At 42.5% G+C, this 288,358-nt stretch overlaps 2 protein-coding genes and 1 long non-coding RNA gene across 14 annotated transcripts; 2 read left to right on the top strand and 1 right to left on the bottom strand.

The window, feature by feature from the left end:
* The first annotated feature begins 18,225 nt into the window (after window positions 1-18,225).
* LOC138268686 (potassium voltage-gated channel subfamily V member 2-like) lies at window positions 18,226-49,883 on the top strand. The gene is made up of 2 exons (XM_069218590.1): window positions 18,226-19,735; window positions 49,237-49,883. Exons 1-2 carry the CDS (start codon window positions 18,470-18,472, stop codon window positions 49,501-49,503), a joined length of 1,533 nt encoding a protein of 510 aa, XP_069074691.1. The 5' UTR covers window positions 18,226-18,469; the 3' UTR covers window positions 49,504-49,883.
* Window positions 49,884-86,392: 36,509 nt separating this feature from the next.
* LOC138268683 (immunoglobulin kappa light chain-like) lies at window positions 86,393-267,258 on the bottom strand. Of its 12 annotated transcripts, none has more exons than XM_069218583.1 (4): window positions 267,180-267,258; window positions 266,765-267,084; window positions 93,010-93,046; window positions 86,393-87,062 (listed from the first exon to the last, which is right to left on the bottom strand). In XM_069218583.1, the coding sequence occupies exons 1-4, from the start codon at window positions 267,226-267,228 to the stop codon at window positions 86,740-86,742; spliced, it is 729 nt and encodes a 242-aa protein (XP_069074684.1). In that variant the 5' UTR covers window positions 267,229-267,258; the 3' UTR covers window positions 86,393-86,739. The 12 variants fall into 12 exon arrangements, with proteins under 12 accessions (XP_069074684.1, XP_069074688.1, XP_069074687.1 ...); XM_069218587.1 differs by lacking the exons at window positions 266,765-267,084; window positions 267,180-267,258 and adding exons at window positions 248,731-249,053; window positions 249,170-249,245 and having other exon boundaries at window positions 93,010-93,043; XM_069218586.1 differs by lacking the exons at window positions 266,765-267,084; window positions 267,180-267,258 and adding exons at window positions 248,734-249,053; window positions 249,170-249,245.
* Window positions 96,823-277,549, top strand: LOC138268685 (uncharacterized). The gene is made up of 4 exons (XR_011200056.1): window positions 96,823-97,269; window positions 132,950-133,054; window positions 271,474-271,896; window positions 277,247-277,549. It is a non-coding gene; the product is annotated as an uncharacterized lncRNA (long non-coding RNA).
* Window positions 277,550-288,358: the final 10,809 nt, after the last annotated feature.

The following is a 288,358-nucleotide window of genomic DNA, read 5'->3' as shown; positions in this document are numbered from 1 at the left end:
GAAGTTTGATACCAAACTTCCCAGTTTTCAGTGTAGCCATTATGGTGCTGTGGAGTTCGTGTTTGACAAACTCCCAGACCATATACTCTTATGGCTACCCTGCACTTACAATGTCTAAGGTTTTGTTTAGACACTGTAGGGGTACCATGCTCATGCACTGGTACCCTCACCTATGGTATAGTGCACCCTGCCTTAGGGCTGTAAGGCCTGCTAGAGGGGTGACTGACCTATACTTGCATAGGCAGTGAGAGGCTGGCATGGCACCCTGAGGGGAGTGCCATGTCGACTTGCTCGTTTTGTTCTCACTAGCACGCACAAGCTGGCAAGCAGTGTGTCTGTGCTGAGTGAGAGGTCTCCAGGGTGGCATAAGACATGCTGCAGCCCTTAGAGACCTTCCTTGGCATCAGGGCCCTTGGTACTAGAAGTACCAGTTACAAGGGACTTATCTGGATGCCAGGGTCTGCCAATTGTGGATACAAAAGTACAGGTTAGGGAAAGAACACTGGTGCTGGGGCCTGGTTAGCAGACCTCAGCACACTTTCAATTGTAAACATAGCATCAGCAAAGGCAAAAAGTCAGGGGGCAACCATGCCAAGGAGGCATTTCCTTACATTTGTGTACAAAGTGCTCGGTGCTTTTATATATGAGGAATAATTTGCTCAGGAAATTTGAAACCAGAAAATAAAAATGTTTTTCCCAAAAGTGGCAGAAGGTTTTTATTATTTATTCAGCAATGTGATAATCTGATTTTATGTTTGATATATTTTTAATTATACTGCTTTTAGCCCTATAGTGCATACACTTCTATCTCCCGGGGATCTGTGTGATTAAATGAGCAGCCTCTGTTGGGTTTTTGACTATTTTCACCCCCTAGAATGTAGCAGCACTCAATAGCCGAGGAGGTAATGTCCAAGACAGAGCCAAGAAACACAAATCTTTGGTAGATGGGCACCATCTTCCACTCCGCCATCTTAAAGATCCTAGTTGTGTCAAGAGGAATTATGTTTGCATGAACAGGTGTTGTGTCGTCAAAATTTCAGGATTTGCAGATATTTATGACTCTCTTAACTAGGATGAACCCACAAGGTTGAACCTTTTTTCTACTCTTATCTGCTCTTTAGCCTTGTTTTTGTTGTGAAGGGGCTGGGTTAAGATCCATGAGAGGATGCCCACTTTGTTGTGTTCCTGATTCTTATGCCTCCTTGACATCTGTCACCAGGCATAGCAAGGTCACTATTAGGGCCACCAAAGGTCAAGCTGGGGTGAATACCTCCTGGTCTAGTCCTCAAAGTTCCTAATTGACATTCATGTTTGTATGGCCAACACTGCTTCCTCAATTCATATGCAGGTTATGGCAATGATTAACATTGTCTGAAAATAGTAAAGTAAAGCTGCAACCATAGATGTGATTGAATTTACCCAACCGTTGTCATGGCCTAAAATAAAGGATACATTTTTGCATGGCGTTTTTATGGCAATTCGTTTTTGAAGCAAATATGTTTCCATAATCCTTTTACTAATTTAAAAATGGGTATCTATTTCAGTCCATCACAAATACTTTACTTGATTAAGAAACTTAATCATAAAAACTCATATTCCATTCAAATACAAGATAAAAACGTTAAAACATCTAACAAGCATTGGCAAGGCCAATAGGTCTCACCCATACAAGAGCTATTGGCTTTGCATATGTGTTTTTGCCATGTTGTACACCAGTGTGGCTGCTGTTCAGCATTGCTAAAAGTTAGTGGTTTAGAGTGTTGTAGAGTGGAGTGGGGATGTAGAGTGGAGTAGAGTCACTGAGGAGAGTAGAGTTCAGTGGCAGAGAGTGTTGTGGAGTGACATGGGGTGGAATCGATTGAGGTGGGTGGATTGAATTGGAGTAGAGTGGGGTGGATTGAAATGGGGTGAGGTAGATTGGAGTGGGGTGGTTAGATTGAAGTGATAGGACTAGGGTGGGGTGGATTGCCTTGAGGTGGGGTGGACTTGAGTCGGGTGGATTGGACTTGAGTGAGGTGAATTGGAGTTGATTGGACTTGTGTGGATTAGAGTAGACGGAGGTGGGTTGGAATGGAATGGGGAGGATTGGAATGGAGTGGGATGGATTGGATTGAGTGGGGTGGGGGAACTGGATTGGTGTAGGGTGGATGGAACTAAATTGGTGAGGGGTGGATTGGATTGGTGTGGGTTGGATTAAGGTGGTTTGGAGTGAGGTTGTTTGGAGTGAGATGGATTGGATTGGATTGGAGTGGGGAGGATTAAGGTGGACTGGAGTGGGTGTGTTAAGGTGAATTGGATTGGACCAGACTGGGGTGGTGTGGATTGGGTTGGGGTAGAGTGGCATTGATTAGGGTATGGTAGCGTGGATTGGGATAGAGTGATGTAGATTTGGGTGGATTGGAGTAGAGTGGGGATACTGAAGTAGAGTGGGTTGGATTGGAGTTGAGTGGGGTAGATTGGAATGGGGTTGGGTGGATTGGAGAGGCTTGGATTGGAGTGGCGTGGGGTGGATTCGACTGAGGCGGGTTGGATCGGATTGCAGTGAGGTGGGATGGATTGCATTGAGGTGGGGTAGACTGCATTGAGGTGAATTAGATTGGCGTGGGGTGTGTTGGATTTTGAAGGGGTTAATCGGATTGGGGTGAACTGGAATGGAGTGAGGTGGATTTGATAGAGTGGGAAGTGCGGTGGGGTAGATTGGAGTGGGCTGGATTTGACTTGAGTGGGATGATTGGTGTGGGGTGGATTAGATTGGTGTGGGGTGGATTTGATTGCTGTGGAGTGGATTTGATTGCTGTGGAGTGAGGTGGATTAGATTGGTGTGGGGGTGGATTGGATTTGATTGGTGTAGGGTAGATTGGATTTGATTGGTGTAGGGTAGATTGGATTGTGGTGGATTGTATTGGTGTGGGGATAGATTGTGGTGGATTGTAGTGAGGTGGGGTGAGGTGGACTGGATTGGAGTGGGTTGACTGGAGTGAGTCGGATTGGTTTGGGGCAGATTGCTTTGGACTGGAGTGGGGCAAATTGCTTTGCAATGGAGTGAGGCAGATTGTTTTGGACTAGAGTGGGGGCAAACTGTTTTCGAATCGAGTGGTGCAGGTTGGAGTAGGGCAGACTGTTTTGGATTGGAGTGGGACAGAATGAAGTGGGAAAGTGTTTTGGATTGGAGTGGGGCAGATTGATTGCTGTATTGAAGGGGGGCAGCTTTTTTGGATTGGGGCAGAGTGTTTAAATTGGAGTGGAGTTGGTTGGGAGGGTTGAATTATGGTGAGTGGATTGGATTGGATTGGAGAAGGGGATTGGCATGGAATGGATTGGGGTGTACTGCACAAATATGTAATAAAGCACAAATTCGAAAATTACACGACAAAGAAACAATGTAACTTTGCAATATTTAGAACAAGATAATAGTCCGTTTTTTAGAACAGCCCCCACAAGCAAAAAGAAAACATGTGCAAAGTAAAGAAGGCTTGGCAGGATAAAAAGAAAAGTTAATTATGAAAAATAAAACTTTACTATTTTGTTTTTCCTGCTGGGTACATTTTTGACATTCGCAGACCTTCTGTTTGCTGGGCTGTAGAAGTTAAAGAAAACAGAATAAATACCTCAATCATGTCGGCAGCAGCGAATGGGCACTGATTAAGTTGAATCAATCAGTGCTTGGTCCCTGCTGCATAGACAGGAACGGAAACGATGCTAGGCCTGCAGTGACAAATTACGAGCCTGAAAAGAAAAGTGCTACTCAAGCCAACAAATGGTAAGACATAGGCGAGCCCAAAGCCCTTTTCTATATACAACAGTGTCTCGCAAGCAAGATGCATGCGCTAGCGCATGCTATCTCAGGCTTGATTTTAAAAAGGCATGGATTTATAACCCCAAACAATACATTTTGAAAAGGAAACAATGGCAAAACTGCTTGGTTCCCTAAAATTCTATTAAAAAGAATAAGAACAGGTCTACATCTTCTAAAATTATATGCTTTCACAATTTGCATGAAATATATCTTGGAGAAATTGACATAAAACTTACAAAAGAAAGTAAAGTGTAACATAGTTTGTTGGAAAATACCACAGGGACATGCAGGGTGCCTGTTCCTAACAAAATGACCTAAGGAAAGGAAAACACTAGAGGTGTACAACAAATAAGGCTCAATTCCAGAAATGGTCTGCAGTAGAAAGTAATTTTTGTGGGCTCGTCTATTTATCTGGAATGTCTTTGAGAGCACCAGGCATCCGGGAATGGAAGCTTCAGCCACCTTTTATGGAGTTTGGTTAAACTATCTAGGTTAGTGAAGAGAGATGGCCTACCAAGGTATGTAAAACACTTTTTTTTTGTTTTTTTAACATAGGATAGCCATGGGATGCTCAACTACAAACATTATGTTATTGTGATTTGTGTTGCGCACTGCTACCTCAAGAGGTTTCTCGCCGGAAGCGGAAACAGGAGTAGTAGCAGGTTTATTTCTTGAATAGCCATGTCTTCAAGCCCTTCTGGAATTCCAACAGAGATGTTCTCTTTCTGAGACACTCAGTAAAGGGAATTCCACAATTTCAGGCCTAAGTAAGAAAAGGAACGTCTTTTTATGCGTGAACAGCGGAACCTGGGTCCCATGTAAAGAGATCTCGAAGGAGATGGTGAGGGATGGTACACAATCACCAAGTTTTGAGTGAAGTGAGGGCCAAGACAGTCCTTTGCCTTGAACATGTAGCACAATGCTTTAAACCTAACACGTATGGGGACTGGGAGCCAGTGAAAACTCATACAAAAGATGGACAACAGAAGCACACTTTGGTAGTCAGAAAAGTAGCCCTGTGGCCAGATTCTGTACCAGCTGAAGGCGGCACATCAAAGTCATATTCATGCCTAGATACAGAACATTACGGTAGTCTAAGCGGGTAGTACCAGTGCCAAAACCACAGTTCTTAAATCAGTAAAAGAGCGCATTCTGAAGATTTTCATTTGCCATTTGAGCACCCCAAAAAATAAGTGGAGGTAACTTGAGGTCGCATAGACGAAGTGCTATCCAGAAAAAAACCTACGTTTTTAACTTGCAAGGTGAGATCAGGAAGAGGCCCAAGAGATGAGTCCAATGTTGGGGTTCCCATAGAGAGTGATGTTTACCTAAGAGCATAACTTCCATCTTGTCTCCATTAAGCTTTATCATATTTGTGTTCATCCAATGAGCAATTCTGCTTAGGCCCATAGAGAGATTGGAAGGAAGCTTTGATTGTGAAGGAGACAATGAAAAGATAATCTGAGTGTCATCAGCATAACTGAATAATGACAGACCACAGCTCTCCACTACTTCTACTAGCGGGCGGACGTAGAGATTGAAGAGGAGTGGGCTCAGATTAAACTTGTTGGACACTGGAAGATAAAACTTAAACTTTAGATTTGGCATCTGAAGAGAAAACCAGGAATGAGCGTCCTTGTAAAAATGAGCTAAGCCATGCTAATGCTGAGCCTAAAATACTCTATAATCTGCAGCAGAATAGTGTGTCAGACGGCGTCAAATGCTGCACTCAGGCTGAGCAGCACCAGAGCCACCGGTTCACCGGCATCCATCCATTGCCTCAAATCTTCTGATACTCCTAGTATGGTAGACTCTGTACTGTGATCCCTACGAAAATCTGACTGTGAGGGGTTTAATACAAAAGCCGTAAATTGTGCATTCACATGCTCTTCCAAAATTTTGGAAGAGGAAGATAACAATGAAATAGGTTGATATTTAGAGCACATAGTGAGGTCTGCATGGGTTTTCCTTGACAGTGGGAGCACCATATTGTGTTTCCACTTAGATTGTAAGAGACGTTCCCGCAAAGAAGCATTTAAGGCATCCAAGATAATTTATAGAATACTAGGATCCAATAGTTTTAGCTTAGCAGGAGGCAGAGGGCCTTCCGGAGAAATGGATTTATTAGAATGTAAAATGGACACAAACATGTCCACGTCTAAAGGAGTCCAAGCATCAATGAGAAACCTTTGGGAGGATAGTGGAGGAGTAACATTAGTATTCTCTTGGGGAGAATTTGGAGCAAGAACAATTGTTCTTTGTTTTAATGTATGAGTTACATTCTCATGATTGATTTTCAATTGAGCATAACTTTAAAGTTGAAAAAAACTGCCAACTTCTCACATTGGATTTGGGAGAGGGTGTCCGTATGGGAAAGCGTTTTGGGATCTGCCAAGATCACAGCGGAGGCCATCTGAAATCACCTGTTGGTTAACAGTTCCCTGCGAATTGCACCAGATTGACAGCCATAATATCAACGGGGAGATTTTAATGCAGTCCTTAAGATAAGTGAGTTCTGCTGGCAGACAAAATTAGGACAACTGAGGGCTTGAGATAGGAGTCTGTGGCAAAAACTATGTTCTTCAATCTGGCTCAACGTTTGCATATCGCCAGCCTCATGTGCCATTCATGGCAACAGTCAAAGGTGCTAGACTGGCCCACGAAGGCCAAGTACAGCAGGCTGTGTCTAGCCGCTAGGTATTTACCTATGATTAGTTTGAGGTTAAGTCTCTGCTCCACTGCACCAAGGTGCTACCTGAAACCATACTGGCAAAAGCTTAGCATACTTTGATTGTTGACCCATGTTCAGATCTGATTAAAAATCACTGTTCCCGAAACTTCACAGTAGAGTCAATCAGGGAGATCGGTTGATAGCACAGAGTATCCAATTAATCTCCCTTCTTAAAAATAGATACGAATAGGGAAGAAGACCATGGAGAAGGTAAGGATGAATAACTCAATCAGTTGAAGATATCAGTTAACAAAGGTCTCCAATTATCTGGTTGCATTTGAGGAGATCATGTGGGACTCCATCTGGCCTGTGGCCTTTGTTGTTGGTTGGAATGAGGGGGGAGGGTGAGGGTTGCACAGTCACCACTTTCTTCAGGTCAAACAGTAAGCTGGCACTTAAGTCTCCGGCTGCCTCCTGGTACGTGTGTGAATCCTCTCTACGATTAAGGCAATAAACATTTGAAAAGTGCTTAAACTTTTCAGCTGCAGCGATAGTTGAGCTCAGTGACGTCTTTTCACTGGTGGTGTCTTCTAAGCGACTAATTGTAAGCCAATATGTTTTAGGATCTTTCCTTTTGATGGCCTCCATTAAAACCTCGGGGTTCTGTGTTCTGATCTCGCTCTTTCTTTGCTTTAAGGTGTGTTTGTTAAGGGCCCGACAGCTACTTAACCTCTTCTTGTCCCTTGGTTTCGCACCCAGTGCAAGCCCCAGATTTTGATTTACCGAGGAGCAAGCTGAATCAGACCATTTAGGGTTAAAGTCGGGAATTAAAGTGATGGGCTGGCTTCATAGGCACTTTTCTTACGATTGTGCATATTTTAGCAAAGAGCTCAGTTTTGACCTCAGTGTCTCCCTCGTCTGTAAGGCAGGTGATAAAGGCGCTATAGAGCTCCCCTTAGTTTTTCTAGAAAAATGTCCTGATTGGGTAGTTTCCAGTCCAAGCACAGGTTGCTGATTTGGGTTCACATGCACAAGTTGGCACTAAGCTTCAGGAATAATGTGATACAGGGCCATCAAGCGGCAAGGTGAGTAGGTGATGGTTTCCAGTACACATGCTGATAGTCTTGTAATTTGAGGAGAAGCTAATTAGATATCTAGTCAGGAAGATATCTATAACACTGGAACACCTACAACCAAAAAATGGGGGACGGCAAGCTTTTGAGGGGGGTGCAAATCATGGGAGGTAATTTAGGGCCTGATTTAGTGTTTGGTGGAGGGGATTACTCCATCACCCATGTGATGGTTACCCATCTGCCCTATTACGATTCATTATAGCCTGTGGAAATCATAATACAGTGGATTGGATATCCCTCACGGAGTAACCCCTTGCTAAACTATAAATCAGGCCCTAAGACTCCCTCAAAGATCAAGTTACCAAGCAGTGTGCCTCTGAGGTCAAGAGTGTGAACGTTTAGTACAGAATTAAAGTCCCCACATAAAATGACATTTACACATTACAATCACTGCATTGCTTACTGACCATGTCTACTACTTCAAACAAATATTTAAAATTAAAAATTTTTGAATAAAAAGTTTTCATTTGCAAAAAAATAAACAGACATAATTGAAACTTATTACAACGTTTGATCACTAAGGCCGGAATCACATGGGTTTCTGCGGGATCAATGATTGCATCACAGTCAAATGAGAGCTTCACCCAAATTCATGATCCCCCCCCTTGAGCGCTGCCTAATCCTGAGGGTTGAGCAGCAACGGAGTCGTAACTGTATCCTTTGTGATGGACATCAGTCGTTTCCCAGGTCTTCTGCAACAAGACCATATCAAAGCTTTCTATTAAGGAGAGCCAAGCACTGAATTCTGCCTGGCAGGATAGCCTGCGAGGTTCCAGCTTACCACTCTTATAATGCCAGAACTACTATTCATTAAGCTTTGAAACTGGAATCAGCTGCGCTGTCGGTTGCGCTGATTACCGATTGGGACATGGTTGCCCATCAATGTCAATATCGGTTATGTAGTGAAATGTCATCACCCTGCACAGGAGATTTGTATTTGTTAAACTTTAGAAACATCCGTCTATTCAGCAGATATCACATTTTTTGTAAATATGGTTTATCGATACACAAAGAAATAGCTATGGTTACCGTGTTCATATCCAATATGTTTAACTGGATACTGGGGCTTGCAGCAACTCATCCCCATGTCAGAGGGAGGCTCCTGTGATCAGTTCTTGGAAAAACAGGTAACTGGAAAGCCTTTGTTGGTCCAGATCATCTGTAAACAAAACAATTGCTTGAACCTTCACTGTCTCTTCTAAAAGAAACTCAAAGACTCATAGATTAGGTATAGAGTAGGAATAAGTTATGTAGAATTTTCCAAATACACAGTATTCTGGTATAATGCTGAGCACAGAAATTGGTAATTCAAGATGGAACAAAGAGTGAATTTTGTAGTTAACCTGTGATGGATGTCAACTCTCCAACAAGACAAAATACACATATCAAAGCAATGGTGTAAGGTAACATACCCTTCTTTCTGCCCATGAATACTGCTTCAAGAAGCCTGATGGCAGCCAGGTGCAGAAAGGTCCCTTTTAATTTAGCCATTTTGAGTACTTCATGCTTTGGGTTAGACCCACTGCTCCTTGCTTTGAGAAACTTCACTTTACACAAACTCAGTGCCTGGAGAGCTGCTTGGAAATTGCATTTGAAAGCAAACAACCTAAAGTGGTTCTGAAGAATGAGACAGTATGGAAAATGTGTACAAAAGTGAGATCCAAACCATCCGCTTTGCTTGAGTTCCAGGTTCTTTGTGAGTGTTGTAATAATCCTGTTTGTCCTGCTGACCTTCCTTTCCCAAGCTGCTCGGTTCCCTCCTCTTGGAATGGTATCCTAGAAATGTTAGTGTGAGGAACTAATTTTTCAATCGCAAAGCAGAATGTTGGAGGGAAGAACTCTGGTGGGGTTGTTCTTTTTTCTAGTAATGTTCTCACTGCTCTGCTTTGGAGACTTCACTACACTGGTGAAGAGAATAGGATGCTGTACACCTCCACCTGTGTTATCTTTGCTCCCTTCCCTCAGAACTGTTCGCCACTTAGTAGAGCAAAAGCCTTAAATGTACCACTCTTCATGTGTTTTGTTGATTTTAAGGTGGCTTTTGATTGCGTTCCCCGCAATAGACTTTGGGCCAAATTACAAAAATGGGGAGTGCCGCCAAACCGTTTGAGTGCAATTAGACTATTATACACAGATATACATCTCAGATCTTTCTGCAGAATTGGATGCTCACAACTCCCATGCCCCGAGTCTGGGCGGTCGTTCTCTGTGAAATAGTATGTATTCAGACGATCGGTTCCTCCTCAGCAAAACAAGAATAGATATACAGAGATTATTGAGCTGTTTTAGGAGCATATGGATTGGACAATAAGCTGGAAATAAATAGGAAGAAAACAAAAGTGGTTCCCCTGAATCGCTGGCTGTCAAGCAAACGCATGGGGAGCCTTAGTAGAAATAAAATCGAAGAGTCACAAATATAAATATTCGTGGCTAATAATAGGTGCATGTGCTTTGTTTGCACCCCAAAGAGAGGCGATCAAGGGAAGGGTCCAGACACTTAATTATGCTTTTTCATCACTCACTAAGTTCATGTATGGCCATAACATGAAACCTTCAGTTGAGGTAATAAAGGCTAAACTGTTACCAATGTTGTCCTATGGAGTGGAAGTAGTGTTAGGAGCTAAGGCCGCACTCCTGGATAAACTCTTAGTGAGATCATATAAACAAGTATTTCGGCTGCCCAGTTGGGCATCACCAGCTCCGGTGAGGCTGGAGTTCTCACTAATGAAACTGTAATTTGCCAGGACAGTAGCGTTTAAGAATTGCTATAGCCAAGGACTGCCCCTGAGGCTAGCCAACTTACTCTGGACAGAAATTAATTTGAAACGAGGGAACACAGAGTATAAAAATAATTTGGAAAAAAGCATTGAGTTTCTTGAGCTGGGTAACCTATGGAACAGTGGTACTTATGTTACAGCTTTTAAAAAGGCATTGAATAAATCTGTTAAGTTGCAAAGCAGGGCAGCCAATAAACAACAGGTGGCAAAGCAATCCCATGGGTGGCTAGTCTTGAAATCATACACCGATGTGAAACAATCACCTCTCTTCAAAGCCAAGAAGGAACCAGAGGAAAATAAAACAGAGATTTTTGGTGCTGAAACTGGGGGCTATGCCTGTTAGATCTTTTCCCAGTACGAGGGCAAGACGACTCCTCCACGGATAAGAAATGCCACTAATGTCATCGGATATACGAAACATTACAGCTCATTATATGTACCTGCCTTAGCCACTCAACGAAGAGGATTGTTGAAAAACGAATTGAATAACTTAGGGATCCGGATGTGTCGCACAGCTTTGTTGGAGTCCCTAGATCCAAAGATCACAGTGTTAAACATTAGATTGACTCATTTCCTAGAAATATTTAAGTCGCTCATTAAGTCCTCGTAAAGACATTAAGCGGGGGAACTGAGATGGCAATTGGGTGCTTTGATAAGATGCATTACAGGCACATGCATCTGATGGGCTGCTAGGATCCTGGATGTACCCTAGGCTCCTATCCCATCAGAGTGGGTATAAGTCAGCACCTCACTATTACCCTTAGCCAACAGTCGTTAGATTGAAATGTTGTACAATTGACGTTAGCTCAGGGCAGTGCATGATAAGCCTAAGTGGCTGCTAGGGTCACAAATGCTCTCTTAGTTTTCCATCCTCTCAGGCTGAGCTGCATAGTACTATATTATTATTTATTGGCCACTGTCTCATATGACTGAGGTACTTAATTAGCATCATTTGCGTCTTTTGCATGGGTTAAAAATATTATGATTTTATTAATGTCAACATCGTTTTTATGTAAAATATCTTACAGATGCTATTTGTGTAAAATGAAGTATTGGGACCTCTGGTCCTGTTTCTTTGTTCTGAACCACAATTTTTTTTTTTTTTAATTCTCAGGTAAGATCTGCATTTATTAGATTAATTTAGGCTGATCTTATATCTGATATTTTTATCATGAAACAATGTGTTTTGTATGTTTGTTTTAATTGTTTGTGGCTTAACTGACTAATAAACTGATTCATTACTTTGTTCACTGTGGATCTGCATTGGAGGTGTCCTTCTGCTTTCCACTGTATTGAAGACTCCAAAGTGCTATATACTTGTGTAATCCATATGTAAACTTCACTCCTGTATATAGTTTTGAAGTTGGAATCGTCCCTTTAAGGTGTGCTTGTATTGCCATGCATAGCACAACTCCAGTGCAGTTTAACCCTTTGTTTATGCTTACTAAATGCATTTCACTACGGGTGTAGGTGCACACCCACTGACCTGTGATTAAGGCTATGTTCAAAACACGTCAGGGGGATCCGTGACTACAATAGAATTTAGTTGTGTATTCCTAGTAGTGGTCTGAGAGTGCCCTTTAATGAAATTCTGGGGTTTTGTGTTTGCAGTATTTTGGGTGACCAATGCTCAGCTCAGACTTCCGCATCGAGTGACCCTGAGAGTTTGGAACTCATGTGGACATATATTATTTCTATATTGATCTTTGTCTAGGTCAATAATAATAATATTTAGAAGGAAAAATTGTGGGCGCTGGTAACACCACATATGACACCCCTTAATTTACCTCAAAAGGATGCCCACAATCTGATAAATCGGAGACAGTGTTAAACCTCTGTCTCGTGAGGCAATGAGACCCAAGGCAAGGCCCCTCCCACTATATAAAAAATTAGAAATGCAGTCCTTTAGGAAAAAGGGCCCACTCAATAAGTGATTTCTAGATCAGCGAAATAGTTTAAAAGATTTATTAGAAAAAATTCAAAGGTGTGGTCCAAAGTCAGTGTCATGAAGGCTCTCAGTAATTACAACATTACTGAGAAATACAAAATGTTAATTATTCTGAGTTGCAAGTAGGCAGCAAAATGTATAGAGAAACAGGCAGCATCTCTAGCAGCATTTAGGTCTTCAGGAAAGCATCCTCGCTTCCCACCAAAATCTAGGGTTTTTATATATTATTTTTGTATATGAAACCACCAAAACTGCAGAATCACCGAGGCGTGAGCAAATGCATCCTTTCATTGGCAAATCTGAACACAGTTTTATTAAACTTCATATTGCATCACCACCTAAGCACTATCCCGCTATATGAATATTGATTCAGCACACTATGCTGATGCCATCCAGTATGGTGGAAAAATCTTGATACATGAACAACAGGAAAGCGTTATGAATGAATAGGGTACACTGAGCTAACTGAAGGACCTTGAAATGTAGCTACAGTTTTGGGACTAAGCCGGTGAAAGTTCATGAAAAACAGTGTGAACAGTGACAATGGAACTGTACATGATTCATTTTGACTTTGTTTGGCAAACATAATAAAAAAAACTGTGAGATGTGCACAGGGAACCTAATGGGGACATCTATTTTTTAAAATATGTCTGCTGGGCCCAGATTGAGGCCTTGTTACCAACAATCAGGAAAACACACTTCTGCATGTCATAGGAAATGTGTTTCAAGAGCAATAGTATTATACCATTTGTACGAATGTAATTGAGTGTAAAACTACATTTTGCTTATTGTTAATAATGCAAACAAATATCAATGCACAAAATCTCTCACTAAATAGTAATGCCACAACATAGAACTATATAAACGAAAGGTGAAAGGAATTAAGCGAGAGATAAAGACTGTAAGGAAGAATAAAAATAATTCCTACAACTCCCTCAAATCATATATTGTATTAAAACAGTGACAAATTCCTTCATATTTATATTCAGTTCCTATTCTATAAAAATATGCTGCATGATGGAACCGCTCTGGAGGATAATCCTGAGACAGCATCGGAGTTAGATTTCCACTGTTAACGTTGGATGTGTAGACATAACGTTGTTCTGAGGCAAACCTTGTCCTATTAGATAATTGTAGTCACATAGAGGGCAAGTAGATGCTTGCCTTTGGATTTCTACAACATTGAGTACTGCTTCCTGTACACGCTATTCCTTCATTTAACCCATCAACATTTAAACAGGGTTTTATATACCCCTTTATGTTTAATTTATACATGACAAGCATATTTAAGGTGTCTTCCAACAGATATAACTGCTGTGCCATGATATGATTAAGAATAAACCTACGGCACCTCAGACGTTCCTAAAGGTTTCAGGCAGCGCCTCCCAGATGGTCATCCTAGCTCGGTCTCAGGGAGGGGTCCATTACCCTTGTTTCTCCAGTGAGAAAGTGGCTCTTTGTAGAGTGCTGTTGACATCATAATCAACATGTCACAATAGTTGCTCTGCCTCTGTCTGCAGTGGCATGCTGGCTTCAGAGGGCAGGCACGTGCCATTGGATTAAAAGGGATATTTAAAAAAGTGCAACAAGTAATATTTGAATGGTACATCTGGACCAAGGAAGGTGTACTTTGTGTAAAGGTGTATCTTCCTAGCAGAATAACATTGCTAATCAAGCCAGAATACAGTGTGAATAAATAAGTGGTAATAGTTCAGTTTACATAGAATATATGTAAAAGGTACAGTATGTGATATTAAAAATACATTTATTCATTTTAGGGTACACAGTCACTATGGCCAAGATAGTGTGAGTGCAATGTTGCTTAAATCTGCATGATAAGGGAATGCCAACCTTTGTGAGGATTGTGGACTGTGTTAACCTCAATAACTATGAGGTAATATGGCCCTACAGACAAGATTCAAACAACATTTCAAGATAAAGTCAATAAATAAAACAGGCTCTAAGGAGACTTTGAGATCAGAAACTTAGGAAAAACCATAAAGGTTTGTTAGGAATTTCAAGTGCAACACAGAAATTAGAAAAATGCAAATGCTGGAGTAATTATCATCAACAACTTAGACATCAATTGGCATGAAGGAAATTAGTCACTAAGCTAAATTTAAAAAATAAGTTAAGTCTAAAATGAACAGCAAATCAATAAGAATCAATAACAAACCTGACAGCACCCCTACTAGAGACCCATAACAATCTTGCACCCCCCACCCAGTATCAAGGGATTTATATAGCCATTTTCAGCATAAGAAATCATGAAAACTGCAAATCCAACATGGTGTGAGCATTATTACAGCAAATATTCCATATTTTAAAACATCACAAAACCCTAACATTTTAGAACTACACCACTAAATGAATATTGATTTGCCCCTTCTGACCTAATGTCACTAGGAGATTTAGAACACGTGTTAACTGTGAAGTTACCAATTAAAAATACAAATATGCACATATTCCAAGTTGGTGGTTTTGTTGTAATAAAGACATTCTTCCTAAAGGTGATGACATAAAATAAATAAAAAATAAAGCTGATGGTGATACAATATTTGCACCTTGTCACTCAACAAATCCTCCAGAAGAGGGAGATGATAGCGGACAGCCGAGAGGTATCAAAAGCTCAATCATTAACCCCATGTTTCATAGTAGTAGTTTCCCTACCAATTAAATGCCTCTCCAGGTCTCCTAGGAAGAACCATGGATGATATAGCAATGGAACTCACCTACTCCAACAAATGATTATTCGGTCAGACCCCTACCTGACGATGACTGAGTTATTATGGTAAAGATGGTTGGACTGGAGTGGAAAAGGTTAGTACTCCGCTGGGTTCTGCTCTTTTGTTCTCCTTTATCAACTTCCCTTTTCATTCCTTCCCCTTTAACCTGGTTACCACAGTGAAGTGGTTTGCCATTCCCCTGCTGGGTGACAGAAAAGCAGTCCCTGTAAAGTGTGCCCATCATTGTTCGTCAAGATAGTTGCCTCTCGTGCCATCTCAGAAAGTTCCTGTTTATGTTCTCGATTTGTGGCAGCCTCTTGTTTATTTTATTTATTAAATTTTCTTATGCTGCCATTTAATTAAAGGCTTCCAGCCAACTCTGGTATGTTGGTACTGCTGTTTTCCATGTACGCAGGATGACCGTCTAAGGCATTTACTAAGCTTCTAGTTTCAGGAGTGAGTGATGAAAAGAACATCTTCATCAAAGCTGAAGGATACCTTGAACCACAAGGTTGGACATAAGAATCTTGGGTGCAAGTCAACATTGTTCTTATTTCCCAAAGGGTTCCAGTGATAACACTGCACACTGGGAGGTAGGTGGTCTTCCTGGAAGATTTAGTGACGTTTCAAGATTATGACTTTCGTTTTTTCTATTTTTTAATCAAAACGCATATGCATGTCTTCACGGTGCTGCTAGCAAGTGCACTAGGTGAGGTTTTGAACAATGTTTGGTTTTGTCAGCTCACTCGTAAATTTATCTCAGCAGTTTTTTGCTTCATTTTTGTTTTTCGGGTACAGGCTATATGTGTGCGCATGTGATTTGAGGTTCTGGTAGAGTTCAGTACTGATGTTATGAGGTTATGGAAGAATCACGTGATGAGACTAGATTAACATTTATAGTAAAACCCTCTGTATTCTTTTAACACTAAAATTATCAATTTGCTTTAATAGTCATTTATGAATACATTATGCGACTGTAATAGATTTGGGGTGTGTTTAACTTGTATTTGTTGCTTAATGTATATCGTTCAATGGAATAACTTCCTTGTTTTTTTAGGTCGCGCATAGCAGCGTGCAAGCACTACTTTTCCAACGTGTTGGTATATATGTGGGCTGTTAACCACGCCCCCCTCACACCCTTCACTTCCACTTGTTGGTGGGTTGGCCTTTAAAAAATCCTTTGTTATCATTGGTAAATGTTTTACGTTTGTCCCTCCTTGGGGCGGTTTTGTTACCGCCTTCGGGACCAACAATTTTAAATGGATAATTTTACAATTGCCAATATGCTTGACTGTGAGCGAACTTCTTTTTCCTCTTGTGTGTCTCCTTCGTGCTCATGCTTATTGCGGCCATGGCGCTTTGAATCGGCTGCTCATGTCAACTGTTTTACTTTTCATTTTTACTTTTGCGTATCTCCTTTGCGCTCACACTCATGGCAGCTGTGACGCTTTGAATCAGCTTGCATATGTCAACAGTTTTTTTACTTTTTATTTTCAATGTATGTAGCAAGAAAAGTACAGTTAGAAATTTACCACGCCAATAGCTCCAACTCAAGCAAATGTGAGACCCATTTAATTGCAAATGCTTGTTTTTTAACTGACTTGTCAAGAAAATACGAGCCAGGCCGGTGAAATACAAGTCAGGTGGCAACACTACCCTGTGGTCACTTGGTGTTTGGTCAAATCCTCGTGACCTGGTTGACATTTTTCAGTTGTTCAGCCACTGGTTTCTGCAAGCTTTGTCTTCCATATGTTCCATATTAGGTTTTCTGTGGGGCTTCAAGTGTCATGCTTCTTTGAAGATTTTCTTTAGGCGGTAAATGAATGTCATGATGGACTAATTTAAATCAGATGGTGTCATTAGTAGTAGTTTAAATGTGTATCAGTCAATTAAACCCATAGTCGTTATACAGGCAATAAAAATAATGCATAGTATAAAATCTTTATGGAAAACTGTGCCATTTAAAAATAGTTGCATTAGATTTTTTAAATAGCACACCTTAAAGAAGGGTAACTGAATGAATACGCTAAGGGGAGCAGGGTATCTGGAATTAAATTGTTAATTTAAGTTGTTTCAAATTGAATCTAAACGATGAGCATAAAAGCTAAATTGTCTTTGCAGCTATTACAAGCAACGTCGAAAGTTTATGTACAACTACCTGCTCCTAGCAAATACTTTGGTTGCAACTACTCTGAGCATACGTTAATTAAAAACAAGTTTATCCGTGTACAGCACAGAAAACAATTCTTGTGACGTTGTATAGCTGGTGGATCTACTGCTGACGGGCTTCTTGGAGAGATGATGCTCACAATTTATTCCAGAGAAACCATTATTACTACACGTGGAGTCATTTATACTTCAAATATCAATGCGCTAATGCAAACGGTAAAATAGAACCATCCTGTCTCATCGGTCTAATCGGGAGTGGTGGAATATGTAAATTGTATGTGGCATACCTCATTGATTTTGCCGCTGCTTGCTTTTTCTGAGGCAGGGCTCTGGCAGAGATTAGCATCTGATTATACGAACACCAGCTGGTACAAGGGTGCCGGAGAGTTGTTTGAGATCGAGTGGCGCTTTTGAAAAGAAAATGCTAATTTCCTGCCATGCATGTACCTCCGCGACACAACTTTTTTCTGCTCCTGCAGCGTGACGTAAATGTGACTACGCTGCTGTGACGTCATAGTATCGTGCAGAAGGGTGCTTCTGCTGGTTTCAGGTACGTGATAAGGATTCCTTACCCACTCCTACGATTTTAATAATTTCCACCTAATATAATGTTTTTCTGCCAAAATATTTAGTTTTTCAATACAAAACACAACGTAAAAAAGCGAGTTAAGAATTGAGAGAAACATCATCGGTCGTGTTAAGAAGTTAAAATTACATGCAATGTTCCAAGTGTTTACTCAATACTACTAATGTGTCAGAAGGGGAGGGAATCCTCCGCAACATTAATGTTTTGTGATATTTCATGAATTAACTTACGGGTGGGTTAAGTGGGAGGCTGGGATTTACTTTCATGCACCACAGTGCGATATGCTACAGAATAATGCACTATTACCTTGTACCAAGAATTCTAGGAATGACCTGCGCTTAAAGAGTTAAGTCTAATCCGACGTCAATCCTATTAACGTCTTAAAATGGTAGAAGTGGCCTGTTCTCAACTCTGACGCCCGAAGACCGCACAAGCTCTAACAGGCGCAGACCTCTTCCTTGGACTCAATGTAAGGTTAGTGGAAACTAGAAGGAAAATCCTGTTTCAGTAGAGGTCTGCTCGGGCTTGGGATGGGATGATGCAGTTCTGCATGCATCCCCCTGTGCTGTAGCAGGCATAGTGAGACCTGCACTGTGACCGCAGGCAGGAAGAACACTGCTGGATGTCCCAGTGGCTGCTAGGCCTGGAGCAAGGCCAAGGACAATGCGAAGCCAAGAGAAGCGGAGGTCAAGCCTCTCAGCAAATCTAAAAATTGGCATTTGTGATCCGGGTGATTCCAAGGCTATCGACAACTGCGACCACTCCTTTCCCTTTGCACAAGCCAGCATAGTGAAGCCATGGAGCTCCGCACACAACATTGGCACAAATTTCCACGATGCTGGCAGTGCCAGAGGCACAAACAACTCCTTTGGCCTCAACATCAACGTTGGTGGGAAAGCATTTCAGATTGACTCTCACATAGCCGCCCGCTACCCCATCACGAGACTGGGCAAGCTTGCCACTTGGGCAGACCCAGTGAAGAAGTTAGACCTGTGCGATGATTTCTCTGTGCAGAGGAATGAGTATTTCTTTGACCGCGACCCCATGGTCTTCCCCTGCATTCTGCACTTTTACCACAGTGGGGTGTTGTGGATCATGGATGAGCTATGCCCCACCAACTTTGTTGAAGAGATAGAGTACTGGGGAATTAACTTGTCGTACTCTGAGAAATGCTGTCGAACTCTGTTCATGGAACACCAAGATGAGTTGAAAGAGTACCTCAAAATTCAGAAGGAGCTACAGGTCGAGCTGGAGCCCCTAGACCAAGCGGAACACTTTGAGGGCCAGTGGATGGGTGAATTCAGAAAAAAGATCTGGAATCTGATGGAAAATCCCTACTCCTCTATTCCGGCAAAGATCATAGCTATCATGTCCAGCGTGTTTGTCCTGCTGTCCATTGTCGCAATGTGTTTGAGCACCGTAAAAGAACTGCAGGACTTAAATATCAATGGCAAGGCCTGCATGGAGCAGGTAGAGATCATCTGCGTCATATTCTTCACCGCCGAGTACCTGCTGCGCCTGGTGGCCACTGCAGACTTGTGCAAGTTTCTTAAGACTGTTTTAAATGTCGTAGACTTGGTAGCTATCCTGCCATTCTATGTTCAGATCATCTTTGAGCACTTTTCCGAGGAAGCAGATATCCACCTGCATCATGAAGATATTGAGAAGATGGAGCGGGTGGGACAGTTGGGCAAAGTGTTGAAGATCGTCCGACTGATGCGCATTTTCCGCATCCTCAAGCTGGCTCGGCACTCTACAGGCATGAGGGCGTTTGGGTTCACCATTCGGCAGTGCTATCAGCAGGTCTGCTGCCTCTTCCTCTTCATCGCCATGGGGGTGTTCTCTTTCTCTGCTTTAATGCACTCTGTGGAGCATGACGTCCCCGGTACTAATTTCACGAGCATTCCTGTGACTTGGTGGTGGGCCGCGGTAAGCCCTGGTCTTCATCTCTTTGTCGTTAGATGTGCAGCTCTCACCAAGAAACCCAGAGTTAGGAAGTTATGTGTTGCGCACCCCTGTGATTTCAGCAGATGAAACACTTGACTATTGTGTATCTGGTCATGTACAGGTAACTGAAGTGGGTCATTAGGTGTTCTGCTCTTCTACAGGAGCGTACGGGTATATATGTGTATAGGAGGACTATTAATTAGGTAATTTAAACCAACACGAAAGTAGCAGGACTGAGGCATGAATATTTGTGCCTGATTTATCGTTTACTCCACATATGAAAGTCAGATTATGCAACAGTACCCAGGAATGAGAAGAAATGTGTAGCACACTCCTAGTAGGGCTCCTAATAGGAAATGTATATTGGAAGTCAAAATTTACAGAAGTACCCAGAAGTGGCCATTAATGGGTTCTTCACACCTAGGGGAGCCTTATGGGAATCACTTGTACTTCAGGAGCCTTATAAGGTCATTTAGACCCTAGCCATGGTGTTGAAATTAATTTAAAAGATATTTGAGCATACATTAGCACTTCAGCAGCCTTATAGTAAGTGATGAATACCTCACAACAAAGATCTTTACAACACAATTATATAAATCAATAATTCGGGAGTTTTTGCACCAGCTAGATCAAATATTATAAGTGAGGGATGAAGAGAATTTGTACATTTTAAACTGGGGTTCTATAATAGTGAGGCTGAGTAAGCACATATCAGGGGAACAACATGTTTTTGTCTAAGGTAGAATGAGAAACACTTCCAAATGGGGAAGATTTAAGGCGCTGAACACATTATAGGGACAGTCATAGGAAGAAATAGGCAGCAACTGTGTTTTCTTTGTAGGCCCCACAAGGAGCATCAGTGGCTATTTATTTGATTATTTATTTAAGGGGGATGTCTAAAGCACCACATCATTCTTACATCAGTTTGATATATAGTTTCTGAGTACACGTTCAAGGAGTTGGGTAGAAGCAATGTAACCGAATGAAGGGCATGGCCCTTCTCAGATATTCTTCACTTCCTAAGTAGCAATCAGTGTCTCTTCGTGTGATATTTACTTCTACCAATTCTTTGTTGAACCACATCTTAGAGGGTCTAGTTTTTAAGAGTGGAGGTGATTAGTCCTGCTCTGAAGAAGAGATTCAGAGATTTCTCGCGATTTGAACCATGGACTTTCCCTCATCAGCCTCTGTATTACTGTCATCTGAGGGTATGTCATTGGATATGGTGCGAGGTGGCTGATGGTAGGTGTGGAGGCAGGTTCTGAAGCTATAAAAGTCCCTTTGTTCCAATACACCTGATGAATGGTACTGAGTATCTTTAATTGGTTCTGAGTCAGTAAAGGGCTTCTTGGCCTAGTTTGGCGTTGTCACATATCTACAAATTGAGGCATTGTTTGGCTACATGATTTTGCATCATCTGAAAGATGTGAGCTTTCTGGGTAGCCCTGTTTAGATAATATTGCAGTCTTCCTGGCGAACCTTTACAACAGGTCTGGCCAGCTCTACTTTGTAGTTTATTTGCAATAGTGGGAATATTTTCACGAGTAAGCAAAGTTGTAGATTTGTACCTTTAATTACTGAATTGATTTGCTGTGTGAATAACAGCTCTGTGTTGATAATGACCACCAACTTGATTGCCATTTGTTCAATATCTTGGGGAGTGAGAAGGTTTGTGGGATTTTTTTTGCATGGAAACCTTTCAGAGTTACTGCCTATATAAGCTAGTATCTCTGTTTTTGCATTGATTAGAGAAGGAAAGCTTTGTATCTTGCAGTGAAATATGGAGTTTTTGCATTAGGTGATGATTGCCTTGTTTCCTTGTTTCTAGCTGAGTTGTATGTCAGAGGTTTGAGTAATAATATTGAGATAGTAAATTATCACAGCCAGAATAATGCGTGACATAATATCTCCAATGTAAGTTTATGTAGAGCTCAATATAGATTTTCTATTTTTAATTCCACATTAACAGATGTACACACACACACACACATATATATATTCACAGGGTGTGAAGGTGTGGAGTCAGGAATAGTAAACCTACACTTTCGTATATGTACTTATTGTCACAATATTTTGGCAGTCAATATTCTAACTAAGATATTTTTGTACCAGGATGTTACATCTTGATATTCTGGTACGTTGCAAACATGCATATGGATTTGGATATTGATGCTCATTTGGAATCTCACCTTGTGGTTCTCTAGCATATGTGTCAGTGGGAGGTTCTAAATGTTAAACAGAAGAGTTGATGGTGATGCCCACGTGGAATACCACATGGTGCCTTTCAGGTTGAGGATTCAACTTGCGTATTAAACTCATTGACTTCGGTTGCGGTGGAAAGAATGGATACACTGTAGTGCTGTGCCGAAATCCCATCCATTTATTAAGGGCCTGATTAGGATCTTGTCGGAGGGGAACAATCTGTCACAAATGTGACAGATATACCGTCCGCCCTATTATGATCCCATTATATCCTATGGGGATCATAATACTGTGGAGGCCATCTCCATCACGCTTTTGACAGAGTATTCCATCTGCCAAAATCTAAAACAGGCCCTAAGTCTGTTCAGGAGGATTTCGAGGTCCACAATATCAAAATCTTCATAGACGTATAAAACTATTAGAATGGACTACTTGTCTTTATCTAGGCTGATGAGGTGGTCTTCGCTGAAAATTTCGAGTCGTTTCTTGTACTTTGAAGGGTCTGAAAGCAAATTGTAGAGCATGTAAAAGATAGCTTTGCACAATCAAGACTTGCAACCGCTTGTTATCTCTTTCTTCATGTTATTCCTGGTGACGGCCAGGTGAAGATTGGCCTATAGTTGGGGAGGTTGTTTGGGTTTTAATAGGTGTGTGATGTCAGTTCGTAGTATCCAAGAGAAATTCCTCCATGTGGGCTTCTGGACATGGCCCACCACCAAATGTTAGGCACTTAATTGATTGTGCTAGGGCTAGTACCTTGCCTCCTTCCAACAGGTAGAATGTGTAAAGGGAGGCCCACATGAGTGGCAGAGAGACGGGTATGAGTAACAGCAATTGTTTGTGGTTGAGTGAATTGGAATCCTAGATTTTGTAAATTTTTGTTTCTAAGGCGGTCATCAGATTATTGCAATGAGGTTGGGAGCTGTGACGTGATGGCTTTTGATTTACTTTGTTGTTGGTAAGTTTGGTGGTAAATGCCGTTTAGGCTCTTTTGGTGGTGTTGTTGTAGCCCATTCAGTATATTTGTGAGAGACAGAACCATGCTAAAGTTATTCCTGTGAGGCCACGTGTGCAGTGGATCATAGCATCATTTGCGCCCTACACCGTGTACAATAGGAGTAATATGATAGCATGAAGACAGAGTAACATGATAAAGCTGAGGTGAGTCTGTAGATTACAATTTACAGGAACGATAGTGGTGCATGCAAACCACAGTAAGCAAGGGGAAGACAAAGGCGTACGTTATGTTTTACTCATTTGTCTAGTCTATGCATATCACCAAGTGAGGTGCAGCGAAGTGCAGGCCAAAAGTGGCCTTTGGAAAGGAAATTTGAAGGATTGTTATTCACACAGTCAATTCACACAATCTCTTATTAATTCACATTTGTACCATGACTTATGGAGGAGCTCTTCTCAATTTCTAACCTGAGACCTTCTCCTCTAGTAGCCCTGTCCTGTTGTTGCCCAGAAGGACACCCTCTCAAGAGCGTAGGTGGTGCCATGTGTAAATTCTGACCACCTCTTAAACTCTTAAAATGTTACTTTGCCTGGCTGGCTTCAAAGCTCTTGGCGGTGGTCCCCTCTCAGCATAGCCGCCTTATAGTAGTCACTAAGATAGCAGCTGCTGCAACAGGAACTTGAATAGTGACCAACACTTTTGTCTGCCACCCTTGCTCACAGAACAAGGGCGGATAAAAATATGTGGTGTTCCAGGATGCTGCCTCGGGCACCAGACTGTTACATGGTTCAGTGTCGGAACAGTTCATGATGATTAATGCAGAAAGGCTAAAAAGCGTGAGTAAGAATGCATTCTTCTAGGAAAGAGTAGGCAGCATTGCTAAGCTGTTGTGCAACGGCTTCCAGGCCACGAAGATTAAGGTTCTGATTCAGATCTTGGTGGAGGAGAATACTCCATCACAAACGTGACGGATATCCTGTCTGCCGTATTACGATCCCATTATGTCCTATGGTGATCGTAATAGGGCGGGCGGCATATCTGTCACGTTTGTGACGGAGTATTCCATCTGCCGAGATCTAAATCAGGTCTAAGTTATTGTAAGAACTAAGGTGAGAGGTCCGCTGGTCTGCAGTAGCTGGTAGACACCAACTGGCAGCTTTGTATCAGTAGATCCCATCCTGGATTGTTACCCGGCCTCCTGAAGCCTGTGAGCATTCATCGATCACATCACTCCCAGGAGTGGTGGCTTCCGCCTGCCGCCAGACACTCACTCCGTCTTTGTGTCTCAGGCTCTCACCTGCATGGTAATCATGATTTCTACATTCTGGCATAGTGCCACTCCAGAGACATAAGGGTGAAATGTATAGCAGTCGTAGGGAGGGAGACTTTGTTAATGACACTACTATATGCTTTATATTTTGACCCTACAGTGAAGATTGCCTCACGCCACGTTGCTTATTGATGTAAACAGGTAGCACTGGTATTCTCTAAAGCAGAATCCTGTTACATCCCAGGTTGGCAAGACACACACCGCCCCCATGCTTTCTCCCTCCCCCTCTAGACTGCGATTTGGTACCTCCTTCCAGTCCTACCCAACAAACACCAAGGACACTTGCTTACAAGTCATTCAATTCATTCTTGCTTCTATTGGCACAACTGAAATAGACTCAGGTTCTGCGATGGCAACCTCAAAGTATTTGGAAAATCACTCCCAAAAGTACTGAAAGCATCGCAGTGATGTCCGACTGGTAAATTGTGCTCTGTATGCATGACCACTGATATTACGCGGCAGAGGAAGGCCAAATTTGGCGACATTGGTCACAAAACTATGCAGCAAGTAAAGGCAAATTATGCGGAGTAATGCAACACATTTTGTGATAGTATTTCTTTATTATTTTGTCATTTCTACACATGGTAACACTATTTGAGTGAAGATTTCACCTCAATAGAACCAATTTAGAACCCAATACAGGAATAAGCAACTGAAAGATGAGCTGACTACTTTTGCGAAGGGCCTTTCAGTGTGCAGAAACGTGTCATCATGCTTTTAGTAACTTTAAAATCTGCAGGTTATGCCGCAGATGATGGGTTATGTGGCAAAAAGGGAAATTATGTGAAAAAGATGCAGCTGCAGAACAGCATAATTCCTGTGGCCATGTGTATATGAGGCTGAATAATGTAAAGCTATGGCACAGGTCAGCTTTTTCCTTTGAAATCCCATTTTACTACAGGTATCTTCTCTCTTTCAAGAAATCGGTACTTCTGACAGAGACCCCCGCATTTCCTATTTCTTAATCTGCTTTGTTGTAAGGAAAGCACTTCATAAATGTGCACATAGCATCTAAATGCACTTTGCTGATACACATGACACATTAGTAGGAGAAAGGCCCATTTCCTGTCTTTTAAATCTACAACAAATATGTGTCTCACAAATTATCTCTCCCCTTTAAAAGGAGTAAATTGGGTTTATTGTGCGATGTGGAAGCAAGGTAATAATGATGACGATTGCATCAGTTTGCATCTGGTCCAGGAGATTCCCTCCAAGCCCGAAGGGTTCATGCGAATCAAAAAAAACTCAGGCAGCAGTTTTTATCTTCCCAAATAAGGTTCAGAGTTATAAAATTCAGCATAACAAAGGTAACTAACGCACAACAACCCTTACACAACCCCCTTATCGATAATAATTAATTCCAATAATAAAATGGAGGTAAGGTATTTTAGGGTTTTTCGGAATAGGACTGTATAGAAAACATAATATGGTAGGCATTATAATTATCCCAGCCTCTTGTCTACCTATTTTTCTTACAACAACGTGATTCATGCAAGATTTGACACAGACTAGCCTGATCTGTCGAGGATGTCATAGACTTATTAAGTGGGCCTTCTGGGATGGATGTCACAATAGGATTCAAAACACAAACAGATGTCATCAAACAAGAGAACATTCTGGCATGCTTCCTATTGGAGATTTTTAGTGATTCAAGACCTCACTGTGTTTTTTCATCTGCATTGGATGGAAAACCACAGACTGAGATGGTCCATTGCTGATCTGAGTTGACCTATCCAGGAAGCAGAGAACTTGACAGGCAAACTGAAAGCATACCATTCCAGTTGTCTCCACAGAACTAAAGATCATTAAGGATGTCTTTTATTGCAGTCTTATTCATGAATTTTATTTCGACAACATTCGCATAATTGTACTACAAATATACAAATGCCTGTAGTTTCAAGGCAGTATTTGACTTGTCCCACTCAGGCCACTATTTGCAATGGTAATACTGAACCGTGATGTAGCTGGGCAAGGTATTTACCTGGTGCAATAATAATACCTACATCCCTGTTCGTCACTTCAGATTGAGGGCTGATATGTCTACTCCTCTGTACTGCCAGCACAAAGGCTACAAAAATTGCAGGTTTTATTTTATAGAATGGTCATGCCTGACCTGAGCAGGCGGTACTAATTTGATGTTTGTGAATGCATTTATTCATTACAAAGAAGAGAACAACACATTGAAGTCTGTTTGATTTGTGACTCAGTCGGGTTTGCAATGTGTACACCGAGGTTCGTGATAGCTATTGCATTTTCCTAAAATAACTTGTGCTTTGCAAATAGGTACTTTCCACTTGTAATTTTCTGTACCTAACCCCATAACGCCTATAATATTGTAATTGCATTTATATAGCACTTACTACCCCTCATGTGGAGCTGAAAAGCTTTATAATGGCACCACACTAATCAGTAACTCAGTGTTTTGTAGGTCCTTCTTAGACACCACATGCACTCTATTTCTATATCTTATGTTTCTATCAGAGGTCTTAGAGACTGCACATTGCTTCGACAGCTTCATTGTCACTCTCATTTGCTTGCTCTTATTGGTCATCTGCTTTAGGCTTCCATCTTCTTTGTTTGTTTGTGTCTCTACAGGAGCATGAATGAATTACTTGTGTCCTTCCACTGCTTAGTTTGTAGACACTGGAGTTTAAGCACTCTATCAGAGTGCATCCTTTTCAGCTTTCTCTCTCGTGTACTTCTCCCACCCAGGTGTTGGCTTGTCAGCATGCTCCCACCCATAGTGTGCGTTGGCTTGCCCCCATCCTCACTCTCGTTGTCGATGTTGCCCTTCTCTCACCTCCCTCGCGTTGTCTGTGTTGCTCTGCTATGACCCATCCTCCCTTCTCCGTATTGCCCTGCTTCCACCGACCATAACAAAAAATGTGCTATGACGGAGACCTGGCTGGCCGCGTCACTGAGCTTTTTTCCCCTACTCCACCCTTCCATTGACTGTGTTGCAACTCCCATTCATCCATCCTCCTTACATTATCTGTATTATTCACCCACCGACCGTAACAGAAAAAAGACACTGCTGGCTGCATCATAGTGCTTCCCACCTCCTTCCGTTGTTCGTGTTGACCTCACAACCTGTCCACCCTCCCTCCGTTGACTAATGTGCTGCTTCCCACGCCATAATAAAACAAGCATTTGCAATACAATGGGTCTTGCATTTGCTCGAGTTAGAGCTACTAGCGTTGTAAATTCCTAACTGGACTTTTCTTGCCACAGTTGACATAAAGCAAGCAGATTCAAAGCACCACGGCTGCCAGGAGCATTAGCGTGAAGGAGAGACACAAAAAGACAAAGAAGTTCGCTTGCAGTCAAACGTATCGGCAAAAGTGCAATTATCCATGTAACAAGATCGATGACAAAGGCGGTAACAAAGCTGCCCCAAGGAGGGACAAACGTAAAGCATTTACCAATGATAACAAAGGATTTTTGAAAGGCAAGCCCATGAATGAGTGATAGTGATGGGTGTGCGGTGGGTGTGGTTAAAGGCCCACAGATAGATTACAACACATCAGAGGGATTGCGCACTCGACCTACAAAAGGGTTGATGCAGACACTGCTGGACGCATTCTGATGCTTTTTTACCACCCCACTGATCCTCATAGTGGTCTTCCCCACTCTGCCTTGCCGGACGCAGCATCCTCCCTCCCTCCAGCAATAAAAAAGTTCTATAATGCTGCCAGCACTAGCCGAGACAGCCCTTTTTAGGTCCCGCCTAAGATAGCATATTGGACTGCTGCTCAGAAAGGCAAACACACTTGCCTTTAAAATCCGCTTTTAACTTCAGTGTCCCAAAGGAAGTGGGGGAAGAGGTTTCAGCATACTTAGTGTGATTACTGCCAGTGGCTGCTTAGCGGATGCATATTCTGTGGCCAATCAATCCACTCTCCTCATTTATACTCTGTCCTCCATTCCTTGTCATACTGAATGCCAGCTTCATTAGCGCATTATTTTTAACTGATTTTGTTCTTAATTGTTAGTCCTTTTTTGTAGGTTTCTCTAAGGCAGCGAGACAGTGCAGTCATTTCCAAGAGATACTGTTAACTTCAAAGGTTCCCACCCCTAAGTATCTTCTTCTCTTTCACCCTCCTTGTCCGTGTTGCTTCTTTACTCCGATCTCTCAGTTCTCTGTGTTGCTTGTAACATTCTAACCCTCATTGTCTGTGTGGCTTGTAAGTTGTAACAGTTGCCTGTAACCCTCCCAGACCCTGTTGTGAGTGTTGCTTTTAAATCCTTGCACCGACTCCATTGTCTGTGTTTCTTGTAATCCTCCCACTCCCCCGTTGTGTGTGTTGCTTCTAAATTGTCTGTGTTGCATGTATAACCCTCCCAGCTGTCGGTCTTCCTTGTCAGATTTGGGGTGACCTTCCCATCTTTAGCGTTGTCCCTATTGCTTGTATCCCTCCACCCACCCAGTTGTCTGTGTTCAACCTGCCATAAGTAAAAGTGCTGTAAGAATGACAGCCCTAACCATTTCACACCCAGGTACGCAGCTTAGGCTGGCGATGTTTGGGGTGTTACGCCCCCCCCCCCTAATAAATTTACCTTCTAATGAATAGTTGGGTACAGGTGCGTTCAGTTGGGTATGGTGAGGAGTCTGCCGGATCTCACCTGGGATTTTGGCACGCACATACTGATAAAAACAAACACACTCTCTCTCATCTCTATTTTAAAACTCCTAAAAAATGTTGGTTATTTTATTAAATATTGTGTTTTTTCCCTTAGTACTCCTACCAATCTGCATTTCTCTGCCTTTCCACTGCCCCTTAAGTCCCTCTCATGTACCATGCTTGTCGTATAATGTATTTTAACATTAGATGCCAGCCTGATTGTTGTGAAATCTGATGATTCTCCCCCCTCCCCCCCAAGTCTTACTGCCCAAGCTACTCTCCTGGTCATACCACTTAATTTTTACTGTTCCCTCCCACCCTCCGTCCTATGCTTCACCCTCACTCCTGTTGTTTGTTGCTCACACACTCCTCACACTATGGCACTGCCAGCGCTGACCTCTGCAAACTGTTTTTTTCTTCTTTTTTTTTCCCCTCCATTGAGGTTGGGTGGAGGCCAGCTGGATTTCAGGTGGGAACTATGGGCTCGCCGGCCTACTGTATTCTGCACCACTGTGATCCAGACCTCCCTGTGGGGTGTTCTGTGGGGTTGTTGCCAGATCTTCAGCATAGGAGGTGCTTCCTGGGCCTTTGTTTGCATCATCATATCTCTTTGTTAATGTTATTTTTGTGCTACTTTGAGTTTTTCAATGCAATTCTCAAGGTTAAAATTGCCCTTTTGTCCCAGAAATGTTCATCCATAAAAGTTATAATTAAATCCTTTACCTGGAAGCTATAGGTAGCAGCAGCTCAGGTTGCTCCCTGCCTGTGTTGTTGTTATTATTCGGCCTACTTCCATGAAAAGCAGTGTTATTCCTTCACAGTTCTTTGTAGAGCTTGGTTGAATCTTAGAGCAATCAAGTTGTTCTGCATTGCTTTTTGTAGCACTTGGCTTATTATTTGTGCATGCGCAGTATTCTGCCATTGCTGTTTGTAGTGCTTGGTTCATTCTTCAATGCTCTTTGTAGAGCTTGTTCATTCTTTGAAGAAGTGGGATCCTCTGCTACTGGTCTTTTTAGTGCTTGGTTGATTCTTTGAGCAATCGTGTTACTTGTCAATGCTTGTGTAGGGCTTTGTTCATTCTTTGCACAACAGCGCAGTGCATTGAGAGTAAGTGCATGGCTCATTTTGACAGGGTTTGGTGACTACCTTTCAGTTGGTCGTACACACAGCCCACCCTAATTTGCGAGGCCACAGCAGTCATGTCCTCTGCTGCAGATTCTGGGCACTTTCCTCCGCAACATGCAGCTCATCTCAGGTGCACCCATCGCATATCTTCCTTGTTTCTTTTTACTACGAAGTTAATAGGAAATGCTTTAGACAATAACAATTGTCAGACCAGTTCATGAATCATCTGTCCTGTTTAGCCTCTTAATTCAGACATGGCATACATGTAATAAAATTCTCTGAACTGGATGCAGGGGCACTGTGAGAAACAACTTATGTATTTCATGAGGCATTTTTCTCCCTGAGCATCTATGTAAATGTGAGTCATCTGTTCACATTTCATATCCCTTTGCTCCATTTATTCCTTAGGGTGTCACAAAAGTTTTCAGTGAGACCAAGAAGCGCCTTAGCAGGATCCAGCCTCCATTAAGATGCTATTTGAACTCAATCATTAACTACCCTGTGCTTTTTCTTTGAATCATCTCTGTAAATTGCAGACCTTGAAGAAAGTACAGTAACATGTACTTCACGTAGTAACATTGTGTAGCTACTTGAAATGTTATTTGTTTTGGCTTGTGTTAGAAATTGAGTTTCTGGTTGGCTAGGGTATGCACTTAGGCCAAGAAGAACCCCCGCACTCTAGTCAGTGCGAGGGAGTTACACACCCAAGATAACCCTTGCTCACCCCCTTGGTAGCTTGGCATGAGCAGTCCGGTCTATCCCAGAGGCAATGTGTAAAGCGATTGCACAACACACACAATACATGTGATGCAATAAATGCACCACAAAGGGAGCACAAGGTTATATAAAAATAAACTGGAGTGCATAAGACACTATTAGACCAAACACAACATGTCAGTAATACCCTACTACACAAGCAGTTGTCAGGACATCACACAGGTACCAATACTCTGCAAAAGTCAGCAGTAGTCACAGAAAACACATAGGTTACTGGTTATTCTGCAACACAAGTGGTAGTCAGGTTGTCATCATTATTACCAAAACACACAGGTCATCATAATCATATTATCAAAAATGCCAGGACATCACCATGAAAGCACCGTCACTTACATCATACAAAGGGGCGTAAAACCCCAGCCCCATAGATGAAATGCAGGAACTCACGCACTCCTATTACCAGGAATATGGTAACCTTTGTGGGATATCTGGTAACGACCTCGCCTCATGGCTCCTCATTTATAGCTTCAGAAATGCGCCACTTCGGCTGCTACCCACTCCGATTCCCCAATACTAGTAAACAAAGAGACGGCTGCCCATGTCCGCACGGCATGGCCACGGCCCCTCACACGGTGCTCCTCCTCAGAGAATTACTGCCACCGAGGGGCTCGGCAGGGACGGGCCCTCCGATGAGGGTTCCACCTCCGTTCCTGCCCATTATGCCAGCGATATCCCTTACTGGGGAGCCTTCTGGCTTCAAATGGTGTCTGATGCCCATCAGGGCAGTTGGCGACTTTGGTGGGTGGCCCATCCCTGATGGCCAACCCTTCATCATGGCAGCCGCTCCGCCACTGGCCAGCATGCTCGCATCCTTCCTGGTGTGCAAGCTTCTCTGGATCACCATTCCGGGCTGTGGTGATGAGCGCACCAAAGCAGGTGCCTGCCTGTGCCCTGGGGGCACTCAACAAAGCGATCCTCGCCCTGGGGGCACCACAGGGAGCACGATCGCTCCAGACTCTGTTCTCCCCGTGCTTGGGGAAATCAGCCACAGGCAGCGCTCACCTCATGCTGGAAAAATAGAAGGCAAGATCAGTGAAGTGTAGCGCTCTCCAAGCGCTTCCTTATAAAATCCAGGGTTCCTCATGCGCTGGGGAACTGCAGATCAAGCGCCCTTCCAGCGCTTTAAGCAGGTCACAGGCCAGCACAACAGCAGCAGTCCAAAGGCGGTTCCTGGTGAATCCCTCCAGCAGCTGCCTGTGTCCAGTTCAGTAGTCCATTAGTGTCTCTCTAACATGGGGAAAACCCCCAGTACTTAAACTCAGTTTTTCACAACTCTTACAAAAGGGGGAGAAGAGGTTCCAACCAGTCCTTACTGGTTATAGATGTGTCCCCTCTCTCCTCCAGCACTGGCTCCAGAAATCAGTGGGGGGGGGGAACAAGCCCTTTGTGTGAGGCCAGGGCACAGCCTTTACAAATGCAGGTATGCCCCACCTCACCTCCCCTCATCCCAGGAAGACCATTCAATATGCAGATGCATCTCTGTGACATCTCCACCCTCCCTGTGTACAGGCTGTCTGAAAAGTATGCACAAAGCCCAGCTGTCACTCTGCCCCAGACGTGGTTTGCATTCAAGCTGCAAAACACCAAAATCATAAGCACAGAGAAATGCCCACTTTCTATAAGTGGCATTTCTATAATGGTAATAAAAAATCCACTTACACCAGTAAGCAGCATTTGTCACTACCATTACAACCATACCAAACATGCATACGCTACCCCTCATGGATCGGACAGTACCACCTAGACATAAGGTAGGGCATTTCCAATGCAATCCTATGAGCAAGGCAGCACTCATAACAGTGAGAATCCAAATAGTCTGTTTGTTGCTACCAGGACAGGCCACACAATCAGGCACATGTCCTGCCTTCTACATACATAGCACCTTGCCCATAAGGTTAGCTAGGGCTTACCTTAGCGGTGACTTGCATGTAGTAAAAGGGGAGTTCCAGGCCTGGCATGTAAATTTAGATGCCAGGTCCCTGTGGCAGTAAACTGCAAATGCAGGCCCTGCGCTAGCAGGCCTTAGACAAGTTTGAAAGGTTACTTCTGTGGGTGGTACAAGCAGTGCTTCAGGCCCACTAGTGGTATTTAATTTACAGGCCCTGGGTATAGGGGTACCAGAGTACAAGGGACTTACAGGTCAATTAAATGTCAATTAGGTGTGACCAAATCATACCAACTTTAGAAGGGAGAGCACCTGCACTTTAGCATGATTAGCAGTGATAAACTGCTTAGAGTCCTAGAGCCAACAGAAAGAGGTCAGAAAAAATAGGAGGAGGAAGGCAAAAGGTTTGAGGGATGAGCCTGTAAAAAGGGCCAGGTCCAACAGCTTGTATTTAATTAGAGGATAAATTACACACTGCAGGCAGTCCAAGCTGCATTTCACTATTCGACAACTATCCGTACACCAGCCATTGTTTTCTGGAATAATTAAAATGACAAGTGACTGTAAGTGTGCTGAGTGGAGGGCCAGGAAATCTGAATTCATGCCAGATTTTCTTGTCATCCAAATATATTTACATTGGTTTCAAAGATAACTTATTTTATTAGCCAGTGCTTAGGTTATCCTTAAACTATGGCATGAGTCTGGCCCATCTGGAAATGTGCTGGACACATGTACACTACATATTTATAAAAGACTCAGCAGTTCAACGGGTGTCACTCTTCGAGGTCAGGCAACCACATATGCTACACGGTTTCACAAGGAATTGTTAGGACAGGGTTTGGTGAACAGTAAGCAAAGTATGGGTGGAGTGTTTCCCTGGAACAGCTATTTTAAGCAGACATCTTCCTCCTACAAACCTTGACCTCTCAAATGATACTCCGAATAGGATTGTCTTAGTGTCGTTAGATGAAATTATAACAATACAGCTCACAGGCAAGTTGTTTTTTTGGCACTTCAGCAGCACCCACATTGTTTATGCCCAGTTTTTACCATTCAGAGCTGTGATGTTAACCTTGAGAGGGAGATAGGGCACATGGCTTCCCAGTGTTGACTTTTGCATTTCAATGCCTTTTGGGGGTTGTTCAGAGCACTGTATAGTGTTTCACTGAAGACAGGATTGTAATAACCTACTGAGCTGATGTAATAGTTTTTACATTGTGAATATATTTTCAGTCTGGCGTATTTTGAACACAGCTGATCCATAATGAATATTAAAGTAAAGCACACACCTCACAGCACAACTCAGAAAACAGAATAAGATAAATATGGTTAAAAAAAATATCACAGCACAACAATACAAACTGTTCATGAGGAAGAAAGTTCATTAATTGCAAAACTTGCATGAGAAACATTAGAAAACCAGCGTAATAAGGCTTTGGGCAGCTCTTCAACAAGAATCAAAAAAATCTTCTCTCTTAGTCCTTAGTGTTGCTTGCTGTCCAGCTCTGCAGAAATTACTGCATCATCACGAATCTGTTGACTGAGTTGTGAACATAAACAGTTTGTATATTGCTTGTGAGTTGTGTGTAAATGTGTGTACTCATTATCTCTTTAATGTGCAGCAGACATGGTTTGGCAATATCAACTGGTTAATGACTCAAGTAAAATAACATTACTGGCATTCACATTATGCCCCCATGGACCACGGTTAAAGTAGAGTATTAAACTGATCACCTCACTCCAAGTCAACAGAGTTTCCAGTAAAGAACCTTTCACATATGAATCGTTAGGTCTCCTGAAACAGAGTATGGGGCTTAGATCCCATCCATTGTTTCCCATCGGTTGGCTTCATCATCTCTCTCATTTCCTTGCTTCTGTTTGCCCGGTGCATGCCGGCTTCACTTCCTCTTCGTGTTTGCCCCTCCCCTGGATCATGGCCCAAGTACCTCTTAGTGTCCCTCCAGTTTTTTAGAATGTGCCTGCAAAATCTTGTGTAAATAAAATAAAAGTTTAAAACTTATTGTTGGCTTCGATGCAACTCTCGTTTCCTTGCTTCCTATTGGTCAGCTCCTCCTCCATCTTCCTCGTAGGTCTTTGCCATAGGTCCCTGCTGTGGAGCATGTACCAAGTACTGTTTCCTGTGGCTGGTGTCTTTCCACTAGCCCCAGGATCCAAGTACTTTTTTTTTATTTTATTTTTTTACTTTTCGACATGCACCCCCAGAGTGCATGTCTCAGCAGTCGCTCTCCATCTTGACCATCCATTTCCCTCAGCAATGTACTGTATCGTGCCAGAGAGCTTTCGTGACCACTCTGCTATGACGGGAAGGCACAGAGCCATGACAAGATGTTATCAACAGAGACTCTCCCTTAGAGACTGTATATCTATGTCCATGCTAGAGGCAGCAAGTGAATGCGTCTTTCAGTGAACATGTGAATCAACACTTTGCAAAGTATGTTTTATTTTTGTGCACTCCATTGTGTTTTCTACTGTGCAAAATCAAAGGATCTGCAAATGTAGTGCTCCTGTACAGATGATAGTGCCAGGATTGAGAGGAGTGGATGTGGCATAATGGTGAGAGGTGTTGACTGTGGAACGTTGGAACCAGGTTTGAGTGTCTGCGTCAGCTCCTGTCTGGGCAAATCACTTCATCCCTGTGCCAGACAAAAAATTAAATTTATTTTTGGTGATATAACTTTTTTTTTTTTTTTTTTTTTACTTTTTGGAATGGGGTGCATGTTTCTGCAGTCCCTCCAGATCCTGACCATCCATTCCCGTCGTTATTTAACTTTTTGATGTGCATTCCATGCACTCCTAGAGTGCATGTCTCTGCAGTCCCTCTCAATCCTGACCATCCATTTCCTTCGTTAATACACTTTAGAGCGCCAAAGAGCTTTCAAACCCACTGTGCGATGATGGGAAGGCTCAGCGCCATGACAAGACATTATCAGCAGAGACTCCCTCCTACACTGTAGATATATATATTTCCATGCTTAAGGTGGCAGGTAAATATATTTTTGTGTGAACAGACAAATCAACACTTTGCAAAGAATGCTTTATTTTTGCATGGTCCATTGTGTTTTGTTCTGTTTGAAATATCTGCATCTCCAAGGGCCAGATGTACAAAAGGATTTTACCCATTCTGTGTCTATGGGAAAAAGCTTTCGTACATATGGCCCCAAATGCTGTGCTCTTGCATGGATTATAGCATCAGGCTTGAGAGGAAAGGATGTCACATATCGGCGATAGGTGCCAACTGTGGTTGCTGCAGAACGAGGTTCAAGCTTCTGCGTCGGCTCCTGTGATTCTGGGCAATAACTCCTTAGCCCAGTTGTTTCCAAGGAGTGCCGCGAGAGGGGCAGCCTGTGAATACTACAATATTCAGTGTGCCTTTCAAGCACATCTTGCTACTAAAGATTGGGACTCACACTGCACAGGACACGCCCTGGCACATGCCCTGGTGAAAACCGGGCCAAGATGGGCCTGTCTTAACCAGTCATAGACCGGCAGAGGCCGGACCGGCTAACCCTCTTTTTCCAGCAAGCAGGATTTGTAGGTAACCAGGCGTCCAGGTGGTTATGGACTATTGAGATCTCTGCCGAAAGATCTAAAGGTACTGCGTAACCTTCTGCTTAGTTTTTTAATTTATTTCACCCTGGGTGATTTAATTAATTTTTGCCTTAGACTGGTTATTTTGCCTATTTTCAGCCAATAGCCCCTTCTTAAATATGGGGAAGTCAAAGCAATCTGGTGCGTGGCTCTTGTCTGGTAAACACAAAGAGGCAACATATTCGATTGACAATTTCTTGGTTGGGGCTGTTGACGTCATTACAAATAAATAAAGTTGGCGGAAAGAAGGTTCTCCCTTATGGCGGAGGACTCTGTTTCCTCATTTTCTATGACAGAGGCACAAACAGAAAACTTGCAAACTGTGCATTTTCAAGGAACTTCTGCAGCTTCTTCTGAGAGCTCCTTTACTTGTCCTGCGGCTGCATCATCTCAGTGTCTCAATGAGGCCATGGCAGGTGCTAATTTCAAAGCTTTGGGAGAAATGGACATAGGCATCACACCAGCAGAGAATCCTGTTTCGTTGGTAAATCCAGTGGATGCCTCGGTTAATTCCTTGTCGCCCGAACTGGCTGTGAAGCATAGCAGGCGGGCACCTAGTGTAAAAACAACTATTGAGAAGCAATCAGCGCCAGGAGTTAGGAGGCAGGCTAAAGTTGTCCCCTCCCTAAAATCTACTCAGGATTTTCTTTGGAAAGATATTTGTGGCCTGCTTGGCGATTTGTTGGATTTAAAGCTGGGCCCAGTACCTACGCATTTTACAGCCATAGAGGCAGAGCTCCAATTTTTGAAAAATCTTCGTAGAGATCCCCCGCTTTACCTGCTCCTGCTCTACATGCTTGGGGGGAATTACAAAGAGAGGGAGCTGATACAGAATTTGCTGCAAAGGCTAACCCAAATACTGACTCAATAATTGCCCCTGTAGAGGTAGGAAATTACTCTATGGGTAATATGTCTAGGCAGTCAAATGACATCCAAGGGATTCAGTCCCAAAGGCCCGTTCCGCTGGCAAAACCGGAGAAGCAAATTAATAAGCTACCAGTAATACATCTCCCCCTCCCCCCCCCCCCCCCCCCCCCCCAGCTGCATGCCCGAATGTTGTCGTTCTAACAAATGTTCTGCCATTAGCTGACGAAATGGTCTAGTCAATTCAGGGCCTAGTAAATAAGGTGGCTCACTGGCTATCACACAATTGGTTGGGCCAGTGAGACTTGACGCAGGAGATTATTATGGCGGATGGGAGGAATTGAACCCTTACCTCAAGTAACCTTAGGAGATAAAATTGTCATCAATTTTCGCAATCTAAATTTGCTGGGGGCAATTCATGCCAGTGTAAGAGCAGGAGGGGTGAAACAAAGTGAGATAAAAATTCTACTGCTTGATGTCTTTTATTGCCATCTGAATCAGGCCCCCCGGAAAGCACCCTTTGGTGCAGCTTTTAAAGGAGGTAAAGACATGTATACTATGTCTGGAAATAGATTCAGTGTCCTTGCTTATCAGGACCATAACTATGAATGACTGAGTGTTCTTTCTGTGAAAATTGCCAGAGACAGGCATAGTTTAAATCTGGACCATATCCAGCAGGAGGCATTTCACTGAGTTGCTCAAGCAGAAGGGTCAGAAGGGCAAGCGGGCATATTAGGTCAACTCCTAGCGTGGTTGCCTCCCCACTCTCACACCCTAGATGAATCCGGGCAGTGGTAAAGGGGGGGCTGAGAATCATGACTTGGTATATTGCTGGTGTTCAAGGAAAGTTGCAAAACCAGGATTGGTTAAACTTGGTCCACATGTATGATGTGATCTGCATACAAGAGACTTGGGGGTTTGCCCTATTGAGTTGCATGGCTTTTCTGCATCGGTCCAACCGGCTATGCCTTCGGGGGTGGGTAGACATATGGGTGGCCTTACTACTTTTGTTTCATTAAGATTGGATAAGTTAAAAACATCTGTTGTATGGTCAAACCTGCAATCTTTGGTTTCTTTGATTTCTTTTGGGGGGTAAGCCAGATTTCCTGGTAGTACATTTTTATAATAGTATTTTTAGCAACGAAGTGCTTAGAACCCTACAAGACTTTGATGATTTTATGGACATTTTTTTTTATCAATATGAGGAAGAAAGTAAGTGTTTTGGATGGGAGATTTTAACATTTAAGTATGTGATTCAGCCAAGCCAAATGCATCTGGTACCTTATGGGATGATGAGGGCATGAACAGGAATAATTTTAAACATTATTCCTTGGTCGATGCACTGAATATGCTGTATGTAAATTGGATTTGGTTTTACTTGAACCATCGGGGGATACAGGTCAGCTATAACCCCAACTTTTACTGGTGGGTAAAAGGGGGCATTATTGATTTTGTGATTATTTCAGCAGATGCACAGCATTTGACACTAAAGTATAATATAGTTCCAAACTGTTTGAGCGACCACAATCCGCTTTGCACTATTTTAAATATTAACACCTGTTTTAATTCTTCAGTGCCCAAAGAAAATTGGCTTTTATCAAGAAAAAAGGTTTGAGGATTAAATGGGAACATAATAATCTTTTAACTTTTTTAAATAAAATTATACAGGAAAACATTATCCCCATTGGATTCTGTTTATCAGAGGAGATTCCCAACCCGACTGTTCTGAATGGTTTCAATCTTTTATGCTCTGCAATTATAAAAAATCTGACAGCCTGTCATTCTCTCTGGTATACTCCTATTAATCGCTGGTTCAACAAGGCATGCTCATGGGCTCATAAACGGCTGCTAAATGCTCTGAGAGCTACCCCCAGAAGTTCGCAGGAGGTTCGAATGGCCAGGCAGAAATACAAATGTATTTTCTAAGCTAGGAAAGAAGAAATTAAGGCATCAGATGAGAGGATTTAGCTATATCATCTGCTACTAAAAATAAAGTTCTGGGAGGTGATAAACTGCCCTTTTTTGCAGATTTTGCTAGTTCCAAAATTGAACCTTTTATTCCTGAAACCGAATAGTTTGCACATTTAAGGGAATATTTCAATCAAGTGTGCAGGAATCATGGAAAGGCGAGGCCCATGATGCCCAACCTCCCCCTGTACCCTTGTTAATGCCTATTGAAGTGAGGGAGGTCTTAAGGGCTTTAAATCTTTCGGCCTATGGTAAAGACTCTGGGCCAGGTGGTGTTCTATTTCAACAAAGGTGCTTCCAAGTCAGGTGAATGATAAAATCCCTGATTCATGGTGTTTGGCCACCCTTGTGCCAATCTTTAAGAAAGGGATAGATCTTCACCAACTTGCTATAGGGTAATGTCCCTGGTAGATGTAACAGCTAAACGCTTGGGAAGGGTAATTTTGGCTTGTTTGGAAACATGGGTAGATGAACGCAAGGCTCTAATACTGGTTCTGTTTGGCTTCAGGTCAGGGGTGGGTACTCCGGAACAAGCAGTAAATGTACATCTTATTACCAGTGAGTATGTGCATGCAAAAAAGAGCTCCGCTCACTTGGCCTTTATAGACCTATCTAGTGATTTTGATTTGGTAAATAGGGTTCAACTTGGGCCACAATAGAAACAATGGGCTTTGATCATGATTTCCTTACTTTGATAAAGCGCCTTCATTATGATTTAAAGATAGCTGTACAATATGGTCCCTAGGGAGAATTGCCATCCCATATAGGTTAATATAGAGGGGTCAGGCGGGGTACATTTTAGCTCCTCTTTTATTTTTGGTCTATATTAATGGGATCTTGAATCATCTCAATCGTTCTGTCACTGATGTACCAAGAATTGGAGGGTCCCTATGTCCAATACTCTTATATGCGGACAATGCAGTTTTCTTAGCCAGTACCCCAAAGAGTTTGCTAGTATTGATTCATTCTTTTTGTGTTTTTTCATGGAAGGGTTAGAGCTAAAAAATAAATCAAGTTAAATCCTTTATGTCATGTGGCCCAAGAAACTTAAAAACTATGACCCACCGGATAGGGAAAATTGCTCTGCAAAGAACACAAGCTTTTAATTATTTAGGGATTACTTTTAGCTCAAACACCTCCTGGAAAGCTCACGTTGAAATAAGATCCCAACAGGAGTCTAAAACATACACTGCTCCCAGAAATGCTTGAGGACTATCAAGATGTAGAGACTTTGTAGCATGTTGAAACTGTTTTTGTGCGCCGCTTACTGGCTATTCCAAAAAACACTGAAAATTTTATTTCACGTGAGGAACTGGGTTTAACTTTTGTGATGGACCAGACTAAAATTTCCCCCTTGCTCTTTAGGGCTAAATGCTTGTTGAATCCCGAAGGGAATTTCCCCAAAAATTGTATTAGGGACTGTTTAGCTTTACAAGATATGGGAAAATTACCATTGTTTAAGTATGTGAAAACACTTCTGGCCGAAATTGGGCTCTTGGATCTTTTTTTAGAAACAGCCCACGAGAGGGGATGCCAAGGTATTGACAAAAGAGCATTATACAGAATTTTTCAGGACTTTTAAGATTGCGTAATATTTTAGAACTGAAAACGGTTGAGGTGTGTATTCTATTGCACTTTATTAACTCATTTTAGGTAGGATTTGATACATTTCAAGGTGGTGTTCCCAATGCAGGATCATTGGGTGCGTGAGCTTCCCCCGTGTTTCTGCAACCACTCTACTACACAAAGCATGGGTCACTTTATTATGTTCTGTCCTTTACATGATTTTCCAAGGAAAGCCTTCTTAATCCCTTTTTTAGAACTGTCTGGTTGTAAAGATTATTGAGCAGCAATGAACTTTCTGAAGAATCTAGCTTCTATGGAAATATGTTGTGCGATCCTGAATTGTATTAGACTTGCTCTCTGTTTAAGGAACTGGTATAAGTTGCTATTAGTGTAAATGCACTTTTTGGTAACTTTAATTGTTGTTAATAAATGTTTGGGGTTGTTTTTTAGTAATCTTTTAGTTGTTATGCCATGCTGGAAGCCTCTGAGCAGCATGGCTAACAGACCATAACTAAGTCACTAGCTCCCCACATAGGCAACACCTATTGGCTCTGCCAGTGCTTTTTCCCCCTACTTTTAGCCATGGTGCACAGCAGGTGCTCTATTATACTGCATAGCTAAAAACACATTGACAATGGCAGTACCTCGAGGTGGTTATTTACTTTTAAAGGCGAGTTTAAGATCTCTGGAATTGATTTTCAGCAATCTGCAGAAAGCAGAAATATAATACAGTACTGAGGCAAACATGTATGCCCGTGAGGGTTGGAAAAAGCAAGATACGCCTGGTACTGGAAACGAGCAGGAAATATTTTTTTCGACCAGACGATTCCTCCCGAGCGACACCATAAGTATTTTTTTCAGGGAGGAATCAGAGACAGTACTTTTTTTCTGCTAGAAGGATGAGCGCACATTAGTTTAGATACTATGTTTAAGTTCAGGGTCATGGAGGTTATCGAAAAGAGTGAGTTGATTTTCAATTGGTGTGACCCATATATTGCTGAGGGCTGCGCGAGATTTAGCAATCGGAATTATTCAAGTCCTTATTTAATATCTAGCACTGACGCCCGAAAACCCACTGACTCTAGCCCCCTAATTTTTTTTGTTTGAAAGGACCAAATCGGCACAGATGCAGCGGACCCCTCTCCTTCCACCGAGAGGCAGCAATGAGACTGGGGAGCCGAAATGCGGCTCTAGACCTGAGGCGATTCGACACCTGATTGGTTGGGATGAGAGAGCGGCTGTTGATTGGGGCCGTTACGCGGCTACTCATTGTGTGATTGGACATTAGGGATCGTTGATACGACAGACGTGCCCAAGTGGACGATTGCAGTGAGGGCTCGGATTGGCGCATGTGATGGATGACGTTGTAGTTGCAGAGTTGCGTGAGAGTCTACTAGGGATAAGGGACCTCATTTTGAAATTGAGATTTGAGATCAGTAACGTCAGTTAGAGAGAAGCTGGGATGGGTGGGCGATGCAGTGGGCTCTGGTAGTGGCATATTTTTCTTTTACTTTGCCGTCAGTTGGATATTTAGGGTCCAGACGTGAAGAAAGAGACTTTTATCAGGATGCACTGTTAAGGATCCGTCTTCAGGGATGCTGTTTCTCCTTTAGGCCTTAGAGAACCTTTTACCATTAATCACGCACCACGAGATCTCACAGGCTGTCTACCTAGCCCTTTTTGTCGACGGCATCTGTGTGTTTTGTACAGAAGAGAAAGCAATTAAATATTATATGTAGTTTTTTTCTACGAATTGTCTATTTCGATATAGCAAGGAAAACATGCAAGAAAGAGACCTAGAGATGAACACGAGAATTCCCTCATACGTATGCCACCTTTTTTTTTTTATCATGGTTTCATTCCACCTAGATCATGGATACTTGCAAACATTTTCTCAAGGGCCAAAACGTATGTTCTAGTTTGACGGAGGGCTGCGCTGATGCCAGCAGTTTAGGTGCAGTTTGGTGTAAGATGTATTTAAGGCAAGAGAAGCATGTACATGGTGTGGAGTTATTTTGAGGGTTTCGTTCCATGCTGTCCTCAAAAACTAAGCAGAAGTCATGGATTTGACAATACTGTGTTACAACATATCTGAGTCTGTATCTCTACCACACCCTGGGGCAAACCCCCTCTGCTTGCTAATGTTACATTTGATGAGTCAAGTGCAAAGAAAGAAAGTAACTTACTCATTTAATTGGAATGAAATAGAACCTAAGGCTTCAAAGACTCCTCATGCCTTTAGTCTCTTGTCTGTAAGCATTAGGATTTCTTGGAAAAAGGCTCAGTTAAGGTAGTGAGTGCTACAAAAATCCACAACAAAGACCACCCAACAATGTGTGCAGTTCACTGAGGTGGACAGATACAAAAACCCAACCTCCACCGCTATACATGCGGCTGTGGGAAAGTTTTAGCCATGGCACTAACTCACTAATAATGGTTTACCACTTTGCCAAAATGTGCTGGTTGTCAACTCTATATAAAGTATAAGCAGGTTCCACACCACAGTAGCACTTCTTTGGTTAGATCAATCCATGAATCTCGCCATCTGAACCACGCATACCCCAGTTGTAACGAGCAAGGTTAAAACCATGGAAACAGAAGGAATGGGTTTATTATTCGCTCCTTTTGTGATAAACTATGCGCTCATGGGTAATCACTTTCTGAGTATATTTTTCTGATCCTTTTTCTAAGAGAAATAGGACAGACGTGAATCAATTTAAACACTTGTAGTAAGGATGTGGGAAGAAATAGGGCTATAACCATTTGATTTTACTCCTGGGGAGACTACATCTGACATCATAGTCTCTCACTGAAATATGATGGAGGGAGAAAGTTATGAAACTTGTAAGAAGAACTTCTGCATGGCGGTGTTGGTCGCCCGGCTTCACCCAACTGTTTGATATTCAAATCATGTTCTTCCTTGCCCTTGTCCCTTTAACGACCATTTTCTGTCAAGGTGGGCGAGCCATTGAAGGCTCAAGCCAAGCCTGCGCTGGTTGCCTGGCTCTGGATCAGGTTTTCAAATCCAAAACAAGTTGAGCTTTCCTGTGGCTTCTGTGGGCCTCCACAGTCTTACACACCGATAACAGTGATACATTTTGATGTAAAACGAGAGAGGGAAAAAGATAGCCATTTAGTGACTGAACTGCACAATGTGAAACCATCAAACCTGGGATCAATCCCAGCTTCCACACTTGACAAAATATGTGTGACCTGTGGCAATTGTTTCATTTTACTTTGCCTCCCTTTTCTTCATTATCACATATAAGAGCTCTTTGAAATACATAAGTTCAGGACGTGCACAACACAGAGCCTCTTCTGTTGGATTTAATGGACTATAATTTATAATTTATACCCAGGCCCTAAGAGAGTGTGCATGACAAATTAATGGCCTCTTTACTTTTTCAATTCCGTTGATACCAGGGTGAGGGGAGGCATCAAAGTTTCTAAGTTTAGGTTTGAAAAACTACCACTTTTAATAAATACCCCTCACCGAAGTGATATACTCTAGTGTACTATGGTGACATGGTTCTGCATGTTAACGAAATACAATTTTTTAAAATTTTGTTGAGCTTTTATCACATTTTTACATGATACTTGCACAATTTGTATACAGGTGAAGGGGTCCCTAAACATGGGTGATGCAGGACACCTAGTTTGCGCCTTTTTCTTCCCTTCACTTAACCTGTAAATAAATGCTGCTGGTATAACAGGCTTCTTAATTCTGGTGCTCCGTCAGGTAAAGAGCAGCCAGTGCTGCTGTTCACCAGGGTGCTGCATGTAAGGGTCAGAATGATCGCAAGCAACTACCGGACCCTACTTTGAGTATCTCTGATCTAGACCCTGTCTCATAAAGGAAACTTCCTGCTACCTGTAATCCATCAAAGATCTTCAGGTCAGCCTTTTCCATAACCTGGAAGGGGCCGGTGTACCCGCATTGCTTGCAGGGCATCGCCACTATCCAACTATTAGTATCTCTCCAGTGAACTGTATAGTCCCACGACATCGACACTTGAAGTCTAGAAAAGCAAGTCACTACCAGGCATTTAGTTGATAAAAGCAAACATATCCTACAACACAAAAAGTAGCCATGAAGATGGGTGGAGACATTTATTTCACTATGTGGGGCTTAGGATATGAGATCTGAGCCGTTATTAGTGGAATGCCTGAACCCAGGCATCAGGCTCTTGAACTTAAAAACTGCTGAAATGGCAACCTTTTTTCAGAGGTGTACCTTGGGATGCAGCTTAACATGCACTGCAGTTTATGGATTGAATACTTGTTTTCTTGAGATATTTCTGTTACTCCTCTGACACCTCGACAATTTTTATTTAATGTCCCCTTATGCTAGAGTCTCACCCTCTCAGGAGTATGCTCCTTTGTGTGTTACAGTTTTCTGCCTTTAAATACTCCCCCATCGCCCTGACACTACAAGTGGGTCAGTGTTTTTACGGCCACTCCGTATACCCCTGTTTGCTCAGACATTTTTATAGCGGGTTGGATGGTATTTACTTCATCCAGTAATTACCACTCATGTTAAATATCTCACACATTACTTGATTTCAGAAGGTCAAACCTGCCTGAATTTAGTAGGGGAAAGAGTACTGCATTTACAATACCATTTGGATATTAGTGCATAAGCACCAAATTCTGCATGTTATTCCCTAGCAACCTGCAATGGCTGCTGTTCATTGTGCCTATTAAATTTTGTACCCTAGTACATTGTTATTCAGCTGGTGTAATTTAAAACACCCAGATTCTAACAAGGTTGGAATCAGGACCTTTATATCCGTTAACCATCTATTCCATTTCCTGCATTTGTGTAGCATAATTTTCTCAATTTTGTTCAGTTCTTTTTGATGAGAAAGTATTACAATTCCCAACACCAGACTATGGACCCCATTCAAATCAAGGTGGCAAAGAGACCATACTTATGGAAAAAGCCAGCCTTATTAAGGCCACCAGGGTTGTGAGTGCTGTTTCCGCCGAGGTAGGTCCTGCTGATATGGTGTGGTGGTAATTTTGGAGCAGAAGGCTGTGGTTGCAGTTCATATTCATTCATTAAGGTGGAATTGCTGCTGCCATTTGAGGGTTCGTATAATATACTCATAAACTGGAAACACTTTGCAAATATCCTCAATTTATGTACAGTATAGCCCTTGTGTACTTGGTGGTCTTTTGCTGATTATATTCAGCGAAATGGTGGCTGGTAGTTAGCATTAACTGATAATCCCGTCTTGGATAATTTTCAGAAACATTCACTCTGCCAACATGATGTCCTGACAGTAGCGCCAGACTAGTGTCTGCTATGCAGTCTGTCAGCTATCGGATACCCTTTAAGTAGCCATAGGACACCAGGATCCTTCCACAGTTTTTGGCATGATTCCTACTATCATTGGTATTTTAAATGGGGCTGTCAGATTGGGCCAAAGCTTGAGGATTGTGACCATAGTTTATATTAACAATTGCACTTTGTATATTACATACTTTCTTAGTTTCAATTTTATTTGTTTTCTTCTCTCCTGCTGCTATCCTAGCTGCAGAAGAGAACAAGAAGAGAAAGGGAAGAGGGGTTGCCCTCACAATGTAGACTCCACTGGATGAACTTCCAGAACCAGCTGTTGTTCTTTGAGAGATAATCAAGTACTCTGCCTTCTGTGGCACCTGTCAGGTTATGGAGTCCCAAATGTCAAGCAGCTAGATTGTTTATTAAAAACTGCTCCTAGGAAAATTAAGAGTTAGACAAGTCTGCACAGGAAAGCCCACTGAAACCTAGAGCCTACATACTCTAACTCGTGTCTGAATATGTGCATGATATGCAAGGGAGAATGGTGGGCCCGCTTTCTAGAACAATCATCCTGAAAATGTGATTGAATTCCCAATACTATGAAACTGTTTTTCTCAATTCAGAATTATCAAAACCCCAAAGTGAGCTCTCAACATGGCGTAACTTTTCATCTTTACCAACTTCCTTTACTGTGACCCTCAACTCATCCTTTAAGACTTCATCGGACATATGACAAGCTCCAAGAATTCATCCTTCATATGACCATCTCTAGATTGGTCTGAGCTCATATAATGTATCTTCTTCCAAGCAAATCCACTGTCACAAAGAGGGAAGCCTTTTCCCCTCAACAGAGTAGCTTTATGCCCTCAACACCTAGCAAATATTTTTACCCCAATCCTTTTAAGAAGGCCCACAGGGACACTTAAAAGATTTTCAGTTTTTTGTATTATGTTCCACAGAATGGCATTTATTCCTGTAAAGCTCATTTTGTAATGACCACTTCTCCAGGCATACTTTGCCAAGTTATATTACTAATGATTTTTTTATAATTTTTAATTTTGTTTTTGTACTTCACTAATGCATTTTACTTTTGTTAATTTGACCAGATTTTACCTTGCTTTTTACATTCACTTGGTCATTCTTCCATTTAAGCCTGTCAAGATGATTTATTAAGCCCCAGAATAAGCTAACTACAGGCCATCCCTCTCTCCAAAATATTGTATTTGTTTCTAAGGCCTCTAAACCCAAACCCGGAACCTAGGGTCTGTTTTAGAGTTTGGCAGACGTTTACTTCATCATACATTCATGTTGGCCTTATTACAAGTAACATAGAATATAGTCTGTTGTTATAAGCGGATATCTGTCATGTTTGCGACGGAGCACCCTGTTCACCTAAACAAGGCTAAATAAGGCTCTAAAATCTAAGCTGGAATAATTCTTAGTTGCAGCCACATTAATTGTTCCTCAGCTTTTCCTCCACTTATTCTTCTTTTGTTTACTACCTCCAGTATACTGAGTCTGTGTGCCATCCGTTTAAATGGAAGAACATGGCTGTCTCACATAAAGTAAGGCCCAAGAGTAATTTGCATCATGCATTTCAAGTACTGCAAGGTATTTATTCACCTTGGGTGTAAAATGGCCATGGTGTATCAACATTCATAACTATTCAATACAGTGTTGTATCTGATTATTACAAATTAATTACTGGTGATGTAATTTGATTACTATATGTACCCAATAAATTTTGGGCTTACTTGCAGTTTCTCTGGGGCCGATCTAAGCAAGTTTACGAGGACTAATTTTTAAATTGTTTTGATTCGTTTTAAATTAGAATCAATAACAATTGCCATAAGAACCAGATAACATCCATGTTAGCATATTTGTTCAACCAGTACAGCCGTATTTGCCGCAGGTATTCATCAAGCTATCAGGAAAAGGCAGGTAAAAACAATAACAAAGAGAGAAATAAAGGGTGGGAAGTCAAAAAGTCACTGGGGCAGGTTTCTTGTTAGGTGGTTATCACTAGACATCAAACACATTCTTCGTGTGAAAACGAGGATCAGGTATTAGTGAATACATACTTGCAAAAAGTTCAAATGTCCTTTTCCAATCACATCATGTCTAATCAACTGTAAAAGGTAAGACACAAAAAACCCATTGTCTCAAGAATACTCCCAGCCACCTAGATTAAACAGGGACTAGTTGAACATTGCAACATTACTTCTCTCACTGTGTCTGCTGAATGCTGTAAATAAGTCGTGGGTCTCATTTTATGTAATGTTATGTGACAGTACAGATCCTGGGTTGGATATAGCATATGGTCACACAAGCCATGGATCATATGGAGGAGGGAACTTCAAAATCAATAAGCGTATTGCAAAACCTTTGCAGAGATAATTAATTCACAAAGTTTAAAAGAGTGTGCTTTCTGTATAGGGAATTTTGCTTTCTTTGTCAGTTGAAAGGGACTATATGCAGCACACGTTGACTCGCATAGGGTAGCCTATTTAGTGCCTTTAGAATTGGGTCTGAAAGAACTGATGAATGTGGCAACAGCTTACAAAGAGAAGAGAACAAGATTAATCCTATTTTCCAGTACCACTGGTAAAAAGTGGTAAGATTAAAAGACAATTTAAAAGGGATAATTGCAAATTCTCCCCGAGTCTCTGATAAAACAGCTGCGTTTCCAGTCCCCACACCTTAGACTTTAAATGCCCGTTGCAAGATTTAGTAGTTACGACGCCAGTGACTTTAAGTAGTCAGGTACTCACAGGTGCTGAATACCTGTACTTTTTTATCAATTTTAATGTGAAATAATCAGCACTTCTCAGTAGCACACAAGTGCTCTGAAGCAATGAGTACCTATTCGGCATTAATTACATTTAGTGCCTTTAGAATTGGGTCTGAAAGAACTGATGAATGTGGCAACAGCTTACAAAGAGAAGAGAACAAGATTACAGAATCTTGTTCAAAGAGATTCTCCTGAAAGAAGACATAATCTCTGGGGTAAGGAAAGTGATATGGGGAAAATTAATTATATGTTTAGAGTGACTTGAGAGGCTGCTGAAATATCCTGATTGTTGATGAAAACATTGAGTAGGATTGGTGTTAGGTAAGGTTTACACCTAATATGTCAAGTTTGTTATAGTTTTAGTATTTAAGAGCAACACTGACATACAGTGCTAACCATATTTGACTTATAAATGTGAAAATATAGTGATTGAGTGGATTATTGTTAAGAATGGAACAATTCAAGGTTTGAGTATCCCATTGCTTCTTTTTCTTCCCAGGTCAGCCTCTCGACAGTCGGATATGGCGACACAGTGCCAGACACGCCATTGGGCCGGGTTGTTGCATTCTTATGCATCTCTTTCGGCATCATATTGAATGGAATGCCAATTTCAATTCTGTACAATAGATTCTCAGACTTCTATGCCAAGCTGAAAGCACAAGAGAGTCCACCAACAGTGAAATCTGGGACTGAAATCAGGTTCAAGGCAAGAGCGAGGAAGAAAATTGCAGAATGCTGTTTTCCGTATTCAGAGCGGATGAGGTGAAGGACACTAAGACAGGTGGCATTGACGCAAGTGAAAAAGCTATCCACGGTCTCTTACTCTGTATAATAATCTCTATATACATTATTTGAGGGAAAAAGTATTAATTTATCTACTGCAAGGATGGATAACAATGGTATTTCAGTTATTCGTTGCAGATGTAATTTGAGGCCACCTGAGTTGACTACTGATTGAGTTCTATGATTATGGCAGAGAGAATAAAATGTGAATGTTAATAATGAAACGAACAATAACTTTGAGAAAATTATGGTGCGAGATGTTCAGGCACACTTTAAGGATTGGTAAAATTATTCCAGGCCTTCAATGAATATGGCCTTTTCATGTACTTTCACAAAACCTACAAATTAAAGTTTGATTTAATACCCATAAATGTTGAGTTCATGTTTGTCATATTTGGAGATGTAGTTCCTCAAACGTTTGAGGCATTTCGAGGGAAAACAATCTGGGCTTCAGTGTATGGGGCCCAGGCTAGGCCACCTAAACAGGAATTTCTATCAATGTTATTTATAACAGCATCAAAAAGTGCTCACTAACTGAAGTGAGGGAGTTACCAAGGTTTTCTCTAGGTTTGATAGTACTGTGAAATCTCTGGTTAAATGAACAAATAATGAGAAAACTGAGAAGCCTTGCCAAAACCCAACAGGATATTTCTTTGTACTAAAATTGTATCATATTGGTTATTGGGAAACTCCTGAAATATGATCAAGCAGTCAGCTAAGCTCGTAAAGTATGTTTTAATCAGATTTGATTGATAAAAAAAAAAGCCCTAAGCTTCAGCGCAATGCTGCATTTTAAAGTTAAGGATTTGAGCTGGCCAAATTTACATCTGTCCAAGTTCTAGCTAAAGGAATTTTTAACCTAAATTAAAGCTTACCAGTTTCACAATTTTTCCCACTGAACAGGTAAAATAAGTCATTCTGGCATTTGAAGCAGTGTCATTCTTTGTCCACCCGTATAGCACAATGAGAAGACAGTGAAATAAATAATTCAACCCAAACCTATTCTTGTTCCACCTGATGCTAGAGAGCTCAAATAAGCGATTCATTCATGCTGAGCTACACACACAACCAATAAAATAGAGAGAGCCCAACTCAAAAGAACGTCTTGGTGCAAGGGTAGACAAGAATACCCAAGTAAAGAATTATGGGCCAGATGTAGCAAACGTTTAGCGAGTCGCAAACGGCAAAATTTGCCGTTTGCGACTCGCTAAACACGTATCCCAATGCAGAAATGCATTTTGCGAGTCGTTACCGACTCGCAAAATGCATTTCAGACTCGCAAATAGGAAGGGGTGTTCCCTTCCTATTTGCGAGTCGCATTGGGATGCAATACCATTTGCGACCGCATATGCGGTCGCAAATGGCATCGCAGTTACCATCCACTTCAAGTGGATGGTAACCCAATCGCAAATTGGAAGGGGTCCTCATGGGACCCCTTCCAGTTTGTGACTGGACCCCAAAATATTTTTTCAGGGCAGGGAGTGGTCCAAGGGACCACTCCCTGCCCTGAAAAAAACCCGAAACTAAAGGTTTCGTTTTTTTTGAAGTGCAGCTCGTTTTCCTGTAAGGAAAACGGGCTACACTTCAAAAAAAAAAAACTGCTTTATTTAAAAGCAGGTCGCGAACATGGAGGTCTGCTGATGTCAGCAGGCCTCCATGTTAGCGAGTGCCCATACTCGCTATGGGGCCACAATTTGCCACCCACCTCATGAATATTCATGAGGTGGGTCATTGCGACCCCATAGCGAGTTGCAGTCGGTGTCTGAGACACCGTACTGCATTGGGAATTGCGACTTGCAATTTGCGAGTCGCTCCGACTCGCAAATTGCAAGTCGCAATTCCCAACTTTCCTACATCTGGCCCCAGATGTCTGCAGGTTTGTGATTCAATCAATTACTGAAATACATGAACAAATGAAGTTCTCTTGATAGCTAATTTATTTTTACATGCACTTTAAAAAATGTTGTTTTCCTCAAACCTGTATTTCGTTCCATTTTCTATCTGCCATTATAATATTGTTATTTCTGTGATGAAAAATATACTTAAATGTCAGGCAGAGAGGTACCCCTGCTTGATAAGAACTTTAGTTTAAATTCTCTGTGTTCTTACGTTATGGGAAGCACAAAGTACTGTAGAAGTAAATACTGTATTTTTCTGTGGGGAGTTATACACTTAGGTAGAGCAAAAAATATTTCTTGTGTTTAAATTCTGATGGGATCGAGGGATTCTTAGGAACGAGGCTGCTCAATTGGATGGTCATTTAACCAAGAAAGAAGAAGAAACACAGCAAGTTGTCTAACTTCAGACAGACATCCTTTTCTGTCGGATTTCCTGTGAACCAAGAGAATATAGAAAACTCAATTGCTCAGAGGGTAATTTTGCTGATTACATAAACAATGCTTAGTTTGCCCAGGTGGTTGTAGACAGGTGGAAAGCCACCACCACCTTTCCGTCTGTGAAATTGTTCATTGTGATACCCTTCCTCACAGTAGTTGCAAGTGTTGGACCAGTGTGGTCTATAACCTTATTTTGGAGAGCTCTGTCTGACTCTAGGTGTCTGGGTTGTTGTAAAGTGTCTTAAAAGTGACCCATAAAAGGAAACAAACTGTAAGGTTTAAACTACCTACTGATTGACAAATGCCTTATTAATGACACCAGTGGTTTCTTTTCGTTACATCTTACCATTTCATCCCAGACACAAAGGTTCAGAAAGAGCTCTGTTGAAGAATGGTTTAAGCCCTCAAAGGTTTGACCATCATGACCAGTGTAAGGAAGGGTGCTATGATAAAGCATGCCACCTAATGATGAAGGCCTTCCGCCTTCAACAAAAGGGATTTAAGTAATCAACCATAGACACCAGATACAGGGAACCCATAGTATTATACCTGTATCTCAGAGGTCACACAGTGAAGAAGTGTTGTTTGAAGACCTGAGTCTTAAGCTGGTTTCTGAAGCAGGTGTCCAGTATGGAATTCCACTTTTATGGAGTTACACATCCTCTGAACGTACCATGAGAAGGCCTGGCATTTGGTCTTTTCCTTATGGCGTCCCTTGGATTCCAGTTTGTCAATGAGTCTGCTCCACATCTTGCAAACCTGTATAGAATATATAGATTTTAGTTCCCACGCCCCTTAGGGCTGACATATTTGACTGCCCTAGCAATGCAGCGAGATGGTAATGGTGGCCCTTGAGAGGAGAGAAACAATACTTTAACAATGACTCAGAGTTTCCAAGGGACTATGGGGAAAATAGCAGTTATGGTGCACTTAAAAGTAATTTCTGCTGGTAACACCATGTGCTCAAGTTTGATATTTTCTACCAAGAATATGTTTAGAAATCTATTGCGAAACGTAGCCTTATTAATCCTATTTTCCAGTACCACTGGTAAAAAGTGGTAAGATTAAAAGACAATTTAAAAGGGATAATTGCAAATTCTCCCTGAGTCTCTGATAAAACAGCTGCATTTCCAGTGCCCACACCTTAGACTTTAAATTCCCGTTGCAAGATGTAGTAGTTACGACGTCAGTGACTTTAAGTAGTCAGGTACTCACAGGTGCTGAGTACCTGTACTTTTTTATCAATTCTAATGTGAAATAGTCAGCACTTCTCATTAGCACACAAGTGCTCTGAAGCAATGAGTACCTATTCGGCATTAATTACATTTCATCCACTGATTTACATAATGTGTACCCAGGGCCACTGGAAGGATGCGATTGTTCTGCAAATTTCACATAATTATTGAATAGCCGCACTAGCCAGATAATTCATCATCTGCTGCATAATCTGCAGATTTTAACTAAAAAAATGTTTCTAGCCTAAACAGTTTAAAAGTTACTAGAAATGCAGCGATACTTGTTGCCACGCAGTGGGAGGCCCTCTGCAAATCTGAGCTGGTCACCGTTCTGGTGCTTATTGCTATATTTGTGTGTTAGACTGGTGCTAATAAAGTGCAGCTAATGCCTATACAGATTCTGGTGTCCGTATTGGGGAGAGATTCCCGATTTATGTTTTTTGCAACATGAATGATACCATGTGTTACAACAACACAACTAGGAGAACGGAGTTCTTGTAACGAGGGCGGATTAGTAGTGTATCAATTAAAACACTAGGCCCTTCGTGATCCTCAACTAGAGGCGAAACAAGGGTGGACTACGGTGTATAGTGTGGAAGGGGAAATTTCCTTCCTTTACGGACTAGGTGGTCTCACACACTCAATGGTGTCATGCTTCATCATATGACCACCTAGCCCCACCCAGGTAGGACAATGCCGCCTGGGCGGACTCAACCTCACTGTTAAAGGAACAGGAGGGAGTGCGTAAATCAATTCTGGTTCTGGAAAAGGGATCCAGCTAGACTAAGAAATAAAAACACCTAAACAGATACCCGTGAAAGTTTTTAATAGGAGGTTCCGTTTGATGTGATTAAAAGGAGGACTGGGACACCACAGTGAGAGCAATGACTCTCCTATCTAAAAAGCCGACATGTTTCTGCCCTTAAAAAATGAGCTCTGGAAGGTCTCGGGGCATTCATCAGGGCGAAGGATCCCTGCTATTCATGCTCAGTAAGCATTAAATCAAATAACGACCATTCAGTGGGAATAATAAGTGAGTGATGCCCGGTTGGGCGGTGGGGCCTACCTCGCCAAGGAACTACCTGGGGAGGACCTAAAAGAGATAAAACAGATCAGACCGATGCTAAGGGTGATACGCTGACACAGCAATACACAGCAATCCACAACACATGTGAAAGAGTTCATGCAAAACATAGCAGTACTGGGTGCATAAGGCATAAATCACATAAGTAATGATATGGCACGTCATTGCGTGTAGGACAATAAGAGGGGGGAGAAATTCTTACCCTATCAAAGGAGGCTACTAGCCTCCGTTGTCCAGGAGAGGGAGCGTCCCCTTATAGTCAGACTCTAAGGTTCATGGAAGAAGAAAACAGGGAAAGAAGCCATGTGAGAGGGAAAAGGGGTCAAGCGAGGATGGAGGTCCCTAGGAATACGAGGGCCAGGCCCTGGAAAGTAGGACACTTATTGAGGTCCAAAACCAAGAGTCAAGGTAGAGGCAGGACAAGAAAATAGAAGAAATAATGAGAAGGGGTATGGGGGGGGAGAGGGGGGTTGGGAGAGTGGGGGGAGTGGGGGTGGAAAACAAGGGGAGGGGAGGGAGAAGAGGGGAGAAAGGGAAAGAAAGGATAAAACAAGACCAAAGGAAGGAGTAGGAAAACAATAAGGATTAATAAGAATAAAGACAGATATTCACAAAACACAATACCACAAGAAGAAAAAATAAAAGCGAGGTAAAAGAGGGAGAGAGAAGGGAAGGGAGTTCTTATCTGAGCGTCCAAAGGTGACCGGCTCACTCACTGCATCAAAGGCGGGCGCTCTCTATGCGCCTAAACCGACCTCTCTCAGGACCGCTTGAATAAAGTGGCCCGAGAGAGACGGGTAGATATAGTGTCATAGATTGTCGGAAATGAGGTTCAGCTGTGGTGCTCACCGTCGCGGCCCGCGTTCTGGGCTGTGATTGGATGCGGCGCGAGGAGGTGTGTGCGGCGGATTCGCGCCTCAACGCAGTGAGGATGGGTGCCCGGAAGGGAAGTGGCCAGCCCCGGTGGTGCTTGTACTCAAGGCGGCCGAACAACTAGAGAGGAAACGCCCTCGCGTAGGATCGCGTCATAGGAGGACGCGATCCCCGCGGGGGCGGCCGGGAATAGTAGTTCCCGGTGTCGGAAGAATGGGGACTGTCCCTGGGAGCCTCTCGCCTGAGAGACGGGCGGAGGCAGGAACAAGGGGGAGAGGGGGAGAAGCAGGGAAACAGAGACCAGAAGGGAGACAGAGGATAGACCAAAGAGGTGTAGGAGAGGGAAAGAAGGAAGAAGCGAGGGGGAAAAGGGGGTGTAGCAGGGGAGGTGTGAGGAGGCAAAGGGGGAGAGGAGGAGAAGCAGTAAGGGTAAAAGGAGGGAACCCGAGGGTTGACCCAAGTAGGAAGAAGGAGGGGAGGGAAGGAAGAAGGGAGGGGGAAGGGTGGGGGTGCAGGGGAAAGTGAGGAGGCAAGGTGAGAGTGAAGATGGGAGGGAGGGGGTGGAGGGAAAGAAAGGGATTAGGAAGGGATGGGAGGGGGGCAGGGGGTGCAAGATCGAAGTGAAGGGATACAAGTAGCAGTACTGGGGGGAAAAGGGAAAGGAGGAGAGAAGAGAAGAAGACAGGCAAGCGCAGAGGGGAAAAAAAGGGGCCGGGAGGACTAAGGGAGTATGTAGGTCATATGGAGGGGCCTAATATTGGAGAGAAAACCAAGGTATCTCATCGTTTAGACCAGCCGTGTTGGTGTGTAGCCTCCAAATCCAGCGTTGTTCAGCCCGAAACAATTTTTGCGACATGTTGGGGGTTGTAAGAGGGAATTGTTCAAGAACCGTCCATGACATGTCATCCAGAGAGTTTTTAGCAAGAAATGGCTGGTAAGTTTTGTTGCGTCGCGTTTGCACCAAATCATGCTTCTGTGCTCACAGATTCTAGTGCTGACCTTTCTGGTGGGCATACCCACATATTTGAGTGGACACGGGCAAATGATTAGAATAACTACGTTCTTACTGTTACAATTCGTAAGCGACTTTTGAACCTACGGGGTTTTGAGGTCAAGGTTGATGGTGGTGGATCTACGTGTGAGGCAACACACGCTACAGTTACCACACGGATAGTGGCCTGTAGGGGGTGCGGTTTGCCAAAGCGTAGTCTGTTTTGTACGGAGCTTATCTTTAGGTCTTGTATGGACCACAATGTTGCGTAGATTGGTTGCTCTTTTATACGCATGTAGTGGTAGTTCGAAGGGTAGGCCACCTGATGTAAGAATCTTCCAGTTGTCTTTTATGATCTTCTGAATTGTGTTGGATAGAGGGTTGAACGTGGTAACACACACAATCTTCTCAAGGTCTGGTTTTGGTGCTCGGGGTTGCAATAACTGGTCCCTGTTATTGTTGCGTGCTCTTTTTCGAGCTCTACTGACCAAGTGTGGGGGGTAATCCTTTGTGTGTAACTTGGTGGTTAACTTATCAGCGTGTTTTCGGTAATCAGCCACGGACGAGCAGTTCCGTCTTAGGCGTAGGAACTGGCCAACTGGGAGGTTATCTCTTAGAGCTCGTGGATGGAAGCTCTGGTATTGTAGCAAATTGTTACAGTCAGTCGGTTTGTAGTACACTTCAGTGGACAACCCACCATCGTGTTCATAGATGAGTAGGTCGAGGAACGGTAGTTTTTTATCACCTATGTTCATGGTGAAAGTGAGGAAGGGATTAGCCCCATTGAGCAAGACAGCGAACGCGAGGGCCTCTTCCTTACTACCAGTCCATATCAGCAGTACGTCATCGATGTATCGCTTCCAGAGTTTTATCTGGTCTCGGTAGGGGTTATCATCGTTGAGGACCACAAGTTTCACAAAATTGTCTACGTACAAGCATGCCAAACTAGGGGCAAAAGTGCTACCCGTAGATGTCCCTTGTGTCTGTAGGAAGAAGCTCTCTTCAAATTTGAAGTAGTTTCTTGTTAGAGCAAGGTGCGCTAGGTCCAGTATGAAACCCGGGGGGGTTTTGGATTCATCCATATTTGCTTCTAGAAGGTTGCTTATCACTTCCAGAGTGGCCTCTTGGGGGATGTTTGTATATAGTGATTCCACGTCAAGGGTGATCAGGAGTTCATTTGTCTTGTCAAAGGATAAAGATTCTAATAGCAGTAGGACATGGGTGGTGTCTTTGAGGTAAGTAGGGATTCTTTTGACCAACGGTTGTAGGAAGAAATCCACAAACTTAGACAGGGGTTCTAACACTGAGCCTATCCCAGATACTATAGATCTCCCGGGGGGTGGAATCTTTTCTTTATGTACTTTTGGCAAGATATAAAAGTACGGGATTTTTGGATTAGTTTGTACTAGGAAGGCTGCCTCGTGTTCTGTGAGCCAGTCATTCTCCGTCCCTTTGGTCACTAGGAAGGCAATTTCTTCTTGGATATCTAGTGTAGGGTCACGGGTCAGACGTTTGTAGTGTTTGGTATTGCCCAAAAGTCGCTCACATTCATCTTTGTACATTACTTGTGGGAGAATCACCGTGGCCCCGCCCTTATCCGCTGGTTTGATAATAATACTTGGGTCGGCTGTCAAGCTCTTAAGTGCCTCTTGCTCATCCTTACTCATGTTATGAAATATTTTGTTAGATGTCCCAGTGAGCCCGTTGATCTTAAGGGACACTGACTTCTCGAATGCCAGTACTTCAGGGGGCATTTGCCCTGCTGTGGGACAGAAGGTAGACTTAGGCCGCAGTCCTGTGTTTTGTTCAGGAGTATCATATTCCTTACCAAGGAAAAAGGTTTTTAGGCGAATCTTGCGGAACAAGCTCGCTAATTCAGTTCTGGTTTTAAACAGATCGACTTGCGGGGTAGGCACAAAGTTCAGACCTTTACTTAAAGCTCGGGTTTCGGCTTGGCTTAGTGACCGGTTGCTTAGGTTAATGATATTGATTGTTTTGTCTGCGCCTAGTTTTGCTGTGTCCTGCTCGTCCCTGGAGTGGCTTCCCTGTGTGTTATGTTTTCCATGGTATCCTCTTTTGGGCGCCACTGCACTTCTTTTTTCCTCCCTTTGCCCCTCCCGTGACCTCTGTCTAAAAAAGGAGGTAGGGGGTCGGAGTAGGACCATTGGGCAGGGTGCTGTAGGAAGGGTGCTTGGTATTGTGAGGGGGGACCATACTGATTAGGCCAGCCCCATTGTTGGTTGAAATATGGGGGGCAAGGGGGTGGCATGGATGGATAATTCCATCTGCCATGGCGTTGCCCACGTCGTACGCGGCCTTGCAGTGTATTCCCTGAGGTGTTGCTATCACTATGTGAGCTCATGTTACTGCCTGAGGAAGTCTCGGACGTATTGTTGGCAATTTTAGCTATATAATCCGATTTGGTGTAGGGGTATACCCTTTCTAGGGAAAACCGGTTTAGATCTTTTTGAAATTTCGCTATTTTCTGCTGGGTCAGGTACTCTTTATATTCATTCATATTCCTGTTCACCTCCTCCAGTTTCTTTTTGAAGGAGAGGATACTCACACCTGATTTGAGATGATTTTTCGCTAGTTTTTATCTGGATTAGTAGAGTTTCAGATAATCTGGTGGCGGTTTTTATAATTAGTATCAGCCAGTCACGTCTACATTTCCACGCTATGAGGGCCCAGTCCTTATGAAACTCGAGATCGTCTAAGAATATACGTGGTTCATTAGAGACAAGCAGCCCATTGGGTGCTGAATTGCTACGGAGGTATTCCGTAAGGACAGCTCCATGTAGGATGGTCTTGATCTGGGAGCGTTTCAACTCTACTAGAGTATCCCAGTCTCCAAGTTGGGATAAACTCTTGGATAGAGCTGTGTCCCCGAGGAGGGATGGGGCTGCAAGGATAGCTGATACTTCCTTGTCGTTAAAAGAAAGGCCTTCTGCCATGGTGAGAGAGGAGTGGGGGTTTTGTGGGGAGGGGGAGAACCTTAGCACTGAAGGGGACAGAGCAAGCCCAATGCGCTTGCTAGGGGAAAGGGGGAAAGGGGCGGGGGACTCTCGCAGCCAGGAGGCTGCTCCACTATCAAAGCACACAGAGAGAGGAGATGTGGGAGTAGTGGGGTAAACAGAGAACGCAACCGTACTCAGCTCCCAATGACCAATACAACAACACAACTAGGAGTACGGGGTTCTTGTAACGAGGGCGGATTAGTAGTGTATCAATTAAAACACTAGGCCCTTCGTGATCCTCAATTAGAGGCGAAACAAGGGTGGACTACGGTGTATAGTGTGGAAGGGGAAATTTCCTTCCTTTACGGACTAGGTGGTCTCACACACTCAATGGTGTCATGCTTCATCATATGACCACCTAGCCCCACCCAGGTAGGACAATGCCGCCTGGGAGGACTCAACCTCACTGTTAAAGGAACAGGAGGGAGTGCGTAAATCAATTCTGGTTTTGGAAAAGGGATCCAGCTAGACTAAGAAATAAAAACACCTAAACAGATACCCGTGAAAGTTTTTAATAGGAGGTTCCGTTTGATGTGATTAAAAGGAGGACTGGGACACCAAAGTGAGAGCAATGACTCACTGGGTCTCCTATCTAAAAAGCCGACATGTTTCTGCCCTTACAAAATGAGCTCTGGAAGGTCTCGGGGCATTCATCAGGGCGAAGGATCCCTGCTATTCATGCTCAGTAAGCATTGAATCAAATAACGACCATTCAGTGGGAATAATAAGTGAGTGATGCCCGGTTGGGCGGTGGGGCCTACCTTGTTCATTGGGAGCTGAGTACGGTTGGGTTCTCCGTTTACCCCCTTACTCCCACATCTCCTCTCTCTGTGTGCTTTGATACCATGTGTTAACATTGGAAAGAATGGGAGAAGGGTCTGTATGAAAAGCCCTGAGGAAGTTCATATGAATTGAAAGAAACGCGTTGGTTGCCTTTGTGTTGAGATGATGAAATAAAAGAATTGAAGTTTTTTATTCTTGGGATGTGGGTGCACCATTCCATTTTGTATGCATAGAGTTAGTTTCTGCGGTACCAGCGGCATCAATGAGTGAGTGAGGAGAGTACCACATGTTGATACAAGGAACTATAAAGGAGGTGCGATTTGGAGTGTCTGCCGTTGTTGAGGTTGAAGTTTCAATGCCCATACAGTGTTACCAAGTTCAAAAAACTATGAACTGATTAAGGCATTCTTTGCTATGCACATTTTAGTCTTTTTTGCGAGAAATATTGATGCGCGGCAAACAGGCTCCCGCCTCTGATAATATTGCAAATTGGCATACTTTGCAAAATGTCGCCCGCACCCTCAGGCTCTATGAACAGGGAGTACGTTGAGTGCAGACGTCGAATGAGGAACGGAGAAATCTTAGATGTGCATTAAACAACTGAGATTAAAATATTTACTGCAGCTTTATAATGAGATACAGATGCTAGGTAGCAGTTTCATGTAGTTATTCAGCAACTAAATATATTTCTTTTATAATCCGATCAGAACAGCGGTAAAGGGTGCAGTACCCTCTCCTACTACTAGAGGCCATGGTCTTGCAATTGAAACAAGCACTAGAAGCTTTCTGTTCGATTTCATCTTCAAAATGTGATGAAGACATTACACGCTTTATTGCAGATATTCCAGCCAGACGTACCTTAAACAGAAACTAAACACAAGAGCAACTACATCCTTTAACAGGCGGAAGACCGGAACCCAATGAAAGATTATTTATCTTCAACAAAGATAGGGTCATGGGCATCCGCAGAAATATTTTCAGGAGGGGCATAATTTTAACGGGGCTGCGGCCGTACTTGTGCAGGCAGCGTAACACTACGGCAGTCGCAATGTTAATCTTTGCTGTGAGCCTCCACACCAGGCTGTACCTAAATCCGGGAGGGGGGGGAGAGCCAAGCGCCACCCATAGACCCCCTCTGCGGACACCCATGGATAGGATTAAAACACTTTCAATGTGCACTCCCCCAGAACTGGTAGCCAGGCCCACTGGAATCATGTGATTGTGGGGCTGCTGCGTTTTTTGCATAATTATAGTTTTGCCACATAATCCATCATCGGCTGCATAACCTGCAGATTTTAACAAAAAATGTTGTTTTCAGGTTCAAACAGTTCAAAAGTTAAAAATGAAGCAACGTGCTTGTGCGCAGTGGAAGGCTCTTTGCAAAGGTTAACTGGTCACCTTTCTGTTGCTAATTGCTATATTTGGGTGTTAAACTGGTACTAATTATTTGCAACCAATGGCCAGACTGTGTTAACAAGTCCAAAAATGACAAAATATTGAAGTACTACTATCACAAATTGTTCCCCATTTTGTCATATAATTCCCTCACTGCTGCATAATTTGATCCTATCCTGCCGCATAATTCCAGAGGCCCTGCTGGTGGACGTAAGGAGTTAGGGGTTCCTCAATGGAGATAAATCCCGTGGAAAATCCCCTGAAAAAGTTAGTGAGTGCAATTGCCAACTATTTAATGAAAAAGTATTTGTTTCTGTTTTTGCCACCCCAAAAATCGAATTGACAGTTTTTTCAAGAACTGCCTGGAAACTGGCAATACTAATTTACTACACAGTTACCCTTTAACGAACTGTTTTGAAAAAATACAATAAGGAATATCTTACCGCGAATATCAACTGAAAACATTATATTTGCATGTATTTTTACGTTTACATTTGTATTTAAACCATTCGTATTTTGACAGCGTCTGATCACTGTAATTACATGGTGTGATGGTGAAATGCCTCGTTAGTGATGCCACATTTCCTCAACACACAAAATATGTGTAAAAGGTGAGATATTTTGAAGAGAAACCTGAGTGTGTTACTACCACATAAAATATTTGTAAACTTGAGAAATGTATGGTACTGTTGCAGCACCTTCTGCCCTGAATGAGCACACCTGCGATATCTGTTGCATTAAATCGTCTAGGTGCACTTATGTCCACAACAGGTGAATATGGACAGTGCAAATTACACAAACCAAAACACTGCATGCTATTTTATGCACACCACCCTTTCAGCAGTTTAGTATAAATAATTTTTAAAGCATGTTGAGCTAGCGGGTTATGCTTCCATTTTCTTACGATAATGGCATTACTCCTAGTCCTACTCCCTCGCCTTCCTTTTAACCAATGAGGCCTCCCGTCTCCCCCTAGACCCTCCCTTCCCCTTTCAAAAACCCCCCCCACCCTTATCCCCTCCTGTACAAAAACCAAGCCCAAGCCGCAACTCGGACAGTCCGTACTGGGAGGGTGGGAGGGAACGGAAAAGGAAGGCGAGGGAGTAGGACTAGGAGTAATGCCATTATCGTAAGAAAATGGAAGCATTACCTCCCGTCCCTCCCTCGCCTTCCTTTTAACCAATGAGACTTAGCAAGAAAACACACAGGAGACGGACACCGAGTTGCAAGACCTTTATTTAATATCCTGCACCAAGAACATCCCCAACATTATCTCATCGAGGATAAGACCCGGTGACCTAGCCCTGACTCCAAACTACCCAAGTCAGACAGCCTATAATGACGCACAAACGTCGAAGGAGAAGCCCAAGTGGCGGCCCTGCAAATTTCCACCACCGAAGTCCCCTGAAGCTCTGCCACCGTAGCCGCCATGCCTCTGGTAGATCTCCCCTGAATCCCTAGAGGAGGAACCACCTCTCTCAAGGAATAGGCCAACAGAATTAAAGATCGAACCCACCGACTCAAGGAAGCCGTGGAAGGCTTCTCACCTTTGCGAGCCGGACCAAAATTAACAAACAGTGAATCCCCTTTACGAAAAGGAGCCACCACCCGCAGATACTCCAACAAAACTCTACGTACATCCAACGAATGCAAACGGACCTCCTCCCTTGATGAGGGATTCGGACAAAATGAAGGAAGAATGACCTCCTGCCGGGAATGGAACGACAAATTGACTTTAGGAATAAAAGACGGAACCGGAACCAGAACCACCCTATCGGGAAAAATCTTACAAAAAGGAAAGGAACACGCCAATGCCCCCAATTCCCCCAACCGACGAGCCGAAGTAATGGCTACCAAAAAGAACGCCTTCAAAGATAGATGTCGCAAATCACAGTCCCCCAACGGTTCAAAAGGGGCCTCCGTCAACACATCCAAAACCAAGGACAGATCCCATGAAGGAAAAGAACGTACCGGGCGAGGAAATAAATTAATAAGCCCTTGAAAAAATCTAGGCATCAATCGCCCTTCATCCTGAAGATTACGCCATGGTCCTCTGAATGCCTGAATAGCCACCCACTGTACCTGAAGAGATGCCACTGACAACCCTAAATGAGCACCATCCTGCAGGAACTGCATCACCTCAAAGATAGAAGCGCAGGTAGGATCCAACTTACGACTTAAGCACCAAGACGAAAACACCTTCCACTGCCTACCATAAGAAAGCAAAGTGGAACGTCTCCTTGACGCCAGCAAGGTAGAACTCAAAGCCACCGGCACCCCTAGACCTGTCAACCCCCTCCGTTCAACTTCCAGGCCGTCAAGTGTAACCTCCTCAATGACCCCACTGGGAGGCAGGGAAACTCCAGGGGAGACGGACAAAGAGGCAGAGGCCACATCCTCCCCTCTGCCATCAGCATCAACAATGGGAACCAATTCGCTCTCGGCCAAAGAGGCGCAATTAGGATAACCCTGGACCCCAGATCCCTTACTCGTAACAGAAATGCCCTGAGTAGTTGAAAAGGAGGGAACGCATACAAAAGGCCCTGCGGCCAAGGACATGACATCCCGTCCACATCCCAAGCTTGGGGACACCGAAACCGGGAGCAGAAGCGCTCCACTTTCGCATTCCCTACTGACGCAAACACATCCAGCACTGGAAGACCCCAAAGCCGAACCAGATGCTGAAATAGAGACTTCCGGAGAGAGAAAAGTTGGGAGGAAGGAATCACTCTGCTCAGCAGATCCGCTCGAACATTTACCACCCCCCGAATGTACGTAGCCCTGAGAGAAGGAACCCACTCCTGAGCCCACACAAAAATCTCCCTGACTAGATTGAACAGAGCCCTCGACCTGGTCCCCCCTTGCCGATTGACATAAGCCTTGGCCACTAAGTTGTCCGTGCGAACCAGAACCGCCGACCCCCTCAGGGAATCCTGGAAATGGACCAGAGCCAGGAATACTGCCTGCAATTCGCGCCAATTCGAAGACCGACTCGCCTCCCGAGGGGACCAAAACCCCTGAATCTGAGCCGACTCCATCCATGCCCCCCATCCTGAGAGGCTGGCATCCGTCGTTACCACCACGGGTCTCAGAGGTGATAAAGAAACCCCTACCCTCAGGTGGGCTGCCTCCAACCACCATTGCAACTCCCTGCGAATCAATCCGGACCCTGGAACCCTGTCCTTCAGAGAACTGGACCCTGGTGCCCACCTTCTCAAGAACCAAGTCATCAAGCACAGGAGATGGAAACGTGCCCAAGGCACCAGAAAGATCACCGACGCCAAATGACCCTGCAGACGCAACCATAGAAGAGCTCGGGGAGCAGACAGTAACAATACCTTCTTTACCAAAGCCTGGAGTACACCCAACCTTTTTTCTGACACAGTCACCAACCCTAGAAGAGTCTGAAACCGAGCCCCCAGAAAAACCAGATCCTGGGACGGCACTAAGTTTGACTTCTCCCAATTGATTAAAAACCCGTGGTTTTGCAGGACCCCCAGAACTTGGACCACCTGCCTCTGCAAAAGGTCTCGTGATGGGGCATGAATCAAAATGTCGTCTAGATAAGGATGCAGAAACACCCCTTCTGAATGAAGCAAAGCCACTAGAGGAGCCAGCACCTTTGTGAAAATTCGAGGAGAAGATTTTAGACCGAAAGGCAGAACGCAAAACTGATAATGGTCCCGACCCACAGCAAACCTCAGGAACTTTTGAGAGGATCTTGCCACAGGCACGTGTAGGTAAGCATCCTGCAGATCCATTGACACCAGAAAGTCCCCTTGCCTGACCAATGGAAAAATAGTCTGAATGGACAGCATGCGGAAATGCACTGTCCTGATCCAGGTATTCACCTCCTTTAGATTGAGCACTGGTCGAAATCCCCCTGAAACCTTCTGCACAAGAAACAAGACCGAATAAGTGCCCTGACCCCGTTCGTCTAGCGGAACGTTGGAAATGGCCCCCTTGACCAGTAAGTCTCGCACTCCGTCCAATAATGCCCTTCTCCGTGACCCCTCGGAAGGCAGAGGAGTGGGACGAACCCCTGAATCTGGAGGAACCACAACAAAATCTATGACATAACCATTGGACACAATGTCTAGTACCCAATGATCGGTTACACTGTCCTCCCAAGCTGAAAGAAAGTGACTCAATCTTCCCCCAACCGGCCCTCTGCCAGGCCCACAGTGATTGTCAGGACCCCTTCTTGAAACCACCCCGGGTCGCAGGAGCAGACTTCTTAGGCGAAAAACGCGGCTGAAAACGCCGTTTCCTAAATGAAAAGGATTTAGCATCCCTAGAAGGAGAAGATCTGGAACGCTTCTTCCACCCTTTACTCGAAGAAGAGCCCCCTTTATAAGGTAAGGCATGCTTCCTCTCCTTAAATGCCTTGGAAAGCATGGATGGTAATTGATCTCCAAACAGGTTACGGCCCTCAAACGGCAGTCTCAACAAGGCCGCCTTTTCCCCTGGATCAGCCTTCCAGGAACGCAACCAGAGGGATCTACGAGCCCCAATCAAAGACCCGGATGCCAGAGCCGAAGTACGGACCACATCTGAAGACACATCAGCCAACAATCTGGCCTGCTGCTCCATGCCAGCCAGGAGCTCTGAACACTCCGCCCCTTCCTGTACAGCTACCGCCAGTTTATCAAAGTCTTGAACCAATGACTGTGACGCATAAGCAGAATAAATCCCTGCCTTCAGCGCTAGATTCTCCGCAGCAAAAGCCCTCTTAAGACCTGAATCCACTTTACGGTCTGTGGCATCCGTAGGCACACAATGCTCCGGATTGACTGCCGTCTTGCCAATCAGAGTAGCCAAAATAGAGTCCAGGCGAATAGAAGGAGGCAAAACCTCCTCACCCTCAAGTAAGTAAAGTTTCTGAAGGAACCGAGGAACCTGAGCCTTCTCCACATCCTTCCACTCACGAAACACCATATCCTTCACAGGTCCCCGGAAAGGCATGGCAAACTTCGAAGGTGTCTGATATTGAGGAAATAAATGAGAATCCGAGTTTGTAGGTTGAAAAAAAGGGAAACCCAAATTGTCCCGAACATGTGCCATCACATCCCACATTTCCTCTCTGTAAACATATTTTCCCCCAGATGACGTCGATGGGGCCTCATCCTCACTTTCTGATGAGGATTTCCTTGCCGCTACCGATGAGAGCGCACGCTTAGCCTGACCAGACCTGGCCACGCCTGTTTGCAGTGCCCTGGTAACAGCTACCTCAATCATATCCTGCACTTCATCTCTAGACATGAGGGGAGTACCTCTGTCAGGAACCTGAGGGTTCTCAGGAAGAGCCATGCTATCCTCACCTCCCTCCTCCGAACGTCTCTTTGCTGCAGCTTTCGGCATGGTAAACCACAAAATCACACTGACTTCATTCCCAAAAAACTGCCTATATATGGGACCATGGACCTCCCCCCAACAGGGCCCCACCAATCCCCAAAAAGGCAACATCCTTCTAAAATCCATAAAAAACCACGGGCCGAACGCCCGTCCTACCTGCATCACACACATGAAGGTCCTCGGTTCCTCGCGGCTCCGCGGCGCGGAAAACCGGAAACCAACGCCCCAGCCACAGAGGGCCGGCTGACCCCGTCAGCCGGCCCCCAGAACACGCCTCTCGAGCAGCCATGCTGCTCGTACAAGCCGCGCCCCAGCCGTAGCACTCCTCGCGGAGCTCCGCGTCCCGAGGAGTGCCTCCTTCGATGACCTCCAGGCCCCGCCGTGCAGGTGAGAAAGGGAAAAGAAATACGTCTAGCGTGGGCTAGACAAAAGAACAGGAGGGGATAAGGGTGGGGGGGGGTTTGAAAGGGGAAGGGAGGGTCTAGGGGGAGGCGGGAGGCCTCATTGGTTAAAAGGAAGGCGAGGGAGGGACGGGAGGTAATCATTTATTTAAACACTTCTGCTCTTATATTAAACATTCGACTACATTAATAGTCATACGTGTTTTACTTATCAAATAAATCATGTAATTGTTAGAAATTGAAAGTTTGTAAGAAAAAAGTTGTTGTCAGCTGGCATTGTGATGTCAGAACTTGAGATTAGCATACTATTACAAGGACCAGGTGATGGCCATTTTCCTACTACAGGCATGCAACAGCAAGACTTCAATGACCAAATTATGCATAGGTCTGTATTTCGGACTTTGGACATAAATGTAGATGCCTTTGTGTATACTTGTGAAGTTGGGTTTTATCTCAATTGCAAATGTAATCCCTTCTGCTCAGGTGTGCTACTAAATTACAATTTTTCATCCCTGTATTTCACATGTATATGCATTGTATGTTCTTAGTTATTCTCTACCCTCTCTATTATTAGAAAGATGTAAATCAATAATAAGCAGAAATCTTGAACTGTTTGCGGTTAAATTTGCACTGTCTTTAAAAGGAGATTCGAATTTACTGACAAAATATTGTTTTCAAGTTCATTAATCAGTACAAATCACAATGTGAAATCATCAACACCAGTGCCAAATACCATGAACAAATGTAACACTGCCAGACAAAATTTCAGTTTACACGATGTAGCTGCTTTAACCGAACAGTGAATTTTGGAAGTTTAAAATTCTCCTTTTTAAAGAAAAAAAAAAAACTGTGTAAATCTGTATAAAACTTTATAAATCTGGTAACAACAAAGACTGTTCATGTTTCACTTGCCTCTTTAATGATCTTAATCTGTTAACAAGATAGCCTTAAAGAACTCCTCCTTAACGAGGAGTTAAGAGTCCAAATGAGGCACATGCTCAATCGCAGTGGGAGAATTAAGGTTAATCCTGTTAGCTGTGGAATATCCATCGCTTACTAGAAGAGTACGGGGGCGTCTTCCACCGAAATGAGCATTAAGTCCCTTTTTAAGTCAGCGTTTTTCTAGTTCACATCTGCTTTAACATTTTCCCGCCCTTCATGCTATTTCAGTTTTTAAGAAGAGTTCTAAGATAATGCCTTAGATTTTTATCACGTTTGATAAAATTGCAAACAAAAATAATTAATTAATAAACAAATAGATTTGTGGTAAAAGGCTCTACTAAAGCCACAGCAATATTTAGGTATGTACAGGATGTTTAATTTTCATTCAGAGCCAGTTACAGTTTAAATGCTTTTTTCAGTAGTGGGCACATGAGCATAGCTGCCATGTTCCTCAGGTCCTTGCTTGAGTAGTTAGGCTAGTGCCCTTTATTACTTAGAATTGTGGAATTAGTAGTTATGTTATCTAGTGCAAAACTATGATGACAATCACAGAATGACCTAACTAGTCAGACATGGACTTGAAAAGTGTGGCAGCTAAGCATAAGATGCAGAGTCCATGAACCAATAATTAAAAGCTATTTTAAAGCCCCTGGTGCCTCATTTTGGGAACTGCAACTAATTTAGCTGAGCTTGATCTACGTGTAAGGCCAGGTATGTGCCAGATGAACACCTTTTGAAAGTACTCAGAATCTGTCAGATGGAAGACTTTATGCACCACACAAAGAGGTTTAAAATGCATCCTTTCCCGGACCGGGAGGCAGTGAAGGCTTCAGCGGGACTGAGAAACAGGTGTAAATTCTGGATTTTCCAAAAGCAGCCTGGCGTCTTGATTTGAAAAGACTGAAGATTATGTAATAACCGTTTGCTGGAAGCCTAAATTTAAGATAGTGCAGTATTACATTTTTGAGGTAACTAATGCCGCAATGAAAGTTTTTTAAAGATCTGGAGGAATGAAAGGGAAGAATAATAAAAACACAAAATCTAAGTAGAAAAAAGCAGGATGAAGTGATTTGATTGACTTGATCAGAGAAACGTAATAATAATTTCCTGTCAAAAGTAACTCCCAGATTTCTTCCCTTTTGCACTGGAGAGGAAAGCAAGCCTAAATTAGACAGCTACCAGGTAGAATCCCAGAAGGTGGCGTCATTCCCAAAGAGTAATTCCTCAGTTTTATCTAAGTTTAATTTCAAACTGTTTTTCTCTATCCAGCTCACAATGTGAGACATACATAATACATATGCAATAAATAATACCCAGTTGCAGAGACACTGATCAAAGCCCTGATGTGCTACAAAGGTTATACAAATTCACTGTAAGGCAATCTTAAAATAGTTTTAGTGATCATTTAAAATGGTGATATTTTGTTCACAAACTATAATTTATAAGAATTCTATTCTTATCAGAATTCTTCATAACATCCCAGTAAATGCAATTGAGGTTAAAAAAAATGAATTATTAACTAAATGATTTCCTTGATAAGTTAACACACTTTTTTTCTTCTTTTCAAATGTTTCTCTTTCTGGCTTTCTGAAATTCTGTGTTTCACATTTGGCTAATGCAAATAAAATAACCTGTAAAAACTGAGAAAAAATCAATCTCTATTTTAAGAAGGGTTCTGTTCCATCTGTGATGCAGGGTGTGCCCAAAAGCACCTGGGACTGGTGTCCCGTGACAGGCGAAACTTGTGGTTGATAGCATGATCATCATCCACCTGCACGGGTTTCCGGTTACTGGCTGATCACATTTTCAAACTTAGATGTTCACATTTTTTTCATGTTATCTTGTGAGGTAAGTTAAGTGTTGATGAAAGTCGATGAACTACTGTCCATGTTTTTTGTTGTGCACGTCTTGTACTTCAAAACAAAAGCACAATGTGTTTTAGGTACAGTTCCAGTCAATGTTTATATCCACTTAATCTCCAATCAGCTTATCCAGTGTGATTTTAACAAAAAGAAGTAGAGTGGACCAAGCTCCAACTGATGGGTATTAGACAGTTTCCAGATATGTTTTAGTTCTTAAGTTTATCAGGGTACCCATAAAACATCAAATCAGAGGGGAGCAGAGCATTGTACATAGCAGTGGGATACCTAACTAGCCTAAAGATTTGCAGACACATTTTCAAATTACAAATGCAGATTAGAACAGATCAGAAACACAACATCAAAGTGGTGGGGGTAGGGTAGTGAAGGAATGTAGCCTGAATGGAGGAAAAGCCTGGGTTGGGGGTGTGTTTTGAGGCCTGTCCCGAACTGCACCAAGGATGGAGCAAGTAAGAGGTTCAAACATAGGTTGTTCAAGAGTCCCAGTCCACATGTAGAGACTTATGCATTCTTCTGATACTTTTGGATTTACAAAAAGACCATGTTGAGCCCTCATCCTGATTTGCAGAGTTTAGAGACAAGGTTGACAGGGTAACGCAAGTAAAGAGCCTTACAGATATCACAATTAATGTTCAAGTCGATTCTGCCAGTGAGAATGACCAGAGGCAGTCCTTTTAAATTAGATGATAAGTTCTCATGCTTTCTTTGGTGACTAGTCAAGTTGTTACAGGGAGAATGGATTTTATATTGCTTAGCGTATTGACTCTTTTGGTGTGTGTCACTATGAGGGGGTAGATTTTGGAATGTAAATTCATAGGTGGAATGAAAGGTTTCATTATCTACAGAAATGTATGCTGGAATCGTTTGTATTGTACTTTTCATTGATATGACCCTTCAAGAACAGAAAACGGTCTCTGAGAAACCCCCCAGAGTATGAAATGCATTATTCCTCAAAGCAAAGAGGAATAATGTTACTGGCCTGGGATAAGAGGGTTTCATTAAAAAAATGGGAAAGCAATAAATCAGTCATTTTCCTTTAGGCTATTAATGCCACCCTCCCTCACTCTTCCACTCAGCGGGAGCAGAAATAGTGCCAATCTGTCACTGGCTTCTACACATCATCAAATTACATCATCCCTCAACAGCCCACTATTCTCTCCCCCGGTACCAGATTATAGGTCACAGTCCCTCTTGGAATGCCACTATTGGTCATGGCAAGCTACACCTGCAGCAGCGGGGCTCAGACTGCACCACACAGTTATCATCACAAAGCACAGAGAAGATAGTTCAAAAGAATCCATTATAAGTTAAAAAAAATTAAACAAGAGCACACTTTTATACGGGCACAGGGTAAAGGAGATTGGCACAGTGGCTCACATATAAGGCCTGTCCCAGGTCAACATCTAACCTTGCAGAGTCCCCTCTACACTAGGCTACCTGTACGCATTTGCCAGGCTGTGTACAACACTGGCCGCACATGCACAGTCTGCACACTTTGCATACATGAGCAACTAGTGAAGAAGTGCCCCTTACCATAGCTGTGTCGCAGCGGCCTTGCCTTAAAAGGCAGACTTCAGCAGCAAATACACGTAGTCCATTTGCCATGTGATTACCATAGGTGACACACAAATAGTAAGACTCACTCACAGTGAAATAAAAAATAAAATAAGGTCTTCAAAAAGTGAAAAATCCAGACATACTAAATGGACAGAGTTCATTTGCAGCAGTAGGATTTTAGCACCATAGCTTACTATGCCAATGCCCCGAAGGCCATGCGTGACGTTGGCCGATGGGTGTGGCCTGCTTACAGGCCTTGCGCCACCACCCCAGTGCAGCCAACCCACCTCACCATGCACTGCGTGTGGATTAGCAGTAGGGTCAGGTCTACATCCGAGCCCTAGACTAAAAAAAACAGGTGGGATGAACCCCTTGAATCCCATTGGACACCAACCCTTCACTTTCATTTAAAATTGTTTGCCCATTTTCACGGTACACCCACAGGAGCCACTCTGACCACAGCGGCTCCCATGGAACTCCTACAGGATAGCAGTACAATGCCAAACAAAAAATTATGTAGGACCCCACAAAAAGGCAAAAGCCTTCGGGGTACTCCCACCTTGCCCCCTCATACCTTATTTTTCTTTTTCATGACTGAGGACCAAGTCCCTGAGTCCTAGATGGCAGCTGCAACATTTTTTGTTAAGGTTTCAGCCAGCCAATCAGAGTGTGAGCTCCTGTGGGGCTCACAGAAGCCTTTTGTTTGCTCTGAAGAGAGAGAGTCAGCTGGAAATAAAGCCCTCTCAGCCAATAGGATCTATTTTTTGAAGTTGCATACTAGTGAGACACCCGGGGAAGGCCGCTGAACCCAACTGTCCAGATATCTTTAAGTTTTGAAACTTAATTTCTCAAAAACTACTGAAAAGATTTACACTAAATCACAAAACGCATGCTTTCCGCTAAAGATCTATCTTTCCTGCCAAATTTGGTGTAATGCTGTATAGCCACCTTGCCTGTAGCTGTGTCTAAAGTTCTCTATGAAAATTTCATAGAGTAATTTAATATTTTCTTAGCACCTGCTTGACTGATCATCCCGAAATTTTCATGGAAGGTCTGAGGTGGATGCATTTTGTTTTTGTAGGTTTTGGGAAGATTTCCAGTATTTAATCTCTCTCTCTCTCTCTCTCTCTCTCTCTCTCTCTCTCTCTCTCTCTCTCTCTCTCTCTCTCTGTCAGCAAGAGGCTCAAGAGATTCTAACAGGAGCACAAATTTAAAAATAGAGTGTTCTGATTGACCCCGGGATCATTATTTCCCATGTGGGGGCGAGCACTCTGATTGGCTGCCAGCAACATCAGAAACTGACTTAGGGCTGATTACTGCCAATACAGCAGGTGTGAGGCAGCCGTCAAGGTGGCAGCCTCACCCCCGTCGTATTACAACGTTTCTGCCGGTCAGCCTGGTGAAAACAGTGCGGCGGCATTGGCCTTGGCTCCCTTCACAAGCACAGCAGACTCTGCACATTCGGAGGGTGCTGGCAATGGGTCCCTGCACTGCCCACATCATGTTCGTGGCAGTGCAGGGGGCTTCCTGTTGCCCCCAGCACTGCCTTTCGACCAGCCTTTCCATGGCCGTGCAACCGCCATGGAAAGGGTGGCGGAAAGGGAAGTCATGATCAGCACGTTGGTGCTGAACTCGGCACCGCCGTGGCTGATCATGACTTTGACCACCACCAACCCATTGGGATTCCTGATCCCGGCATAGGTGGCGGTCTCCTAGTGGTTCGACTGCCAGGATCTTAATCTGGTAGTCGGACTGCCAGAAGTGCAGTTGTCTGTCCACCACCACGAATTTGACAGTCCTCTGACCACCAAATTCGTAATCTGGCCATTAGTCCACCGCCCTCAAGTAAAAAATTAAAAGTAATACAAGGGGGCAGGGTAGGGTTAAAGGAGACTAACAAGGCTCAGTACGTGGATGGGCACATGCCCCCCTCTCCCCTTTAATTTTCAAAAAGGCCCTGAGGGATGAAGTCCACAGGGCCCTAATGCGTTCAGGAGGAGGGCCACGTGTTCCCCTTTCCCAGGCCCTGCAGCTAACCGGCTGTGCGCTGCATTGGTTGGGGAGTTATAGGTGGTTTGATTATTGTATAGTAATTAAAATTACTTTTCATAAAAAAACATAGAAATTCACTGAAAAAACAAAGATTACAGGTACGTTATAGCTAGGAAATAGAATTTAAAAACACATAGAAATTCACTCAAAAAACTAAAGATTACAGGGACATCATAGTTAGGTTTTGAATTTACTCATACAAAACCTTACAGATTCAGCACCCTTGCCATGCACTGCTAATTACCCCAGATATTACAGCAATCATGGTATTTTTTATATTTTCATTAAAAATATTAATGAACCATTAGCAGTCAAATTAATAAAGAAAAATCTGTGCATGAGGTCTCCCTGAAGGGAGCGCCATTCTTATATCCTCTACAGGTGCTTCTGGAGTAAAAGACAGGCTTCTGTTCTGGATGGTCTGTATAGATGCCCTTGGAGAGAAAGAGAGGCTTATGTGCTTGATGGTCTGTATAGGTTTCTCTGAAGTGAAAGCCAGGTTTATGTCCAGTAAATTCTCCTCTGGTGTCCCTGGTGCTCCTGGAGAGAGAGACTGGCTTTACAGGTGCCTCTGGACTGAGAGACAGGCATGTATTCTAAATGATTGTTACATGTGCCTCTGGAGCAAAATAGAGGCTTATACCTCCGCGGGTGTCTCTGATGTCCTTGGAGGGAGAGGCTGACTTATGTCCTGTACAGGGATCTCTAGAGTGAATGACGGTCTTGTGTGCTGGGTGGTGTCTACACATGTTTTTGGAATAAAAGGCAGGATTATGTCTGGGAAAGACTCCTCAATGTCTCTGGAGCGAGAGGCAGGCTTATGTCTGTGATATCCTCTTCAGGAACCTTTGAAGACTGACACACTCTAATATTGGGGTACACAAAGTGTGGGAATAAAGACAACATGATCCATTCTATATTTTAAGAGGGTTTATTTCCAGGAAACATAACCCACAGCAGCGGACAGTACTGAACCGTACCAGAGTCAGCCTCATCTGATCTGCTGAGAAGCTAGAACTTACAATAATATTCTAAAGGACAAATCTACAGTAAATATCAAATCAAAACAGAATAAATAAAGTTACAAAGTAAAAACACTATTACATATATTTCTCTTAACAAAACATAAACAGAGTTCATGTAATATCATAATCAAGTAATTTGTCAGGTAAATTGACCTTGCGTGTACTACATGTAAAATGACTCAGTTCATGTAATTCTGCACATTCAGGGAAACATCAGCTTGAGACTTGCTAATGTGTAAAAGTGCTGTCCAAACCTGGATCAGAATTCTTACTTTCACCAGATGAACCGATATTCAGATGACTAGAATCATTAAATCATAGTCATCAAATGTGGAATCCATGGCACTAGTCCGGATTTTCCTGTAAATCTCTTGCAAGTTGGAAATAGCTACAAGGTGACTCTTATTCCACCAACCCTCAACACATCACCCTTACCCACTCTAGCACTTTTCACAAAAGAAGTAAGATTTTTATAGTATGTTTTTTAATGATAACACCATCAACAGTTTAAAAATCCACATCTTTCACATTCCCTTTGTCATGAAACATTTACTTCTGTTTGGGTTGTTCATTATTAACTCGTTCATGCAAATTACTCATGTCAATAACCAAAGTTGTGTTGAGACAGCTTGGAGACAAGCATTAGAAAAATGTTTGGCCTTGGGATCTGTACCCTTCAACAACTTTAAAGGTGAAACGCCTATGGTAGAATGAGGTGAAGTGCCATTCAATCCTGCAGACATTGCAGTCCGCACTCCTTCTTTAAGTATGCATTTTGCCTTTTCAACTAATCCATTTTATGAAAGGCTATAAAGAGCAACACAAGGATGCTTAGTATCATGCTTACACAAAAAACTTTAATTTAATTGGAAATAAAATATGTACTATTGTCAATAACAAAAACATTTGTAGAAACCCCAAATAAAATACACTCCTCAAAAACTAAACAACATTGCTGGTGTTAATTTCTATTAATACAACTAAACATTTCTTGTCATAGGACGTAAATGAAACGGACCAGAAAAACCTAATGCCACTTTGTCCCAGGATTCATTTGATAGAGTTGAAGGATACAAAGGTGTCCCACAGTTTTCCAATGCTTACCAGACACAACACACTGCGGACAAGCATCAGTATAACTTCTCACTTATGTGTCCATTGGAGGCCACCAATTAAACTTCCTCAGAGTCTTACAAGTTCCCGATATGCCTAAAATTTCTTCATGGGCTAACCCAATCAGTCTCACAGGAAGTCACACAGGTAGTATAAAGTTACCATTTCTCACACAAATGTCATTCCTGCAATACAGTATATCTGAAACCTGACTAAATGCGTTGAGATCAGCAACAAGACTCTTAGACTGAGGCCTTCCTTCCCTAATGTACTTAAAACACACTGCAGAACAGAATACTGTGAAGTGGCTTTCACCAGTTCTTCCTCAGATATTAAACTTCCATCTCCATTAATAGAGTACACTACAGCTATCATTGATGTCATCCAAAAAATTAGTAGGAGAAAGAGGCAAACATGAAAGACAATCAACTAAGAAATTCTTTCATCCTTGGACATATTTGATAGTCATATCATATTTCTGAAGCTAGAACAGACGCCTTACCAAGAGTGACAAAGTTTTTTGAAGCCCATTAACGCCTCAATAAATACACCAGAGGTTTATGATAAAGGTAAACATCAAATGAGATACCCAATATGTTTGTTTTAAACATTTGAACATCCCACATATAGGCTAGAGCTAATTTTTCAATAGGGCTATACTTAGTCTCAGCATCTTTGAGCGCTCTGGAGGCAAATGCAGCAGTAGTGTCTTTACCATTAACTAACTGTTCATCCATTTCATACTAGCATGAACTATTAAGAAACATCTACTCTCAGAATCCAATGCAGGTGCGTTCACAACCAATGCATTCACCTCTTCAAAAGTGGCATGAATTTCTGATGTCCGGTTAAATGTAACCCCTTTCTTAAGTGGAGAACTTAAAGGTTGTACTACCAGTGCATAACCAGGAACAAAACAAGAACAAGCATAGTACTTGTACATAGTACTCGTAAAAATGAACGGAATGAATCTTTGTCAGCAGGTGGCGGTACCTTCAGAATTGTCTCTTTTTTGTGAAACTTTGGCCTGACACCATCAACTGAAATGGAGTGAACTAAGCATTCAACTGTTTGGATGAAAAGCCTCACTTCTCCGGCTTCACTGTCATCTACCATCACTCAATATGTTTTTACATGTTCAAGAGCTAATAAATATTCATTTCTATCTTTAGTAAATATTAGTATATTGTCCTAGAATGGCTGTACACTGGAAAGATCACTAAATAATGTCTCTATCATCTTCTGAAAGACTCTTGCTGCTGATGTCAGCTCAAACGGCATCCTTAAGTACTTAAAAGCACCTAAAGGCATCACAAAAGTTGTAAGGTCTTGTGCTTCCTAAGCCAATACAGTCTGATAGTAGGTAGAATGTGAATCAGTAAAACAAAAGTGCCTGTCCTCCCCAATATTTGCAAGCAGTTCATGACTATGCGGCAGCCGGTGACAGTCCACCACATTTGTTTGATACAAGGAGAGTAAATCAATACATAAACGCAGATCACCAGAATATTTCTTTGCCAAAACAGCCAAAGAAGAAACCCATTCTGATGAATCTGTATGTTTGATTGCACCCTCTGCACAAAGTTTATCAAGTGAGACTTTCAGGTCCTTCATCACAGTGAGGGGAATGGCCTTTTCTTGGGCTTTACTTTGCTATAACTGGAATGGCACCCTGCTTTAGCTTACTAGAGTATTCAAATCCATTTTTATACCCATTTTGTTAGTTAAAAACCTTAGGGAATTTAGAGATGAGGGATTGAACTAAGTTCTAATATCTTGGTCACCGAAGGGTTGACATAATTTTCTTTTAAAACAAACTCTGTGGACCAATACTTAAAAAATGATGTCAGCTATAAAAGTAATAGGTACTCCAGAGTCTGCCATTACTTGTAGCCTGACACAAAGACCCCTTGAATTTGCAATCACCTGAAATATTTCCAAAATGGTCAACTGTCAACATTACAATTCTAAATTCATTCACACATTCTTGTACATTAACACTGCTGTACATCAACACTGCAAATTTTCATATTGCTCTTCGGATCACTGCTAAACCTTGTGTTACCTCCTTGCATACGACAAACTGATTGAAAATGTCCCATTTGTTGTGCAATAGTTGCACTCATACTTAAGGCAGGACACAATGGAATGCTACTATGATGTTTCTTTGGGCCACATCAATAGCAACAAGATTGCCCAATGCTGGATTTGTTCAATTTAGTGTTCACTGCACAAAGAGGGTTTTCATCAATCATTTAAGCAACAGGTGAATAACCCTCCTTGGTAGACAAAGTTTGTGGAGAAAGAATGTATCCCTCTATACTCTTCACTATGTTGAGAACTCCTGACAGGGAAGGATTTCAGCAAGTCAGCAATCTTTCTTGAGTCTTTTTGAGAAACAGTTGAATACAAAGTGGTCTTGAATGCATGTTTCAACATTATTTTCTAACGTGTTGCGGCAAGTCCGCGTAACAAACGTCATTTCTCAATAGACTCATCAATGTTTTGTTTGCATTTAAATAAACTTTGCCTTTTTAAAAGCACACTAGTTTCTTCTGATTACTGCCTCCGTATTCTTTGCTTAGCTTCAAGATAGGTATCCCAATCCACATCTTTACTGGTAGGAGTTTCCAGTTGGGGAGGTTGTCCAGAAAGCTCTCTGCCCAGCTAAACCTAAATGATTGAACAAAAGCGCTCATTTCCTCACTGGATCATATCTCATGCATTAATAGGAGTTAATAAGTTCTCAAAAACGTTAAGCTAATGTTTCCATTTTATATCTGCTGTTGTTTCTTTGAAGAAAAGGCTTGGTAAGACCACATTTTAACTGGGAGAAATGATTAAAGAGCTGGAAGTGCTGTTGCCTTCACAGGAACAGCGCCCCCTTCGTGCACTACTATTCCGTCTCAAACTGAGGTTCATGTTAACCCTGTTGTGAAGATGGTATTCTTAGTGTGAGAAAGACGCTTCACTACTTATGGTAAATTAGTTACATTTATTCTTAATCAAAGCCATGTTTGTCTTCATGCATTATGGCCCATCCTTGTCAAATGGTGTACATCCAATATATAAATAAATGCTTTAAACTCCTGATGCATTTCGAGCCAAAATCCTTCTTCAGGGGATATGGTAATCTACAAAACAAGCAATGTGAATAAAAAACAGAAATGGAGTCCCTGGGTAACTCAATACTTTAAAATTAGAGTGACGTGCCACGTTCAACTATAGGTCACCCATTGAGTGTCTCAATGAAGTTAATGTGAGAAAAAAATGTGTGAAAAGACCAGAATGAAAATAAAAAAATGTTAAGATTAATGACATTAAGAGATAAAACTAGGTTCCAAATGCCACTGTGCTCGCTATATCAATCAGTGTGTAAGACTGTGAAGGTTCAAAATGTGGTGCCAAACAAGACTGAGTCTCAATCGGCTACATATCCCAGCGGTCTCAACGATCACTTGAATGATGGCCAACATGCACCTGATATCAAATACAGTGCCGTACATCATGCTTGTCCGGTGTCAAACTGTTCCACAAAAGGATCTTGTAGCATGCATTCACCTAAATAGTCACACATGCTGCTGCATGTCACCAATGGCATCTGTGATCACTGCCAAGATGCTGCTGAATAAATGTCCAAGAGCATTGAAGTAAAAAGAAGTCTGTGCTAAATGTGAAATCAGTAAGGAACTAAATGTGAAATCAGTAAGGAACCAATGGTGCCATGTCGGTAAATATGGTGAATCTAAATGTAAATGCCCAAATTTTTATTATTCGCTTCTAAATGAATTGTGTGTGTTCAATTACCATGGAACTCACGGTCAAATAAATACCTGTGTTGCAAACTAAACTCATTAACGTATATTGCTCAGGATGAGTTTAAACGATGCACGAAACACCACATAACCGATGTGCATTGGGTATGTAAATCCAGAATCATAATGAACTGGGTAAATCATAATGATGTGCATGCAACACTTGAAACAGCGCTAGGATGTAATGATGCTCCTATATGACAGCCAAGGATTAAAAAACGAGAGAAACAGAGAAAAAATCAAGAAATCAGAAAGAAACAAGAAAAAAGAGAAAAAGAAAATAATCAAAATAGAGTAATGCAAATTAATGAATCAGTAAACATCAAGCGAATTGTATAAGGTTCAAAGTTACAAAAACAGCTAAATTCCAATTGGTCATTGAGCCCTCTGGGTGCAAGAGTATTGAGTCTTCTTATCCAGTAGATTTCTCTGCAATAATCTCTTTATGTGGTCAATCCCTTCCCTGGCCTGCATTGTCTCTAACACAGTGAATCTTAATTGACAAAGACTATGTCCTGACTTTTCATTCTTGGTGTATATGTTGCTATTGTGCTCAGTTATTCTCATTTTTATCTTGTGTTCTGTCTTCCCTAGGCATGCTAAACCGCATGGACATTTCAACAAAGAATCATGTTCTTGGAATCACATGTACCGTTAACGTGAAGTTTAATTTTCATTCCTTTTCGGGGATAGGTGATGAAAACATCTTTAATGATGTTATTGCAATTTCCACAATTTAAACATGCTACGGTCCCTTCGAAAGTGTTGCTATCATACTGCTTCTTTGGTTGTTCTAGAAGCTTTTTCAGGTTCCAGGACCTCTCAGAAGCAAAAGGGGAAGTTGATTGAAAATTCCATGGAAGGCCTCTTCAGTTTGGAGCATAGGCCAGTGTTTCAATATCATCTTCTTAAGGCTGGTGCTCCTGGTAGAGTATTTTGAAACATACACCATTCTAGCTGTTTGACTGGCGCTTTTTTGGGGGGTCAGGAGTTCTGCTCTGTTTTTGGGATTAGCTTGTTCAACTGCACTTTCAATTACTGTCTCTAGATAACCCCGTTGTGTAAACCTATTCACTACCTGGGTTTTAGCAATTATTAAAGTACATGAGAAACAAAGAAGTCGTCTATAAAATAAATGCTTACTTTAATTTCTCTTGTGTCCTTCAATAATGCTGAGAACAAATTGTGAGAATCGCATGTACACGATGGCATGAAGACAGTGCTAAACTGATACATGTGGAAGCATTTTCTTACAACTTAAAGTGGCCGCTGACGCCAATGTGTGGAGGAAATTAGCCTAATACCCCCAATTCAATTGCGCATTCAAGTGTGAGGCAGCGTATGAGGTCAGGTAGAAAGGCGAATGGAGCACGATCACTTTAGTTTTTGAATGTGTCCAAAATTCCAATGCACATGCATGCGTCAAGTAGCTTGTGACATGAGCAAAATTCACTTAAAGCAGGAAAAAAATAATGCATGGAGTGTGATTGTCACTCCTCTTGACTCAGCCACTTGTGCACAATCAATGCAAGTCGAAGCTACCTATTATTTGAAATAGGTGAAAGTTACCAGCTGGCAAGAGTTCACCCTCCATGCTCATGGGTCCAGCAGTTCTTCTCCTATGGGTTTCCTCCTCTCTTCCATAAACCTCACTTTCTTATGCCACACTCCTCCATCAGTAGCCCCACACCAAAAATAGCTACTGTCTACCCCACTCCTGGTGCCAAATGTGGAACTGTGGTAGACAAAGTGTTGAAATATAGACAACAGGATCTAGGAAACACGACCCATAACAGCGGACAGATCTGGACCGATCCAGAGTCATACTCATCTGATCTGCTTAGAGCCTAGAACTTGCAATAACATTCCAAAGAGAAGTGTACAGTGCAGTGGTTAATCTGTAAATATAAATGTGCCAGTGCCCAAAGCTCTTCTCTGAAACATGCAGCAGCTGCATTTAAATGTGCGACCACACAATACTGAGGCAGCATAATCCTAACATCATCTCAGACCTCTTTAATCTATTTACAGGAACTCCCTGCCCCTTGAGCTCACTCTTGCAACTTTCTGCTTTCTCCCTTTGTGACACTTTCCCGTCTTTCTCTGTTCTGTCTTTCCTATATATGTCTTTTGCTCGCAGTAATTGCGCAATGCAGAAAAATAAGTTCCGCCCTCAAAAATATATGCTGGTCCCCCCCACCAGCAACCACCGGCTCATATTAATCACTGATACCGTGAATATCAAATCAAAATTGCATAATTAAGGTAAGAAAGTAACACCACTGTTACACGCACCCATATGTCTTGGGTGGGCTATGCAGGTGCCTTTGGAGTGAAATACAAAACAGTATCTTGAATGAACTCTTCACATGACTCTGCAGTAGAAGGCTGGCATATGTCCTGAATGGTCTGTATATGAGCCCCTGGAGCAAAAGACAGGATTATGTCATAATTGGCCTCTTCATGTGACTTTGGAGTAGGAGTCTGGCTGTGCAGCAGTCTTGGAACCACCCTACTGGTGCTAAGCCCCATCCCCTCAATTTTATACTGTGCTCTGCCACACTGCTGGTGCTCAGGTCTCCGTGAGAACCAGCTGTGCCCTAAATGGCTTCTTCACTTTCCTTCCCTGTGACAGTCAGGCACTTATCAAATCATGTTTCTTCAGGACAGGTGCATCATCAGAGTCTGAATGTATGAACGTGGGAGCAGGAATGCCAGTCCTGAAATGTCACACCCACAATTTGTTCCGTGCCCTGTACTAGCATTGAGGCACAGATGTCAATAAGCCATGGCTCTTGTTCTTGAAACATCTGCATGCGGAGAATTAAGATCTAGGAGCCGCTTTCAGGAGTGGTTCCTGGCAAAACCACAAGAAGTCCAATGGCTGCCATAGAAAAATGGGTCTCAGCAGAAATGTAAAGAAGTCACCACGAAAAGTTGTTATCGTTCTCCAACACCTCTCAAAGAATTCTATGTGGGAAGAAAGCTCAGAAACAGCATGACATCTTAGAGATTCTCACCAGCATCTTGTGAGTTTTCAATGGGGGAGCTCATGCAAGTTTGCCATGGCGACAGATGTCAAGAGCCAGCCTGCATGATTCTGAGAGAGAATGAACTGGCTGTAGTGTATGAGTTAATTACATTTTGGGCATAACTCTAAGTGTTCATAGGAGTTTAGGAGCTGGAGTGGGCCAATCATGTAATCTGTGAATGAAGGAATCTTTATTTTTTAAGACTACTTAAAATCATCACAGTCAATTAATACCAAATGCTGCTAAAATAGATACATGGCAGAAAATCCCATATTCTAAAGGCAGCACCTTTGCCTGATCCCTATCCACTGTAAGGCTCTATATCTCCTGCGCTGGACAAGTGAGCTTGCTATAATAAAGTGTGCTAGGGATTTAATTAGTGAGAGCACCAATTACATAAAATAAACACCAGCCCCTTTCTTTTTATAATTATGCTTTAAAATAACTCACAATAAATGAAATCTGTTTATAGATCATTTTAATTTAGATAACTTCTTTTCTATTTTAATAAAAAGAGAAAATGTTATATGACATTGCAAAGATTGTTGTGTTTTGGTAAACTAATAATTGTCTTCATTTCCTTTTCCCTTTGAAGTGACCCTTCTCCATGCTACTGCATTGGACCCAGGGTTGGACTGGCCTAAAAGGCAAACAGGCAGTGCCTGATGGCAGTATGTGGTCTGATTTTTAGTTGTTTGTGGACCTGTTTTATGGCCTGCTGGCCTGGTTTCTACTATTGATTTGCGTGATATTAAAACAAACATTGCATGCAGCAAGCTCAAAATCCACGCTGTCTTCCACACCTTGCAAAAGACTTATGTAGACTGTCTTTACAAGTTCAAAACTGCACCAATTTCAAAACATGGGCCAGCTTTCTAATTCACTAATAGGAGTCGCTTTTATTTTGGCACCATAGCCTATTTTGTGCCCCAGTCTGACCCTGCTGGGACCTTGGATTTCTGAAGTCATGTATTTAGGGTTGTAGTACCACCTCCTGTTTATGGGGGCTGCTGAGCAAAAAAAACAATAAACACACATGATGAAACACAAGTCTTCAAAAGATCAATGTTTAAAAAGTCAACATTACCTTATGCTTACTTGGGTTCCAGAGTGAATTCAAGTAACCCACAGCATGAGTGTGTTATCACATCAAAGTCCTCTCAAGGATAGTAACACAAACTTCCCCCACACACAAGCACACAGTAAAGTAGCATATTTTATTGGAATGGGCTTCTGCTCTTGTTAATCATATACACCACACTTAGTTAACTGTCAGCCATCATATTTCATCTATTATTAAATAAGTGTACCAGCAGTACATAATCGTTTCAAAAGCATGTAGCCAAGTTAAGTATAAATAGTTGTAAATTAACAAGGTAGAATGTCAATTTGAAGCAATTTAATCAGGTCACCCGTGAAAAAACTTTATTATTTTGGCTTTATTAATTAATGTTTTGTTCTCAATAAAAACCCCTGGTGAGGATGAGGCAGTAAATGCTAGTGAGGACCCTACAAATAGGTGAAATGGGAGAAAATTAGAATTCTGTTAAATATCGAACCTTAAAAAGACAATAAATATTAGCATGTGCTCACTATATTTACTAATCATTTCATTTATTGGAATAGTTGCTTTTCAATATCTATAATTTGCGAAATATATAATCTGATGCACCATCTTTTTGTCATTAGGGGTCAGATGAACACATTTGTTTTGCTGTTGGAATCCCTCCAATTCTCAAAATCAAAGAATTTGCAACCATAAAATTGTATTTTTCACTGACCAAAAGCATTTTACAGAGTCAGAAAAGTCAGTCCGAATCACAAAAGTGGACTTGTGGCCAAATCTATGAGACGGACCTCCGCTTCTATTTGTGGTTTGCAATGAGATGTATCAATGGTTTGTGACCACAGTTGCAGACCATTGACTAATTAACACCTCAAAGGAGAGCTAACCCATTTGCATAAAATACTTTTTGAGTTCTGTTTTAAGGCACTTCTTTTGGCCTTGAGGTCCTAAATGTGTAACCGTGTGCTGGGTTCGTATTTTTGGGTTTTCGTGGTGGTATTACAAGTGCAAACATGTTTTCTTAGAATTATGTCTAACTGTGCTAGTAGATCAATTGTTAGTGAGGCCAGGGCCTGTTGCAGGGTGTGAATGGAGTATTTTTAAAGTTCTGGACTTGATTGTTAAAATTCTGGATTATCTCTTTTGTGCCTTTTTAAGGAGCCATGTTCAATCTACTATAATGAGAAAGGTAGTGGGGCTGAGAGAGATAGAGTGAATTGCTGAGAGGATGCTGTGCAGTTGAGTTTGGTGCATTTACACTAATTCAGCCATTAGGATGACCTTACAGCTCTAAGGTACCTTCTGTCCCTGATTTTGAAGATTCTGTTGCAGATCATATTATTTTTTGGTTTAAAAGCTATAAAACCAGTAGTGAGTTATGTTTTTTGTTTGAATGAAGAATAGATGTTAAATAGGGAGATATTTCGGAATTTTGTGCAAGTGACTCTGCCAGGGTCTGTCTGAATTAGCTGGATAAAGTGCTGTTGTTGAATTTCCTCTGAGAATGGTGGATTACTTTTAAAGTAAACTTTATATGTCATTTGGAAGATATTATCCAGAATATCAGCAGGACTGTTTTGTGATTTGTAAAGAGTTCAGTTAAAAATTATCTACCCCCATAGTCTTCTAGTTGATTAACACTTAGCGAAAACCATTTATGGCTATTTTTCATGTGGACAGCTTACAAACGGCTAGCTCTCCTTTTCAAAGGGTTGGGAAAATGCCTGTAGACCTGGTGTAGGTAATAAGCTAGCCTCTTGAGTGATGGGCAGGTAAGTTTGTGGTTGTAGCCCTGCTTTAGGTGATGGGTCTGGGGGCTCTTATAGCCTAGTTACAAGGAATAGACCTATCTGCTCTTGTATCCACTGTTGTAAGTTATGAAATAGATTGTTCTTGATGATGTCTTATAATGGGATAATCATCCCAAATATATTACATTTCTTTACAGATGAAATGCAGGTATGCCTTATTTCATTAATGAATGCTCAGGATGGTTTCTGGGACCTCATGAAGTAATCGGATTACCAATCTGCGCTTAGGAACCAGTTGTTAGTATTGGAACAGTCAAGCTGTTCTTTTAAGTACTTGTTTAGGTTATGGGATGGAAAGACAGTTCTTCATGACATGTTAGAAATGGTGGTCAGGCAGCTCTTGTAAACCTTATAAAGCAGATTGTTTTATAGATCTCATATAAGAAGTGACATGGTCATGCTTCCCATGGCAAACAATAAGGTATCTGTAATGGATCTGTCGTTAATATTGTGGTATTTAGTATACTGTAAGATTTTTGTAAGGTTGTAAGATCTTTTTAAGATTTTTTTCTAGGTTTCTGGATGATTAGACACAGATTAGTGGCCTGTTTTATAGTAATAAGATGGTTAGGATACTCCCACATCATGTCTCCAGAAATCTGGCATTCAGGCAGCTCCTGTAGATTTCAATTTAGTAATCTGAATGTCAGGCTACTCCTATATACTTAAGGCCAACTTTCTAATGTATACATGAGTTTTAAGTAAGTGGATGGTCAGGTTACTCACATGGTATTATTGTAGGTAAAATGATTGTGATTCAAACATCTACTTCTGTTTAACATTATGGGACAATCATGTTTTTTAATACTCAATTACTAGTAACAGAACATTCTGGTTTCTTTGCTGAATTGCATTCTTGTTCTCAGCACTACTCCCATATTGGTCTTACAGACTTCGTTGTTATAAATACCTCATATAAATTGATGTCCAATTATAAACCGTGTGGTATTAGCAATGAGGTTTAAATCTAACCCTTAATGTGTGTTAAAGAACACAACTGACTTAACACACCCTCTAAAAGAAAACCTTTCTTCAAGTTGCAGTGCATAATGCCTCATTATGAACATTCATTCATCACAGGTCAGATTATACATCAACAGGAGACTCAGTTTGCTTTTCATAACATTATTTATTGTATGGATAGATTAATACAGCACAGAGCAACAATGACTGAACAATATAGTATGTTCTAAAAGCTGGAATTTAAATTTTGAGTGCAATGATTAGGCCATTAGGGTGTAAATAATCTATAAATATCTTCCTAAACAATTGATAAGCTGTTTAATTTTTTTCTGTATGATTTACAGTAATTCAAGCAAGCAAGTTTCAATGTGTGACTTTAATGTGGACACAATGTATGGTGTAGACTTGAGGCTCTATGTATAACTGAAGAATGGCATAGAGAAAAGTCAGGCAATCCCACAGTCGGTCAGTTCTCTCTCTTGGTCTGCATCTCTTAAGCACATTCTGATAGCTTCAGACTGCGGGAAGCAATTGAAGCTGACCCTGCTTGCTGTATCTGGCAGGTAAACGTTGAGGCGTGGTCTACCTCAGGCAATGTGAGATAACTGCTCATGCTGAAGGTGTTACTGCTTGTGTCTCGCTTTGGCTCGCTGGTTATGGCATTCTGCACCACCTTTCCATCCACCTTCCAGCTGACTGTACCAAAGGGCACTGAGAGGTTGCTTATTAAGCATGTTAGAGTGGGCTGTATGCCTCCACTTGGTTCCACGGGTTGTGGTGGGAATAGCATCATATCAGCGTCAGGAAAATTTGCACCTGGAAAATAAATAAATGGCATCAACATATAGGAAAAATTGTACGTGTGTCTACTGTCACTACACAGGATGACTGTGCAGCTACACAGGCCACTCTGTAAATGTAATAAATTCAAAGAACCTGTTCTATTGTAGTGAAAAAGGCACAGGGCAAATGGTTGACAGTGATCAATAGGGAAAAGGGGAGATTGATATAACAGAGAACGGTAGATAGAAAGTAGACCAATGGTGTGTGTGTGTGTGTGTGTGTGAGAGAGAGAAAGAAGGCAGAGGGAAAAGAGCACAATTCAAAATAGATCAACATGACCAAAGACATCCAGGAACAGTCTGGGAGAGTGAAAGAATGTAAGGTGCTAGTGATGAAAGAAAAAACGTATACGAGAATATTGAATAAACAATAAGAGAGAGCCTGCTACCAAAATCCCAAATCGTGCTATCCCCATCACTCAGGTGAGTAGGGAATCCTGCTAGCACTTGTTACTGGCATGCTTCATCATGGGGTTCCCACCTGAGACACCTAATGCATCTCGGTATGCTTTAACGCCTGAATTACAGTGGAATGGGTCTTTTGTTTTTCAGGGATCAGGAAAATATGTGTATGTATCTGAAATAAGTAAAGCAAGAGAGAATTATGCATGAAATGCATGCATCTCACTGCCAAAAATTAAAACCCTTTCTAGTGTACTGCATGATGTTATTGTTGAGGGACTCTGTAATGGGTCCTATGTTTCCAGCACGTGTGAGATGGACTTCATGGTATGAGTGCGGTCTGTAACCAGTGCTCGAAATGCATACGATGATTATGGCTACCATAATAATCCATCATAATGTATCTCTTACTTTACTTATTTCAGATGTATTCACAGAATCGTAACGGGACTGTGAGTTATGGAAAATCTTGCATGTAATCATGTGTTAGAGTGCTCATGTGGACACCAAAATAAGAAAAGCACATGATACGGGGGATCTTTTGGTCCTGAAGAAAGCCATTTGACCCTGATTGGCATTTAGGAAGATGGCTGAAACATGTAGAACTGTCCTGCAATGTGGAAGACCTTAATAATCTAATTTTCCATTTATCTGTGTTTTTAACCTTATCAAAGGTTCCCATAATTTATTATTGCATTCAGTGGTGAGATACCATAGGGTAACTTTACTCTTCTGCTCCCTGAAAACCTGAAAATAAACCTCTGTGCTGTAACTCAGGCATCTAAGCACATCCAGATGCATTAGGCATCTTGTATGGAAACCCTATGATGAAACAAGCCACCAACTAGTGTTAGGGGGTGAGGGTTCTTTTTAAAAACCTAGTAGGATTCCATTCTCACCTGAGTGAGGGGTATAACAGGATTTAGGATTTTGATAGTGGGCTCTCTCTTGTTACTGTTTGCCTAGTTTGATGGGGAAGTGGAAGGAGCCTTGACCCCTCACCCTCTTGATATTAATAAGAGAATATTAAAACATGCAAAAGTACCATTAATCACAGGAGACAGGAACAATGACACAAAGAAATAAAACACAGTGAGAGAGACTGAAGGGGAGAGTGGGGGGGGGGGGATAAACAATGCCAGAAAGAGGTGGATGAATGGTCAGGCAGGAAATTAGAGGAAATGAATGAGGAAAAAGTGTGAGAGTGAATTGATATTGGTTCATGAGCTTTAGAAAGAGAAGGTAGAAGAGAGATAAGGGGGGCAAAACAATAAGATTATGACATTGTTAGAAAGTATGGAACAGTGGTCTCAAAAGAGGGAAAGCATAACTGGACACTTAGATAAGGAGGGAGAAGGAACAGTCGCTGTGTGAGTGGTAATGATAGATGAAGAGTTTGAAAGGTAAAGAGAAAGTGAACAAGATAACTGATAGTAACGACAAGACACAAAGATTAGAATGAGATGGGGAAAGAATAGAGATATAGCTAGAGATAAGGTGGGAGAGACGCGCAAGAGACAACAAGAAAAGTTGTGTGAGAAATAAGAGCTGAAGACAAAGAACATAGGCATGATAGTAAAACAAGAGTGGAGTGAGAAAAAGCAAGACGGACACATATATACAAACGTGGCAATTGTGAGAGACACTTTGGTGGGAAGATATTATAAAGGAGGAAAAAGAGATGTGCTGCAGATGTGGTAATATTGTGTCAGACATAGAGGGAGAGCATTGGAGGAAAATGAAAAGGAGATCTTAGGATAGCAAAGAGGATATGAGTATATAAATGTATTAGAAAGAAGAAGAAAGAAAGAAAGAAAGAAAGAAAGCAATATAACAGATTGAGAGAAAAGAAAAAAGATAAATCAGGAAGGAAAGAAAGATGCACATAAGAAATAGAGAACAACACAAACTACAAAAGAAAGGAAAAAGAAATAAGACCGACAAATATATGTAAACTGTAAAGAAAGGAAGATAAAAGATGAACAAACAAATGGATAACAAATCAGAGCAATGAAAAATAATGAAAGACAAAATGAAAGACAAGGAAAGGAAGAGAAGAAGAAAGAATGAATGTATGGGTAGCTTCCCATATAACAATAAATAAGATAGCAACATAAGAGAAAACAAGTTAGGTACATCAATCCAGTATGTGAAATAAAGGGAAAATCATGGTAGAGCAGCTGTATGTAATGTTACATGTGGATAATAATTACACGTTGCTGTTCTTCCTAAGGTGAACCTGTAGTGAAACAACCTTACCCGGAAACTATCATGTTAAATATCATTACATTTCACAACAGCTTGCTTTCTCTAATAATCGAGTTGAGTTTTGGAAAGAGGCATTTACATATCAGGTTTATCAATGAATATTACACGAAGGCTTCTTCTAAAATATTTAGTAATACTTTTGTTAGACTAACACATATTTCAGTTACCATGTCTCTTCACGACATTGAGTATTTCATCAGAATTAAACCCAGAGATAAATAAATGGGACACTGATAGATTGAAAAGAAATGTAATCATGAAAAGTAGGAGGTTTAAAGAAAAAAGAAAGAAAGAAATGGGAAAAAGAAGTAAAGAAAAATGAGAAAAAGAGAAAGAAATTGATTAGAAAATAATAGCAAGACATACACAGAAAAAGGTAGAGAATACAGAACAAATAAACGGTGGTCCACTAATCTATTGTATAACATGAAGAATAAACACAATAGAGGAAGATTGCTGGAGAGTTACATCGTCACGACAGTACACACTGCTCGTTTTCCTAAGGTGAACCAACAGAAAATCACCTTAACTCAGAAAACTGTTTTGATTCTCTGAAATATCTACATTTCAGAAGTGAATAAAAAAAAAAAAAATGTATTCAATAGATCTATTCGGCTTTTTTGCTATGTTTGTTTAATTTAGGATCAGTTATTAATAAATGACAGAGTTATTCCTAACTAGCCTCGTTCTCTTCGGTTTGAGTACTATTCAAAATATTCTCATGGAGAACATCATAGAATGTCCAGTTAATTCATAAAAATGACTAAGTATGTCAAATTTCCGAATAGATTGTTTGCGAACAATCAGTCCTATTCTGTGTTCCTTTTGCAATTCTACAAGTAGGCTCATTCAAGAAAATGTAGAAATTATTACTTCAATAGATACTTTTGTTACTTACACTTCATGACAACATCTGCCTTTTCTGCAGATGAGAAAACTACCCATGAAATCGACTGTGTGGCCTTCATTGCTCACAACCACAAATGTATGTCTAAGCTTAAAAGATCACATGTTGTTTTTTAACTTCTTGTTTAGCTAACACAGGATTCTCCCGACTTGTATAATTAAGGAGAAATAAGTAAAAAAGATTTATTAAGCTTACTCTAGGTTTCTTCTCCAGTTCTCTTACCTGTGAGGTTTGGTCATTTGGAAAGTGGGAGGGTTGTACATTTTAGAGGGGATTCAGAAATGACACACAGATTGTTTTAACAAAAATTCAAGCTTTGCCAATGACTAATATTTATCAGTGGTCATGCATAGCTCAGTTTATGAAGAGATTCTGTTTAAATGCATAGAAAAAGGTGAGTAAAGGTTTCAACATTGTGAGTAGAGCTATACTTTATTGTACCACACTGGCCCACTACTGATGATAGTGAGATCTTTTCTAGAAGAAGAGGAGCTTGTGAAAGCAGTTTGTGAAGGAACAGGGTTCATGCATCTTGCTGCACCTCTTCAGTTGAGATAGGTTACAGAATATACATATCCATTGAGTAAAAGAATATGAATGAGGATACTATTTGTTGCTCTGTTGTAAGATTTAGCATAGTAAAGAGCATTTGCAATCAACATCTGCTTAACACTAGGGTTGGGCAATTTGATGAGACTTTAACTGAGTGTGCAATTTGTAGTAATTATAATTTAATAAGGTAAAATAGATTTTCTACTAAAATATTGTTATATTACATAGCGTCATACAGACAAAGCCAGTGAAATGTGGGTAATGCCAATATGAAATTATTGCTTCATCAGTGTCCCAGGTGTCATTTGTATCAACAATAAATCATCAAGAACATTATATTTCTTAAAAGAAAAAAAAAAGTCACCCAGATTAGTAGTTATGGCAAATTCAGAAACTGAACTGATGATTTTACAGAACTCCCACTGTTTAAAATTGTACTTATTTTGATATATCAGAAACATTTTGTTTTTAAGTGTAGCCACAAAGTCTACATATTTCAGTGGCTTTGAAAAAATTAAACATACATTTAAGAGAAAATGTATTATTGCTCAGTTATTTTAATTGTTAGCAGTGAACTTCCCTGAAACAATGAGTTTGCTGCTTTGACGGAAGACAACACAGAGGAGAATGTTTAAGGGAACCCTTTACTCAAACCATGGCAAACTCAGTTTGTTTCTTTTAAACAAATTTAACATGTTACCAGAACAGTTTACTTTAACAGTTTAAAGTGAAGCTCCCCTGTGTTGATTTAATATTCTTTATGTAAGAAAAGGGGCTTGGACCTGATTTACAGTTTGCTAATTGAACACATAGGTGGTGGGTATCCTGTCTGCCTTTGTACAAGTGTATCCTATGGCACCTGTAAGGAATTGGACTTGATATCTGCCACATTTGTGATGGAACTTGATATCTGCCACATTTGTGACAGAGTGAACCCTTCACCAAACTCTAATCAGATCCTTAGTTTGAAATTAGCTGAGGCGCATGGCGGTGGCAGTACTGTTCTAAAGATTTGAGGATGGATACTGTCCTCCAGTAAATTTCTAACGCAATGTACTTGCTTCGTTGAAAGTTTCACATATATTTTAAGAGTGCACATTTAGAGTGGCAAACATTTTAAGCTTGGACATGCTTGTATTACCTCATAATGCATGCCCTTGTCTTCTACCTTAATTTCTTTATCTGATGATGTCATTTGATTAAGGTTAGCTGAAATTTTATATAATCTGAATTGATGCTGGGTGTGTTACATGACAAAATTGGAAATTTAAAGAAAATCAGAAATTAATGGTAGCTTCTTTATCCACATTTTAGTAAAACAATAGTAAAAATATCAAAGGTATAACAAAGGTAAAATGTCACATCCAGTGTTTATCTAGTGTATATTGCCTGCCGTTTTTTTATACTTTGTACTGATTGCTGCTTTGCCTAAAGGCTTATGCAGATGATTACATTTCAATAAACTTTGTCCTGAAAACCTGCATTATGTGAAAAACTCAATGCTTTTGTTCCAAAGAAGCTACTTGAAATTCATGTTAATATACAGCCACAAAACACAGCACATATTTTGTAGAAATCTTAAAATTTCAAAGGTAACATTGTTATGATTGAATCAAAAAGTTGGTTATGAAATGGGGATTTTTCCTCATGATTCTATGCAAGATAATTTTGAGTTTTATAACTATATTAACATTTCAAAATGCCTTTTTTGTTTGTACTGCACAAAATTGTTAATTTAAATCCACATTAGTATTTCACCGTATGAATTACAAATATATTTAGCTTATCTTACCTGTAACAATGAGTTGACTGCTTTGACTGAAGACCCACACAGAGGGTAATAGTTAAAGGATTCCTATATCATAAACGTGACTCAGTAGGAAAGTTATGATCTCATGATGTTGCATTTCTAAAAATGTTGGAGTAATATCTTTTGCCAGTTTTCTACCACAATATCACCTTTTTTAATACTGACGTACCAGAATACCAACTCTAAAACTTTTTAACTTTTTTGTCAGGGTAAGTATACATAGGTAAGAATAAAAAAGCTACCAAAACTACTCTTACACACACACACACATATATTCACACACATACACATATATGGATATGTGTATATATATATATACACACACACACACACACACACACACACACACATATATACATGTACATATATTCACACTATAGTAGATGTGTGTCATTACTATTGTAGGTATATATTTAGATTTGTTTGGCTTTTATGTTCTGGTATACAACTCATTAAACACTGCTTTGAAACCTACCTCTCTATAAACTTCAATGAGTGACATTATTCAAGCATTCTGTTACAGGTAATTAAGAGAAGCTGTTTTAAAGTTACTTACTTTTATTCTATTTACAAAGTAGTTTTCTGAATTTGTGAATATTAGGCCTAAACAATGTTTGTCAACAATGAAGGAAGTAAAAGAATGTGATTCCTCATCCTTCAAGGAATGAAAGATGTTAACCAAACACCATCATTGACAATGTCTAGATATATTGTATTCAAACCATTTCACAGACTTTAGTGGGATTACAAAACCTCATGTACAGCACAGCTGTAGTATACAACCTATGGTTATTCTAAAGGTATCACAATCCAATTTTGTTTTATATTTTTATAGCGGTAGAATGTTTGCAAGGAAAAAGTTGCCTTCTTACGAAGGCTAAGTTAACATTATTAAATACGTTGCATATGTTACTGGACATGACACGCTATTTGCTGGCTACAGAAAAAAATCTTTTTTTATTGTCTAGTGAAGTAAATCAACTATAGCATTAACTGAATAAATTGGGGTCAGCATGTGCTTCTCTCTGTGTTCATACTAAAGTTTAACTATAGTTAATTTCTTCTCAGAGCTAACCAGATTTAAACAATTAGAAGATATTTCAACTTCACAGAACCAGTATCCGTTTTCATCATGACTAAACATCTAACTGTCTGACTGTGTCTGACTGTAGATATGCATAAAGAAGATAATATACCATGATAGAGATTTTATTGTGCTAGTGAAAAAAGGATTTTGGGCATATTATGGATTTATTTTGATTTCCAAACATTCTGTCACAGGACTGAAAATACTTTCTCAAAAGTTACTGTAAATATTAAAAATAACAATTCGACAGTTCCTATTCGTAGTGCAATAGCATCATTGTATTTCACCTTTTTTCTTTTATCATTCAATAATTAAAAAGGGTGTTTACCATTTTACATATTTCATTCAACCTTGCAAATATTTGATCAAAAGATCAGATTTTAAGAAGAGTCCTGACCACGGAGACACCATGACACAATCCCTTTGCGTTCAGAGTGAAAGTTTAACACCTTAACCATTCTGCACCACTCTATTGATCGTTATGAAAATATAATCATGACATTCAATCCCAAAATATACATCAAGGAGGCCCAGTATGCGAGTGTACACTTACAACTCTCCCATTTTAGAAAACAATGGAGGGAAAGAGAGAGGGGGCAAGAAGAAAGAGGGAAGATTTTTTAACTGTTTGGGCCTGATATATTTAAGGAGACATTACTAGAAGGAATGCCAAGAAAAAGAAATACCTATTGGTGTGCCCACCAAAGATTCTTTTACCTAATACCTTCTATTACCAAACACCATTTTGGAGATTTTCCTTCTACTCCAAATACTCATATTCGAAAGCTAAATTTGACTTACCAAATTACACTCAAACCACATAGCCCATATTTAATACTTGCAAGTGAAAGTGAAATGTCAATAATAATCAATATTATAAAATAAGTCATAGTAAAGTGCATGTCTTTTATGATTTTGTTTCTAAAATCAAATAAAGGTAGTGGATTTGTCTTCAGAGAGTGTTTGAAGTTAGCTGTCTGCATTTGAGATTGATATTCAGTAATATTCATCATGTCAATTTGAAACCCTTCAAAGAAGTAAAAAAAAGAACATTTAGTTATAATGATGTAAAAGGCTACAGAAAACATACACCTGCTTATCCTTAGGTTTGAAAGAAAATGCTTTACTGTGGTTATCTCCTGGAAACCTTCTGATTGCTTATTGGAGCAATGTATGTCATCATTATCTTCTCACACAATAGTCAAGAACCATGGAAGATGTGACTGCCCGTTGAAAATATACTGTCAGGAGATTTTTATTCTGTTAAACAATGTTAATTTGAAGTGCACTTTTGTTATAAATATTCCTAATGTGATATAAGAAAATGTTTTAATTTTGTCCTTCCTTATTTTTGTAGCATGGAATATCTATCTGTCGAGACAGACCTATGCCTCTCATTAAAATTTAAAGCATTAGAAACATTTATGTTAGCAAAAATAGTTGAACTTATTAATAAAGAAAAAAAGAAATGTCACAAAAACTGTAACATTATACTACATAGCATTTTCTTACCTGTGACAATGAGGCTGCTCTTTTCGCTGAACACGAACACAGACAGATAATGTGATGTGACAACATGCAAAAACCATGACCAGTAGATCTCTGGGATGGCAAGTCCTCAAATTCAGTGTAATAGCTACTTAAGAGAATCAAGAGGGAGACCAGCGTGAAGACACAGGAACAACTCCGATGGGACTCCTTAGGACTCCACATGGAGCAGATAGGTGTGGTTTTTGGGAGTGGCAATATCTTCTTTTCCAAAATTTTCCCCAAACGTTGTTGTTGAATGTGCACTTAAAGAACATAATGGTGAAGACAGAGTGACTGCATTATTTTAGAGACAAAAGTGAGCATCTTTCATCAGTTTTTAGCACCAATTGCATTTTCTTTTTTAAGCTTTGTTGATGTGGTTAGATTACAATAGTAGTGCACCTGCTATGAGCGCCTGTGAGTTGTAGATGAAAATCAATGCAGTCTGTTTCATTAGTTCATACTTTTCAGAACAAGACTTTGATAGTTGTTAGTTTCCCATTTGTAAAGGATGTTTTCCATTGGTGGGATAATATGCACCCTCTGGATATATTCCATTCTGATGTTAATATCGTCCTTGAAAGCATTAGTTCCATTAAGATGTAACATATCAGATGTAGAAACGTACATATCATGTGTGTGAGTAAATTCTATTTGGATGTATTTTCTTCTGGGCAAGAGGGAGATCCGTTGGGATGGGCCTACTATACCTAACAGGGTGTTTTCCATTTCTTTGTACTATCATCCTAATTGAGGACGAGTCCATGACTGGATAGTAATTTCACCTTTGTGAGGATGAGAGTCACTGATAATAAAATATGAACATTGTGAGAATGTCTTTCTGTGTGGTGGCAATATCATTATTGAGGAAATGATGTCCAGTGGGATGTAGTATTCTCCATGTGAAAATGAGTTCAGTTTCAATGGAAATATTATCCACGTGAGGATGAGTTGGATCTAATACCCTACACTAGGGCTACATTACGTTATGATTTTAATATAATATTTGAGCGGGTACTTTTGCCTGTGATAGTAGTATTGGTTCAAATGCCTTCCTAGACTACTTGCCCTTTAGCTCCCATTTTCAAAATGTTTTATTTAAATATTGTTACATTACATATTCAAAATAATGAACAGCCTGTGCTAATGTATCTATTCTGAAATGGCATGAAATCGGAAGTATGTACAACACCCTGTTGAGTCCTTCATAACTTACCAGGGAATGCTAAAAGGCAGATTATGAGCAGATAATGCTATTCAGGGTGCAAGAAGTAAAGCCGGTGTACAGTTCCAAACAGTATCTCTGGTGTTGAAATAGGAAATAGTGGATACAAATATTCAAAGGCAAGAAGTAAACACATACAATACTAAGATATGAGAGCAGTAACACCCTGTGTACTAAATTTAAAACTGCATAGTGGTTTCACATATCCTAAAGTGAAACCACACTTATCTTAATGTAAATGTATGATGCATGAATAATTTCAAAGATTTCTAAGATTCCCACTAGCGGAACGGACAAACAGAGAATGAAAACAAGCAGCTGCAAACCGGCAGATACAAGATGTGAAAAAACAAGAGGAACAATTTTCAGATGGCCACTTCATTCGACTAGAGAGCACCAGGTAATGAGCCCACATAAACTGAATGATGAACAAAGACTGAACATGCTTATGAACTGATGATGATTGCAAATTCCATGTGAATGAACGTTGTTTAATTTAGTATCCCTTGAATTTTAATTTAATAAGGTTAATCATAAGTTTTTATTATTTAAGTTTGATATTTACATTAATATGAAATGAAGTTAACCACAAGTTATCTACTGAACATGATTCAGATGCCTTACTTTGTCATAATATTAGCCTATCTATTCTGAAACAAGTGTTTCTGCCCGTGGCACAGTTTAAATTATCTGGAGTGAGTAGTCCTAAATTTCAAAGACACAGGTCCTCGGCTACAGTGATCTCTGTTAAAAAGAAAGGTTTGGAGAAAATGATTCTTTTTACTGCTTACAATTGCTTTTGTTCAGTGACTCAATTAGCAGTGCTGTCAATCAGGGCATGGATGAAACCATGTGTGAAATGTGATATTGTTTGTTTTTATGTCCTGTGACGGCAGGAGGTGAATAAAGGAACTGAGGAAGGGGTTAAATTTGTCAGTAAGAGTGGCAAAAACATTAACTCATTTGCTCTGAGAGCTGTTCTGAAAAGGTGCCCAGAATTATTCCATACCTAGCTTTACCTTTCCTAGAGCATGACTTTGCTGTTGCTGGCCGGTGTTTGGGGGCGAGACCCTCGAGCCCCTTAAAATTTTGCATTGCGCGCCCACCTCGCGGGACGCGCATGACTTCGTTGTTGCTGGCCGGTGTTTGTGGGCGGGACCCTCGAGCCCCTTTAAATTTGGTATTGCGCGCCCACCTTGTGGGACGCACATGACTTCGTTGTTGCTGGCCGGTGTTTGAGGGCGGGACCCTTGAGCCCCTTTAAATTTTGCATTGCGCACCCGCCTCGTGTTAGACCTGAGGTAATCAAGCCAAGGATAGAAGGTCCTACTGTTGTCCTTTTAGGGGGTACATGTGAATTTTATTCACTATGGGGAAAAGAAAAATTAGTCTGCAACAGGGGGAATGTGGGATGGGCTCTTTAGTCCAACCTTCCATTACTAGTTATTTATCCTCTGTAATTGGGGCTATCGAGTCTGAATTGGAACAAGTAGAAGAAAGGATTGGGGCCGTTCAAAAATCTGCTCAGCAACCCCCACTGGAACCTGTTGTTCACATAATTACTAATTAAAAAATCGGGCCATTTCCGCTGGTTTTGTCTGCCAATATTATACAGTCCGGCCACGATGCTACGCCTTTTTTAGACTTAACCAAATCTCCCACCTTTAATGCTAACCCATCTCTGGAATGCTCCCAGGCTGACTCTCCTCCACCGAAGAAGAGGAGAGTGGGAAAAAGGTCTAAGAATATAATAAAAGTCCCGGGCTCTAAAAGGAGAACCCATACTCTAGAGGAGAAACTTATCACGATGATTACTAGAAAGCTTGATTATTTCTGTAACAATGTGATTAGGACTCTATCCCAATCATTCAATCTAGGATTATCGAGTACAGGAAATGCTCACAGTCATGAACTGGTAAAACAAGCCAATCCATTACCTACATTGTTATCGCAAGGAGTTAGTATTCCCTTGGCTAATTCCCTGGCTGTTTTTGGCCAAGATAATATTGTGAATGACCTGTCTCAAGGGAAGCCTAAGGAAGCTTGTTCCTCTAGGTTACAAATGACTTCATCTAACAAATCTGTAAACCATGTAGATTCTTTGCACTTACCTCCTGATTGTATTCCGTATGTTTTGGTTCTGACAAATGTCCCTCCTTTGGATAATTCCAAAAAAGAAGACACACCATCTTTAATCAGGAAGTTTGTTCACTGCCTGAAATCTAAATTTAAATCAAATTATCATTCAAATAATAAGATCCTTATGGGGCGCAGAGTGAAGGGGGTTGGTTACGTAAGGAAAGCAGGTGAGGGAGATTGTGTTGTACTAAATTTTGCAAATCCTTGTTCAGTTGACTACAGTATTTATTGGCTAACTTTGATCAATGTAATAGGTCATATAATGGGATCCAAATCCACTCATTGTGCCATTTTTATGACCCCTCTCTCTTACCACACCGTTCTACTGTTGACTTAAGTAATCATAGTTCGGACCCAATTAGGCCACAGTTCCAGGTAAATATTTCCACTAGCAATCGTTTTCTGGCCCTTGATTCTCTTGATGAGAACGAATGACTGATGGTTATTGAAACCCCGTGTCCCAAAAATTTGGCGAGACCAAAGGCCGGAAATGATCATGATAACTGTACACAGGAAGAATGGAAGATTCTATTTGACACGTTCCCTTTTAAATACATTGATGAATCAACTTTATGTCTTGGGTTCAAACCGACAACTTTGGTTAGTTGGAACATAGCAGGGCTTTGATCTGAAATAGATAACTCGGACTGGACGAGTTTTATATCATCCTATGACATTATCTGTCTTCAGGAGACCTGGTCAAAAGATACGTTTCTCCTGGATGGGTATACATCTTTCTGTCAGCCAGCAAAAACTTCTTCAAAGGGGAGGGCATGAGTCGGTCTTGTAGTTCTCGTATCCCTACCTCTTCCATTACTGAATGTGTCTTTAATTTGGTCCTCTCCTTATTTTATGGTTGTTTTATTATCCATCAGAGGATGTAAAGGTATTTTGATTTACATTTTTTATAATAACGTTCCACGTGGGCTCCTTAAGGGAAGCCTGGAGGAGGTAGCATATTTGATTGATTCATCTAACGACCTGCAGGATGAAGATTTAGTTGTTTTATGGGTTGGTGATTTTAATACTCCTTAAGGGAAGCCTGGAGGAGGTAGCATATTTATGATTTATGATTTTATGATAAAATACGGGAAGGATGTACCAAAGATGGGCCACAGATTGCTTCCAGTTTTATTATATGCAGACAATGCTGTATTAATTGCTCGTACTGCAAATGGTCTACAGGGCTTGTTGGACCTTTTTTCCAACTTTATGTTGGATCTTGATTTGAAAGTTAACTATTCCAAGACCTTTGTTATGACATGTGGCCCCCGAAATACTAAGTCCAAACAATTTACCATGGGGGCAATATCATTAACAAGGTAAAGAACTTTTTGTTATTTAGGTATGTATGTATGTGAGTCTTTCTATGCCCTGGAGTACCCACCTCAATTTTAAGACCCAGCAAATGGCAAGGAATATTGAAGGGATGTTCCGTTTTACTTGTAAATTAGGCCATAGACCTCCCTCTCAGATTAAAACGCTTTACAATTCCAAGTGTGTTTCAGCAGCCTTATATGGGGCAGGTGTTTGGGCCTATAACAAAGTACCCTCTCTCCAACGTGTTGAAAATACATTTTTGCGTAGGTTATTGATGGTACCTAAGTGCATAGCAAATTTCATTAGTCATGAGGAGATGGGTCAATGTTTTTTGGAGGACACGGTCTCTATTGCCCCCTATTGCTCCTGATTAGATGCTGCAGCGGCAAGCCTTGTGCAGGATTGTCCACTGAAAACATGAAAGGTTAAAGTGGAGTTATATGTCAGGCTTCTAATTATAAAACAACTATTGTTTTAAAAACAAAAAAATCATATTCACCATTTATATGAAACAGACCTTACGTATAGCTGGTCAATTTCAGTGTTTTTTAATTTTAAAACAGTACTGTTTTATTGATAGAAGACCTAGGTATAACACCACTTAACATGTCATTTTGTCTGTGAATTTCTAAAGATTTTGGGCCTGATTACGAGTCTGGCGGTCTGACTGCCACATTACGAGATTGGTGATCGGTGCCGCCATCTCCGTCAGGATCTCTGATCCTGATGGAGATGACTATGGTCGTGGTTGCAATCAGCCACTGCGGCGCTGAATCAGCGCCACAGTGCTGATTACAACCATGTTCTCCGCAAGTCTTTCTATGGTAGTTCAACCACCATGAAAATGCTGCCGGAGAACAAGTGCTGGGGGCCAAAGGGGGGCCTGTGCACTGCCCACAACATTGTTGTGGGCAGTGCAGGGGCCTCCCTCCCCAGCACCATTGAAATGCACACTCGTAATTGGGGTGTGGGGAGACCGCCAGCTCCACGGCAGTCTCCTCACCACTGGTCTGGTGGTTGGGTTTTCCAACCGCCAGACTCGTATTCATGCCCTTTGTAATGTCAGTTAAAATCTTACTATCTTACTTACAGATAACACCAATTTAACCTTTGTTTTTTCAGTGAATTTCTATAAGTTTTTAACATGAAGTAATATCTTATTATAATATGTCTGTAGCCAACCCACAGCCACTCACGACCTGAGGTTGTATGCTGTCCTGTGACCAAGCCCTAGACCCAAATCGCAGGCTTTGCATGGTGTGTGACTGGCTTCAAGGCCTTGTCTTCAGTCAAGCTCTGCACTCAACCCCCTATGGGTGGCCAACCAACCATCAAACTCAGCCTCCCATTGTGTGCGGTGTTAGGTTGGCTGAAGGATCTTGCTTGCGACAGGCCCTGTATTTTACACCTCTAGGCAGCCTTGTTAGTGACCAATCGAGTCCTACACCACATTCTTTATTTTTTGAAATTTCTTTGGTCCTTCAAGACTCCCGCAGCAGCACGGGGTCCATGCTGGCTTCTGCAGGAGTCCCTTGTGACCACATGGGGGCTGTGCTGGTTACTTTAAGACCATTTTTTTTTTTAGAGGCCCACTCTGGGTCCACCGTACATGGGCTATGTCATCAGGGTATCCCTATCTTACAGCTTTATATCATTTTAGCTACACATTTCAAATTGTAGTACAATATCAGTGGAATGATGGTTTCATGTCAATTATAGTGCTACCCCTGGGGCAGAGCTCCTTTAGAGTTGTAGTCCATGAAATCCCTAAATTACGAGTTGGGTGTTATATGCGATTATAGCAGCACCATACATATCAAGGAACTTTAATTACTGTTTTTATTGTCTTTATTGTCTAGCCTAATCCCTCTTTGTGATTCAATCACCTGGACCCTAACTAATTCTAAACTTTATATACACCAATAACGGTATGAAACAGTTCTAAGGGATCAAATTTAATAATAATTTATTACATTTTAACAGTATTGGATAATATCATATCCTATTTTCTCATGATTAAGTTAATTTGGGCTCACAGGACAGTCTGATACTTAAAACGGCCTTTATTTCATGACTGGGTTATTTTTAAATTGCTTTGTACGTTGTTGGGGCATATTGATCTCACGAATGCAGAGATCACTGAAATGCATCATTACCGATAAACTGGGTGAAGAGCATACACGAGCACTGGTGTTTTTCCTTGTGGTTTTGAGGACTGACAATATGTGCATATCAATGTATGATATACATATACATACCTGTATATATTCACTGAAAAATACAAAGTTTAAAAGAATGCTATAAATCTTGTGCCCCTTCCATGGGCAGTGTTGACATCAATGGTATCATTTCAGATATTGCAGGCATGTTACCAATGATGTGTAAGAAAATCTCATGAGTAAAGTAATATGGGAGGTAATTAGCAGTACATAGGATGTACTATGACATCCCTTTAGTTAATGGGTTTGTCAGTGAATTTCTGTGTTTTTAAAATGTAAAGTAAGATGTCCATCACCAAGAACGGCATGAGGGAACTGCGTTCAACTCCCTCTGGGCACCCAACCTCCAACTGCACACGGCCAATGAGATGATGCACAGCAGTAGGTTGTATGCGCACCACAGCTGCGCACCACTGCCTATGTCATGTAACAATGAAAAAGGTGATCATTTTAAGTAAGGCAGATATAATGGCTTTGTCAAAGGGTTAGTAGCTTATTGGCTTCACCCACAGGTCACAACCTAAAAATAGATAACACAGACCTACAGACTTTGTCAAAATGTCACTAATTACTAAAAATCAACGGAATATTTCATAAATTGGCACACTGCAATGCCATTTTAATAATAGAGATTATATTTTCAATAAAGCATTATTTAAAATAAACCATTAAACAGGTCTTTGAGTCTTTTTTAAAACATTTTTCAGACCACAAAGTGCAGCCATAGAACCAACCATGAGAGGTCCATGCACTCCAGCTGAAGAGCATATTGCCCCAGCTTGGAGTGCTAAATAAATATGGTAACCTTCCCTGGGGTCATGGATTAAATTACCCAGTAGAGTCACTGTGTTTTTACATTGTTGCTTGGGGGCTGCTGCGCACCTAGGAGCCCTCCAGACCTTTAACAAAAAAGCTTGGTGCTACACGGGCAATTTCTAGGGGCACCACCTTGATTTACAAATATCATTAAAAAGACCTAACAGGGCATTATGGAGGGCTGCTTGCACTGAGCAGTGAATAATAAATGAGCTCCTGACGCTCATTAATTATTCTTTCTATTTAAAAAAATATTTTTTGGGTGGCCCGGTGCTCACCCAAGTCACCCACAACATTGTCAGATGTTGGGGGCCATCGAGAGGGAGCCCCTAGCCCCTGCCAGATCTACAGCCAGCACCCATAATGGGTGCTTGTGGGAGCTGGCAATTGTTTTTAAAGCTGGTGCCCTTGTGCCCATCTATAGTGCCCACAACATCCAAATCATTGATGGCTGCTGGGGGAGTCCCTAGCCCACGGCCCCTGGTGGTACCTCAGCCAGCACAAATAGGGTGCTTGCAGAAGTCGACAATTTGTTTTTTAAAGTGGGTGCTCCACTTCCTCTCTGAAGCACCCACAACATCCAGATCATTGGAGACCACATAGGAAGTTCCAATGCCTTAGTGGTCCCTTCTGCCACCCCCACCAGCCAGCACCGGTAACGGGAGCCAGCGGGAGCCGGCAATTATTTTTTAAAGTAGGTGCCCCAGTGCTCTTCACAACATACAAATTGTTGGTGGCTGAGAGAGGAGCTCCTAGGCCCCATGTCCCCGGCTGGGATCCAACAGTGTGCCAGCAGGAGTCATCATTGTTTTTTAAAGTGGGTGCCCACCAATGGTACCTACAACATTCAAATAATTAAAGGCTACGGAGGAAGCCCCAAGTCGGGATCAGTGACATAACATCAATCACAAAAATATTGTGACACAGAAATATTGTGGCAAAATATCAATGATGAAAATATGTGTGCTTGTATGTTTATACATACATATATATAACTATTAAAAATATATTTGACACTATATTACGTTTTATTGTGTTTTTTAAATGTACTACTCCAAAAAGCATAGCTATTTATTTATTTATATATATATATATATATATATATATATATATATATATATATATATATATATATACATACAAAGAACATAAAAAATATTATCAAATCAAATACAAAATAATAAATAAATGAACAAATAAAAAAAGAAAAAGGCATTTACTACAAATATTAAATACAAAATCAACAAAACAATATGTACATATATATACAAATACAAATAGTATAAAATCAAACAAATAATAATAATACATATATTTAAACAATATAAAAAAGTAGTAAAGTCTGTGAATGATAGATATACTATTTCCACTCCAATGTGTACAACAGTAGGGAAAGCGTTGGACTCCGAAGGAGTAATATTTACTATTCCATCTTCAGTGTGTGCAACAGTGGGGAATGTGATGTACTTTGGAGGGGTAACATTTACTATTCCAACTCCAGTTTGTGCAAAGGTAGGGAAAGCATTGGACTCCAGAACAATATTATTTGCTATTCCCACTCCAGTCTGAGCAACAGTAGGAAAAGTGCTGGACTTCGAATAGGTTCAATTTACTATTCCTACTCCAGGATGTGCAACAGTAGGGAAAGCGTTGGGCTCCGGAACAATATAATTTACTATTCCTGCTCCAGTCTGTGCAACAGTAAAGAAAGCATTGGACTTCAGAGGCGTTAAATTTACTATTCCCACTCCAGCATGTACAACAGTAGAGAGATCGCTGGACTTTGGAGAAGTAAAATTTACAATTCCCATTCCAGTCTGTGCAACAGTAGAGGAAGCACTGGACTTCGGAGGGGTTCAATTTACTATTCCCACTCCATTCTGTGCAACAGTAGAGAAAGACCTGGACTTTGGAGAGGTAAAATTTACTATTGGCAATCCAGTATGTGTAACAATGAAGAAAGCGCTGGACTTCAGAGAAGTAAATTTACTATTCCCACTCCGGTCTGTGCAACAGTAGAGAAAGCGCTGGACTTCGGAGAGGTAAAATTTACTATTGGCAATCCGGTGTGTGCAACAATGAAGAAAGCACTGGACTTCAGAGAAGTAAGTTTACTTCCTACTCCAATCTGTGCAACAATAAGGAAAGCATTGGACTTTGGAGGGGAATTATTTACTATTCCAACCCCAGTCTGTGCAACAGTAGGGAAAGTATTGTACTCGGGAGCGGTAACATTTACTATTCTATATCTAGTCTGTGCAACATTAGGGAAAGAGTTAGACTTTGAGGGGTAACAATTACTATACCAACTCCAGTCTGTGCAACAGTAAGTAAAGTACTTCAAACCCATAACATGTAACCTATATGAAAATAACCCTTTTAACTTATAACAGATATAAAACTCTTAATATGTACTTTAATAATTGACAAAAAACATACATATAAAAATAAAAAACAATCAAGCAATTAACGTGATTAGTTAACAAATTAATAATTAATTATGTTTAAAAAACTGTGATTTATTTATCACTTAATTAACATACCACACAATACCCTCACAAACCTACCAGCCCACACTTAAAATATAACTAAAATAAATAAATGTAACACAATTAACTTAATTAAAAATCAATTGAATATTAATTACGTGTCTAACAATTAGTAATTAATTAATTAATTTTGAATTTACTTCCCATCCTAAATCCCTACAACCCAAGTAGCTCGCACTTAATATATAGCTTAAAAAATACAATTATTACACAAGTTACATATTAATCAATTAAATAAATAATAATAAATTGATAAGTAATTGTAAATTAGCTATTACTTAATAACCTTCCCACCCTATACCCCTAAAAACCCAACAGCCCGCACCTAATATATAAGTAAAAAAATCTAATTATTAATCAATTTACATATTTATGAATCAATTAGATATTTAATAATATATTTTTAATTAATTAATTTCTACTTATTTAACTTTCCACCCTATACCCCTACATACCCACCAGCCCGCACCTAATGTGTAACTTAAAAAATATAATTATTACACAATTAATATAGTTAATAATAAATTAAACACTCAGTAAAATATTATTATTTAACTAAACTTAATTAACCTCCAATCCCATACCCCTACAAACCCAGCAACGTGCACCTAACATATGACTGGCGACTTTAATAATTACTTACTTAATCATCAATTAAATAATTAATAAAAATGATTACATAATTATTGATTAATTATACAGTACTTAATTAACTTTCCACCCTATACCCCTACAAAACCAACAGCCCGGACCTAATATGTAACTTCAAAAATGTTATTATTTCACAATTACCATAATTAATAATAAATTAAACATGTAATAAAATATTATTATTATTTAACTAAACTTAATTAACTTCCCACCTCATACTCCTACAAACCCAACAACCTACACCTAACATATAACTGTCAACTTTAATAATTACATATTTAACATAATTATTAATTAATTATACTTAATTACCTTCACAACCTACAGCCCAACAACCCTCATAGCTCGCTACAACATTATAAATTACTTTTATCAATTAAATTAAAAATTATAAATAGCTCAAAATTGCAAACTATATTTAAAAATATTGCTAACAATTATGCAAACAATATTTACCATATAAACTGAATATATTACTAAACCACATTAACATTATTGCAAAACGATATTATTTACAACTATATTATTGAAAACTATATTAACAACACAGATATTTTTTAAAACAATATTAGTTACCTAAAAAGTCGTTATTACTGTCAACTATATTTCTGCAACACTATATTTCTGTTTTACAATATTTTTTCCAAATATTTCTGCATCTCGATATTTTTAAATCAATAATATGTCCAAACACCCCAAGTCCACCGCATCACCTGATGGCTTCCCAACCAGCATCCTTCTTGGGTGCCAGTGGGAGCTGGTTTCTTACATTTGATCCCTCCTGGATGGTGAAGCAGCTTTCTATGGTCCCTTCTGAGCAGGGGGAAAGTAGTGTTCCCTGAGTGGGAGAGTGTGGGCATGGTATAAAGTTCCTATCGCAAACTCTCCTGGGCAGGGAACACAGCAGTTGGGTGGCCAGGGGACACTGCAGCATTAATTGGTCTCCAGTCGCCAAGAATGCGCTAACCTTGTGCCAATGGTTCCAAAGGAGCAGAAGATATTTTTCCTATGCCCAATGACGTTGGCCTGCAAGGAATGTAAAAACTCCTTTGTGGACCAACACTATGGGGAAAGGGGATGGAGAGAGAAAAGAGGGACAGCCCTCTGGTTCTGACACTGCATGGTGGATGTTCACAGCTTGCATTGTTGCTCAGTCCTGGATACCCTCACAGGTGACATGTCACACTCTGCAAGTCGACTGATTGATTGATTGATTGAATCTGAAGCTCTGGTAACCCCCAAGTGTGTTTGTCAAACATCTGAGTGAAATTAACATTAATGGGGGTCATTACAACCCTGGCGGACGGTGTTAAAGATGCAGTAATACCGCAAATAGGCCGGCGGAGAAAAAAAGGGAATTATGACCGTGGTGGAAACCGCCAACATAGACACCCACTTTAACACTCCGACCGCCACGGCGGTACAGACAAGCAGCGCGGCGGTCACCGCCAACAGACAGGCGGGAGACAGTGTACCGCCCACACTATTACAACAGGCCAATCTGCCACCTTTTCCGGGGCGGATTCACCGTGGATAAAAACACGGCGGAAACAGCTTTTGCAATGGGAAAACGCTCACCTTAACACACGACACGAGGAAGGAGGGCACCATGGAGCCCGAACTCCAAATACTCCCTGCGCTTGTCTACCTGCTCTTCTACGAGCCTCAGCAACGGTGGCGCCGAAGACAACGGTGAGTACTGCACCTACGACATAGGGGAGGGCAGAGGCAAAAGTCAGGGGGACACAAATGCAACACCCCCACCCCCACCCCGAACCTCACCCACTACAACACACACATTAATGCATATCCAAACATCACAGTAACAACCCACAACCCCCCCGGAAGAATGCAAAGACAAAAGGGAATCAGTATAACTATTGTAATGAATAAAAATACAGTAAGCTCATATATACAGAAATATATACACATTCCAAATATATACATCACGATTACTAGTGCAGGTATGCACAATCCAATGTCCGTGGACCACTGGGCCCAAAATGCATGTGCGAGGCCCACACTAGATACCTGTCCACAAACGGAGAGAACACTGCAGGGGCATCAGATAGTAATACAACAGGCACCTCAGGGGGAAGTGAAGGGGGGGCACCTCAGCCGGAGAAGTGCACAGCCAGATCCACGACGGGGCTCCATGCCCATTGATTTATCCTGGGGAGTGCAAAGCCACAATCTCTCAAGTCTCTACAGTGGGTGGTTTGCCCACTGTTACATCCTGGGGAGTGCAAAGCCACAGTCTCTCAAGTCTCTCCAGTGGGTGGTTTGCCCACTGTTACATCCTGGGGAGTGCAAAGCCACAGTTTCTCAAGTCTCTCCAGTGGGTGGGTTGCCCACTGCTGTATCCTGGGGAGTGCAAAGCCACAGTCTCTCAAGTCTCTACAGTGGGTGGTTTGCCCACTGTTACATCCTGGGGAGTGCAAAGCCACAGTCTCTCAAGTGGATACAGTTCTCAACTGGTTCTGGAGGGGGACTGCTGCCCAGAGTGCTTCATCCTGTGAAGGATTCAGGTAGTGGATGCAGTTCTCCACTGGTTCTGGAGGGGGACTGGTGCCCAGAGTGCTTCATCCTGTGCAGGACAGACGGAGTGGATGCATGTCTCCACTGGTTCTGGAGGGGGACTGGTGCCCAGAGTGCATCACTCACCCCATGACGGTCCCTGTTGCGTCACTGCCCCTGCTGCTCATGGGCTAGCGGTGCTTGAGTTGGCGGTCCATGCCCTGTTCAGCGGTGCTTGAGTTGGCAGTCCTTGCCCTGTTCAGCAGTGCCTGCCCTGTTCAGCGGTGCTTGCCTTGGCGGTCCTTGCCCTGTTCAGCGGTCCTTGCCCTGTTCAGCGGTGCTTGACTTAGTCGTTTCTGACCTGTTCAGCGGTGCTTGCCATGGTGGTCTTTGCCCTATTCAGCAGTGTTTGCCATGGCGGTCTTTGCCCTGTTCAGCGGTGCTTGACTTTGCTGTCTGTGACCTGTTCAGCGGTGCTTGCCATGGCAGTCCTTGCCCTGTTCAGCGGTGCTTGACTTTGCTCTCTGTGACCTGTTCAGCGGTGCTTCCCCTGTTCAGCGGTGCTTGCCATGGCGGTTTTTGCCCTGTTCAGCGGTGCTTGACTTTGCTGTCTGTGACCTGTTCAGCGGTGCTTGTCCTGTTCAGCGGTGCTTGCCATGGCGGTCTTTGCCCTGTTCAGCGGTGCTTGACTTAGCCGTTTCTGACCTGTTCAGCGGTGCTTGCCCTGTTCAGCGGTGCTTGCTATGGCGGTCTATGCCCTGTTCAGCGGTGCTTGACTTTGCTGTCTGTGACCTGTGCAGCGGTGTGTGGCATGACGGTCCCTCAGTGTCCAGCGGGGCAGTGGGTGCCGGGGCCCTCCAGGGCACTGACGCTGGCGGTGGTCTCCGGACCAGTGATGACAGTGCTGCCCTCCAGGGCACTGACTCTGGCGATGGTCTCCGGACCATTGACGACAGTGCTGCCCTCCAGGGCACTGACTCTGGCGGTGGTCTCCGGACCAGTGATGACAGTGCTGCCCTCCAGGGCACTGACTCTGGCGGTGGTCTCCGGACCAGTGACGATGGGGCTGGCGGTGGCGTTCTGGCCAGCGGGGAGGATGGCGGCCTTCTCCGCTGTGCTGCTCTTCCCAGACTTTGGAGACTTCTTCTGCCCCTTCAACACCTTGGGAGGGGTCACAGCTGACTCGACACTCCCCCCGGGACCCTTGTGGGCGGCTTTGCCGGCAGGAGTCTTCACCCTCTCCCATCGGGCACTGCCCAACTTCTGGTGCTTTACAGGGGGTGGACTGGCAGTGCTTTGGCTCTGTGTCACACTGGCTGCCCTGGTGGCCGGTGCACTCCACATACCTCTAACAGGCACCACTGGTATCGGACTTTTTTTGGCTGAGGTGCTAGTACGGGACCTATGAATTGGAGGGGTGGGGGTGGTGGGACAGAGGTCAAGGTTGCTCAGGAAAAGTTTCTGACGAACACTGGGATGGGTAGCTGGAGGGGGTCTGGGACTGGAGGAAGAGGAGGTGGTTGTAGGAGGTGTAACTTTAGATGATTTGGGTGCAGGTGCAGGTTCTGGAGGCTGTCGTGTGGTGGATGGATGTTGGGTGTGTGGGTGTCTGCGTTTGTGTACTTTGGGAGGGGGCGTCACAGACACACTGGGAGAGGACACAGGGGACGTGTAAATGGTAGTGGGGGTGGTGAGTGCAGGTGAGCAGGGTGTGGTGCTGGGTGTTCTGGTGCGAGTCCTAGTGGCTGTAGAAGTAGTGCATGCAGATGAGAGTGTAGACGAGACTGGGAGGGAGGAGAGAGACAACGAGGAGGGGGACACAGTCGAGGCAGTGGATGTTGCTGTGTGTGTATGTGGGTGATGCTTGTGTGAGTGCCTGTGGGATGTGTTCTGCCTATGTTTTCCTGAGCTGCCCTTGTGTGTTGAGGTGTGTGCAGGCTGGTCTGATGGTGTGCTTGGGATAGGCTTGGGTACAGGGGATTGGGTCTGGGTGGAGGAAGTTGGAGGGGGGAGGCTAGACACAGGGACAATGGCTGCCACCAGTGCTGAGGCCAGAGATTGCAGGGTTCGATGATGGGCAGCCTGACCAGAATGCATGCCCTCCAGGAATGCATTAGTGTGTTGCAACTCCCTTTCCACACCCTGGATGGCATTCACAATGGTAGACTGCCCAACAGTGAGTGACCTGAGGAGGTCAATGGCCTCCTCACTGAGGGCAGCAGGGGTGACGGGCAAGGGCTGAGGTGCCTGGGGTGAAGGTGAAGGTGATGCCCACCCTACTGGGTGAGCGGGCATGGAGTGAAGGCTGAGGGGCTGCTGGGAGGGCGGTGCAGGTAGGGGGCGTGGCGGCTGTACCTGTAGAAGTGGGGGGCACAGATGGTGCCGCCACCACAAGGGAGCTCCCATCTGAGGACAGGTCCGTGTCGCTGTTTGCTGATTCGGTCACCAATGTGAAGCTCCCCTCGCCCTCCGTCCCACTGGTGTTTTCTGTGTCCGTGGTGTGGCCCTCCATGGCCATGTGGGACGCAGACCCCTCGTGCTCCGGTGCCACTGTACCTCCGCCTGATGATGCTGAGGCACAACAGAACAGGGAGACCACAAAAAAGGGGTGGGGAAACAGAAGAAAGACAGGTTGAGTGCATGGCTTACCGCTACTGTTGGCGGACAATACAGACACAGCAGCCCACTGTACTACGCCGTGCTCTTGGCCTCTACAGATGCAATACCTGGGATATGGCCTACATGGCTATGAGTGTCATCTACCCACATAGATGACACACAGGCATGTATACCTGTACTTGGCACTCTACAGAGGTGGGGTGGAGTGGCACATGACCTGGATTCCGGAGGGGCCTAGCCTATGGAACTCGCCCTGGCCTAGGGAAACCCACAGCCCTCCTCCCCCACCCAGACACCTCCACTGCGCGCAAAGTCATGCGACTGTGAGTGTACTCACCCCCTTGTGTCTGCTGTGATGCCCTCATGCGCCCATCCAACTCAGGGTAGGCCACCGCCAGGATCCGGAAGATCAGGGGGGTCATGGTGAGACAGGCACCCCTCCCACGTTGGGAGGCCATCCCCAGCTGATCCTCCGCCATCTTCTTGCTCCAGCGGCGAATGTCTTCCCATCTTTTACAGCAGTGGGTGCTCCGTCTCTGGTGGACCCCCAGGGTCCGGACGTCCTTGGCGATGGCATGCCAAATATCCTTCTTCTGGTGGGCGCTGACCTACGTGACATGTACAGGGGAAGAAGAGAAGTCATTAGCAACAGCACCGTCGAACTGAGTGGTCCACATCCCTGCCCTTGCCATGTGGCACATGCAATCCCACTTCTACATGGTCGCAGGACTCTGCCCCCTTCCTACTGACATCCAGCCCTCTCCACCCAGGCATAGCCCATACAACGTGCTCCCTGTGTACTTACCTGGTGGTCTGGAGGACCGTAGAGTAGCGTGTACTGGGGGAGGACCCCGTCCACGAGCTTCTCCAACTCCTGTGCAGTGAAGGCAGGGGCCCTTTCCCCAGACGCACGAGCCATTGTCTCTTCCAGACCGAGGTCACAGCAGCACTTGCAGTGTAGGTCCTCTCCTGTCGAAGATCAGGTATCGAGTGATTGAACAGATAGAAAATGGCGGTCACGTCCGCGGCGGTGCGTATCATCACCGCCGGCGCACTTCGTCATTGGCTCCTGGGACCCATAGGGTCCAATGTTAACCAATGCAGCATTGCGCAGCGGTCTTTGTACAACGCCAGCGCAGTTACCTCACATCCCATTGTCCCATTGTAGAGGTCAGGCAGCCGCCATTTCAGGGGCCCACATGACTTCATTTACAACTGCGTCACACATACCTAGGCCTACACTCAACACACATACAGGAAGGATATTGTATTTAGTGTCGTGTCCTATGTAGCTGTGGGTACATACCTCAGGATTTGTTGACTCTGTGGTCGCTGTTGTCCTTCCTAGGCACCGTTAGCTGGGACATGTGAGGAGATGGCGGAATCCTCCGGTGTACCGACCGCTGGTGGACCTATTAACAATGGAGGAGCGACATTTAATCATCACCTACAGGTTTGCCGTGCCACAATCCAGGAACTGTGTACCCAGTTGGAGCCAGACCTGATGTCACCAATCCGTCATCCCACAGGAATCCCCCCTCAAGTGCAGGTGCTATCAGTGCTCCATTTCCTAGCAAGTGGGTCATTTCAGACAACAGTGGCCATGGCGTCAGGGATGTCCCAGCCTATGTTTTCCAACGTGTTGTCCAGAGTGTTGTCTGCCCTGCTGAAATACGTGAGGAGCTACATCGTTTTCCCTCAGGTGGAAGATTTGGCGACAGTTAAAGGTGACTTCTAGGCCCTGGGACATATCCCTAACATCATAGGTGCCATTGATGGGACCCATGTGGCTCTGGTCCCCCCCCCCCCCCCCACAGGAGTGAACAGGTGTACAGGAACTGGAAGAGTTATCATTCGATGAATGTACAGATGGTATGTTTGGCAGACCAGTACATCTCGCAGGTAAATGCCATGTTCCCTGGCTCAGTGCATGACGCCTACATCCTGCGGAATAGCAGCATCCCGTATGTGATGGCTCAACTCCAGATTCACCGTGTGTGGCTATTAGGGGACTCTGGTTACCCCAACCTGTCATGGCTATTGACCCCAGTGAGGAATCCCAGGACCAGGGCAGAGGAACGCTACAATGAGGCCCATGGGCGGACTAGGAGGGTGATCGAACGCACCTTCGGCCTACAGAAGGCCAGGTTCAGGTGCCTCCACATGACAGGTGGTTCCCTATTCTACTCACCAAGGAAAGTGTGCCAGATCATCATCGCCTGCTCAATGCTTCACAATCTTGCTTTGCGACGGCAGGTGCCTTTTCTGCAGGAGGATGGTCCAGATGATGGTGTTGTGGCAGCTGTAGAGCCTGTGAACAGTGATGAGGAGAAAGCAGAGGAAGAAGACATTGATAACAGGGACTCTGTCATACAGCAATATTTCCAGTGACACACAGGTGAGAACAATTTTTTTACTAATACATTCACTTTCACACTTCTACCTCTATCCTGTCTGTCAATTTGAAGTAGTATATGCTAACTGAGTGATACATTTCCATTACGGTTTCACAGGTGTGGTTACCAAAGTGTGTCATCTGCTTACATCCTTCATGGACTTGTGATGTGTGACATAGGTATGTGGACATTACTATTGAGAATGGATTTTGTCACTGTCATAGCTAATACACATTTTCAAAATCACAGACTGACTCCAGATTGTTTTGTGGTTCAAGGGTGTTAATTGAAGTGCTAATTATTGGAGGGGGTGGCAAAATGGTGATGGGTGATGGTGGAGGAATGTCCATGGCAGAGTCCAGTCTATAAGTTTCACAGGTGCATTGCCCATATGGGCATAGGAAGTGGAGCTGGGGCAGTTCCAATCTGGACAGCGTAACAAAGTGGGACAGTGGGAGTTACAATCATGGTGGTCTCATTTCTTGGCGGGGGTCTTGCCATCTTGCTCTGTCCTGTTCCTGGATCTCAGGGACCGCTTGCGGGGTGGTTCTCCATCTGCAGGGGGTGGGGTGCTGGTGTGGTGGTCCTGTGGCGGGGCGTCCTGTCCACTAGCGCCGGCGGAGGTGGTGGGCAGTTCATCATCAATGCTAGTGTCAGGGGCCCCTTGGAGTGCCACGGTGTCCCTCATGGTCTTTTGTATGTCCTTCAGCACCCCTACGATGGTGGCCAGGGCGGTGCTGATGGTTCTGAGCTCCTCCCTGAACCCCAAATACTGTTTGTCCTGCATGCGCTGGGTCTCCTGAAACTTGGCCAGGACCGTAGCCATCGTCTCCTGGGAGTGTGGTATGCTCCCATGATGGAGGAGAGGGCCTCGTGGAGAGTGGGTTCCCTTGGCCTGTCCGCCCCCTGTCGCATGGCAGCCCTCCCAGTTCCGCTGTGTTCCTGTGTCTCCGTCCCCTGGACTGTGTGCCCACTACCACTGCCCCCAGATCCCTGTTGTTGTTGGGGTGGTGGGTTATCCTGGGTTTCCTGTAGTGGTGGACACATGACTGACGTGTCCTGGGGACGGAGGTATGGGCCAGCTGGGTGGGTTCTGTGCTGGTGTTTCCAGAGGGTGGAAGGTCAGTGTTGGGCTGTGCCTGTGTGAGGGGAATCGACTGTCCCGAGGCCCACGATGGTCCAGGCTGGTCATCTGGATCCAGTTGGCCAGAGCTGCTGTCATCACTGTGGGCCTCTCTGGGGGTGGAGTGGACATGTCTGGACCCTCCTGTGTGGTGACGTTACGTAGTGGTCCTGCAGGGGTATAAAAGCATGATTATTGCATGTGTGTGTGTCATGGTGTGCAATGGGTGGGTGTGCGTGTACCCCAGTGCAAGCATTCCGTTGTGGGGGCTTGTGTGATGATGGTTGGGGGGGTTATGGTTATGTGCAGTGGGCATGCTTTAGTGAGGGGTGTCCATGCTTAGTTGTGTCATGCAGAGTTTGGTGAGGGGATGGGTGATTTGTGTTATAAGTACATTAGTGAGGAGTTGGAGTGATAGGGGAGGGGGCGAGGGTGGGGGGGTGTGATAGCATGCGGGTAGGGTGGGGGATATGAAAGTTAAGATTTGACTTACCAGTGTCCATTCCTCCACCGACTCCTCCAAGGCCCTCTGGATGCATAATGGTCAAGACCTGCTCCTCCCATGTTGTTAGCTGTGGGGGAGGAGGTGGGGGTCCACCGCCAGTCCGCTGAATCGCGATGTTGTGCCTGGATACCACTGAACGCACCTTCCCCCGTAGGTCGTTCCACCTCTTCCTGATGTCCTCCCGATTTCTTGGGTGCTGTCCCACTGCGTTTACCCTGTCGACGATTCTTCGCCATAGCTCCATCTTCCTGGCTATGGAGGTGTGCTGCACCTGTGATCCAAATAGCTGTGGCTCTACCCGTACAATTTCCTCCACCATGACCCTGAGCTCCTCGGAAAACCTGGGGTGTCTTTGGCGTGCCATGAGGTGGTGTAGGTGATGTGTAGGGTGGTGTATGTGGTGATGAGTGTGGTGATGTGTTGTGGTGTGTGGAATTTTGTGTGGGGATGTTGTGTGCGTGATGGTGTTTTGTGCCTCTGTGTGGTGGGGTTCTGTATTGCTGTGCTCTCTCTCTCTGTCGCCTTCGTCTCTGATTTTTGGTCGTAGGGGTTTGTGGGTGATGTGGGTGTGTGTTTTATATTGTGTTGGGTGTGTGGGAGTGTTGTTTGTATGTGTATCAGGTGTGTGTATTTTGAATTGTCCAATGTGGCGGTGTTTTGAAGATGTGTGTGTATTTTGAGCGCGGCGGTGTGTACCGCCAATGGAATACCACGGTTGAAAGACCGCCGCGTGGATTCGTGGGTCGTATTAGCATGGGCGTGTTTCTGTTGGCGTGATGGTGGAGGTTTTGTTATCGCCAGTTTATCACTGACCTTTGGTGTGGCGGACATGTGTGGGTGTCTGAATTTCGGCGGATTCCGAGATGTGGGTCACAATAGCTGTGGCAGAATTCCGCGGCGGTGTATTGGCGGTTTTCTGCACGGCGGTAAGCGGCTTTTACCGCCAATGTTGTAATGACCCCCTTAATCCCCTGACCTGCATTTGTTTAAAAAAATGTATTCCTACCCTGCCCCCTCTAGTCCCCATGAGGGTGGACCCATGGGCCATTTTATATGAATTATGTAGGAGGAGGCCTTCAGAAGTAGACCCCCTCCTGGAGCCTTTAATGGCTCTGGGGACCACATCCCCCCAGGCCAGCTCACTTACTGTGACCCTGGGAGCCCAACACCAGGGCACAGTAGTTTGAAACATGTTTGCCCCCATCTGGCGGGAGCATTTTTAAATCGCCTGCCAAAGAGAAACAAATATTGTGAGCCCTATTACAAGTTTGGAGGTCTGAGGACCACCAATCCTGCGGTGGCAGTCGGACCGCTGCACTCCTAGGGGTCTGACCACCAGATCATGACTCTGGCGGTCGGACCGCCGGGGAGTGCCAAAACCACCAGGATCATGGCGACAGGTGGCGATGGTCAGAGTCGTGATCACAAGTCCTCCTTCTACTAGCCTTTTCATGGCGAGGTCCCTGCCATGAAAAGCCTCGTGGAAAGCCAGTGCTGGGGGCCACAGGGGGGCGCCTGCACTCCCCATGCACTGTGCAGCCAGTGTTCATTCTGAGGGTGCTGTTGTGCAACGCCTTAAGAGAGCCAAGGCCAAAGCCGTGGCACTGTTACCACTGGGCTGACTCGAGGAAATTTGTCATACAATGCAGCCTCCTCCCTGCAGCTTTGGGGGTCAGCTTGTCTGACAACCAAAGTCATAATGAGGCCCTATTTCTGCTCCCAGCCAGCGGGTGCTTCAAAAATGCTTCCCCAAAGTGGGAGAAGACTTGTGTTCTGTTTCTCTGCCCTCACTGATTCGGGCAAGGAAACAGAACAATATATTGCTCCTGCCTTGAGAGAGCAGCATAATTAGCAGCTCCCTCCGGATGGGAGCAATGCCAGCTCCAGCTCAATGCAGTGAGCCGGTGGTGGCCCCTGGGGCTACCCCTATGGCCCCCAACATGTGGGTCAGTGGGTGCCTCGGTGGGCACCAGGCCACTCAACAATAATTGATGCAGGCCCCAGGGTTTACAGTCCCTGGGTCTAAAATAGGCTTGGGGAGGGGGCCCCACATCCCCCTCCCCTTTAAAATAAGGTACAACTCCGGGAGATGGAGTGTCATCAGTGATAACATCAATGATGTAATTTGAGATGCCAACCGTGATGTCATAAATGATGTAATTGAACATGCCATGAGTGATGTAATATGTGAGGTCATAAGCAGTGCATGGTGGTGGCGCAAGTTATAGTTAACTCTGCTAGCTGTGACTGGTGAATTTCTGTGTTTTTTAGTTCAAAACATTAATGTTGTCACTAACATATTCATCTAACTATAATGTTGCTTCAACCGTTTTTTTCAGTATATATATATATATATATATATATATATATATATATATATATATACATATACATATATATTTATATATACACACACATATATAGACACACAAACACACACACACACATATATATTACTACTTAGTAGCAGTCGTCACTTGGTAGTTATAATTAGGTCTGCTTTTCTATAGAAAGATAGCTTTTTTTGATTTGCTAATGACTTTGTCCCGTTTGACGAATCCTAGAAAGACTTTCCAAAAAAGGTTCACCTACTCAGCTCCTTCCTGGAAAGTTTTCTGGTTATCCCTCAGGTGGGGGCAGAGAAAAAGGGGGGGGGGTCTCCCAAAGCACAAAATCCCCATGCATTTTTCATAGAGTGTTCTGATTGGCCCAGGAAACGTTATTTCCCTTAAGCCATCTTGCTCCCACAGGAGTCAGCAAAGAAAAATATTCCTGGCAGCCATTACAGGAATAGGGTACTTAGTCCCCTGTCCAGGACCCTTGGGGGGTGGGGGTGCAGTGACTCAAAGGGACCCCTTCTGGAACCAAAAAGGCAAGAAATTGCGCAGTTCCCCGAAGGGACTCTTGCATGATTGGAAAAAACAAAACAAAAATGGTGACCAGCCACATTTAAATACCTCACGCCCTACTACAGAATGGTGGAAGCCCTGGGTGGGCACAAGGGGACCCACCATTTTTTTTAAAAAAATATTTGCGGACAAGACAGCATTACCAGCATCAAAGCAAAAAAAGCACACAAAAAACACAAACTAGCCTTAAATCAATAAGAAAACAAAGACATAATGGATGGCAAAGTTAAAAAATATTTCACCAACACTGCAGCATTGTCTAAAAAGCAGTTAAAGCTAGCTAATACCCCGACTTACATCATTGTATCATCCACCCACTTGCTCAGTGCTGACCAAATCCGCTGACCCCAACATCTCTTTCTATAACCTTTGAGCCTATACAAGCTCAGCTCCAAAATCTGGAGGGCCAGTAATCTCGCCCTCCAATTCTCAAATGCTGGAGGCTCAGCCTTTAACCAGTCTGAAGCAATACACAGCTGCAAGATCGTCATGGCCATAAAGAGAAGATACTTCTCTTTTTTCAAGCACTCATTTATCTGTGCGGGATCCAACACCCCCAACAATACCAATGTGGGTGTAAGGACATCCCGCACCCCAATAATATCCCCTAAGAAATGCTCAATTGCCTGTAACAACGGTTTCAACTTAGAGCAGGCATAAAACATGTGAACAATCTCCACCTCCTGTTCCCCACAGCGATTGCATGTGCCATCAGACCCAGCCCACTTACAAACTTTAGCCGGCGTATAATACAAATTGAACATTGTCTTATGGTGTTGAGTTTTTAGGCCAGCTGAAAGAAATGCTCTTTCTGACATTTCCACAGATTTTTCCACCCAGTTTCCCTGCTTCCCAAACCGAATATTCAATTTTCCATGCTGCAACTCCATATCATCCGTCTGCTTTTCTAACAGCAGATTATAGAGTGCCCCTATTCTAACCGTATGCCTAACTGCTTCTATTATTGGAATCTTATCTATAAGGGGATTTCATCTTTTATCGCACTGGAAAAAATCTTGGATTTGCAGAATTTTTAAAAAAATGGGACCGAGGTATATCATATTGATGCTGCAGCTCAGTAAACGCCTTGAGTGTAATACTGGCGCATAGATCACCAATCCTAGTTATTCCTTGTTGCTTCCAGATCTCCACTTTAGGACCATGAAAGATAGAGGAAGGGAGGGGAGGTGCTGACATTGGTGTGAATCTATTTATCCTTCCCATGGAACACCGTCGCTTCAGTTGCCGCCATATCAGCTGGGCTGCTCACAGGACCTTGAATCTTGTTTTCTTATAGTAGCTTGGTTCTATGTGCTTCTGCAGCCACCCTTGAGCCTCTTATCTCAGCATCATCTCATAGATCGAGGGAGAATCAGCATAAGAGCACCCCTGTGTTTCTCCAGTGATCAAAACATTCATCTGCTGCAATGCGCACGCATAATAATATAACATGAACTGGGGGATGGACCACCAGCCCCGGGATCTTGGGAGTGTCATATACTTCAACACCCTTCTTGGCTCAGTATATCCCTACAGAAAACTGTTTGTGATACTCTCCAATTTAGTCAGCCACTTCTTAGTAGATTCCAGGGGGGTGGTCCGAAAAAGATCCAGGCCCTCATTACAACCTCTGCGGTCTTTTTAAAAGACCGCCAAGGCTGCGGCAGCCAGAATACCGCCAGTGCCGGCAGTATTCATGGCTCCCTATTATGACTTTTCCGCTGGGCCAGCGGGAGGGTAACAGTGTTTCCGTCCGCTGGCCCAGCGGAAAAGTCAGATCAACATTGCTGCCGGCTTGTAATAGAGCCAGCGGCACTGCTGATGTGCAGCGGGTGCAGTAGCACCTGTCGCACATTTCACTACCCGAAATTCGGGCAGTGAAATGCACGGCGGGGCAATGCCTGGGGGCCCATGCCAAGTGCATGGGCAGTGCAGGTGCCCCCAGGGGCACCCCAAGTCCCCCTTACCGTCAGCCTTTCCATGGCGGTGTTTACCGCCGTGGCCAGGCTGGCAGTCAGGGACTCATAATCCCCAGGGCAGCGGTGCTTGCACCGCTGCCCTGGGGATTATGACGGGAGAGGCGGCGGTATGGCCGTGGCTATTGCGCCACAGTCATAATAGCTGGCGGAACACCGCCAGCCTGTTGACGGTGTTACCACCAGCTTACCGCCGGCCGCCAGGGTCATAATGAGGCCCACAGTATTTTGGGGAAGATATTCATTTTTAATACATTACAACGACCTAGAAGAGATAAATGTAGATGGTTTATCCTATCTAAGTCTTTCTTGATTTTGGCCAGCATCAGGGCCATATTCTGCTCCACAGCTTGACCGACTATACCAGTAATTCTTATCCACAGATATACAGCATCAGGTACAACCCGCTTGTCTCTAATAATAGTCTGGGGAGAACACATAATCTGAGTCTTGTCCTTATTCATCTTTTAGCCGGAATATACTCCAAATACACTGGCCAGTTTTTCAATTTCCTTATCCGCTACCTCCGGATTAGTTGCAACTATCGCCACATCATCTGGATATGCCAGCACCTTATACCTCTCCCCACAACAAATGACTAGGGTAATATCCTTGCACTCTTCTAATTTACTTAGGACGGAATCTATGTATAGTGCAAATAGTAACGGAGAGCAGAGACATCCCTGTCTCGTTCCCCTAGAAATACATATTAGGTCAGATTCTAAGCCAGTCAAGCGTAGCTGAGCTTTGGGGGTTATGTACAATCCCTTAATAGCTGTTAAAGACCCCTTCCCAACCCTCTTCCATCTCAAGACCTCCCATAAGAAGGGCCAAGCCTCATGATCAAATGCTTTCTCAGCATCTAGCAAGATCACACCCAAAGATGTTTGTTGTACTTCCGACAGATCAAGCAGGGATATAACTCTTCTAATATGATCTACTGTCCCTCTCTCAGGAATAAAACCATGTTGTCATCTAGATACTAACGGAGCAATAGCCCATGCTAGTCTACTTGCTAGGATCTTGGCGTATATTTTCCTGTCGCAATTCAGCAGTGAAATAGGTCTATAAGACCCAGGGACGTTTGCAGCACTGTCTTTTTTTTAACACTACTATAGTAGCTAATCCCCAGGAGGGTGGGATCTGCCCCAACTGGACTGTTACAAATGTTAATAACATATCCTTGCGTAGCTCTTGCCAAAATACCTTAACAAATTCTAGTGGCAAGGCATCCGGTCCTGGAGCTTTTCCTAGCCTCATAGATTTCTTCTGATGATATTGGGGCATCCAGTAGATTTTGCTCCTCCTGAGGAAGTCTACCTGTTTGTAGTTCACTCAGAAACTGCACAGGTCCCCCATGACCCCCAACTAGTTGTTGTACATCATCAGAGTATAACTTCTCATAGAAGTCCCTAAAGACTTCCATAATATCCTCCAGCTTATCCACCCTGCACCCCTGAGAATGCACCATCTCTGTTATATCCCTACTTAGGGTGTTCTGCCTAACCCGCCTAGCTAAGATTTTACCCGTGATTTCCCCATACTCATAACATTCGGCCCTAGAAATCTGGTACTTCGCTGCTACCGCCTTGCTAAGGTGCTGGTTGGCCTTTGCCTTGAGTATTGTTACCTTAGCTTGATCAGCGCTGGTCTCTTCTTCCTTTCTTTTACTATGTACTAGTTTCCTCTCAGCCTGCATGAGTTCTTGAGTTAAACTCCTAGCCTCAACCTCCCTCCTTTTTTGCAAATGTAGGCCAAATCACAGAGTCTTCCCTCTGATTCCAGCCTTTAATGCATCCCAGTTTATTTCTGGAGCCGCGGTGTCTCTATTGTCATCTAAGGACTGTATCAGCCATGTTCGCATATATGATCTACATAGGCTGGGTCCCATAATAGTTTCCTATCAAACGTCCAGAAACGGCGCGGCCTACAGAATCCAGTAAACGGTATAACCAGACACACAATGGATTATGGTCTGATACAATTCTGGGGGTTAGTTCTATCTCTGCTCCAGAAATTAATGTTAGTGAGATAAAAATGTAATCAAGGTGTACCAACTTGTTGTTGGGGGAAAGAGTAGCATGTATTGCCAGGGTCCAGGGATTTAAGTTTTTCCCACACATCCACCAAGGCGTGACCTTGCATCAGATCACACAGAGCCTTATGCACCTTGGGTTTGCGTCCATAATATCTACCTGATGATGTAAACCCTTTATTAACTTCAATGTGAATATTGGAATCCCCGCACCTCACCAAAGGGAGCGGCCAAGAAGCTAATTCTAAGTTTAACACATCAAGTGCTTCAACTTCATCAAAGTTAGAACCATAAACAGCTCAAAGAGTAAATCTAGCAGCACCTGCTTTACATTCTATAATGATCCAACGGCCATCTTTGTCTATCATCGAGCGACCTAGACTACATATAGATCCTCTGGCCAAAATTGCCACTCCCTGTGTTGCCCCCGTCTGCTGTGTACAGGCTAAGAGTGTCATGCCTAACCGTCTTAGCACCTCGTGTTTCCCCCAATGGATATGGGTCTCTTGCAGGCAGACCAAATCTGCCTGCATTGCTTTTATGGCCACAGCCACCTTGCTTCTCTTTTGGGGATTATTCAAACCACATATGTTGACCGAACATATTCTTAACCTATGTGCCATATTCTTTCCTCTAAATGTCCCAGTTTGGCTATAATTGCTTTCCCAAAATAACTTATCCCCCAGCAACTTTTGCCATCCCATTTTACTATAATCCCAATAAAAACATCCTGTCTATATGCAATCATGTAGTTATTTTTCTTGCCCTTTCTTGACCTCAGCTTCCTCCCAACCCACCTCCAACAACCCACCTCTCCCTACCAGCCAGTCCCCAAACCCTTGCACCACTTGAACCCCCCCAAACCCACCACCCGACCCATCCCCTAACCCCTCAGCTCCCTCCTACCCCCCAGCTATTAGAAGGCACAGGACCAACCAGGTCCTTCCCCTGATGGATTAGTGCTCCCCTAACATCTCCCCCGACCCACAAACCCCGCCACCATATAACCAAAATTATATTTCCGCCCCTCGTGTATCACCACAAGGAGAAAAAAAGGGAAAAAAAAGCATAATATAGTAATAGCAGCCTGATAGCCTTCCAGCCCCCCATTGTCAATTCAGTAAGATATGAAAGTGAGTACAAATACTCTTTAGCCTTTACATCCGAAATAAAAAAGAGAGTCCTGCCACCAACGATCACTTTCAGTTTGGCTGGATTTATCAAAAAGGCCTGAACACCTTGGTTCTTCAGTGGTAGGATTAATTGTCTAAGTCTCCACCTTCTTTCAACCGTGGCATGACAATAATCTGGCCTGACGAAAAAGTCACATCCTAGAGCAGTACGTTTGTGATCCGGACAAGCAAGATCATGCACCGCCTGTCTTGCCAGATAATTATGAAGACATATCAATATAATCCTGGGTTTCCCTCCTTCTGTGTCCGTTTTTCTCAGTTTAAAGGGGAATCTACGGGCTCTCTGAACTTCCTTCTCCCAATCCCATTGCGCTAAATCTGGGAAGGCTTCCTTAAATAGATTCATCACGAAGCTCCGTGGGTCTGCCCCTTCCAGCCTCTCTAGGATACCCAGGACTCGAAGGTTATTTTGTCTGTTTTCAAGATCTGCCATTTTCCACTGAGTGTCCTCCATTTGGCTTCTCAAAGATTCTCTAATGTCCCATTTCGATATACTTGTTTCAGCCTCTCTTATACGTATTGCAAAGTCGGTACAAGTCTTAGCCACCCGTTGAATAGCTCCCTGCATTTTGCGGCAAGCCAATTGTGTTCTACGGCTCTCAGCTTTTGTCTCCTCCAGATGCTTTAATGCTCTGGTGTATCATCTCCAGAGAAGTTTGGGTTGTATCAGCCAAAGAGCCACCCAAGGAGCCAAGACCACCAAGCCCAGGCGTTACAGAATAATCCCATTGTAGGGCTTTAGATGCTTTCGCAGTAATTTGACGGTGAGCCTGAGCCAGAAATTCTCTTCTTCATCTTTTTTTTAACCGTAGCCGCTTTAAAGCTTTCAGGTTGACCTGACCCTTTTCCCCATTCAGACTTCTTATCTTCATCCTCACCCGGCGTAGTTGTCTAGGAGCCTGCTTCGGACCAGGATGATTTCAAACCCAAATGCTCCCTTCCCTGGATTCAATAGCTTCATCACTAGTCCAACTGGATTGGTCTGATAAAGAGAAAAATGTATCCCCCAAGTCAAAATCTTGACCATTTTTTGAGATCAGCCCCCTTTGACCCCGGGTTTTTCGCCCTTCTGTGCTTTCTAACCCATATTTAAAGATGATAGGTCATGAACCAGGGCCTGTGTCAGAGCCTGTGCCTCTGCCTGGGCTAGGGTGCCTCTAGGAACAGAGTTGTTAATTATTTCAGATTTCCTGCCCTCCTCTGTTTCTTCCATGGACAAATTTATGCGTACAGGAGTGAGGGGAACATCAGCATTTCCTGTTTGTGAGGATTCCTTGTGTATCTCTCCATCCTCTTGCTCAATCACACAATCGCCAGACAATATATTCGCATTTGACTCCACAATCCCACCTATATCAATACTGTTGCCAGTAGTCTCTTTCCATTTTACTGCCAGATCAGCGTGTGTTTTCATTAAAAAATATTTTCCTAGAGGAGCACTCACCAATTTTGCCAAAGACGCTGACTTTGTTTTATCCGGCTCACCTGCCATCCGAGTAGAGGGTCTCACCACCCACATTCTCCTGCCCTGCCAGAGCCATGGGCTCCATCTTGCCTTGCGGCGGCCCCAACTCCGACTCCAGCGGGTGCCGCCTTTGATCTTCTCACTGGCATCCGTGTTACATGCCTCCTCAACAACACGCTGAAACAATGTAGCAGAGAATGTAGCACGCTCGCTGCCGAACACGTAAACAAGCAGGCGAACTCCAAACGCCGAGGTAAGCTTGTGTATCGCCTGAAACTAGTTTGAGACACACTCATAGCCGGTGACCGGTTTGGATGCGAAAGTGGGTGGGGCATCTAAATTCGAACAGCCAGACAGAGGGAGGGAGCACAATACAACCGAATCACTCGGCCGCCATCTTGCCTTCCAAAAAAGGGGACCCACCCTTAATGGTGTGAGCCTCAGGGGATGGGTTCCCCAGGGCCAAAATCAGCTAATGGAGGGGGGCTGCGTACCCACCTCCCCCTGTAGAATTTTGGCAGGCCCTGGGGGAAGGGGTTCTGGGATCGAAATTAGCCACTGGAAGGGCACTATGCACCTCCCTCCCCTGACAAAATGTTGCTAGACCCTAGTGGATGAGGTCTTTTGGGGCAAAAAAGGGCCTGGGGGCGTGTGCCCCCACCCCCTACAAATACCACTGGGCCCCAGGAAATGGGGTCTCGGAGGCCAAAATCAGCCCTGAAAGGGTGGGGTGGGGCACATACCCCCTCGTCTTATAAATAATACCGGGCCCTGGGGGATTGGGTCCATATGCCCGTTCCCCATAAAAATTGTGGAGGGTCCCAGGGGTTAGGGTCTCCATGGCCAAAACCAATGTAATTTGAGATGTCAGCATTAGTGATGTCAGGTGAGGTCATAAGCAGTGCATGTTGGGGGCACAAATTTTGTTAGCGCTGCTAACCATAACTGGTGCATTTCTGTGATTTTATTTAGTTCAAAATATTAATGGGACTGACATATTTACCTAACTACAATACTTTAACCTTTGTGTTTTTTTCAGTAAAAAATAAATAAATAAATAAATATATGTATATATATCTATATATCTATATATATGATGATTTCCAGGTACATATACGTATAATCAAGAACAGTAAATGCATACTTGCATATACATAATTACCTTGACAATATATTGGTAGTCATTATTCCAGACCCAATGTTATTACAGAGCAATGATAACAAAAATGTATACTTTGGCATACAGCCATCCATGTGATACATATGTGAAAGCCACAGGTGGAGAGATAACAATTCCATCAACTGCCTAATTATGTATGGTACAGTATGGTACCTAAAAGTTTCCTTTTTGTAGACTTGAGGCTGTGCTGCAAGGTAGGAAGGTGAGGCAGGTGGTCAGGCCGGGTAAGTGGAAATGAGATGCAGGCGTTGGTGGAAATCACACTTACACAGTTCAATGGACACAAGGAGGAAACAATATGAGTAATCTGAATTAATGGTACATAAAAACTAACTTTTTTCGTAAGATGTTATTTCAGGTCATGAACAACCGTCGAAGCAGCAGTGTGTAAAGACATGAGCAGGAAGTGACGTGGTGCTCACTGTTATTGCCTGAGACTTTTTTATTTTTCTGTTTTAGACTCTTGTTTCTTGACTCATTCATTTAGAAAGTGACACCAGTGAAAAATCAAGAGCAAACATAATTTGGGACTATTTTCACATCAGCATTGATCTGGTTTTGCACTCATAGCTTTCTTTATTAGGGATATCTGCTGGCAATTGCTCTTGCAAACCTGTGTGCATAAACCTATTTACATGGTTCCGACATTTATTTAGTATGACATTGGTGTAAATCAGGCATACATTTCTGACGTAACCTTAATTTGCACCCCAGTCATTAGCACAGCACTAACTGTTGAAGCTATATGCACGCCACTGAAATTATGTGGCAGAAGAGGACCTAATTATCCACCAGTAAAAGGCAAATTATGTGACGTAATGTTGCACATTTTGTAAAAGTGTTACTTAATTTTTTTGTCATTTTTATACTTATTAACACTGTGAGAGCATTGGTTGAACCACATTAGTACCAGTTTAACACCCAAATATAGCAATGCGAAACAGAAAAGTGACCAGTCAACCTCTGCAAAGGGCCTTCCACTGCGCAGCAACACGTGCCACTGCATTTTTCGAAACGTTTTACTTCTTTGAGCTACAAAATCACATGATTTTAGTGTTCTTGACTGCGTGTAAATAATCTCATGAGTGTTTTGTCCTTCGAAAGAGACAGGGGTAATTGATCGAGCACTACTGTAAAATCATCTGCTTATTAGGCGCTCACACCTTTGTTTGATTGTGTACTTACTATCAGGTCCCACTTCGTGGAGAAAATTAACCCAGTCCTGGTGCTAGCAGTATTAGCAGTATTAGCAGAGGCAAATTGGGCTTAGTAATGATTTGTGATGTTGTTTTCCATAGGGCCTGATTCACAAGTGCAAACACACACTTTCGTATAAGTTTCCTATTCCAAGGGATTTACAAGTAGTATCCAGGAGTAGCTCCTTCGCTATGGGAAAGGAGCGTCGCCACCCAAGCCAAGAGCCAGGAAATGAAAAATGAAACAAGTTCCACTGTTGTTTCATTTTTCGCCTGTGGCTCAGCCAGCAGTACAGGGAGGGATGGGGGGTGGAAGAGGGGAGAGTGCACTAAGTGCGCATGTGTGTTTGGACGGGCTAAGATGGCTGTCAAAACAGACCGCAGGGTTGTGTCTGACTGGCAGTCACTGTCGCTTAGACCAATTCTGACGCTGCTTACATGCTATGTTTAGAATGGAAGTAACACCAGTATTGCTGGGGAGCCGGAGCTGGTGTCCCAGTGAATGCTGGGACACTACATAGAGGGCAAAAGAGCACAAGGCGGCAGGGGACAGAGACAGAGGTAAGGTACCTTTTTTTTCCCTCCCTCTCCATCCCCTTCCCCCCAAGCCCTTGCCCCTCCCCTTGAAATTTGCGGCTGGTAGTATCTGTGAGAGTGCGACGTCTCCGCACAAAAAAAGATAGGTCTTTCTATGTGCGGAGACTGCACTTGTAAAGATACTAATTGTAAAACACTCTGTGAATAGCAAACAATCGTAAACTTACACAAAGTGTGAGTTTTTCTTTGTCAATCAGGCCTCGTGTGTTTATGCATAGGTGAAAATCATTTGCTAGTCCTACTCAATGCTCCAAATCGAAACACGATTAGCAACTTCTCATCCCACCGTTTTTTAAACAGGCCTATGAGTGTGCAAAGACCCAAAAGACTCTGGGGTCATTTAGTCCTGGGCTCTTCTGTAATATCACTTGTAGCCTTGTGCCTATTAGTTATTAACTGCAGCTTGAGAAAGTCAACACAAAAATATCAACAGTAATTCTTGGATTTGGTAGATGTACTAGTTCCTCTGATTACTTCTTTCTTATTTTCCATTGCCCCAAGTTGACTCTCATAGTCACATTTATGCAAAAACCATACCTGCAAAGTAACTCTGCTGCCCAAAACACAGTTGTGTGCTGGTTCTGATGTGGGGGCTTCACCCACTGCAGTTGATGCACTGACACCAACTCCTGGCCTACTGGTGCCATATTTAGACAGCAGTAACTTGAAGTACTGCATGGTATGACACTATATGGTATGAGAGTGGTATTTATATTGTACTTACTAACCCTGACAAGGCGCTGAATGCTCTTTGCAAGTGGATAGCATACTACTTGTGGGGCTCCCTGTATTAGTGATTTACACAACAATGGTTACAGGTAATCATGACGTTTTTATTTAGTGTCATACAATTTATAGTAATTCGTCATGCGCAACTTTGTGCCAGTTTACCATAGTTCCCAGTGTGTATGTTAAGTAAATGTATCCGAATTTACTCTGCTAATAACATTATGACGCCCTTGGATAGTAATGGTCATGTCTTTTGGTAAGGTACTTCGCGATAATATTTGTGATACTACAACTATGGTAACAACACGTATGCTAATGCAGGAAGGCACTATATCGCCACCCGTATCCACCCCCAGAAGTATCAACGGTGTGCTAAGAATTATATCACTGCTTAGCATTTTGCCTAGCTTGCACGAAATTGCTTGCCAAACTCCTTGAGTAATGTATACGTGACAAACATGTGGGACTCATCTACATGTCTAATTAAACATCTAGGACAATTCAAGCTTACGTTGATATTTAATGTATGAAGCCTATTTGGAGTGTAGTATAACCAATGTATTGTCTTTAATGGTGCAAGTGTAGATTAGCAGCTCATAGATATTTACAATTTAGTCTGAAACTTTGCAATGACAAATCAGTGGTAGTTGTAATATTCGTACCTTGTGCCAGTCCTCGGATAACCCATTATTACAGCTTTGTAATGCCTGCTTCAAAGATGCCTATGCATTTTTAATTGTAGTGGTCTCAAGTTTGCTTAAGATTGTCAATACTTACATTTTGTCCATGTGTGATTTTATTAAATCATCCGTTATTTTCAGATATTTATGAAACTCATGCCATGGAAATTGAAAATCACTTTTAAGCTCTTCATATGTTACCAAATATTGTTCTTCAGATAACATTCCAATTGGATAAGCCCTTTCTATGCCCATTTCGTAGCCATGCCATCATAGAAAACCTCAGGTACAAAAATCTGTATATTAATTGGTATATATCTATTGATTCATGGTCTGCTTAGATGTTTTAACCCATTGCTGCCAAACCCTTCCTTTGTAGCATACCTAGCCACTTTATAGTTAACCTTTTTTAACTGGTTGGGGTCAATGTCCTGCAAAAGCCAACCCCAAACATTTGTGCCTAAACAACCTATAAGAAATTATAATTGCTAGACAATGTCCGGAAGGGCGTCCATCAGAATACCCCAATAGCTGGCAAAAGGTGTGTTCCATATTTGAAATTGAATGTGCGATGTACAAACAAAAAGCTAGAGTGGAAAGAAAGATTAGGTTAGAAGTATGGGACAAATTTCAATGATGTTTGGATAGTCTTATATTTTCGTCCTCATAATATTATTTGATGTACCAACAGGTAATGACGGAATAATGAAAAATCTGTTTGAACTGTATACACATTTCTTGAAATTAATCACTGGCAACTGTTTGAGGTAATACATGGTTCTTTTTCCCCTTGGTCTGGGGTTACTTGTGATCCTTTCTGGTTGGGGCCTTTCCTGGCAGTTCTCGACAGACTGTCCCCCTAAGGAACAAGGGCTGTACTGATTTGCATAAGGCAGGCCTTCATCTAGAGTGGCGTGGTGATCAAAAAATGATGAACTGGGATGCAGCCCCAAGCGATTGCCAGTGGCTAAGATTAATTCAAACAATCCATCAATTGCATTATCTTTGAAATTAGATAACATCCAGTACTACAGATGTGAAGTGATATCAAACTGTCTAATTTAAATTTGATTAGTCTTAGAGGAAACATTAAGATACTAGAAAAATTTATGTAAACAATTGAGAATTTTAGAGCTGCACTTATTGTGCTTTCCTAAGCTGTCATGGGGTTATATTTATACATACAAATGTACATGCTCCATGTATAGAATTCCCATAATTGGCCATGACATGAAGAAGTGGAAGAAAAAAACAGCGCATTGTATCAAAGATGGTGGTCAAAAGAGTAGCACTTGTCCTAAAGAGAAATGACCCCGGGGTAGCAATGTCTCATTTTCAAAACCCTATAAATTCCCTGCGTTGATTGAGCATGGAAGTTACTGTAGCTCAAGGGGGCGGAAAAATCATGGTAAATGTTCATAAAGTCGCTTTCTGTTCATTTAACAATATGTTTGCATACAGAGAAAGTTGCTTTACCAAACCAGAAATGTAATAAAACCACTTATATGCACAGTAGGCTATGCCCATTAAAGCCTTAAAAATGTGCTTTAATACATTGCACTAATTTCACGACCACCACTTGGGGTAACACAGTTACTGAAAAATGATATTACCACACTAATCCAATATTCACTTAGTAATTCCCAACCAAGGGCTATTCAGTTCTGTGGATTTTGACAGGCTGTTTATCACAGTGGAATGAACTGATGCTTGAGTACCACTTAACACAGTAGTAGTGAGCTGTGTCTCTGATCTCTGCATCCTTTATAATGAGTTGATACTGGGTCCCAGCGCTGTTTACTGAGGCAGTAAACTGGGAAGACGATATGCCAGGTCCATTATTAGGAAGGGTGTAGGTCTTATGGTGGTATAGAATGAGCTTTGGATCTTCTCCAGGGATCTGTCATATGTACAGTAGAGCATTTCCGTCGTCTGCTTCAACCTCACAGCCTATTTCTGTGCTTTGACCAATACTGACTTGGACTGCAGGAGATATCACAGGTTTCTGAGCCAGGCCATCTGAAAAGTAAACATGAAATTAGAACATTGCTTGGTATATTAGTGCAGTATTAATAAAATTCACTTAATCAATACTACCAAAAAGCAATATACATATGCCCTTACTATACGTACATGAAATCCACAAGAGGCCCCAAGACACCAGGATCTGCAGCAGCCTCATCCCTCCAGTTGTACTATTGACTTTTTGAGGTCTGGTCCTTAACTATAAAAATGCAAAGCCTGGTGAGCTGCATTTTTATACTGTGGGAACCAGAGGGCATTGAGGACATAATTCGAGGTATGCAAATATTAAAGTAGACATCCTTCAATAACTGACAATTGACACCTGTTATTTGCACATAATTTTGACTATGCATGTGTCTGAAATCTGAGGACTTAATGTTCAGAGATGTAGGGCAGAGAAAAAAAGTATAGACGCAGGTGTTGCGAGACCTGTCTTCTCCAAAGTAAGACACTCATGTCATTGGAACAAACAGGATTGTGTTACAACTATGAACTAGCATGTTAGAGAACACAATTTGCTTCAAGATATATTTAAGCAGATGTCAATGCATTCAGACTCTAATAGCTAGTGGCATTTGTCCAAAATACTGCTTGTTTTCCAGCACTGCTCTGCTTAAAACACAAACAATATCCACCTATATTAATTGTTTTTGTGAGGTCAAGCCCAATTGGTTTATCCTCAAATATTCAGTTTGTTTTGACCATTTATTTTATATTAATCGAACAAGAGAACACAGAACAGAATGCTAGGTTTCATGACTTCTAATAGAAATGCTAATTTGAATATCATGAAGGCTACATTTTTAATGCCTGGTGAGTCTCTCGATCTAACTATTGCCAAATAGTACAGTATTATGAGGAGCATCGATAATACTTCTGTGTGATAGAACCCTCTGTTTCAGCTTTGTAGAACACTCAAATTGAGCTTATGAAAAAAGAATTCTGGGGGCAGTAGTAAATTTTTTAATTTACCTGATTTCTTGCCGCCATCCTTTCTTTCTCAGCCCATTCTATGTAAATCTCACATATGACCTTGGTCACCGTAGGTCTATTTAGACTGCTTCTGAAACTTCTAAATATATGGGTATCCTATGCTGACGCTGTACCAGGTAGTTGTGCTGTTATGTAGATTTATTTTCTTTCCTGTAATTATCAGTTCCCTTGAGATTAAATTACAAAATCTTACCACTGCTGGTGAAGTGGATATACCAGGAACAATAATTTGTTTCCATTTATTTCAGAATCAAACTCTGATTCAGAAAAAATAAAATGCCAACGGTGTCCAAAATCAAGGTGCCTGAAAGGTTATCAGCTGTGTCCCCAGTATATCCACTTCACCAGCAGTGGTAAGATTAAATAGTTATTGTTAACTGTAACTGGTGAATTTCAGTGGTTTTTACTTTTCAGAGTTTAAAATGTTATATTTTGACTGACAATTTCACCTAAATATATCATCACTTTAACCTTTGTTTTTTTCAGTGAATACATACTACACATAACCTCTAGCAGAGACTATTGAACGGTATGCTCCAAATCTGTCTGTCTTTGTTCCATCCTAGATTCTCGACTTCCTGAAAGCAGAGCATTTTTGTGGGTGGCTCCTCGATCACTCCTGTATGGCCTCAGTATAGAGCAGGGGTCTCCAAACTTTTTAATGCCACGCCCGCCCACTTGAAAAATAAAAATCATTGGGCCCCCCTCAGAATTTTTCACTAATATTTTATAAAGATGGCAATGTTTAAATATGTTTAGACCTATTTAAACATTGCAGGTAAGTACTGTTGCCTTTTTAAAAGGGCAATTACATGTTTCTGCTTAAAATAAAGGCCTTTTATTTGTGTAATGCTTCTTTTGGCCAGAGTCTGGCGCCCCCCCTGGGACCACTTGAGGCCCCCCCAGGAGGGTCCGCCCCCCAGTTTGAAGACCTCTGGTATAGAGTATATGTCTGTGCTGCCTAAAACCAGTTCTTTATGAGGATTACCAACTCTCACTCCTCTAGAGAGTATTCACTCTGGCTTCCTATAACTGGTGCATTCCTCTAGATTGTTCCCCTGTTGTTCCTAGATGACAATATTATCTGGTAATTATATTCCTTCAATAGGATTATCCTCCTTTTGGCACTGTGGTGCTAAATATCAACCCACTGTGTTGGTGCCAAGCTCCTATCTAGATTGCATAGAGATTTACTTGGGGCTGCCTATAACCAGAGCATTCCTGTAGGTTTCCCATCTGTAGCTCCTGGGTGGACTATATTAAAGTGTAGACCCTCCTGCATGTTATATGTATGTTCCAGACACAACTCAACATAATGCGTTACTAACTATCACATTCTTTCCCCTCCCTTGAACTGAGACTGTTCCTCCAAGGTTCTTGAGGTACTTGTTGCGTTGGCTCCCCGCTGGTGCTCCCGCTTAACCTAAATGGAGTGCTTGCTATGGTGTCTTCTAGCAGGTACTTTTGCATCAGCTGGTCCTCCTTCACTCTTGGATTACAATGGCTGCCTGTAACCAGTGCATTCCTGTGGTTGTTCGTCTGTAGGTCCAGGTTGGGATCCAAACAATTTTTGCCCTTATACCAGCATTATCTTTTGAGGGAAAGGATAGGTTTGTCTGGAGCGTGCTGTCAGCTCGGCCAGGTTTACTACCCTGAACCCTAGTGAATGTGAACCCTGAAACCCAGGAACACCTGTGCTCTTATGAAGCAATCAAAGCATAGTGTACTCAAATTTCTGTTTATTGTATAGACCCTGCATCAATCTGAAAAAAAATCAGACATAATTATGATATGCTGATGCCAGTGCCTATTACCAAATTGATCTGAGAACAGCGCATTGATGCAATAAATCCAACTGGGAAATGGCCATTTGATATCGTTGACACTTTTAGTCAAGTCAGTTGTTATATAGCAAATAGCACATTGACTGCTGGTATTTCTTGGGACATAATATCGTTGGCATTACTAAGAAATTATAAATGATAGAAAACAAGAAACCACACATTTCATACTGCAAATAATTGTTAGCTAAAATAAAGGACTTAGTAAAAGTGCCAATATCAATACTTCGTGGCAGCCTTCACTACTGTGCTCCTATTCCCAAATCATCTGCAACCCCCTGAGGCCTTCATTTGTAGTACGGTGGCATTGGCTAGGTGTCTGGCTTATCCCTGGTTGGATTAATGTCCAGCAATGTACCTGACGTTTGCACACCTGCAGTTACCAAATAGGGAAGCAGCAGGCCCATGTTCTACCAGGTGTGAATTTACCCCTGCCACAGTTAACAGACCAGTGAGCTGAGGCTGGAGTGGAGCCTCAGCTCAGGGTTACTAACCCCTAAAATGTATTCAAAATAGATACAGATTTAGGATCTGGAACAGTCCTGTTGTAGACACCCTTACCAATTACTGAACTTGTCTCTTGTGTATCAATATTTTGTGACCGAAATTCAGGTGCAAAACATTAAAAATGTACCAGCAGCTCAAAGGAAGTGGTAACCCAGTCACAAAAGGGGAAAAGTTCGTTTGGGAAGCCTTCTCCTTTTTGAATGGTAAATAAGTAGTTTGTTTAGGACACTTCCAACTCTTAAACAAACTTTAACAAAAAAGAAAACTTTTTAAATACATCTGTGTTTCCTTTAAGGAAAACAGGCTGCATTTAAAAAAAGTTACTTTATTGAAAGTCAATCACTGACAAGATGGCTTCTGACCCTTGTATACCACGATCCCTGTCATTGTGGTAATGTGGATTGGTTCACAATTTTCAGCATACCTAATTAATATTAATTAGGTAGAACAAGTTGCAACTAGATCTGTTTCAGGCACATAGGTGCCTAATTCTAATGGTCCATAATGGGCCATCCTAAGGTTATATAGGCCAGTTTGTAAAAATACTTATTGATTTAAAAAAAAACGATTTGAAAATTGCAACCAGTATTTTGCAACCAGTAAATCGTACACAAGACCCTAAGTACATACACAGTGATTCAAGATATTTATATCATTAAAGAGCAGTATTTAGATTCATTTGCTTCCTCACTGCCAGCGGGTGATGTTGTAGGAAGGTGTGGTCAATGTAAACCACACCAAAGAAGCGGCCTTTCACATTATATCTAGAGAGTTATTATATTTTATTAATAATCACCAAATAAACTGCTTACATTTATTACATAACGTTAACACCAAAAGTTATAGTTCATCCTAGGGGGGCAGACAACCAAATCGCTGGGGCAGAAGGATGGCTGGTCAAAGATAGCTAAAGATCACTGGGCACACATGCTTTTTTCACTGAAGCAGCTCTGGCGTCTTTGGCAGGAGATAATTTTATGAGAAAAAGAGTGACAGAAGACAAGTGCAAGGTTTGTCTGCAAGTTTTTGTTTTTTAGAAACAACACCCCAAAGGCCTGGTTTGTCTACAGAAGATAAAAAAATCAGTGTCTTTGGCACATGGCATTTTTTCTTCTGGTGCTTTCATGAGTTTTTATGCCTCGTCCCACCATGGAAGGAGGTTCCAGACTAGACGTGGGCGGAATGGATCATTCCACCCATGGAATTTGCGGAATTTGGCAACTCTGTATTACTCTTGGAACGCGGCGTTCCATCCAAATTACGCCAATCACCGCATGACGAAATTCTTTTCATGTAAGGCTCCAAAAATGAAAAATGGTGAGCTTGGGTGAGATTTGGTGTCCCCCCTAGAGCAATTTTCTAAAATGGGTGGTCGTGAGCAGTCATGGTCAGAGGCCCGGCTGCTGTTCGAGTTGATTTGCTGCCGCTTGACTAGATATTCCACTTGAGTGGCAGCAAAATCAGCTCCAGTGGCCACACAGTAAGGTGCCTTTTGCGCTGATTTTTCAGCACTGCTTGCACTACAAGAGTTAAATTGCGGTGCAAGAAGCGTGATGTGCATATTTCTCGCCCGTTGAAGGAACTATGTGGAATCTCGTGGAGTTTTTATGTAACTCAACAGAATTACGTGGAGTGAAACTTCGTAAGTTCCGCCCACCCTAATCCCAGACAAATAAAAAGTTGGTTGAGAGGGCTTCACAAGACCTGCCTGTTATAAGCAAGCATTCTGATATCATGTTTATCAGAGGTTACACCACAATAAGTGTTGAAATACAGTAGAGCCAAGAGTGGCTCAGCCATTAGTAAACCACCAACCCCCAACATGCAAATGAGTTTTTTCTTGTATAACTTTAACAATCATAAGTGTAAAAATGTGTTCAATAATCAGTTATAAATATGTTTCATTTCATTCACTGAACCATCACACAACATTACATGTGTCATCACCAACAGAATCATTGATGACAAGGACTGTAACATTGCAAATGTTCATCAGTTGTATAGACCTACAGGGCTGGCTATGAGTTTATAAGGTTCACATGCTCTTCTTACTTCACCATCAAGGTGGACAAGCCGCAGAATGTTCAAGCCTGGATTGCAGATGATGCCTGATTCTGGCACCTGTCCAAGCACTTTCAATCCCTCAAATTCAAAAGGAGCTGGGCCTTGTTAAGGGTTCTGCTTAGCACTATCAGCCAGAGGAGGGCTTTCAGACAGGCTGTTCTTATAGATGCACTGGAGAGGTATGAAAGTGTCCAGAAAGGGACATTAAGCTTCTCATTTTTCAAACAACATTATCCCAATCTCCAACCACTTTCACAGCACTCAACAGGATCTCCACAATCAAGTAATTTGCACTGACCTGCCGATTAGCTTTCCTCCCCTTGCTCACATAATCAAAAAATGCAAACTGTGAGCACTTTCTTTAAGTCTGCTGGACCTGAGCTCTGCATTTCTTTTTGTCTCAGTCGAAACATGTAACTTTTGAACCTGTGAGACCTCATTGCTTTGCTAGTTTGTGTAATTGATTTTATGGAGGTATTGAGCCTTTCATAAAGTAATTCTCACTATACAAATACTGCTGTTCTTCTCCATTAACTTTGTCTCTTTTTTAAATAATTTTTGTTTAAGCTTGATCAAGGTGTGATAAGCAGGTTACAAGTCGGGGTGTGGATGTGGGTGGATGGAGTACCCATTAATTTTAGAGGTCGCACTCTTTTTCCTTAAGACTGCAGCGACCCTTTAATTGTGAGTCTGGAAGGTAGCTGCTCTGGAGATGTCAACACGTTGGTTATGTTTTATTGTGTCTGTTCATACATGTTTGGTTTATTGTTACACTTTCTTATCAAAGGAGGTGTGCTCTGCACGTGGTGGTGTGTAATGTGACCCAGATCACAATTTGACTCTATTCTAGGCACTTTAGGTGTATTTATCACCTTGCTTTATTTTCAAAGGATTGTCAATATGTGCCCCTTGGCACTGTACTGCAAGCACCTGCACTTCAAATGTCTCCTGGTCCTCTCCCCAATTTTCTACACAAATTGTGCCCTGTTGCCAGAAATATTAAAACGCCTCCTTGCATCAATAGAATGCACTTTTTGTGCTACATACAAATCTTAAGAGCGGGTCCAATTTCGTGGGCAGAAAATGTTGTCTTTTCTGAAAGACAAATTCAACTTTTCATATTAAGTTAACACTTTTTACATGACAGATGTACCAATGACAGTTGGGGTGTGTGCAGATGAAACAAGCATTGGAAAAGTCAATAGGTCTCGCCTTTGAGAGCTATTAGCTTTGGCAATGTTTTGAAGCCACGCTGTACAGCAGTGCTTATGATTTGCCGTGTGGCTAAAACTAATTTTAACAAGCATTGGCAAAGCCTATGGGTCTGACCTTTGGGACATAGTGGCTTTGCCAATAGGTTTTAGCCCTTTAGCATTCCCAATGCCATGCAGCATGGTCAACAAATAACTAACTTTTGATGCCGCCAGACAATTTTTGGAGAGGTACTCTGTGATTTCCAGGGACAATGTTAAACACGTCTTTATCCATGAATAAAATTCCTGGAGTAAAGAGAGTGATAATTATGTGGTAGTACTCTAAAAGACAAATTCCAAAGAGTCTAAAAGAAACCTGCAAGAAAGAACTGAATCAAAGAGGGGGCACGCTAAACGCTACACTGTCCTGGTGTTTACATGATGTCTGAGTTCTTCTGGAGTAATCATATCCGATGAGAAAGGTATAAATAAGTATCAGTTTATATGTTATTGGACAACCAGTTAATAATGGAAAGACTCCTTCTGTTCAGGGCTGGTGGAAAAAGTGAGCAAAACACTGTGAGCATGTAAGCGGATTTAATAAATGCTTCTATGCAATGGCTCTCAGGGCTGCAAATGAGTGAATAGAACTGCTATATTGTCTCTTATTATCTACTCCCATGACCGAAGGTACTAGTCTGAGGTACAAGGGAATATATGGCTGCACTATGGCTTGTATAGTATGTGCACAGCGATAATGCCGTTAACCATTCTCTTGAATGAATAGTGTTAAAAACCAGTGAGCCTGAGCATAGTAAATGATGCTATGACTAGGCCACTAAAGTACTGCCATAGGCAGAGCTCTTCGCATAACTGTCACTGGGCTTACAAATCCTCAAATGTGAATAAATAGTACTATTAATATGATTGCTCATGCTTATAAGAAAGATGGTATGCCAAGAACTCAGTGCGACTAAAAACAGGATGAACGGTGCCATGGCAAGAGGTACACTAAGGCCTATAAACATCAAATATTGTACAACAATGAGTGGTGCAGAGTGCCCCTTGAGTCTGTCACAGAAATGATGAGTGGTATAAAAAAAATCAAAAAATAAACTTTTGACAAGGTTTTTTTTTTCCTTTTTAGTTGCCGACCCGAGTTGGATTGGTAATTAAAAATAAAAACAAAAACAGAAGTATTGTTTTATAAAGCGAGTGCGAGGAAAGCAGTGGTGAGCGGGGAGCAACAGAGGACCGAAGCCTATCAAAGGGGTGTTCATCGCTGCATCCAAGTGCCCTTATATTGCCTTGCATATTATGGGTACTGGTCCAACATGGACACTGCAGGGGTACAAACTGAACAAAGCTACTGGATAATCCTGAAAAATTAGGTGAGGAGCAATGTTCTGCACTAAAGGGCAGCAGATCTGTGCTGCAGGCTTGAAAGTGCACAGACAAGCACACTCTTGCTTCTGCTGGCCATTTCCACCCACCAGGATTGTATTTTTTTACTCAGCCTGCCTTCCATTTCTCAGCAGCAGACACCAATTGCAGTGACTGACTCTTAGTGGCAGGCCATGGTGAAAGTGAAATGCAATCTGATAACAGTGTGTATTATGAGAATGTTTAAAGCAGAAGCTCCATGTGTGCTGTGCTCCTTGCCATAAACACAGTTTTGTAGCAGAGACAGTGGTTTAACATGCTTGAGGGGGGGGCCTGCAAAGTACACAGACCCCCAAGCCAGTCAGGAGCTCTCAAGCCAGGGGCTGCCACTGCACAGTGTACTGTGGTAAGGGAGACCACTCAGTAAGTGAGACCACTTGAGCTTGAGCCCCTCCCACTGCGCCACTGGCCTGTGGGGACTACTCCAGTGAGCTTCGGGGGGAGAGAAGCTCTTGGATCTGCTCTATGATAGGCGTAGGGTGGACTGGCCCGCTGGCAGGGCAAGAGCGGGCTGTGACCAGGTTGAGGTGGTTCCAGAATCTGCACAGTGAATCCATTGGAAGATGCAGCACTGGAGGTTTGGTGAGGTGCGAGGGTGTGTGAAAACAACCAGCTGCTGAAGTAGCTGGCACAGTGGGATTAAGGCAAACAGACAACATAGGACATAGGGGAATACGAAGCATGCTGAAGGGAGCGGAGAACTACGTGAGGGAGACAGCTGAAAACATAAATTGACTCTCGCAACATAGAGCCCATGCTCTGTCATGTAGGCTTCGACCTAAACTAGGCCATGCTTTCGGCTGCATAGGCAGTGAAAAGCGTTTACTTGTTTTCCACTGTGTACCTCGAGAGGACTCTTTGCTAGTTCCTGTACTTGCAACAAACAAGGGTGAATTCGAGTTTGACCGGAAAGTATCCCCGACAATTGGAGTATTCAACCATGGACTACAGGATTCCACCCGCCTACACCTTACAACTTTGAAGGGCAGTGAAGTGTCTCAAAAACAGCAAGCAAGAGGTATGCAAACAAATATGTGTACACAAAGGAAAGTCCTGGTGCAGAGATAAAACTAAAAATCCATTGTGAATGCTACAGTGGACTATGAGTTGGGGAGAAGGCATAAACATGCACACACACACACTGGCAGAAAATGGGGCAGTTGCAGCGGGCTGTTAGCGGGGACATTCACCAGAGAGATAAGCACCAGCATTGAGGCAGCATGGGTAAGTGTCACACGTGGCTCAAATTACAGTTGGCAAATGTTGAGACTTCCACCCAACTTGTGCGGGTTCACAGGAGCTTTGTTATGCAGTTTCCTAATAAAATGCTCCCTAATCTCATCTTTGGGTGAAAAAACACAGCTCTGGGAGCCTATGAGAAAGTGAAATAAAAAGCATTGGCAAATCCAATAGGTCATGCCTTTGGGTGAGCTATTGGCTTTGGCAATTAGGTATGGGTGGGTAACAGGGAGGCTGCGAGGGGAAATAGGTGAGGGCAATTAGGGTGATAGAACCAAAAGCTTTGGCTGAAAAAAAAAATAGCAGGGTTGCCTTGACATCCTGTGATTCTTGGCAAATCACTTAATCTCCTGGTTTAAAAAAATGAATGCGGCCTTGTGCATTGTAACTGCTGGCCATGTATAGTGCTGTTCAGGTCAGGTCGAGTTATCACTATATAAAAATACAAAAACAATAGTACCTCAATCACAGCTGGAGCTGCGGACCGACAATCTGCCACACAAACACAAGGAAGTGACACCTCACATGTCCTGCTGCATTCGAAGGCAGCAAAAAGAGTGATAGGGATGCCAGCGAATGGTAAGTAGTGGGCGGGCTTAAAGCCCCTTTTTGGAGAGTTTTTTTTTGTTTCATACAATAGGTTGTTTCCCAGCAATACACATGAGCACTGCCTGAAGGCTGGGCCTAAAAAGCAAGAAGCTGCCTACTATTTAACATCTGCAAAGTGGTTCTGATATGAAACTATCAGCCAGTCAGCCTCAGCTGAGAGCATATTGCATGATAGGGCTTGTAGATTTTCTTTTAACTACGCTATTAGGGTCTTAATATTCCAAACTGCAGATTGTTGCAGACTAAAAAGGCCTGGCTGATTTGTCACTCGTCACTTGGAGCCACTTGATTACTAATATTTTTTAGAGAAGCAAAGCCAGCTTTTAAGTAACTACGCACAAGTCAGACGCTCACTTGAAAGCTTCTTCAAAAAGGTTTTGAATTTGTGTGCATTCTCTTCCTAATTTGGGCCGGTGGTTACTGGAGGGGACCTCTGACACTCATTTTTGGGGGATTGGTCCTTATTTTCCCTCATCAGTCTATGATAGGAAAAATGCACACAGAGGAAAGAAGAAGGAAGAGAAAGAAAGAAACACATCACCAAATGAAAAAGCAGGGACCTGCAGGAGCGGGATAAAGGAGCAGGGATGGTCTGGGAGTGGAGTATAGAGGCATGAGGTCAAGGCTACCAGCCTAGGTGTAAGGTCAAGGCTACCAGCCTAGGTGTGAGGTCAAGACTATCAGCCTAGGTGTGAGGTCAAGGTTACCAGCCTAGGTGTTCAGCACTCTGACATTTATTAGTGGTGGCCCATGGGTGTCTCATCAGAGCTTTGTGCACCAGCACTCATTCTTTCACAAAGAAAGCAGTGGGCACATCCCACAGTGCCAGTCTTGGGGTTTCACCAGATCAAGGGGTTGGTAATAACCAATAAGGCTGAAAGGTTCACCTTGATTAAACTTGTAGTTATCACATCAAACGACTAGGCAAGCAGGGAAGGGCAAACAGCCCTTTCCATTTAAGTGTGGGATATTGGAGGACAATGACATAACCTTCCCAGACATCAGTTCCTGTGATACCACTCCGCATGGCTCTCATTGACTAGCCCTAACCTAATTAGTCCCCTACTCATTTTTAGAACTTGTGATAACTGCGTTTATTTAAGACTATTCACTGATTAAGCTTTTTAAACATTCAACACGTAGCAATGTCTTTTAGGATTTAACTGGGAAAGGCAGAAGCTATGCACCCAGTGAATGAAATTTACTCTTTGTAATTGCAACACCAAGTTCAATCCGAGCTTCCCTGTGTGATCTTCGGCAATTAATTTGCTTCACCCTGCCTATTTTGACTTGATAATTACACTTGGGAGCTCCTTCAAATAGTTCAGGCCAGTATGTATCTGATTAAATCCCTCTCTTGGATATGCTTTAAAAGACTAGAAAGGTGCTTCACGACCAATAACAACACAGACTAAATGGATGTTAAATAGCTGAAGGCACCAGTTTCACTCCTGCATCTTTGGGAGGACTTTTAGTGGGTAGATTCATGCAGGTTTCGAAACTCATCTTTACAACCTATGATTTCTAATATCTTCCACAGTGCAACAATATAATCTAATGTAGCAAAGTGAAACCCTTCCAGGGCATCATTGGATACTCGTTTGTTTGAATTCTGAAATCTTTATCATATTATACAGGACATTTGTTGCACAACTGACATTTAAAATAGTCCACAGTGTGGAACGTGATCAGGCTCGGGTCTCCATGTACATTTTTGGTCTTTCTCACCTCCATTCTCAGCACCCACAGAGACAGTGTGCAACCACTACGAAATTATATGCGATAATTATGTTGTTTAACAATCAATAAAATCATTTACACACTCTCCTTGGCTTTTTTGAAACTTTGAGTTACTGTTGTGGCTATTTTGTTGTTGAATTGAGGTCATAGGTTTTTGTCAGGCTCTGGGTCACAGTGGTATCCGTTCACACTAGTGTACCACTTTGCACAGTAATAATGTGCCGCGTCTGTGATCTGAACATCTTTTATAATTAGCTGGTACCCGGTTCCAGCGCTGTTCACCTTGGCAGTGAAGTGGGCAGATGACATCCCGGGTCCATATTGAGGGTCGCTCCAGGAGTAATGGTGATACAGAATGGCCTCCGGAGCTTCTCCAGGGATCTGTCTGTAGAATGGTACAGCATAGGCATCTTTCACTCCAACCTCACAGCTAATTGTAGTTCTTTGTCCAAGACTGACCTCAACCGTGGGAGATATCACAGGTTTCTGCGCCTGGGTATCTGAAACGTGAGGGAGAGAAATACAACATTTATGAACAATAGCTGTATAAAAAAGTATATTTAAATGCATGGCCGCCAGAAAAAAGAAAACATTCTTCAGATATTGGCACACTTACAGGATGTCCACACCAGGACACAGAACACCTGGATCTGCAGCAGTCTCATTCTTTCAGTTACTGCAGCTCCTTTCTGAACCTTGAACATAGGTATGTACAAAAAGACGAACTCTGACAAGGTTAATATATGTCATCAGTCCCCAGGGGAGCCAAGAGGCAGGTATGCAAATATGAAACGCACTTAACACATCACTGGACCGGAACAGGAACACAGCAACTGACTTTATTCACTGTTTTAATTTAAGGTTATGCTGCCTTCAAGTTGAAAATTGCTTCCGCTTCCACTGTGTGTGTACAATGTATTAGTTACTTGTACATTTTTTCTCAAGGTTGTCAATGTTGTAATCGTTCAGGATGCATGTAAACAGCCAGGTAATACTACCGGTTTAAAAGTATTATGGACAGAAATTATCAAACTACAAAAGGACAAAATCTTTTTTAAATAACGTTGTGGATACTCTAACATTTATGACTCATAAACTCTTCAGAATAGACTCTCTAAGAACAGTACATCTTCACACTATATGTATTATCTGTCTCCCCTTTGGACTCAGGACACTCTTCCAACCAGGGATCTCTATCTCTTTGTATTCTTTAAGCTTCAGAATTGTGCCACGATTCTTTGCCTCTGGCTAATTCTCTGTATATAAGTAAGACATGCCTACATACATACATAAGTACATACATGTATTTATTCATACTCACACACATGTATCTATACATACACGCTATGCATACATAACCTCAAACTGTAAATATTGACCTGTGTACTTCAAAGTCTGGTTCCTTTGATTACCAACCTAGAGCCAAGGACTCCTCTAACCAGAGGAGGCCTGTGGGTTTCTGCTCTCTGTCAGTCCTGTTTGGACTCTACATAGCTGTCTTCTCCAATGAATAGATCATCACCTGCGAGCAGCTCTTCTGTCTGCGTACCAGCCTACAAATTACTAGGTCTGGGTGGAGCTCACGGAGTTCCACTCTGCGGATTTCCGCAGAGTTGATTTAAAACTCAGTGGAATTCTGCGGAGGCAGAGTTCCATGAGCCGCAGAGTGGCACCCTGTCCTGAATGTGCCCGATCTCGGAAGAGCTAAGCAGGGTCGGACCTGGTTAGCCAGGCCCGACCCTGCTTAGCACTTCCGAGATCGAGTACATTCAGGAGAGGGCTGTAGGCAGTGTAAGCTGCAGTTTCAGGCCTCTTGTGCACCTGCCTGCCCCATTTGCACTGCACATGGGGCAGACCGGTGCATAAGAGGCCTGAAACGGGAACTTTTTCTGCCTACAGCCTGGCCTGAATTCAGGCCAGAGCAGTAGGCAGCTAAAACTGCCCTTTCAGGCATCATGTGCACCAGTGTGCATAAACTAAAAAATGCAAATACACAGACTCACCTGGGTCCACGTTGTTAGCGGCCTGGCGCTCTGCCTCCCTCTGCCCCCTGCTCCCGGGCCAGGCCAGGGCTGCTGGCGGGAGGAGGCCTGGAATCCTCCTAGATCAGGAGCTGCTGACGCCAGCTCCATCACCGTAGGGACGAAACTGCGCACTGCAGCCCAGTTATGGGCCACCCAGCGCAAGTGCAGACAGTCTGTGCTTGCGCTGTGTGGCCCATAACTGGGCTGCAGTGCACATGTGGTGAGCTCCACTCTGCTGGTGAGGCTAACAGAGTTTTTGGGCAAACTCTGTGCTCCAAGCGGAGCACGGAGTGCCAAAAACTCTATTAGCTCTGCTAGCGGAGCTCGCCTCCCACCCCTACTTATTTCAAAGCTTTTGCTTGGTTGAATTTATATATGTATACCAAAATCAGAAAGTGTGCATTCAAGACTAAAGTGTGCATATTCTTCTACTTCTAAAAGCTGATAGTTAGCTAAAAATGGTTGATGTTCCAGAATATTGTGAAAGCTGATATTTGGGTGTTAAATCATGCTGGCTTGGGAAGCCTTACTACTAACATTTTGGCATTGCAGCTTTGGCTATTATGAATGACCTATGTACAGAGCCACTGGAATTATGCAGAAGGGGAGGGCCAGATTAGGCTTCAGGACTGAGTAATTATGCTGCATGAAAAGGCAGTATGTGGTACTATGAGGCTAATAGGATGGTTCAGTGAGCTGAACGCTCGCCGCTGTGAATCTGCAAAGTCTTGAAGGTCACAAATTTGAGTATAGACATTGTCATGTAACCCTTCCACCCTTGTGAGGGTAGCATATTGAACACTAACCAATTGGGTGATACTAACATCTGTAGTGCACATGTCTTAGAATTTGCACAAGTGTTGCTTAGAGTAAGTGCCAAATAAAAGTTTTTTTTAATTTTATTAAGGAGACATATGTAACTGGTCACTTTGAACTTAAATTAGCATCATCTGCTGGGTGGATCCTCCAGTGTGAGCCATTTGAGAGGTTTCCATTCTTCCCTCAAACTGGCTAAGACTCAGTGGAGTTTTATTTATTACCATAACATCCTAATTACATATCACAACTAACTCGCTCTCCACACAAATCAGTACCATCTGTAGATTTAACTTATTTTTAGATTTTGACTGCTCACACATCGGATGATGCACATAGGCATCAGTAGTACCATTTCAGAGCTCCACACACAACAAACCGTTTACTACCCACACCTGCCAAGACCCTTGCTCTTGAGTCTTCCTTATTCCGCATTGCAGCCTTATACTCCAAACTCCTACCATCACCTAGCGCACACTCCTTCACCACCCTCATCCCTTGCTATGTAAGTGCCATACCATTGCCTGCCTACTAATCAGGTGTCACTGTTTCCCAGCCTGTAGGATGTCCCAATCTTTCTGAGCGGATCATCCTGCAGATAGGGAAACAGCCCGTTTACAAATGAAGTGAGGCAACCTATGCCTCTGTGAAGGCAGGAACTACTTCCCTGAGGAATAGTTCTCAGGTGTGCAGGACTAAGTGGCGAAGGTTATTCCTTCACTTGCGCCATGCGATCATCCCCTGAATCCAAGTGACTCCCGAACGTTATTATTCAAGAGGCTCTTTGAAGGACCTATAAGGAGGAAGAAATAGCAACACATGGGCCAGATATTAAGCTTACATTTGCCCAAAGCTCACCAGAACTTTTTACTAAGGATTCTAATTGGCTTCAAACATGTTGTAGACTTGTGAACTGCTCAAACCTTGGGGCCCTTGTTCTGTAAGTTAAGTGTCTTTCCTTAAGTATCGATAATGGTATCTCGCATGCTTTAAATTGTTAATGGGTGGGCGGCTCAGTGTGTATCATTTGACAGTTCGTATGTCCTTTCCATTAAAAGGAATGTTGCATCCTCTTATCTCTGCAGCCATCTTAGTTTAATTTGTGGGTTGTAATTAAGGTACATGCTGTAGGTATATCTTATTTAGATCTTCCTCCTTGACCTTCTCTGCTTCTAAGTTCCTTTCTAACATCATTAACATCTAACGTCATGCTTAACTGGGGTAACACCCCCAAAAAGGTTATATGATGGCAAAACCAGAAGCGGCTTAACATAATCTGCTCAACCATCAGGAAACCATCACCCCCCAACATCTAAATGATTCCTGGGATGGGTGGCTCCTGCAAGTTTTTGTCAGCTTTCCCATTATGCCCACCTGTAAACCTAGCCCATAAGTATTTTCTAGTATAACTTTAACAATCATCATTGAAAAAAGGTGTCAAATAATCAGTTATAAATAATTTCTCCTTGATCCACAGAACCGCCACATGACATTGCATGTACCATCACCAAAGGCATCAGTAATGACATGGACTATCACATCATGAATAATGTTCATCATTTTTTAATCTTAAAATAGGGCAATTGGTTCCTAAGGTTCACATGCTGTTCATTCTTCTGTGTAGAGGTGGGCAAGTCACCCAAGGCTGTTGCCTGGATCAAGGGATATGTCTCAATCCGGCTCAGCTCTAGGTCCTTTTAATCCAACAAACTGAAAATGAGCCAACACTTCTCGTGGCTTTTGCCTGGCTCTATCACCTGAGGGGAGGGGTTTTAGACATGCTGAGTTTGTGGATACAGAGTGGTGTGAAAGTGCTCAGAAAGGGACATTATGCTAATGGTTTTTAAAAAAACGTGTATCTTTTCAGGCACTTTCACAGCACTCAACAGCATCTTCGCAATTAGACCAATCAAACAAAATATCTTTATTCGGATTACACAAAATCCATAAAAGAATGCTAAAGATAGACAGCATGAACCAGATAAATAATAAAAAAATCATCTGCATAGTCTTCGTGATGCACAACAGTTAATTCGATGGTCAGCAGAAACAAGGTCAGAATCCTGAGATGATCAATAGTTAAAACATAATTATAACATAATTATGACTATCATTTGCTCTAAAATCATGTATCAAAAGTGCAGGTGCTTACAACAATAAATATACATAAAAAATAAATTTAAGAGTAAGGACCACTCCAAGGCATGTCATTATATTTGAGTGGAAGTCCAAACAACTAAAATAAGTTATAGTGCAGACATATATTAGGCCTCCCCATAGCCCAATAGTTCTAAATATTTCAATTCTTTTTTTCTCCTAACTGACAATTGAATGAAAGTCAGAACTGCACAGTAAGTATAAGCATCATTTAGGTCACATTAAAGGCCTCTTGGTGCTATATAAGCTTCGCTGGTAAGAAGAGCAGGTACAGAGCGTGCAATCTAATGTCTTTGTAAAATTTACAAAACACCATGGAATGTATTGTAGATTGATCAGCCTTCCCATCGAATGGGCACTTGGGTAATTTTTCTGTCCATCCCTCGATTTTTGGAAATGCAACTAGAAGATGTAGGGTCGGTATGCATAATCTGCTTAGATAGAATATATCTTGTGCCTTTGGCAAATTAATCAGATACTCTGGTAGCCCTTTCTTTAGTGGCCCTTGACAATATCGTACTATGGTCGGTTTTATTTTTTCTCATCTTTCTCTGTCTGCCTTCCTTTTAGCCATGTAAATGCTTTCTAATTCTTTTTCACCACATTGCAGGATTCCGGCAGGGGCTGTGACACTGACATTATCATCTCTTTCCTGCAATAGGTTATTCACATGTTACAGCCAGGGGATTTTCCCATAATGATCAAGTTCCAGGCAATCCCTAATTATGTCCCTGGTAAACTTTGTGCTGAAATTGCTCCAGATACTATGCCATTTGGCCACTGCGCTAAATTGAATAGAATCATCTATATAGGTGTAAATATCTCCCAGTTTTAACGTATGGGGCATCACTCTGGGGTTACTCATTTAGTAGGGCACCTATGACAGAAGAAAATCACTGTTGTAGAAGTCTGCTAGGTGTGGGACAAAACACCTCTGCCTTTTGCACACATTTAGAATTGGACCTGGGCATTATAGAGGATGCCATTAAGACTGCTCCTCTTCTGCTTTGGATCTCTATTTGGACAAATGAGTGTGCCTACTTAAATAGAGAAATCCTGCGTGATTGTATGATATGTGATCACGCTTTAGATATTCCCTGGCTGTCATACATAAGAGAAGCTGCTAAATCCCTTGGCCACCCAGATATGTTTAATGCGCCAGAGTGTCTAACACGGTCTGATAAGCGTTGGGCAAAGGAGAAGTTTCTCAATATTTTAGAAGTTAAGAGGGAGGCAGAGGAATTAAGGAAACAAATCGGTGAGGGATATTCAAATGTTAAAAACTATGGCGGGCCCAGAGATGTACCTCTTGGTGATAGATAATGTGTGGGAAAGGACACTCATCCCACGATTTCGGTTAGGTGTAATTAGAAGCAATTTGTGCTTCCTGCTGGGACAGTTTTATACAAATTTTATACAAATCTGTCCCTGTGATGGGGTGTCCTTGCAGTCCTTGATTCATTTTACTTTGTTTTGTGACTTTTATGCTCCATTTAGGCGACAATTTTTACCCCCCCTGCTGAAGGAAAGGGGCTTTGTGCAGCACCGCCCTGTCTATTTGGGGCTGCGCATGGTCTCTGATGTGTTGGTGTGTCGGGGACAGGGTCCTTTTTAAAGGGAGCCATAACTTGGCGGAATAGTATAAATCCCTTTTAATCTTATTTATAGGTTTTTAAGCTATTGAATTTTGTATGGGAAATGATTTTGGATGCATTTTAAAGTTCTGTAAATATGTGACGTTTAACCTGCTTTGATTATTATATGATATTTATTTATTTGTTCCATGGTTGGTAATACCAAACCGAATAAAGAACTAACTATATAGGTGATGTCGAGTTCTTTGTGTGTGATGTACATTGGGGTTGAATATGGAACTGCCAAGAGCCCGCACAAAAAGATATTTTCCTGGTTTTGTAGTATGGTAGTGTTACAATTGTCCCACAATGGTGCCCCATAGGTCGCAGTTGGGTAAGCCTTTAGCTTTATACAGTTGCTGCATTTCTCTAATAGGTTTGGAGCCTAATTTCGCGTGAAACTAAAAACAGCCTCTTAAAAATGTGAGCCTTGTGACATTTATGGATCAAATCTGTTTATTGATTTTCGATTATAAAAGTTTGCATATGCACCACATCACTGTATTGCCAGTAGGCTTATAGTTAGCTCACTGCATGTGAAACAGTAGAAAAGAAGAAGGTAAAATACAAAATACAACTATGTTTCCCCACAACTGGCTGACAATGCAAGAATCAAACAATCTCAGGCTCCTTTACAATATAGTCCTGGTCTTATATACACATCTCCTTAAAGGTTCGCTCCCCTCCACTCAGTTCAAATTCAGAACCCTCAAATATGTTGGACATGTCAGTTCTGAAAACTCCCCAGCTAGAATACGTAAGTATGGTTGCCAAAGTTCTTTAAAGTCCCCACTCCGTTGCTGTGAAGTCAAGTTGAGCTTTTCCATAGAGAGGATAAAACAGAACTTGTGTAGCCATGACACTGTTGTCGGGATCTGTTCAGTCCCCAAACAGATAGCAACAGCTGTATTGCAGCTTTTAAAGCTAGAGCTATCTGCCGCCCCTTCAATGATCTCAGGGGAAATGTGAGAGGGTTGGGAAGGCCCAACAAGATATATGCAGGAAATCTAGGGATCTGAGTGTCAAAAGCCATGTCTACAGTGTCTATTATGTTCTTCCAGTACCGATATGATTTGGGACAGTGCCATAGTAAATGCACAAGCAACCCCCCTCCCCCACACCCCCTCCAGCAAAGACTAGATTTATCGTGATCCCAAGCATGGATTCTTGTTGGGGTGTAATACCAGGAGGAGGCCACTTTGTAGACTGTCTCTGTACCAGCTGAATTATAAGCTGTGTGGTGCGCCCTATAGAAAACACTCTCCCACTCGTCTTCCGATAGCTCTCTCTCTAGTTCCCTCTCCCATCTCAATTGACCCTTAGTCTTGGGTGGGCGCGCCTCCCCCCGCAGGAGGGCATAGAGCTCAGAAACCACGCGCTTATCGCCCTTCTTCATTAGAATCCATTTTTCAAACGGTGTTAAAGGCCTGTCTATTAATATCCTATTGGCTGGAAGCAGGGCCCAGTGTCGTATTTGATAGTACATCATCCTGTCAGCCTCAGTTAGGCCATATAGTTCCCTCAGCTGGTTGAAGGGGATAACCCCCTGCTCATCGAATAAATATCCCACCCTTTTATAGCCCCCTTCATACCATCGACGCAATGATTCAGACTGTAGGCCCGGGCCAAAATCAGGGTTCGCATCCAAGGGAGTCATTGGGGACGGGAAGGTCGTCAAACCCACCCTGCCGGCCACCCGATCCCACACTCTCATCAAGACCTCCGTGACCGGGGATACATACTGCCCCGCGCTCTATGACAGCGCTTAAGCCAGGGTTCCTTCCATATGTGAGAGCCAGCCACTGCCTGATCCATGAAGCACCAATGCTTCGCAGAAGACGGTCGGCTCCATTCCAAGAGGAAACGCAATTGTGCTGCTTGGAAGTATTGAAGGAGGCAGGGGACCGCCAGCCCACCCTCCCTCTTAGGGCAATACAGCACCTGACGCGGTAACCGTGCCGCCTTCCCTTCCCTTCCCATATAAATCTTAGGACAGGCGTTTCGAGGGTCGCTATCGTTCTCGGCGGGGGCTCCAGCGGAAGCGCCTGAAACAGACGAGTATATGTGGTAGGATGGTCATCTTCACTGCCAACACCCTGCCCAACCAAGACAGTTTGTGTCTCTCCCATGTCTCCAAGTCGCGCTGCACCTCCCGGGTTAGTTTCTCCTAGTTCAACGACACCGTGCGGGCGACTGTGGAGCCCAGCTCCATCCCCAAGTACGGAAGCCCCGAGGAGGACCAAATAAAGTGGAATCGTGCCTTCAGGTCCCTTTCATGTTCAGCACTGATAAACTTGCCCATAGCCTGCAATTTTTGCATGTTCATTCGGAACCCCGAGACCCGTCCAAATTCCTCTAAAACACCCATTAGCACCGGCAATGAGGTCATAGGCTCCACCAAAGTAAGGATGATGTCGTCCGCATATAACGATATGAGATGTCCCCCCCCAAACTTCACACCCGTAATCTGAGGGTTGTCCCGGAGCCTCTGCGCCATGGGCTCCATGTAAAGCGCGAACAGGAGGGGCGAGAGCGGACACCCCTGCCTGGTTCCTCTTTGGGCAACGAATGGTAAAGAGAGCGTCCCATTAACTCGAACCGCCGTCCGAGACGCCTGATAAATGCAGCGAATCCATGCCATGAACCCCGGATCCAGTCCAAAGCGCTCAAGCACCTTGAACAGGTATGGCCAGTAAACCCTATTGAACGCCTTTTCAGCATCGATAGATAGGAAGAGCGCTGCCCTACGAGAACGTTCGGTTTTATCCAATAGATGGAGCAGCTACTGGGTATTATCGCTACACTGCCTGTGCGGTATAAATCCCGCTTGGTCGGGATCCACAAGCCCCGGCATATAATAGTTGAGATGGTGTGCCAAAATGCCCGTAAATAGTTTGGCATCAATATTCAGGAGAGAGATCGGCCTGTACGAGGCGCATTGCTCGGGGTCCTTCCCTGGTTTCGGGATGACCACGATAGTAGCATCTAACATGCTAGGCGTGAGGGCGCCCGTCTGACGAAAGGAGTTAAAGAGTCGCACTAGAACGGGTACAAGTTCCACACAGAAGGATTTATAAAAAAGCGCAGAAAAACCATCAGGGCCGGGTGACTTCCCGGTCTGCAGCCGTGCGATCGTTGATATGACCTCCTCTGCCCTTATAAGTTGATCTAAAGAGGTTGCCTCTCTTACAGTCAAGGGAGTAACTGCAATACCCTCTAAGAAGGATTCCGGAGTTGAGGTGCTGGGCTCCTCTGCTCTGTATAGACCTCGATAGAATTCCGCAAAGGCCTCCGCTATTTGATCGCTCGTACGCGCTTCTGCACCCGAGGGAGAGCAAACCAGTTTTATCATTGACGCTGCACTCTCAACCTATGTGCCAGTAGCTTCCCGCACTTGTTACTTCCGGCATAATACTTTTGTTTGAGGCGGACTACCGCATACTCTGCCCTGTCTCAGTCCAACCTCCTCAGCTGCTTCCTCACTTTCTCGAGCTCTCGCCATATTCTAGGAGCGCCGGTATGTTTATGTGAACGCTCCAACACCCTCACTCGCTGCTCTAGGTCCTCCCTGAGTCGACTCCTTGCCTTATTGTCCCTAGAGGAAAACGACATCACCTCTCCCCTCAACACGGCCTTCAGTGCCTCCCACAGCGTTGCAATGCTTATTGTCCCATCATCGTTAAGGCTAAGTTAATCTGTTATTGCACTGCGAATCGCCTCTAACGTTGCACCGTTCTGAAGCATCGAGTCCCTAAATCGCCACCCCGATGCACCAACCTGCCCAATGTCCTTGTGAATCTCAACTGTAACCGGGGCATGATCTGACAGGGCCCGCGGCTCAATCGCTGAATCTCTAACCCGGGGGAGAAACTCCTGAGTTACCAGAAAAAGGTCCAACCTAGCATATGTTTTAGTTGCTGATGAGTAAAAGGAATAGTCCCTCAACAAGGGGTGCGCACTCCTCCACACATCCACCAAGCCACACTCACTCAGCCACTGCCGACCAGCATCTGACATAGACCCCGTCTGCCCATACCGCTGACCTGAACGATCTAGGTCCCCGCCCATCACCAAATTAAAATCGCCCCCCAGCAATATAGCACCATCAGGGGATTGGAGCAGCAGAGTCAAAGCCTGTCTTAGGAAGGTTTCCTATTGGGAGTTAGGTGCGTATAGGGAAGCAATCGTGAAGGAAAAAAAATCCAATCTAAGCCTCATGGCCAAAAGCCTCCCTGGAACCTCGTGCAATTTTGATATCACTTCCCCAGGAAAGGAGCGTGATAAAAGTATCGCCACCCCTGCATGCTTTGATGGTAGCGAAGACCAGAACTGCCTGGGGAACCATTTAGAGCGCATACGGTAAGTATCTTTGAGGATAAGGTGCGTCTCCTGCAGGAGACATATATGACTCCCCGATCTCTCTACAGCCGACAGGATGGCTAGCCTCTTGGCAGGGTTATTGAGTCCCCTAACATTTAAACTTATACATTTAATGGTCATAGCCTATACTGAGGGGAACAAGCAGAAGAGACAAGAACACAACAGAGGACTACCCCCTACATAAAGATCTAGACCACCTAGAACACTCAGGCCTGAGGGTATCTCTACAAAGTGCCAGTATCGCAGGGAAACCCAACAACAGACAACTAATAAGCACAACAGGTGCATAGAACACAGAAGTCCTCGGTCGTCCATCTTCGTGAGGTAAAGTCTCCACGGGGCAATATATCCAGCCATGCCAGGTAACCAAGTCCATTGCCCCCGCCGCCCCAACCCTCTTCGACGATCAGCATGTTGTTAGCATTGCGTCCAAAAGAGATCCCAGCGCCCCCGGGTGTCCTCCCTAGGCTGAAGTTCCGGCGGCCAAACTGTTCAAGGCGGATTCTCTCTCCGACCTCAGCTCCGAGGCCGTCGGGTGCTGCAGCTTCCTTCTCTTCTCTTTTCTCTGCCAAAGAGGAGGACCCCCTGCCGGCAGGATCGCCCCCCGCTCACCTCCCGGCCTATATCCTCCAGACCCAGGACACGGCTGGCTTCCAAGACGGATTTCACCTGCCGGAGCTGCTCTTCCCAGCGGAAGACCAAGCGGAACGGGTGGCCCCAGGAATAGGACACATTGTGCGCTCTCAAGTGATCCGTGATCAGTCTGAATTCTCTCCGCCTCTGCAAGGTCCGCACAGATAGGTCGTGGAAGAGCTGAATTTTATGCCCTCGAAAGAGTACATGCTGAAGGTTGCGGGCCTGCTGTAAAATCTTTTCTTTAAGAACAAAATTATGGAGGCAGGCTAGGATATCCGGAGGGCGGTCTCCAGGGCCCCCAGCAAGCCCAACCCGATAAACCCGATCCAGGACCACCTCCTGTGTCTCATCCGGGCCAAGCAGAGAGCGAAACAGGTCCAGCACATAGTCCCCAATGTCCTCCTTTCCAGCACCAACTGGAGCCCGTCTAATACGAATATTTTGTCGCCTTGAGCGGTTTTCCAAATCCTCGACTGCCATCTGGAGGAGGTCCTGCTGCTCTCGGAGGCGGACTACCTCCTGTTGCAGTCCCACCACCTCTTCACCGCGAGGGATCTCACTATCGTCTAGCTGCGATACACGTTCACCCAAGGAGGTAACCTCTCCTCGCAACTCCTTCACCTCCTGTGAGATGTCCCTACGCAGCTCTTGGATGTCGCCCCGGAGCGAATCAAACAAGGAGGTCAAGAAGCCCTTCGTAACAGGAGAACTCTCCTCTGAGTCTGTCTCCACCGACTCTCCAGGGCCCTCACCCCAGGTAAGTCCTCCGCCATAGTCCTAGCTGTCAGGCGCGCCCCCGCAAGTATGTCCCTCACTGAGAGCTCACGTTTGGATTTTGATGACGCCATGGCACACCAGCCTGGTCACGCTTCGCCAGTTCAATCCCACCGGGCCTCCAACCAATGCTACCCGATCAACCAATGCTACCCTGTCAGAGGCCGCGCCTGGGTCCAGCACCCAACAGCCACCACCTGCAGCGATCCGCTTCTAATGCCTCCTCCAGCGTGTATGCGGGCCACGCTTATTAAAAGTTTAAGTGATGAAATGGAGCAGCCCGGGCCAGGCAGCGGGCCCCTAACTTCGATCGGGGCCTCGCAATTCTACGAGGCCCCCCTCATAGGTGCCAAGGTGAAGAGCGCCAGCCTGAGCCCCCAATCCTGTAGCATATGAAGGAGCACCCCTCTCCTTCAGGGCACTCCGGCGTAACGGGGCTGAGGCCCACAGCGCAGTCCAGTTGTTCCAGGGCCCAGAGTGAGCCCCCAGGCCCCCTGATCCCTCGGCGCCACGCTCAACAGGGCCGCCGGGGAAAAGCCTGTCCCGTGGCCCAGGCTGCCCCTCGCGCCGCTCCGCGGCCCCGCCCCGACTCCGGGGCCGACCTCCTCTCTCCACGCGGGAGCGGCGCAGTCCTGACCCGGCCGCCGCCGAGCGGCAAGGAACCCCCGGGGGAGCTTCACGATTCGGGGGGAGCCTCCAGGCTTCCCCCAGCCGGGCCGCAAGGCGCTTTTGTGGGTCGAGTCGGAGGAGCGCTGGCGGGCACGTCTTAGCGCTCCGCCATCTTGGACACGCCCCCCCTTGTGACATTTAAGTATGGTACCTCATGCCCCCTTTGCAAAAACGATATACCATTATATATATTTTTTTTGAGGTTCAATTTTAAATCTCTACGTTCAAACAAAGACCACAAAATTATTGATTAAGCATTGTAAGCCATTTACTGTCCTTGACAGCAACACTGCATTTTCTGCATAAAGCATCTCTACTAGTGTTTGCCACCATTTTGCGTGATTGACAAGGTTAAAAGCATGGGTCAAGTCAGTGAAACATAAATGTATAAACCCTTTGCATGCTATAGTGTATTTGCTAAGAATCAGACTACGTTAATGCACTGTTCCACTGTGCCAATGTCTTTTCCAAAGCCATATTGTGAATTAGTCAATACATGGTTTTCTGTAGCCCTGCCTTTTAGCCTTTCTAATGTAACCCTGCACATTAGCTCAGCAGACATATCTAGTGGAGATATTGGATGATAGCACTTTGTGTCTCTCCTATCTCCCTTCTTTAAATATTGGGACTATTATGCTATTGCTCCACGTTGAGGGGAAATGCCCTTGTGCTGCGGCATTGCAGACTTCGTCAAAATTGGCACCCATAATAGCAATTGGAATGGGGACCCACACCTGGGCCTGGGGCTTTCCCTCTCAAGGTTTTTTTTTTGGCACAGACAACTTCATCTAGGAAGACTAGATGTAATGGTGTAAAAGCTGTACAATGGTGAGCATCCGGAGGTAAGACAACATCTCTACCATTTGGATTAAAAATCTCTCCAAAGTGGGTAGTCCAATCTTCTGGGGGAACTGAAGCATCCACATTAGGTTAATAATAATCTTTTTAAAATGGTGAATTAACTATTTTCCAGAACAATACTGAATCACCTGTTTCAGCTACCTGTTTGAGTGTACGCCGTGCCTGTTCTTGGAGTTCTTGTTCCTGATAGAGGTTACCATTTTATAGGTCCTTCTTACACTTTTATCTTCTCATTATTTCTGGGGATAGTCTTAAATTCTGATTTGTTCTCGTGCAATGTCTATCAAGCCATCTGCAGATCTTTTATGTTTTTCCTGGAGTTCTTACGTGGGGAGTCTTAATTTATATGCAATGGCTAATTTAATAGTTTGCAAGGACACCAGTAGCTTACCATGTTCAACCCTTCCATTCGGTGCAAATAGTAAAAGCCTCTGGGTTTTCATTAACAACTGTTTCCATCAGTGTGGTTTCATTTATAGCAGCCCATCTCAAGCTAATGGCATTTGTGCCAGACATCTCATTGGGCGATGCTAGCGTATACCCCACTGTGTTATTTCTGATGATATTTAGAGTAAGCTTTAGCACATAGTGGTTTCTCAGGTTAGATGGCTCTACTTTTAGGGAATTAATCAGGTTGAGGTTATTTACAGAGTTTATTATGTGATCTATTTTTTAATATCGTCCAATATCGTGAAATGTGAGCAACAGGGCCCTATTGTCTTTGCTGTCCTGCTCAATTAGCTTTAAATTTAGTTTATACATGATTGCATTTGCAGATTCACCATACGCGTCCTGGGGAAAATACAGTTGCCCTCCCTCGAGACAGTGTGTGTACCGACAAACCTCACTAGATGAATTTTGACATTTGCTGATGTTAAATCTCCCACTCATAGATACACATAATTCTTGTCTCTTCTACTTATGAAATGATTTAATTCTTTCCCCAGGTCCATGAGGGCCACACTTTGTGTACCGTTAAAAACGTTGTTGTAGAAATGTATTAAAGCAACCTCATAATGCTTATTCATCTGTAAAATGACATATTACAAGTAAGGAGAACTAATAAATGATTTTTTAATGACAAAGGGAGCTATGGTCGAAATGAGTACTGCCAAGCCACCCTTTGCTCACCCGCCATTAGGAGGGATTGCTGGGGTAAGTATTGAGACAAAGCAATCACCATGGAAATTTTCAGTGTGCCAGGGGTCTTGAGGGCATATTATCTGTGCTGAGTGTATGGTGTTTACCCAATCTGAAATCCCCAGTTTAGACTTTACTCCAGCAGTGTTCCTGGATTCGACAAACAAGCCTTTCACAGTTTTGGTTGTAATTCCCAGCTTGTCAGCTTCCTCTCATTCACTCCCCTGAAAAACTACATCCTGATGTGGGAAATCCAACCTTATCTGCACCTCTTGTCAATCTTGGTCATTTAGGGAGGAGAGGTGGGAAAACCTATTTGAAGTGATCAGGGGGTGTAGTGATGGGCACTTGATGTTAGATGGGCTACTTTGTTACACCTATAGGGGTGGCCTACTACTCAAGGTGATGGATAAAAGCTGTCCTGAGAAGTATTGAATACTGTGAGCATCTTCATCCTTTTAGGGAAACCATGAGGCCCACAGAAATAACCTATGAGAAGTGCCCTGATCTAGTCCATGGGAAATGATGATGACCTGGCCAGTCGATTTAGCAACATCTCAACTACTTTGCGGTTCCTAAAATTTATTATCGCACAGTCTCCTGGGGTTTCCTTTGGATGAATACCCGACCAGGGCACCTTCCTCACATGCACCACTTCCTGTACCTGTCTAACCTGAGCTGGTTTTAAGACAAAATATCACATTCATTTTTAAGGCCACATAGTCTTCTCTGCTCCGTGATGGCAACACCGGGATGTCTTTTTAGGATGATTATATAAGGAATACATTAGGGGGTTAGTTGAGGTAAGTTGGCCTGAGCAGGGTCAATAGGCAGGGGTGATTTTCCAGCAGTCGCTACCTCCAAAATTTCCAGTGGACTGAATTAATCAGCAGAAACCCCCTTATCCAAGGGTAGTTCAATTTGAGATGACTTTGGTAAATGTCTTCCCTTCTCCCTTACAGGTGGCAGTTGGTCCTCAGGTGCCTGCTTCCGGGAGGGCACCTGGATGAATTCCTCGTGAGAGTTCATGCAACCCCTTGGGCTAGATTGGAGCAAGTTTTTTAATGTCTTAAGCGCAGTTTCAATAGTAGTGAGGCGAGCAAATAGAGGAGAAAGTTCTAAATTTATGAACTTAGTCATGCGTTCAGAAAAACTTTTGAGTAAAAGTTCCAAAGGCTGTTGGTTATGAGCTTGAGGCTCACTGTTCTCAGTTGGGGATAAAGGCGAAATAAAGTTGTCTGTGGGGGGTTCTGTATTGTTGTCTAGCTCTTATCCTATGCTATTTTAGGCACACTTTGCAAATTTTTTAGAGATTTATTACTTGTTGGTCTCTTTGCCCTCTTAATTGGTGGAGGACTGGGCCACAGACTGGGTGAATGATTAATAATATTAGGCTCTGCTGTGCTGCTGCAAGGTTCTATAGCAGGAGTGGTGGTGGTAGGGTTTCGCTCTAGATTCTGAAGAAAGGGAGAGGTCATAGGCCCGTTCAAGGCTGCTGAAATGTCTAATGCAGTCGGACTGAGATTCAATTATGATCTCCTCTCAGAAAGTTCAATCTCAGTACTAACAACACCAATCCTGCTCTCAAGCAAACGATCAATAGCTGTGTACTTTGGGGGTGAGGTTTGATACAGGGTTTTTCCTATCTGGTTCCTCTTAACCATGTTCGTGATGAAACAAAGGAATAAATTGCAGCCGTAGTCCGGACATTTAGTAAATAAGATATGTAAAATGTTGATGGCGCTCCCAGCAGAGATAAAGACTAAGGACCAAGGGACAAATGGGGGGTAGCTCAGCCCAGTCTATTCTTGGCTAAGACGGGCCGGTCTTCACCCGGGTGCAGGCTTGTGTGCGTTCCTTGCTGTCGGAAGCTGTCGGCGCCTTTGAGTGTGTCTATGTTTCGCCCTGCCCTCCTGGACGCGGTAGAACTGGGAGACGAAGTCCCACCCCAGCCGCTGTGCAGGCTTTAATCAGACAAAACAGATTGCGGGCAGAAAACTGCTAAACAAAGTCACCCACTCTGCTGGAAGCTGTCGGCGCTTTTTAGCATGTCAATGTTTGGCCCTGCCCCTCCTGAATGCAGTAGAGCAGGGGGACAAAGTCCCACCGAGCCACTCTGCAAGCTTTAGTCAGGCAAAACAGAGTGCAGGCAGGAAACCAATCAACAAAGTCACCCACGCTGCGGGATGCTGTCTGCACTTTTGATCGTATTGTTGTTTGGCCCTGCCCCTTCTATATGAGGAAAAGCTGGTGGATGAAGTCCCACCCCAGCCGCTGTGCAGGCTGTGTGGGCAGGAAGCCGATAAACAAAGTCACCCGCACTGCGGGAAGCTGTCAACGCTTTTGAGTGTGTCAATGTTTGGCCCTGCCCCTCCTGGACACAGTAGAGCTTGGGGTCGAAGCCCCACCCCAGCTGCTGGGAAAGCTTTAATCAGGCAAAACAGAATGTGGGCAAGTCACCTGCGCTGCGGAAAGCTGATGGCACTCTTTTAAGTGTGTTTATATTTGGCCCGCCCTCCTGGACACGGTAGATCTGGGGGGCCACAATCACACCTTGTACACTGAACCACCGCCCAACCTTCCTCCTATCACCCCAAAAATCACAAAAAAGCAAAGTGTGTGCACTTTCTTGAAACCTGGCTGCACCTGATCGCTGCATTTCAGTTTTTCCTGCTTCAAGATTTTGTGAACCTGAGAGACCCCATTGTTTTGCTGGTTTGTGTAATGGCCTTTACAGACGTTTTGAACATCTCCGGAAGTAATTATCATTGTTAAGTAGGGAAGTTGTGATATTAGCATAAAAATAGTGCAGTAGCGGTCTCTTAACTTTAGTTTTTTTGTGAAAGATTTTTTCTGTGAACTTGCTGTAAGGTGTGATAAACAAAGTACAAGTTGTGGTGTTGTCGCTGGTGCACAGAGTCCCCCACTTGTTACAGAGAGTGGACTCTTTCCTTTAGTCCAAGTAAGGGAGACTGAGAAGTGTCCTTGATGTGAGACTGCACAGCAGCAGCTTTGACAGCGCCAACACATTTGTTCATTTCTTGTGTCCCATCAGACATGTTTTCCTCGCTTAATCTCAGGAGGGGGTGGGCTCTGCATGTGGTGCTGTGTCATTGTACCTAACCCCAATATGACTCCCTAGTTCTGGGCAGTAAAGGTATATTTAACAACTCGCTTTATTTTGAGAGTTGTGCCAGTGTGTGCTTCTTTAATACTGTAATGCAAGCATCTGCTCTTCAAATGTCACCAGGTCCTCTCCCCTTCTTGCCTGATTAACTATGTCCTTTTGTCAGAAATACTCAAAGTCCTTGGACAGCAAAAGAATGAATGGCCTTTTGTGCAACAAATACATCTTTGGAGCCGGACCAGTTTTGGGGGCAGAAAATGGGGTCTTTTCTCAAAAATACTTTTAACTAAAATAAAACATTTTTTATCCGAAAAACTGTAAAAGTACAGTTGTGGGGAATGGAAAGGAAAGAAGAAGGTAACTCTGAAGATACATTGTATTTATTATCTGCAAAGTAGTTTCAACATGAAGCTATCAGCCAGTGCCCAGATGCAGGGCTTGTGGTTTTGCTTTTAACTATTCGATTGGGATCTTTATATTCCAACATGCAGAGCGGTGCTAGGCCTGGCTAAACGTGTCACATGTGACACCGCCATTTGGCAGCTCATGTAAGCTGGAGCAACCAAGCCACATTTTAAGTAACTAGTCGCAAGTCAGACTCAAAGCTGATAAATTCTTCACAATGGTTTTCAATGAATTCACATCCCACAGTCCCACCCTTGGGGTTGCACCAGTTGAAACAACTGAGGACCACCACTGAGATTGCAGGCATTGCCTTGATTAGGCTTGTAGTTATCACATCAGAACGCTATGCGAGCAGGGAAGTGAAACATAGCTCTTTCCCTTAGCCCAGGGTTATTGGAGGCCTATCACATAACTTTCTCTGATATCACTTCTTGTGATATCAGTCCGCATGGCGCTGGTTGCTCATTCCAATTAGTCCCACCACTATTTGTTTTAGCACTTGTGCCCTGGTGGTGCATTTAACATGATGTGCCGATAAAGCGCTTTAAAATTAAACATATAGCGCTGTCTTTTTATGTAAATTGCGGAAAGAAGGATCTATCCATCCAGCGATTGACATGCACACTATGTAAACATGACACACCAGTTCAATCCCAGCTTCCCTGCTTTACTACATTTTGTGATCTTGGGCAATTCATTTACTTCACATTGACTCTTTTGAGTCTTCTTACTTGATTATTACATTTGAGAGGACCTCGGTATGGTTCAGTTCAGTTCAGGATATGTGTTGATCAAAGGCCTCTCTGGTATATTCTTTAAAATACTCCAATGTTGCTTCATCACAATAAAAATATATGTTAAATAGGGGGTATGTAATACTTGCCTTGTCTCTTGGTTCACTCATTCTTTGTGAGGGCGTTGGGGTTACGCTCATGAAGGTTTCTGAACTCATGTTTACCACCAGTTGTATGTAATAAATGGCAGAGAATAAAACTTTATAATCTAAGGTATTAAAGTAAAACGCTTGTACATGATAAAGGGATACACAAGTTTGAATTCTGAAATCCTTATCCAATCCTACAAAACTTTTGTTGCACAACTGACTTTTCAAATGTTTTGATTGCTCAGCAGGTGATCAGACTTTTCTCTCCTTCTTGATTTCCCTCCTCTATTCCTCGTCACCTGCATGGACACAGCGTACAATTAAATAAGAAATGTCTGTTGATTTCGTTTTTAAACAATCAGTAACATTATTTGCATGCACTTCTTTGCATTCCCTGTAACTAATTGTTACTGTCTTGAGTATTTTGTTGTGAATTGAGGTCATAGGTTTTTGTAGGGCTCTGGGTCACAGTGGTATCCGCTCACACTAGTGTACCACTTTGCACAGTAATAATGTGCCGCGTCTGTGATCTGAGCAGCTTTTATAATTAGCTGGTACCCGGTTCCGGCACTGTTCACTGTGGCAGTGAAGTGGGCAGATGACATCCCGGGTCCATATGTAGGGTTGCTCCAGGAGTGATAGTGATACAGAATGAGCTCTGGAGCTTCTCCAGGGATCTGTCTGTAGAATGGTACAGCATTGCCATCTTTCACTCCAACCTCACAGCTAATTGTGGTTCTTTGTCCAAGACTGACCTCAACCGTGGGAGATATCACAGGTTTCTGAGCCTGGGAATCTGAAAAATGAGAGAGAGAAATAACAACATTTATGAACACTAGCTGTATAAATAAGTATATTTAAATGCGTGGCTGCCAGAAAAAGGAAAACATGCTTCTGATATTGCCATACTTACAGGATCTCCACACCAGGACACAGAATACCTGGATCTGCAGCAGTCTCATTCTTTCAGTTATTGGGGCTCCTTTCTGAACCTTGAACATAGATAAGTGCAAAAAGACGAACTCTGACAAGGTTAATATATGTCATCAGTCCCCAGGGGAACCAAGAGGCAGGTATGCAAATATGAAATGCACTTAACACATCACTGGACTGAAACAGGAACATAGAAACTGACTTTATTCACACATTTTATTTAAAGTTATGCTGCGTTCAAGTAGAAAATTGTTGGTGATGGCAATGTGTGTGTAACATTTTTGTAACAATGTATTAGTTACATGTAATTTTTTTCACAGCATTGTCACTGTTGTAATTTACGCTTGTAAATAGCCAAATAACACGATAAACACTCCAGTTTTAAAAGTATTAGGGACAGCATTCATCAAACTACAAAATGCCAAAACCCTTTTTCGACAACTTTGTGAATATTCTAACGTTTAGGGTGCACAAATTCTTTAGAGAACCATAATAGACTCCTGGCTGGTATGGGTGTAGTAATAACACAAGACATTTACCATGCTGCTTCACAGAACACTACATCTTCACACTATACATAGTCCCGTTCTCCTCTGTGGCCTCAGGAGACTCTTCCAACCGGGATCTCTATCTGTTTGTATTCTTTAAGCTTCAGCCTCGTACAGTGATCCGTTGCCTCAAATACATGCATCTTTACATAGATACACACTATACATACACACCCATCAACTCAGAATATTGACCTGTGTACTCCAAGTTCTAGTTCTTTTGATTACCAACCTAGAGCCAAGGTTTCCTCTAACCAGAGCAGTCCTGTGGGTTGCTCCTCTGTCAGTCCTGTATGACTCAACATAGCGGTCTTCTCCAACGAATAGACCATACCTGTAAGCAGCTTTCATGTGTACATACCAGCCTACTAAAGTTGAAGCGTTTGCTTGGTTGAATTCATATATGTATATCAACATTACAAAGTATGTATTAAATGCTAACATGTGTATATTTTCAGAACAGAAAAGCTGATGGATGGAAAAAACTGGTTACATTTTCACAATATTTTGAAAGCTGATATTTGAGTGTTAAATCATGATGGCTTGAGAGGGATTATTACTAATATTATTACCTTTGTGATAGGCATTGCAGCTTTGGCTGTTAAGAATTACTTATTTACAGAGCCACTGGAATTATGCAGCAGGTGAGGGCCAGATTATGCGGCAGAATAGTGTAAATTATGCTGCAAGAAAAGGCAAATTATGCTGCCCATTTTGTGATAGTATTACTTCCTTATTTTAGTATTTTTACACTTGTTAACAATTTCTGAGCATGTGTTGCACCTCAGTAGTACCAGTTTAACACCCAAATATAGCAATAAGCAACAGAAAGGTGACCAGCCAACCTTTGCAGAGGGTCTTCCACTGCACAGCAGCATGTGTCTCTGCATTTTTAGTAACTCTTGAACCATTTGCACTAGAAACCAGTTTTTTGGTTAAATTCTGCAGATTTTGCAGAAGGTGATGGATTATGTGGAAAACATGGCAAATCTATAATTATGTTAAAAACGGTGCAGCCACACAATTGCATAATTCCACTGGCAGTACCTATGCAGATGCATTCCAAATTGAAAAACGTTTTGACCTTAATGCTGACAACCCTACTAGATGCACTGAGGGGATTGCTGCAGATAATCTTGCGTATGATGGCTTCTATGTAAATCTTGTCTAATGTGGTCAGTATTACATTTCTTATAATGTTTGTTAGTAGCTCTGGATGGTTTTCATGAAACATGAGTAGGTCTTATTACAGAAAAGGTTGTAGACCCCTGCTGTAGAACATGTAGGTTGATTGCCTAAAACTAGTGCATTAATCTGGATTTGCCCACTTTTACTTCAAGATGTTCTCTATAGAGAACTTACTCTGTCTGCCTCTAACTAATGCCCTCAATCAATCAAATATATTTAGAGCGAACTACTCACCCATAGGGTCTCAAGGTGCTGAGGGGGAGGTCCTCAGAGTTCAGTTGAAAGCCAGGTCTCGAGGTCCTCCCTGAATTGATGTAGTGATGACGACTGTCTGAGGTGAAGAGGTGAGGTGTTTCAACCTTTTTCTGCCTGGTAGGTGAGAGATCTTCCTCCAGCCAAGGACTTCTTTATGTGGGATACACTGGCGAGCAAGTGCTGGGAGGAGCGGAGAGGTCCGGAAGGGGACTACCAGGTGATGCGGTGGTTGAGGTAGCTGGGTCCGATGTTGTGGAGGGTGCTGTAGGCATGTACGAGGAGTTTGAAGTTGATCCTCTTCTCGACAGTGACCTAGTGGAGGTCTTTCAGGTGTCCTGTGATGTTTTCTTGGCAGGGATGTTCAGGATGAGTCTGGCGGCAGAGTTCTGAATTTGTTGCAGTTTGCGCAGATTCTTCTCGGAGGTGCCAGCATAGAGGGCGTTGCCGTAGTCAAATCTCCTTGTGATTAGGGTGTGTGTCATGGTTCTTCGGCAGTTGGTTGGTATCCAACTGAAAATCTTCCGTAGGTGTCGGAGGCTGTGGAAGCAGATGTATGCGACAGAGTTGACCTGTCTGGTCATGGTGAGCGCTGAGCTGAGGTTTCGTATGTGGTTTGTGGGGGGCCCGCCGAGTGTTGAGGGCCACCAGGAATCATCACAGGCTGAGGAGGAAGGTCCCAGGATGAGGATCTCGGTCTTGTCGGAGTTCAGCTTAAGGCAGCTCTCCTTCATCCAGGTGGCGACTGCTTCCATCCAATCTCTGAAATTCTTCTTGGCTTTTGAGGAGTTTTGGGTCGGGGAGCTGATCAGCTGGGTGTCATCAGTGTAGGAGATGATGTTTATCCCATAGATCCTGACGATAGGGGCGAGTGGGGTAACGTTGATGTTGAACTGCATGGGCTCAATGAGGATCCTTAGGGTGTTCTGCAGCTGATATCTGTAGGTTCTGACAGGTGTAGCGGGAGCCTGACTTTCTGTGTTCTGCCTGTCAGGAAGGAGTGTATCCATCGAAGGGCCTTGCCGCGCATGCCTGCTGTGTGGATTCTGGTTCATAGGGTGCGGTTGGACACTGCATCGAAGGCTGCTGAAAGATCTAGTAGGATGAAGGCTGCTGTTTGGCCACGGTCGAGGAGGGAGGGGATGTCATCTGTGGAGGTGAGCAGGACTTTTTCGGTGCTGTGGTTAGTTCTGACTCCTTAATGGGACATGTCCAGGGTGTTGTTGTCCTTGATGTGTTGGCGGAGTTGAATGTTGATTGCTTTCTCTGTGACCTTAGCTCAGAAAGGCAGCAGCGAGGTGGGGCGGTAGTTCTTGAGATCCGTTGGGTCAGCTGTGGGTTTCTTCAGAAGTGGGGGATCTCGGCGTGCTTCCAGTCCTCGGGGAAGGTTGCTTACTCTAGGGAGCAGTTGATGGTCTTGCAGAGTTCTGGCGCAATTGAGGAGCTGGCCTTATTGAAAATGTAGTGGGGGCAGGGGTTGGTAGGGGCTCCAGAGTAGATGCTGCTCATGATGGAGTGAGTCTCGTCCGTCATGAGGGGGGTCCAGGTGTGCAGGAGTCATAGGGGTTTGGTAGATCCTGGTAGGTGCGCTGTTGGTGAGTTCAGAGAGTCTTGGGGTCGCAGAGATCCTGAGATGGAGGGATGTTAGTGGTCTTGGCTTGTCGTTTGGCGAATTCTTTGATGATGATGAAGTTCTTTAGTGTTGTGTGTGGTGGTGTTGATGCGGTCCTGTAGGGCGGTTTTCCTGGTGGATCTGATGAGGCCATGGTGAAATCTTGAGGGGGATTTGAAGTTTGCAAGGTCTTCCGGGGATTTGCTGTTCCTCCACTTCTTCTCCAGCCTCCTGCAGGTGCTGTTTGATTCCTGTAGTGCAGGGGTGAACCAGCTGGCTTTCTTGAAGGAGTGTTTCCCCGTAGTCATTCGGAGAGGAGCTAGGGTGTTGCTGCAGCCGGTGATCCATTTATTTGTGGTTTCGTGCTGAGGTGTTGGCATCTGTTGTGTCTGGGGGTGGCGAGTTGCTGGGGGTGCTGACAAGTTGCTTCTCTGTGGTATGGTTCCATTTTCAGTGGGTCTGTTGCTCGACAATGAAGATAATTTCTAGTAGTTATGTTCCATCAATAGGATTTCCCTCCTATGGACACTCATACACTAACTATGAAGAATGGCTTCAAAGTGGACTTTCAGGTCCACCTCAGACAGGGTGTCGTACCTCTCACTAGAACTGATAAATTCAAATTTATAAAGACAAAAATAAAGTCTAAAATGTAATAAGTTCTCATGATGGGGGTGTTGTTCTGTATTTTATTAACTAAATGAATATAAACAGATCAACCACCAATTCTGGATCCCTATGGTTATTCATATGTTCGGATTCTGATGGGGCACAAACACTGACCAGAATAGTTTATTCTGGCCTGATTTCTCCCTATCACAAATCCACCATACTTGAAAAAAGGTCCTTAAGGGTCCCTGCGCCTCAATGCATTTGTCCAGTTAGTAACTCACCTTTTACACACTTGCCCTTACCCTGGGATTGCTTAAACTGAAAGCTCAGGAGTCTCCTTCATTCCTAATGCCCTTGCTGCACACCCAACCCTCCACAACACACTAAACCATTCAAATATTTAATGAAGGCCAATTTATTTTGAAATGCAGGTCCTAATGGACTGTGAGGCACTGTACCTATCGAATCTTTTGGGTAGTATGAGGCTAATCGAATGGTTCAGTGAACTGAATGCTCGCTACTGAATGCAGGAATCTGCACCATCCTGAAGGTCACAAATTTGCATCCAGACATTGCCATGTCACATTTCCATCATTGTGAGGGCAGTATATTGAACACAATACAATTAGGTAATACTAACATCTGTTATGTCCAAGGCTTAGAATTTGCAGAGGTGTTGTATGGAGTGAGTGTCAAATAGAAAACAAGTTATTTTTATTTAGGAAACATATGGAACTGATCACTTCGAACTTAAAATTAGCATGACATGCTGGGTGGATCCTCCAAAGTGAGCCATTTGGAAAGTTTCTATTCTTCCCTCAAACTGGCTAAAACTTCCTGGATTTATATTCTTTACCATAGCATCCTATTTACCCATCACAATCAACCTGTTCTCCACAGAAATTAGTTCTGTCTGTAGATTTTACTTATTTTTTGATTTTGACTACTCACACATCAGATGATGCACATAGGCAGCAGTAGTACCATTTCAGAGCTCCACACACAACAAACCGTCTACTACCCACATCCACCAAGACCCTTACTCTTGAGCGTTCCTTATTCCGCATTGAAGTCTTGTACTCCAGACTCTTACCATGACCTAGGGCGCACTCCTTCACCCAGTCTCATCCCATGCTATGTAAGTGCCATACTATTGTCTGCCTATTAATCAGGTGTCACTGCTACCCAGCGTGTAGGATGTCCCGACCTTTCTGAGAGGAAATTTCTTTGAGATTGGGAAACAGACAATTTACAAACGAAGAGAGGTAACCTAAGCCTCTGTGAAAGCAGCAAACATTCCCCACCTCCTCTGAGGATTAGTTCCCAAGTTTGCAGGACTAAGGGGCACAGGTTATTCCTTCACTAGCACCGAGTGATCATCCTCTGAATCCAAGTGACTTCAGACTGTTATTATTAGAGTAGCTCTTTGAAAGACCTAGTAGTAGGATGAAATAGCAACATGCAGGCCAGATATTAAGCCTACATTAGCCCATAGCTCACACTGAATTTTTTACTTAGAATTTCAACTGGCTTCAAAGATGACGATTTGATAAGGATTTCATAGTTCTAGACTTGTGAAATGCTCATACCTTGAGTCCTTGTTCAGTAAATTGTGTCTCCTCTTAAGCATCAGTAATGGTATCTCAGGTGCTTTAAATTTTTAATAGTTTGGTGGCTCAGTGTGTATCATTTGACAGCTCATATGTCCTTTCCATTGAAAGGAATGCTACATTCCCTTATGTCAACAGCCATCTTTGTTTAGGTGTGATGGTTGTAGTTGAGATACATTCTGTAGGTGTATCTTATTTAGATCTTCCTCCTTGACTTACTCTGCTTCTAAGTTCCTTTCTGACTTTAACATCGACCATTGAACATCATGTTTAACTGTGGTAACACCCCCAAAAAGGTTATATGATGGCAAAGCCCGTAGTGGCTCAACCAAGCAGCTCAACCTTCAGAAAACCACCATTCCCCAACATCTAAATGATTCCTAGGATGGGTGACACCCATAATTTTTTGTCAGCTTTCCTTAATGGCACACCTGTAAATCCAGGCCATGATTTTTTTCTAGTATAAATTTAACAATTGTCTTAGAAAAAAAGGTGTTAAATAATCAATTATATATAATTTCTCCTTGGTCCACAGTACCATCAGTACCATCACATGACATTGCATGTATCATCACCAAAGGCATAAGTGACAACATGGACTTTCACATTATGAATGATGTTCATCATTTGTGTATCTGAAAATAGGGCAATGGGTTCATAAGGTTCATGTGCTCTTCGTTCTTCTCTGTAGAGGTGGGCAAGTAACCGAAGGCTATTGCCTGGATCAAGGGATATGTCTCACTCCGGCTCAGCTCGCATTTTTTTTAATCTGTCAAGCTGAAAACGAGCTGAGTCTTCTTGTGGCTTATGCCCGGTTCTATCACCTGAGGGGAGGGTTTTTACACATGCTGATCTTGTGGATGCAGAATGGTGTGAAAGTGCTCTGAAAGGGAGATTATACTAATGTGTTTTTCAAAAGAAATGTTGTCTCCTACCAAGCACTTTCACAGCACTTAACAACATCTTCACAGTTAGACCATATACACTGAACCGCCGATCAACCTTCCTCCCATCACCCCCTTAATCAAAAAAGGCAAAGCGTGTGCACTTTCTTGAAGCCTGGTTGCATCTGAGCTCTACACTTCAGTTTTTCCTACTTCAAGACATGTTCTGAACCTGTGAGACCCCATTGTTTTGCTATTTTGTGTGATGGCCTTTATGGAGGTGTTGAACATCTCCAGAAGTAATTATCTTTGTTATGTAGGGGACGTCGTGATATTAGCATTAAAATACTGCTGTGGCTCTCTGGTAACTTTATGTCTTTTTCTTGAAAGAATTCTTCTGTGAACTTGCTTTAAGGTGTGATAAACAGGGCACAAGTCGCTGTGTTGTGGTGCATGGAGCCCCCCACTGATTTTAGAGAGTGGACTCTTTCCTTTAGTCCAAGTAAGGGAGACTGAGAGGTGTCATTATTGTGAGACTGCACACCAACAGCTCTGACTATGCCAACCCATTTATTAATTTCTAGTGTTTCTTCAGACACGTTTTTCTTGCCTAATCACAGGCGGTGTGTGCCCTGCATGTGGTGTTGTCTCATAGCACCTAACCTCCAATATGACTCTAATTGTTCTAGTCAATAAAGGTGTATTTAGCACCTCCCTTTATTTTGAGAGGTGTGCCTGGGTGTGTGTCTTAATTGTGTAATGCAAGCATCTGCTCTTGAAATGTCACCAGGCCCTCTACCCTCCTTGCCTAATGAACCTTGCCCTTTTGTCAGAAATATTAAAAGTCCCTGGACAGCAAAAAAATGAATGCCCTTTTTTGTTCAACAATTATATTGTTAGGCAGTTTTGGGGCGGGAAAAATGGGGTATTTTCTCAAAAACAGTTTTTAACTTTTCATAGCAAAATAAAAGTTATTTTTATCCCAAAAACTATAAGAAGGACAGTTGTGGGGGGAGGAGAGTGGGAAAAAGGAAAGGAAGAAACTCTGAAGTGGCATTATATTTAATACCTGCAAAGTGGCTCCAGAACGAAGCCAGTGCCCAGTTTTTAGCTGATTGCATGTAGCGCTACAGGACTTGTGGTTTTGCTTTTAACTGTTCCATTGGGATCTTCATACAGCATGCAGAGGGATACTAGCTAAAAAGCAAGGCCTGGATAAAGGTGTCGCAGTTGAGTGGACCCATTTGGCAGCTCATGTTAGCTGGACTAACCAAGCCATATTTTAAGTAACTAGTCGCAAGTCAGGCACAAAGCAGCTAAATTCTTCAAAATGGTTTTGAGTTAATGCACATCCCACAGTACCACCCTTGGGGTTGCACCAGTTGAAACGATTGAGGACCACCACTGAGTTTGCAGGCATCACCTTGATTAGGCTTGTAGTTATCACATCAGAAGGCTATGCGAGCAGGGAAGCGAAACAAAGCCCTTTCCCTTACATGAGGGATATTGGAGGCCTAAAACATAACTTTCCCTGACATCACTTGCAGTGATATCAGTCCGCATAGTCTGATTGCCTATTCCAATTAATCCCATCACTAGTTTTTTTTAGCACTTGTGCCCTGGTGGTAAGTGCATTTGTTTAACACGGTGCACTGATAAAGCTCTTCAAAATTAAACACATAGCGCAGTCTTTTATTGTTAAACTGCAGAAAGGAGGAGCTATCCATCCAGTGATTGACATGCACACTATGTAAACAGGATACACCAATTCAATTTATACCAAAATAAAGTTAGGGATACAAAACTAGGGAGAATTATGTGGTCCAGTGGATCAATCTCCCTACATGAACCTATAACTGAAATAAGATGCACTGTTTCAAAAGACAGGATTCCATTCCACCAATTAGGGTAAGGGGTCTTTTCAGTAACCACATACATTAGTCTCACAGGAACAGTAGCCCTCACTCACCACTGAGTGACATGCTTCATCATCAGGCCATGCTTCTCGTCTGCCCAGCACTGCAATGCCTGACGGGCCCTACTAGAGGGCTCTTTGCCAGAGATCTTTTTAGGAAAGAATGCTGGTAGTGAGTAGATGTGAGAGGGGCTGAGAAACCTGCTAAAAATTGGATAAAGGTGCACAAGGACACTATCTTTAATACAACCCCGGCATCCCTGCCAAGGTTAAAAACAAAAAAAGGGGGAAGTAGGGAAAACAATGATCTGGTTCCCTGCCAACAACTAAATGTATGTCTACCACTCTAATTCGAGATTTAGATATTATAGAACTGAGTATGCGGATATTCCCTACACTACAGAACTGCTAGTCATGGTCAACATGTTTCTTGCTTAATACAGTCACACAGATCAGGTGGCGATTCTTCAGGTCCTGTTTGTTGTGCCTAACCCTCACCAAGAGAGTAAAACTCTACTCCTATTGCCTATGTAAGAAATAACCGAAATCTTACGTTGGAATCATAAACTTCTGAATGGTGAGACCCTCCTAGTCAGGTACATGGGCCCTTTGGGGATCACATGGAAGCTGGCAGCTCTACTATCAAGAGAATTTAACTGAAGAGTGCCATGGTCAGTCTGATCTACCGCGTCATTCCAAGCTCCCCCAATTCAATGCCAGCTTCCTTGCTTTCCCAAATTGTGTGATCTTGGGCAATTAATTTACTTCACATTGACTCTTTGAACCTCTCTGGTACATTCTTTAAAATACTATAATGTTGTTCCATCACAATAACAATATGTATTAAATAAGGGGTATGTAATAACCGGCTTCTCTCTTGGTTCACTCATAGAATCTTTGTGAGGACATTGGGGGTAGGCTTATGGAGGTTTCAGAACTCATGTTTACCCCCTGTTATTTCTAATAAATGGCAGAGAACAAAACTTTATAATCTAAGGGACTAAAGTAAAACCCTTGTACCTGATAAATGGATACACACGTTTGAATTCTAAAGTCTTTATTGTATCATACAGAACCTTTGTTGCACAATTGACTTTTCAAATGCTTTGATTGCTCAGCATATGATCAGACGTCTCTCTCCTTCTAAATTTTTATTAATTTCTCACCTCTATTCCTCAGCACCTGCATGGACACAGTGTAAAATTACATAAGAAATTATGTCTGTTGTGTTTGTATTTAAATTTGAATGCATTTTGTGACATTCTCTGAACTAACTGTTGCTGTCTTGAGTATTTTGTTGTTGAATTGAAGTCAAACGTTTTTGTCAGGCTCTCTGTCACTGTAGTATCCGCTCACACTGGGGTACCACTTTAAACAGTAATAATGTGCTGCGTCTGTGATCTGAGCATCTTTTATAATTAGCTGGTACCCGGTGCCAGCACTGTTCACTTTGGCAGTGAAGTGGGCAGATGACATCCCAGGTCCATATCGAGGGTTGCTCCAGGAGTGATGGTGATACAGAATGAGCTCCGGAGCTTCTCCAGGGATCTGTCTGTAGAAATATACATAATTGCCATCTTTAACTCCAACCTCACAGCTAATTGTGGCTCTTTGTCCAAGTCTGATGTCAACTGTGGGAGATATCACAGGTTTCTGAGCCTGAACATCTGAAAAACGAGAGAAAGAAATGCAGCCTTTCTTAACACTCGCTATTTAAAGAAGCATTGGAAATTCGCTGACTGCCAGAAAAAGGAAAACATTCTTCAGATATTGGCATACTTACAGGATGTCCACACCAGGACACAGAATACATGGAACTGCAGCATTCTCATTCTTTCAGTTATTGGTGCCCCTTTCTGAACCTTGAATATAGATATGTACAAAAGGGCAAACCCTGACAAGGTTAATATATGTTATCAGTCCCCAGGGGAGCCAAGAGGCAGGTATGCAAATACGAAATGCAGTTACAGCACATGACTGGACCGAAACAGGAACATAGAAGCTGACTTTGTTCATAATTTCAATTTAAGGTTATGCTGCCTTCAAGTAGAGAATTGTTGCTGCTTCCAATGTGTATGAGTAACATTTTTGTAACAATGTATTAGTTATATGTAACACTTTTCACTAGGTTGTCAATGTTGTAATCGTTTATGCTTGTAAATGGCCAAATCACCAGTTTTAAAACCCTCTTTTGATAAGGTTCTGGATACTCTAACATGTGTGACTCACAAACTCTTGAGAGAACCATAATAGACTCCCAGGTGGTATGGGTGTAGTAATACCACAAAGCTTTTAGCACACCACTTCACAGAACATTATATTTCCACACTATACGTAGTCCCTTTCTCCCCTCTGGACTTAGGAGACTCTTTCAACCAGGATCTCTATCTGTTTGTATCCTTTAAGCTTCAGACTTGTCCAGTGATTCATTGCCTCTGGCTATTTTTTCTGTATATAAATGAGGCATGCCTACTTACCTAAATAAGCACATACGTGTATTAATTTTTATCTATACATACATACAAGCTATACATATGTAACCTCAAACGCTGAATTTTGACCTGTGTACTCCAAATTCTGGTATTTTTGATTACCAACCTAGAACCAAGGTCTCCTCTAAGCAGAGCATTGCTGTGGGTTGCTCCTCTATCAGTCCTGTACGGCTCTACATAGCTGTCTTCTCCAACGAATGGATCATCACCTGTAAGCAGCTCCGCTATGTACATAACAGCCTACTAAATTCAAAGCTTTTGCTTGGTTAAATTCATATATGTATACCAAAAAATTATAAAACATGTATTCAAGACTAAAATGTGCATATTTTCAGAACACAAAAGTTGATAGTTGTCAAAAGCTAGTTGAATTTCCCAAAATATTTTGAAAGCTGATATTTGAGTGTTAAATCATGCTGGCTTAGGAAGACTTATTACTAATATTATTACCTTTGAGCCAGAGGCATTTCTGCTTTGGCTGTTATGAATGCCCTATGTACAGAGCCACTGGATTTTATGCAGCAGGGGAGTGCCAGATTATGTGGCAGGATTGAATAATTATGCTGCAAGAAAAGGCAAAATATGATGCATAATTCTGCACATTTTGTGATAGTATTACTTCATTATTCTGTCATGTTTAAATTCTGTCTGGGCATTTGTTGCACCTCATTAGTACCAGTTTAACACCTAAATATAGCAATAAGCAACAGAAAGGTGACCAGTCAACCTTTGCAGAGGGTCTTCCACTGCACACCAACATGTGTTGCTGCATTTTTAGTAACTTTTGAACCGTTTGAGCTAGAAGCCATTTTTTTTGTTAAAATCTGAGGATTCTGCAAGAAGATGATGGATTATGTGGCAAATATATAATTATGTTCAAAACAGTGCAGCCCCACAATTGCATAATTCCACTGGCCCTACCTATGCAGATACATTCCAAATTGAAAACCTTTTGACCTTTATGCTGTCAACCCTACCAGATGCACTGAGGGGATTACTGCAGATAATCCTGTGTATTATGACTGCTACTGTAATCTTGTCTAATGTGGTCACTATTACAATACGTATAATTTTTGTTAGTAGCGCAGGATGATTTTCATGAAACATGAGTACGTCTTATTACAGAAAAGGTTGTAGACCACTGCTAAAGAAAATGTACGTGACTGCCTAAAACTAGTGCATTTATCTGGCTTAGCCCACTTTCAAACCAAGATGTATCAATAGAGCATTTACCCTGTCTGCCTATAACTAGTGCCCTCATCTAGATTGTTACTATGTTGCCCCTCAATGAAGATAATTTCTAGTATTTAGATTCCATCAATAGGATGTCCCTACTATGGACACTCATTCACTAACTATGAAGAATGGCTTCAAAGTGGACTGGCAGGTCAGCCTCAGACAGACTGGCTGCCATACTTCTCCCTACAACTGAATCAATTTAATTTTATAAAGACAAAAACAAGGTCCAAAACATAGGTTTTCACAATGGGTGCAATGTTCTGTATTTTATTAACTAAATGAATATAAAAAAGAACGACTTTCCAATTTTGTAATTCCATTTTAATAGCATAAGGGTTCCAAAAGCAAATATGTGTTTCACAATTTATTTTTATAATTTGCCACTTCTTCAGGTATTAAGGATAACAGCCATGGTGTTATATAGTCAGTCATTTATAAAAGTAATTATGTAACGTTTCACCCTATACAGTACCTAGCCATGCGCATGATAAGCCGACCAGTTCTGACAGATTACATCCTATAGAAATTCCTATTTGTTTTATCAACAATCGTGAAGCAAATAATGTCATATTCATTAACAATTAAATATGGAAAATATCACACCCATTAAGAGGACTAATTGTGCTTTTATACCTTGACTCTGCCTTATAAAACTCCTATTAATATAGTTATTCAGTGGTGTAATATATAAACCCACTGTGTTGGTCCCAACTTGTTGTTCCTGGGTTGTCAAAATGTAGTATTTACGCTATCTGTAACCAGAACATTCCTGTAGGTTCCCCCACTATGGTTCTTAGGTGGACTATATCAAGGCATATTAAGGTGTAATGCCGGCTGCATGTAAAAAGTACACTTTTGTGGCATGCTGCTCTGCCACTCTGGGTGCAACTCTACGTAATGCATTACTAATCCAGACTATGACTCCCAGGTTTTCCAGACACTGGGTGTTAGTTCCTTTGTGTTGGTCCCAGTTAGTCTGTGTGGAGCACTTAACATGGTACCCTCTAACAAGTACATTACTCTGTGTTAGTACTCTTTCACTCTTGGTGGGTTTTGAGAGCATTTACTGTGGCTGCCTGAAACCAATCTATTCCTGTTGTTGCTCTTCTGCCACCCGGGTGGGGGTGGGGGGGCTCCACAGAGCATTTACCCTTATACTAGGATTATGTTCAGAAGTCTGACTGACTGTACCTGGACATCAGTGAGTGTGAACTCTGAAAACCAAGGGACACCAGTGCTCTGGTGAAGGAAGCAAAGCATAGTCACCTTAAAGTTCTATTTGAAACAATGATTATCTGCTGATGCTCCAGGCCTATCACCAAAAAAACATGAGAACAGTATGCTGTGAATCCCCTAAGACACATCTTCAAAACCATCTGATTTCAAGCAACATTCATACGTTTTATCCTATTAGAAATATATGGTTATTTGAGATCTTTTGACACCTTTAGTGAGTTATGTCCTGTTTTTAGGCCACCGCCTACCTGACAACGGGGCATCTAGTTTGCTAAAGATATTTTGAGGACATTCAGAAAGTTGACCTAGGAATGCATTCTGCCTGTTGCTTGCCATTGGCTTTGTGGTTTGTAACTCACATTTTCTTGCTTTCAATTTGCTAGCTGTATTTGTGTTAGGCTGGCCAGCTTGAGTTCAGTCCTTCCCTTTCCAAAACCTTACTCACAGAATCCTTCCAAGTGGTCTTTCATAAATGGCTGTAAAATCTTGTTCTTATCTTGTCACATTTGCTGTTCATTCAAAGACGAGGTCAAATGTCAGGTGCTGTATTCCAAGGGTGCTTGTCTACCATTCTTTCTCTGACTTCAGAGTGAAAGGATTTATGTGACTATCTTGTTGGATAGTGGGGGTACGAAAGAGTTTTCTTCTATCACACAACAACATTTAAATGAACTGAGTAGGTATTTCAGAATATATCAGATTTATGAACACACAAATGACGTGTATTTTTTATATTTCTGAAGCTTGTTGGAAACAAATACTTTGATATGATCAAAATGAATCATCAAAGTAGGTGATGCAATTTCCACACATTTTCGTTTGTGCACTGTAATGTTTTGTTAGCAAAACTGTATGTGTGTGCAAATGTAATGGTCATTTCAATTGGAAATGTGTTGTCTGTAATGGCAGTGTGCTACCACACAATGAATACTCTACTCTACGCCACTGCACTCTACTCTGCACCATTCCACGCCACTGCACTCCGCACAGCTCCACTCTACGCCACTGCACTGTACTCCACTTCACGCTACTCCTCTCTACTCTACCCTGTACCACTCTACTCTGTGGCAATGGACTTTTCACCACTCTACGACACTTCACTTTTTGCCACTGCACTCCAGTCTATGACGCACTAATCTCCTCTGCACAAACCCATTCTAGGCTGCTGTACTCTACAACACTCTGCAACACTGCACTCTATGCCAATACCCTCTATACCACTGCACTTTCTCTGTAACAATCAACTCTGTGCCCCTGCACTCTACACAATCCACTATATGCCACTCTAATCTACTCTGCACCACTGCACTCTATGCCACTGCACACTACAACACTTTAAGCCATTACACTCTACACAACTGCACTCTATCCTGCACCACTCAACTCTACACCACTTCTCTCCACTCTTAAACAATCTACACTACGCCACTGCACTCTACTCCACTCTGTACCATTCCACTCAATGCCACTGCTCTCTATGCCACTCCACTCTTAACCACTGCACTCTACATCAGTGCAGTCTCCACAACTGTACTGTATGTCACTGTACTGTAAGCCACTGCACTCTACTCTGCATCACTGTACTCTATGACCCCTACTTTCTATGACACTCTTCTCCACTGCACTCTGACACTCTACTCTGCAACACTGCACTTTCTGCCACTGAACTCTATGGCACTGTACTCTGCACTACTCTACTGCACTCTTTGCCAATACACTATATGGCACTATACTCTACACCACTCTATGTTACTCTATCTGCACCACTCTACGCCACTGCACTCTCTTCCACTCGAGTCTACTCTGTGCCACTGCCTGCTGCCTCACTCAACTCTACACACCTCCCTTCTGCACCACTCTACGGCACTCTATGCCAATGCACTATACACCACTCTACTCTAATCTGTACCACTCTAATCTGCGCCACTCTAATCTGTGTCACTCTAATCTGCACCACTCCATGCCACTTCACTCTGCAATGCTACATTATAAGCCGCTGAATTTACTGCCACTGCAATCTACACCACTATACTTTTTAACACTCTGTGCTAATGCTTTCTACTCCAGTCCACTCTACTCTGTGCCACTTCAGTGTATGCCACTCTACACAACTCCACACAATGCCACTCCAGTGCATGACACTCTGCCACTCTACTCTATAATATCCTACTCCCCTCTTCACCATTCCACTCTATGACACTTCATGCTACTCTTCTCCATGCCACTAACTTTTAGCTATGCTGAGCCACACTGGTGTACAACATGGCTAAAACACATTCACAAAGTCAATACCTCTTGCATAGCCGAGACCTGTTGGCTTTGCCAATGCTTGCTTTAGTGAATGGGATACTGAAAGACTGTATTTCCTTTTGTGGAAAACATGAGACTACATGTTCCCGACAGCAAACAATTGTTTGCTAAAATACAATACTTAGTCAAAGTCTCAATCTTGACACTTGGCTGTTGTCTTTACCTCTTTGCTCCAGCTCTGAAGTCACCTGCACTGCTCCATTGCTGTCATTGTTAGGCAGGTGGCTTTCATGAGGAGCATGATGGATCTTCAGTTAGGGTAATGCCCCACCAGATTTTAAGACACCTGATGCTCCCAACATAAGAATTGCGCGATCAACATTCCGATTTTTACTGGGTGTGAATCTGTGTCTTGAGTAACTCTCAGACCAAAAAGCTGCGGCAGGATAGGAGCCTCAGCTCAGCCGCCACTAAGGCCAAAGCATTGGAGGAGCATGAAAGGCCCTCCCCCACCCTTGCCTGCGACCCACTGTTGCCTTCTGCTGAGTTATACCACCGGCTCAGAGCCAGTAGTAAATGTGAGTGCAACTGTCCCTGGAATCAGGGATAGCCAGTGAAAAAAGACCCAGTAATTCTTGATCACTATGGTTTTCCCAATTCCAGGAGAATTTTCTCATAACTTTGGGAGTCAGATGGGGGCATGTACTGACCAGAACTGTTTATTTGGGCCTCATAGCTCCCCATGGCAAACCCATCATACTTATAAAGAGGCCACTAAAGTTCCCAGCACTACCTTGTCCTAGCCCGGTTAGTAACCCACCATTTACACACCGCCCCTTAGCCTTCAACTGAGAGCTCTGGAGTCTTCTTCATTCCTTCTTCTCTTGTTGCACACTCAACACAATAAACCTTTCAAATATTTAATGAGGGGACATTTATTTTACAATTCAGACCCTATGCAGATTGTGACATCATGAAGCACTGTACTTAAGGAATCATTTTGGTGGTATGATGCTAATGTGATGGTCCAATGGTCTGAAGGTCGTTCCTTAGAATCTGCAGTGTCCTGAGGGTCATGGCTTCAAGCACAGGCATTTCAGTGTCACCCTTCCTTTCTTATGAGTCCAGCATATTGAATACTAGTCAATTATTAATGGGTAATACTAATATCTGTTGTGAACAAGTGTTATAATTTGCAGAAGGGGTGTATGGAGCTCCAAATAAAAAACACGTTATAATAATTACGACGAAGTAAGTAATGCTTGGGGGATCCTCCAAATGTGAGTCATTTGGGAGGTTTGTATTCTTCTCTCAAAATGGGTAAACTCTATGGAATTGAATTTATTACCATATTATCCTACTTACCAATAACTTTACACTCGCTCTCCCCACAAATCAGTCCCTTCTGTAACCTTTTAACTTTTTTATTATTTTAAGATTTTTACTACTCACACATGGAAGACAAATATAGGCAGCTGTAGTACCACTTCAGATCTCCCCCCATAACGCCCCCTTTCCTACCCTTAACTTCCAAGATCCTTCATCTTTAGCCTTTTTCCTTCTGCCTTGCATAGTCTAATACTCCAAACTCACACCTTGACCTAGGGCAAGTCCTTCAACCTCTCTCATCCCCTGCTACATCCACACCATGCAATTTTCTGCCTATTAATCAGGTGTCATTGTTTCCGATCTTGCAGGATGTCCCACCCTTCCTGATCGGAACATCCTGGAGACCAGGAACCAGTGCATTTAGAACAGAAAATTAGATAAACTATGCCCTCTGTGATGGCAGGAAATATTTCCCGCTTCTCTGAGGCTTAGTTCCTAACTGTGCAGTACCATGTGGGCGTAAGTTAATCCTTCACTGGCACCTAGCGGTCACCTCTTGACTCCAAGTGCCATCCGAATGGTATTATCATAGTATCTCTGTGAAGGAAATAGTAGGAGTTTGAAATAGCAACATGCAAGCCAGATATTCAGATTTTGTTTGCCCAAAGATGACCAGAATATTTTGCCGAGGATTCCAGCTAGCTTCAGTGATGTACATTTCATAAGTTCTTGACTTATAAAATTCTCAGACCATAGGTTCTTGTTCTATAAATTGTGTCTTCTCGGAACATCTATAATGATATCTCAGATACTTTAAATTGTTAGTGGGTGGCCATCACAGTGAGCATCATTTAACAGTTTGTATCTCCTTTCCATTCCAAGGAATGCAACATCCTCTTATCTCAGGTACCATCTTAATTTATGTGAGTGGGCTGGGATTAAGATGCATGCTGTAGGTAAACTGACCTGTTTTCAGCATTTATTTTTTGGGGATTCCACTGGTGTTTTTTCAGTATTTCTAAATCAGTATTAATCCATCTTTAGTCAGCTGCGTAACCCGCAAAATTGACACAAACTGTGTTTCTCTAGTGTTTAGGAAACATGTTTTATACAATGATTGTTATAAAGCACATATTTATTTTAAAGGAGAAGTAATGCAGAAGAATAGGGTCTTCTCATTGGCATTGGGACCAGTGGAACCATGTCATTCTGGTTTAAGCGTATAAAGCTTCTGGGTTGCACTCACATTCATTATATTATGTTATTACCTCTCCCTTCACTCTGCCAGGACTCTGTTTGGTTTACACTCTATAAATGTATTGAAAAAGTAAGAGTTCTATATTCAAATGTTTTAATAAACACATTTCTGGACAAAGTTTGGTGTCATACACCTACGTACTCCTTACTAATATTATGACATTGTAGGAGAGGTCAACTCTGCCAACAGCACAGTATCTCACAAAGCCTTTGAAATTTTGAATTACACCAGATTAATTTGTAGGTTTACATTCTAACGCATGTGAAACTTGATGCTTCAGGCATGCTTCCTGTTGCTTTTCTGCACTCTTTCCCTAACTACATGAAGGTGGTGCTGCTTTTGTGTGGACATTCACAGCTGCCAAATCTCCCAGTGCCAAATGTCTTACTTTAAGAGAGCTCTGTTGTGACCTTTTAACAGACATCACTTTGTGTTATGGGGCTTGAAATTGTTATGTTAACATTGTAACTATGGGCCCAAAAACTCCAGCAGTAAATTGCAGTAGGTTAAAAAAGCCAGGGTTAGATGAACATATCACACATGACTATAGGACACCTTGCAGGTTTGAATTTGTTTGGTATGTGGAAAGCCCAGTGTCATGCTTTCACACCTATCCCATGTGCCCGGTAGCAGAAGTTCTTTCACAGATACCTGTCACTACATCTTGTAATAGGGTGAGCAGATTTTCAGAATGAAAAACTGGGGTGGCCATAAACATAGAATTGGGACTATGTTTTGGTTGTGATCACAGTCACAAAGGACTACACTAAAAATATTTAAGGCCACTTTTCCATTTATAAATATTATATAAAAAATGATGACACGGAGGGCCATGTATCCCCACGCAGCCCCGGGGACCCCCACCTTCCTGAGGCTTTCAGTAAATACAGTGTGGGGGCCACTTCGGCCCCCCTAAGCCCCAGAGACCTCCACTTGCCCGGGGCAATACTCATTGGGGGGGGGGGGGGGGCGCGCGGTCTCCTTCGAGGAGCCAATAATGGCCCTGGGGAGCACTACCACCTTGGGTTGACTCCTGCTATGTTCCGGTATGCCTACCCCCGGGACACAGCTGTTTGCTTTTGCTTAGTGGGAGCTGACAGCTCCCACCAAGCAAAAGCTAACAAAGTCCCCTTTCTGACAGCAGGAGCTGTCAAACAGCTGTGGTTGTCAGAAAGCGGAATTTTCATCTGTTTCTCTGCATGCAAACGTGTGTAGGGAAACGGATTAAAACATTCTTGTGGGAGCAATGCCGGCTCCTGCAGAACGTGGGGAGCCAGCTAGGACCTCGGGGGCCTTGAGACTCTGAGACTCTCACACACCCACTCACAGACCCACTCACTCACACACCTTCTCACAGACCCACTGTAACCCTCACACACCCTGGGACAGTCCTTGAAAAACCGGGACTCTCTAGGCAAATCTGGGACGTCTGGTTACCCTACCTTGCAATGAATGCTTAAAGCCCGGGATGTTTGGCAGCTCACCTGCTATCTATACTGACCTGACAAAGGGGTTTGCCCATTCTATTCCTGTGGGTGAATGTGATATTACATATTGGCCAAGATTCGTAGTAGCCTGGCATCTTATCAATCAGTGAAAGAGAATTAAACACTGCTAAAAGGTAAAACATGTTTTAATAATTCTGGATTCTCTACAGTGAACAGAATAATGAGAGATTTGCTAGGTGCCCAGAACAGTGGATTTGAATATGCCTCATGGGTCTAGATAGCAATGCCCAGTTGGCTGCCTGTCTGTCCTTGCCATCTTGTCTGATATACAAACAGAAAAGGACGGCATGGCCAGCTTGCTCCGTGGACAGCAGCATTTGTGGACTTTGGTGTAAAATGTTGCTTGTGCAACACAGCATGCACACGATGACTCTTTTTAGGGGCTTTATGGTGTGCACAAACTCAATACATGCTGTATATATAATCACAGGTCATATATGCAACTAGTTTTGATCTCTGTTACTTAATACATACAAGTGCTACTAGGCGGATGGTTATGTAAATTGCTCTGCATCGGTGGCTAAAAAACTCTGCTCCAGAAATACGCATTTCATTTGTATAATCGTATGTCCTCTCCCACTGTCAGCACTGCATTGAATGATTGGGTATAAAGGTACGTCTGGATAAAATAAATGGTTGTTTAGACTGTAAAAGCCATTCTGCCAAAAATGAATCTTTGCGCATCCATTAGTTTTGTACAGATTGGGGATATCAGGAGATTTGCCCAAGATCACATTTTAGTTGGGTTTTGGAAGCTGGGATTTGAACCGAAGTTCCGGACATTAACCTTTAGCAACTTGTGATTATCACGTCCCTTTTGCCTCCAGCCTGCATTTTCCATGATGAAGCAAGGGCTCCCCCTTTTCTTTGATTAAGCATTGGCAAAACTTCTCCTGGAGCTATTGAATTTACTTTGTCAATGTTTGTCTAGCTGTATTATACATTAGCTGATTGAAAGTTAAAAAAAATGTGCCAGTGTTGACCAGGTCATTGCATTGTTTTTTTCTACTTCCAGCCATGCTGCACAGCATTTGGGATGCTGTACAGCACAGCTACAAAATACTCTGACAAAGCTAATATATCTCACACATACAAGACCTATTGGCTTTGCCAATGCTTGTTCTTCTGGCACTTGCTGGATTTGATTTCTTTATATATGGTCTCATAACGGAAAGAGGTCCCAGACACAAAAAAATAAATTTAAAAGGCTTCACAACACCTGCCCGAAATAAGCAGACCTTTTGACACCATGTTTAACAGAGGTTACACCACCAAAAGGGTTGTAAGACGGAAGAGGAGCGGTCCAACCAAGCAGCTCACCCAAACCTTTTACTAAGAATTCCATCCGCCTTCAAAGATGTGGATTTCATAAGTTCTAGACTTATGAAATGCTCATACCTTGGGCCTTTGTTTAGTAAATTGTGTCTCTTCTTGAGCATAGATAATGGTATCTCAGGTGCTTTAAATTGTCAGTGGGTGGCCGGCTCAGTGTGTATATTTGACATTTCATATGTCCTTTCCATTGAAAAGAATGCTACATCCTCTTATGTGCCAGCAGTTGTGTAACAAAACTTGACGGGGCACTCGGCAAAGTACTTGGAGGGGCCTCCCTCCAGACGCACTTAGGAGCTCTCAGGACAGTATACTGTGCTGGGGGGTTGTGTGGAGCTCACCCCCCCCCCACATTGCGGGGGCTGTGGGGGCCTTTGTTATGCCACTGGTCAGCAGCCATCTTTGCTGAGGTCTGTGGGTTGTAGTTAAGGTACATGCTGTAGGTGTATCTAATTTAGATTGTCCTCCTTGACTTTACTTTTAAGTTGCTTTCCAGCATCATTAACATCATGTTTAACTGGTGTAACTCCCCCAAAAGGGTTATATGATGGCAAGGCCAGGAGTGGTTCAACCAAGCAGCTCAACCTTCAGGAAACGTCATCCCCCAACATCTAAATGATGCCTGGGATGGTTGACTGACACAAGTTTTTGACAGGTTTCCCACTATGCCACCAGCAGTAAATCAAGACCTGAGTTTTTTCTTGTATGACTTTAACAATCTTCATTCTAAAAAAAAAGTATTTAATACTCAGTTATAAATAGTTTCTCCTTGATTCATCGTGCCATTGCAAAACATTAGACTATTATCACCAAAGGCATCAGTGATAGTACAGGCCTCCACATCTTGAATGGTGGTAAGGCAATTCGTTTATAAGGTTCACCTGCTCCTCAGTCTTCTCCTTAGAGATGGGCAAGTCACTGAAGGCTAGAAACTGGATCGAGGCATATGCCTGACTCTGGCTTAGCTCGAGGTTCATTTAATCTGTCAAACTGAAAACGAGCCAAGCCTTTTTGTGAATTCTGCCCAGCGCTATCACCTGAGAGGTGGGGTTTTAGACATGCTGACCGTATGGACAAAGTGAAATGGTGTGAAAGTGCTCAGAAAGAGACGTAATACTAGTTATATTTTGAAAAGCGTTTTGCCCATCTCCATGCACTTACTCTGTATTGAAATGCCCATCAACTTTCCTCCTCTCATCCTCAAAACCAAAAAAGGAAAGTGAGAGTACTTTCTTGAAGTCTGGCTGCACATGAACTCTGCACTTCAGTTTTTCCAGACATGGCAAGACATGTAAGTTGTGAACCTGATAGACCCATTGTTTTGCTAGTTTGTGTAATTGCCTTTACTGAGGTGTTGAGCATCTCATGATGTAATTCTCTTTGTTAAATAGGGGAAGACATGATATCAGCATTAAATACTGCTGTGATGCTCTCTTAACTTTGGGTCTATTTCTTGAAAAACTCTACTGTAAGCTTGCTTTCAGGTGTGATAAGCAGGGCATCAGTCCGCTGTGGTCACTGGTGAATGGAGTTCCCTGCAAATTTCAGAGTGGACACTGTTTGCCTTAGTCCAAGGAAGTGAAACTAGGTGAGGTCCTTTTTAGGTCTCTCCTGCGACAGGGCACGAGCACCATACGCTTTCACTTGTGAGGGGTATTGTTTACAATAAAGGCCTTGAATCCTGCCCATTGCTTACCATTCATTGGCTTCATTGTGACTCTTCTTTGATGCTTCCAAAATTGTCCAGCAAGTGTCAAGCGTCACTTCCTTCTTTTCTGTGGAGCATGGACCAGGTACAGATTGCTTCCTCTTGATTAATGTCTGTCGGCTGATCATACTGTGGTTTAGAGAGGCATTTCAGAAAGCAGGTCTTGTGCTGCTTTCTCCATTCATTCTGTTTTCAAACACATTTTTGGACATTGTTTATCTACGCCTGGCTACATTGGCTTACTTGTACACCTAAAATAAAATTACATTTTACATGAGTTGGATTAAGCTGTTATAATGTATAAATGCCACACCAGCAACACATTCACACCTTCATGGTGCATGCCACTGCATGTCTATTTTCATTGCCTTTCACTCATCCATCTCCTTTATGCCTCATCCCTTTGTATAGATTTTAAATTGTGTTCCTTGTTAAGTTACTTACACCCACAACTGTACTACTTTATTCCACTTTGTTCTACTGTACTCTGCACCACTCCACTCTATGCCTCTCCACTCTACACCACTCCAGCCTATGCCACTCCACTCTACACCACTCCACTCTACTCTACTCTACAGCACTCCACTCTACTCTATGGTGCTCTGCTCAATGCCACTTCACTCTACTCTGTCACTCCACTCCACTCTACGCCACTCAAATCTACCCTATGCGATTCACTCCACTCTATGCCCTCTACTCTACCCCACTCCACTCCACACAATGCCACTCTACCCTACTACACTCTAGGCTTCTCCACTGTACACACCCTACTCCACTCCATGCCACTCCAGTCCACTCGATGCCACTCCACTTGATGCAACACTATTCTACGCCATTCTACTCCAAGCCACTCTACTCTACACCACTGTACTCTGCCCTATGCTACTCTGTGCCACTCCACTCCATGCCACTCCATTCTACGTCTCTCTATTCTACTGTCCTGTAAGCCACTCTACTCAACACCACTCTACGACACACCACTAACTTTTAGCCATGCATGCTAAACAGAGCCGCGAGACCTATTGGCTTCACCAATGCTTGTTATTTTCTGTTACACCGCAGCGCTCGCGGGCTCAGGTTGCCGCGGCGCGGCACGTTAATTTTGCCGCGGCGGACGCCCGGGCCGCGGTAGACGCCGAGGCAGACACCCAGGTCGCGGGGGTCGCCGCGGCTCCGGCGAGGGCCATAAAGGCTCCAGGGAGCCGGTCTGGGGGTCACGGCACTCGCCGCTCCCCCTTTTTCAAGTTCTGCCTTAAAGGCAGACGCGGCAGAGCCTGAAACCCCGAGGGGGTTTCAGGCATGGCCGCACACAGCGCATTATGCGCTTAACATTTATTTCTCTTGCATGTATTCACCTGCCCACCACCACTTACCGATGTTCCTAGGACAAACCGAACCCTTACACTGGGGGTTCTTTATACTTGCCTTTTTTCTCTTCCCAGCATGCTTACCACTTCCTCTCTACCCAGCATGCATTGTCTAACACACATACCTAATTCATTACTGTTTTCTTTTCCCCAATCCAAGATGGCGGTGTTCTACTTCCTGTTTCCTGTTTCCTCTCCAGGGGTATTTAAGGGGATTCCAACTGCCTGTTCATTGCGTTGCAACACTCCTTGGTGATAGTCACGCTCCTATTTGATATCCTTCTGCGAATCCTGTCTGTTCCTGATTTGCTTTGTTTTCCTGCCTTCCAGAACTGCGGTCCTAATACCCTGGTGTCCTCCTTTTCGTTTCAGGGAGTTCCTGTGGAGGTTTTTTACCCTACTGGGGTTTTTCCTCTGGGACTCCTTCTGGAGGGCACGGACTGTAGTGGTTCGCTCATACCAAACAGCACCGTGGCTACCGGAAGGGGTCGCCCCTACCTCGGCCAGAGCAGAACCCGTCGGAACAAGGACCGTTCCCCTACGCCTCTCCGCTCCGAGGGTAAGACCGTTGAGAACCGCGACAGATTGCAACGCCCACAATTCCTGTTGCAGTCCGGAACTATGGATAACCCAGTGGTAAACACGGAACCTACTAACCAGGACCTACTGGCGACGATACAACAACAGGCTCAAGAACTCCAGCAATTACGTACTGAGAATACTGTTTATCGACAAACCTTTGCCTCCAGGACCACAGATGTCCCTGCAGTAGCCGCCTCTACACCTCGATTTTCCGGGGATCCCACCACATTAAAAGAATTCCTGGATGCCTTAACGGTGTACTTTGCCTTTCGCCCCTCGCAATTTGTACAAGATAAGACCAAGGTGGGGTATTTGATTAGTGCCTTATCAGGACCAGCCTTGGCCTGGGCCACACCTCTAGTAACCAGAAACGATCCCTGTCTATCTAATTATTCCACCTTTATCACTACTTTTAAACAGATGTTTGAACGCCCTGGACTCGAGGCGTCAGCAGAAGAGGCTCTTTGCGAAGTCCAACAAGGGAGTCAGGATGTATTACAATACATCACCCGTTTCAGACAATTAGCTGCAGAAACAACCTGGGTGGAACGTACCTTGGTGACACTCTTTCGTAGAGGTCTAAGAGAGGACATCAAAGATGAACTAGTACATTCTGCCAGGATAGAAAACCTCAAAGGGTTGATGGACCAAGCACTAACTATAGAGTATCGGTTAAATGAACGACGAATGGAGAAAAAGAAGAGTCGTTTGCCTTTTCACTCAGTACCATCTCATCCCTTCGCCCATCGTTCCGAGGAAGCCCGCCCTGAATCCAAAGGGAATACCAAGGAAGAGCCCATGCAGATTGACACAGCTCGCGGACCTCTATCCGCCAGCGAAAGGGAACATAGACGAAGGAAGGGGCTTTGCCTATATTGTGGTGCAGCTGGTCACCTAATTCGCGCCTGCCCCATTCGTCCAACCAAGCCCTTGGGAAACGCCAACTCCCGTCCCCAGTAAGAAGGGTGAGGACGGGATATCGTGATATACCTTCTATTTGCTCTTCCAGGGAGGAAGGAACTGCTCTTTTTCTCTTACCAGTTATCCTCCATTTAACTGATGGCCGTGAAGCAAGAACTTTGGCTTTATTGGATTGCGGAGCCAGTGGCCTATATTTAGATGAAACCTGGGCCAAAGAACAACAAATAACACAAATACCCAAAGAAATACCAGAACAGGTACATACTGTTGATGGGTCACTCTTGGCCTCTGGACCGGTACAATACACCACCCCTACTTTCTGTTTACAGTTCGGTAAACATCAGGAAATTCTCTCGTTTGACTTAATCTCATCACCACACCATGTCATGATCCTGGGAATTCCATGGCTTACACGGCACAATCCTTACATCAACTGGGAAACAAAAACCATTTTGTTATCCTCCCATTTTTGTCAACACCATTGCTATCCGGCCGGGGATTATTGGTCCCCAAAAAGTCTCTCAACAGCACCTGCCCAGGTGGGAGGATCCATTAATGTTCTACAGGGAGTTCCCAGACAGTATCAGGACTATATCGATGTATTCCAGAAGCCAGAAAGACCTGAATTGCCACCCCACAGAGAATACGACTGTGCCATTTCTTTAGAGCCAGACACTGTAGTTCCTTTTGGGCGGATGTACTCCCTCACCGAACCAGAGAAACAAATTCTGAAGGAGTACCTAGATGAGAATCTACAAAGTGGGTTAATAACTCCCTCCTCTTCACCCGCCGGGGCTCCTCTTTTCTTTGTACCAAAGAAAACCAAAGACCTGCGTCCCTGTATCGACTTCAGAGGGTTAAACAGGATCACTATCAAAGACCGGTATCCGCTACCCCTCATCAAAGACATCTTAGAAGCAGTCAGAGGAGCCAAGAGGTTCACTAAGCTGGATCTCCGAGGAGCCTATCATCTGCTAAGAGTCAGAGAAGGTGATGAGTGGAAGACCGCCTTTAGAACACCTTTTGGTCACTACGAATATAGAGTAATGCCCTTCGGACTCACTAATGCCCCGTCCATCTTTCAAAGATTCATGGATTCTATCTTTTCTGATCTTTTGCAACAAACAGTGGTAGTGTATCTTGACGATATCCTAATTTATTCGGTTCATCCAGAGGAACATTCCAAACACGTCCGCCAAGTCTTAGAAAGACTCCGACAACATCATTTGTTCTGTAAGCCTGAAAAATGCGAATTTGATCAGATAGAAGTGAAATATTTGGGATACTGTATAGACCAAACCGGAATTGCCATGGACTCAGACAAAGTACAGGCTATATTGAACTGGCCATCTCCTTCTTCCATCAAGGAGACTCAATGTTTTCTGGGACTAGCCAACTTCTACCGGCAGTTCATAGCAGACTTTGCCCAGAGAACCAGCTTCATTACTCAAACCCTCAAAAAGGAACACCTAAAGAAAGGTTTTTGTTGGACACCAGGCGCTGAGTCAGCTTTTCAGGACTTAAAGAAAGCCTTTAGTCAAGCCCCTATTCTTCGACACCCAGACACTAGCAAACAATTCATTGTTGTCACAGACGCCTCAGAAAGAGCCATTGGGGCTGCCTTGTTACAAAGACAAGACGATGATGACCTAGAACACCCTGTATTCTATCTATCCCACATTCTATCTGATTCTGAGCGAAACTATTCCGTGCTAGAACGCGAATTACTCGCCTTAAAGGTCGCGTGCACTGAATGGAGACACTTTTTGATGGGATCAAAGGAGCCCTTCGAAGCCCGGACCGATCACAGAAATCTACAGTGTTTAAGAAATTTCCAGTGCCAAAATAGCCGGCAAGCTCGATGGGCCTTCTTCTTCAGCCAGTATGATTTCTATATCACCTACATCCCTGGTTCTCAGAACATCCTGGCGGATGCCCTGTCCCGACGTTATCCTGGGTGCGGTGATTCCGCGGTTCAAAACTTATTCGACAACAATAAAATCATAGGGGTAGCACAGACCTTTTTAGATCAAGTTAAGTCTGAATATGCCCGTCTACACGAAACAGAACTAAAGAGGTTACGTCCACAGCTGCACATAGATCATGACTACTATTATCATGATAAGGCCCTGTTTTTACCCACTAAAACAGTGCAAATCGAAGCCTTACACATGTGCCATGATTCTCCTATTGCGGGTCATCGAGGAGTGAAAGCGACTCAAGATCTTTTGCTTCGCTCTTTCTGGTGGCCAACTCTCAAGGCTGACACTGAGGCATATGTGTTATCCTGTCCTACATGTGCTCAAGCCAAGACACCCCGAACCAGACCTGTGGGCTTACTCCGCCCATTACCTGTTCCCCCAGGCCCATGGCTTACCATATCCACCGATTTTATGTGCGCCTTACCTTCCTCAATGGGAAACCACGTCGTAATGGTAACTGTGGACTCCTTCACCAAGATGGCCCACTTCACGGCCTTGAGAAAGTTACCCACGGCAAAGGAGTTAAGTCAGGTCTTTACTCAAGAAATTTTCAGGCTACATGGGCTACCCCAAGTTATTATATCAGACAGAGGTCCCCAATATATCTCCCGTTTCTGGAACCAATTCTGCAAGATCTTGGGGATCCAGGTGGCCTTGTCATCCGGGTTCCACCCTCAAACCAATGGACAAACAGAACAACTCAATCAGGGTCTCGAGCAGTACTTACGTAGCTTCTGTAACGCTACACAAAGTAATTGGGCTCCCTACTTACCGCTTGCCGAATTCTCCTATAATAACTCTCTACACAGTGCCTCTAAAGTCTCTCCTTTCTATGGCTCCTATGGTTTCCATCCCAGGGCCTTCCCAACTCCCCTGAGAGACAACTCCAACCTTCCCGCCATCTCCTCTTTCGTTCGACAGCTACGGGGTATACAGCGAATTATCCATTCTAACCTTGTGTCCACCAAGTCCCGCATGAAGACAATAGCAGATAGGAGACGCTGTGCGGCTCCTCTATATCAAGTCCATGATAAGGTCTGGCTCTCCTCTAGATTCCTACCTCTCCGACTCACCCAAAACAAATTCAAGCCCCGCTTTTATGGTCCCTTTCTCATTCTCAAGAAGATCAACCCAGTGTCCATGCGTCTTCGCCTACCTCGGACATGGAAGATCCACCCAGTATTCCATGTCTCGCAACTGAAACCTTACCGTCCTGATCTCTTTCATAGGCAGTTGCCCTGTCCCCCTCCTTTGTTGGTTGACAATGTGCCTGAATACGAAGTGCAGGAGGTCTGTGACTCTCGATTTTTCCATGGGCGCCTCCAATACCTTATTCATTGGAAGGGGTACCCTTTGAGTGAGTGTTCCTGGGAGGATGCCTCTTCAGTCCATGCTCCTCTTTTAATCCGCCGCTTTTTTCGGCTCTTCCCTCACAAACCCGGGGCCTCGGGGAGGGGGCATACTGTTACACCGCAGCGCTCGCTGCGGCCGCGGGCTCAGGTTGCCGCGGCGTGGCACGTTAATTTTGCCGCGGCCGACGCCCGGGCTGCGGTAGACGCCGAGGCAGACACCCAGGTCGCGGGGGTCGCCGCGGCTCCGGCGAGGGCCATAAAGGCTCCAGGGAGCCGGTCTGGGGGTCACGGCGCTCGCCGCTCCCCCTTTTTCAAGTTCTGCCTTAAAGGCAGACGCGGCAGAGCCTGAAACCCCGAGGGGGTTTCAGGCATGGCCGCACACAGCGCATTATGCGCTTAACATTTATTTCTCTTGCATGTATTCACCTGCCCACCACCACTTACCGATGTTCCTAGGACAAACCGAACCCTTACACTGGGGGTTCTTTATACTTGCCTTTTTTCTCTTCCCAGCATGCTTACCACTTCCTCTCTACCCAGCATGCATTGTCTAACACACATACCTAATTCATTACTGTTTTCTTTTCCCCAATCCAAGATGGCGGTGTTCTACTTCCTGTTTCCTGTTTCCTCTCCAGGGGTATTTAAGGGGATTCCAACTGCCTGTTCATTGCGTTGCAACACTCCTTGGTGATAGTCACGCTCCTATTTGATATCCTTCTGCGAATCCTGTCTGTTCCTGATTTGCTTTGTTTTCCTGCCTTCCTGAACTGCGGTCCTAATACCCTGGTGTCCTCCTTTTCGTTTCAGGGAGTTCCTGTGGAGGTTTTTTACCCTACTGGGGTTTTTCCTCTGGGACTCCTTCTGGAGGGCACGGACTGTAGTGGTTCGCTCATACCAAACAGCACCGTGGCTACCGGAAGGGGTCGCCCCTACCTCGGCCAGAGCAGAACCCGTCGGAACAAGGACCGTTCCCCTACGCCTCTCCGCTCCGAGGGTAAGACCGTTGAGAACTGCGACATTTTCAGGCTGCACAATGGCAGCTCAGCCGTAGCCAACACATTTGTATTTCTTTTGTAGGGTCTCTTCGAACATGTTTTTCTTGCCTAATCACAGGAGGTGGAGGTGTGCTCTGGATGCGGTGCTGTGTCATACTAGGTAAACCCCTATTTAAAGGTGCATTTAGCACCGTGCTTTATTTTGAGTAGTGTGTCAGTGTGTACTTCTTAATACTGTAATGAAAGAATCTGCTCTTCAAATGCCACCCGGGCCTCTCCTCTACTTGCCTGATGAAAAGTGCCTACAAGAGAATGAATGTCCTTTTTGTACAACAAATACATATTTAGAGCCGGACCAGTTCTGAGGGCAGAAAATGGGGTCTATTCTAAAAAAAAAATGTAAGTATACATTCCCAAATATATCTTTCTATGTATGTATCTATCTATCTATATATGTATATATATATATACGTGTTGGTTGCACACTGAGCAGAATAAAAGAGCTGTTTCATTCACGGAGTGCTGTGCAAATCTTTTTGCAGTAAATCATTAATCTGAGGGATCGGTCTGCCATCCAGCACCTGCACCAGCTGATGAGTGTGTCATTCTCAACGGCCGCATTGGGATATATATATAGTTAGAAATGGGGTCTTTGGTTGGCAGTCAGGTTACCACCTGTCCAAGCAAGGACTCTCACTCTAGGGTAAAGGAGAATCACGCTCAGTTAACCCCCGCTCACCCCCTTGGTAGCTTGACACGAGTAGGCAGGCTTAACTTCAAAAGCAATACGTAAAGTATTTGTACCAACACACACAGTAACTCACTAAAGGACACAACACAGGTTTAGAAAAATAGGTAATATTTATCTACACAAAATCAGGCCCTTGAAAGAGTTCTTCTCAAGATGGAAGGCACACAATGTCCAGTCTTTGCCCCCTTACTCTGGCAGAAGCAGCAACTGCAGGATAGCTCCACAAAGCACAGTCACAGGCAGGGCAGCTCTTCTTCCTCAGCTCTTCAGTTCTTCCGCTCTTCTCCAGGTAGAGGTTCCTCTTGGTTTCCAGAAGTGTTCTAAAGTCTGTGGTTTTGGGTGCCCTTCTTATACCCAATTTCTCCTTTGGCGTAGGCCTACTTCCAAGTAAAGTCTCTTTTGAATGTGAAATCCTGCCTAGTTCATGTCAGGCCGCAGACACTCACCAGGGGGTTGGAGACTGCATTGTGTGAGGGCAGGCACAGCCCTTTCAGGTGTGAGTGACCACTCCTCCCCTCCCTGCTAGCACAGATGGCTCATCAGGATAGGCAGGCTACACCCCAGCTCCCTTGTGTCACTGTCTAGTGTGAGGTGCAACCAGCCCAACTGTCAAACTGACCCAGACAGGGAATCCACAAACAGGCAGAGTCACAGAAATGGTATAAGCAAGAAAATGCCCACTTTCTAAAAGTGGCATTTTCAAACCCACAATCGTAAAATCAACTTTACTAAAAGATGTATTTTTAAATTGTGAGCTCAGAGACCCCAAACTCCACATGTCCATGCGCTCCCAAAGGGAATCTACACTTTAATCATATTTAAAGGTATCCCCCATGTTAACCTATGAGAGGGACAGGCCTTGCAACAGTGAACAACAAATTTAGCAATATTTCACTGTTAGGACATATAAAACACATTACTATTTGCCTAGTGAGACCAGGTTAATCTCAGCTGGCTCACACCCACCTGGAACCAGCTCCTCCCCAAGCGCTACACTGGCCAAACCTTGTCACTGAGCACCAGTGGGTGCCGGTGTACCTTTGGGACATTTGGGGTTCCCCCTCACATGACCCACCTGGTCACATGCATAACACTTACGTGGGGGACCCCCTCCCAGAGGTTTCCCTTTGGAGAACCATGGCTTCTTTTCACTGGGGCGGGGAATCCTTACCCTGGGAACTAGATTGAGGCCCTTTAGAGAACTCCCCCTGTTTACCCTTACCTCCCCCTTTCTTCTGAGAGGGACCCTGCCCACCCTTGGCGTGGTCTCCCCCATATCTCTTCTGGACCCTGGTGCTCTCCCAACAGTCCGCATCCTGCGCAAGCTTCCTGGGGTCAGTCAGCTTGCTGTCAATTAAGAGCTCCCAAGCAAGCAAATTGTAAAGCCCCTCATTTATTGTCACCTTACTACCCTTCACCTAACCATCCAGTGACCTGCAAAAAGAATCAACACATTCCAACCATGTTTGGGATTCCTTCTTCTTATAGGACTTAAACTTGTCCTTATACTGATCAGGGGTTAGACCGTACCATGTGATCAGGGAGTCCTTCATGATAGGGAAGGTAAGCCCCTGGGGATCCCTTAAGGATGTCAGGGTATCTCTCCCCTCTACCTCGAAGTGCTTCCACAGACCCGCCCCCCCCAGTGAGCTTCAGGGACCAGATTCATATGGAGAGCAGACTCATTCATGCCCCTTGAACCACAACAGTATGTCATCCTTTCTTTTGGAATCCTTCACAAGGTCCTTAGGAATGTGCACCCTGTTATTGCTGCCACCATCCCTACTAGACTGGCTCCTCTGATCCAGCTCCCTCAGCTGAGCTTATGAGCCAACAATAACTTTTTCTTTTCTACAGCCATCCTCATTTTCTCGAACTCCAACTGGTGAGCCCTCTCTGCCTGCCTGCCTGTCCTGCAATTCTTCAGGAGTCAGACCCTTGAATGGCACACTGCTACCTGTCCTGGAGACCCTCTTCCTGGATATAACAGGCCCACCCACTACACCATTGTGTATGGATTGCTCTTCCTCCTCATCCTCCTCCTCCCCCTCTGTGTGCCCCTCAGCTTCCTTGGCTGTTACCCAGGCCCTAAGTGCCTTCTGCAGCTCCTCCTTCCTGATGGAGCCCTTAATGGGACAAGCAAGGTTTTTGCAGAACCGCCTCAACTGGTCTACTGTATAGCTCTCCAGTTTCCCTAAATCAAAAGCAGCTCCAGCTGATGCATCTCCAGATTGAGACATGATGAGGAGTTAAAAGTGCAAAGTTCCCAAGGCAGAAAAACGAGTTCCCAATGGAGTTCAAAAGTCAATAAAGGATTACCACCAAATATGGAAGTAGGGAAAAATCCAAAAAAGAGAAAAAACAAAAAAATCACAAAGACAAGTAGTATGTGGTCACGTAATGGTCTGCACTGAAAACAGTAATGTACACTTAATCACTGTAGGTCAAGTACAAATACAAGTTCATTCCCAACCGCTGATCACCAATGTTAGAAATGGGGTCTTTGGTTGGCAATCAGGTTACCCCCTGTCCAAGCAAGGACCCTCACTCTAGTCAGGGTAAAGGAGAATCACAACATTCAGTTAACCCCTGCTCACCCCCTTGGTAGTTTGGCACGAGCAGGCAGGATTAACTTCAGAAGCAATGTGTAAAATATTTGCACCAACACACACAGTAACTCAATGAAAGCACTACAAAATGACACAACACAGGTTTAGAAAAATAGGTAATATTTATTTATTTAAACGAAACAAGACCAAAACGAAAAAATCCAACATACACAAGTCAAGTTATGAATTTTAAAAAGAATAAGAGTCTTAATCCTTAGAAAACAGTGAGAATGCTGTTATTTCACAAAAGTACCTGGGTAGCGTCAAAATAAAGCAGCACGGGAGAGTGTGCGTCAAAAAAGGCCAGCGATGCGTTGATTTCTCACCCGCAAGCAAGAAAGTGCATCATTCCTCCTCCGGTCTGTGTGCATCATTTCTTCTCTCCCGCAAGAGAGCAATGCGTCAATCCGGACGGGCACCTCGGGTCCGGGCAGGCTTTGCATTGATTTTCCATGCCCAACGATGTTGCGTCGAAATACGGTCACACGGTGTTAGGAAACCGCGCTGCGTGGGGGCTTGCATCGTTAACAGCAGCTGCTGTGGGTGTTACGCGGCGTTTCTCCAGCTGTGTTGCGTCGAATTTCCAGCCACGATGCAGGTGGAGCGTTGATTTTAGCCACGAGGCCGGTGACGCGTTGTTTATCAGCCGCTAGGCGGTGGTGCGTTGAACGTTTCCCGCACAGGAGTATTTGCGTGGATTTCTGTCCTTTTCCACCAGCTGCACCTTTCAAGGGCCCAGACACAGGTTAGGGCACCCCTTGGCAGGCAGGACTCTCAGTAGAAAGCCCAGCTGCTGGCAGAGAGAAGTCTTTGTGGTCCCTGAGACTTCAACAACAGGAGGCAAGCTCAGTGGAGCTTGGAGATTCTTCTCAAGCAGGAATGCACAACAAAGTCCAGTCTTTGTCCCCTTTCACAGGCAGAAGCAGCAACTGCAGGATAGCCCAACAAAGCACACTCACAGGCAGGGGCAGCACTTCTCCTTAGCTCTTCAGCTCTTCTCCTTGGCAGAGGATCCTCTTGATTCCAGAAGTGATCTTATTTTCAGGGGTTTTGGGTGCTCTTCTTATACCCCTTTCTGCCTTTGAAGTAGGCCTACTTCAAAGAGAAGTCTCTGTTGTTTTCAAGATCCTGCCTTGCCCAGGCCAGGCCCCAGATACACACCAGGGGGTTGAGACTGCATTGTGTGAGGGCAGACACAGCCCTTTCAGGTATAAGTGACTACTCATTCCCTCCCCTCCAGCCCAGATGGCCCATCAGGATATGCAGGCTACTCCCCAGCTCTCTTTGTGTCACTGTCTAGAGGAGAGGTGTAAACAGCCCAACTGTCAAACTGACCCAGACAGGTAATCCACAAACAAGCAGAGTCACAGAATGGTTTAAGCAAGAAAATGCCTACTTTCTAAAAGTGGCATTTTCAAACACACAATCTAAAAACAAACTTTACTAAAAGATGTATTTTCAAATTGTGAGTTGAGATTCCCTAAACTCCATATTTCTATCTGCTCCCAAAGGGAATCTGCACGTTAATAATATTAAAGGCAGCCATCATGTTATCCTATGAGAGAGACAGGCCTTGCAACAGTGAAAACCGAATTTGGCAGTAAAAGCGACAAGCCCAGTGTGAAGTTAGGGTTTGAATATACTTGGACTCGCTTCCCTGTTGATTTTTTTTTGTTTTTGTTTTTTAAATTACAAATTATTTTAATTTGTAAAAATGACAGATATTTTTTTTATTTTAAATTGTACAGAAATATCTCATTCTAAGTAGATCATACATGAAAACCTAAAATAACTCTATCTTTTTCCCTCTTGCTCTTTTTCTCTCTCTCTTTCAATCTTTTTCTCCCACTCACACATGCAATCAGACCCTAACACATCCACTCACAGACCCACTCAGACCCTCATGCACCCACTCACAGACTCACTAAGACCCTCATGCACAAACACACAGCCCCAGTCAGACCCTCACGCACCTACTCACAGATCCACTCAAACAGTTACGCACCCACTCACAGACCCACTCAGACTCACACACCCACTCACAGACCCCCACATACACTGACATACCCACGAAAACACCCAGACAGACACTCTCACAGCCACTCTCACCCCCAGATACACCATCTCTCACCTATTTTGACAACCAGAGAGGCCGCGGTCAACTTCCGCTGTGCACAGCCAAAGGGCTGTGCACAGCATGGGGTTGGGTGGTTAGGGAGGTTGGCCGCAGGGTCTGTCTGCAGCCCAGGTCTTGCAGGCAACCTCTACTGCGCACAGGCGAAGGCCGTGCATGGTGCAAGGTCGGGTGCTTATAGAGAGTTGGCCCCTGTGGCCAACTGCCGTGTGCGGCGCTGGTTGGATTAAGGTATACTAATGAAAATTACTATACGTTTAAAAAAACATAGAAATTCACTGAAAAATATAAAGGTTACCAGTTATAGGTATAGTTACCTCAAGTAACTATAGTCATGACCTAAGGTAACTATAACTCGCGCCCTTGCCTTGCACTGTTAATTACCCCATAAATCACAGCACTCATGCCATCTTTGATAACTTACTTGATAGTATCAATGTAATATTTGCAGTAAAACATTTTTTGAAAAACCTGCATGGCGGGGCGCGAGTTATAGTTACCTTAGGGCATGAGTTATAGTTACTTGAGGTAACTCTAACTGTAACTGGTGATTTTCTATAGTTTTGTACGTTGAAAATGTGAGCCTAACGATACCGTCCCTGTAACCTTTGGTTTCTTAGGTGAATATGAATATATATATTATATTGTTTTTTTTTACCAGAAACAAATGTACCAATTACAGTTAAGGGGGGAGGGAGAAAAATATAAAATTGGAAGCTACACTATTTAACATCTGCAAAAGTGCCTCCAGTATAAAACTACCAGCCAGCCCTGACTTTTCAGTCGACCGTTGTTGTATTCTGGGGCTTGTGGTTTCACTTCTAACTATTCCATTAGTGTCTCAATATCCTAACTTGCAGAGTGATGTTGGCTAAGAAGCCATGCCAGGCTAAGGGTTTCACATGTGACATGGGGCCACTTGGCAGTTAATGTTACTTAGAGCACCCAAACCATCTTTTAAGTAACTACACACAAGTCAGTGGTACACTTGCTGCCTTCTTCCTAATGGTTCTGAATATGTGCAGATCCCACCCTTGGTGTTGCACAAGTGAAACGATTGAGATCCACCACTGAGATTGGAGGCTTCACCTTGATTAAGCTTGTAGTTATCACATCAGAGCGCAAGGCACCCAGGGAAGGGAAAAATAGCCATTTCGCTTAAGTGAGGGATATTGGAGGCCTATGGCATAACTTAATGTGACATTACTTCCTGTAATATCATTCTGCATGTCGCTGATTGCCTATGCTAATTAGTCCCCCACTATTGTGCCCTGGTACATTTCACACTGCACACTAATAAAGTTCCTCAGAAATCATATATGTGTCCTGTGGTGTTAAACTGGGGAAAGGAGGAGCAATCCATCCAGTGATTAACATGCACTCTATGCAAACATGACGCACCAGCTTCCCTGCTTTACCAAATTGTGTGAGCTCGAATGATTAATTTCCTTCGCCTTGTCTCTTTTTCCTTGCTAATCACATTTGAGACATCTTCAGCTAGTTCAGTAAACCTCTAGAGGCACCTAATAACTGACTTGTCTCTTGGTTCACCTCAGCACCTCTGTGTGGAGAAGGATGATTGGGTTCATAAAGGTTTTTAAACTCATGTTTATAACCTAATATTTAGAATAAGTGATAGTGGATGTAACTATATAGTGTACCATCCTAAAGTAAATCACTTCTACATGATGAAGGAATGCGTGTTTTTAAATTCTAAAGTCTTTGTCATATTATACAGAACATTTGTTGTACAAATTATATTTCACATATTTCTGTGGCTGGGCCCTTAATCTTAATCTCTCACTATAAATTTGATGCATTTCTCACCTCTATTCCTTTGCACCTGAGAGGGCACAGTGTGCAGTTAAATACAAAATGATATGGGTTGATTATGTTGTCAATCAATAAAATCATTTACACACTTATATTGGCTTTCCTTGAAACTTTGAGTTACTGTCTTGAGTATTTTGTTGTTAAATTGAGTTCATAGGTTTTTGTCAGACTCTCTGTCACAGTGGTATCCGTTCACACTGGAGTACCACTTTGCACAGTAGTAATGTGCTGCATCTGTGATCTGATCATCTTTTACGATTAGTTTGTAATCTGTTCCAGCGCTGTGCACTGTGGCAGTGAAATGATCAGATGACATCCCGGGTCCAAATGAAGGGGCGCTCCAAGAGTGATGGTGATACAGAATGAGCTGTGAAGCTTCTCCAGGGATCTGTCTATAGAATGATACATAATAGCCCTCTTTCACTCCAACCTCACAACTAATCGTGGCGCTTTGTCCAAGAGTGACCTCAACTTTGGGAGATATCACAGGTTTTTGAGCCTGAGCATCTGAAAAGTGAGGGAAAGAAATACAACATTTTATTAAAATTATCTGTTTAGGTAAGCATACATATATGCCAAATAAGAAGACATACTTTGGATATTGCCAAACTTACAGGATGTCCATAGCAGGCCACAGGATACCAGGATCTGCAGCAGTCTCATTCTTTCAGTTATTGGGGCTCCTTTCTGAACCTTCAGCACAAAGATGTACAAAAAGGCAAACTCTGCGAAGCGTAATATATGTTTTCAGTCCCAGGGGAACCAAGGGGCAGGTATGCAAATATGAGATGCACTTAACACATCACTGGACGGAACAGAAACATACAAACTGACTTTATTCACAAATTTAATTCAAGGTTAAACTGCCTTCAAGTGGAGAATTGTTGCTGCTTCCAATGCTTGTGTAATATTTTAGCAACAATGTATTAGTTACATGAACATTTTTTCACAAGGTTGTCAATGTTGTAATCATTTGTGCTTGGAAACAGCAAAATAACACTCTTGTTTTAAAAGTATTATGGGCAGCATTCATCATACTAGAAAATGAGAAGACTCAGGAGACTTTTCCAACCAGGATCTCTATCTATTTGTATTCTTTAAGCTTCAGACTTGTACAGTGATTCATTGCCTCTGGTTAATTTTTTGTATATACGTAAGGTATGCCTACATACATTCATAAGTACATACATGTATTCATTCATACTCAAAAACATGTATCTATGCATACATACAAACTAGACACAGATAACCTCAGACTCTGAATATTGACCTGTGTACTCCAAATTCTGGTTCTTTTAATTACCGACCTAGAGCTAAGGCCTCTTCTAACAAGAGCATTGCTGTGCGTTGCTCCTCTATCAGTCCTGTACGACTCTACATAGCTGTCTTCTCCAAGAATAGATCATCACCTGTAAGCAACTCCCCTGTGTGCAAACCAGCCTACTAAATTTGAAGCATTTGCTTGGTTGAATTCATATCTGTATACTAAAATTACAAAACATGTATTCAAGACTAAAATGTGCATATTTTCAGAACACAAAAGTTGATAGTTGGCAAAAACTAGTTGAATAACCAAAACATTTTGAAAGCTGATATTTGTGTGTAAAATCATGCTGGCTTCAGAAGACCTATTACTAATATCATTACCTTGGAGCCAGAGGCATTGCAGCTTTGGCTGTCATGAATAACCTATGTACAGAGCCACTGGAATTATGCAGCAGGGAAAGGCCAGATTATGTGTCAGGATTGAATAATTATGCTGCAAGGAAAGGCAAAATATGCTGCATAATTCTGCACATTTTGTGATAGTATTACTTCATTTTCTACTTGGCAACACTGTCTGGGCATTTTTTGCACCTTATTAGTACTAGTTTAACACCTATATATAGCAATAAGCAACCGAAAGGTGACCAGTCAACCTTTGCAGAGGGTCTTCCATTGCACTGCAACACGTGTCACTGCATTTTTAGTAACGGTTTAACCGTTTGAGCTAGAAACCAGGTTTTTTTTAAGTAAGATCTTCAGATTCTGCAGAAGATAATGGACTATGTGGAAAATCTATAATTATGTTCAAAGCACAGCAGCCCCACAATTGCATAATTCCAGTGGCCCCATCTATGCACATACATTTCAAATTGAAAACCTTTTGACCTTTATGCTGACAACCCTACCAGATGCACTGAGGGGATTACTGCCGATAATCCTGTGTATTATGGTTGCTACTGCAATCTTGTCAAATGTGGTCACTATTACAATACGTGTAATGCTTGTTAGTAGAGTAGGATGATTTTCATGAAACATGAGTAGGTCTTATTACAGAAATCATTGTAGACCCCCTCTATAGAAAATGTACGTTGACTGGCTAAAACTTGTGCATTTGTCTGGATTAGCCCACTTTCACTCCAGGGTGTACTCTATAGAACATTTACCCTATCTGCCTATAACTAGTGCCTTCATCTAGATTGTTACTATGTTGCTCTTGGATGAAGATAATTTATAGTATTTATATTCCATCAATAGGATTTCCCTCCCATAGACACACATACAGTAACTATGAAGAATGGCTTCAAAGTGAACTGGCAGGTCGACCTCAGGCAGGCTGCCGTAACTCTCCCTAGAACTGAATAAAATCAATTTTATAAAGACAAAAACGAGGTCTAAAACATAATAAGTTCTCATGATGGGTGTAATGTTCTGCATTTTATTAACTAACTTAATATGAAAAAGATCGACTTTCCAATTTTCTATTTCCATTTTGATAGCACAAGGGTTTTATAAAACTCCTATTAGCTTTGTTACTCAGTGCAATATATAAACCCACTGTTGCTCCTGGGTTGTCCCTAGGGAGCATTTATGCTGTCTATCTGTAACCAGAAAATTCCTTTAGGTTCCCCCACTTTGGTTCTTAGGTGAACTATATTAAGGTGTAAACCCTGGCTGCATGTAAAAAGTATATTTATGTGGAATGCTCCTCTGCCACTCTGGGGCAACTCTACATAATGCATCACTAATGATAACATTCCATCCGCACCCTTGAAGGCAGTCTGTCACTCCCAGGTTTTCCAGACACTGGGTGTGTTGGTTCCACTGTGTTGATCCCGGTTAGTCTGTGTGGAGCATTTATCATGGTACCCTCTAACAAGTATGTTTCTCTGGGTTAGTACTCTTTCAGTATTTAGTGGGTTTTTAGAGCGTTTACCATGGCTGCCTGTAACCAATGTATTCCTGTTGTTGCTCTTCTGCCACCCAGGTGGCTCCACAGAACATTCACCCTTATACCAACATTGTGTTCAGAAGTCAAAGGCCCATTCTGTCAGCTGAGGCCGAGGTGACACTACCTGAACCACAGTGAGTGTGAACTCTTAAAACCAAGGGACACCGGTGCTCTGGAGAAGGAAGTAAAACATATTCACTTTAAACTCCTGTTTATTTTCAGACCATGCATCAGTCTAACAAATCGATGCCCCCGTCAGTCACCAAAATGAGTTAGGAGCAGTACAAGGCAAAACACTCAAAAATTATTTTCAGAACTAAAGGTCCTTTGACATTGTTCTGTTTTGTGTTTTCTTAACAAATGAGATAATGAATGCTGGTATGAAACTACATGTTCTTGATTGTAAACAGTTGTTAGGTGAAATACATGACTTAATAAAAGTGTCAATATTAACACTTGGTCGTTGCCTTCACCCCTTCTGCACCTCTCTCTGGCTGTCATTGACAGACAGATCAATGAGATGAGGCAGGATTGGAGCCTCAACCTGGCCACTGCTAAACCAACTTACACAGCTTATCCCACTGCCACAGCATTGTAGGAGCATCAAAGACTCTGCCCTAGCAACATCAGACCCTGCCCTCCCCAGCCCATATAGCCAAACCCCGAGACCCCGCTTTTGACCAACTGTGGCCCGAATGCTCATATAGACCACTCACTCAGACCATGTTGTAAATCTGAGTGCAACTGTTCGTGGAATCAGGGATAATTAGCGCAAAGGATACAGTAATTCTGGATCCCTATGATTATTCCTACGATCGGATTCAGATGGGGCTCGGATATTGACCAGAATAGTTTATTCTGGCTTTATTTCTCCCTATCTCAAATCCACCATACTTGTAAAGAGGCCCCTAAGGGTTTCTGCACCTCAGAGTATTTGTCTGGTTAGTAACTCACATTTTACACACCGCCCTTTTCCCCAGGGTTTCTTGAACTGAAAACTAAGAAGTCTCCTTCATTGTTAATGCCCTTGCTGCTCACCCACCCTCCACAACACACTACACCTTTCAAATATTTAATGAAGGCCAATTTATTTTGAAATGCAGGTCTTAAATGGACTGTGCCTGTGAGAGGCGCTGTACCTAAGGAATCTTTTGGGTAGTATGAGGCTCATAGGATGGGTCAACAAACTGATCACTCGCTGCTGAGAATCTGCAGGGTCCTGAAGGTCACAAATTCGAGTCTAGACTTTGCCATGTCACCTTTCCACCTTGTGAGGGCAGTATATTGAACACTATACAATTGGGTAGTACTAACATCTTTTCTGCACAAGGCTTAGAATATGCAGGTGTTTTGTATGGAGTGAGTGCCAAATAAAAAACAGGTTATTTTTATTAAGGAGACATATGGAACTGATCATTTTGGATGTAAAATTAGCATGATCTGCTCGGTGGATGCTCCAGTGTTAGCCATTTGGGAGTTTTCTAATCTTCCCTCAAACTGGCCAAAACTCCATGGAGTTTTATTTATTACCATAACACACTACTTATATATCACAATCAACCTACTCTCCACACAGATCAGTGTTGTCGATAGATCTTACTTATTTTTAGATTTTGACTACTCACACATGGGAAAATAGACAGTTATTGTCACAGGAGCTCTTTGGATGGCCTAGTTGTGGGATAAAATAACATGTGGGACAGATATTAGGCCTTCATTTTCCCAAAGCTCCCCAAAATGTTTTACTTAGAATTCCAACTGGCTTCAAAGATGTGGATTTCATAAGTTCTAGGCTTGTGAAATGCTCTTACCTTTGGCCCTTGTTCAGTAAATTGTGTCTCCTCTTGCGCATCGATAATAGTGTCTCAGGTGTTTCAAATTGTCAATGAATGGCCGGCTCAGTGTGTATATTTCACTGTCTGTATGTCCTTTCCATTGTAAGGAATGCTACATCCTATTCTGTCACAAGTCAAGCAATGGCTTAATGAAACTTGAGTGGGCCTTCTTCAAAGTATTTGGAGAGGCCTCCATCCGGATGCATGCAGGAGCTCTCAGGTCAGGGGACTGTGCTGAGAGGGCTCCCTAGAGCTCGGGCCCCCCACATTGCAGGGGCTTTGTTATACCACTGGTCAGCAGCCATCTTTGCTTAGGTCTGTGGTTTGTACTTAAGGTACATGCTGTAGTTACATCCTATTCAGATCTTCCTCCTTCACCTTCTCTCCAAGTTGCTTTCTAACATCATTAACATCTAACATCATGTTTAACTGAGGTAACAGCCCCCAAAAAGGTAATATCATGGCAAAGCCAGGAATGGCTCAACCAAGCAGCTCATCCATCAGGGAACCATCTTCCCCCAACATTCAAATGATTCCTGGGAGTGGTGACTCCCACAAATGTTTGTCAGCTACCCCATTATGCACCACCTGTAAATCTAGCCCATGAGTGTTTTCAAGTATAACTTTAACAATTGTCATTGAAAAAAGGTGTTACATGATCAGTTATAAATGATTTCTCCTTGTCCCAGAGTACCATCACATGCCATTGCATGTATCACCACCAAAGGCGTCAACGAGGACATGGACTATTGCATCATGAATGATGTTCATCATTTGTGTATCCTAAAATAGGGCAATGGGTTCATAAGTTTCATTTGCTCTTCGTTCTTCTCTGTCGAGGGGGGCAAGTCGCTGAAGGCTATTGCCTGGATAAAGGGATGTGTCTCACTCCGGCTCAGCTCGAGGTCCTTTTAATTAATCAAACTGAAAACGAGCCAAGACTTCTTTTGGTTTTTGCCCGGCTCTATCACCTGAGCGGAGGGGTTTTAGGCATGCTGGTCTTATGGATACAGAGTGGTGTGAAAGTGCTCAGAAAGGGACATCATGCTAATGTTTTTTGAAAAAATGTGTTTCTTTTCAGCCAATTTCACGACACTCAAGAGCATCTTCACAATTAGACTAATCAATCAATCAAAATGTCTTTATTTGGATTACACAAAATGCATAAAAGAATGCTAAACATAGTCAGCGTGAACCAGGTAAATAATTAAAAAATAATCTGCATAGTATTCATCATGCAGAACAATTAATTCAACGGTCAGCAGAAACAAGGTCAGAATCCTGAGATGATCATTAATCATAACATATTTATAACATAATAATGACAATCATTTCCTCTAAAATCATATGCAGGTGCTTACAACAATAAATATATTTGTAAAAAAAAATAAATTTAAGAATAAGGGCCACTCTAAGGCGTGTCAGCATATTCGAGTGGAGGTCCAAACAGCTACAATAACCTAAAGCGCACACAGATATTAGGTCTCCTCATAGCGCAATAGTTCTAAATATTTCATTTGCTTTCTTCAACTAACTGACAATTTAGTGAAAGTCAGAATTGCACAGCAAGTATGAGCATCATTTGGGTCACATTAAAAATGTAAAGGCCTCTTGGTGGTATATAAGCTTTGCTGATGAGAAGAGCGGGTACAGAGCACGCACTCTAATGTCTTTGTAAAATTTACAAAACAACACAAAATGTATTGTAGATTCATCAGCCTTCCCATCGCACGGGCACTAGGGTAATTTTACAGCCCATCCCTCAATTTTTGGAAATGCGACTGGGAGATGTAAGGTCGATATGTGTCATCTGGTTAGATAGAATCCATCTTGTGCATTTGGCAAATTAATCAGGTTCCTTGGTAACCGTTGACAATATCGTACTATGGTCAGTATTAATTTTTCACACCTTTCTCTGTCTGCCTCCTTTTACCCATGTAAATGCTTTTTAATTCTTTTTAACCAAATTGTAAGATACCAGCAGGGGCTGTGACGCTGACATTATCATCTATTTCCTGTAATAGGTTATTGACATGTTTCAACCAGGGGTTTTTCCCATAATGATCAAGTTCCAGGCAATCCCTAATTATGTCCCTGGTGAACTTTGTACCTGACTTGCTCCAGATACTATGCCATTTGGCCACTGCGTTAAATTGAATAGAATCATCTGTATAGATGGTGTTGAGTTCTTTGTGTGTGATGTACGTTAGGGTTTAATGTGGAACTGCCAAGAGCTTGCACCAAAATATATTCTCCTGGATTTGTAGTATAGTAGTGTTACTAGTGCCCCACAGCGGTGCCCCATAGGTTGCAGTTGGTACGCCTTTAGATTTATACAGTTGCAGCATTTCTCTCTCTAATAGGTTTGGAGCCTAATTTCAGCGTGAATCTAAAAACAGCCTCTGAGGCTCTTAAAAATTTGATCTTTGTGACATTTAAGTGGGGTCTACCATGACCTCCTCACGAAAACAATACACCTAGATAACTAAAAGTTTTTACCTGCTCCAGTTTCTGCCCTGCTACATGATGTGATTTCCCCCTGTTCATTCCTCTTCCACAGACCATGGTATATGTTTTTTTGAGGTTCAGTTTTAAATCTCTACCTTCCACAAAGGCCACAAAATTGTCGTTTAGGCGTTGTAAGCTATTTGCTGTCCTTGACAGCAACAGTGCATTTCTGCATGAAGTAAGATAAGAGTTGGGCGATGCCCGACTCTGGGTGTATCGGATATGATATTCTGCAGACAATCATCCACCCCATTCATATATATAGAGAGAACAAAAATAAGGCGAGGATACAACCCTATCTGATTCCTCTTGTCATGCAAAACTTTGGTGCATTCTCCATTTTTCCCATACTGCACACAGGCTGTCAGCGATGCATACATCTGTGACAGATGACCAATAATGTCAGCGGGGGCACCCATCTCTACTATTGTTTGCCATAATTGTGTGTGATTGACTAGGTAAAACGCGCTGGCCAAGTCAGCAAAACATAAATGTATAAACCCTTTGCGTGCTATAGTGTATTTGCTAATAACCAGGTTGAAGTTAATGCACTGTTCCACCGTGCCGATGTCTTTTCTAAAGCCATATTGTGAATCGGTCAACACATGGTTTTCCATGGCCCAGCTTTCTAGCCTTTCTAATATAACCCTGCCCATTAGCTTATCGGATATATCTAGTCGAGATATTGGACAATAGCACTTTGTGTCTCCTCTATCCCCTCCTTTTAAAAATTGGGACTATAATGCTATTGCTCCACGTTGAGGGGAAATGCTCTTGTGCTGCTGCATTGCAGACTTGGGTCTGGGGCTTTCCCTCTCTAGGTTTTTTCTATGGCTCGGACAACTTTATCTAGGGACACTGGGTGTAATGGTTTAAAAGCTGGAGAATGGTGATCATACGGGTGATCATCCGGGGTGAGACAACATCTCTTCCATTTGGATTACAAATCTCTCTAAAGTGGGTAATCCAATTTTCTGGGGCAACTGATGCCTTCACATTAGGTTACTTATTATCTTTTACAAATGGAGAATTAACTATTTTCCAAAACAATACTGACTCACTCATTTCCATTGCCATGGCTGTTCATGGAGTTCTTTTTCCTACTAGATATTACCATTTTATAGGTCCTTCCTAACACTTTTATCTTTTCTCTATTTCTGGGGACAGTCTTTAAAGCGTTTCTTAAATTCTGATTTGCCCTCATGCAATATCTATCAAACCGTCTGCAGATCTTTTCTGTTTTCCTGGGGTTCTTATGTGGGGGATCTTAATTTATCTTCGATGCCTGATGTAATCACTTGGAAGGCTACAGCAGCTTATCATGTTCAACTCCCCATTCAGTATAATAGTGAAAGCCTCTGGGTTTTCATTAACAACTGTTTCCATCAGTGTGATTTCATTTATACCAGCCCATCTCAAGCTAATGCCATTTGTGCCAGCCATCTTGTTGGGCGATGCTAGCTTATACCCCACTGTGTTATTTCTTAGGATATTTAGAGTAAGCTTTAGCACAGAGTAGTTGCTCAGGTTAGAGGGCTCTAGCTTTAGGGAACTAATCAGTTTTAGGTTATTTGCAGAGATTATTTTGTGTCTATTATTGAACATCAGCAATTACCGTGAAACCTGGGCAACAGGGTCCTATTGTCTTTGCTGTCCTGCTCAATTAGTTCTACTTTTAGTTTATACATGATTTCTTTTATGGATTCGCCATACACGTCATGGGGAAAATGCAGTTGCCTTCCCTCGAGACAGTCTGTGTACCCACAAACCTCACTAAATGAATATTGACACTTACTGATTTAAAATCTCCCACCCATAGATACACATAATTCTTGTCCCTTCTATTTGTGAAACTATCTTAACTCTTTCCCCAGTTCCATGAGGGCCACACTTTGTGTACTATTATAAAGTTGTTGTAGAAATATATTAAAACAACCTCATAATTCTGATCTATTTGTAAGAGGACCAATTGGAAGAGTGCTACATTCTGATGTGGGAAATCCAACATTATCTTCACCTCTTGTCAATCTTGGTCATTTAAGGAGGAGAGGGGGCAAACCTATTTGAAGTGATCAGAGGGGTGTAGTGATGGGAACTTGATGTTAGATGGGCTACTTTGTTACAATTATAGGGGTTGCTCATTACTCAAGGTGATGGATAAAAGCTGTTCTGATAAGTATTGAATACTGAGAGCATCATTTTAGGGAATCCATGAGGCCTCTAGAAATAACCTAGCAGAAGTGCCCTGATCTTGTCCATGGGAAATGATGTCCACCTGGCCAGGCGATTTAGCAACATCTCAGCTACTTGGGGGTTCCTAAAATGTATTTTCACATAGTCTTCTGGGATATTCTTTGAATGAATACCCAACCAGGGCACCTTCCACACGTGCACCACTTCCTGAACCAGATCCCCTGTCCAACCTGAGTTATTTTAAAGCCAGAATATCACCTTATTTTGTACGGCCTCATAGTCTTCTCTGCGATAGCAACACCGGGACATCTTTAAGGATGATTATATAAGGAGTACATTCCAGGGGTCATTGAGGTAAGTTGGCCGGAGAGGGGTCGTAGGAGGGGGTGATTGTCCAGCAGCCGCTACCTCCAAAATTTCCAGAGGACCAGATATGTTAGTCGAAACCCCCTTATCTGAGGGTTGTTCAGTTTGATTTGACTTTGGTAAATTTCATGCCTTCTCCCTTACTGATGGCAGTTGGTCCTCAGGTGCCTGCTTCCGGGAGGGCAGCTGGATGGACTCCTCGTGAGATTTCATGCAATGCCCCAGGCTAGACAGGATCATGTTTTTTAATGCCTTAAGTTCAGTTTCAATAGTAGTGAGGCGAGCAAATAGAGGAAAAGGATTTGAATTTATTAAGCGTTCAAAAAACCTTTCGCAAAAAAGTTCCAAAGGTTGTTGATTATGAGCTTGAGACTCACTGTTCTCAGTTGAGGATAACAGTGGAATAAGGTTGTCTTTGGGATGTCTCTGTATTGTTGTCTGGCTTTTATTCTGTGCTATTTTATGCACCCTTTGTGCATTTTCAAGAAATATATTACTAGTTGGTCTCTTTGCCCTCTTATTTGGAATTGGCGAAGGGCTGGGCTGTAAACTGGGCAATTGATTGATAATATTAGGCCCTGCTGTGCTACTGCAAGGCTCTATTGCGGGAGTGGTGGCAGTAGGGTCCCCCTCTAGATTTCGAACAACGGGAGAGGTCAAAGGCTCATTCAAAGCTGCTAGAATGTCTAATGCAGTCGGCCTGAGATTCTATGATAATCTCCTTTCAGAGAGTTCAATCTCAGCACTAACAACACCAATCATTCTTTCCAGCATACAATCAATTGCTGTATATTTTGGGGCTGAGTTTGATACAGGGTTTCCCCTATCTGCTTCTTCTTAATCATGCTTGTGATGAAGTAAATGAATAAATTACAGTCGTAGATTTAGTAAATAAGATATGTAAAATTTTGTTTTAATTAAGCAAAACAGAGCACGGGCGGGGAAATGCTAAACAAAGTCACTTGCGCTGCAGGAAGCTGTCGGCACTTTTGAGCACGCCAATGTTTGAATGCAGTAGAGCTGGAGAACAAAGTCTCACCCCAGCCACTGTCAGGCTTTAATCAGACAAAACAGAGTGCAGACAGGAAACCACTAAACAAAGCCACCCGTGCTGCCGGAAGCTGTTGCACTTTCAAGCATATCGATGTTTGGCCCTGACCCTCCTGAATGCGATAGAGCTGGTGGACGAAGTCCCATCAAAGCAGCTGTACATTCTTTAATCAGGCAAAACAGAGTGCGGGCTGGAAACCACTAAACAAAGTTACCTGTGCTGTGGGAAGCTGTCGGTGCTTTTGAGCGCATCAATGTTTGGCCCTGCCCCTCCTGGACGCAGTAGAGCTGATAGCGCTTTAGAGCACATTGATGTTTGACTGCCCCTCCTGGACAAGGGATAAGTGGGGGACCACACTTAGACCATGTACACTGAACCACCAACCAACCTTCCTCCCATCACCCCACAAATCACAAAAAGCAAAGCGTGTGCACTTTCTTGAAACCTGGCTGCACCTCAACTCTTCACTTCAGTTTTTCCTGCTTCAAGACTTTGTGAACCTAAAAGACCTCATTGATTTGCTAGTTTGTGTAATGGCCTTTACAGAGGCCTTGAGCTTCTCCAGAAGTAATAATCTTTAAATAGGGGAAGTTGTGATATTAGCATAAAAATACTGCTGTGGCTCTCTTAAGGTTAGTTTTTTTTCCATTAAATATTTTTTTCTGTGAACTTTACTTTAAGGTGTGATAAACAAACCACAAGCTGGGGTGTTGTCACTGGTGCACAGAGTCCCCCACTAATTGTGGAGAGCAGACTGTTTCCTTTAGTCCAAGTAAGGGAGACTGAGAAGTGTCCTTATTGTGGGACTGCACAACAGAAGCTCTGATGGTGGCATCAAGTTTGTTTATTTCGAGGGGGTTGGGCTCTGCATGTGGTGCTGTGTCATAGTACCTAACCCAAGTATGACTCTAATGGTTCTGGGCAGTAAAGGTATATTTAACACCTCGCTTTATTTTGAGAGTTGTGCCAGTGTGGGCTTCTTTAATACTGTAATGCAAGCATCTGCTCTTCAAATGTCTCCATGTCCTCTCCCCTACTTGCCCGATTAACTATTTCCTGTTGTCAGAAATATAACAAGTCCTTGGACAGCAAGAGAATGAATGCCCTTTATGTGCAACAAATACATCTTTGGAGCCTGGCCAGTTTTGGGGGCATAAAATGGGGTCTTTTTTCAAAAACAAATTCTAAGTACAATAAAACTTTTTGTATCCAACAAACTGAGAAGTACAGTTGTGGAGAAAGGAAAGAAGGAAGAAACTCCGAAGCTACATTGGATTTAATGACTTCGAAGTGGCTCCAACATTAAACTATCAGCCAGTGCCCAGCTACAGGGCTTGTGGTTTTTGTTTTTAACTCTTCCATTAAGATCTTCATATTCCAACAAGCAGTGTGGTGCTAGATAAAAAGCCAAGCCTGTCTAAAGGTGCCACACCTGACATGGAGCCATTTGGCAGGTCTTGTTAATTGGAGCAGTCAAGGCACACTTTAAGTAACTAGTCGCAAGTCAGGCACAAAGCTGATACATTCTTCACAATGGTTTTGAATGAATTTACATCCCACAGTCCCACTCTTGGTGTTGCATCAGTTGAAACGATTGAGATCCACCACTGAGTTTGTAGGCATCTCTTTGATTATCACACCAGAAGGCTACGTGAGCAGGGAAGTGAAACGTAGCTCTTTCCCTTAAGTGAGGAATATTGAAGGCCTATGACATAACTTTCCAAGAGATCACGTCCTATGATATCAGTCCACATATCACTGGTAACTCATTCCAATTAGTCCCACCGCTTTTTTTTTTTTAGCACTAGTTCTCTGGTGAAAGGTGCATTTAACACAATGCGCTGAAAAAGATCTTTAAAATTAAACCTCTAGCGCTGTCCTTTATTGTAAACTGCGGAAAGGAGAAGCTATCCATCCAGCGATTGACATGCACACTATGTGAACATGACACCCCAGTTCAATCCCAGCTTCCCTGTATTACCAAGTTGTGTGATCTTGGGCAATTAATATACTTCACATTGACTCTTTTGAGTCTTCTTACTTGATTATCACATTTAAGAGGGCCTCCACATGGTTCAGTTCAGTATATTTGCTGATTAAAGGCCTCTCTGGTTCATTCTTTAAAATACTATCATGTTGCTCCATTACAATAACAATATACGTTAATTAGGGGGTATGTAATACCTGACTTGTCTCCTGGTTCGGTCATGGAACCTTTGTGAGGACAATGGATGTAGACTTGTGAGGTTTCTGAACTCATGCTTGGCACCTGTTGTTTCTAATAAATGGCAGAGAATAAAACTTTATAATCTAAAGTACCAAAGTTAAACCCTTGTACATGATAAAAGGATACACAAGTTTGAATCCTGAAGTCCTTATCGTATCATACAAAACGTTTGTTGCACAACTGGCTTTTCAAATGTTTTGATTGCTAGGTACGTGATCAGACTTTTCTCTCCTTCTGTGATTGATTTCCCTCCTCTATTACTCGGCCCCTGCATGAGCACAGTGTACAATAAAATAAGAAAGTATGTCTGTTGATTTTGTTTTTAAACAATCAATAACATTATGTGCATGCATTTCTTGGCATTCTCTGTAACTAACTGTTACTGACGAGTATTTTGTTGTGAATTGAGTTCATAGGTTTTTGTCGGGCTCTGTATTACTGTGGTATCCGTTCACACTATTGTACCACTTTAAACAGTAATAATGTGCCGCTTCTGTGATCTGAGCATCTTTTATAATTAGCTGGTACCCGGTTCCAGCGCTGTTCACTGTGGCAGTGAAGTGGGCAGATGACATCCCGGGTCCATATGTAGGGTCGCTCCAGGAGTGATGGTGATACAGAATGAGCTCCAGAGCTTCTCCAGGGATCTGTCTGTAGAATGTTACCCTAAAGATGTCTTTCAATCCAACCTCACAGCTAATTGTGGTTCTTTGTCCAAGACTGACCTCAGCCGTGGGAGATATTACAGGTTTCTGCGCCTGAGCATCTTAAAAATGAGAGAGAGAAATACAATGTTTATGAACACTAGCTGTAAAAAGAAGCATAGTTATGAGCCTGACTGCCAGAAAAAGGAAAACATAATTCTGATATTCTCATACTCACAGGATGTCCACACCAGGACACAGAATACCTAGATCTGCAGCAGTCTCATTCTTTTAGGTACTACAGCTCCTTTCTGAACCTTTAACACAGATATGTACAAAAAGACGAGCTCTGACCAGGTTAATATATGTCATCAGTCCCCAGGGAAACCAAGAGGCAGGTATGCAAATATGAAACACACTTAACACATCACTGGGCCGAAACAGGTACATCGAAACTGACTTTATTCACATATTTTATTTAAGGTTATGCTGTGTTCAAGTAGAAAATTGTTGCTGATGCCAATGTGTGTGTAAATGTTTGTAACAATGTATTAGTTACATGTAATTTGTTTCACAACTTTGTCACTGTTGTAATCATTTACACTTGTAAATGGCCAAAGAATACTCCAGTTTTAAAAGTATCAGGGACAGCATTCATCAAATTACAAAATGACAAAACCCTTTTTCAATAACTTTGTGAATATTGTAACATTTGGGACGCACAAATTCTTTAGAGAACCATAATAGACTCCCGGCTGGTATGGGTGTAGTAATAACACAAGACATTTACCATGCTGCTTCACAGAACACTATGGCCCTAATTCTAACCTTGGCGGACGGCGGAGGCCGTCCGCCAAGGTACCGCCGTCAGAACACCGCACCGCGGTCGAAAGACCGCTGCGGTGATTCTGACATTTGCCCTGGGCTGGCGGGCGGCCGCCAAAAGGCCGCCCGCCAGCCCAGGGCAAATCAACCTTCCCACTAGGATGCCGGCTCAGAATTGAGCCGGCGGAGTGGGAAGGTGCGACGGGTGCAGTTGCACCCGTCGCGTATTTCAGTGTCTGCTAGGCAGACACTGAAATACTTTGTGGGGCCCCCAGGGGCCCCGCGGCACCCCCTACCGCCATCCTGTTCCTGGCGGGCGAACCGCCAGGAACAGGATGGCGGTAGGGGGTGTCAGAATCCCCCATGGCGGCGCAGCAAGCTGCGCCGCCATGGGGGATTCTAAGGGCAGCGGTAAACCGGCGGGAGACCGCCGGTTTACCCTTTCTGGCCGCGGCTGAACCGCCGCGGTCAGAATGCCCTGCGGGGCACCGCCGGCCTGTCGGCGGTGCTCCCGCCGACCCTGGCCCCGGCGGTCTTAGACCGCCGGGGTCAGAATGACCCCCTATATCTTCACACTATACCTAGTCCCTTTCTCCTCTCTGGCCTCAGGAGACTCTTCCAACCAGGATCTCTATCTGTTTGTATTCTTTAAGCTTCAGGCTTGTACAGTGATCCGTTGCCTCAAATACATGCATCTATTCATAGATACACACTATACATACACACCCATCAACTCTGAACATTGACCTGTTTACTCCAAGTTCTAGTTCTTTTGATTACCAACCTAGAGCCAAGGTGTCCTCTAACCAGAGCAGTCCTGTGGGTTGCTCCTCTGTCAGTCATGTATGTCTCTGCATAGTGGTCTTCTCCAACGAATAGTTCATACCTGTAAGCAGCTTTCATGTGCACATACCAGCCTACTAAATTTGAAGCATTTCCTTGGCTGAATTCATATATGTATATCAACATTACAAAGCATGTATTAAATGCTAACATGTATATTTTCAGAACTGAAAAGCTGATAGTTGGAAACAAACCGGTTGAATGTTCACAATATTTTGAAAGCTGATATTTGAGTGTTCAATCATGATGGCTTGAGAGGGCTTATTACTAATATTATTATCTGCGTGATAGGCATTGCAGCTTTGGCTGTTATGAATTACTTATTGACAGAGCCACTGGAATTATGCAGCAGTTGAGGGCCAGATTACGTGGCAGGATTGAGTAAATTATGCTGCAAGAAAAGGCAAGTTATGCCACATTATGCTGCATATTTTGTGATAGTATTACTTTCTTATTTTATCACTTTTACACTCGTTCACACTGTCTGGGTATTTGTTGCAGCTTATTAGTACCAGTTCAACACCCACATATAGCAATAAGCAACAAAAAGGTAACCAGCCAATCTTTGCAGAGGGTCTTCCACTGCACAGCAACATGTGCCTTTGCATTTTTAGTAACTCTATAACCATTTGCACCATAACCATTTTTTTGTTAAAATCTGCAGATTCTGTGGAAGATGATGGATTATGTGTCAAATGTGGCAAATCTATATTTATGTTAAGAGTGGCGCAGCCGCACAACCGCATAATTCCACTGGCTCTACCTATGCATAAACATTCCAAATTGATAACCCTTAGACCTTTATGCTGACAACCCTACCAGATGCAATGAGGGGATTCTTGCAGATATTCTTGCGTATAATGGCTGCTATGTAAATCTTGCCTAATGTGGTCAGTATTACAATATGTAAAATGTTTGTTAGTAGCTCAGGAAGATTTTCGTGAAATGAGTAGGAGTGCATTAATCTGGAATAGCCAACTTTCACTCCAAGATATACTCTATAGAGCAAGTGCCCTCATCTAGATTGTTACTATGTCGCTCCTCGATGAAGATAATTTCTGGTATTTATATTCCATCAATAGGATTTCTCTCCTATGGACACTCATACACTAACTATGAAGAATGACTTCAAAGGGGACTGGCAGGTCGACCTCAGTCAGGCTGCCGTACCTCTTCCTAGAACTGATAAATTCAAATTTATAAAGACAAAAATTAAGCCTAAAACATATGAAGTTGTCATGATAGGTGTGATGTTCTGTATTTTATTAACTAAATGAACATAAAAAAGATTGACTTTCCAATGTTCTGATTACATTTTAATAGCACAAAGGAACCAAAATAAAATATGTTTTTTACAACTTATTTTTTTAAAATTTGGCGCTTTCTTTAGGTCTTAAGGATAACAGCCATGGTGTTATATAGTCAGTCGTTGATGAAAGTTCAATGTTTCACCATGCAGAATACCGAGACAAGAGAATGATACTCCCTTCAACCAGTTTTGGCAGTTTGCATCCTATAGAAATTCCAATATGTTTTATCAATAATCCTGAAGCATATGATCTCATATTCATATACCAATCAAATATAGAAACAAATCACACACCCATCCAGAGGACCAATTACATTTTTTATAAATTGACTTTGTTGTTATAAAACTCCTATGAACATTGTTACTCAGTGGCGTACCTGTTGCTCCTGATTTGTCCACATGGAGCATTTGCGTTGACTATCTGTAACAGGAACATTCATGTAGGTTCCCCGACTATGGTTCTTGGGTGAATTATGTAAAGATGTAAACCCTGGCTGCATGTAAAAAGTACCCTCCTGTGCAATGCTAGTCTGCCACTCTAGGTAAAAATCTGCACAATGCATTACTAATGATAACATTCCATCCGCACCCTTGACGCAGTCTGTCACTCCCAGGTTTTCCAGTCACTGGGTTTGTTGGTTCCACTTTGTCGATCCCTGTTAGTCTGTGTGGAGCACTTAACATGGTACCCTCCAACAAGTAAATTTCTCTGGGTTAGTACTCTTTCAGTCTTTGGTGGGATTTAGAGCATTTACCATTGCTGCCTGTAACCAATGTTTTCCTGTTGTTGCTCTTCTGCCACACAGGGGTGCACTCGACAGAGCATTTACCCTTATTCCAGCATTATGTTCAGAAGTCAAAGGAGTATGCTGTTAGCTGAGGCTGAGGTGATTGTACCCGAGCCACAGTGAGTGTGAACTCTGAAAACCAAGGGGCAAAAGTGCTCTGGGGAAGGAAGCAAACCATAGTCACCTCAAGTTTCTGTTTATTTGCAGGCCATGCATCAGTCTGACAAATCAGAAACAATGATTATCTGCTGATGCCCTCGGACCTATCACCTAAAAAATCTGAGAACCGAACACTGCAAATCCCCTAAAACACATCCTTAAAACCATCTGATTCCTAGCAACATTCATACATTGTATCATAAGAGAAATTGATGGTTCTTTGACATATTTTGCCACCTTTAGTAAGTTGTGTTCTGTTTTTAGTTTGCAGCCTACCAGACACGGAGCATCTGGTTTGCTACAGACATCTTGAGGACATTTAGAAAGTTGCCCTAAGAATACATTCTACCCGTTGTTTGCCATTCGCTCTGTGGTTTGTAACTCACATTTTCTTGCTTTCCATTTTCTGGCAGTATTTGTGTTAGGCTGGCCCGCATGAGTTTGGCCCTTCCCTTGACAAAACCTTATTCCTAGAATCCTTCCAAGTGGTCCCTTTCTGTAAACGGCTGTAAAATCGAGTTCTTATCTTGTCATATTTGATGTGCATTCAAAGACGAGGTCAAATGCCAGGCTCTGTATTCCAAGGGCGCTTGTATACCCTTTTTTCTCTGACTTCAAAGTGAAAGGATTTATGTGACTATCTTGTTGGATAGTGGGGGTACGAAAGAGTTTTCTTCTAGCACACAACAGCATTTAAATGAACTCTTTAGGCATTTCAGAATATACCAGAATTATGAACGCACAAATGATGCACATTTTTTGATATTTCTGAAATTTGTTGGAAACAAATACTTTATTATGATCAAAACAAATCAATAAAGTAGGAGATGCAATTTCCACACATTTTTGTCTGTGCACTGTATAGTTTTGTTAGTAAAACTGTATGTCTGTGCAAATGTAATGGTCATTTCAATTGAAAATGTGTTGTCTGTAATGGCAGTGTGCTACCACACCATGAATACTCCACTCTACGCCATTGCACTCTACTCTGCACCACTCCACAACACTGAACTCCACACTGCGCCACTCTACACCACTTCACTTTTTGCCTCTGCACTCCAGTCTAGGCCACATCAATCTCTTCTGCACAACTCCACTCTACGCTACTGTACTCTGCGACACTCTGTAAACTGCACTCTATGCCACTGCACTCTACGCTAATACCCTCTATGTCAATGCACTTTACTCTGTAACACACAACTGTATGCCCCTGCACTCTATGCAATCCACTGTATGCCACTCTAATCTACTGTGCACCACTGCACTTCATGCCGTTGCACTCTACAACACTTTAGTCTACGCCATTATACTCTGTGCCACTCTACGCAACTGCACGCTATCCTGCACCATTCTACTCTACAACACTTCACTCTACCCTAAAACAATCTACGCTGTGCCACCGCACTCTACTCCACTCTGTACCACTCCAATCAATGCCACTGCACTCTACGTCACTCCATTCTTATCCACTGCACTCCTATGTCACTGCACTCTACTCTGCATCACTGTACCCTACAACCACTGCTCTCTATGACACTCTTCTCCACTGCACTCTGACACTTTACTCTGCAACACTTTACTTTCGGCCACCGAACTCTACACCAATCTACAATGCACTACTCCATTTGACACCACTGCACTCTTTGCCACAGCACTGTATGGTATTATACTCTACTCTACAATATTCTGTGCTACTCTGCTCTGCACCACTCTATGTCACTGCACTCTATTCCACTCGAGTCTACTCTGTGCCACTGTCTTCTGCATCAATCAACTCTACACCACTCCACTCTGCACCACTCTACGCAACTCTACTCTACGCCACCACACTATACATCACTCTTCTCTAATTTGCGTCACTCTACTCGACGCCACTCCACTCTACACAACTCCACTCTTCGACACTGCATTGTAAGCCGCTGAATTCAATACCACTGCATTCTACACCACCATGCTCTTTAACACTCTACACCAGTGAGTTCTACACCAGTCCACTCTGCCTTATGCCACTCCAGTGTATGCCACTGTACGCCACTCTACACAATACAACTCCAATGCACGACACTCTCTGCCACTCCACTCAATATTACCCTACTCCACTCTTCAGCATTCCACTCTACAACACTCCATGCCACTAACTTTTAGCCATGCTGAGCAGCAGCCACGCTGGTGTACAACATGGCTAAAACACATTCGCAAAGCCAATGCTCTTGCATAGGCGAGACAAATTGGCTTTCCAATGCTTGTATTAGCAAATGGGATACTGAAAGACTGGATTTCCTTTTATGGACTATATGTTCCCGACAGCAAAAAATTGTTAGTTAAAATACAAAACTTAGTAAAAGTCTCAATCTTGACACTTGGATGTTGTCTTTACCTCTTTGCTCCAGCTCTGAAGTCAACTGCACTGCTCCATGGCTGTCAATGTTAAGCAGGTGGCTTTCACTAGGAGTCTGATGGATCCTCAGTTAGGGTAATGCCCCACCAGATTTTAAGGCACCTGATGCTCCCAACTTACAAATTGCTCGATCAGCAGTCCGAGTTTTACTTGGTGTGAACCTGTGTCCTGTGTAACCCTCAGACCAATAAGTTGAGGCAGGATAGGAGCCTCAGCTCAGCCACCACTAAGGCCAGTGCCACAGAATTGGAGGAGTATGAAAGGTTCCTCCCCCACCCCCTCCTGTGACCCACTGTTGCCTTCTGCTGAGTTGTACCACCGGCTCAGAGCCAGTGGTAAATCTGAGTGCAACTGTCACGGTTTCGGGCGGGTCTGATCAGGACTTTGGTTGGGACACCCCTTGAGGTCACCGAATATCCTAAAGAGGTAGTACACTGGGGCAGAGGAGCAGCTAAAGGCATACACGGAAAGGACAGCTATGGATAGGCACAGGAAACAGGAAAGTAAAAGCAGAGCAACCCTTGTGCGAACAAACAGGAAACAGATTACCAGTGGACAAACACGCTGGGGTTGTACACAGAGTAAGGCGCAGAACCTCCCACAGTGACAGGGAATCTCAATGCCTCTGTGCAGTTTGCTCTTACAGATAGTCACCCTGCCAGCCCCATAGAAAGGAGGCGGCAGAAGTGATTCTGTCTCTGGACCCTAGAGCACAAACAAGGATAGTACTTACATACACAGGACACGCTCTTGTGGGTCCAGCTGGAAACACAGTGGCGATTCCTGAGAAAACAGCAATAGCACACTGTCACTGTTAGGCACGAAATACAACGTATAACACTGGACAAGGATGGGGGCTGGAATTGCCTCCTGGAAACCAGGAGCCAACCCCAGTGCACAGGAGGACACGTATACACTGGTGAAGACTGATAGAACACTTACCAGACACAAAGAACCAAGAAGAAACAGAAACAGAAGGGAACAAACAAAGAGGCAGAGGCAAGAACTAGGAACAGGCTCAGGCTGAAGCAAAGGCGGGTCTAGGACTTGAAAACAGGGCGCAAACTTCTGGCTGGGACAGACAGAGACAGGACTGGGAAACTGAGAACAGGCTCTGGCTGGAACAGGCAAGGACAGGACTGGAATACAGGGAGTAGGAAATGAGCAGTAAACAGGACTGGGAAACAGAGAGATGGTTCAGGCTGAAACAAGGCAGGAGCAGGGCAGAGAAACAGGGAGCAGGCTTTGGAAGAAACAAACAGGTACAAGGCTAAGAAGCAGGGAGCAGACTCTGGCTGGAACAATCAGGAGCAGGGCAGAGAAACAGGAAACAGGATCAGGCTGGAACAGAACAGGAACAAAACTGGAACACCATTCGACAAGGGGTCTGTAACACAAAGGAATTGAAGTCCGATGCACGACGGGGAGCTTGAGGAAATGGCTGCTTATAAGCAGTTCCAAGCTGGGCTGCACAGGAGAGGTTTCAGGTGTGTGTGGTTTCGGACACTTGCAAGTCCTGGAGGAGAGGATCCAGTGAAAAGGAGCAACTGGACTTCTCCCATTGAAAACAATGGGAAACAGAATCCGGGTTTTCCTGACTACCAAGCTGTGCATTATGGGATTTGCAGTCCCAAGAAGCAAATGTAGTCCTACACTAGTGTACCATGGTGAAAAGTGAAACAAACAGGAGTCAGCAAGGGACTCTAGGTAGGTGTTCAAGGTGATTCCCAGGCTTCTGACAGTCCCCTTACAGCGCCCCCTGGAAATGGGACGACCGAGTCGTAACAGTATACCCCCTCCCACCAGTCTGCTCAAGAAGAGAAGGCGATCCTTTGGCTGAAAAAAGTTGAAGAGGAAAAGCCACAGCAAGAAAATCCAACACCAACCTTGGTTGATAAGTTTACAGTCCTGCCATAGGTGAATCATCCAATGAGCAAAGCATGTACTAATACCGATATGGGCTCTGATGTCTTTCCTCTTTATTGTTCGATTGATATGGGAGGAGTGCATGGAGTTGGTTTCTGGTGAAGTAGATTCAGGAGCAAGGAGATCTGGAATGGCATTACGGGCAGTTATCTTTATGACATTAGTTTCCTGTTCAATACTTTCCTCTTTGGAGGAGCTGATTGGTGTATTAGTAACTGTCAGGTCTGTAACACCTTCTGACAAGCAGGATTTGTCTGTTTCTGCAGCAGTATTTGCATCGATTGTGGTCTGAGGCTTGCAAAGCATAGAGACTTGGGAGACATGGGTAACTGGTGTTCTCAAGGTAAACATGAAAAATTCAGAATTTTCTTTAGTTTTGGATGACTTCGGAGTATCAATCACAGGATCAACAAGAGTTTTTAATTCTTTAGAAACTGGATTAACATCTGAAAATGTAGAAGTTCCACAAGCTAATTCTTTAGGGTGATCTTCAGACAAGACTGAGATTTCATCATTGCAAGTGCTCTGTGGTGTATTCATGGTATCAGAAATGGTTTCTTTGCAAAGCGTTTCTACTACAGGTAGTTTATCTTCAACTCTGTTAACACTGAAAGGTTGTTCTTTGGAAAGAAATGGAACCGGAGTCTCTTCAGAAATCGCCTTTACATTGGTATCTACATTTTCAGCTCTTGCCTTTGAATTGATGATTGTTTCTTGCAATAAAACACTAAGAACAGTACTTATCATCAGATCTTCAAATACAAGATTCAAATTCAAGTCTTTAGTCTTAGTGGGAAATATTACATCTTTCAGCACTTGAGCTTCGGTTTCAGATTGCTGATTTTCAGGAGTCTTTAGTTTCAGGGACACAGCAGGTGGCATTGGTGTGGCTGATTTTACATCAAAATCAGATACCGGTAGATCAGAGATCTGATCTTCACTAACCGTTGAGTTGGAAACAGGCAGCGCAGTGGCAGGGAACAGCAAGTCAGAATCAGTGGTTGAGGCTGCAACTGTGTCCTGTTCTAGGAGAAGGCTCTTATTTCTTATGACAGGCTGTTTAGTTTCAGATTGCTGGCTTTCTTCCTTTTCTGAAATCTCCACGGTTTGCTTTGACACAGAAGAGATTTTTAAACTTTCTGAGAAGTCCATTACATTCTTAGTAATTGCGGGTATTTCTTCACGGTCAGAAAAATCCATTAATTCACTTGAAACAGAAACTGTCTCTTCATTATCTGAAAATTCTATGATATTGTTTGAAAGGGCAGGAGTATCCCCACAATCTGAAAATTCTGGTGTGTGCGCCATTTGAACAGCACTATCTGCAGGTTTGTTCACGGCAAGGCAGGAACCACTGTCATCACTAGATTCAGATTCTTCAACACTGTTGCACAACTTGCCATTAATCTCCAGAAAAGTCATATCTTGGTTTCTTAAGGTGCAGCTATTGTAGTCTGTATCAGAACTCTCTTCTTCCTTTGGCTTTATTTGTTCTGATAGAGGGGCTGAGACACTTCCTTCTGAAGACTCTGATCCATCCTTTGAATCAAGAGGTGTCAAATCTCTCAGAGATGTCAGAGATTCAGTCAACTGTACAGGAATTTTCACTGGAGAACTACAGGCTGAGAGAGAGTCTGAGGAAGAGGCTGATATATTTATAACTGGAGCTGTCTTTTGACTGTCATAAATAGAAGGGACAATCTGCTCGATAGAAGTCTTTGGAGAGGCACACAAAGTAGCATACTGTTCTTTAAGCCAAAGCTGGTGATCATTTTCTTTTTTCAGGTTTTCAAATTGCCTTGCAGTAGTTTCCATCAGCTGCTCTGTTACTTCTTCTACCTTACAGATAAACAGAATGTCTGGTTCTGCCAACAGTGAAATATGCATTGATGAAAAGAGCCCATGTGCAAGATTTCTTGTGTATGTTACAACATATTCATCATAGAAGTCTGATATCTGCCTTTTAATCTGCCAAAACTGCTCTTTTAGTGTGTATATGTCCATATTGTTATCAAACCCACTCAGAATAGAAAAGGGTTTAGCAGAGCTTTTAGGGATTGAGACTGGTATATTATCATCCAGTTTGGGAAGAGCACAAGCTTTTTGAATTGAACTAAGGAATCCCACAGTCTTTACTGATCCCTTTGATACAGGTTCTATCCTGCTCACTTGAAAGCACTGAGGGACTGGTAGATCTTTACACGAGTCAGCACAACACTTAGGAATTGAGACTGATGTACTTTCATCCAATTTGGGAGGAGCACAAGCCATTTGAGTTGAACTAAGGAATCCCACAGTTTTTACTGATCCCTTAGATACAGGGTCTAGCCTGCTGACTTGAAAACTCTGAGGGACTGATAGGTCTTTATAAGAGTCAGCACTGCACTTTGAATTCTGAGAAACTGGCCTAGATGGGCTGAAGCACTCAACAGAAAACAAGGGAATCGGTAGCGTGGCTTCTTGAACAGTGTCAGGGTTCTTTGTTTTGGCAGAGTGCTGGAAGTGAATCTGGGATGCACTAGCATGAGGCAAGGAATTAACCAGGTTTTCTTGAGAGTAAATGTTTTGTTCAGAAGTAGCAAAAGCATTTTCACTGTTAGGAACATTCTCCCCTGTTTGAGGTAATAGAACCTCCAAAAACTCATTATTACTTTGTAATTCTTCTACAGTCAGGGATTGGGGGTCATAATCACATATATTATAATAGCTGAACATTGAGGAATCAGCAAGCCACGCAATGTAGTACTGCATTTGCAATCTTTGATTTTCTTTAACAAGTCTATCCTTTAAACTAAGGCCTTTTTTAGAGGTCTTCTGAGAAAGTCTAGGTTTAGAAAGGGGTGTCTTAACATGATAGGAAAGCATTTTAGGTTTGTGTGTGCCTTTACTGCCAGGGGAGCTTGAAATGTTTGGGTCGTGCATTCTGTCACGGTTTCGGGCGGGTCTGATCAGGACTTTGGTTGGGACACCCCTTGAGGTCACTGAATATCCTAAAGAGGTAGTACACTGGGGCAGAGGAGCAGCTAAAGGCATACACGGAAAGGACAGCTATGGATAGGCACAGGAAACAGGAAAGTAAAAGCAGAGCAACCCTTGTGCGAACAAACAGGAAACAGATTACCAGTGGACAAACACGCTGGGGTTGTACACAGAGTAAGGCGCAGAACCTCCCACAGTGACAGGGAATCTCAATGCCTCTGTGCAGTTTGCTCTTACAGATAGTCACCCTGCCAGCCCCATAGAAAGGAGGCGGCAGAAGTGATTCTGTCTCTGGACCCTAGAGCACAAACAAGGATAGTACTTACATACACAGGACACGCTCTTGTGGGTCCAGCTGGAAACACAGTGGCGATTCCTGAGAAAACAGCAATAGCACACTGTCACTGTTAGGCACGAAATACAACGTATAACACTGGACAAGGATGGGGGCTGGAATTGCCTCCTGGAAACCAGGAGCCAACCCCAGTGCACAGGAGGACACGTATACACTGGTGAAGACTGATAGAACACTTACCAGACACAAAGAACCAAGAAGAAACAGAAACAGAAGGGAACAAACAAAGAGGCAGAGGCAAGAACTAGGAACAGGCTCAGGCTGAAGCAAAGGCGGGTCTAGGACTTGAAAACAGGGCGCAAACTTCTGGCTGGGACAGACAGAGACAGGACTGGGAAACTGAGAACAGGCTCTGGCTGGAACAGGCAAGGACAGGACTGGAATACAGGGAGTAGGAAATGAGCAGTAAACAGGACTGGGAAACAGAGAGAAGGTTCAGGCTGAAACAAGGCAGGAGCAGGGCAGAGAAACAGGGAGCAGGCTTTGGAAGAAACAAACAGGTACAAGGCTAAGAAGCAGGGAGCAGACTCTGGCTGGAACAATCAGGAGCAGGGCAGAGAAACAGGAAACAGGATCAGGCTGGAACAGAACAGGAACAAAACTGGAACACCGTTCGACAAGGGGTCTGTAACACAAAGGAATTGAAGTCCGATGCACGACGGGGAGCTTGAGGAAATGGCTGCTTATAAGCAGTTCCAAGCTGGGCTGCACAGGAGAGGTTTCAGGTGTGTGTGGTTTCGGACACTTGCAAGTCCTGGAGGAGAGGATCCAGTGAAAAGGAGCAACTGGACTTCTCCCATTGAAAACAATGGGAAACAGAATCCGGGTTTTCCTGACTACCAAGCTGTGCATTATGGGATTTGCAGTCCCAAGAAGCAAATGTAGTCCTACACTAGTGTACCATGGTGAAAAGTGAAACAAACAGGAGTCAGCAAGGGACTCTAGGTAGGTGTTCAAGGTGATTCCCAGGCTTCTGACAGTCCCCTTACAGCGCCCCCTGGAAATGGGACGACCGAGTCGTAACAGCAACTGTCCTTTGAATCGGGAATAACCAGTGAAAAAAGACCCAGTAATTCTGGATCCTTATGGTTTTCCCAATTCCAGGAGAATTTTCTCATAACTCTGGGAGTCAGATGGGGGCATACACTGAGCAGGACAGTTTATTTGGGCCTGATATCTCCCTATGACAAATCCATCATACTTGTAAAGGGGCCACTAAAGTTCCCAGCACTTCCTTGTCCTAGCCCGGTTAGTATCCCACCTTTTACACACCGCCCCTTAGCCTTCAACTGAGAGCTCTGGAGTCTCCTTCATTCCTACTGGTCTTGCTGCACACTCAACACAATAAACCTTTCAAATATTTAATGAGGGGCCATTTATTTTAAAATCAGGTCCTAAATGGACTGTGACATCGAGAGGCACTGTACCTAAGGAGTCATTTTGGTGGCATGATGCTAATGTGATGATGGCTCAATTAACTGAACGGTTGTTCCTGTGAATCTGCAGTCAGCATATTGATTACTAGTCAATTACAATTGGGTAATACTAATATCTTTTGTGAACAAATGTTATAATTTTCAGAAGTGGTGTATGGAGTTCCAAATAAAAAAACAAGTTATTATAACTACGACGAAGTAAGGAACTTAGCACCTTCAACTTACAATTAGCACTAAATGCTTGGTGGATCCTCCAAATATGAGTAATTTGGGAGGTTTTTATTCTTCTCTCAAAATGGCTAAACTATGTGAAGTTAAATGTATTACCATGCTATCCTATTAACCCATCACTGTGAACTCGCTAGCCCCACAAATCAGTTCCTTCTGTACCCTTTTAGCTTTTTAATTATTTTTAGATTTTTACTACCCACACATGAATGATAAATATAGGTAGCTGTAGTGCCACTTCAAAGCTCCACGCGTAAAACCCCCTTTCCTACCCTCCACCTCCAAGATCCTTGCTCTTCAGCCTTTTACCTTCTGCTTTGCAAAGTTCAATACTCCAAACTCATACCTTGACCTAGTGCACAACCTCTCTCGTCCCCTTCTACATCCACACCATACTATTGCCTGCCTATTAATCAGGTGTCATTGTTTCCCATCTTGCAGGATGTCCCGCCCTTCCTGAGCGGAACATCCTGGAGACTGGGAAACAGTGCATTTAGAACAGAAGTTAGTTAAACTATGCCTCTGTGACAGCAGGAAATATTTCCCTTTTCTCTGAGGCATAGTTTCCAACTGTGCGGGACCACGCAGGTGGAAGTTATTCCTTCACTAGCACCTAGCTGTCGCTCCTTGACTCCAAGTGACATCCGACTGATATTATCATAGTATCTGTGATATGCTAATCTATGTCACAGAATCCTGGGAGGTCTGAGAAAAGGAGACAGTGTTAACAAAATTAAGAACATATATTTCTTCAACACACAGGAACGTTTTACCTTTTGTACATCAGATTACATCCTTCATTGATATGTATTCAGTAAAAGTGGGGGTTTTAAACATGAACTGAGAAACGTTTTTGCCCCCGTCCCTGATGATAATGGTGTTAGTGAAGTAATGGCATGGCCACTAGAATGTGTAGTAGAATGTGGCAGGAAAGGACCAAATTAGGCAGCAGGTTTACTAACATCTGCAGCAAGAAAAGGCAAATTATGTGGCATAAAGCTGCACATTTTGTCATAGTAATAATACTGTAAAAATGACAAAACTATAAGGTAATTCTGTCGGGTTAAGAGGTTCATCCCATTAGTACCTGTCTGACACCCAAGTGCAACAGTAAGCAACAGACAGATGACCAATCAACCTTTTGCGAAGGGCTTTCCACTGTACAACATGTGTTGCTGCATTTTTAGTAACTTTTTGATCCGTTTGAGCTATTAGCAAAATTATTTTTTGTTATGTAGCCAATGGCTTATGTGGCAAATCCATAATTATGCTGAAAACTCAACAACTACAAAATTACCTTGGCCCTGACCAAAAACCATGTCAGGCTTCATATGATCCCTATTTGGGGGCTAGATTCTTATTAAACATGGAGCAAAAGACACATCAAACACAACAGGTGGTGTGCAGCACACACCCTAACTGCACATATTTGAAAGTACTCTGATGTGTTAATGAACAAAATGGAGGTTGCTGAAATAAAACATTTGCCTAGGATTGCACAATTTGTTCAAGTAGACAAAACTGTGATTGACCCTAGATTTTCCAGTTTCTCAATGTGCAATTCAGCCACTACATGGGTACCTCTTTAGGACATTAAAACCTAATGCTTTTTCTTTAATTGTTGGAGTTTGCGACTAGAACCTGGGTGACAGGCACGTTCCACACTATTTTTGTCCATTTTTTATAGCATGAACCGTGGCCATGGACATATGATTGCTTATCAATCGACCAACTATGTTCATTTTTTTCCAGCTTAGAGATTTGCCCAGATTCACAGTATGCTGAGCTGAGGCTGGGATTCAATGCATTGTGGACAGCAATAGCCACTAGGCACATCGATCCTCTGAAAGCTTGGGTCATTTTGGGCTCAAGGTACCAAGAGGACTTTGAGCTAATCTGAGCCGAGCCAGGCCCCGGACTCGAAGTTTCAGTGACATGCCCACCTACAATAACATGCAAAAGAGATTAATGTGAGAAGGGGAGGAATCCATGCAAAAATGTAAAAAGCGTTCGGAGAGTGAGTGGGCTGAAGGTAAGAGATGGATGAAAAGGAGGAAAACTGCGGTAACAAAGTAAGAGGCCAATGTTACAAGGTACAATGGTGGTAAAGAGTAAAATATGGAAGGAAGATGTGGATGTAAGTGGGGCAGAACCAGCAAGAAGAGGCTGTGGTAAAGGGGAAGGCTGATGTAAAGGGGACAGACCCAGGCAAAACAGTTGAGGCAAGAGAAGGCTAGAGGCTGGGTGGGGAGATGAGAGGAAAGGAGTAGAGCATTGAGGGGAAAGATCGATGTAGGAGAGACAGAATCAGAAAAAGTAGGTAAGATGTTAGGGAAGAGATGAAAGGTGGATGTAAGTGGGCAGAATCTGCAAAAATAGTACGAAGCTCGAGAAGATGTAAAAATAGTATTGAACCAGTGTGCTCTGGTAACTCCATTGAGCCTTCTCCCAAAGTGTGCAATTCCCTATGTCTGTATTTTCAATGTAAAAAATGTGTCTTAGTTTTGAGATGCATTCAATGTTCTTCTCAAAAGGTTGTGCTCTTGAGCCATCCTCAATGTGTCTACTGAATTTCAGCCTGCTCTGTGTGTTCTCTAATACTCCTCTTGACCTTTATATAAAATCTCACTCCCAGTGAGTCCTTTTCCTGCACATGTCCTGACCAGAGATCTAACAATCCTAGCTCCTGCCTTGAACTCCTGTTGCAATCTGCTGTTTGCCTCCTTGTAAGTTTCTACCAATATGAAACCTAAAAATGCTTGTTTTTCTGTTAAAAAAATCTTCATCAAGCTGAAAATTTCTCTGCATTTTCTGACATTTCCTTGCTACCCTTTTCTCGAATGCCCCACAGTATTTTTATACAAAAGCTAAAAAGCAGAATTTGTATTGTTAGACATTTCCTTTGGGTCAGTGACTATAAGTGGTTAATCAGCAACATCTATGAAGGATACCACTGTTTATGATTGCTGTTTTAGAACTTTTTCATTTCATTTTCTTAAGAGTTATCCCTTTTTGAAACTTGTCTCTCCAAAGGTGGCAAAAGCGAGCAGTCAAAGCTTACTCCAGAAAGTGATAAAGGTATTGGAACTCAAACACATTATGTTATATTAATTATACTAGATTAACACCTAATTCAGCCAGCCTGGCTATGTCTTTTAAAAGGAACTGATTTAGGAATGATGGTTATGGAATATGACACAACAAAAATTTGTTCTGTGACTAATAGTACTCTAAAACCAAACAAACATCTTACTATATCCTTGCAGAGTTATAATGGACAAGACTCAAGCGCTGCGAGGCCAAGGAAAGAGCTAGATTCAGGTAGGAAAGTTGGGAAATCCACAGTTGACTGACAGCCTTTGGCCAGGCTACTTCTTGAAATGATTTTTTTTTTTTTGCGTGGATACACTGGGCTCCTTGCTTGAGCTGGCTTGGCCGCTGGGGCACAACACAAAAGACAGCTGCACCTTAAGGTCGATGTGCACACAATTAATCGGATTGTGCTAGCAAAACTAGCCAGCTCAGAGTAATGGAATGACAATGGGCCCCACTGACACACAGTAGGAAGTGTGCTTCTTCATGCAACATATATTCTCAAACTTTAGAAAGTGACAACAAGGCCTGAGGTAATGGCTGTTTTTCAGTGGGCATCGTTAGAATTGGCCTCCTGTGGAAGGTGATGAGAAGAAGGGAGTGTACAGGAGATGTGACCCTGGGAGAGGAGGGCAGGTGAAAAACAAGGGGACGTTCCATATAGTACATTAATGTACATGTAGTGATCTTGCAAACACTGAGCCTGTGCAAGTAGAAGCCAGTAGATTCAGGCAGGCAAATTTCGTATTGGAGATGGGAAGTCCAAAAGTCTTTGGTTAGATACTGGGTCAGGGACTAGAGTGACCTGTGGATCAAGAAAATTGTCTTGCTTTTAATTATCTCTTTAACCAAGATCCAGTGGATTTAACTTAGAGCAGGTGCAATATAGTTATTACATCTTACTCTAAATAAGAGTTGAGTGACATGATTCTGCTCCTTTTGCAATTTGGCAAGTGTCTTCTCAGATCTTAAGGACATGTGACTTCCGTTTGTTTAAACTATTATAAGTTCTGCTATTACTCTAGTGTTATTTTGCAAGTCACTCACGATCTCCCCAATCTACCTATTATGTGTTGCTACATTTCTTTTCCATATAATTGTAAACTGCACAGAGTCAACATTAGTAAGGCTTTTTTTGTTTTGTTGCTTTAATGTATATTTTAAGTGACTGGCTCCTATTATAATGTTGGCAGTCTTTTTTCTTTTTCCTGTTCACATACCGTTTTCCCTTTTCAGTCATCTCTTCTGTAAATCTTAAAGGTAGTTCTGCTCCTTGAATTTCATAAAAATGGCATTTGAGAGTAATTGCTGTCTTTAGGTACTCAGCGTGTAGGAGTGTTCCAGCCTTTGTTGCTTCTGCCTGCCAATATATTAGCCATCCCACCTGTGTATAACATTTGTGATGTCACGTCTTATCTTTTAGAATCTGTGCTACTGTTTCCTGCATGTCATGCAGGTCACCAACACAATCTAACATGTATCTCTTGTGTTGATCCCCCAAGCCTGCTGAAAACCAAGGGCCACATGTACAAAGCATTTTTATGGTTGGAAATGGCTGATCGTGTCGTTTCTGACCCCAGAAATGCTTTTAGGTATGTACAAAACACAAATTATGATTCAATAGCACGTTACTGAATTGCAATTTATTATTGTAACTTGGTATTTGGAATCTGAATGGGGTGTATGAATGTTTTGCAACCGAATTACGGTCGCAAAACATTCATATTTTACTGACTCCTTTAAGGAGGTGTTAAACCAGTTGCAAATGGGAAGGGGTCCCCAGGGGAAACAACCAATGGACCCCTGCCTACTCTTAAAAAATGAAACTACAAAGTTTCATTTTTTCTTTTTAAACGCATCCCATTTTCTTTTCAGGAAATGGGCTGCATTTAAAAAAATAAGATTGCTTTATTAAAAAACAATCACAGACATGGTAGTCTCCAGACTTCAACATGCCACTATCCTGTGTTGATTATGATTCTTAATGGGTCGCACATTGCGACCTACCTCAATAATATCCTTGAGATAGGTCTATTTACAACCTAGTAGGAATGGCTAATGAAATTCAAAGGGGTTTCACACATTAGGAATACCAATTTCCTAATTGGGATTCAGAGACAATCCCAATTAGGAAATCGGTATTCCTAATGTTAGTACATATGGCCCAAATGCCTTATCATCAGCTTCACTAGCTTAAAGGGAGGTCTGGGAAGTCACTTGAAGTCACTCTGTATAGTTCTGGAACAATCGGACTTGGAATTTCAATCATGCCCTAATCTGGGCACTGTTAGTGAATATTGTAGCAATCAAATCAGTTTTGGAGAGATCTAGGCCTAGCTTTTACAACCGCATTATGCAGCTTTAAAATATATCTACTTATTTTATTAGGATTAATATTTTTATTTTTAGCCATTTTAGTGATATCGACACTATGTATGTAGATTCTTGCAAAGCTGCTTCAACAATGTTTGGAAATTAATGTCCAATTGATGTCATTTCCTGTGATGTTACATCTAGAGGGGCCCGCATGTTTGTATTCTCCACTGGGACCCATGACCCCTAGGACCGTCCCTGCCTGGATTCTGTCAGTCACATAAAAGTAGTGGCATATTTGGACTTTCAGGGGTCATTAGATCTCTCTGAAAACATTTTTTCATTTGCATTTTTCTCAGGGTTCTGAGATAAACTTAAGTAGGTTGTTTTTTTTTGCTCAATGCTTGTTGAAACCCCGTTTTTTCGTTCCGATGTAAATTATCTGATGCTTTTTTCCTCCTACTGATTTTAAGCTTGTTAATCTTTTTTAATTTTTGGTGATGTTGTTTTCAACACTTGTAGTTTTAGCTGTAGCCCATTTACATGTGTCATTAGCTCTATGTATTTGTATGTTGTTTATAATTATTTAGTGTTCCTGGAATGGTCAGCATATCTTCAATCCTGTTTGGAATGAGTTTTTAGTCCTTCCTAGGTCGATCAAATGAATAACAATCAGTTTTGACACCTGTCATTTAAATGACAAGATGAATGACTGTTTGTGCTATTATATGATAAAATCATACTCTGTTGTGGCTGCTGCTGCAGTGATGTGTGCAGGTCTGTGGCAGATTATTGGCCTTCAATGCATTTACCTGATAATTTAGTGAGATTAGGTGGTGTATGGTTTATCACTAGATCACTGAGCAGTGGCCTTTTTTTAAGGATCACATGGAATGCGGAGTACAAAGTATCTTATAAAGTAATCGTTAACTGGAACTGTTGCTGATTGTGAAATACCTTTAAAGTGTCCACGGGGCTGTGTAATGCCCCATGTACTGCCCTGTGCCTGAGTAAGAGTGATGTGTGTGCTTCTTTTTGCCATCTTGAGCACATACATTAACTCAAAATATCTATGCATTGGTGCATGCTTTGCTGACAGCAGAGTTCAGAAACACAAACAGGCAAAACCGAGCTCAACAAACAAATTCTAACTCAGTGAAATGTTGAGTTAAAGTATGAGCTTTTGAATCAGAGGTATACATATACTGATAAGGTGGGAGCTAGTGGGCCCTCACAGCCGCCACAATCAGCACACACAACAATGGAACCAACGAGGTGGATCATCATTATTGATGTTTGAGGAACAGGGCAATAGGTATATGTTTTCTGTATGGTTTATAGTGGATCCACTCATGTATAGCTCTAAGTATCTTGATATGTATATACATATGATGACTGTCACGTTTTGGGTTGTTAAAATGGAAAATAAAGATAAAAAACAAGTATGAGCGGTGAATACCAAAGATAAACTTACAGATCACTTCTGCACGAGGCCAGCACAGAAAAAGGGTTCATAATACAGCCCTGGTTGTTAAGTCTGTGTTTTTCATACATCCCAGCTATTAAAATAAAGGCTGGCACTCTGTATAGTATTTTTTCGTTTAGTGTCTGGCCTCTGTGTAGACACACAGTGCGATTGAATGGTAATTATGACTATATGTCTGTTGATAATGTTGATAATAAATGCAACAATAATTTACACTTTTGTGGTTGTCAAAGTTTGAGTTACTATTTTGAATTTGAGTTGCGTTCATATGTTTTTGTCAACCTCTATATCACTGTGGTATTCGTTCTTACTGGGGAACCACTTTGCGCAGTAATAATAGGCCGAGTCTGTGATCTGAGTATCTTTTATAAGCAGTTGGTACTCAGTTCCGGCGCTGTTAACAGTGCTGGTGAAATGGGCCGATGACATTCCTGGTCCATATGCAGGGTTTGTGTACGTGTGATGGTGATAGAGAATTAATTTTGGAGCTTCCCCTGGGACCTTCATGTAGAATGAGACAGCATAGCCCTCTTTCACTCCAACTTCACAATGAAAAGTGGCACTCTGTCCAAGATGGATCACAACAGTTGGAGGCATCACCACTTTCTGAGCCTGAGCATCTGAAATGTGGACGAGAAAAATAAAACAACTTATATACTAATAGTGGCAATAAGTAGCATCTTACATTTTAATAAACATGTCAAGCAAAAAGCAAAAATTAGTCAGCCCTTTCCATACTTACATAAAATAAAATAAAATAGACATGATACGAGGGTCTGCGGTAGACTCATACTTTCGGTAATGTGGTGAGCACCCAACTCAACTCTAAAACCTGTACAGAAACAGGCAAACTTAATTTATACCAGCAATGCACTCAAGTGGTTAAGTGTCATGTATGCAAATATGAAATGGCTTTAAATATCACACATGACTGCTCCGAAACAGGAACATGAATGGAAACTATGATATAATATCACAGAGTGATTTACTCTATTGTAAGATGCCATTCGCAGTTTGCCAGTATTTCATTTCAATGTAGACCCCAAACAATTAAGTGACAGGATATTCAATGCAACAAGCCATGGGATTTCTTTATCTCTGCATTCTCTCCCCCTTAACTAAAATTTGCAAACTGTATCCTGACTCGTTGTTATGAATGGAGCAGAATGTGCAATTCCTAAAGAATGTCCAAGTTGTTCTAAGAGGAATCAGTATATCTACTGCAGCCCAAAATAGGTTACAGGTCACAAAATAGCTGCTTTGCAACCTTAGCGTTTTGCTTTTTGCCAAGAGTTTTGTGCATCAGGCCTAAACATGTTTGTTGGTGTCTTTATTTCACTTTCAAAATGAAATTCTGAGCTAATTCTTGTTGTTCAATGTGTGAATCAAATTTTAGTAACAAAGGAACTTGATTTAAGAATATTAAAAAACATCTTCTTCATAAACATTAGGTATGCACATAGGGAGCCTAATGACACTCACGGATCAAAAGACTTATGATACTCATTCATCAAAATGCATTTTGACAGGCCTTCTGCTTTTTACGTTGTGGATATGCTCCCACTTGAAACCAACCCACATATGTTTTAGCAAAGTGAAATAAACTCCTTACCAGGCATGTACATAGTAGCAATAGGAGAAATATAGGCACTGGACCCAAAATCATTCTTGGCTGTCCTCTACTGGTGCTGCCAAATTCCAGGGTTAAGGAATAAAATACTGCCTAGTCTAGATTCCACCTCATGCTTCTGTCTTCCTCCACCGTACACTTTCAGTCTGTTTATCTCACCCTTCTTGGTTTATCCATCCTTTTCCCCTTTGCCACTGTTTCCTATCATTCTATATCTTCTTTCTCAATTTTCTGGCTTTTTTTCTATTGCTCTAAGTCAAAGTCTGATGATGAAAAATAAGTCTTAGTTCACAAAAATGAATACCTGTGGGTACCACCTGCACCCACCCACACAAATCAAGCACTGGTAAAGGATGACCTATACCAAACACTTTGATAATCCATTCTTTCAGTCCCATTAGACTCAAAGGGGAACTCTCAGACAAGGGATCCTCCCTATATATGAAAGACTAGAAAGTACTTGTCTAGCAGAGCACACTATGCACATTACATTACATTTACCCCTTTATACCAATGACTTTAAACATGATACTCAATAATATACTCCTCAGTAAATGCCTAATGCCAAAAATGAAATTAACTTGGCAAAGGGCCTCATTACTAGTTTGGTGGTCTTAAGACCACCAAACTTGCTGAGCCTGTCGTACTGCCACACTTCTGGTGGTTTGACTGCCAGAATAAATCCCTAGCAGTCAGACCGCCAGTGGACCACCTCCACTGCCAGGATCATGAATCCCAACAGGGTGGCGGCTGTCAGAGTCGTGGTCAGCCATGTGCATGGGCAGTGCAGGGGCCCTCTTGCCAGCACCCTTGGAATGCGCACTGTCTGCACTGCAGACAATACACATTCCGAGGGTGCTGTTGTGCGACGGTAAGGGCGGGAGTTGGAAACATCGAAATACCACAGGGCTGAGACCGCCAGCGGCTTTGGGGGTCCAACGGTCGGACCGCCAAACTCGTAATGAGCCCCATAGTCCTTGTGCAAAGGTGTCAGATTGCCCATAAGCTTTGATCCTTTCTATTCTTACTCCAAATGGACTCTTCTGAAAATCTTATGTCACAATCTTAAATGCCCCTCCCAGAATATATCAATCCATGAATAAACTACTCATTCTGTAAGGCTCTGAATACAAGTGACCTTGATTAGAGGTTGATATTTAAACCCTGTAAAATCGGATACCACCTGTTCTTAATTTACCGGTTGAATTAATTTGAAAATATTAGAAGTTTCTTGTTCTAAAATGCTAAAATATGTACTGATTTTCTTGATTTCTTTCTCAAAATCTAACAGATGTTGAAAAAAATACAACGATGAAGGGGTCAAATAAACTATTCTAACTTCAGTCTAACAAAAGGCTGGGAAGTGCATACATTGGGGTCTGATTTACTGTTTTAACGCCATTTTAACAAAAAAGAGAAAAATGCATGTGTTCAACTTACTACTCGAACTCTAGTCTCACAAACAGTGGGGAAAGTGTACACTTTAGGCGGGACAGATTTACTACTCTAGCTCTGATCTAACTAACATTGGGAAAAGTGCATACATTGGATGTTCAGATTTACAATTCCACCTCCACGCTAATAAACATTGCGGAAAGTGCATATATTTGGTATGTCAGATTTGTCACTATTTTGTCTCCACCATGGGGAAAGAGCATACATATGAGTGGTTACATTCGTTGCACACAAGTATAATAATTTCTTCTTTAAAAAATATTAAATAATGTTACATTTTTAAATAACACGTGAAATACATGTTAAAGTTATTTGAATTAATTCAAAATATTTTAAAATGATTTAAAATTATATTAAAATGAACACTGTACCTCAAACTCATTTATAATTCACACACATTAAAACACTTCTCTTCATAATTAAATATTTATTTACAATACACTTTACTTCCTTTTCAATTTAACAAATACACATGCAAACTAAGAATAACATAATAAATCTAAAGAAAATAAAATCAAAGCAACAGACTGTCACAGAGCTCATCAACATTAATACCTTATTCTTTAAAATGATAGAATTAAAATAAAATGGTTAAATACAGATTTAAATAATTACAATCCAAAAATAATCTTATTGAATACATTAATCAATGAACAGTCATGTTTAAATATATTTAAAGAGGTACCACCTGATCCCCAATAAACTCCACAACCAGAACTTAAAAATGAATACAAAAATTCAAAATGTAATAATTGTTAAACAGATAGATAACAATTAAAATATATAAACTGTCAACAAATACATTAATTATCCATTATTAGTTTACAGGTCATTATATACTCACACCAAACAACTCTGAATAATTCAAACAACCAATACCAAAAACGTAATAAATAGTTAAATCGTTTATTGGACATTAAAAAAGCTATGTAGCAAATAATTTAATTAAGGTTAATTAATATTTGTTTTATAAATACATGCCCTATCCCCAATAAACACAACAACCTTAAAACATAATAATGAAATAGAATAGAGAATAGAATATAACGCAATACACTATTAAAATAAGCATGTTACAATAACATGTATCATAAACTATAACCTTAAAAAAATACAATATAACAATATTTTAAATTGCGATAATACAATAGTTAAAAAACAAATACTTATTCTTGATATTTTAGCCCACAATATTTTTGCAGTCATGATGTTTTGACTACAATATTATGTCAATCCATATTTTTGAGACAATATTTTGTTAGCGAACCCAGAGGTTTTCAGGGAGAAGTATTACATATTTTCGTAGGGCATGGATGCAGGACCTATCCTGCACAATTTATACTTTAGAGTGCTTCAATAGTTTATTTTATAGTTGGCAGCTTCAAGGAGCACCTTAGTTTTTATTGTGGAGGAAGCATAATTTGATGATGGTTACATTTGTTGCTGTAACTGTCTAATGTTAAGGAGAGAGTGAATCAAGAGCTGTTATGCTTTCTTGAGAAAGTGGACTAGAACTTCTGCGTGTGTTCTTAGCCTGGTGATGTGCATGAAGGACTGTGGAATTGGAATTTTGCAAGCTTTAAGTGTAAAGAAACTTGAGATTTTTTTTTAAAGAATCTGTTCATTGTATATTTCTTTCTTATGTACAATAATGCATTGTGTACAACTGTATATCAACACTTGAACTTTGGAGATCGCGTCACATATAAGCATATTACATAACATTGCTACATTTCCACAGTTCATCTCTCTTACCACCCCTCATCATCTATTGTTCCTCCCAGGCTTTGGGTGTCTCTCTCAAAACTAGTCAGCAATGTTCCCCAGTCTTGCTGGTCATCCTCCAACTTTTCACCCATTGGTACTCATTTAAGACAAGTTTCTTCTGCCAGCACTCATTCCCTTACATCTCTTTTCCAGTATTCTTTCCCAGGGGCTGTGCTACCAATCCAAATGATAGCAATCCTACGTTTTGCCAGTAGTAGTGTCAGGTGTGTAAACTTATACTCCATCTTTTTTCTCCTGCGTGAATGTACATCTCCCAGCAGCCCCACCACAGGGCTCCTATCTAATTGAATTCTACAAGCAGTCTCACAAGTGAGGAACACCTCCTCCCTAAATGCTCTTACAGGTGGGCAACTCAAAGCGAGGTGCAGAAAGGTGGCATTGTCCACCTGGCAGCAGTGGCAGTCTGTCAGTCTAGTGTGATCTATCTTATGGAGTAGGACCAGTGTAATGTAGTTATGGTGCAGATAGTTGAAATAAGTCAGTTTAAATCTAGCACTGGAGGACACCGTGTGCACCAAAGAGCACATCCAAGACCACTGATTGTCCGTAAGGGGTGTCTCTGATTCTGTGGCCCACGCCTCCCTAGCCGGGAAATGTCTTCTCTGTTTGTCCGCTAATGCAGCATTGTATAAATGCAATATCAGTGCTTTGCCCCCCACCCCCCATTCCAAGAGTACTCGATATATCAGGGAGGAGGGTGGCACAGCTGGATAACTCAGCCAACTCTCTTTAGCTGTATTGGCTACACTAGCATAGACGAGAAACTGCCCTTTCCCCAAAGCGAACATCTACTACAGAGCCTCACATGATAGGAACTCGTCTGTTGTGTAAAGGTCTCCCAAAGTCTTGCACCCTCCAGCCCTTCAAGCCATTGTGTCCACTGCCGCAGTCAACATGTGAAAGGCTGGTTATGTTAACTCTCTGGCAAATGGAGCTTTCGCCAGAAGCACTTTAACAGTCCTCTCCTATAATTTTGCCGTATGTGTGATGAGATATGGGACCTTTTCTGTTGTTCGGCTACCTGAATGCAAAAGGAGGGGCAACTCCATAACTCTCTCAGTGTCCGCCAGCAGTGCCTTCTCCCAATTCATTCCCTCTGCCAAGAAACTTGAGATTTCAATAAAGACATGGAGGCTCAGTCTATGGGCAATCCCTTTTAATAAATTCCAATCAAGTAGCAACAGTAACATAACAACAAAACATAGAAATACACAATGTTCTACTTTTCATGGAATGCTGCTTCTTTAATGCTGCTTACTATAAAAACACAGTCACTTTAGAATCCATAAGTTGAAAAACTTGAACAAGTTATTCTGTTCCTCCTCAGCTTTCCATAAAGATCTGCCACTTCTCATGACATCCTTCAAAAACCTTCAAACCGCTTATCGCTTTTCATTATGTATTTTATATAGGCTTATAATAGTACAAAGATCAATGCTGGAGGAGCGATTAGTAATGTCTGTTCAAAGTGTTTGTGCTCTTAAATTTTGATATTATGACAAATTGTATGCCATGCATGCTATAAATTGGCATCCGAAAAGTGTGCGGATGACTCTCACATATGAAATACAAAGATATTATTTATTCTTGCAAGGTGCAATATAGAATGTGGGGGATCAACCAGTAGTGCCTGTTTTATCTGTTCTGTATTTATTTTGACCGAAGTGTCTGTGTTTTCAAATGTTGATATTTAAGTCATGTATTTTATGGTATGCTCCCTTTTATATATTTCCTAGCTTTGATATCCTTTGGTAACCATCTCATTGGCTATCCTGTGATGTTTCGCAATGATTTTATATACTCAAGCAAATAAATAAACTTTAAACCTTTGAAACCTTCACACCCCTTCCAAACATATTTTATCTCCCTAAGATTAACCCTATGTCAATGTTGGAGTTTATGATCATTAAGAAGTTCAAAGCCCATGTACTACATATGCACAATTGGATTCAAGAAATTGTTTGCATATGTTACACATAGCAACAGAATGCAAAATGTCTTCACACTTATCCTTTAATTACTAACTCTTTTGACACCCTCACACCCCTTGAAGAGTGAGCTCCACAGATAAGCACATTGATACCAGCTTCCTTGAACAACACCTGACCTGTCTTGCTATCGTCATCACTGCCATACGGCTTCATGTAGGAAATCAAAAACGGATTTGCCAACTTGGTCTTATCGATCTCATTCTCATCTTATACTCCTTGATATAGCTCATAAAATATCTAGGCTGATCTTTAAAATATTACAACTCTTTGCAATGTTTTTGTCCTCATAGTCGTAATGAGTTGGATTTTTCCATTTCAGGCTCATAAAACCGATTTGACAGATCCAAGGCTTTAAAAGTGGACATTGCTCTAAAGGAAACTAGACCCAGTAAAATTTCTAATTTCCAAGACAATTGTTTCAATGTTAAATCAGCATTATCAGGCCATTTCTTCAGTAAACGCAACACCAAATTGATAACCGACAATACTGAATAGTTGGTGTTTGGAGGTCTCTAAAAAAATACTTCTCTTCAGTTTACAAAGCATATTTTTTCTACTCAGTGAAATGCTATCTATTAAAATATTCCCTGCTGCATTTGCAGATCATCTGGTAAGTTAAACCCCTAGTGAAATGCTTAGCTAAAAATCTCACAATAGGTTATCCCAGGGGAGCTAAACTCCCTTAGACACTGTAATTCAAGACATCCAAGCTGAGTAACTCCCCTTTCTTGTTCCAGCAGCCAACGTGTCTCTGACCAAACCCATAGCTTCTCTAAAAAGATTCCCTAGGGACCCCTAGCATATTATGACAAAAAGGTCACAACGTGAACTACAGGTGCATTCATTTAATGCAAACGTAGTTGGATACAATAATTAATCCAAGACTTCCAAGCAAAACAATACCTTGTTCTAGTTCAACCTGCCTATGCTTCTTTGGCCAAATACACAACTTCTCTGGAAAGATATGTGACTCCCCAGGGATCCATGAAAGCATCTACGCAACCATCCTAAGCTAACCTGCTTGAACCAACTAGTACACCTCATGTTGGAAACTGTTTAACAGAGTGGGGAAGTGTGGAAATAACATGATAGCAGTTCCCTTCAAGGTACATAGATAGCAGCTAGATCTGCAATTATCTCTCAATTTGGCAACAAGTCTGTCAGGGTGGTGGAGATAATGTTCCCACCACCCAGATGTACTCTACCTCTTCTGCCAAACTCCAAATCGGACCCAACTATGGAGATTACATATTATATCTGTACACACAATCTTAGCCCTGTGGCATGGCTTCTGATCCAAGCACTGCCTTAGAGAACTTTGATTCATCAAATTAGTGACGCCTACAAGGAAAAATGCAGTAACATACTCTACAACCTAATGCAACTGTACAAACAAATCTGATGTAGTAAGGACCTTGCTGTAGGTAGCAAATCATCCGAGTGGATGGTGTGTTTTATTGAGGCTAATCATTCACGCATTTATTCCTCCATAACTAGTGGGACTTTAGATTTCCATTATCCAGATCAGATTAGCCCTTGCATATTTAGTGCATGTAACGGGGTAACATTCCCCGGCGATGCGAACGATGGATAGGGGCCGACAGGATGGTGCCCCGGGGGACTTAGAAGAGAATCGCATGCCGACGTAAGCACGCCAATGAGGATAAACCAGAAGAGGATGTAGCCGACGGGAAGGAGAGTGAAAGCGCGTATGAGGAGGACAAAAAGGATGCCGGAGAAAATTGCGAGGAACCAGAAAAGCAGGAAGTGGAGGGAAATGCCTACGACACTAAAAGAGACGCAGATCAAGCCTACGAGGGGGACACCCAAAGAGAGCACGAGACGTACTGTAAGCAGGACAAGGAAGCGGACACCTTTGAAAACATCGGAGATATGGATCAGAGGTGCGAGGAGGACTCCGAAAGAGCCAGACTCGCTGAGAAGCTACGCAATTCCCAATTCCAGGACTCAGAAGTCTGCCACGTCCCAGACACGGCATGGCTAGCACAGGCCCATGCCCGAATTCAGGGCTCCACTTCAACATTATTAAAAAGGTGGAAAAGGAAGTGGGGAATGACAGTACAGGAAAAGGGAGTACTCCACAACGAAAATAAACAGGGCAGTTAGGAAGTGTACTACAAGACTCATGTGGAATGCATGTTGGCTGGGGCACCTAAATAAATACAGCACAAATGAGCAAAAAGTTAAGACTTTATACACTGAGTGTTCACCTTAATCACTAGACCCTCACCTACCCTTCCCGACTATAGTTAAGTTTAAGTATATACCAATCACCAGAATAATAGACTTACCTCTCATCGGTCTTTTCTGTTCTCTCCTCATGTTCCTTACGAATGAGTGACGACTACAAGAATCATCTGAAAAATAAAACAAACAAGAAGGAGATCAATGTAGAGGACTATAAAGAAGAGAAGAAAAGAGTAACAAAACAAACATATAAAGGACTATCAGGAGATCACTATTAAGAAGTTTGGAAAGTGCACGATAAGAGAACACGTAAATAAATATCCTTTTGGGAAAAACTTGCGTGACTTTATCTGATCTTGTCTTATATAACTTAAGGGATTAAAACCCTCCCGGTGTTGATAAGACCCTCCCTGGAGTAGCCTCTTACAGTGCATTTTGTTTTAGGAGTTGTTAATGGCACAACAATTACTTTCTAAAAGTCATCTTTTGATGATGGGTGCTTGGATCCTGGGAATATTGGTGCCATATAGAAGAGGTGAAATTGAATACAGACTGGTGCATCGAATAATGTATTTTATCCACATCTTGGACATGGTGAATCGAAGAACAGATCTCTTGAGCAATAGAAGTCATGTGATTTACCCAATGGGACTGCCATTATTCAACCATCAGATCTTTCCTCAGAAGGCACTCTTCTGAGGAAAGCTCTGCCAGCTCCTGTTGTGGCAGTATTATGACAGATACTCTTACGCAGCTGATTTCCAATCTGAGGATGTCCTTGGAAATGTAAAAGCCCTGCCCCCTCATCAGGTACCAACGTTTCTTTCAGTATGGATGCATTAAAATAAAAATATAGACCTCAGCATACTTTATCAAATCCTGCTTGCTCATGGTGGCACCACTTGGTCTGTTGCTGCTCTGGGATCGTCATTTCTCAGCAATTTTATCTTGACCAAGAATGGCATTTTCTTCTCTCCCTTCACAATCAAATGTTTTACAGAGCTCACATACATTCACATAATGTTTTCCAATTTTCAGGGAATAACTTTCCTTTACTTGTTCTTTGGTATGAACATTCCCTCCACTGAATTGCTTGGTTTCACTTGCTCCACTTGATGCTGCTCAGCCTTCTCTCCTTGTTCATAAATATATTTCCTGAGCATACGCTGAGAATCACTTTAGCAGCATATAGTTGGATTTAGGTTGACCTTGAATGTACTAATCGTTTATATCCTTGCAGCAGTTTTGAAATTGATGCCTTTCTCAAGCTTTGTCGTCATCTTAGTTTAATTCTTCCTTTGTAATGTAATTTGCTGCAAATTTCATGGTGCACATTTCTTCGCCTAGGTTCCACAGAGTGCTGTTCTTTATGTAAGGCTATTTAGAGAGCAATAGAGACATTAACAGATTGCAAAAGCATGTAGGTATAATTTATGATTGCTTAAAATTAGTCACACGAGTTGGGGCAACATATTACGGAGGTAGAAAGTGCACATATTTAATTATATATTGTATTGCAGTGAGGTCTTCAGTGTTGGTTTATGCTGATCTTGTGGATGCAGAATGGGGTGAAAATGCTCAGAAAGGGAGATTATGCTAGTGTGTTTTTCAAAAAAGATTTAGTCTCTTTCCTAGTACGTTCACATCACTTAACAGCATCTTCACAATTAAACCATGTACACTGAACCGCCGATCAACCTTCCTCCCATCACCCCCTTAATCAAAAAAGGCAAAGCGTGTGCACTTTCTTGAAGCCTGGTTGCATCTGAGCTCTACACTTCAGTTTTTCCTACTTCAAGAGATGTTCTGAGCCTGTGAGACCCCATTGTTTTGCTATTTTGTGTGATGGCCTTTATGGAGGTGCTGAACAACTCCAGAAGTAGTCATCTTTGTTATGTAGGGGAGGTTGTGATATTAGCATTCAATACTGCTGTGGCTCTCTGGTACCTTTGTCTTTTTCTTGAAATAATTTTTCTGTGAACTTGCTTTAGGTGTGATAAACAGGGCACATGTTGTTGTGTTGTGGTGCATGGTGTTCCCCACCGATTTTAGAGAGGGGACTCTTTCGTTTAGTCCCAGTAAGGGAGACTGAGCGGTGTCCATATTGTGAGACTGCACAACAGAAGCTCTGACTGTGCCAACACATTTATTAGTTTCTAGTGTCTCTTCAGACACATTTTTCTTGCCAAATCAAAGGTGTGCGCCCTGCATGTGGTGCTGTTTCATAGTACGTAACTCCATAATGATGCTAAATGTTCTAGTCCCGGGTTCTGTAAAGTCGGTCCTGGAGAGCCGGGTCCATGCCAGATTTTTAGCATATCCACATTTGGAAATAAGAAGTTTCAGAATTCTACATTTTTCTAAATGTGGATATGCTAAAAATCTGGCATGGACCCAGCTCTTCAGGACCGACTTTGCAGAACTCTATTCTAGTCAATAAAGGTGTATTTAGCACCTCACTTTATTTTGAGTGTGCTTCTTAATTCTGTAATCCAAGCACCTGCACTTCGGATGTCACCAGGTCCTCTCCCCTATTTGCCTAATTAACCTTTCCCTATTGCCAGAAATTTTAAAAGTACTTTGACAGTAAGAATACAAATGCCCTTTTGTGCAACAATTACGTCATTAGAGCCAGGCCAGTCTGGGGGCCGGAAAATAGGGTATTTTCTTTAAAACGATTTTTTACTTTTCATACCAAAACAAAATGTATTTTTATCCAAAAAACTAGAAGAATTACAGTTGTGGGGGTAGGAGAGGAAGAAAAAGGAAAGGAAGAAACTGTGAAGCAACATTATATTTAACATCTGCAAAGTGGCTCCAGCACAAAGCTAGTGCCCAGTTTTTAGCTGATTGCATGTAGTGCTACAGGGCTTGTGGTTTTGCTTTAACTATTCCATTAAGATCTTCAGCATGCAGAGTGGTGCTAGCTAAAAAGCCAGGCCTGGCTAAAGGTGTTGCAGTTGAATGGACCCATTTGACAACTAATGTTAATTGGAGTAGCAAGCCACATTTTAAGTAACTAGTCGCAAGTCAGGCACAAAGCTGCTAGATTCTTCAAAATTGCTTTGGATGAATGCAAATCCCACAGTCCCACCGTTGGTGTTGTACCAGCTGAATGATTGAGGACCACCACTGAGTTTGCAGGCATCGCCTTGGTTAGGCTTGTATTTATCACATCAGAAGGCTACATGAGCAGGGAAGTGAAACAAAGCGCTTTCCCTCAAGTGAACCATATATAAGGCCTATGACATAACTTTCTCTGATATCACTTGCTGTGATACCAGTCCGCATAGCATGTTTGCCTATTCCAATTAGTGTCCCGTCCACCGCTATTTTTTTTTAGCACTTGTACCCTGGTGGTAAGTGCATTTGTTTAACACAGTCCGCTGATAACAAAATGAAACACATAGCTTGGTCTTTTATTGTTAAAGTGCAGAAAGGAGGAGCTATCCATCCACTGATTGACATGCAGGACCATGTAAACAGGATACCTCAATTCAATCCCAACTTCCCTGCTTCACCAAATTGTGTGATCTTGAGCAATTCATTTCCTTCACATTGACTCTTTTGGCTCTCCTTACTTGATAATCACATTTAAGAGAGCCTCCATATGGTTCAGTTCAGGATGTGTGCCTCTGGTATATTCTTTAAAATACTATAATGTTGCTCCATCACAATAACAATATACATTAAATAGGGGGTTTGTAATAGCTGACTTGTCTCTTGGTTCACTCATAAACCTTTGTGAGGACATTAGGTGTAGGCTCATATAGGCTTCTGAATGCATGTTTACCACCTGTTGTTTCCAATAAATGGCAGAAAATAAAACTTTTTAATCGAAGGTATTAAAGTAAAATGCTTGTACACGATAAAGGGATACACAAGTTTGAATTGTAAAGTCCTTATCGTATCATACAGAACTTTTGTTGTACAAGTGACTTTTCAAAAGTTTTGATTGGTCGGCACCTAATCAGACTTTTCTCTCCTTCTATATGTGATTGATTTCACACCTGTATTCCTGGGCCACTGCATGGGCACAGTGTACAATTGAATAAGTGATGATGTCTGTTGATTTTGTTGTTTAACAATAAATAAAATTATTTGTGTGGATTTCCTGGCTTTTCCTGTATGTAACAGTTACTGTCTTGAATATTTTGTTGTTGAATTGAGTTCATAGGTTTTTGTCAGCCTCTGTATTACTGTGGTATCCGCTCACACTGGGGTACCACTTTGCACAGTAATAATGTGCTGCGTCTGTGATCTGAGCATCTTTTATAATTAGCTGGAACCCGGTTCCGGCACTGTTCACTGTGGCAGTGAAGTGGGCAGATGACATCCCGGGTCCATATCGAGGGTCGCTCCAGGAGTGATGGTGATACAGAATGAGCTCTGGAATTTCTCTGGGTATCTGTCTGAAGAAGAGCACAGCATTGCCATCTTTCACTCCAGCCTCACAGCCAATTGTGGTTCTTTGTCCAAAACTGACCTCAACTGTAGGAGATATCACAGGTTTCTGAGCCTGAGCATCTGAAAGATGAGAGAGAGAAATACAACATTAATGCACACTAGCTGTAAAAATAAGCATAGTTATATGCATGGCTGCCAGAAAGAAGAAAACATTTTTCAGATATTGGCATACTTACAGGATGTCCACAACAGGACACATAATACCTGGATCTGCAGCATTCTTATTCTTTCAATTATTGGGGCTCCTTCAACATGGATATGTACAAAAAAGCGAACTATGAGAAGCTTAATATATGTCATGGGTCCCCAGGGGAGCCAAGAGAGATGTATGCAAATATGAAATGCACTTACAGCGCATCACTGGACCGAAACAGGAACATAGAAACTAACTTTATTCACATATTTCATTTAAGGTGTTGCTGGATTCGAGTTCAATTTGTTTTTTGCTTTGTAACAAAAAATCTATTAGTTACATTTTTTTTCAAGAGTGTCCGTCCTGTAATCTTCCAGGATGCTTCTACACAGCCAAATGACACAACTGATTTGAAAGTTTCAAGGGTGACATTTATCAGCCTACAAAATTACACAACCCTCTTTCTTTAACATTGTGGATACACTAACATATGTTACTCACTAACTCGAACCAGAACAGCGGGTGTGCATATAATAATAACTTAAGACATTTATGGCTATTGGAGAAAATTTACTAAGGTAATTGAAGAACTGCTCCAGTGGACCCCCCCAGAAAATTGACATTTCAACCAGGAAGTTGTGGAAGGTGTTTGGCAATTGCATCATTACATTATACACAGCTCTGCCCAAACTGTGTAAACTGAAACTCTTGGCATGTACTAACTTGTGTTGAGATGCTTTTAGGTCGTTTGGGAAGACACCAGTTGATAGGGATGAGTCGCTGTTTGCTTCGGCTGTTATGGTAGGAGAGGATTCTTTAAGCTACAGGCGCTATAGAACATTTAATAAGCAAGAATGGCAGGGGATTAATAAGAATATCCTTTAGAAACCTGCAGTACTTAAATCATCACAATCTTTTAATACAGGGTTCATTGATAACCTCAGGGCAGAAAAACTCTGAACTAGACACGTAATTTGGACAAGGCACAAAACATAAAACGTGGAAGACTCAGGGAGATGTACTTATCATTTGAATGTATATAGGGTTGTTATTGGGAAGCAAAACTTGGATACCTATTTAAAAGTTTCATCATTGCAAAAGTTCCCCACAGAAACTCTTTCTGTTCTGAAATTAGTTGCTAGTCATTATTGAATTCCCTTCATGGCACACACCACGTAAGATTTTTGTGAAGAATTGGCCTCATTTTCAGCTCTGAAATTCAGGATGTTTATAATTGTATCATATGTGTACAAAAGCATTCAGATCCATCTCCATACATTATCCCACAAGAGAACAAGTTGTCTTGCTGTTCAGTATTCTCAACTGCAGCAAAAGAGGTAGAATGTCTCCTAGCTGAAGAGTAAGTCAGGCTGTCGGATAAACCCTGCGTAAAAGCGCTGCGGAAAGTTGTCCCATGCTCCATGACTGATGTAATTTTGGCAAAAGTTCACAGCTCATTGGATAATGGGGCAAACATGGTTCATGGGTAGAAGGTTTCCAGGGCACCCCAATTTTTCATTTTTATTCTTTTGTGCTTTCCCCTGTGCGTTGTGTTGTGGTTTGGTCTTTTAGCACTTCATGAATCGAACATGGTAGTCCACTGTTCTACCTAAGAGAAATATATTGGAGGCACTCACCAACTGTGTCAACCTGAAAAGAAACAAACACTCCTAATCATTACACTATGAATTATGTATCATAACTTTTGACCAAAATAAACCTTTTTCCATTCCACACCTAACTGCACTTATTCGGAGACTATTACAATAGGTTGGGAACCACTGTCCCAGACAGAGAACCATGTTGACCTGCATTAACAAAGGTAGAAACATTACCCTTTTTTTTGCCTGTTCTGTTGATCAATCACAGTCCTGTTATGTTTGTTATTTGTAAAGCTCAGAAACACAGACACTTCTTGGTGCTTTGATCAGTTAGTGACTGTAGTGATGGCGATGTTACAAATTGAATAGGCAGGTCTTTCGCTGTTTCCGAAAAATAGACATGGAAGATTGAAAATGTAGGTATAAAAGAAGTTTGGCTGCTGCTGCGTTGCCATATCTTCCTCATGTATGTACTTTGTGAGTAAAAGAAAGCAAAAAAAGAATAGTCCTTCTGATCTTAAAGAGTGAGGAGGGTGATACTATCTGATGTAAGAATCTATAAAAGGTGTAGAACAAGAATATAGAGCTTTATGAACAATAGTTTGAGAGTTGGGCGTAAGTAAATTGAAGTGATTTCGGGGAGATAGGTTTCCACTTCTTGAATCTAGTGGTAAGTCTGTCTGCTGAGTTTTGAGCTGGACATAGTTCAAGGATTTGTTTGGTAAAATTAAATATATGTATATACTGTTACCATAATCCAGACTAGAGTGCCTAAAGGTGTTGATGATTTGGATATGGAACTTAAAATCAATGAAAGGCAGAATATTCTGAAGAGTTTTCAAATTTAAAAACAGGAATTAGTTACCATCAGAGATCTTGGGGTTGAAGTTTAACTTCTCATGCAAGATAATACCAAGGTTATGGACAGTTTTAATTTGAACAGGGGTGGAGCGATTGAAGCTGGTCAGTTAATATCATCCCCTAGAGGAAATGAGAGGTTGAATAAACACACCTCAGTTTTACATGAGTTAAGTTTTGAAATGTGTGTAGACAAACACCAACAAATCGTGTTGAGGAAAGTGGACTATGAAACAATTTGGGAGCGTTTAGTCAGTATGTGTTTTTCTATTGGTGTAACAGCTTATTTGCTGACCTGGTGGCCTCTTTTCATTCTATTTGTTGGTTTTCGTATAAATTATGTGGATCCATGGAGTAGCTTTTCCCCCAATTTCTTTCAGCATGTCGAGTTTCTAGATTCATAATGCCTGGTTCTTTAGTGGACCAGAGATTTTGTGTATATATAAGAGCCTTAGTAGACTTTGTAGACCATGTGTGTCGTAAAGGAGCAACCTGATTAAGCATTTTAGCCAACGCAGGGCTAATGGTATAAAAATTATGATCTGAAGTTGAACAAAAAAATCTGTTTGTGGAATTAAGAAAGTAATTTTTAATCATTTCACACACATCAGGGTGATTTATGTGGTTCCATTGTTATGGGAGAGACATGGTAGTAACTCTTTATGTGAGAGTTGTACTCTATCATAAGATTTTAAATGGACTGAACAAATAGTTTGACCAGTTTAGGGTAAAGGGATTGGAAGTAATGTTATCATTTTCAGAGGCAAATATAGGGTCAAGTAAGTTCCCGGGCTCATGTGTAGAAATGTAATTTTGTTTGTGCTGACCTGATAAGATTGGATTGGTAAGAAATGATTCAGTAGCTTCTGCAGGTGAATCTAATTTAAGATGAAGATCATTAAGAAACAAGGCAGAATCATTGCATGTTAAGACCGGGCATAAAAAAATTTGAAAGAACAAGCAATTCACCATGAGGTGTGTTAGGTGTTCTATAATGGACGATAGCATGAATAGACTTATTTCTAAAACAAATTAGGTAATGAGAATGGCCACAGTAATAGCAGTAAATTTCATTTGCTTTTTTCAGGGCATAATATCAGTTTAGTGACTATATAACTACGTTCAGCAACTCATGAATGTATGATACCTGTTTGAATTATATCTTTATGTCAAATGTCCATTGAGCTGTGAAATTTGTAGTTATCTCACCAATATTTCCCTCTCCATTGAGGAAAAGGTTTAGAAGTTAGCTACAGGGTCAGTCTCTGCATTCATTAGATATGCATATGGGTATTCACGGGAGAACACTATAGATAAGTATTCAGAGTTTTTCATGTTTTTTACCTTCAGAACCTTTGGTGCACCTTTGAGGTGTTCTCTTGATTTGAACTCTTGTGTAAATTAGCTCTCATAAGAGAATTTGTTTACAAGTTTGAGTGAAAGGGTGCCTACACATGTGATACTTTTAAAACATAGATGTACTGCAACTTAACTAATTTACTGGCTAACTACGTGTTTTCCAACTTCACAACTCTCTCAGGTCTTTTGGAGCTTGACTTGAATAAGGGCTCAGTACAGGTCTTATAATGATTAGCTTTCCCTAGGAGGAGCAAGATCTTATCTTAATATCTTAACTGTTTTCATTAATCTCTCTTTCTACATCCTTGTTAGTAGTTCTGACTGTAGGCAAACATGATAATTGCTGCGAGTGGACAATTCTTTCACTTTTGAGTGCCTTATGTGGTTAGCTTATATCCTCACATGCACCTGTTAAACTAAAGTACAAGGGTTGCAACCCTTCCTCCTGCAGATGTGCAATTCCAACAAACAAAGAGCTACTTGACGTGGTTCATGAAGCTATTGCTCACTAAAAATGGGCCTTTTCCCTTTCCTCCTAGAAATCCACCTTCCCTTGCAGTGTCCAATGCAGGTTCTGGCCCAAGGAAGATTACCCTTTTGGGTGGCAGAGCCAGTGAACATCCACGAGAGGCAACCATCTCCGTGTGATGGTAGACAGTGTTAAAGGCAGCCTCTCCCACGTCAAAATACAAGAAGGGGGGGACTAGGGGCAAATCAAGGTCCAGCATACACGCCCCCAAATAGGCTATGTAAATAAAAGGAGTATGCAGTTCCTAAGTGAAAGGAAAAGAGTCTAGGTCGGAGAGAACCTGGGACATCAGAACAGAGGATCTGATTGCTCAGGAGCAAAATCCCTCACACACCCAAAAGGGTGCCATGCTTCAGCACGAGGACAGCTTCTCTTTGGGCCGGCACTGCAATGCCCAACGGGCCGCACTAGGGGGCTCTTTGCCAGAGATCCTTTGCATTTTGCCAATGTGAAGAGTGAGGTGCAATGTACAGTTTGTTTAAGTGAGTAGTTAGTCTGATGTCAATGTTAAGAAACTATGTTTATATGTTATATGTATATTGTGAATGATATAGCTGTTCTTTGATTTTGATGCAATATTACTTGAGGGGGTCTATATTTTATAAGTTTGAAGGAAGCTTCTGCATTCTTGCTGCCACTGGCCTCCAATAAAGCATATGTTGCCCTTGCATGTGCCAATAATCTTTACTGGTAGGTGCAATTTTTGTAAAAATTGGATTTTACAATGGTTTGTCACTCATGGGCAGAGTACCAAAGTGTTTGCATTTTCTTGAATTACCTTCAACCTCAACATAGAAGTGGAAGGTCTACCTTACATACTGCTAGTTTCATCTGGATAAACTATGATCTTTAAAAGCGAATATGTTGAACTAGAAAATCAGCATAGCGCATGCTGATGAAAACATAATACCTCTTTGGTTCCAATAAAGTACTACAAAGAAAAGGTGTGTTATTGATTGAGAAGCAAACGATTTACATACAGTGGAAAAACAAAGAACTGTAAACTGTTGAAAACGCTTATGTTAAATGTCATCGCCATTAGGACCCTTCCTTTGGACTGCCTATGCTGATATTTCAGGTTCTTTAAATTATTTTGGATTATCAATTGTTTAGAACAGTTGTTCTTAACTCCTGGGGGTCCATGATGTCTATTTAGGGAGTTTGTGACTGGTTTGAAAATTAAATTCCATGTTTGCAAATAAAGAAGAATAACTAAAAACTGCAAACTTTTAATGTTAAGGAGTTTGCAGTTAGAGGTAAAAATTAAGTTAGTGTCTTCAGATTGTTTCGTGGCAGCAGTGCAAATTATTCAAACAGATTATAGTATTGAGGATTGGGGCTTCTAGTTGGATTTAAAAAATCCCTAATCTTCTCATTATGAATTAAAATTTAGATTTTTTAAATATATTTTGTGAATTGAATAAAATATTTCTTCACTTGTGTATTTGTATGATAGTTGATTTTTTTCTGTATTTTTGTGTGTTGTTTTGAAATTCAAATCATCAAAATTGCTTAAGCTTGGAACACTGGCTTCCAGTAATGACTCACTGGGGGCCTCCAGATTCAAATAACAATTTAGTGCAGGTCCCCAGATTCCAAAAATGATTAAGTGGGCGTCCACACACAAGCCAAAATGTTAAGAACTACTTGTTAAGAGTGATTATTCTATATTTGATGTTACCACGCTATCTCCTTTCCATTCAAAGGAATATACCTTCTTCTAACGTCTCTCTTCTGTCATCGTGCCCCATCTCTCTTTTTAAAGACCGGTTTGTGTCATTAGAAGCTGATAGGCATTCTGCCAAAGAACACTCCTGTCAACTCTTAGGGCCTGATTACGAATGTGGCGGTCTATAGACCGCCTCACTCGTGGTGGCTGTCTGGACCAGCGCCAATGAGGCGGTCTGTCCGCCACATTAAAACCCTGGCGGTCTGACCGCCAGAGAACCACCAGCTCTACCAGGATTTCAGATCCCGGCGGTCCTAAGCCACCAGGGCAGCTCTGCCCTGGGGATTACAACCCCCTTCTCTTGACAGCGGTTTCATGGCGGTGGCACTGCCATGAAAATGCTGGCGAAGAAGGGGTGCAGGGGGCCCCTCTGGCCAGCACCGTCGCAATGTTCACCATCTGCTTTGCAGACAGTGAACAATGCGAGGATGCTGGTGCACCCTGCAGGCTACAGCATTCCCGCCGGCTCGATTATGAGCCGGAGACAATGCTGTAGCCTGTTTCCCGCAAGGCTAATGGGCTGAAGCTCAGGTCCCACCCCCCCCCCCCCAACCTAGCAGGAAACTCTTAATAACTCCGGCGTGAAGATTCGCTGCATAGGCGCTGGCCACCCTGTTTGGAGCTTGGCTGATGGACTATGTGGTCCACCAAGCTCAAAATAGAGCCCTAAGTGTCTAATTCCCAGCGTAAGTCCTAAAACACTCTTGTAATAACAAAGGACATTGGGTTGTAACTCTTTAGCTTGAATTAAAGAAAGTCTTAATTTGGAGATATTGGACCTGGGCAAGAACCCTATTTCCCATAGATTCCATTCAACATTCAGTGTAGGGTTTGGCTTCACTGTCAAAGATCCCTCTGAGTAACAGAGCTTTGGAAGAAACAGGAGAATGAGATTATTTATTCCCATTGAAGGGTTTGAAGTCAGACATTACTTGGAAGAATGGGCTATTACCTCATTGTGACCAGAAGTGCCATATACCCCTAATCTGCAGCACCACTTTTGTATGATTCTACGTGATTCCGTTTGATGCAAACCACTTCAATGTGTCACGTAACACCAATGCTCAAAGTTTGTGTTATGTCTCTAACCTAAAGAGGGCATGTCCAGGGTGAATGAATGATGTGATTACCCATCCCTTCAACTGCAAAGTATGAGATCAGGATGGTCCACAAGATGTCATAGTACTAATAAATTAGGAAGCAGCACATGTTGCGTCTATTTGTGATCTGTATTATCACTGCATTTCCCTGCAAAATAGTCCTTGGAACATAACGGTTGGATTAATTTATTTTTCTTTAACATTAGCATTCACAAATGTGTAAAAAAGACACAGTTTTGCAATAGCTCATTCCTCTTCCTGCATTAGGCCCTTTATATTGTATTTAAGAACACTAATTGAAACGCTGTTGAAATAAATGGTTAATTTAGAAATAATTTCCAATATGTAGCTGGTACAACAGAAAACGTTGTTTATATTTTGTAATGTTCACTGTGCTCTTTATTCTTCTGGCACCTACATCCAAATATCATGCAAAGTGTGATTTGATGATTAACAGGGAGACAATCCGGGTTGATCCTGTTGTTTGAAAATCGATAAACAATTTACACTTTTTGTTGACTTTTTTCCAAACGTTCAAGATTTTTTGATGGTAATTTTGTTGATTAATTCAGAGCAGTTGTTTTTGTCAGGCTGTGTATCACTGTGGTATCCGCTCACACTGGGGTACCACTTTGAACAGTAATAATGGACCGTGTCTGTGATCTCAGCATCTTTTACAAGAAGCTGGTACTGAGTTCCAGCACTATTCACGGTGGCGGTGAAATGGGCAGATGACATTCCAGGTCCATATCTGGGTTCACTCCAGGAGTGATGGTGATAGAGAATGAGCTGTGGAACCTCTCCTGAGACCTGCTTGTGGAAACTTACAGCATAGTTCTCTTTCACTCCAACCTCACAGCTTAAAGTGGCACTTTGTCCAAGACTGACCTGGACAGTAGGAGGCATCACAGCCTTCTGAGCTTGAGCATCTGAAAAGTGTGAAGAATTACAACATTCTATGAATATTGCAACATTTATTAATTATGTATCTGTATACAAAAAATATGGAAACACATCAGATCTTGCCATACGTACATGAAGCTGAGGATAGGACATAGAATACCAGGGTCTGCAACAGTCTCATTCTTTCAGTTATGGTGGCGCCTTTCAGAGCCTCGAACTGAGTTATGAACAAAAAGGCAAAATCTGGCAAACTTATTAGGTGCGAGCAGTGCCACCGGGGGCCTGGGGTCATATATGCAAATATGAAAAACACTTAACGATCGTGTATCACTGGACTGAAGCAGGAAAACCTTTGCAAAGTATGAAATAATGGTCGCAAGAAATTGACTTTAATCACTTATTTTCTTTAAGGATCTGATGCATTTGTCAGCACAGTATGTTGACTTTTGTCTCAAACAACCTGCTGTTTCTTCAGTGCCCTTTCTTGAGAATGTCAAACCCCCGGTTAAGTGGATTGTTGGTATCTTTATTTTTCTTGTATGTGCGCCAAAATTGTTTAGTTTTTACGTACAAATGGTAAGCATATTTTTGTGATTTTCAGTGTCTGCATCAATCTTTATTAGGAAAAAAAATATCTTAATTTACATTTTTTTTAAAGAATATCAATATTGTTAATATTGAGGATGCATGTAAACAGTCAAATGATGCCCTGGTATAAAAGTTTTTTGGGTGGCATTTATTAAACTACAAAGTTACAGAGCGCTCTGCATAAAAATTGTGGATTACCTAATATTTCAAACCAAGAACTTCTTTGGAGAACAAAAATCACCACCACACCTGGCATTGATGTTGTAATAACCCTAGGGGTTTATGCGTAATGGAGAAACTCAACTCCTTCATACTCCAAGTCAAGGAACTTCCCTACTTGTAATGAGACAATTTTAGTTGATTAGGAACACTCCAATTGCTAGGGATGAGTAGATGTTTTTGCCAGTATGGTCAGAGTGGTTTCTTTAACAATGTTTTTGGAGAAGCCAAAATTGTATACCTTTGATTTGGAGATTGGTGTCCAGTATAGTTAAAAGGTAAAGATGCACTCCAGGTGTGTTGTATTGTGGAGGGTGAATGATTTACTGTGGTTTGCCCATGAAGGCTTTTACTGACCTCTTGGTAATAGGTCATGAGAACCCCACATTTTGACCTTAGTCTGTTGCTGTGCCAAGTTTTACCCCGGCATCCCTGTAGACCAGGGCCTTTAATTGAATATCCCGCCCTACAGCATGCCTCCCTGAAACAGGTTTCTCTGTTTGCTCTCATTAATTGTGGGCAGTTTATATACATTTCCCTCCTTAGTTATTACATTAAATATGTGGAACCTACTCAGAATCTAATATTTGCAACATTAGTCTGAACATATATATATATATATTGCTAGTTACTTGTGACCCCATCAACATGGACCCTGCAGTCTGTTACAAGGTCATTCTACTGAGAAGGCTCTGCCTCGTTGCCACCAATACAGCTAATATTTAGCTAAATGGGAATTTACCATTAGCTAAAGTAGAGCAAAAACAGATGCTGTGACAAATTTTATTAAGTTGCAGGAATAAAGCAAGACAACTCTCATTTATTTTGAAGCCAGATCTTATTGCTGGTGTGCCCAAGCTAAATGAACAAACTACATTCTACATCTAATGCACAAACACAGACCATGATAGCATGAATTAAAGCCTGTAATGCATACAAACTTTGTCAAACAGATAGCACTGCATGTGATAAAGTGAAAGCTGGCTTTAAGATCTGTGTTTCATCACCAGTCAATATGCATCATGGGTTATGCAATTATTTGTTCTTTGAATAGCTGATGCTAGGGCATGTACCCTGGAATTTCTTATATTTTTACCAGTGAATTGTATATTCCGTACTGTCTTTCGAGCCATTTTTCTTATTCTGAATGTATTTTTTCTCCATTGCCTTTTGCAACTTTGTGCTCAAGTTTCACTGGTTTAATGTCACTGTTGAATCATCCTGTCTTTTGGCAACAAGGTTGACATATTTGTGTTTTGGTGGGTACCACTGCTTTGAACTGTTGTAGTCAGCCACTTTGTGTGGTTCAGTCGTTGAGTAGCTATAGTTTTTAGTTGGGGGTGCTTAGGTAAAGATTCTGCTAGTGGGTAATAGATGTCCATATACTACTGTACATTGTCCTTGGGAAGTTGAGGTTGAAGTTCAAGATGTAGTGATTTGCATGAAATCTTAGCTTCAAATGCAAGCAGGCACCAACTAAGGTCAACTGAAATTTTGTTCCTATTTATAACATATGCAATTGCTGCAAAATTACACATTTTATGCAACTTACCTTTTGCCAGCACATTGAAATGTGTATTGAAGTGTGTACTTTGAGTACAAATGTCACAATAGACAATGCTTACTCAACCATGTGCCACAGTGCAGAGCTTAATGTCACATTGACTGGACTTATTGTCTACAAGTGGAGCCAATGATATCATGAGTGCGAGTCTTAGCCCTTCCTGTACTGCAGATTTTGTTTCCCCAATGTAGACATTCTTGATAATCATACAGTGATTCATTCCGTAAATGTTAGTAAAGCTTTACTTTTGTTTATTTTAGCAGTTAAGAAACTTTTAAGGTGTGTTCTATGGAAACCACTATCAATAGGTGTTTTTTGGCAGGTTTAATACTAACACGGGGCCTTCGATGGAACTGTACTTCTTATAGAAGTTTTTGGCAGTTGATGATACATACAGGACCAATGTGACCTTTCCACACCAAAACTATTACAGTCCACAAACCTGAGCAAATCTGTTTCAAAACCAGTAGGAATAAAGGTGTAGTGCCAATGTCTGGGATAATCAGATATAATAGGAATGGGATTCTGACAAGCTATTAGTGCCTTGTACTTCGTACATGATGTCAAGGTTCTGAACTGCTGTCGGTGTCTTGCGCATTTAGTTAGTAAGGCGGTGTAATTACATCTGGAGGAGGAATGTGTAGTCAGACCACAGATGGCAGTAAGGGCTAGGGCTGTGTGAAATTGCAAAGTCATCTAAGCTTCGAATTCAGAATAAAAAAAAAAAATGTTAACTTTGCAAAGTGCAATGCTTGCGAAGATTGAAAAGAAAGGGCAACTTCCCCACCTCGTCGCTGCAACAGGGAACTTCTTCTACCGCAAAGGCTGGTGGCCCACTGCTGCTCAGCAGCATTTCCTAATCAGAGACCCAAACCAGCATGTTCCCTTCCCAAGCCCCCACAAAAATCCCTGCTCTTGAGCTCTCCAGCTCTCCATTATGATCCCCAATGCTCTGGACTCCTGCACCCACCTAGCTTATAATACTTCACGCCACACCACCACCTGCCCCACCCTCTCCTTACATCTGCCTCTTCTTCTGCCCTCACTTCTTCCCAGCATGCAGGATGTCCAGCTCTTCAAACTATGGGCCTTGAGACTTGGTCCTACAAATCATACCTCTAGAGCATTGATACAGTTATAAGAAGTTAGCACTCTTTTTTATAACACTATATATGCTCTAGAGATAGATATAATTTGGAACTACTCTGCCACTGTCCTTTAGGGTCCAGCATCATACTTGTCAATCTCTTGCCTCAAAAGTGGGGGTGAAGTTTTACGTTTACAAAGGTCTTCCCATTAAGGTCAATCAGCAGTGAACACTTTTTTTGTAGGGTGATACATTTTTAAAGGTGGGTGACTCCATAAAGTCTATGGAGGCACTTTGTCAAGTGGGTGAACCGAAGTAAAAATCGAGTCACACACACCAAATGGTGAGTTGAAAAGAATGCAGCATGTCATGGAATTCTCTGTTAAATGAAGTATTTAGGGTGGCCATGTCCCAACCCCTCTTGAGATTACAGGACACCCTCAGGTGAAGGCATACATTTCTGTTTGTAATTTCGTGCTCAACTCAAACGACTGAAAGTAAAGGCTAGCACTTACTAGTGAGATGATGCTGTCTAGCTCTGCTTTGGTTATGACAACCACGTTAATTTGAGCACTGTTGCTCTGCTGTTTTTGGACACGTCTGACGTGATCATGTGACATACAGGAAGCTTGTGCACGTGCACCTTTGTTCAGACCTTGGATATTTAAACCTGGCTTCTGTCAGTCAAATAAAAGTAGTGGAATATTTGGACTTTTGGGACTCCTTTTTATTTGTCCAGCACCAATAGAATGTCAATTTTTCCCAGGGTTCTGGAATGTCTGCCTCTAGTTTTTTTTTTTTTTGTTCAATGCTTGTTGAAACCCCAGTTTTTCGTTCCAATGTAATTTATCTGATGTTTTTTTCCTCTTACTAATTTTAAGCTTGTTAATCTTTTTTGATTTTTGGTGGTGGTGTTCTCAGCACTTGTAGTTTTTTTCTGTAGCTCATTTACATATCTTACTAACTGGATTTGTTTGTTGTGTACCTGGTGTTCCTGGAATGGTCAGATTATCTTTGTTCCTGTTTGTACTGAGATTTTAGTTCTATCTAAGTCGAAATGAATAACATTTGGTTTTGCCACCTGTTTTCAAATCACAAGATGAATGTCTGTTTTTGCTAATATATGATGACATCATACTCTGTCATCACGGCTGCTGAGCAATGACCATGTAGCGTCACAGCCCCTTTACCCTGATTGAAGTTTATTGTTTTAAGGATCATGCAGAGTGTGGTGTCTACAGGATATCTTGCAACTTAATGGTCAGCTGAAATTACTGCTATTTGTGGAATACCTTTAAAGTGTCCATGGGGCAGTGTAATGGCCCCAAATTCTGTCCTGTGCATGCGTAAAAAAGATCCATGTGCTTCTTTTTGGCATCTTGAGCACATATATTAACTCAAAATATCCATGCAGTAGTGCATGTTTTGCTGACAGCAGAGTAGAAACAAAAACAAGCACTAGAGAGCTTCTCAAACATACAAATTCAGTGATATTTCGAGATAAAGAATGAGCTGATAACACCAAACTGAAACGTACAGATCACTTCTGCACCAGGCCAGTGCGGAAAAAGGATTCATTATGCAGCCCCATATACAAAGTCTGTGTTTCTCATACATCCCAGCTACTAAAATAAATTCTGACACTCTGCATACTATCCTTTTACATAGTCTCTGGCCTCTGTGTGGACACATAGAGTGATTGAGTGGTAAATATGAGTGCATGTGTGTTGATAATGCTGATAATAAACACTTTTGTAAGTTGTCAAAGTTCAAGTTATTATTTTGATTTTGACTTGAGTTCATATGTTTTTGCCTAGCTCCGTGTAACTGTGGTATCTGTTCACACTGGGATACCACTTCGAACAGTGATAAAGTGCCGACTATGTGATCTCAGCATCTTTTATAAATAGTTGGTACTTGATGAAATAGGCCGATTACATTCCTGGTCCAGATGAGGGGTTTGTGTGCAAGTTATGATGATAGAGAATTAATTTTGGAGATTCCCCTAGTACCTTCATGTAGAATGATACAGTGTAGCCCTCTTTCACTCCAACCTCACATTGAAAAGTGAAAAGATGCATTTCATTCGGAAGGTAGGACCTGTATAGTTTAGCAATAAAATAACTTTAAAACAAATGTGGTTTAACCTTCTTCCAAAGAAATACAAGTAAACCTCTAAGACCATATAGTCAGTAGTGATAGTTAAGAAGCATTTCACATAGAAAACAGCCTTTTTATTTCATCAATCATGGCATACATTTGGAATTTTATGCCAAATTGTCCCTTTTTATTTGGGTATGTGCACATGTGCTACAACATGTGAATGTATATGTATATAGTGAGGGTTCTTTCAAGATGTTTCCACACATTCTAAACCAAGGAGGATCAAGGGTAAATGTTTTGAAAGATATTGTAGTCTGTCTGCCATTGTCGGATCCATGTCTCAGACTTGCTGTATCTAATAAATTATGTCTCAGCAGCCATTACACAATATAATGGAGGCTCAGGTTTTCATGCATCTCACCTCACAGAAACCATATTTGGAGATATGGGAGGTATAAAAGAAAGGAGAGAGCATCCCCTGACTCAATGGAGAATGTAGGATGATAACAGGAAAGATACTGCCCTAAAGAAATAAAAGCTTGATTTTATTACAGGATCCATGCAGATGCATATGCAAATCCAGAGAATGATATTTGAGTGTCACAGGATCTGTAGACCTATCATAAAAACAGTGGCATAGGAAATAATTGTAAAATGTGATATAGAATGGTAGAAGGAGGTCTTCTGATAGAAAGGACAATGTGAGGGGGACCATTAAAAGGAAGATCATGCACTGGAAATACAAAACATAAACATTTTTTAAATGTATGCAGATGGAGGCCATTTCTCTTTGGAATGCAGGTCGACTGAATCTAGACAGAATTTCAACTAAGCGCAGTTCTTGCGGACTGGGTCTTTGTGTACAGAGGCTGGGTGATTGGCATCACCAAAGGCCATGAGCTGTGTCCAGAGTCTGTTGTACACAGCTGAATGCCACACGCTTTGTATTTTTTACAACAGGGTTTGGAAATGGGGTGTTGTGAAAAATGCAGAACAATAGGTTCTCAGGGTATCCGGTCCAGGTGCAAGGCATGGCAAAAGGCCACACCCAGCGTCCAGTGTTGCTGTGCATGGGCAAAGTTTATGCCTCGCTTCTGGACATGCTAAGGAAATCATTCTTACAATACAACCTTAAATAAAGATTGACATTTATGAGTTATGGTAAGAAATAGAACCATAAGACCCCAATACAATTCTCTTGACTGCAATTAGGATGTCATTTGTAACACCAGACACTGATAGTATCAATATAGCTTGAATTGAAGCTGGGCAACACAGAGTTGAAGTGCAGGACCTCGTCGAAGGCCATGCCCTTCACCCACAGCATACTAGGAATGGCTAAGACCATGTCCAGCTATCAGTACAGGAAGGTGCTCACAGTGGAGTGCCTGGATAAAAGCCATGTCCACCACGTTAGTACTATGGGCATCTCTTTAGTTAGATTAACACAGCGCTTCCTGGAAAAACCAATATTGTTATTGTTAATAACCTTGCCCACCCACACAAATTTGTACAAAACTTAATAAAAAGTATAATATGCATGGGTCCATCCTGCCAAATTTAGTGCAGTTGGGTTGAAGGAGCAAGAGTTATGAGGGGTCCAAAAAAAGACTTTTAAGGTGTGGCTTGAGCTGTCTCCAAGATGAATAGTTACCAAAACTCTAACATACACACGGACTGTTCTTTAGTTCCACCAAATAGAACAAATACTCTGTCATACAATAATTGCATACTTTAAGAAATCTGTCTTTCCTATATTTGTCCTTGGAGCACCCCTTCTATAAATGCTACTGCCATCACTTGAATGCCAGTCTGACCCTGTTGAGTGATGCCTTTGCTGAGTACAAATGGCAAAAGTAAACCATTTAGTATGACCATGTTGGTGTCAGGCAATTCCAATATTTTTGTCTCAGATCACAGATAAGCATGTTGCAGGAGCATTTTATTTTCCCACTGTCAGAGCAATCCAGTAGGATCAAACATCAGTGACACGAAGCGCCTCAAGACACTTTCCTCAGTCCCCCTTCCTGCCCAGCCAATAAAGAGGCTGGTATAATGGATGTTTCAGGCTCTCTGTGTTGGTACCTGAGATTGATGCATGTATGGAGCCAGGGATTAGGAGAAAGAGAAAATTACAGAAAGTTTACTGTTCCTATTTAATGGCACAATGTTCAACTTAAACATTTTTAAAATGAAAACTGTGTTGCAACAATATTTATTCAAAATTATTCATTATTTTTAAATGCATTTTTTTACTGAAGTTCACCATCACCACAGAAAATGTATGAGTTATAGGTAGCACAATTATATTTTAGTCTTTCTTATGATAAGTGGTCGGTGATCATCTGTTCCAAGATGAGCGCCAAGGCAATAGAACAAATGCTAATTCACATCTGACTGGAGAATCCAAGTCCATCTTTTACATTAGAAGTTGGTGAAATATGGAGTTTTGGCTACTGGAGTACTGGCCAAATTCTGCAATGGGCCACATGGCAGAGTTTTTTCTCTCGCGGCTCAAAAACGGTAAGTTAGTGAGCAAGATTTGGCGTCCCTCAGCATGAGTTCCAGCCGCTAGGAGGTCACCCGTTGTGATTCCTCCAGCGTAGGGAGGTCACGACCATTCGCAGTCAGAAAGCTGCTGCTCCAGTAGAAAATCTACTCGAGCAGCAGCACAATCAACTTGAGAAGCTGCAGACTCTGGCGCACTGCGTAGTGCGGTTCACACTGATTTTTCGAGCTAATGCGGCTAAATCACAGCTTGAGCAGAATGACGTGCCTATTTCTGCTTGTTCGCAGAATACCGTGGCATCTAGCAGAGTTATTGTGTAACTCTGCAAGTTCCGCCTACGCCTAACAGAGATGCTAACCATGGAATAAATGTGGACACAAAAATAAAATATTCAAAACTAGTAATACGAGCATAGAAATATGTAAAATAAACACCAATCAAGTAAAGAAAAAACACTTATTAATTTATTAACATATAGGGCCTTATTACAACTTTGGAGGACGGTGTTAATCCGTCCCAAATGTGACAGATATACCACCTACCGTATTACGAGTTCCATAGGATTTAATGGACTCGTAATACGGTAGGTGGTATATCCGTCACATTTGGGACGGATTAACACCGTCCTCCAAAGTTGTAATAAGGCCCATTGTTTGGCTATTTGATGTAACGAGATTATAGCTTCAATAGGTAGGATAACTTAGTAAGAGAACATATACTTCAGTAGCGAAAATCTCAGGTATGAGGTGCAGTATATAGAACAGTATTGGGCATGTGGGGTTCAGTTTGTATAATGGGGACATGTTACCGTTACATTAAAGTGGAAGGAAACATGTTCATTGTCAACCCTAAGGGCACTCATAAGGTTATGAGGATGGTTTCCTGGAGCCTTGTCACAGAAATCCTGCGCTGACGAAAAAGTGCAAGTCAGTTTGCACCATTTTTACTGTTGTATGATCTGAAATGAAAAGAAAAAACATGTTCACATCATTGGACAAAAATGAAGGAAATTTATTGTGATGAAACCACATACAACACATACTTTGCTGAAAAATCTTAATCATTAATAGCACTTTTGAAAACAAAATAAAGCAAAGTGTTTTGTACTGAATTTGCTACTTATGTAGGAAAACAAACAAACAAAATGGTCTGCAGTGGCATAGATTCTTTTTGTTCCATTCATTTTGAAATTCAGTGAAATGGACCACATTGAGCTCCTCTTTTGCCCTGTTGTGAGCAATCCATGCAAATGCTCAGAGATTTGGTTTCTTGTGACAGGATTAAGAAATCGGTGCTATTTGTTACATCATTCTCCGACCCTGGTTTGCTCAGTTTGTGGCACATGTGAGTCAGTTGCAAATGTGTTGTTGCACCTTAAATAAACTATTTACAAACACTTTTTGACTTTTCGAATAAATGGTACCTTTTGTTTTTATGAGTGGTTAGGCTCAGTTCCTGTGTTTTTGTCATGCTCTATATCACTGTGGAATCCGCTCACACTGTTGTACCATTTCATACAGAGATAATTTGCAACGTCTGCCATCTCTGTGTTTGTAATGATTAGCTGGTACACGGTTCCAGCACTGTTAATGGTGGAGGTGAAACGTGAAGAAGATATTCCAGGTCCAAATACAGGGTTGGTCAGTGAGTGATGGTGATACAGAATAAGCTTTGGAGCTTCTCCAGGGATCTGTCTGTAGAAACTTACATAATGCTGCTCTTTCACTCCAAAATCACAGCTCAGGGTGACACTTTGGCCAACACTGACCTGCACTGTAGGAGACATCACTGGTGGCTGAGCCTGGGCTCCTGGGGTTTGGTCAAAAAGTAGAAATAGTTAAAATTGAGTATTTATTCACATCACAACTTTAGTAGACTTGTACCTTAATATGAAGCATACGTACCTGAAATACAGAGAAGGACACATGATAACAATGTTCGTGGCAGCCTCATGGTTCACCTTTTTACAGTGTGCTCCTTGCTGTGTATAAAGATGACAGAGCTTGGTAGGATGTATTATATGTCAGCGGTCCCCAAGCATCCAGGCTCAATATGCAAATGAGGAATAGATTGCTAGAAAGAACATCCTCTTATCAACTTTGCATTTGTGTGATCACCTGTGGCTTTAAAATGTCTTCTCAAGCCACTTGCTCCCTATATGCAGACAGAGATAAGCCGCAAGACTAAGTACAGCGAAAGAAGCAATTCTGCACATCTCCTGGCCCACACTGCCAGGCATCTAATTTGGGCATCTTTTGCAGGAAGCGTCCTGAGTCAGAAACTACGAAATAGTCTTTTGTTTTTAGCGATTTTGACTTTAAAGTCCTATTTTATAAATTTCATTACTCAATGGGAAGATAGGAACAGGTGTAATCAAGCGGTGATGACCTTCGGGTATCAGTGGAGCGCCACTCAAGAGCGGCAGTGTGTAATAACAGAAATGACCAAAGCTTCACTTTATTATTTAAAAAGAAGTCTTTCGATAAAATCTCTTGTTTTTTTTTAAAATTTTAAACAATTTGGTAAGCTTCAGGCCTTATCTGTCACAGCTTTGTAAGTGTTGATTGAAAACTACCTGAGCAGAATATCTTTCTGGGCAGTTGCCTGAGGTGGCAAGTTAATGTAGACACTAAAAGGCCTGGTGGCTAGATTTGCTGACTCTGGATCTGGGGAGCCAGGTTAAAATCCCAGCCTCGGATTAACATTCTGTGATTTCTGGGAAAATCAATTCGCAGCTCCCTTCTGAGATAAAAACCAGTACATTGTTTCATATATTCATATCTTAAATCAAGAGGATTAAGCATTTTGCATTAACCAAGAAAAGATGGCTGTAGAGTTTGGCAGTTTTGATCTGTCTTAAGACAGTATCTCTCTCTGGAATCAGCTGCTCTCCAGTCACTCATTGTGTGGATCATTGTCTTTATCAAGCAAATGCTTTTGGCGACCTCCGTCTCCATTCTAGTTGATAGTGTGGAGTCCAACACTTTGGAACAACGTACTCATTGTTTATGATCATTGTCTTTGACCATATGCAGCACCTTCTGCTTTCGGCTAGATTCAAAAGTACAAGTACCACATATATACATACATTGAGCTTGATTCACAAACTCAGGGCAGAATCGCCACAATGAGTATTCTCATTGCGGATATTCCACCCCGTGTGTGGAGTTTCCCCCACAACTACGGGGGCTCTGCCACGAGTGCTGATGCCCTTTATGAAACAGGCCCATTGTCTTTTCTAGTTTGTGATAGTTCAAATACTGCCTTAAATCACACATACTATTCAGTCCAGTGTTTCATATTTTAAAGTTAATAAATCAGGCAAAAATTGTTTGAAAGTACACCACTCCAGAAAGAATACAGACCAGGTCAAGACACTCTGAGCGCTAAACAAACAATGAAATAAATAGATATTCAGTACATTGTGTATGCTGTTCCATGGTACTTGACAGGAAAGCAAACAGTTCAAAATTGTTTAAAAGAATGGGTTCAACCACACTTTTTCACAAGTAGAGCTATCTTCTATGAGGCAGAGCTATAAAGATATGGATTTGGTTGTGTGAACGCTCCACTGCCTAAAATATGCATACACATTTGTTACAGAATATTGTGTATATATAATATGGCAGTGAAATGTGAATACAAATATTTATGGGGACATTTCCATCATCCATCTCCTTAGGAAGTGACATCACCTTATTTCCTATCATCCATCTGCACAGAAAGTAACATTACTGGATTTCCAGTCATCCACCTGCACAGGAAGTGGCATCACTAGTTTCCTGCCAAAGCTGTCTTTAGCACCTACCTTGGATGAGCTGTGCTCTGATAATAACTTGAAATCCTAAGAGGACCCCCCCCAAGAGGAGTTCAGCCTGGGCCAAGGGGATGAGCATAGACTAACACAACTCCTACACTAGGTCGGGGGAAAGTCTGCCAGGCAAAAACACCCTTGGAAACTATTTTCTACAAAAAGTTCTTCTAAAAGGTAATCACATGGCTACAGAGAGCGATCTCTGACCTAGGACCTAAACCTACCCATAGCTGTGTCTCCTTATGGAAATGGGACCCGGGCCAAGAGATAGCCGACAAAACTTGGCAGAGGATATGGCAAAAAGCCATGAAGCCCTCAACTTGCACAGCTCATACGAAGAACGCATACAAACTTCACATAAGTTGTTACCTGACCCCAACTTGACTTCACACAATGTTTGGGAGCCCAAGCACATTTTGGAATAATTGCAGGGACAGGGCCACCGGCATACACGTGGTGGGCCTGACCCATTATACAAAGCTTCTCGACAGATGTCCTCTCCACATTTAGATCATACCTAGGGGTCACACTCCCAATGCAAACCCTTCATGATACTACTTGGTGATGTGGGGGAGGATAGTGAGTATACATTAACTAAAAACAAGCACAGACTTATCACACACCTTCTGGTAGCAGCTAGACTGGCTCTAGCTCAGTTCTAAAAACAATTAATAGCACCCCACCTCATATTTGGTAGGGGGAAGGTATAGTCTATTTATGTTCTTGAGCCACTAACTGGGATCGTCCACAATAGAAGGGAGACATTTTCACCACATGGCTCTCTTTTAAGACATTTATGAAACACAACAATGGCGATAGGTATGACAGGGTAAGGGTCCCATATCTTCATGAGTTGTCCTCGGACTCAGACCACTCCACCTCAAAAGCACTCAATGAAGACCTTGGAAGCCTGGGCCTCACCCAACAATCAAAGGGACCTCCATGTCACCAGTCACCTCCTGGACCCTATTATCACGATGGTTGACAACAAAAGTTTAAACAAACCCGCACCAGTCTGCTGGACAGACCATAACCTCATCAAGTTCAGCATCCCTGTCCCAGTCCAATGCACATGTACCACTGCCATATCAGCCCACCGAAACAGGAACAGCATCACTGACAGGGACTGGAACACCACTCTCAACATCCACTGACCTGAACACAGGAAGAGCATCTACAAAGCAAACAAGAATTTCAACAGTTGGATCACCTCCTCCACTGGCTCCCCCGCTTCACACAAACAAAGCAATACAACAATACAACAGGATCTAGAGCCCTAGGCCAATTGGTACACGGAGGCACTGTCACAGTTGAATCCACATATTCCTGCTTAGGGTGCGTGGTCAACCAAAACCCAGAAGTGAGGAGAGGGGTCGAGGCAAGGGACATGTTTTAGTCACTACGCACTCCCCTGTATCAATCTGCCCCAACCAACCCCCTCACTCTCCTCATGGATGATGTCATGGCCAATTTTCAGAGTGCGTGTAATTGCTTACCTGATGCCATACTTACCTTAATTCCTCGATGGTATTGTTGCTGCTGATCTTGCTGCTGCTACGGCCATGTTTCTACCTGCTTCTGCACTACTGTGTTGTGTTGGTATTTCTGATTTTTTTGGAAGTAATTTCAGTATTTATGTGCATGTGAAGGCAAGGGTACAAAAGCAATTACTGAAAGCTGGATGATCTTCTAATGTGGTAAAATGCATGCTTACAAATAACTTTGGATATTTACTCACCATCCTTTAGTTGAATCCCAAGACTTTAATGGATGTTACAATACAGACTCTACAAAGAGAAAAAAAGCCTTATTGGATATAGACTTGTGTAATCAGCCAAAGAGGGAAAACACTGTCAACAGATTTTATTGTGCTAAATGCTTTGATTTAAAATCAAAGTGAATTCTTTTTTTTTTCTATGACTTTGTTGTTTATTTGAGCAACTTCCTGGAACATTGTCAATCTCTGAAGTTTTATGGATTATTTTTTGAGAGAGTCTAAATGAATAAAGTAATTTGGGTGTGCAGCACTCCCTTTAAGGTGCCATTTGTTAAGCATCTAGGTATTACTGGTCATCAAGGGAGGTTTAGAATAGAAATATATAGCATTTATATTGATTTAGTGTCCTGTATTTCTGCCGTCTCCTAGGATTACACTACATTTATTGGGTTCCCGTCACTAAAATGCAAGTGGAACAAGTAGCACAAGTGGAACAAGTAGGAAATCATTTTAGGTAGCCATGCGCTATACAAATTTCACATAATAATAATAATAATAATAACAACAATGGGAGATTTTAGTACGAGACATACACTCCCAGTTGCTATATTGAGTTACTCATGCATTTAAGGTGTAGCCTCTAACGTCTGTTATCCTTTGCTTCTAGACACAACAAACGTAGAACACTGAAGGGACCTTGAGTGTCTTGGACTGATGCAGTTACCGGAAGGGATGGAGGGACCTTAGAAACACCATCTTTTTGTTTTCTCCACTTCTCTTTTTCCCCTGGGTACTGTTGCCAATTGGAGGAGTTTTCCTGATTCTCCAGTGGTTGCAGGACTCTGGGTGGCATAGGGAATCATATTCTGGAATTCACATCTCGCTCCCACAAGAGTGCACAGCCTGACTCTCTGCACTGGATGTGCTGAGATGTTACAGGAACTCAGACTGACAAAATACCACTACAAAAAACTGGATCGCCAATGGAGAATGAGCCAGGGCAATGCATACAAATTCACCTTGAGACCATAGGTGCTGGAAGCAGAGGTGCTGCAGCTCTCCCATAAATAACCATGCTGGTGTTCAGAAGGTGAATGCTTAATAAAGATGCCTTTGAATTTTTTCTTTATGTTGTCACATTTGCTGAGCATTGATAGAGATAAAATACCAGGATATGTCTCCTAACAAAATGCTTCTTATTAGAATAACATGGAGATTTGTGTTTATTTTTTTTGTTTATTTTTCAACCTCTTACTACAAAGTGAGAGGATTTTAAAAAAAATGTGCTTTCTGTAAATTTCTGTGTGCAATGTACTTGTGACTGTATTACAAAATGCACTATCGTCCACGTATCACATACTCTCCTGCAGAATTTGCATACCTCATTTGCTACACTTGTTTGATACTTGCATTTTTCACAATCCCATTGAATTGGGTGATGTACCATTGATGGCAGAACCACGCTTGAGACACTACCACCAAATATGAATCTGTGGTGGAATGCATTGGTGCCCGAACCAACAGAAATAAAGAAATGTTTGCCTTTGTGAAGGACTTCACCTCACAGGTGGCTGCCTCCAACTTGATCACTCCCTCTCAGGACCTCTGCAACACCATCTCTGAATTGTTCGGTAACAATTCAAAGGCATTTACAGTCATGTTAATCCACAACTGGACCCAACAGACCTTGCCAAATGCCTTCCAATCTTATCCAAAGAACTAGTGTTAACAACATGGCCCGTCAACGCTTCAGACTAAACTGCCGCCACCCTTAATCACCATATTTCCATATTATTCCACCCTGAATGGGCTGTACCATGGTCATTATTAATCATTGCGGCCATACTGAATTCATTATATATTATGTAATACATAACATATCTGAGGCCTCAGTTTGTGCATTATACTTATTTTTCTATACGACATCAAAATTCATGTTATTTCCAAAACAATTTAACGCACAAGCAGCCTAAATACATTATCGTCCTGTATAGGCATTGTTCTAGTGCCCATGCTTGAGCAATTCAAAGAAACATTGCGTACAAATAATGCATATAAAGGCCTTATATCTGATGTTTTTCTTTAATGTAATGTCCTGTACTTGATGTTATTATGGATACTTGATGGGTACTGCCTTACGGCCTACCCAATCCCACGCCACGCATGCCACACATGGCCCTTGGGCATCTCTGCAGGCAGGGAAAGAGATGAAACCTCCGCTTCTAGCAGGCGAGGGCACTTTGACAGCTCTCGCTCGCTGGAACCGGAGTGTTTCCTCTGACTTGATGGGAGCTATCAAAGCTCTCGCCAAGTCAGAGCAAACAGCTATGTCCTGTGGGTGGGCACCCTGGGACACAGCAGGAGCCGGCCCTGGGACGGTAGCGGTTCCCAGGTCCATTATTATTGGCTCCACAGAGGGGCCAAACGGCCCCCCTCCAATATTTAAATTAGCCCCGGGGCTGAGGTGCTCCCTAGGTCCCTGTGTGCACGTCAGACCTCCTTCATTATTTTATTTCAGCCCCGGGGCTGGGGCCCAAGGCCCCTCTTTAATTTGAATAAATAGCCCCAGGGAGGGGGACACGCAGGCCCTTCCGCATTAGTTTAATATTTGCACCGGTGAGCTGGCAGTCCCCAGGTATGTGGGGGGCGCTGTACGCATGGACCTCCCCATTACAAATGACTGTTTTGACCTGGAGAGGTGGTGGTCCCTGTGGCGCGGGGGGCGCACTGCCCCCGTACACCTATTTTACAGTGCACCAGATAAGTGGTGGTCACCAGGGCTTTGAAAAGCCCTAGGAGGGAGACCCTGTACACCCCCTCCTTTTTTCACTCCCCAGTGCCTCCAGGTCCTGCCTACCCCAGGGAAAAAAATAAAAGCAAGTGCAGGAGACCGCACTTGCTTTTAAAAAAAATAAACGTGGTGAAATTAACAGATCCGACATGATTTTCACAGTGTTTTTTTTAAATACTTTCAAGCCTGGGGGATAGGAGGGAGACTGGGGAACCCCTGCACCAAGGCTAGAGGGGTAACAGTACCCTACTCCCTTTTCATTTTTTTTGTTTATTTTGAGACTTGACTGAAGCTGAATCTCAAAATAGCTGCCAACACTTCCTGGGTGAAGTGTTGGCAGACAGTCATATCTCTGCACAAGATCAAGAGCATTTACGAAGCCTTCACAGCTCCAGATATACATATTCAGTTTTCTTTTAATATCTCAAAAACTACTGAATGGATTTACACTAAATAACAAAATGGCCTCTTTGTGGACCAAAAGCTAAATTTCTGCCAAATTTGGTGTAATTACCCCCAGCAGTTCGGGCTGTAGTCGTGTTCAAAATCCCTATAGGAATTATAATGGGAAACACACTTTTTTGGACCCCTTCTTTTTCTCGGTCCCGGCTTGACGGATCATTCTGAAACTTCCCTTTCACAACAAGATTCTCTGGAACACTTTTATGGGGGAAAATTTCTTGAAGATTTGTTAAACGGCATCAAAGATCTAGGCAAGTAAAAAAAAAAATACACAACCTTGCGCCGTGCATGGCCAAAGGCCTTGAACAGTGGGTTTGGCTACAGGTCCTAGCCTGCAGCCAGTCCCTGCGGCCAATTCTGTAACCACCCAATCCTGAGAGAGAGAGAGTAAGAGATTGAGAGAGAGAGAGAGTGATTTAAGCTTTGATAAATGATATACTTAGAATGACATATCTGGAGTAGAACCCTTGAGTCACCTATGGCCTAAAAGTCAGACTCTCACGCTGAAAGTTGAGGCTTCTACTCCAGGTGTGTCCATGGTCATTTTCCTTCTTTAATTTCTTTTAAACTTCAAAAGTTTAAGGTTAATACTGAAAGGTGAACTCACTCTTTTTAATTGACAAAAACATTATTCTTTTCAATTTGTCCAGAAATATCTCATTCTAAGTGTATCATTCATCAAAGCCTAAATCTCTCTCTCTCTCTCTCTCTCTCGCTCTCTCTCAGGGTTGGGTGGTTATAGAGTTTGGCCGCAGGGACAACCAGCCGCTACCCACGGGCGTAGGCCATGCACGGCGGTGGTTGGATTAAGGATGGTAATGAAAATTACTTTACATTAAAAAAGCAATAGAAATTGACTGAAAAAAGAAAAACCTACAGGGTCTTTATAGTTAGGAAAGAGAATTTTAAAAATTTAGAAATTCACTTAAAGAGCCAAGGGTTACAGGGCCGTCATAGTTAGGCTCACATTTTAAACGTACCAAACCATAGAAATTCAACTCTAATAGTTAGAGTTATCTCAAGTAACTATAACTTGTGCCCTAAGGTAACTATAACTCGCGCCCTCGCAATGCACTGCTAACCACCCCACAAATTATGGCACTGATGACATCTTTGATAACATCATTGATAATATCAATGTAAAATGTGCAGTCAAATTTTTTATGAAAAAACTGTGTTTGTGGTCACTGTCTTTGTTTCAAAAGGTGTGGACATGTAACATGCCATGGTACACTTTGTAGAGGCATCTGGCTTAGATGCTTAGATTTAATAAAATTTCATGCAGGTCAGGCCACCAAGACAACTTGCTGTCCTGCACTACATCAAGGAGAGACGACAGGAATACAATATATTTATTTACCAAGATGTATGATATTCTTGCTCTCTCCCTGTGCTTGCGGATGGAGTGCTGCCTACTGCCAATGCACGCACCCTTGGGCCATGGTGCCACGTTACACCCTGGATTGTTTTTGTGACAGACTGGACACCTTCCTGCACAAAATCAATCCTTAGATGCTTTTTCCTATTTCTGAGTGTGCTGCCGCAAAATGGAGCTCACTTACATAAAGGAAAACATGAGAAGAAATAAACCTATTTCTCCTTGTTGCACACACCTCTACTAAGAAGGTGTAGCATTTTGACGCATCCCCAGGGTTACCACTGATGCAAAATCTGGGTATGCTCAAAAATAATATAGAAGGGTGGATACGTGGGAACACTCAATCTACCCATGTAATGCGGAATGCCATCCTGGTGCACAGTGACATAAAGCAGAAACTTACACTGCCTTGTGCTCCAGATTTACTAAGTCACACAGGGCCACACAAGGTAGCTTTGCATGGCTTGGTAGATATCATTTAAGGGTTTGTGTTGTCCTTGCACCACCTTGTGTGGCGTAAGGGTAACACAAACCCTTGATAAATCTGGGCCCTGATATCCGGAGTAGTGGTGCCCATGCCAGCGTTACAGGGAGTGTGTAGGACCGTAGAAGTGGAATGCATGTCAAGTGAATGATACTGGCAGGATTCTGCTCTTGTGTGAGCCAGGTTCATGCCTGGGCTGATTTACGGTATGTCACTATTATGTTAGTGGTATATCAGAGTTGATACTTCTCTATGGCTTCCCATGCAGTCCCAATTTCTCTGATGTCCATATGTAAAGGGAGACCTACTTGGCCCATCAATACATAAAGGGGGCAGAGAAGCAAAGATAATTTGTTGGAATAAATGAATAGTTCAAAATGTAATTATAGTATTGGACACTAGGAATAGGTCATCTGATTTAAAAAGTACAGTGCCGTGCCTGTCAAAGTGTTTTTTGTTTAGAGTACCACTTATCATTGTTCTTTTTATCTTTATTCCTTTAATAAGCATCCAAGGGGAAGGGGCTATCCAGCCAACTAGCTGCACACCATCAATAGCTCTGTGGCGAGTGGGACGATCACATTTACTACCACTGCCTGCATTGTGGCCGTGGCAGAGGGTTCTGCTGGCCCCTGTAACTCGTTTATATTGTTAGTTCTTACTTTAAACTATTCCCACTAGTTATCATGGCCTTCTGTATTTATTTTTTTCAACTCTCCTACCTAATATTTGTTATCCTTGCATTCCCCAGTGTTTTTTTTATATTTCTTGTTTCTGCAGCCGACTTTCTCCTGTCGGTCACTTTCTTCTGTTCCCTTTTTTAGTAAGCTTTCCTCTGCCCCTCTTTTACATGTTTTTGTAGTACTGTTAAGTGAACAGGTTTTTGGTTATGTAAAGGTGATTTCAGGCCCAAGTATTAATCAAACATGCTGGATGAGAAATCTTTCTTGATCAAAACAGTCAAAAGTACAGTGTGAGGGAAGAGTGGTCATGGACCTCCAATGCCATCTTATACTAGCCGTTTCCATCACAGTGCAAAATGGCAGAAATGAGATACTATAACCCACCAATACCATATGTTCTTTGCATTCCCTTCCACCCTTTTCATTGCATTTATTTCATATTCATTTGTAGCCTTATCTCTATATTTGAAGAAAAATGCTTTTGATTGAATACCGGGTTTTTAAAATGTTGTCAACCAACCTCCCAAGGTTAAAATTTCAATAGAACATACTAATAGCTGACCTAGCTGTTGTACCATGTGCAAAATAATTCTTAGGTGGTTAATCTGGCATCTAAAACAAGTGCATTATGTTTTCGTTTAGGTGCACTGACCACCGGTGCCGCCTCCAGCACTTACCAGCCAGGGATGGCGGAGGAGGCCCAGCCAGTCGAAGGAGGGGGAGCAGTCCCAGTGGTACCGGGGACAGGTGTTAAGTCATCTTGCTTTCTTTTTGATTATACTGTATTTGTTAAAAGAGGTAGATATACCACTTATCACCTCTCTGCCCATGGCATTTTGCCAACTAAAACAGCAGCACGGTTTAATTTGGTGCTGCAGCGTAGTGGTGAAATGTGCGTCTACTTCAGTTAACAGTGCACCAGAAAGTATGCAATGAATAAAAACCTAAGACAAGTTGTGTTTCTCAGTCCCCACTCAGTCATCTACTAGTACTTAACTCAATCATTCTTTTTTTCTGTCCCAGCCGATCCAAAAATGTAAATTTCAGCTTGGCATGCACCACATTTTTCTTCCCAAATGACTTATATTTCATGGCTTCCATTATGGATTTACGGTTCCACTTTTTTCCTTTCATCAACCAATGTGACTAGGCAACAGCGTAGTACATGATTAGTGACACCCAAACGTTCCATAGCTAAACCTCTACCTCTCCCAATCCCTACCTTCCTGTACACTAACTTTCCCCACTGCCATGTTGAGGTATTTGTTGAAAATAATTTGTGGTGGAGGCCAGGGTGTAATGTGGGACTAAGGCCCTGGTTTAAAGTATGGTAGATGGGATACTCTGTGAAAAACGTGACAAATAAAATATATGGCATTCACTGTACTACAGTGCATCATTTATATTCTATGCACTGTCTACTGTGATACGGCATTTGGGATATTCGTTATCAGCCATGCGTGTGATGGAGTATCCCATCTGCCAGACTCTATCATCCTCTAAGTTTAGACTCAGTGTAGAATTGAAGTGGGAGGAGGAGAAGAGTAGGGCTGTTGAAATTAGTGACAGTAAATTAATAACATGCCATTAGAGCTGCCCCAAAAACATGCTGCAGAGTAGCAGACCCGCCAGCATGGCATTATTAATGTTGCAAATATAGTCAAGTAATTGTGCAGCATATAAACCCCTTACTCATTAATAGCAGCGAATTCATTTATTAACACACTAAAAGTGTTCAGTTTCACTATTTAAACCTTGAAACTAAAATCACTTTTTGATTATGCCTGCAGTCTGGCTTCATTACTTGCTGCCGGTGCTATTGCGTTATGTGGTGAATGTGTAGGAAAAACCTGGCCCTGTGACTTATCACATCAAAATGAAATTCCAGTGGTTTGAGGGGACCAGCAATGTTCTGCTACTTTGCCACTGTAGGCAGTATAAACAAGTGTTTGGGCTGAGCATCACAATTAGTGTTTTTTTATCTTCCTTTATATAACTACTCCTGCTGCTGGAGCCGACCAGCAACCAGCATAGCAGGAGAAGGATATGAATTGCCACAAAACTGTATAATCAACAGGGAGATATGGGTTCAAATATAATAAAGGGACATAGAAGGGGGATATGGGAATAACCGTATAACAAAAGAAACTGGAATAATTTAGTCAATAACAAGAAACGGGACCTCAAACTGAAATGGTTAGACTTATTATGTCAGCCTCTCTATTGCACAAGGTTCTCCTGGAGTGTGTAAATGGGTAACCCAAAGTTGCCTGTAAAACTGGCCTGTATTTGTATGTATTATTTAGGTGGAATCAAGAACACTTCCTAAATGGCAAATCATGTAAAAGGCAATCCTTATCCCTATATAGAATAAAGTAAACCAATCAAAGGTTTTGTAGAGCACACAACTACTCTGAGAGTGTCCTGGCATTAACAAACTCATTGACCACCTGCACCCAAAAAACAATTTCCTGACCAGCCAATCCAAACATCCAAGATTTGAGGTTGTGCTTGAAGGAAATGTAATCCTTCATAGCCTGTAGGTAAGCATGGAAGGTGCTCCATGCAGTGGTGGCAAGAAAAGAGAAAGTGGTGCCACCCCATTTATTCCTCTTTAATTGTTGGGACCACCGCCAACATGGCGTTAGTGGAATGCAGGGTTCTAGCCTAATAGTAGGGAGTAATCCTCTAGGCCAGGTACTACAGACTTGCCTGGTAGAAGGCTCTAGGGGCCAGTATGAGCCCCTTGAACCATACTCTCTCCTTGATGGGCAGCCAGTGTAGCTCTTTAAGGTGTTAACAGATATGATGGTCTCTAGGATGTTTTAATAAAAGCCGAGCAGTGGCATTATGTACCAATTGGAGGCTTCTAAGTTGAGAGAGATGACATAGTAAATCCGAGAAATGACGAGGGCGTGTATTACCATCTTCTGGAACTGAATTCATAGTAGGTACCAAAATTTCTTTTGTGATTTTAGAAGGCTGAAACAGGTGCTCACCATGCCATCCACATATTGCAGCATGTGAACTATCATTTCCTCAGTTTTCAAAAATGACAAAAACATTTTTAGTGGAATATTATAAAGAAATTACACAAATGTACTGATGAAAGTACGTTTATCCTAGTTGTTCAAAATGATTTTAGGCATAATTGTGAAACTACTGAAAATTGAATGCTGTTGGGGAAGGACATGGAGTGATGCAGCCAGGGCCAGCAGAGCAATACCTTAAAGGCTAATCACAACCGGTTCAACCAGATCACAAGTGACTGAAGCTCCTACAGCTAGATTGTCTGAACTAAGGAACACCAGGCTCCATTTTTCCTGACTGAAATCTTGTAAAATCCCATGAAGATGGGGAAGGGTTTGTGTACGAGTCAAGCTCAGTGTGTGCCTGACTCACAGAACTTCTTCCTATGGCTCCCATCTAGTTGACAACAGGCTCTTCTGCCCCGATACACTCTCCACCAACCTCCACTGACCCCATCACTTATGGATACCCTCACTCCCACTGTCAGGGTTAAAACCACATTGACTTTGTTTGGTCCTATTCAAGGCATGTTGCTCCCTAAAGTGTACTTGGGCTCCAGGTTGAATATAAAACACAGTAGCATGGCAGCAAGTCAAAGAGGTACTGAGAAAACGCAATTCCAAAGGATAAAACTCTTACAATAAAAAAATCTCTGGGCAGGTAGGAGGCACAACCACGCTAAAATAGGAAATGTATTGCAGAGATAGGGCAGTTCTCAGTGTACAACTCAGCGCGTGCAAAGAAGTAATGAAGTTGTGATTCACGGAAGTGACTCCCCACAAACTTAAACGGTGCTGTTCTCTGGAAGCTTTGGGATTACAGAGGAAGCAGTTATCAACACAATGGTTAGGGAAAAACTTCAGTGGAAGCCATTTATCAAAATCTAATATGCCACCGGAAAAACTGGACAGGGGCCAACAGACCCAAAACCTAGTGGACCAGGAGCCACGAACAACAACTGGAAAGTGGGAACCTATGCCAAAGCGCATAGCAGAAGGTCAGGTGGGGCTCTGAATAAGGTCCTTGCTGAGTGGCCAAAATTGTACAGAGTACCTGCCGTACGACAGAAGCACAGGCAAGGAGGCACGTTCTGGTACTGTGAGGTGGCAAAACTAAAAAAACTGTAAGCCATGTACATGAAACTGGGAATTTTATGTGTGATATCACCCAGAAAAAAACATTGTTCTATAGCTACTTCTTATGTATAGCGGTTTAACTCAAAATTGAACTGAATTTGTGGGGTGAATCTACCAGAGGAATTTTCTCCGCTGTACTATTATTGTGGCAGGAGAGGTTTCCCAACAGTTTTGAAAGAGGTTTGAGTGATTCTACTACAATTAGCCGAGACAACAGTACAGGTTATGCGTATAACACAAAAATACTGAACATAACAATTAGAGCAGACAATTCAGCAGAATTAGTATCAGGAATAAACTGAAGTTAATTGTTTAGGGACTAAATAGGAATATTGTTTACAAGTAGAATTAATATTATAAAAAGATGGAGGTTGTAAAGCAATGTATCTGTCTGGAAGTGACATGTAACACAATGTGCACTTGGGTACTAAATGTCAATGGCTGGTACGTGCCTTAGAGTGTTTAGGACAGGGATTAGAGACACAGATTTCTTACATAAGAGGGTGAATGAAAGCTCAGCCTGCTTCCACCTAACTACTGTTTGTTGTGGGATGTGTGAAAACAATGCATTTGTTTCAACTAGAGAAGACAGAGAGGACACTTTGAATAAACCTGTTGTTGTTAGAGTTTGGCTTAATACATTCATTATCTTATTGCATTTTGATGGTGGTGCTGAATATTTAGGGCCTGATCATGACCTTGGCGGAATGGATACTCCGTCACAAATGTGACGGATATCCCACCTGGCGTTTTATACGTTCCATAGGATATAATGGAACTTGTAATATGGCAGACGGGATATCCGTCATGTTTGTGATGGAGAATCCATTCCGCCAAGGTCGTAATCAGGATCTTAGGGGGTGATTCTAAGTCTGGCGGGCGGCGGAGGCCGCCCGCCAGACTTCCCCCCTCCAGAATACCGCACCGCGGTCGGAAGACCGCTGCGGCTATTCTGTGTTTTACACTGGGCTGGCGGGCGACCGCCAAAAGGCCGCCCGCCAGCCCATTGTAAAACTACCTTCCCACGAGGACGCCGGCTCAGAATTGAGCCGGCGGAGTGGGAAGGTGCGACGGGTGCAGTTGCACCCGTCGCGAATTTCAGTGTCTGCAAAGCAGATACTGAAATTATTTTTGGGGCCCTCTTACGGGGGCCCCGCGACACCCCATACCGCCATCCTGTTCCTGGCGGGAGAACCGCCAGGAACAGGATGGCGGTATGGGGTGTCAGAATCCTCCATGGCGGCGCAGCTTGCTGCGCCGCCATGGAGGATTTATTTGGGCAGCGGAAAACCGTCGGGAGACCGCCGGTTTTCCACTTCTGACCGCGGCCGAACCGCCGCGGTCAGAATGCCCTGCGGGGCACCGCCAGCCTGTTGGCGGTGCCCCCGTCATTTTAGCCCTGGCGGTCTTGGACCGCCAGGGTTAGAATGACCCCCTTAGTGTCTAATTACAAGTTCCTCCTAATTTTACAACCCAAACTCCTGTTTACACATGAGTTGCAGTTAAGAGCTTCAATATTTAACACATCGATAATTATTGGATGTGTAACTCAACCTTTGTTAAATTTTGGCAGGTCAAACCTGTTGAACTTTAACAGGGGGAGAAACAGGGTATTTACCGTATCATGCGGATTTTGGTGTGTTAAACACCAAAAACTGTATGTTAGCCCCTATAAGCTAATAATAGGTGTTATTTATCCCACCGGTAAATAATATACCCCATGGTACCGTTATTTATCCGGGGCGATAAATAAAGCCTTAGATTGTAATTAGGGCCTCAGGGCCTGATTTTGATTTTGGCAGATTGGTTATTCTGTCACAACAGTGACGTATAGCCCGTCCTCCAAAATATATACCCCATAGGAGATAACAGGATTTATATTTTGGTGGATGGGCTATCCATCACTGTTTTGAAAGAGTAACCCATCCAGCGAAATCTCAATCAGGCCCTAAGTCTCTGCGTCTCAGCGTTTAATACGGAATATATGCCTCACTTTGTAGCTGTAATGGAAGCAGCTCATACGACTCTTTTAAAGGCTTTCTCAGTGGTCATAAACCTAACAAACCAAACTTTACCAGAATTATTAGGAAAGGCATTACTAGATCTTTTATTACCACCAAAGGCTATGAGCTCATTTGTTAAGATTTTGAACTGAAGGCTGTTGTTAGTCATGCACTTTTGATTCTGGTGTGAAGTCTTTGACATTTAGATACAGTGCTACCCTCCTTATACAATCTGACGTACACCCAGTGACATCAGCGTATAATTTGGCCTATACAATAAAAAAACTGAGGCAAGTTGATGTTAAATGAAATGAAGAAAATAGAGACCCTGAGGGACGCAACTGGTAACAACCGCTAAAAACAGAGAAACTAGCCTGAGATGACCAGTTACAACCTCACTAACGAAAAAGAGCGACACCAGTTTAAAGTGTTATGATCAGCTCAGGAAAACACCGGATAGTCTATGAGAAAGTATGCATGGGAGAAGAAATTATATAAAGTGTGCTTGTCCATCGTATGCAATATCTTAAAATATGCAGTGTATTTATGTCAAAACTGAATGTTTTATCAGAAACACTTGATGGTTTTAGAAATGACTTACAAACTTGAAAAAAGAGTTTTGATATTCCTATAAAAGTGTCAAGATGTGATGTAATGTTCTCAGGTTTTTAAAGAAAGGATTGAATTTTCACACATTCGCCGATTTAGCAATTTTGTGTGTGGTGTAAACAAGTAAACTTAAATTTGAGTTAATTTAAATTGTTGCTTTTATACAAAGCATAAAGGCTTATGTTTACTCGTCTATAAATGTCAGACTGTCCACGTTGCCTTTAAAAACATAATGGTAAATGATCGCCTTGCAAAAAAAGGTTTATGATTAATACTATCACTTTATTCAATCTTTGTTCATAACAAAAACCACTGGCAATATATAATGTACAAGAACATAAGAAAGGACACATTGAAAGATGACGTTGAAGCATTAGACCATAAAAATGTAAAGTTAACTGTGCAGTTTTGGTCCCTAAGCAAATCATCTTTTTTCCGTTCCTGTTTCTGCAGAGATAGTGGTGTTTTTGTCATGGTCTCTCTCACAGTGGTATCCAGAAAGACTCACATACCATTTTACGCAGTAATATGTGGCAGCATCCATAAGTTCTGTGTTGCGTATAATAAACTGGTACTCGGTTCCAGCAGAATTGATGGTGGCTGTAAAATGTGCTGATGACACCCCTGGTGCATATCTAGGATTCGTCCATGAATGATGATGAGACATGATGCCCAATGGGGCTTCACCTGGTGTCTGCTTGATGAATTTTGTTACCCCGCCATCTTTAACTCCAACATTACAATTGAACGTTATGCTCTGTCCCAAACTTACAGAATTGGTAGCTGGAGTCAGCACTGGTGCCTGTGACTGAGAACCTGAGAGAAAATATGCAGAAAAAAATGTTAGTAAGGCATTCGCCCTACAATCATATCAGGTCGTACACATGGATGAGCAGCATCTTGATCACAACAGGTGTCCGTACTGAGCAGAGTCTTGACAAGACTGCCTGTAGAGGAACTACTTATACCAGAAGAGGCCACTACTCCCTGTCAATAAATGCAAATATTCAGCTTGCACAGGCTCACAGCCCAAGCTAAGGTTGTGAAGATGTAAATAGAGCCACACCTGTGTACTCCTGCTTCTCATTCAAAGTGTGGCTGCCAGGAAAGATGACTAAATTATTTGAACAACTCTCTGTCATACCTATTTATAAATTGCTGCAAACACAAAATACTTCCAGTGCAAATAAATATGCACATGACTAGATGTAGTACTTGCACGCATTTGTAAATAATTAGGAATTTTAAAAAACAAACAGGAATTGTGCCTGTTTTGCTTTGTTTGCAAATGCAATGTCTGCCAGATATGACATGGTGTAAGAACCACAGCAGGCAAGGAGAGAGCTTGATTTGCACTCTCTCCAAATTTGAGCTATGTATATACGAGTGAAAATTACTCCTGGTTATTAAACTAGCTCTTCAATCTAAAACAATCTTTTGTACAACTTATTGCTCTCTTAATCATCCAAATTCATCAATTATAGCACACAGATCTGTGCACCCCAATACCCACAACCCAGGACGTACTAATAGCATACCACATCCATTCCTCTATTTCCTGATTTCCACTGCCACAACATCAATAACAAGTGATACCACAGACTTATGATGTGATGGGACTACATGTATATGTCTTGCATTTTCATTTATATATGAAGGATAAAATGTCGGAAAGTCTTTGCTTTAAATGATATGGGACACTCACTCCCAGCTCCAAGAAATGCTACCTTTCCATTCTGTAACACCAGAATTATTGCATATTGAATCTCTGGAATTTGGCAGGTGGTAGGGCCTTAACCTTTACATCAGACACGGCCCCTGGAAAAATGAACCAGGTCCCATGCTTGACAATTCACCAGGTATAGCTGAAACTGTGATTTATAAATAGTCAGAAAACTATGGCACATATTACGAGTGGCAAGTTGTTCCCAATGGAGCCAGTGATATGTTACCAGCATCAATAGGACTCGCAAGAGGTATGTTATTACTGCACCTAGTATTGCCTGGTGAGGCAATACTGGTAGGTTTACTGGGGATTTATCCTCCAGATCATACTTGAAAGTTTTATGTCCTCAGTAAAGCAGTGGGATTACCAGATTCAATAGCATCAATGTCCTCATGTTTTTCACAACTGCATGGGGGCCTTTCATGGGTGCAGCTTGTAATACTCAGTAATGCCAGGATCGCTTATTACTGATGCTACTTCTTAAACCTAGGTCAATTGTAATAGGAGCTGAAACATAGACACCCATATACTTTTAAGGTAACCCATGTTTGTTCATTGGTACACTGTGTTTTGAGGTTTGAGGAATGCATTACTCGTTTCTCCTCACAATTTTTATTTCTCATGTGGTTTTAGCAAGCCACAGATCTGTAAGTCCTAGGAGCACCATAGGAGGGCTAAGTATCTCTAAATTAGTACTGATATTGTCTAGTAACATTTGAGAGGTGGTAGATACACACTACATTTTTGTAATCAATATGATTATATGAATATAGCCAGGAGTGTGTTAAACTAAAATTATTTAGGCTCAGTTTCTTAAAGTGACTAATTTTGTAACATTAGGGTATGTTTCTGGCAAAAACTATTGCCTGAGCAATAAAGGTACAACAATAAACGAGGTTTGAAGGTTGTTACACTGCAAAAATGGTTTATGCTGGATTCTCCAATGCTATTTTTTAATCAGTCAACATCATGAAGTTCACAAACTTTTCAAAACGTTTTCATAGAGTTTTTAAATTCCAAATGCACCATTTCTACACTCCCTTAAATTAAATATTTATTCTTGCATAACAAAAATGCACTGCCTCACATAGAACTTTGCATCAACAGTACATCTGGCAAAAATTGACATATGTCTCTAGTGATGTCATATTTTAATGCATTGTTTTTCTGTTGGAGTGTTTCCAAATGGGTGCAACAAACTATATTTACATGAAGATGCTGGCATTTGTACCAGTTTATTGGATTTCTCCTGCACTGTTGCACGGTCTGCTGATAATAGATCATCTGAACTTACAGTGACCGCATGTCATCTTTTTAATGTCCCATTTGGCAAACTCTCAGAGACTTATTAGAGGTTGACAGATGGGACTCTCTGTCACAATGTAGCAGATATCCCGACCACTGAGACTGAACAGGAGAGAAACCATCAGAAATCCAACACTATTTATGGAGCCACTGTCAGCCCCATTTACACCATTTTATTTCCTACCCAGTACAACTATGCACAAAATGGTCTTCCAAGCTAGGAAAAAATATCAATATCCCCCAGGCGCAGTGAACAAACTAACAGCATAGCAGAATTGTTGATGTAACATTTTCAAAATGTAATTTTTGCTTTGGGGTTGTCTTTTGAAAACGTGAAAAATACAAACCAATTTAGGGTTCTACTAGGGCATAGCAGGCGAGCATCTTTGTGTGAATTTACAGAAAAGGCTCAGCCATTCTAGTGGTGAAAAATGGAATAGCAGATGTGGGTTCTTGATGCCCAGAAGCCTGGTACACAACAAGTGACTCTCTAATGTTAGATTTATTCTTTATTTGGGCACTTGCTGAACCTACAAAATGTCAAGATAGTTTCTGGATTGAAATACAGTTACAATATGAGGATTGACTTCTTCAGAGAGGCTTTTACATGTCAAATTGGAAATGTTTTCCAATTACATTGAGCAATTAAAGGCTGGGAGCTATAATAGATCCTGTCAATAGCAATATAGTATTTCACTTGCACTTTCCTTTTTCTTTCTGAAACTCAGCTAGACCTGCTGGTACCTAAACCTGTGGGAGCATCCTTCCTGTTCGTCTGGGAGGAGAGTACTCATTTTGATGCATCAAGAGGGGAGAAGTGGCAGAAACAGATGTTTTGTTTTCCAAAATGGGACATCTATTTTAATGGAGAGGGGAAATAGCCAGGGACCTTTTCACCCATGTAAAGTCAGTACTCCATTTAAAGTCAGAACTCCTAGGCTCTTCCTAAGTAGTGAAAGAAGTCTGGGTCACCTTACTTATACCTAGGCATTAAGACAAGGAGGAGGAGTTTCTGAAGAAAATAAAAACATGTATCCAGGCCACAAACTGCAACAGAGCATCATCAGTGATGTGGTAAGTTAAAGGTAAAGTCTGAATGCCTGGTTCTGGGTTTAAATCTTTTTGCTGAGTTTGAGACAGGAAATGCATATAAAACAGCTTGCGGATATAAAACAGTGTACAGAAGAAACACATCAACCCAAACACATCTCCCTCACCAGGATGAGGGGGATATAAAAGCATATATAGAGTAACCAAAACACTAAAGGGAGGAGAATGCATGGTTATGAGAACTGCAGGCAAGCCGTAGAGTGCCCATGGGATGGGGAACTGGTCCTGGGGTGTGATTGCCTTGTTCTGAAGTCATAGAGTCTTGCAATGAGAACTTTGGAGAGTTCAGAGTCAGCGATATTGCAAGTTTGTGAATGCTGATTAGCTTTTGAATTTGTGGCCATTAATAAACTCCTCACTTACCCTCCGAACGGGAAATGGTCAGAGATCTTTTAGAAGGCTTGATTAACTCTCCTCCCATGTTTGGAGATAGAAGAGAATAGCTGCAAAGTTTGTTGGTCTTTAGCTTTAGGGGAAGGGTTTCCCTACCGGTACATTTCTGAAACTGAGAGTCAAACCGTGCGTGTAACTCTACATTGAAAAAAATGTAGCATCATTTGCTGTGGTACACCTTGAAAGCTGCGCCTTGCAAAGCTTTCCATAAACCTTGTAATGTTTGTGAATTCTCAAACGTCATACATTTACATCTATAATTAGGAGTACATCTTTGTTGATGTAAGATTTTTTTTGTGGTATTATTTCAATATGAAATTTTGGCTGTGATGAAAGAATAGTCATCTGAGTGAGATATTTAACAATAGATTGTGTTAGGTAAACTGTTATTAGGTGTAGTGGTGCTGTAAGAAATTGGGTTATTTTTTGAGAGGGGTGTAAG

The sequence above is a fragment of the Pleurodeles waltl genome, chromosome 12 (genome assembly GCF_031143425.1).
Source record: "Pleurodeles waltl isolate 20211129_DDA chromosome 12, aPleWal1.hap1.20221129, whole genome shotgun sequence".
Classification (NCBI taxonomy): Eukaryota; Metazoa; Chordata; class Amphibia; order Caudata; family Salamandridae; genus Pleurodeles; species Pleurodeles waltl.
Note: the sequence above shows the minus strand (reverse complement) of the source record. Positions and strands in the feature narration are given on the sequence as shown.

Bases quoted from the DNA above. Each gene is read 5' to 3' on its own strand.
- LOC138268686 (XM_069218590.1), top strand. From the start codon at position 18,470: ATGCGAAGCCAAGAGAAGCGGAGGTCAAGCCTCTCAGCAAATCTAAAA. The intron at 19,736-49,236 runs GTAAGCCCTGGT...TTTTCTTCCCAG, and splicing joins TGACTTGGTGGTGGGCCGCG to GTCAGCCTCTCGACAGTCGG.
- LOC138268683 (XM_069218581.1), bottom strand. From the start codon at position 163,844: ATGTTCAAGGTTCAGAAAGGAGCCCCAATAACTGAAAGAATGAGACTG. The intron at 163,640-163,756 runs GTAAGTATGGCA...CTCATTTTTCAG, and splicing joins TGTCCTGGTGTGGAGATCCT to ATTCCCAGGCTCAGAAACCT. The intron at 87,063-95,626 runs GTAAGAAAATGC...TTTATTTTCCAG, and splicing joins GAGCAGCCTCATTGTCACAG to GTGCAAATTTTCCTGACGCT.